This window comes from Sceloporus occidentalis, unplaced genomic scaffold (genome assembly GCF_023333645.1).
Source record: "Sceloporus occidentalis isolate IW3139 unplaced genomic scaffold, rSceOcc1.0.p SCAF_4, whole genome shotgun sequence".
NCBI classification, from domain to species: Eukaryota; Metazoa; Chordata; class Lepidosauria; order Squamata; family Phrynosomatidae; genus Sceloporus; species Sceloporus occidentalis.
This window is the reverse complement of record NW_028316984.1, coordinates 39,013,639-39,277,454: the sequence shown is the minus strand read 5'-3', so window position 1 is coordinate 39,277,454 and position 263,816 is coordinate 39,013,639. Positions and strand designations below refer to the sequence as shown.

The 263,816-nt window shown below is 40.2% G+C and overlaps 7 protein-coding genes and 1 long non-coding RNA gene across 19 annotated transcripts; 5 read left to right on the top strand and 3 right to left on the bottom strand.

The window, feature by feature from the left end:
* Positions 1-5,804: 5,804 nt before the first annotated feature.
* On the top strand, positions 5,805-45,700 carry PPIG (peptidylprolyl isomerase G). 4 transcript variants are annotated; one of them, XM_089519797.1, is made up of 13 exons: positions 5,805-6,040; positions 19,955-20,033; positions 20,191-20,265; positions 22,869-22,976; positions 28,402-28,446; positions 29,571-29,658; positions 31,733-31,762; positions 31,880-32,019; positions 39,655-39,859; positions 41,360-41,530; positions 42,074-42,158; positions 43,366-43,502; positions 44,431-45,700. In XM_089519797.1, the coding sequence occupies exons 2-13, from the start codon at positions 19,973-19,975 to the stop codon at positions 45,542-45,544; spliced, it is 2,259 nt and encodes a 752-aa protein (XP_089375923.1). In that variant the 5' UTR covers positions 5,805-6,040; positions 19,955-19,972; the 3' UTR covers positions 45,545-45,700. The 4 variants fall into 4 exon arrangements, with proteins under 4 accessions (XP_089375923.1, XP_089375922.1, XP_089375924.1 ...); XM_089519796.1 differs by having other exon boundaries at positions 5,969-6,112; XM_089519798.1 differs by lacking the exon at positions 5,805-6,040 and adding an exon at positions 16,186-16,271.
* An 18,133-nt stretch (positions 45,701-63,833) lies between these two features.
* CFAP210 (cilia and flagella associated protein 210) lies at positions 63,834-78,241 on the bottom strand. 2 transcript variants are annotated; one of them, XM_089519794.1, is made up of 9 exons: positions 78,065-78,240; positions 75,401-75,615; positions 73,553-73,726; positions 73,270-73,463; positions 71,810-71,966; positions 69,871-70,010; positions 67,517-67,709; positions 67,108-67,272; positions 63,835-64,355 (listed from the first exon to the last, which is right to left on the bottom strand). In XM_089519794.1, exons 1-9 carry the CDS (start codon positions 78,135-78,137, stop codon positions 64,014-64,016), a joined length of 1,653 nt encoding a protein of 550 aa, XP_089375920.1. In that variant the 5' UTR covers positions 78,138-78,240; the 3' UTR covers positions 63,835-64,013. The 2 variants fall into 2 exon arrangements, with proteins under 2 accessions (XP_089375921.1, XP_089375920.1); XM_089519795.1 differs by lacking the exon at positions 73,553-73,726 and having other exon boundaries at positions 63,834-64,355; positions 78,065-78,241.
* Positions 78,242-78,369: 128 nt separating this feature from the next.
* Positions 78,370-86,146, top strand: LOC149313781 (pyridoxal phosphate phosphatase PHOSPHO2-like). Of its 4 annotated transcripts, XM_089519791.1 has the most exons (4): positions 78,396-78,683; positions 80,650-80,709; positions 81,554-81,674; positions 83,673-86,146. In XM_089519791.1, the coding sequence occupies exons 3-4, from the start codon at positions 81,608-81,610 to the stop codon at positions 84,416-84,418; spliced, it is 813 nt and encodes a 270-aa protein (XP_089375917.1). In that variant the 5' UTR covers positions 78,396-78,683; positions 80,650-80,709; positions 81,554-81,607; the 3' UTR covers positions 84,419-86,146. The 4 variants fall into 4 exon arrangements, with proteins under 4 accessions (XP_089375918.1, XP_089375917.1, XP_089375916.1 ...); XM_089519792.1 differs by lacking the exons at positions 78,396-78,683; positions 80,650-80,709 and adding an exon at positions 78,370-78,388; XM_089519790.1 differs by lacking the exon at positions 80,650-80,709.
* A 2,486-nt stretch (positions 86,147-88,632) lies between these two features.
* Positions 88,633-101,810, top strand: KLHL23 (kelch like family member 23). Its single transcript, XM_089523290.1, has 4 exons — positions 88,633-88,719; positions 97,789-99,003; positions 99,946-100,098; positions 100,898-101,810. The coding sequence occupies exons 2-4, from the start codon at positions 97,791-97,793 to the stop codon at positions 101,206-101,208; spliced, it is 1,677 nt and encodes a 558-aa protein (XP_089379416.1). The 5' UTR covers positions 88,633-88,719; positions 97,789-97,790; the 3' UTR covers positions 101,209-101,810.
* A 6,301-nt stretch (positions 101,811-108,111) lies between these two features.
* Positions 108,112-131,585, top strand: SSB (small RNA binding exonuclease protection factor La). 2 transcript variants are annotated; one of them, XM_089519783.1, is made up of 12 exons: positions 108,112-108,192; positions 112,439-112,513; positions 119,805-119,908; positions 121,391-121,565; positions 122,110-122,217; positions 122,308-122,408; positions 124,368-124,439; positions 124,524-124,566; positions 127,069-127,209; positions 129,110-129,296; positions 130,140-130,268; positions 131,089-131,585. In XM_089519783.1, the coding sequence occupies exons 2-12, from the start codon at positions 112,448-112,450 to the stop codon at positions 131,187-131,189; spliced, it is 1,227 nt and encodes a 408-aa protein (XP_089375909.1). In that variant the 5' UTR covers positions 108,112-108,192; positions 112,439-112,447; the 3' UTR covers positions 131,190-131,585. The 2 variants fall into 2 exon arrangements, with proteins under 2 accessions (XP_089375909.1, XP_089375910.1); XM_089519784.1 differs by lacking the exon at positions 108,112-108,192 and adding an exon at positions 109,518-109,536.
* METTL5 (methyltransferase 5, N6-adenosine) lies at positions 130,262-140,372 on the bottom strand. 4 transcript variants are annotated; one of them, XM_089519788.1, is made up of 8 exons: positions 140,327-140,372; positions 138,424-138,546; positions 137,207-137,321; positions 135,931-136,112; positions 133,488-133,570; positions 133,099-133,150; positions 132,388-132,437; positions 130,262-130,340 (listed from the first exon to the last, which is right to left on the bottom strand). In XM_089519788.1, exons 2-8 carry the CDS (start codon positions 138,530-138,532, stop codon positions 130,338-130,340), a joined length of 594 nt encoding a protein of 197 aa, XP_089375914.1. In that variant the 5' UTR covers positions 138,533-138,546; positions 140,327-140,372; the 3' UTR covers positions 130,262-130,337. The 4 variants fall into 4 exon arrangements, with proteins under 4 accessions (XP_089375914.1, XP_089375912.1, XP_089375915.1 ...); XM_089519786.1 differs by lacking the exon at positions 130,262-130,340 and adding an exon at positions 131,187-131,285; XM_089519789.1 differs by lacking the exons at positions 130,262-130,340; positions 132,388-132,437 and adding an exon at positions 131,187-131,285.
* Positions 140,373-142,959: 2,587 nt separating this feature from the next.
* UBR3 (ubiquitin protein ligase E3 component n-recognin 3) lies at positions 142,960-254,663 on the top strand. Its single transcript, XM_089519782.1, has 40 exons — positions 142,960-143,460; positions 154,460-154,599; positions 158,226-158,384; positions 160,474-160,617; positions 162,109-162,158; positions 165,465-165,531; positions 166,966-167,096; positions 168,314-168,542; positions 171,489-171,668; positions 176,047-176,180; positions 180,416-180,502; positions 181,983-182,048; positions 182,138-182,227; positions 183,326-183,454; positions 183,552-183,604; positions 186,464-186,597; positions 188,838-188,923; positions 190,245-190,386; positions 191,071-191,167; positions 192,000-192,141; positions 192,814-192,918; positions 194,108-194,281; positions 194,434-194,466; positions 196,095-196,555; positions 201,311-201,399; positions 206,881-207,030; positions 207,520-207,653; positions 213,195-213,305; positions 216,383-216,595; positions 217,440-217,576; positions 229,210-229,295; positions 235,168-235,273; positions 237,760-237,860; positions 241,812-241,936; positions 245,441-245,548; positions 246,655-246,780; positions 247,107-247,280; positions 249,877-250,086; positions 251,315-251,454; positions 252,055-254,663. Exons 1-40 carry the CDS (start codon positions 142,985-142,987, stop codon positions 252,170-252,172), a joined length of 5,637 nt encoding a protein of 1,878 aa, XP_089375908.1. The 5' UTR covers positions 142,960-142,984; the 3' UTR covers positions 252,173-254,663.
* Positions 254,653-262,188, bottom strand: LOC149313776 (uncharacterized). Its single transcript, XR_016280860.1, has 4 exons — positions 262,124-262,188; positions 260,548-260,723; positions 257,452-257,622; positions 254,653-254,871 (listed from the first exon to the last, which is right to left on the bottom strand). It is a non-coding gene; the product is annotated as an uncharacterized LOC149313776 (long non-coding RNA).
* Positions 262,189-263,816: the final 1,628 nt, after the last annotated feature.

The window sequence follows — 263,816 nt, the reverse complement described above, 5'->3', positions numbered from 1 at the left end:
TTCTGTTTAAATAAATAAGTAAATAAATAAGAAAGAAAGACTGCACCTGGAAGTCAAGGACAACTTTGCAAAGAAGGAGGCAAAGCAGTTTTTGGAGCCAACTGATAAGAGAGCTCCATCCTCATTAAATGTCAAGAACACTATATTTTTGGTGGGGTTACTAAAAGTCAAGAGAGATCCCCTTTTGAGCATGCGTAATGGGGGGCGATGAATATTAGAACACACCTATGAATCTGTAATGACTAATTTAAATGGTCATGAGATGTACGATGAGATATGTTATGGGTGGAGTTTTTACATACATGGAAAGGAGGTCTTAAAATTGATCACATGTCTAGATCTAGCCAATAAAAAATTGAGATAGAAATATTGTAACAGAAAATGTCTTATAAATACTGTGTGAAACCTCAGACGGTGTAAAGCCTACTTGCCTGAGACACCCCTTCTTGCAAGATTGTAATGAATAAATTGGAAAATGCGGCTTCACTTGTTTTGTCCTGATTAATTTGTTTTGGTACTTTGGTACTTAGAAGAACTCTGTATCTCACAATGTCTGAGCTGGGAATCAAACCCTGGTCTCCAACACTCACACCACTAAGCTGGTGCCTCACAAAGCCACAATTATTTATTTATTTAATTGTATTTATATAACATTAATGCTCTCAGAGCTTCTTATTACAAGACAGTTTGAGTGCTAAGATACGTAGAGGGGAGCTTTTTCTCAATCCCACCACCTTCACAGGTGCAGTTGGTAAGGACTGGAAAGAGAGCCTTCTCAGTGGCTGCTCCCAGAATGTGAAACTCCCTTCCACAGGAGATCAGGTCGGTCCCCTCCCTGCTCTCTTTTTGCTGGCACTGAATAAATTCTTATTTAGGCAGGCTTTTAGTAGGTGAATTTTACTACTGTACTACTACTACTACTACTACTAATAATAATAATAATAATATAATTAAAAAAATGTATCCTGCCTCTCCCAACGGATGGAGGCAGCTTACATAGATATAACATACATATAATTTATGTAGTCTGGTGCACCGTGTACCACTTTAATGCTTTAATGCAGTGGTTCCCAATCTGGGGGTCGGGACCCCTTTGGGGGTCGCCCAACCCTCTCATGGGGGTCGCCTAAGAGTCTCACCCCCGCCCCCCCGCCAGGATTCCTGGGGGCCTGCAGGAAACAGCCAGGAGGAGGAGGAAGAGGAAAGGCAATTGTTTGCCTCCCAAGGGCAGGGTAACCAAACATCTTCCTTTTCCTAGGACAAGTCCTACATTTTAACCTCTCTGAGGAGTCTGGGAAGAATTGCAAAGCGTCCTCTATTTGAGGATGCTAAGTGAAGCAAAGGGAGGGAAGGAGATGATTGAGAAAGGGAGGGAGGCGGAGTCCTTGCTGGGCGCCATGGGCGAGGAGCAGCCATTGAGACAGGCAAGCAGAGGAAGAGGCGAGGGAGAAAGAAGGGCACTGGGCTGCTGGGGCCTGTTGGGGAGACAGAAGACAGCCTGTCTGCGCCTTGCCTGGCTGGGCTTGGAGGAGGGGTGATCAGGAGAAGAGAAGGGAAGGGTGGAGCATCGCCACTGCTGCGTCCCCCCCACTGTTGTCTATGTCACAGAGAAGAGGGCCAGGGGCACCATCTGAGGGAGGGCTCCTCCTCTGCCCTTTCCTCCTTGTCCTGCTCTGGGGCTGGTGACAGTGTCCTCCGTGGAGGTCTGGTGCTGCTGCAGCTGCCTCCTGATGCATGGATTGAGGCATGCAGTGGGAGCCAGCATCTAACACACACACACGCCCATCCCTTCCAAGTTCTTCTGGACTTATGACAACCCTGAGGTGACCCTAGCCAGGGGGGTTTTCTTACCAAGATTTCCTTGGAAGAAGTTTGTCATTGCCTTCCGATGAGGCTGAGAGAGTGTGACCTGCCCAAAGTCACCCAGAGGGTTTCGTAACAGAGCAGGGAATCAAACCCAGGTCTCCTCCTGGGGAGACACCAAAGCCCAGCATTGCAGGGCTACTGAACAGAGGCTGGCATCGAAGTGGCTTTTGTCCCAGCCATAGTGGTTGTCAGCCTGTTGCCAGTTTTCCCAGCAACCAAAACTGGCAGCCAACACGGCCAAGCCCATGGGGCAAAAGCCCCACACCAGCAGCTTGAGCTGGAAGGGGCTGGAGGAGAAGGCTCAGGAGGGCACCGGGCCATGCTTTCCTCCCTCACTTCTGGGATTGTCCGTCCCCTCCCTCTTTGCTCCCTCCTGCTCCCCCTCAGCAGTGGGAGTTTCTGGGCTCTCCTCAGGCGCAGCTCTGAGGTCAAGCTTGCCAGGCACTGCTGGTTCCCCAAGCTCCCTGCCCCTCTGGATGGCTGCATCCCAGTGTGAAGGCTGGTGAGGGGCTTTTAGTGGTGTTACTGCTCTTGTTGTTGTTCGGTGTCTTCAAATTGTTTCTGAATTATGGTGACCCTAAGGAAGGCTTGTCACAGGGTCTTCTTGCCAAGATTTATTTAGAAGTGGTCTTGCCAGTGTCTCCCTCTGAGGCTGAGAGAATGTGACTTGCCTAAGACAACTATGGGTTTTGTCAGGCTCCTGGTTGCAGGCCCCCTTTCCAATAAGAGGCTGGGCTGTAAAAGTACCAACTTTATTGAAAATAGAGTTACATACAAGAGAAGTGACTTTTTTGTCAGGAATGAAGACGTATAGTAACATATGGTTTATGTAGTCCCACAAAGCAAACCCACCCCATAAGTAAATTAATTGGATGAATCCTTCCCGCGCCTCCCCACTGATGTAATGTCCTCCAGTCCGGGATCCTTGGCAAACTCTCCAAACAATTAAGTTCCCACATGGCTTTATCTCCTCCTTGCACCTGTGACCTTGAAGCATAAACATTCCCCACAACTAGACTGAGTAATAATGAACCTTAACAGCCTATGAGTATAATCAAGCATAGTTATATATCCCATCATCCCACAACCCAACATATATAGCAGCATCTAAAATATAATGAACATATTACCATAACATCATATAAGCAATAGCAATAGGCCCTTCAGGTTGAATCCCCCTTCCAACACAGGAAGGGTCTCTGCCTAGCCGGGTAATTCCCTAACATTACAATCCTTAACAAACAAGCACAGAGGCTAACAATCTGCCTACCACTTTCTAGTATGTCCTATTAACCCACTATGCATTAAACCCACAACTGTCTTAACCTAATAATCTTTAAACAAAACCCTAAACCTATAACCCTCATGACAGAAACCCCAAATGAATAAATGAATGCAGGGGATTTCTGACAGGTTTCCATGGCCAAGCGGCAGTTCAAACCCTGGTTTTCAATTCACAAATCACTCCACCACACTGGCTGTTTCTTGAAGCCTATCACAGGGGTTTCTTGGCAAAATTTGCTCAGAGGGGGTTTGCCATTAACCTTCCCCTGAGGCTGAGAGAGTGTGACTTGCCCAAAGGCACCCAGTGGGTTTCATAGCAGAATGGGGAATCAAACCCAGGTCTCCAGAGTCCTAGTCCAACACTCAAACCACTACATCACCCTGGCTCCTATTCCCATGTACCAATACGAAATAATTGCAGACTTTTGTTGTTGTTCTTGTGTCTCTTTCCTTTCCGACTTATGGTGAACCTAAGACAACCTTACGGGGTCTTCTTGGCATGTTTCTTCAAAGGGGGATTGCAATTACCATCCTCTGAGGCTGAGAGAGTGTGACCTGCCCAGGCCCATTTACTTGGCCACAAACTGTACATACCCCAGAATGCATCACCCAATATATTGGCAGTCCTTCCCCCACAACACTCTCATTTCTCTCCAGCCAGCTTATAGCTGGGAGATGGAAATAATTTTTAAAGCAACATTTAAATCTGGACTATTTTTCAAAAAGTAAGGTCCAGAACACACTGCAAAAATAATCTATTTTGAGACCGCTTTAACTGCCCTGGCTCAGTGCTAGGGAATCCTGAGAGCTGCATTTTTTGTGGCACCAGAACTCTCTTTAACAGAGTTGGCTAAATGTCTCACAAATTACAGTTGCCAGGATTCTTTAGCATTGAAACAGAGCTGTTAAAGTGGCCTCAAACTGGATTATTTCTGCAGTGTGTTTTGGACCTAAGTGGCCCATATGCTATTACCGTTATTCAGTTTTGTAGCTGTTATTATAAACTGAAAAGACATAGAGTGCAAACTGCTCAAGTATACTTCTCTTCTGGAGTGAGATGTGCTTTTCCAGCTGACTCTCACCTCTAAGGAGGGGGCTGCCAGGAGGATGAGTGGGGTGGGAGCACAATAGCATAGGGGGGTATTAGGAGGGGTTTTGTGCATTTAAATTTTGTGGATTTATATTATTGTTTTTAGCTTTTATTTTGTAATGTCATCTACCTTTTTCTTGAGTATCCTACATTTTGTGGTTTCTTTCCCTCCGTTCTGGTTATGACATCTGGTCTCCCTGCTCAAGGCTCCTCCACTGCTTGGCCTTCTCCCAAGAAAGAGCAGGGTGGCGGCAGCAGAGGCTGGAATTAATAGTACTAATATTATTAATTATTAATAATTAGCCACTAACAATTATTAATTAGTAATTATTAATAATTAGTGGCTGATAATAATTAATTAATTAATCAGATATTAATACCGTATTATATAAATACTGTAAATAAATAAATAATAATAACTAATATTTACATTGATTGATAACAGTAGCAAAATTACAGATATGCAGTAGCAAGGACAATTTTATGGTTGGGGGTCACCACAACATGAGGAACTGTATTAAAGGGTCCTGGCATTAGAAAGGTTGGGAACCACTGCTTTAATGGTTTTAACTATGCTGTTTTAATCTGTGTTTTAATGTTGGCATTATTTAATTATTTTTAACTTTTGTAATCAATGTTTTAGCTCTGTCTTTAAAAAACAAACATATTGTAGACCATCTTGAATCCCACTGTGGGAGAAAGGTGGGATATAAATCTTGGGAATACATAAATAAAATAACCATTCAAGTCGTTTCTGACTTAGGGTGACCCTAGGTCCTCCTAGGGTTTTCTTGGCAAGATTTGTTCAGAGGGCGTTTGCCACTGCCTTCTTCCCCTGAGGCTGAGAGAGAGCGCCTTGCCCAAGGGTTTCCCTGGCCAACACCCGGATCTCCTCCAGAGTCATGGCCCAGCACTCAAAACACCCAGTGGGCCCCAAACTGTGCCCTTTAAGGGATTTTGGACTTCGGCTCCCAGAATCCTATGCCATTGCCCAACATGGCTGAGGCTTCTGGGAGCCGAAGTCCCACATCTCTTAAAGGCCACAGCTCGGGGACCACTACACTAGGCCACGGTGCATTACACATTGCTAATCCCAGTTCCAAATCCCAGTGTTGTGTAGGATGGATGGAGCTGTGACCATTCAAGCGGTTTCAAACTGCATTATTTCAACAGTGCAGAGGCACCCTTCCTCTCTTTCAGTGTGGCCCAAAACACACTGGAGAAATGCTCGTCAGCTGGGGAATTCTAACCATGTTTTGTGAGACATTGAGCCTTCTCGGTCAGAGAGAGAGCTCTGGTGACACAACAAACTACAATCCCCAGGATCCCCTAGCACTGAGCCAGGGCAGTTAAAGCGGTCTCGAACTGGGTTATTATTTCTGCAGTGTGTTGTGTTTCGGGCCCTCTGCTCCTGACTGAGGGGGCTTTCGCCGTGCGCGCCAAAAGAGGCGGGTCGCGGCCTAGTCGCTCGCACAGGCCAAGCCTTCCCTCACAAGCTCCCAGGCTGAGCCTCCCTTTTCCCCTCAGGAGGAGGAGAAGCATTCGGTCGTCGAGAAGGCTCTCTCCGAGACCCCCATCCTCCTCTGCCTCCCAGGACGCGTGTCCAGGCGTTCACACGCCTCCAGGGCCACGCTTCTCCGCGTCCCGCCCTAGTCTCCTCCACCAGAGCCACTCCGGCCGGGTTTCCCGCTTCCTTCCTTCTTTCCCCTCCTCCTTTTCCTCCTCCTCCTCCTCCTCCTCCATTGACGCAGTCCGTGCTGCACCAGATCCTAACATGGCGGCGGCGCTGAGGAGGAGAAGGTGGTAGTAGTAGTAGTAGTAGTACTAGTAGCAGTAGTGAAGAGGAGAAGGAGGAGAAGGGCCGGGAAGACGGTGAGTGGAGGAGAGGACCGTGGCCCCCTTTGGAGGGGGTGGTCGGGGGAGGCAGAAGAGGGCTTGGGGAGGCCTCCTCCTGGCCCCCAAAGCCCCGAGGAAGGAGGAGGCAGGCAGGCAGGGCCGGGGCTCTTTCATGGTGTGGTTTCAGGGATGGGGGTCTTCAATGGAGATACTGAGGGGGCTTGAAGGAAGAGTCGCCTCTAGAGAGGAGGGAAAAGGAGAAGGAGAAAAGAGGCGGTTTCCTTCTCATGGAGGAGGAGGAGGAGGAGGGTTGAAGGGAAACCTGGGGCCTTGAATGGAAGGAGGGGATGGAGGGGGTGTGGGGTGTCTGTGTGTCTCTGGGAGGGCAAGGGGGCTGGGGTGCTCTTATTGTGTTGCTGGTTTGTGTGGGGAATGTGTTTCACCCCCACCCCGCCCCCAGTGTCTCCTCTTGAGGCTGACTGAAGAGGGGAAAAGGAGGGCCACCTCCCCAGAAATGCACGCCTCACAAGTGTAGTGGCAATGCTTTTATTGGGGTGCTGGAATATGCTGGAGACCCCTGAGAGGTGTCTCTTAAAAGTAGGGAAGCATCCCCCCTCCCTCCTGGTTTACTCAAGGATTGTGCACAAGCCAATATCACAATAAATTGTGGCCTCCAGTGCAAGGGGAGGAACTGTATAACTTGATTTCTGTAGCATTCTGGATTGTCTAAAGTGCAGTGTTACTTCATCAGGGGAAGCTGACAGCTTGAGTATGGACTGGGTCTCAGTTGAAATGAAATGCATGGGGCCACAAGTGTTTCGGATTTTTTTTGGGGGGGGGTTGGATTTGGGAATGCTTGCATATACACAATGTGATATCTTGGGAGATGGGACCCAAGTCTAAACCTGAAATTTGTTTGTTTCCTATACACCTAGCTTGAAGGTAGTTTTATACACAGTGTTTTTAATAATTTTGTGCAGGAAACAAAGTTTGTGTAGTATCACAATAAATTGAGGCCTCCAGTGCAAGGGGTGTGTGTGGGTGTTCGTGTGTGGGGGGGAGGGTAGGGGGCTACAATGCTTTTATTGAGGTGCTGGTTTGTGTGGGGAATGTGCTGGGGACCCCTGGGAGGTGTCCCTTAAAAGTAAGGAAGCACCCTCCCCACTCCTGGTTTACTCAAACATTGTGCACAAATCAGTATCACAATAAATCATGGCCTCCAGTGCAGGGGAATAAGCTGTACAACTTGATTTCTGTAGTGTTCTGGATTGTCTAAGGTTCAATGCTACTTCATCAGGTGAAGCTGACAGTTTGTGTACAGGTTGAGTGTCTCTTAGCCAAAATGCTTGGGACCACAAGTGTTTTCAGGGGGGAGAACAGGATTTTGGAATATTTGCATATACATAAAGGGCTATGTTGGCGGTGTGACCCAAGTTAAACATGAGATTTGTTTATGTTTCCTGTATAGCTAGTCTGAAGTTAATTTTGTTACACAGTTTTAAAAATAATTTTGTGCAGGAAACAAAGTTTGTGTAGGCTGAGCCATCAGGAAGCAAAAGTGTCACTGTCTCAGCCACCCAGTTTTGGATTTTGGAGTATGTTGGATTTCAGAATTCATAATCGATATTCAACCTGTAATAGGAAGGGAAGCTGGGCAGGGTGTATGTGTGTTAGATTTGATGATAACAGTGGAGCCAGTCTGGCCTAGTGGTTTCAGCATTGGACTATGACTCTGGAGACCAGGGTTCACATGTCACCTCAGCCATGGAAACCCACTGGGTGACCTTGGGCAAGTCACACTCTCTCCGCCTCAGAGGATGGCAGTGACAAACCCCCTCTGAAGAAACTTGCCAAGAAAATCCTATTCGCTTTTGGTTAAGCGTAAGTTGGAAATGGTTCAAAGGCACACAACACAGAAACAAATGACCAGTGAGAAGAATATGTATATAGACAGCAAAATGTGGCAAAATCATGGACATGGTGGAATTTGGTGGGGGAGCTGTGTAAACTGATGCTCAAATGAAGCCCATTGACCACTCTAAAAATATAATTATTCCTTTATAGTTACTTTCATATCCTGGATCCTAGCATGGATTTGATTGTCAATTCTGATTTGGTCCTGGATAAGTCGTTTTGTTTGAGAAGTGGATCTGGAGACTATTGTCTGTACTGGGTTTTTTGAATTCCTGAAACAAGTTTTTATGTGAAGCATAGCACGTGCAATATATAATGGTAAAATAAATATACAAATTACCTACACCATACATGTACAGTATATGTACCTCACCTGTGTATACGTTCGCCAAAACATTTAAAAAGTTTTTCCTTCTACCGGATCCATTTTCACAATAATAGTGAATTAAAGTGACTTTCTGTATTGGGATTGGTGTATTTCAACTTTTTAATAAATGATCTTGCAATAGGGATGAAGAGTGAAGTAACTAAGTTTTCAGATGTCATAAATGGTTTCATGATGATGAAATTCAAAGCACATTCTTCAAATATGAAATAGGCAATGAAATGGCAAAAGAAATTCAGTCAAAATGCAGATCATTACACAAGTTAAGCTGCGTATCAGATACTTTATGTAGTTCTAAGTGGCCCTTTAAAAAAGAGGCCATTTAAAAGTACTACAAGAGAAGATATATTAAAGTGCAGTTAAAATGTCCAGAGTGCTGGAGTGCTTACATTGTGAAAGAAGTCTGAAATGTTGGAGTTTTCAAGAAGTTGTATTTTGTTTTATTTTTGTTTTATTTAAGGACAATTCAGGAGGAGAATTATGGAAGACATAAACTGTGTTGTCACTGTCCTGGCTCAAAATACAGTATTTACAAGCATGACAACCAGTTGCCAAGTAAAGCTTTGAATTTGTTTGGAAACATTCAAACTATAATTAAGTGTACACTCATCCCTCCACATTTGTGGCTTTGACTTTTGAGGATTTGATTATTGACAGATTTTATTAATTCCTCTCTGGGAATATCGAGGTCCTCCAATGCAACTCTGTGGTCAACTTTAACCAAAAGTCACACTGAAGGACCTAGAGAGAACATTCCACTAGGCATTTGTAGCTCCTCCAGTGCAATTCTGTGATCAAGGTCTGGCAGAGGTTTACCACAGAGTTGTACTGGAGGAACTAGAGATTCATAGAGAGGTGTTATCTAAGTAAAAACATAGTGTTTTTGTTATTTGATGTTTCCCCACATTCATGGGAGTCCTGTGCACCGAGCCCCAGCGAATGTGGAGGGACGAGTGTACTTTTTAAAAATTCTCCCCTAAGTTCATCTGACTAGAAGTCGTTCTGGAGAATTATTTTTTCATATATGCAACAAAGTTAATGGGACCTCCCTTTTAAAATTTACTAGGGCCTTGTCTTTAAGAACTTTGCTTGTCATCATAAAAAACAGTAATTTTTTACAGGTGAGTGAGACGGCCAGCAGAAGAATGATGCATTATTCTGCTTTTCCTCTGCTAGTCTACTTGGAAGAAGCCAGCTCTTTTACTACCCTGAAAGTACCAGATCATATCTGATCTTGGAAGCTAAGTACAGTCAACCCTGCTTAATACTTGGATAGGAGATTACCAATGAATATCAGGTGATGCAGGCTATATTTCTGAGGAAGGAACTGCCAAAACCACTTCTTAGTATTCCTTGTCTAATAAAACCCTGTGAAATCCATGAGGCAGGCAACCTGAAGATGCATACATGCACAAGAAGCTAATAGTTTGTGTTTCCATCCTGACTGTTGTAGACTGGCTACTTTATCGTCCTCTATTGCTGGTATGGAAATAAATCTGTTAGCTTTTTAGCAAGATAAAAATGTATAGGTTAGTTATTTTTGTGCTTTGTTAACAAGGCTTGTTTATTGTGAGTCAGATCTTTACATATATGTGTGAGGCAAAAGTCACTTGACAGTGACCATTGCTGAACATCTATTGGAAATACTGGGATAACGTATCTATCTATGTGTGATTTTAATTTATCTTGCAACTAGTTTAACTTCTTTGTTTGTTTATTTTGTTATTCAATTACAGGTCTGTATTGTTTTTGTTGATAAATACATATACCTGTCAAGTGAATTTTGCCTCACCCTGAATATTAGAAGGAAGGATGTACCGAAATAAGTTTTTCAAAAACATTTCTAAAGTTTCTTCCACTTTAGAGTGGAAGAAAATGTATAAGAAAAATTTCTGGAACATTTTCTGATTCAGTAGTTGTTTTTGTGCCTTCAAGTTGTTTCTGACGTAGTGACCCTAAGGTGAACCTATCATGGATTTTTCTTGGCAAGATTTGTTCAGAGGGTGTTTGCTGTTGTCTTCCTCTAAGGCTGAGAGGGTGTGACATGCCCAAGGTCATTCAGTGGGTTTGCATTGCTGAGGGGTGGTTTCCTGGGATCATAACCTAACACTCAAAACCACTACACACACTGGCTCTGATTCAGTCCTTTCCTGGAAACTAACATCACTGGTAGTATACTTCTGAATATCATATATGGGGATATATTTTTGTCTTCCTGGCAAATTTGTGGGCTTTCTAGAGGAATCTAGCTTTCCTCTGTTACTAACAGAAGATTGGACTACATGATTTCTTAGTCAGATCCAACAGATCTCTTCTTAGAAAATGAAAGGTATTGACTGGCATTTGGGGAATCCATTGTTTACAAACAACTCTATCCTGATCAGATTTACTTGGGAGAAAGTCCCACTGATATTGCCAAGTATGTGCAATTAAATTCAATAGGAATTATTCCTGTGTGGCTGCGTTTAAGATTGCAGCCTTAGTGCTTTAAGACATTACAAAATACAGTGAACCCTTGTATTGGCAGACTGGCAACCCATGGATTTGATCTTTGTGGATTGTCATCCCCTATATTATTCAGTGGCAATGTATGCACACTGACGTGTCCACATGCACATCTCCACCACTGAATACTATGCGTTGCAACCGATTACTTTTTTGCCATCTTTGAGGAGAGGCCCCTGGAACCTAACACTTGTGGATAGGAAAGGTCAAAATAGGAAAGTGCAAAATAAGTATGTTGCTTTCTTATGTCAGATGGTAGTGACTACAGTAGGCCTTGATCCCCACTATGTACATTTCTATTGAGCTGTGTACCTAAAGGTGAAATCTTGAAAAGAGAACTCTGTTACATGAAGAGTACATTCATGTTTCTGTGCACACAGCAAATCGTGTGATGTTAATTTGAACTGTTGCTGAACATATGAGACCCCTTAACAGTGTTGCAGAGTTTGAATGGATCTTGTCCTATCCTTCACATTTACTCCTATTACAACCTTATTGTCAAGAGAGCCTCAAGTACAATCTAGGCTATTAGATGGTAACCCCCCCCCCCCCCAGTGCCTGCTGCAGTACATTTACAGTTGTGGTTGTATTGGTGTAATTTTGCCTCTAGTCAAGACAGCAGTGAAGTGTCTGGCAAGCAGGAATGCCATAAGCTGGAAATGCTTGTTGCTAAAGCTCCTATAGGCTTCCCAAGGAGGACATGTTAATTTGAAAAAGATGCTATTTGTAGGAGGGGCATCTGGTGATTCTTTTGGATTTGATTGGTTCTTATTGCAGCGTGCAGATTTCAAGAGTAACATTCATTGGTTAATTTCTGTACCTATATTCCTATTTGAAGAATTACTAGACATTTGGGGGTTGATCTTTCAGGTACAGTATTCGGCACATACACTGGAAAACACACATTTCACAAATCTCATCTTCCTTAGACTTCTGGACTTGTTTGTGTAAATACTTGTATGTATTTACATAAAGTCAATGATAAATTTAATGTTTCATCCTTTTCACCGGAACTGGCACTCAAAGAAGCTTACGCAATCAAAATGAATACATGTTTTTATATTTTTATCTTATTGTTTTATTTTTTTCTTAATATGCAATCAAACCATCTGTGGCATGAAGAGCAGTTTAAGATATCTATTAAAATAAAGAAATAAAGCAGTATCACACATTGTTGAAACCTGTTTCTAAAAAAGTCTTTGCCTGCCAGTGGAAAGATAGCAAGGAGGGGAACAGTCTAGCTTAAACACCTTTCATAGGGAACTAGCCTGCTCCCCGCCTTGTCCTAGAAGCAGCCACCAAGAAGGCCCTCCCTCATGTTCCCACCTATAATGCCTGTGAGGATGGAGGTACAAAGAAAAGGGACTCTTGAGATCTCAGAACAAAGGTGGGCTTCCATGGGAGAATATGGTCCATCACTTGGCCTGAGCTGAAGTAGGTAAATGACAAGTTACACTGGAATCATGCAACAGGTGTGGTTTTCCCCACCTCCTTCTCTTAGACTGAGAGGTTGAGGATTCTTGCCACTTGTCAAGCTAATTCTGGATTCTCTCTGGGGTCCCAATATCAGCTTCTGGTTACCTGCATGCCCAACACATGATAATGATTAAACTATCAAGATCACCACTGATGTCAACATCAACACTGCATTTAAGGATTCTTAAGTCTTGGAATTTCACAATATTTATGTGAGAACTGAACAAGCTTTTTCGGTACTCTATTTTATGCATTCATAGATACATTCATTCAGATACATGCATTCACATATGCAATCCCCTTCGGGAGAAGCACAGACGTAGTAATGTCTAGGCTCTTAGTTTCTTTGTATAACATTATATTGCATATCCAGAGGTAGCCAGGTTGACCGTATAACAAAGTACAGTATCATCCAAAATCCAGGAAACAGTGGCGGATAGGCGGCCTGCACCCGCCCCTTTCCCCAATGGATCGGGGCCTCAGCAGCAGGCCCAGATCCGCCGCTTTTCCAGGCCTTGGGGAAGCGGCAAAATCCCACTTCCCCGCAGCCTGGAAACGGTGTCCTTGGGGCTTCATGCCCCAAGGACACCCTGACAACAGCAGGGAGAGAGAGAAAAGGGCCACAGCCCCTTTCTCTTCCATATCAGTGGCGCAGCTGTGTAAAGGCCGTGCCAGCGATATGTGCAGCAAGAGGAGCTCCATTTTGGAGCTCCTTTCGGAGCTGCTGAAAGGGTGCCACAAGCGCCCTGTAGCGGCGCCAGCACGTAACAGCTGCGCCGTTTCGACGTGACGCAGCTGTCACGTCAAAATGGCAGCGCCCATCTGTACAGAGCGCCACCATTTTGACGTATGGAGTACATGCTAGGGTTAGGAAGTGTCTGTAAAGGACTCTCTGAGGCAACCCTAGCATATACTCAGTACGTGCTAAAAGGCCCATCTGGACAGGGCCAGTGATGCCTTTATAGGGGCAACCAAAATGCGCGTTACACATATTACCAGCTTTCGAAATTTAATTTTTTCTCTTGCTAATGAATTTAAAGTTAATTTCCTGGACTGAATCTCCCAGTACCCACATGGTCAGAAGGAGGAGGGGCCCACTTGTATGAATATCATCTGAACTGAGGATGACAACCAGAATGTCTTAACCAAAGTTAAACATGGCAGGGCTATGAGTAACATTGTCAGTTATTTTTAATTTTCTTTCTCCTGTATGATTTTTAACATCTTTGCCTGATGAAGAAGCTAGTGGAGCTTCAAAAGCTTGCAACATGTATAATATGCAGTTTGGTTGGCCCAATAAAGGTATCCTGTTATGTGGATTTTGGACGATACTGTGCATTACATGGCATATAAGGCATCGTACATTTAATTACAACATATTATATGCCCTTCAAGCCATTTTATAAGGACCTTATCTCTCTATTCAGCTCTTCAACAGGCTTAGTTAACTATGAAAACATTTGATACAACCTTTAATTCACCATCAACATTATCAGGTTCTCCACACTTTCCATAGTTTCTGATTGTCTCTGCTAAGGAATTATACAGACATTTATTAAAGGTTTTTACATGTACACAATCTTGTCCCTTATATCAAATTCATAATACTGTATAATAATAATAATATTACTTAGCCCATTATCCATAATAAGTATGCATTCTTATGTAATAACATTTAAGGTTTAATCTCCTTGCACATTATTATCTCTTAACAGCATCTACTACATTACAGAGTATATTACAGGAAACAATTACAAGCATAATGAGACATATCTGTGTTTTATTTTTATGTTAGCCTTACCAATATCACAGCACGCTTGGGCAGCATTCCAGCCCAATTATCGAACTATCAGACCATCATGTACAGTGTGATTGTTAAGGATAGCATACTTCTTTGTTGGAGAAGTTGGATAAGACCTCTTTCTGGGCTTCTTTTTATTCTCTCTTTACCCCCATTCAGCTTATTAGTTGACCATTTAAAATAATTCACACCTGAAGTGTACACTAGCTCTTATTCAATTGCTTTGTTTACATTCCAGAGCATCTCACATTTTTCCCAGGCTCATATGTACTATAACCAGTTTTCTGCTGACACACATTGTTACAGCTCTAAATGCCTGAATTAAATCTTATGCCATATCTTATCCTTTATATGTGATGTTAGGGTAAATCCATTACTTTTTGAAGTTATATGAGCAGGAAACAGAGTTGACAAGTGAATAATCTGGCCTGTAACAGTAATTCATTTTTGAGGAAAAGCCACAATAAACCATTAATCAAACTAGCTATTTCATCCTCTTTCCTCGCTCTGCATAGAAAGTTTGGACAGTATTCTATAATTGCAGACCTGTAACACAATCCACCTAATAGTTTTGTAAAACAGGATCACATAATGCATGGAAATCAGTCCACATGACCTTCAGTTTTAAAATGACAAACTGCCCAAACATGATGTAAAATCTGGTTTATAATGAATCCTTTGGTATTCAGGAAATATACCTGTACAAAGATACTCTAGACCAGTGGTTACCATCCTGTGGGTCGGGACCCCTTTGGGGGCCGAATGACCTTTTCATGGGGGTCGCCTAAGACCCTTGGAAAACACCTATTTAATTACAGTTATGAAGTAGCAATGAAAATAATTTCATGGGTTTGGGTCACCACAACATGAGGAACTGTATTAAAGGGTTGCGGCATTAGGAAGGTTGGGAACCACTGCTCTAGACCATGTTGGCCTTTCAGTTGTTTTAGTCACTCCCACAGCCCTTTACCTTTGACATGCTGGGTGAGACTGATGGAAATTGCAGACCAAAATATCTGGTGTGCCAAAAATTAACCTCAGATCTAAGCTGTGGTGTGTCCTAGAGAGTAAGAGAGAGATAGGAGGAGGTATTTAGGTGGCTTAAACATCTGCACTCTTAAGATTTGTATCATGTGCCCTGAATGAGGAGCATATCTGGGTGTGCATGTGTATTGTATTTTGTAAACATAAGTGTTGAGATGTTAATGGTTGTCAATTTTTTCTCCATATTGCTATGTCTTGACACTGGAAATTCAGAGTCAATTGTTTCAGGAATGATAAATTAACATAAGATTTAATTTTTTAAAAATGTATTTGAACAACACTCTTCAATGATAGTGTAATCAAAACCACTACCTTAGTATGATAGGCCACTGAGAATGGCTCCTTTAGCTCATAATTTTTAGGTGAAAATGAATAGACTGTACTTGCAATATACTAGGAAAGTTGTGCATCTTAGATGAGGACCATGTACAATGACATAGCCAAAACATTATCAGGGGGGAAAAGTAGGGCTTGATTTTAATGGCTTTTTAATTCTTCCTCAACCTTCTGGAGATTGCAGGCAGCCAGGGGTCTACAGATTGCAGTTTGAGAATTTCTGACTGAAGAGACACTGATCAGAATAAGAACCAAAATAGAGAAGGGATAGGCACACTGATTGTTCACCACCAGTTTTTATTCTGCATTTTTGCCACAATAGTCCAGAGTGAATATATTTATTCCTTTTTCATCCTACCTCTCTTCTTTGGGGGGGGGGGGGAGGTGCACATGGTGACTAGCAAGCATCACTGAACAGTTCAAAGCAATAAAATAATTAAAATCCTTACAATAATCAATTTGAAAAGCCAAATTAAAAATATGGTCTCTTCATTCTCTTCCCAGAACCATCAAGATGATGATATCAAATATCCTAAACCCAATTAAAATACCATGCATAAGAAATCCTCTGTTTATTTGGATATAACAATGACTGACATTTTGTCGGTGCTAATCTTAATGCTAAATATGGTTAGCTGCAAACCCAAATTTATTTCACTTCTGTATACTTTGGCTGACATCCTCCTATTGATTAGTCCCAGAAAGAGAAGACCTATGCAGTCAATTGTTGAATGGTAAGTCAATGTGTAGGTAAATCCCTTTTATTCAATGGATCTATTCTAGTCAGGACTATCAAGATTTAGGTCATGTTTTGCATAATACATTTTTACAAAATAAAATGGTTTTCATACTGTGAAGCACAGATGTACTGAACAAAAGAACACCCTCTCTTTCCTTCAACACTTAAATTAACTCTGTAGACCCAAATCTCTCTACAGAAGTTAATTTTAAACTTCCGTCCATAAGAAGAGGTCAGATTGGCTCTGGTTCCTAGTCCAGCAAACCATGACCTAAATCCAGCACCACGCTAACAGCCATCTGTTTGTGCAGTGAGACTGTACTCCTCCTTTGCAGCCCTGTGTGTGGCACCTAAGCTTCTCATGTGTGTATTGTTTTAAATCTGCTGTTCGCCACCTTGAGTCCCTATGTTGGAAGAAAGGCGGGATATAAGAAAATAATAATAAATACCCAGTCCCCAGAATAAGTTTTGAGGGTGAGGGAAATGGAGTCATTACCTTCTCAGTTCCACTGGCAAGCAGCGCTGTCAACAACCCATTCAATTGTGATGTGGTTTGTTGAAGCTTATGTTTTTGCATAATATCCTTGTATGTATAGCTTCAGAGAAGGCTGTCTTCTGAAGCTGTAAACTATTATTTCAGTGCTCACGTCACAGCAGGAGTTTAGACTATTGACAGTTAACTTGATATGTAGGGGTACTTAAGCACCATTTCCTACTGTGAGTGTCAGGAAAGACTGGTTGCTCATTGCTTATTCCTGCTCCAACAAACTATTATTTGTAGAATTAGGACTATGATGTGAACTAGGCCAATGGTCATGTAAGCAATATTCCTAATCAGATTAATACTATTGTTTTATGTGAATTTTCTTAGTGTTATTGTTCCATTTTGAGTTGTTCCTTTTGCTTAATAATATTTGGGTCTAATGGTAAATTGCCTTTGGAACAATTATGTGATGCTGCAGTGAGGGAACTATCTGGGGCTGCATCTGCACTGCAGAAATAATGCAGTTCGACACCGCTTTGCCACAGATCAGTGTTATGAAATTCTGGGATTTGTAGTTTTGTGGTATACAGTGGATCCTTGTTATACACTGGTGTTTGGTTCCAAGATCCCCTGTGTATAACAAAATCCGTGGATGCTCAAGTCCCATCAAATATAATGACATAGCAAAATGGTGTCCCTTATAAAAAATGGAAAATCAAGGTTTGATATTTGAAATTAATACTTTTTGGGAACATTTTCAAACTGTGGATGCTTGAATCCACGACAAACTACAAATCCCAGGATTCCATAGGATGGAACCATGGCAGTTAAAGTAATGTCAAAGTACATTATTTCTGCAGTGCAAAGGCAGTCTGGGACTCATTTCTACTGAAAAGGAGCATTCCCTAGGAGGCATGGGAGCAAATTAGTTTGGTAGGATGCCAGCCTTTTTGGCGCGTTTGGCAAGGGACTGAGACAGCAATCCAATACCCACTTATGAGTCCTGTTCATTGGGGCTTGCTTTGGGGAAAGCATACATAGAATTGCATTGTGTCAAGCAATCACTTCTTCCAACTCACTTGCATCTCTTCTGCTATGTGTAGAGGCTGCACTGCACAGCTATTACAAACGCAGGCAAGAAAAGGGCAAGAAAAGGCCAAATTAGGGGAGAAGACTGTAACATGAAAGTAGAATAGCCAAATAATTAATTATTCTCTTATCACTGTTTTCCAAACTATATATTGAGAGAAATGGATTTGAATCAAACACATAAGATTTAATAAGAGTTAGAAACACATGAATAGAATAGAAATCGTGTTAGACTATATAAACGTATGCTATAATTAAATTACATATATAGATAATATGAAACTACATATATACATGTATATTATTATAATCAATATATCTATTCTTATAGGACTGAATAAAGGTCAGCTGAGGCCCTTTAACTGAAAGGGAATTTTATAAAAATAGATAAGTTAGTAAAAGAGTTTTTAGTTAAGCTTTTTATAACATTGTTATTTATTAAATATTAAATATATTGTTTTATAAGAATAAAGGGGGTTTATATGTTTGATAATAAATAAGATACACTTATAAAATATGCTGGACTTAGTAATTTTAAACAGTATTTTTTGTCTCTGTTAAGATTATCAAAATGGCTAAGTGTTCTGTTTAAATAAATAAGTAAATAAATAAGAAAGACTGCACCTGGAAGTCAAGGACAACTTTGCAAAGAAGGAGGCAAAGCAGTTTTTGGAGCCAACTGATAAGAGAGCTCCATCCTCATTAAATGTCAAGAACACTATATTTTTGGTGGGGTTACTAAAAGTCAAGAGAGATCCCCTTTTGAGCATGCGTAATGGGGGGCGATGAATATTAGAACACACCTATGAATCTGTAATGACTAATTTAAATGGTCATGAGATGTACGATGAGATATGTTATGGGTGGAGTTTTTACATACATGGAAAGGAGGTCTTAAAATTGATCACATGTCTAGATCTAGCCAATAAAAAATTGAGATAGAAATATTGTAACAGAAAATGTCTTATAAATACTGTGTGAAACCTCAGACGGTGTAAAGCCTACTTGCCTGAGACACCCCTTCTTGCAAGATTGTAATGAATAAATTGGAAAATGCTGCTTCACTTGTTTTGTCCTGATTAATTTGTTTTGGTACTTTGGTACTTAGAAGAAATCTGTATCTCACATATATATAATGTAGTTGCTCCAGCTTTTTCAGGGTGCAGCTGTTCATACTGGATGTAAACTCTGGGTTGCTGGCCCTGATGTTGTGGGGAGAGACTTTTCCACTAGTATATTTTTCTATGGAATATTTCTATTTCTAAAAACTCAGTTTCATAAAATTAATTAGTAACATAACAAGTTAATGCAATCCCAGCCAAACTGGCCAATATTAAAACTTTTCCTGGATGACTGAATTTAGGAAATCTGTATGTATATGTAATTCATAGCTCTTGGGATATAAACATAATATATATTATGTTTATGTTTATTTATATCCTGCCTTCCTCCCAGTACAGGGACTCAAGATGGCTAACAAATCTAAAACAGTCCAAGTTAAAACACTATAAATATGCAAAATACAAGTTTAAAAAACAATTCATCAAGTTTGGGCTTGATTGCAGTCAATCTCGTGTATAAGTTGAGGGCAGGTTAGGGGCCAAAATAATGAATTTTGATATGACCTGTGGATAAGTTGAGAGTAAAACTTGGGGACATGTAACAAAGAATGAAAAGGATGAAGTAAAGGAAAGCAATAATAATATAATATAATACAATGCCAATGGACTAACAAAATTTCAGCAGGCATAACAGTTTGTGCTTACCCTAAAGGCTGGCTGGATGAGACAGTGGAGTGGGGCCCATGCTGTCATGGCAGATTACACTCTTGCCTTTCACCAGAGCATGGTTCCTTATATAGAGTACTTACAGTACTTACTTTGACCTGTGGATAAGTCAACTCAGATTTTTTTGGATCCAATTTTTTGACTAAAATTTCCAGACTTATACATCAGTATATACAGTAATTTCATACCTATAATGTCTACATTTGTAAGTGTTCGTAATCAAGGTTTTTTTTTTTTTAAAAAAAACTTTCATATTTAGCAGAATTCTCTTCTTCAGTAATTGGAAATGAAAACTTCTGATTTGTAATTCCATTACAGTCTTAAAGTTTTGAAGCCATGGGAGTGAAAACCCAGAGACCTCGTTGCTTTTTTGACATAGCCATCAACAACGTACCTGGTAAGAGAGATGCCATTGGATTTCATGTTAAATTTTGTTATGTGAAAAGGCTAGTTGCATTCACTGAATCGTGTTGATCCTAGGGGCCACATTAATGTTCAATGAACATAAGTTCTGTGTCCTTAATGATGCATTTTTATTTTTATTTTTATTTTAGCTGGAAGAGTTGTCTTCGAATTATTTTCAGATGTTTGTCCAAAGACATGTGAGAACTTTCGCTGCCTTTGTACAGGTTTGCAGATATTTTTTAATTGTTAATATAATTCACTGTATAATGCAGCAGTTGGTAAAGGGTAGCCCATGGGCTGCATGCAGAACGAAAGGCTGGTTCTAAGGGCACTCCAAGACTTCCTGCACCTTCTATTCCCCCCCTCCCAGTTCCCCTTCCTGATGCAGGTAATTTTGCTCTGTTCTTCTACACTATATGTTCTGGGTAGCCATTTGTTGTTTTTTAATTTTCTTTTCTTTTCTTTTCTTTTTTTAAAGCCTCTCCAATCTTAAAACATTGGAGAAGGGCAAAAACATAGGAAAACTGCCACCTAGAGTCCCTAAAGGAAAAAAAAAACAGGTGCTAGGTGTGTTTATGCAACCCTCTGAGTTCCAGTGCAGGGGCATGTGACTTCTGTAGTCTAAATGTAATTATCCTTAAGATGATTCAAGTGATATAGCACAACAAGCCCCCAAATGAACTGTAATAGTACTGAATGATTTTGTTATTCTTCCATTGGTGTATTAAAAATGAGAATATGTGAAGTCCTGTAGCATTCTACAGTAAATTCATGTTGTTTTTGTTGTGTGCCTTCAAATCATTTCTGACTTATGGCAATGCTGAGGCAACCCTGTCATGGGGTTGTCTTGGCATGATTTTTTCAGAGGAAGTTTACCATTGCCTTCGTCTGAGGCTGAGAGTATGTGACTTTCCCAAAGTCACTCAGAGGCTTTCATGGCCAAGCGGGGAATTGAACCCTGGTCTGCAGAGTCATAATCCAACACTCAGACAACTACACTATATTGGCTCTCCAATACAGGTGTTGTATTGTGTATTATGAGCCAATTCTGATCACTCCTAACTTTGCCCTTCCTGATATTTCACCGAGCACAACTTCTCAGTGTCTTTTGGGTCCTTTTGAAGGTCAGTGGCAAAATAAGGTAGAACCCCTACCTTCTCCCAGAGCTAAAGAAGGTTTGTGCCTTACATTGTATCGGGCTTCAGAGGGATCTCATTGCTTCCTGAATTGATCAAGGTTTCCATGCATGGTCATAGATGAGCCATCTGTGAACCTGCGCACAAAATAATACAACTAGACATAGTACAACAATGAGAATAATTATGTTGAAAATGGTGTCTGTTCTCTGTGTTAGTGAGAGGAGGAATCTGCAGAAAGTGAGTTTCACCATGTTACCACCTAGAATAGGCAGGGATAGCAGATGACATAATTGCCAAACTGAAGTAATGCAGCCATTTTGCTTCATCAGTTCTTTCCTTCCATGTCCCTAGAACAGAGCTCTGTCCTTCTAATTGACCTCTTTTTTGGAAAGGAGAAGAGGTACAGAGTGGCCAAATGCAAAAGTTAACAAGATTCCATTGCCAGTTTTGTAGAAGCTGGCAGGTGTTCTTGTGGAAGAATGAAAAAAACTGCAGTGGACAAGATAGTGTGAAACAGCCAGTGTTTGCTGTAGGGGCAGGAAGTTCCCATACTTACCATTGGGTAGCGAGGGCACTGTAGTCAAAGCCATGCAAATTCATAGTTGAGGAGTAGATAGTGTCTCTGGTGTGGCTACAGGGTGTTGACAGCAGTAGGGATGACTGCTCACCAACCAAGGACTTGCACATAGCTAGCTGCATGCACACTTAGCATTGCTGTCTAATGGTATGGAATTATCTGTGCTTTGTTGTGCCTTCTCATTGGCATTCACAGAATCTACTGCTCTATCTTGTGGCGCAAATTGGGTACATCTTTGCAGAAATAAAGAAAAAAGAACATCTACTAGTTAGAGCTCATACTTCTGGAGAATGATCTGCCTTATGCTTTGAAAAGACTGCTTGATGTAAAGCAAATTCTTCAAGTACTCATTTGTGTAGATGCATATTTGTGTTCCTAAGATGCTCTGTGCAAATGAATCTCTTTGTGTAACTATGCAGGGAACATAAAGAACAATCCTAGTTTTGCTTCAAGCGTGACTCTAGTGAGGAGAGAGTTAAGCAAATTTTTGGTTTGGAATCCATTTTTATTACTGTTTGAGAAGTAAAACATTATTTTCCCCAAAACCCAGAGCAAATTAATTGGTGATCTTGCCTGACTTCTAGAAAGAGTTTTTGAGGATATTGTATATGCAAAAGAAGTAAATTTGTTGCAGCCATAATTAAAGCTCTTCTTTAAATAATTTTGCGATTATTCTTTATGTGAGATAAGTTTATATTTCAGTAAACCAATGCCTCAGTGCTTTCTTCACTAACTAAACAGTTAGCATCCTGTTGCTGATTACATTGAATTTACAGACAAGAACAATCATAGAAGCAGAAAACTATGTCTACATGCTCATTGGGACATATATTTTGAATAATAGGTCCTTCCATTTAGAAAATCTAGGAGAGTTTCAGAGCAGTTTGTGATATGGCATGTAAACTGTGCCAGACCTTCATACGTATGTCAGGATTTGGGCCGTTGCACAGAAGCTTAATAGAAAAACAACGTTTGTTTTTAGTGATGTCCTAGCAATTTGTTTGAAATATAGATAATGTAATAAGAGAACTGCAATTTGTGTTTTACTTTGGTTGTATTCTGAGAAACTGTAATTAAAAGTTATGTGATTTGAATGTTTTTCCCTCTGCAGGTGAAAAGGGTACAGGAAAATCAACCCAGAAGCCATTGCATTACAAAAGTTGTCTGTTTCACAGAGTTGTGAAAGATTTCATGATCCAAGGAGGTGACTTCAGTGAAGGTATGACTGGCTACTGAAAATAATTGTTTACAGATATGAAATGTATATAAAATAGTAATCTGAATGGCCATGCCAAGTCCTATGAAGAAAACACTCAAGGTGGCAGTGTCTATGCTATGTTTAGTGCATGCATTTTCATGAGATCTTGTACCTAAATGTCTTTCTAGTGAATGTTAGAAAATAATAATGCAAATAATTTACTTTTAAAACAAAACTATATTATTTGGCCACAGTGGTACATGCCTTGGTCATATCCTGTTTGAACTACTGTACTCTATGTGGGTCTGCCTTTGAAAAGTGCTTCAAAACCTCTGATGGCCCAAAGAGCTGGAGCCAGGTTATTAACTAGAGCTGGCTACAGGAAGCACACAACTCTTGTTGCAACAGCTCCACTAGTTGCTGGTCCATTTCAGGGCATAATTCAAAGTGCTGGTTTTGATCTAAAAAGCCCTATACAGTTTGGGTTCATGTTATTTGAAGGACCATATCTTCATTTACAAACCCATTACAACACTAAAATCATCAGGAGAGGCCCCTCTCTGTTTCCCATCATGCTCTTGGGCTCATTTGGTGGGAACATGGGAAAAGGTTTTCTTGGTGGCTACACCCAGGATCATGAACTCCCTCCCCAAAGACACCAGGATGGCCCTGTCCCTGCTCTCCTTTCAGGAGCAGGTAAAAAGATTCTTGTTCCATCAAGCTTTTTCAAACTGTTGAGGATTAGGCTTTTAAAATACTGTGTAGTTCAGATTTTAAGGTTTGTATAAAGTTTTTAAATGTGTATTCATTTTTAATGTGTATTTAATAATAATAATAATAATAATAGGTTTTATTTATATACCGCCCAATCACTGGGAATCCGAGCGGTTTACAATAGAGGGGATAACAGACAGTTCCCTGCCCACAGGCTTACAATCTAAAAGACATGACACAAAAGGAGAAGGGAATGGTGAGGGGGGAGGGAATCAGGTCCAGCATTCTTCTCTCCCTCTGAGGCCTGGACCAAGGCAGATGGACCGGAGGGAGGGCTCTTCTTCTTCAGGCTAGCCCCTGATGGAACTGGGCCAGCCTTCTCTCTCCCTCAGAGGCCGAAAGATGACAGTTAGGGAGGGAGGAGCCTCTTTCTTCAGGCTAGCCCCTGATGGAACTGGGCCAGCCTACTCTCTCCCTCAGAGGCCGAAAGATGACAGTTAGGGAGGGAGGAGCCTCTTTCTTCAGGCTAGCCCCTGATGGTACTGGGCCAGCCTACTCTCTCCCTCAGAGGCCGAAAGATGTCAGTTAGGGAGGGAGGAGCCTCTTTCTTCAGGCTAGCCCCTGATGGAACTGGGCCAGCCTACTCTCTCCCTCAGAGGCCGAAAGATGACAGTTAGGGAGGGAGGAGCCTCTTTCTTCAGGCTAGCCCCTGATGGTACTGGGCCAGCCTACTCTCTCCCTCAGAGGCCGAAAGATGACAGTTAGGGAGGGAGGAGCCTCTTTCTTCAGGCTAGCCCCTGATGGAACTGGGCCAGCCTACTCTCTCCCTCAGAGGCCGAAAGATGACAGTTAGGGAGGGAGGAGCCTCTTTCTTCAGGCTAGCCCCTGATGGAACTGGGCCAGCCTACTCTCTCCCTCAGAGGCCGAAAGATGACTGTTAGGGAGGGAGGAGCCTCTTTCTTCAGGCTAGCCCCTGATGGAACTGGGCCAGCCTACTCTCTCCCTCAGAGGCCGAAAGATGACTGTTAGGGAGGGAGGAGCCTCTTTCTTCAGGCTAGCCCCTGATGGAACTGGGCCAGCCTACTCTCTCCCTCAGAGGCCGAAAGATGACAGTTAGGGAGGGAGGAGCCTCTTTCTTCAGGCTAGCGCCTGATGGAACTGAGCCAGCCTACTCTCTCCCTCAGAGGCCGAAAGATGACAGTTAGGGAGGGAGGAGCCTCTTTCTTCAGGCTAGCCCCTGATGGAACTGGGCCAGCCTTCTCTCTCCCTCAGAGGCCGAAAGATGACAGTTAGGGAGGGAGGAGCCTCTTTCTTCAGGCTAGCCCCTGATGGAACTGGGCCAGCCTTCTCTCTCCCTCAGAGGCCGAAAGATGACAGTTAGGGAGGGAGGAGCCTCTTTCTTCAGGCTAGCCCCTGATGGAACTGGGCCAGCCTACTCTCTCCCTCAGAGGCCGAAAGATGACAGTTAGGGAGGGAGGAGCCTCTTTCTTCAGGCTAGCCCCTGATGGTACTGGGCCAGCCTACTCTCTCCCTCAGAGACCGAAAGATGACAGTTAGGGAGGGAGGAGCCTCTTTCTTCAGGCTAGCCCCTGATGGTACTGGGCCAGCCTACTCTCTCCCTCAGAGGCCGAAAGATGTCAGTTAGGGAGGGAGGAGCCTCTTTCTTCAGGCTAGCCCCTGATGGTACTGGGCCAGCCTACTCTCTCCCTCAGAGGCCGAAAGATGACAGTTAGGGAGGGAGGAGCCTCTTTCTTCAGGCTAGCCCCTGATGGTACTGGGCCAGCCTACTCTCTCCCTCAGAGGCCGAAAGATGACAGTTAGGGAGGGAGGAGCCTCTTTCTTCAGGCTAGCCCCTGATGGAACTGGGCCAGCCTACTCTCTCCCTCAGAGGCCGAAAGATGACAGTTAGGGAGGGAGGAGCCTCTTTCTTCAGGCTAGCCCCTGATGGTACTGGGCCAGCCTACTCTCTCCCTCAGAGGCCGAAAGATGACAGTTATGGAGGGAGGAGCCTCTTTCTTCAGGCTAGCCCCTGATGGTACTGGGCCAGCCTACTCTCTCCCTCAGAGGCCGAAAGATGACAGTTAGGGAGGGAGGAGCCTCTTTCTTCAGGCTAGCCCCTGATGGTACTGGGCCAGCCTACTCTCTCCCTCAGAGGCCGAAAGATGACAGTTAGGGAGGGAGGAGCCTCTTTCTTCAGGCTAGCCCCTGATGGAACTGGGCCAGCCTACTCTCTCCCTCAAAGGCCGAAAGATGACAGTTAGGGAGGGAGGAGCCTCTTTCTTCAGGCTAGCCCCTGATGGAACTGGGCCAGCCTACTCTCTCCCTCAGAGGCCGAAAGATGACAGTTAGGGAGGGAGGAGCCTCTTTCTTCAGGCTAGCCCCTGATGGAACTGGGCCAGCCTTCTCTCTCCCTCAGAGGCCGAAAGATGACAGTTAGGGAGGGAGGAGCCTCTTTCTTCAGGCTAGCCCCTGATGGAACTGAGCCAGCCTACTCTCTCCCTCAGAGGCCGAAAGATGACAGTTAGGGAGGGAGGAGCCTCTTTCTTCAGGCTAGCCCCTGATGGAACTGAGCCAGCCTACTCTCTCCCTCAGAGGCCGAAAGATGACAGTTAGGGAGGGAGGAGCCTCTTTCTTCAGGCTAGCCCCTGATGGAACTGGGCCAGCCTTCTCTCTCCCTCAGAGGCCGAAAGATGACAATTTTTTAAAATTGTTTAATTTCTTTAAAACTTTGTATCAACATTTTAAGGCTTTTGTATTGTTTTTAACTTGTACTGTTTTAAATTTTTGTTAGCCACTTTGAGTCCCTATATTGGGAGAAAGATGGAATATAAATAAATAAATGTAATATATAATAGTAGTACTAGTAGTAGTAGTAGTAGTAGTAGTAGATTTGCACTATTAAACTTATTTGACTGGGAATCAAAAGAACTCTGGACATAAACCAAGGATATTACCAGGAAGGAATGCAAAAAGACATAATCCGCAGCTGGCCCTTCCTTATTTATCTAACCTTCTTTCTCCTCACCTTCCCACTCATGCCCTCCATTCTAGTATTCAAGGTCTGCTGCCTCAGCCTAGGATTTTCATTGCCCCATCCCGGATTCATCCCTTCTCACTTGCTGCCCCTCACTCCTAGAATCTCCTTCTCCCACGAACATGGCTCATCACTTCTTTAACCAGTTTCAAAAATGGGAATGTTATATGACCTGTATGAGAACACAAATGACAAAAAGACAATGAAAACAATACACTGAGGAACTATATAAAAGAGATGAAAGGGTGACAGATAGATTCAAGAAACAACCATTTAAAGATGAGCCTCAAATTTTAGAAAGTGAAATGGAAGCTGTACTCAGAGCACTTGGGAGAAACAAATCACCAGGAATAAATGGCATATCAATACAGCTGCTTCAAGAATGCACTCTATTTCTAAACCTGTCAACAAATATGTAAAACAAAAGAATGCCCACAGATTGGAAACTTTCAATACATTCCAGTCCCCAAGAAAGAGGGCAATAGAGACTGCAATAACTACAAGACCATTGCATTAATCCCCTGTGCAAGTAAAGTGATGCCAACAAAGATTTTTACCACATATGGAGGATGCAGTAGGATTTCCAAGTAGCAAGGTCATCAGTCACAGCTACATTTTACCACACTGTGTTTAATTTGGATGCTGAACATAGCATACATAAAATAGGATTAGCTTTAGAGGAGGATAGCACAAAAATTGAAGGGAGGAACATCAACGTTTTAAGATATGCAGATGACACTATACTACTAGCAGAAAATAGCAAAGACTTGGAATGATTACTGAAGAAAGTGAAAGAAGAAAATGCAAATGCAGGTTTGCTGTTGAACATGAATAAAACAAAGGTAATAACCACAGATAATTTGTATAACTTTAAATAGAAAGTGAAGACATTGAAATAGTTCAAAAAAATTTTCATTCCTTCGCTTGTTCATTAATCAGAATGGAGACTGCAGTTAAGAAATCAGAAGAAGACTTAGTAGTCGGAAGGGTACATACTGAAGGAATTAGACAAGATCCTGATGTGTCAAGATAGATAATTGAATACTGAAGTTACAATGGTTCATGCCATCGTATTTCCCATTTCTATGTATAAGTGTAAAGGTTGGACAGTGAACAAAGCCGATAGGAAGAAAACCAATTGTTTGGAATTTGGAACTGAATAAGTGTGTTGTGGATACTGTAGACTGCTACAAAAGGTAAATAAATGGATCCTAGAGCAAATGAAGCCTGCACTCTCCCTAGAAGCTAAGATGACAACTGAGACTGTTGTACTTTGATCATATCAGAAGGCATGACTCACTAGAAAAGACAATGATGCTAGGTGAGGTAGAAGGCAGTAGGAAAAGAGGAAGAGCACACTCCAGATGGATAGACTCTCAAGGAAGCCACAGCTGCCCTGAGTCTGCAAAACCTGAGCAGAGCTGTTGATGATAGGGTGACTTGGAGGTCTCTCATTCATAGGGTTGCCATAAGTCGAACTCAACTTGATGGCAGTTAAAAACAAAATGGTGAGAAAATATAGAATAGTCTCATTCTGCTTCATGACAATCAGTTTTCTAAGATTTTCCTAATTTCACATAAATTAAAGTTGCCTACAATAATCAAATATTCTCTGTGAAGGCTTTCAAGCTGATAAGAAACATGTTAGAATTGCATGACATATCAACAATATTGTAATATTTTTTTTGTTTTGTACAGGAAATGGGAGAGGAGGAGAATCAATATATGGTGGCTTTTTTGAAGGTAAGAATAGTCATGTATTAAATTCCCTATCGTAGTTTATTTGTTTAATATATATGTATGTTAGGAAAACTACTTTTAATTTACCCTTATCTGCAGGCAGATTTATTTATTGAGGACTGTGGCCCAATCTGTTCTTGAGATTCCAAAGTGGAGGATAAGAAGCTTATCCATAATTACAGATTTTTAAAAACCTTTCTCCTGTAATGTTTGTAATATGATATAGCAACTCAGTTTTGTTCTTCTCTTTCTTGAGGTTCTAATTCCCCTTTTATTGAGGACTATAACAATCTTCCATCCCATGTCTATCTAACCTTCCTCTACTCAACTTAGCCTTTACCATCTAACTGATGGTGCCTATTCAAGCAGCTGTGTTTCAAAGTTGCTTACATTACATCATCCTAAGAGAGAAAACCAGACAGATTCTTAAAATGAGCAGGCAGTGTGGGGTAAATGTGAATGCTAAGGGGCAGTTGTACAAAACAGTTCAGCAAATTGGAATTTTACAATTTCTGTACAGGTATTTCCCTTCACAAGTTGCAAGGTGGATGGTTTCAGGTGCTAATCACAATTCTGTTTGCTTTCTGGCAGCTTGAATTGTGCTATGGTGTTTAAAAGGCTTTTTCTGGAGTTGAAGAGCAGTTTCTGATTCAAAACTGTAATAAACATATCTGTATAACACCACCTTTTTACAAATATCTCGAGTTTCTTTCTTATGTTTAACTCCCAGAATTATCCATTTTTCTTTACATATTATTGCTATCATTTTGTATAAGACAAAATAATGAGCTTGTTTTCATATGGTCTGTTTGGGCTAATAGGAATGAGATCTTTAATGTACACTGCTCTTGCTCAACAGATTTATTGAATTGTAAGGCAGCTCTACTTACGCATTCACTTCTGTGATAATCCTAATTCATCAGAATTGATAAAATAATGTTTTATTTTGCAAATTTTACTGAAAATTATAGTACATGTCTCTCTGTCTTTAGTTTTACCTGTCTGAATAATGTTTGGCATTGAGATTATTCATTTGTGCAGTTTGACAATCCTTATTTAAAATGCTAAAGAAATGCCAGTGCAAGGTAATACTTGGATTTTTGAAGTAATTCAAACGCTTTCTCTAGATGAAAGCTTTGCTGTAAAGCACAACAAAGAATTTCTCCTTTCAATGGCCAACAGAGGGAAAGATACAAATGGTTCACAGTTTTTTATGTAAGTATCATACCAGCTCCACTGTGTTTCTTCAGCATTTGGATGATAGTCCTTACCATTCAAATTGTAAGAACTTAGAATTGTTCAAATGGCCAATTCTTTTTCTCAAAGTATGAATATCTTTTAAAGTTATGGAAATGTTTATTTTGGAGGTAGAAAATAGGATTAAAAGTTTATAGGGAATAAATTTGAATATCTTAGTTATATACTCTATGTAAGAATCAAGATCAGCTATGTATTAGAGGAAACTGTCACTGTCTTCTAATTCAGGAAAGATCTCTGTTCACCCGCTAGTTTAGCATTGTTGAAGTTAAGTTAGTGTGTACTTGATCAGTGTCTGGAGAAGAAACCTTTAAAATCCTTATGTAATCTCTTCTGAGCTTTCTAAAGAAAAACTGGATGTGAATTTAGGGACTTGAATAGGAAGTCAAGAGGCAGTGCTTATTTAGTCCAGATAGTCTCATCAATATATGAGCAAGCTACCTTTCATATATGTCAGGCCTTCTTGAATATCTAGTGGTAGCAAAATGTGCTACTTTGACACCAGGATTCTGCCCCTAGTGAAATTAGAAACTAGCCTGTGGTTTGTATGCTCCTTCCTCTGCCTCTCACTGTGCATAGAAGGTAACGGGTGAACAAGAAATCTCCATGCGTCTCATTTATGTCTCCTTATAGTGAGGAGGAAGGGAAGTGTACAGAACTGAGCTCTATTTTCTCTTCGTGCCATGAATGGAATAGTATCCAAATAGAATCAAAGATTGAAGAAAGCTATGAGTTTATTGTGATGAAAAAAAATTAAATCTATTTTCTTTAATAAGCTCCAGTCTGAATTCAGAGTGATCCCAAGTTTACCAGCTGCACCTAGATGGCGTTGTAGGTAGGGTAATATATTGAGGACTGCTGTGCCATCAGAAATGTTGTCTTTCCTTCATCTTGTCTCCCCTCAGTTCTTTATGTATTTTCTGTTTTACCCACCCTTTTCATTGCCTCTGTTCCTCTTTAGTTAGGCCAGTGCCTTCCTCTGAAAGGAATACAGTTGTCCCTCCACATTCGCTAGGGTTAGGGGAACAAGACCCCTGTGAATATGGAAAATCCGCAAATAACAAAAACACTGTTTTACCTGAGAGGACATCTCTAGGTCCTCCAGGGCAACTCTGTGGTCACTGTCCAACATACACTGACCATAGAATGGCACTGGAGTAGCTACAAATGGTCTTTCAGTGCAACTTTTAGTTAAAGTTGACCACAGAGTTGCACTGGAGGACCTAGACAGTCCTAGAGAGAACATATTAATGAAATCCGTGAATAATCAAAGCTGCAAATATCAAAGCCGCAAATATGGAGGGATGACTGTAGTTATAAACATTGAGTATTGACTCAGTTTTTATGATACATTAACCATATTTTTTAAACAAATGCACACTTCAAACATTAGTTTGAGTACAAGTGAAATCCATTATATTCTGGTGAAATATCTATATAAATTTATATAATCCCAGTACCATCAGGAGGGCTATATTTCTGAAATTGGCCAGCATTTCCTCTCTTATTTATCAATAGAGGCCATGTTCTAGTTGTAACTGCAGTGGTGAGCCTGTGTTTAGGCTGTACTACTTTCCAATGAAAATGAGGACTCACATCGCTAACTATTCCTCTGTATAAAACATTTCATCTTTATGGAAAACTAGATGTCAGGCAGAAAGGTTAGCCTTCTTTATGTGCTATCCAATGTTGTATGTAGAGGAAGTTGTTTTGTAGGCAAAACATTCAGTAATATGAACTCCCATCTGCAGAAAGGCCTAGATAGAAGCTTACCATTCAAGTGAGAACTAGATCTATATAATGTAATGGTTGAAATGCCTTCAAATTTATAAATATTCTTGCCATAATATTCCAGTTGATACCTTTGACAACATTACAATGCCTTGCTACTTGAACTACAGACTCAACATATAATGTCTTTTGAGTATATATTTTTTCTTGCTGATGGTATAATGCACCATATCTAGCCGGCTCCGAAAGATCCTAACATACCCTTTCTTTTTTTAAATTCTTGCTCCTGATAACATCAAAGAACAACCAAACCTACGCCTCACCTAGATGGGTAAGTACCTTTGTACTTCTTGATTGTAATTTGGAAATTTTAATTTGATAACTCTTTGAAATCTTCTGTCTGCTAGAAATGTCTGTCAGCTTTTAAAAAGAAGCTGTAATCTTTCAGGCTACATGTTGTGTTTGGACAAGTAATCTCGGGACAAGAAGTTGTAAGAGAAATAGAAAACCAGAAAACAGATGCATCTAGTAAACCTTATGCTGAAGTACGAATAATGAGCTGTGGAGAGCTAATTCCAAAATCCAAAGGTAAGACTGAAATAATTTCTCAAATATTTCTAAAGATGTCTTCTAGATTTTGCAATACAGATGTGTCAGGTCTGACTGAAAGGCTTAGTAACCTAGAATCTTGGTTAATTGTTGCTGAAATTATAATAACACAAAGCATATTAGTAGAATTCAAAGACATAGCCATGTTAGTCTGTAGAATTAGTATGTACAGAGATATTATAGCACCTTTGAGATTAACTCCCTTTCTATTGGATGCATATTAGGTGAAGAACAAAATATTGCAGTGTGTTCCCATCTGCTAAAAGAAATGCTTTTGATAGGACATAGGCAAAAAACTTTGCCCTGTTCCAAGGTATAACAGAGAATTAGAGCTTCGGCAGGTGAAATCCCATTCCCCCCCCCCCCCCCCAATTTTCTGTTTAAATATTTCATCCAGCACCATGTTGTAGACTGTAAACCATTGAACATATGGTGCTTGAGTGCCGGAGTGTGTGTGTATTTTTATTGTCCAGAATTCATTTGGGCAGTTACGAATGCATAACCACCATAGTTACATTGCTATGCAGTGATGGCTGATCTGATCTCACTCCCTGCTTACCAGGGTTTGCTTTGCTTTGCTTTGCTTTGTCCAGGAAAGGTCATATATATATCCATCTCCTCTGCAATTTCTGGCCTTATTTCTGCAATTTAAACCTCTCTTTTCTATTTCTTTTTCAATTCTCAGTCCTATATGTTAAAAATAAGCGCTTAACCTTTGGTTCTCCTGTTAGTTGTTCTCCCTTGCTAGTCCCCCTCCCTTTCTATTGCTTTTCTCTTCCATTCATACTTCTCTTTCAAACATGCCCTCGGGATGGGAAAGTTAAAGCAAAATCCATAAACCTAGCTCTATTTCTCAGAGCTCTCATGCCCCAAGGCACGTCCATGTAATTCGGGATGCGCGTGTACTTTTAGCTGCTTCCCTCAGGACCCACAAAGATATACACGTAACATCATCTCCCATGGCAATGGCTGTCTCCCCCAGAGCTGCTTATGCTAACAAACCTACTGAATCTATTTGGGTTGATATGCATCTTCCCTGTGTCAGTAACCTTGCAAAGCCTGAGATACTGGAGTCAGTTTCCATTCAGCAACAATTAGAAATAGAGGATTTAGGCTCTGAGGGAGCCATTGATTATGAATATTCAGAGGGGCCTATGGAAAAGGTGATGGGAGCTGACCCTGACAGAGCTGCTTCCCCTCTGACTCCACCAATTCTTGCCACAGCTTCCGCAGCCCCCATTTCTTCCTCATCGCCCATCATGCCCAAGAGCGTGCGCAACATGCAGCAACCTGTCACAGTGACCTTTTTTGAAACCCATATTATAGACACCAGGCATTTTGAGCCAGGGAGTACAATGCCTGGTACAGTGCCTATGCATTTCCTATGCCCTTGCCCTTGTTTGGTAAGAATATGTGGCATCAGCAGATTTTCTCTATAATGGCAAAGGAACCAGCCTCCTCCCACTAATCGTGTCTCTGTAATACTCACACATGAGGCAGTCTCTCCCCACTGCCAATGTAGAAAAATGGCTAGCAATCATAACGAACATCCTGCACTGAGTGCTGAGAACTAAGTTGATGAGGACTCAGCCACTTGGAGCTAGCACTCAACACTCCCATGGTATTCAGGACTCAGATGTTGCTTCTTTCCATACAACATCCCTGAGAGACCATCTGATTTAAGAGGGGAGGAATGGTCAGGCACTGGTGAACAAGAACCAAGAAATTCAAATCACAACTCTTCAGGCATTTCACCAGATTTTACTCTCCAAAGACTGAAGTCTAGGATGCCCTGCAGAGTCTTTGGCCTTGAGGTCTGCTACGCTCATTATCCTTGATCCCCCTCATAGTGCTGAGGAGGACCGGGAGGTGGGGGTGGGACAAGTCTCAGTAATTCTAGTGGCCTCACATTGGATGAGGAAGCTGTGGTTCTCCCACTTCTTTGCTCTACCAACTCGACCACTGCTCATGCTCCCAGCGCTTCTGCATCTTCTCAGTCAAGATCCAGTCTTCCGTCCAGACACAGAATGGCTCTTCACTTCCGCCTGGCAGTTGAGCAGAGAACATAGTTAAAACAAGGCCTTTGTTTTACCACAGGGTGGTAAACATTCTCCTATTATCTAAGTAAGTGAAAGTCCACTCTTCAGATCTACAAGACAACCTGGAAGGCTTTTCAGAGATAGTCTCATAGAAAATTTATTTCTCCCCAACTGCAAAAATTAAGGATATTCTAGAATGGCTACAATCATGCCTTGACATGGGATTTAAACTAAACACTCTTCACTGCCACACAATAGCAATAGCATCCATTTTATCCAACACATACCCTCTTTTATCTCACCCTAATATTGAGAGATTTCTCAGAGGGCCAACTCTTCTCAGCTCTTCTGTGATTCACAGATTTCCTTCGTGGGATCTCCACAATGTGCCCTATCTAAACCTCCCTTTGAATTACTTATATCTGTTCCTCTTAGAATTCTTTCCATCAAGACTCTGCTTCTGATTTCAGTCACTTCAGCCAGAAGGATTTCAGAGCTCACTGCCCTATCTTGATGTAAATTTGATTCTGACCATTTCTCTGTGGCTGTACCAAGGTTTCCTACCCAAGATAGTCTGTTCCATCTTTCCCAACTCATAGTACTTCTTTCATTCTGTCTTCACTCAGCAAACACTTGGAAAAACAATGGCATATGCTACAGATGCAAGAACACAAAAAATGTATCTCAAGAAAACTGAAACATTAAAAAAATCAGAAACTCTCTTTGTATCCTTTCTTCCCGTTCACTGGGAATGAAAGTACCTTCTGCTTTGCTAACCAGATGAATTAAAACATGTATCTTCTTGGCATGCAAGACCTTAGGTCTTCCAAAACCACAAAATAACATAACAGCACACTTAACAAGACCAGCATCCACGACTATTGCCCTTTCTACTAATGCACTTCTAGAGGAAATCTCAAGGCAGCAACAATGGCAGTTCCATCCACATTCACTAAACACTGTAAGCTAAACAAATATTCCTTAGCCAGAGCCTCATTTGGTAGAAGTTCTGCAACAAGTAGTACCACCATAAAATAATAATAAATAATAAATTATTTATACCCCACTTTTTGTTAAAACAATCAAAGCGGCTTACAACTGTTAAAATCGCACATCTATATATATAAAGTATCCCTTCTTAAAATAAAAGATTAAACAATAGAAGATTTAAAATTACATAACTATTAAAAACCAGTAACAGTGGCAGAGTCATCACATATATGTGGGGGAATCACCACATGGCCGAGTAGTTTATTCTGGAAAAGCCTGCCAGAAGAGATCCGTCTTGAAAGCTTTCTTGAAGCTGTCTAAGTTGGTGGTTTGACAGATCTCGTCCGGCAGGCCGTTCGACAGGCTGGGAGCGGTTGCAGAGAAGGTCCTCTGGGAAGTCACAGTCAGTCTGGTTTTTATAGGTTGCAATAAATTCTTCCCAGAGGACCTGAGTGTACAGGGCGGATTATATGGAAGTAGGCGATCCCTTAGATAAGTTGGGCCCAAGCCATGTAGGGATTTAAAGGTAATAACCAACACCTTTGTACTGTGCCCGAAAATTAATAGGCAGCCAATGGAGTGACTTTAGTATTGGTGTTATATGGTCACTCCTGGATGTTCCAGTGATCAACCTGGCCACCATATTCTGTACCAGTTGAAGTTATCGGACTAGGCACAAGTGTAGCCCCATGTAGAGCGCATTGCAAAAGTCAAGTCTTGAAGTTACCAGTGCATGTACTACAGTTTCGAGGTCCCCCGATTCCAGGAAAGGGCGCAGCTAGCATACCAGCCGAAGCTGATAACAGGCACTCTTGACCGTCGCATTAATCTGATTTCTCATATGAAACGACGAATCAAGAAGCATCCCCAGACTGTGAACACAGTCCTTTGAGGAGAGCGTGAACCCCTCTAGGACTGGAGGCTGCAACCCGATACCTGGTTTGGGGCCCCTGACTGTGAGTACCTCCATTCTATCTGGATTCAGCTTGAGCTTGTTTTCCCTCATCCAGTCCATTACTGCCTCAAGACACTGATTGAGGGGAGAAATGCCATCTGCCGTCGTCGCCAAGGCATGAAACATGGAGAAATATATTTGGGTGTCATCAGCGTACTGATAACACCCCGCTCCATGTCTACAGATGATTTCTCCCAGCAGCTTCATATAAATGTTAAATAGCATTGGGGACAGGATGGCGCCCTGAGGCATGCCACAATTAAGCTCGATTTTTGAGGAGCAACTGTCTCGTAGCACCACCCTCTGGAACCTGCCCAAGAAGAAGGAACAGAACCACTGCAATGCAGTGGTTCCGATTCCTAACTCACTCAGGTATTCCAAGAGGATGTTGTGGTCTATTGTGTCGAATGTCACTGAGAGGTCTAGAAGCACCAGCAGGGTCACGCTCCCTCTGTCAATGCCTAGACGAAGGTAATCAGTTAAAGCGACCATGACAGTCTCCACGCCATATCCCGTCCTGAAGCCAGTTTGAAATGGATCTAGATGATCGGCTTCATCCAAGACCACTTGGAGCTGAAGAGCAACAGCCCTCTCAATCACCTTGCCCAAAAATGGCAGATGAGAAACAGGCTTGTAATTTTTCGTGTCCAGGGGGTCAATGAAAGGTTTTTTTCAGGAACAGTCTAACGACCGCTTCCTTTAGAGAAAATGGTACATAACCTTCCCCAAGGGATGCATTGATGACACATCTAAAAAGTGCTATCAGGGCATCATCCCCTTGGACGGCAAGCCATGATGGGCAGGGATCAAGAGGGCATCCTCACCTTTCCAAGGATCTTGGTGCCATCTCCCACCCTGATCCACATGTCTGCTTGGGTAGATCCTATTAATGGATGGCTCCTTCTTCACTGGCTGAGAATGGCACACTGGAGGACTTACTGTGAAGATCCATTCTTGCCATGGAGAAGGAACTATCCAGCCCCACTCTAGATGGTTAGAACTTAATTCCTTTCCTGAACATGGAGAGTCTTTACTATTCTTTCTTGTGTCTCAGCTTGTGAAGGAACTAAAGCAGGAGGAGATGAGGACTGACAGAGGTTCATTTTAAGTAACATACTATCTTGCCTGGTTGACAACAGGAATAGCAACAAGAAGAAGATGGACTGAGGCGGGAAGCAACGGACCAACAAATAAACAGCATCAGTTAAAAATACATCGATTTAAAAGAACAAACAAGACACATGTAATAATAATATTTACTTATACCCCACACTTCAGCCAAAACGCTATCAGAGTGGCTTACAAATGGTTAATTAGACATTTCCCTACCTTCAGGCTTACAATCTAAAAAGACAAGACACAAAAGAAGAAGGGAATAGCGGTGGGGAAGGGGGAAAGTCTAGCAGATCTTCTCTCCCTCAGAGGCCTGGATCACGGCAGATGGAATGGAGGGAGGGCCTTCTTCTTTTCAGGCAAATCTTGATGGAGCTGGCTCGCCCTTCTCTCCCTGTGGATGAAGGGAAGACTTTCTTCTTTTCAGGCAAGGCCTGATGGAGCTGGTTTGCCTTTCTCTCCCTCTGGATGATGGTGGATGGAAGGAGGGCCTTCTTTTCAGGCAAGGCCTGATGGAGCTGTATTAAAACACATTTAAAATTCATCATTTAAAATTTACAGTTTAATAATCATGTGGATAGGCCTGCTTAAAGAGACTGATCCTTAATGTGAAGAGACTGATCCTTAATGTTGTTTTAAATTTGGACAGTGTGTTCAGGTGTCAAATCTCTTCCGGCAGGTTGTTCCACAGTCTAGGGACGGCTGAAGAAAAAGTCCTCTTGGTGACAGTTGTGAATCTAATCTTGGCAATTGGAGTAAATGTCCCTCAGAGGACCTGAATTTACAGGGCAGATTATACTGAAGGAGGCAATCACTTAGATAATCTGGGTCCAAATTATGTAGGGCTTTAAAGGTAATAACCAACACTTTGTACTTTGCCCAGAAACTAATTGGCAGCCAGAGGGGTGATTTTAATATTGGTATAATATGGTCACTCCTGGATGTCAGTAACCAATCTGGTTGCCATGTTTTGAACTGATTCAAGTTTCCAGACTTGGTACAGAGGTAACCTAATGTACAACACATTGCAAAAATCCAGCCTTTGAGGTTACCAGTGCATGCACTACCATCTTCTGAGCTGTCATTTGGAGCAACAGATCCAGAAGCACCCCCAACTTGTGATTACAGTGTTTCAGGGAGCATACCCCATTCAGGACTTGTTGACAAACCTCCAAACCCAGGTCAGGAACCTTGACAGTAAGCATTTCTATCTTGTATGGGTTCAGTTTCAGTTTGGTATTCCTCATCCATTCCATTACCTCTTCCAGGCATTCATTCAGAGGGGAGAGACTATCCTTACCTGAGGCTATACTTGAAGGCATGGAGAATTATATTTGATGTCATCAGTCTACCAGTAGCACCCCACCCCTTGCCTCTAGATGTTCTCTTCCAGTGGTTTCATGTAGATGTTAAATTACATTGAAGCTAGATTGGCACCTTATGGTAAGCCATAGAACAGCTCCTTTTGTGAAGAACAGCTATCCCCAAGAACCACCATCTGGACCTTACCTGAGAGATAGGAGTGGAATCACTGAATACAATACATCCAATTCCCAAATCCCCCAGGTGTTCCAGAAGGACACCATGGTTGAGGGTATTGAATGCTGCTGAGAGGACCAGAAGCACCAGCAGGGACACACTCCCCCTGTCAGTGCTCAGATGAAGATAATCCACCGAGGCGACCATAGCAATCTCAGCTCTGTCCTATTCTGAAGCTGGTTTGAAATGGGTCTAGATAACTTGTATCATCCAAGACTGCCTGCAGTTGGGAGGCAGGTGCCCTCTCAATGAACCTGCCCAGAAAAGACAGATTTGATACTGGTCTATAGTTATTTAGATCCAGGGAAGGCTTTTTTAGGAGTGGCTATGCCACCACTTCTTTTCACCAGAATGGAAGACTTCCCTCCCTGAGAGATGCATTAATAATATCTTGTAATTGAGATCTAATTGCATTTCCTCCTTGGACAACCAGCCAAGAAGATTACGGATCGAGAGGACAAGTTGTCTTTCTTACTTGCCCCAGTAGCTTGTCTACATCAACAGTACTCACCAACTGGAATTGATCCACTCTAATCCTACTTACAGTTACTGGACACCCCATTGTTAACTTATGCTATAATGACAATATCTGTCAACTCTTATCCGAGAGATTTTATTAACCCATTTAATTAACCTATTAATGGATGACTCATTCTTGGCAAGAATGAACCTTCAAAGTAAGTCCTCTAATGTGCCATTTCCTGTCTAATAATTCTATAGCTCATAATGTGTTACTGTTGAATTGCATTATCAATCCACAAGGCTGGTAAAAGTACGAAGAGCTTTTGTGTTACTGTAGTGGAATTACATATTATAATGCTTTCATTACCAATAGACCAGAAATTTGGGACAGTGTTACTCTGTGAATTTAAAGAAACTAATTTGCAAAACGCTTTAGTCATCATTGAACGCTAAAAGGGCCTTGGTTAGGGCTCTTGTGGTTGTCAGTAACTGTTTACCTGTTTCATTCATTCAAAGCTAAGAAGGAAGAGAAGAAAAGACGAAAGTCATTGTCCTCATCCAGTGATTCAGAAAGTTCAAGTGATTCAAAGTCTTCTTCTGATTCATCATCTGATTCTGACAGTGCTTCTGAAGAAAAAACAAAGAAAAAGAAAAAGAAACACAAAAAAAATTCCAAGAAACACAAGAAAGAAAAGAAAAAGAGAAAAAAGAGCAAGAAGAGGTATGTAGGGAAAGGGAACTCTGTGGCAGCATTAGGAAAGACATCTGCACTGGTATATTTAATATGAAATTGTGCCATAGAATCAGTGACTCAAACCCACTCCTCTTCATTTTCCTATTGTATTTCAGAAATAATATATTACTTTTGTGATTCAGTTTAGCAAGAAAAAAAAAACACATCTGGATGACCATGGTGACTATAAAACAAATTTCAGAGTGAAATTTGAGATATTTCAAGAGCGCCTATAGTCTGGGAGAGCATTCTAGACTATTTAAGAGTTTTGAACTTCTTTCTGTCCCTAATGTAACTAATGAGCTTTACCAACCCTGGAGGTGAAACAGCCCCCCCCCCCCAGAAATACACACACACACACACACACACACTGTTAATAGATGACAATTAACCTACATCACATAGAGCCCTGTCTCCTGCTGAAAGGAGCCCTGGTGATGCAGTGGTTAAATGCATGTACTGCAGCCACTCATTCACAAACCACAAGATTGCAAGTTCAATAAAGCCAGGGGCTCAAGCTCACCTCAGGCTTGCATCCTTTTGAGGCCGCTAAAATTAGTACCCAGTTTGTTGGGGGCAGTTAGCTTACACATTGTAAATTGCTTAGGGAGTGCTTACGTGCATTGATAAGCGGTATAGAAATGTACTTGCTATTGCTATGTTGCTATTGTTGTGTCTACAGTAAGCCAGCAGGATGGGAGGTATGCGACATATTATTTTCTCTCTCTGACATAGGACTATTCTGCCTGATGGATTACTTTTTAAAAAACAATCAAATTCAGGGGGAAATCCAGTGAGGCTTTCCTCATATGTTGTTACTAACACTAAAGTCAGATACAGATGAGTAGAAACTAAAATCTTTTGTTTGCTTACTTTTGTGGAGAACTCAATGCTTTTTTATTTGTTCATATATTGTTGTAAAACATTCTTAACTAACATTTCCCTTAGAAAACTTAGTCTACCTTCTCTGCAGCTCTCAAAGCTTAGAGGTGTGAAGGCTGAGGGAAGGGGCAGGTTGGAAAGATCTGAGAGACACTTCCAATTTTTTTTTTAACTCATGGGTAGTGGAAGTGTTTTTACCCGTTATAATGTTTTTCCATCCCCCTGTTAACGTATATTCCTCATTGCTTTAGGGATAAATCCTCCCAGACAAAATAGTCTCTTCTCTATATGAATTGTAGCTATAATTTACTGTAGTTGCTGACTAGCAATCAGTCATGTACCAGTCTGATGTACCTTGGTGAAATTCACTGTGGTTTTTAAAAGATGATGGAGGTTTTAATATAATCCTAACACAAATAGATCCTTCCTTTTGTTGTCATTTTGTGGGCATTTTATTACGGCAGAATACAAATTAAATAATAAACTTGCATATTCCTATTTCTTACACTTAATGAAGTTCAGATGCCTGCTTGGGCATGTATGAAATTGCAAAACACATTATGCAAAAAACAGACATTGATAACTTTTGTTCTTTTGTTACTGAAGCTCAGCAAGTGAAAGTGAAACAGAAAATCCCGAATCACAGCAACCACTTTCCACTGTCCGTCCAGAGGAGATTCCTCCTGTCCCAGAAAACAGATTTCTTATGAGAAAAAGTCCTCCTAAAGTGGATGAAAAGGAAAAAGAAACAAAGAGCAGGGAAAAAGAAAGAGAGAGGTAAAGTTGTTTTTGATCAGGGCTACACAGTGATGTCTAAGATGAAATTGGATTCTCCGTGTACTAACATTTACATTGACCTGAGTTACATGCTGCATGTTGATCATTTGAAATACTTCAGGTAAATTTTAAAGTACATTCTTTGTACTTAAAAGAAACTTATAAGGAAGGAAAAGACTGTTCTTCTCAGTTCTGGATTCACTCATTTCACTGAAAATTTCACATGATATATTTAGAACAGAGATGCTTCAGAATCAGTTTCTTAAATTTAGTTTTTATTGAACAAATGTCCACATTTTATTATAAATGCTCAGCACTTACATAAATATACTAATAATTAAGTAAAATGAGGGAATATTAACTTTTTGTAAGGCTTTACTTTTTATGGTCATCACAAAACTCATAATTCTATATTTGAATTCTTTGCCATTGAACAAATATTTGGTCAATTGTTTGGGCATATATAAAGTTTCATGATTGCACAATTGTAAAAAAAATCAACCACAGAATTTGTAGTGACGTCTTTCTGTTCTTAATTTTTAGTAATCCATCCAATTGTCAGTCATCATATCAGAGAAGGCTGTTGGTGACAAGATCTGGACGGAAAATAAAAGGAAGAGGACCAAGGGTATGTTTGCCTTCTCATTATCTGATTGGTTTTTCAGCTTTTAATTAAGCGGCCTTGATACAGCTGCATAAAATCTCTGAAAGTTGATACTTCTTTTTTATTGGAAATATTGGTTTTGGGGGGAAAGCATTATGAGGATAAATAGGAGAGACATGTCATCTTGCTTACAGTTGCATGTCATCTGTCATTATGTTTTTCACAAATACTAAATTCCACCAGATTTGCACACTACTTCTATAATTATGCAGTGAAAGAGCCTACTATTACAAACTTTTGTGATGCATTCCAGTAAGCAAGCTGTCCTACTTAACAGCATTTTAAGATGAGCATGTATTAGACACTTAGAGCATAGTGCCTTTGTCCATTTTGATTTGATTTAAAATACAGTAGTACCCATTAGTGGCGGATGCACTTTTTTACATGGAAGAATTAAACTGTTTTGCTCCTATCTATGCATAATACAACTTTAATACAGTTTCTTTGTTGGCAGCTCAAAGTATGCAAAAGATCTGCATCCCAGAATAGTCTTGACCGTTGAATCTCTCTTATAAAAACAAGCTTAAGTTTATTCATAGCTGAAGAGTGCTAAACTCCATGGTTAAATCTGAGGTTGCTTCTTAGGTAATTCTTAATACTCACTTGTATTGTTGAAGATGGACATTGGAATCTGTTCTAGCCAACACTGCTAGATTTTTTTAGTTTTTGTGGGTTTTTCGGGCTGCTAGATTTGATTTCAGCATTGATTTAATTGAAGAAGATTTGGGTGTAAATTTCTACTCTAAAATTAAGACTGAAGTGCTAAATTTTGGCTGGATCAGACATAATTTCTTCCTTTGAGTTGTACTATGACAACTTCCAGGTTTTCAAGTTCATGAAAAAATGAAGTGTACATTTTCTGTTGCACAATGAAGAAAAACATTATTCTATAAATGTATAATTATTTTGTGTTCATAATGTATGGCCTACATCCAATTGTCAGTCCCAACCAAAATTGAACCATTGACTAAGTCACTGAATGATAAGTCTAAATCTGTATAGATCTTATTGCTTTAGTGGCTGTACTGTATTGGGGACTAGCAGTTGGATTTAGAGCTATATTTTCTTCTTCTTTTGGTGAAATAGTCTGAGGTCAGGAATAATATTTGTTACACAACTTATTCAATATCCATAGACTATTTTAAAGTTAATTTCCTTCCCATTTTTAAAGCGCTATCGGACCCCTTCAAGATCCAGGTCAAGAGATCGTTTTAGACGCAGTGAGACTCCTCCACACTGGAGACAGGAAATGCAGAGAGCTCAGAGAATGAGAGTATCAAGCGGAGAAAGATGGATAAAAGGGGACAAGTAAGATGTGATCAAAAACCTTGCTTTTCTATTCCAATTTAGCAGTGCTAATTGACTATATATGTAGTAATGTTTTTTCTTGTGTTATATCCTGTGTAGCAGTAAAATTGCTGTTGATTGGTGATATTTTCCCCCTTCCCATTTCCCTGGTTTCTAATTTTGTCCTAGACTCAGAGTATGGAATCTGTGGTCTACCAGTTGTTGTTGGATTCCAGCTCCCATCACCCATGACTGATCACCATTTTTGAGATGGCATCCAAGAGCAACCTAGTTTTTTTCAAAACAGGATGATAAGGTCCATTGGTTTTAGGCACAGTAACGAAAATAGAGTAAATCCTAGAGAGCCTTTGATTCACTGGAACCTCTGTCACACTATGTCCAATAGGTGTTGAATTTCTGCTAATACTGTCTCCCATTTGACTGGATCCATTGCCCCTAGAGAAGAAAGCAACTAGTTAATCTGGCATGCGGGTATAATCCTAGTCGTGGTGGGTTGCTCCCATCTGCCATCCCAGAATGAACTTTCTTGGTAAGTCCAACTTCTCATTTTAGTTAGGGCTGATGAGAATTGGAATCCAAGAACATCTGGAGAACCATGATTTCGCCATCCCTATATAAAGTTATGAGTAGTTTTAACAATTATTAGTCTTAGATACATATTTAGATGGGCGCAAGGAGGCTGGCATCCCCACCATTAAGCTTAGGAGAACAGCTGCAGTTGGGAGAGGTGATGTGTTTCCTTCATTTCCCTCAGCCCTGCATTAAATGCCTAAATAAAGCTGAATAATAATAATAATGTCTATTAAGTTTTATAAAACAGTTTCAGTTACTAATTCAGCTTTCCCCTTCTGACTTGATTAACTTCCTTTTCTTATACTTCAAAATGTGTAAAATAAATATACCTTGGGGTTATTGTTTTTCTTTCAAGAGGTGAAGTTAATGAAAACAAGAAGGACGTCACAAATCAGAAGAGCCCTGGGAGAGGAAAAGAAAGAAAAACATCTGACCACAGGCAAGCTTCTGAGAGTCCAAGTAGAAGAGGTGAAAAAGAAAAGAAAACAAAAGACCACAAATCTAGCAGTAAAGACAGGGAGACAAGAAGGAATTCTGTGAAGGAGGACAAAGACAAACATAATAAAAGTAAGGCCAAAAAAAGGGCTCGATCTAGAAGCCACAGCAAAAGCAAAGAGCTGTCAAAAAGTAAGGAGAGAGACTCAAAACACAGCAAACATGAAGAAAAGAAAATACGTTCAGGAAGCAAAGAGAAAGATTATGAGAAAGAGAGGGACAAAGAAAAATATAATGATATTCGTGGGAGAGAAAGGAGCAGGAGTAAGGAGAAGAATAAAAAGAGTGGATCTAAAAGTAATGGTCATAATCATACTAAAAGTAAAGATAGGGAAAAACATGCCAAGTCAAGGAGTAGAGAACGTGAGCAGTCTAAAAGCAAACATGGTTCAGATAGTAAGACAAGAGAGCGAAGCAAAAGTGGAGACAGAAGAAAGCGAGACAGGTCCAGAAGTAAAGAGCGAGAACGCAGCAGAAGTAAAGATTATTCAAAACACAAAGACAAGGAAGTAAAACGAAGAGGAAGATCAAGAAGTAGAGACAGAAAAGGCACACCAGAACGATCTAAAGGTAAAGAAAACAAGAGGAGGAAGGAATCACGGAGCTCTGAGAGGGAGGGAAGTCGAAGTAAAGACAGGCATCGGAACCAAGAGCATAGAAGTTCTCACCAAAAAGATGATGCTGATAAAAGGAAGCGCTCAAAAAGTCATGACAGTAGTAGCTCAGAGACTAATAAAAGCAAAAAGCCCTATAGAGATCAGGATAGAAGTCCTGACTCAAGAAAAAGACGGAGCAGCAAGGACAGAGAACTGAAACGATCATCTTCACGCAGGAGTAAAGAAAAGGAAAAGTCCCGTTCTTCACGAGAAAAAGACACCGCTCTAAAATCAAAGAATCAGGAGAGAGAGCGCACCCATGGTAAAAAATCGGATCATGAATCAAGTGCTGGAACTGATGAAGACAGACATGGATGAGTTTATGGACTTATTGTTTCCATTCTGCCTCCAGGTTCTAGAGACATGTTGGGGAACACTTTTTTTTAATGTGGACTTCAGTTTGGTCTTTTGATAATCCACAGCCTGGATCATTTGTACTGCTAAAGTTTTAATAAACTTGAAATGGAAAAAGAAGTTTTATGTGTAATATGGTGTGCTGTGTTTAATATTTCATGGTTTATGTATCCAACATTTGTGTTGCCAGAAGGTAACATAATGTATTACATTTATCATTTCATTTTAGATTACTTAGAATAAACAAGCAGATCGAGCTGAAAATAAATTTAATTTCTTTAAACCAGTAGAATTCTGACTACTTGTGTTTCAAAGAATTTCTGTTAAAGTAATATTGGTAACAAGGAGTGCAGATGAAAGAGGGGCAATCTGAATTTTGAATACTTGTAACGAAGGTATTACTTTGTCCAAAATGTGACATTGACTTTGAAATTGGGGAAGGGGGAATCAGCTGCATCTATATGTGGAATGACCATTTATTATGGATGAAATATTTTCAGAAGAAGCACTCCCCCCCCAAGAAATGGTGATTGTTACATGGACCTAGATAAACATTTCATTGTTATTTCACACTTACCTGTAGCAATGCATTTTGTGGGCCATGTTACTGTATCTTGTCTCCTCTAGAAAAGTCTTAATTTTGCATGCTTTGTCTGAAAAAAAATCTGAAGTGTGGGGGACAGTCTCAGTAGAAGTGTATGTAGAATTTCCTGTTTTCTAACTGTTCAATAGCTATTATTTCTCATCACCACTGTATGCTTGACACCAGCATTTACTCTAGACAGTAAATCCAGTGGATTATATTCTGTGGTAAATTTCCCTTAGTTCTCCTTGTGCAGATCAGGAGACCTAGCCCCCTTTCCAAACTTGTCTAGCCTTTGCCCCCTTCAAAATACTGTTTAACAGCAGTGAAAGAGGGAATATCATCAGATGGGTTGCTCTTCCCCTTCACCCTGACAGGCAGGAATGGTACAGACCTTTGAGAAGTTTATAGAGAACTACTGCATCTTGTTCTGCTTGTCACTCCATAGGCTAAATTTCTTGCTTCTTTTTACTCCATACTTCTTACTATGTTTTTCTTCATTTTAAAAAACAAAAATCTTTCCTTTTGTCTTTAATCCTTCTCTGTCTCCTCTTCTCCTTCTTTCTGGGGATGAGACTAGATCTCCAGCTCTTCCATGCTATCTTCTCACAAGTAGGGAAGAGAACCCTGCCATGGCCAGGGACTCACTCCACTTATTAGTTCTCTGTTCTTCCCCTCCCCAATTGCAGTCCTTGGGTGACCATTCCTCAGATGGTAACCATGTCATCAAAGCTCTTCTTCCTCCTTCCCCTTGGGAGCAGCAGAGAACTCTCTGTAAAGGAGGAGGATGAGTCCTCAGCCATCTGTTTCAGACAAAGGATTTTCCCCTCCTGTTAAAGAAGGCTGTTAAGGTATGTGGCCTCTTACCTGCCTGTCTACAGCAGATCAACAAGACCCAAGGAAGAACTGTGGACACGGGAAAGTGCTTCCCTGTAGCAGGCCCCTCCTGTTCAAATGTTCCTTTTTAAGCTAACTTCATGGCAGCATGACTGAGGAATAGAACAAGCTTGCCATGAACATGCATAATAGTTAAAGTTATTCCCCTTAGACAAGATTATCCGTCATGACCAATTGTAGGGGGCAGTATCTGTCCCAGTTACTAAGCCGAGGAAGCATTGCCCGAAGACAACTCCGGTGGTCATGTGGCCAGCATGACTGCACAGAATGCTGTTACCTTCCCACCAAAGTGGTACCTATTTGTCTACTTGCACATGCTTTTGCACTGCTAGTTTGGCAGATGCTGGGACTAGTGGCCAGAGCTCACTCTGTCATGCAGCGCCAGGGATTCAAACGAGCAACCTTCCGATCTTGCAATTGTCAGAGCCAGCTTCTTAATGGCTGAGCCACCACATCTCTTTTCATAATACTGCTTGTGTTAAAATGTTTTATACCTTTCCCTGGAATATAATGTATACAACTCCAGATTCCCTCTAGGGGATGCCCCATTATCTGCACTGCTCTCCTTGGTTTATGCCCAGGATGGGAATGATGCCTTAAAAGTGACCAATGGAAAACTGAGACAACCCTTTAAGAAGCACACAAGGCTTCTACCTCTTTCAGGGCTTCTGCTGCCCTGTCTGTTATGGGTAGAATCTCTTTTATGGGCCAAGGAGTTTATTAAAGAAGTTCCCATGAAGTATCTCCTGAGTATTTGTCTGAACAGATGAGCAAATCATATAAGTAGAGATAAATGTGGAAATGGGACATTCTCTAATGAGGCAACAATGTTACCGTGGGTTTTTGTGGGTTTTTCGGGCTATGTGGCCATGTTCTAGAAGAGTTTATTCCTGATGTTTCGCCAGCATCTGTGCCTGGCATCTTCAGAGAATGCTAGCATGGAAGATAGACAGCCACAGATGCTGCCGAAACGTCAGGAATAAACTCTTATAGAACATGGCCACATAGCCCGAAAAACCCACAAAAAACTATGGGTGCCGGCCATGAAAGCCTCCGACTTCACAATGTTACCATTCTCTTCATGAAGATGTGGTGCCAGTGCCAGTCCAAAGGGTAGTGCCTGCATTGGCTGATTATAGACGCAGCTCTGGATTGGTGTCTTCTGCTCCAGAAAGAATTTCAGCCATCACCATATCAACTGTGAAGACTTCCAATAGGTCAGTGTCCTTTTCCTTGTCTGCTTATAGGGAGTAATTATAGCAACAGTAAGTTGTTTTTCATAGGCATGCCTCCAAGTATATGCCCTTCCATGGTTCTTGCTCCCCCACCAATAAAAAATTGTCAACAAAGTACACTCTTACCTCGGGTTACGAACGCGCCGGGATACGAAATTTCCGGGTTACGAAGAAAAAAAAAAATAAAAAATATTTCCGGGTTACGAAGGTTATTCCGGGTTACGAATAACCTTTTGGTGCTTTTTGGCGCTATTTCGCACCAAATCGCGGCTTCTCTGCATTAGCGCCTATGGCTTTCTCGGGTTACGAAGACTTCCGGGTTACGAAAATGGCGCCGGAACGGATTATTTTCGTAACCCGGGGGCCGAGTGTATACCACAAAAGGAGGGTGCCATCTTAGGTAATTTGCTAAACTGATGGGTATAACTGGCCATCTGGAAGGGCTGCGCCATTTGGGAAGTGATGTTATCAAGGATGGTACTCCTATGCTTCAGTGAGCAGTATGGATTTCATCTAATCCAGGACTAATGGGAGCTGGAAGATTTTTCCCAGTGTAAACTGGCTAGAAATGAAAGCATTTGGGCTGGCTCTCCTGATCTCTGAGCTAGTCCAAGGGTAAATGTTCTTACCAGAATACACAGTGTTCACACAGAACATTCATATAAATTGCCTGGGAAGGCTGTAATTGTGCTCACAGAGGGGAAGCATTTCTATCCAGCTCTCATGGGCAGAATCTCACCTCTGCGTAGAAGCTAAAACCCTTATTAGTCGCCTGAGCAAGCAGATTAATCAGAATGGAATCTATGCCCAGACACCTTTCAAGGCATTGTAGCAAAATTGGGATCTCAAGTAATAAAGCTGTTCACATTACTAGCAAACAACAAAGTGAGAAGGTTATAGTTCAGGTACATGCCAGAAGGGGCTGAGAGGATGGACATACAGACCTTGACTGGCTAAGGGGCCTTCTGAATGATTCTGCCAACAGAGTTCTCTGAAAGTTAAGGCTGAAAAGAGCTGACATAATCCTAGTGATTCCCCTCTGATCAAGGAGGGCCCTGTTTTCTTGAGACCCTTCCCATATCATAAGAGTCTGTGGCACTCCCACTCCCAGATCTGCTCACACAGGCAAATTGGACTTTTTTTGAAAGTATCGAATTCATCTCTGCTGGTATTCTGGCAGGAAGGAACAGATAGAGGTTTGCATCTGTACAGCATAAAGATGCAGACTGCAGCCATAACTTCCTTTCTTCTAGTCAAACAAGATGACTACCTGTCTTCACAGCTCCATGTAAGAAGGTTTGTCGGAGGTCTTAATATCATTCTGAGGCATTCACCACTACCTTTCTTGGCATCTCCACATAATGCTAAAAGCCCTGAGTATATCACCATTTCAGCCTGCACATAATACCTCTGAAATACATGTCTTAGAAAGTATTGTTTCTGAAAGCAAGATTTTGAGTTGGGTGACCTTGGCCAGGAAGGAACTGTGTGCAATCAGATCAGACTGCTATAGACACCATATTTATCCCTGGCACAATAGGTGATTTGGTGTCCTTTCATCTGTATCCCAAGAAGCCATTAGAGAAGATCAGGCACAGCTCACTGTTAGGAGAGCCATCCAAATCTACATGTTGGACTTTTTTTTTCTTTCATCTGAATGAGATCTTTCATGGGGAGATCTCTATTTCCATACTAAGCAGGTGAATCAAGACCTGCAACGTGGTTTGTTATGTATCCTTGGGGCCCTTGTTATTTGGAAAGGTTGTTGAACACTAGGAGAATAGCCATCGTGGTGGCCTTTGCCATTAGTGCTCCAGTTGTTGACCAGCTTCTACATGAAAGTCAGTCTTCACCTTGGTGAGACACTAGAATTGGGATATCTTAGCTTCTGCTGAAGCCTCATTCAGTAGATATGTATTCCAATACATAGATCAAAAATAAGTTTTTGTTGAAACAACAGCAATTATTCCTACCTATAGAATGGGGAGCTGTGTGCATCCCATCTGAGGATTGTCCTCCTTTCACTGCTGGGAAAAAAAATGTTGTCTTTTATCCATGATACATTCATTTCCAGCAGTGGAAGATGAACATCCTCCCACCAGTAAAGTAAGATCCTTCTTCGCTGCTAGTGTCAGTCTTAATTCTTACTAGTTTTGTGAGCGAGCTCTCTCCAGTTCCCTTGTATGCCCTCTAAACCTCCTCTTGGAGCATTAGCTAACCAACTAATCTCTCAGGTTGCTCTCGATAGAGAACATCCCTCCAAGGTCTATACCATTCCTGCCTACTGGGTCAAGAGGAAGGAGCAACTGAGGATGTTCACATTTCACTGTTGGAAATAAATGTATTGCAGGTAAGAAACTGTGTTACTTTCTTGAGAGTTGGTGACCCCTCTGGAGTAGAATGTACAGAAGGTTGCAATACCTAGGTAGGATCACTGAAAGTGGAATATCCCAACGTGCACAAGTAGAAACCACCATCAGATATATTCCCAAAACATAGTATGCCTTGTGACTAAATTTGGGCTGTATGTCTGACTTTTCTGCAGCTGGAAGGAATGAAAATAAAATGGGGAAGGCGGTATACATTCGGTATGCAACTTGTACTGCAGGTGCCATTCTTGAGCAAATTACAAAAGTAGTGAGGGTGCATTAATCAGATAAGAGGAGCTGTCAGGGAAAGCAAGATATATGATGGTTCATAAGGTTGGATTTCTATTTAGTCATGGGGAAAGATACTAGCTTGGCAGCCATTGAGCACAGGAAGTATACTACATGGTCAGCAGCTGCTCTTGGTTTAGTTAATTCCCTTGCCTTCTTTTAGGCTTTGGTAACATAGCAGGACGGGGAAAGATGACAAAGGACAGTTATGCCTCCTACTGTCTCTTCCATTGCTGGGATTGTGTGATTGCACATGTATTTGGCAGGGCAGAGGAAGCAACAAAGCAATTTTTAAAAAAATTGCCTGGTCCATCAGCTGCTTCTGATTTTGGTGCCATTCCTGCTTTTCTTCAGCATGCAGCAAGAAAGAGGCATGTGAGGGCAGCAGTTGGTATCACTCTGTAGGCCTATTACTTCAGGCAGGTGTCCTTGTTTTAAGAAATATTATTATTTATATGCTTACTGTAGAGTGTACCTATACCAGGGCTTTACATTTGCTTAAACTGGGGTTATGAAAGATGATTCTCCTTTGAGAGCCACACCATTTTCAGGCACCTCCAGGCTGCACCACCACTTTCGCTGTAGTTTTACTTTCTAAACTGGAAATGTTTCAGCTTTGGGAGAAAATAGCTATTGGGGATCCAAAAAGCCCTATACCCTTTTCATAGTTTTAAAATGGAGAGCCATTTCATTTGGAGGCTTCTGAGGGCACAAGGACCCATTATAGAGGGCACCTTTTGAGAATGGGGATTTCGGGAAGGTTGCTGGTGAATTCCCATCACTTCTGCTAAGAGATTAATAATATATTGAGTGGGGGGGGGAGGGTTATTGCAATAGTCAGGCCATCCCTTTTTCTGTGGATCTTTTGCTCTTCTTCATGGACATGCAACCATCTCAAACATATTCAGTCTTAAAATATTGAAAAATATAGCAAAGATTTGCAAACTGAAACTGAGTGGGGATACCCCCCCGGGCATACTTAATATTCATCCTATAGTCATAATTTGGGTATACTAGCAGTGACCAGCAATGTTACACAGTTAGAATCATGACTATGGGATGAATATGGGGGGAAATCCCACTCAGTTTCAGTTTGAATCTGAATCTGAAAATCTTAATTTGAATCTGAAAAAATAATTTTCTCTATACTACTCAATATTTTAGAACTGAACATGTTTGAGATGGTTGCATCAAGCATCCAGGATTCATTACTGATAATTTAGGAAGTTACTTAGTTGTAAAGATTAATTGAATGTTAGTAGATAAGAATTTGCCTGCAGGCTTAATCCCAAGCATGATTTGACATTCCATTATTTCAACTTGTGTACCTTTCTAGCAGAAGGACTCAAGTTCACAGGGGCTAGAAACCACTTACCTCCCTAACCTCCCCCACTGCTTTTTCTGTTTATTTTGTTTCTTTAATTTTTGTCCCTCCCCTTTCTTTCTTTATAGTATTTCTTTGCTCATTCAATGTCTTTTTCTGCTTTGTTGTTGCGTGCCTTCAAGTTGTTTCCAACTTACCTCCATGGTAAGGTGAACCTATCATGGGAACAGTGTGACTTGCCTAAGGTCACTCAGTGGGTTTGTATGGGTGAACTGGGATTCGAACCTTGGTCTATAGAGTCATAGTCCAACACTCAAACCACTATACCATGCTGGCTTCAATCTGTCTGCTTACTCACCAGTATTCAGTACCTTGTCTCTCAGAAGAGAGAGGGGAAAGGAAGCATTTAATAGAGTTGCCCAGGGGTCTTTAGACTAGAGAAATGACTATTCCAGGTCTGAATTTAGGTTCCTTTCTAGAAAGGTTCAGGGATGGATGCCTCCAAGCAATTAAAGACTGGGGCAACAGCCCAAATTTTTAACTAACTCCATTTTAAAAACAAAATAACCAATAGATCTCTATCATTCAGAGACAAATAGTACAAAAACATTTGTAAGTGTCAATTGCGTGCAGTCTGTTCTATGTGTAAAAGGTTCTTAGCAGATACAGGGACATGTTATCCTTAAGGTAAAATATTTAATCAACTGAATTGAGTAAACTTTCAGAGGAAGATGTTACGTGATTTACCTATCATGCTCTTCCTTTTCAAACAACAGATTTAGACTATAAAACATAAATGCTTGTTTGTGGAACAAGTTTACAGGTGTTAACAATTTGCCTGTTTGTGAATTATTTCACCATGTGTTTCCCCTGTAAATTTAATTTATACCAGGAGATGAATAAGTCAAAGCTGTGGCTGTTGAGAAGCACTGAGGTCTGAGTTTGTACTTGGTGGCCCCAGAATAAAGCAGCACTAACTGAAATAACACTGACTGCTGTTCATAGAGAGAAAACTAAAGTTTAGACATCTTAAAGCATCAAAATATATGTTAATAATACTTCTTCCATGTGACAAAGTCCATATTAGTATACATAATTAAATTATACATTAGTACTGTGATGCATTTCCAGTTTTGCTCATATTGTTAAGCCTAGTTTCATGTGAGGTAAATTTGTTCTGTGTTAGTTGAAACATCTGTACTAGAATGAAGAAATCTCTACTATGCTTATTCTCATAATTGCCAGTTTATTACTGGAGCTATTTGAATTTTACAGTATGGTTCAAAGTTTAATATAATGTCTCACCCTGTATGTGATCTTTGACATTACTCATGGCATTATTAATATAGAAATCCATTTTTGGAGACTCTCAAAATAGGCTGCTGTTAATGTTCTTTGATGGCTATGCAAAATATCCCAAAATATTATAATCTCTGATATCATACAAACAAATCATCTTTTATGGTTGGCATTAGGATTAGCTTGATCCTGCAACTACTGTGGTGCTAAACGTCTGTGTGAGAGAGAGCATATACATGTTGCTGTGGGCTGTAGCGCATAGCAGATAAAGCACAACAAATGGATGAATCTGTCAATTTTCTTTTCTCTTTTTTCCAGTCTTAAGTTTACCTTACCCTGTTTCCACATCAATCTATGAATTCTTTTTAAAGCCCACTTCAATATTAATATCATTTTCATGAATATTTTTCCTAATACACATTCTGTACTTAATTTTGCCTATTGCATGCCGTTTTTGCAAGCAATTTCCCCTAAACAGCATGCATATTCAAATATTATTCATGTTTTTATGTACACCAATGTATTTCCCTTAATTTGGTACATTTTTTAAAAAATCAGAGTTCTACACTGCAAAAGTATGAACACTGAAGCTCATTGAATACTTCATTTGATTTTGTGCAGTGTCAGATACGCTTGCATTAATATATGGTGGTCAGAATTATCTTTTCCTAGCACAACAACAACATGCAGGCTCATACAGGAAAGCACAGACTATAAAATGTAGTGAGCTGGGACAACTTTGCTATTCCTTATTGGTACATCTTTGACCATGAATTCTTGTGCACACACAGGACATGAGGAAGTGTTTGGTTGCATCCCAGTAGATTTAAAAAAATGTCCTGATGCAGTGGTAATGTTGGCAAATGGTGTCTTAACATCCAGCAAAAGCACTGAGATTGTGCCACATAATTCTGAGGCTTGCTTCCTTAAGGCAGCAAATCACAACATTGATCTCTTAGAGCAGTGGTTCTCAACCTTTGCCTCTCCTGCCAGCTTGCCCAAATGATCAGGGATTCTGGGAGCGAAAGTCTAAAATGCCTGAAGGACCCAAGGTTGAGAACCACTCTCTTACAGGTTTGATATTATGTTGTCTTATAAGAAGCCCTGAATCTTATTTTAGAGCCTTTCTTAGAGTATGCTGAAATTAAAGTATGCTTGAATTCCTCCTTTCTACCAAAGGACTTTGAAGAGAGAAGGGAAGATTTGTAAACCTCCATTATTTATTTTAATTATTATTTTTTGAACTTGTTACCAGTTGTGATAATGAAATCCTTATAATATACTGTAAAACTCCTACATATACTTTTCTAGATTGACATTTATGGAAGAATATGAAGTTACATGATGGAAATATTGTAATGTATGTGCAAATTGGTTGGCTGGCTTTTATGGAAATACAACAAAGTCAAACTTATTTTTATGGTTCCCAAAATCATGTTTGTGTAGATATTTAAAGATGTACACTAGTCTTGAGCATACATTCAGTTTGTGTCCAAGGTGGAAGATTGCTATGATTAAGCCCCATTGGCATGCTAGCCCAATCCTTCCTGACAACTTCAGCTTGGAAATTTGCAATAGGGCCCATGTTCATAGACCTCATTGGATGCAGGACCAATTGACATGACCTGTAAAAATTGAGCCATACAGATCAAACAATCGTGTCAGCACACTATGTATAATATCCATATATCAAGTGAAGCAGGATGGGCCTCCAGAATCCTGATCATCAGACATGCTCTGAATCTGTACACGGGCATATTCAAAACTCTACACAGTCGGCCCTTCTTATACACAGTTCTTATACATGGATTCAAGCATCCATGGTTTGAAAATGTTTAAAAAAGTATAAATTTCAAATATCAAACCTTGATTTTCCATTTTTTATAAGGGACACCATTTTGCTATGTCATTATATTTAATGGGACTTGAGCATCCATGGATTTTGTTATCCACAGGGGATCTTGGAACCAAACCTCAATGTATAACAAGGGTGCACTGTATATTTTTTTATTTCTCTGTGGATTCAGAATAAGTTAAGCACACTTACTTCCTTTGAAATCAGCATGACAGCTTATTTCACACTAAACTAAGTCCTGATTTCAGTGTAATCTAAATGTGATCACTGTGTTCTGGACTGAGTCCTGTGTGTCTTATGTCAGTAGTGCAAAGGCTGTTAGTATGATGCTTTGAAAAAATACTGACTTAGTTTGGGTCATTATTTCTCTGCTTGTTGAAGCAATATATTTGCAAGCCATGTACTCATAGTCCAGCAGAAATTCTTGTAATTTGCCCGTTTTAAATTCAGTGCTTGAAGACTTCCTGGATTAGCTGACCAGAGTTTCCCATTGCTTTAGGTAATTGGCTACTAACTTAAGAAGAAATCAGGATCTGAAATGGCTGTATGAAATTGGTTTCAGACTTAGGCTTGTTCCAGACTTGATAACCACAGTTCTTTACCATCTCAGCACACTCAGACATGTAGGTTCAACAGAGCAACATTAGAGCATTCTAGGGGTAGGCAAGATTTTAGGGGCACTGGGAGAAGTGAACTCCAACACTTGGTTTGGTTACTCCAAGGGAAGCTGCTCCCGTCTTCCTGCTCAGTCCCTTCTTAACTGCCTCAACAACAGGAGGAACTTCTCTTTTTGCATTTTCTCCAAGACAGTGTAGACTAGATCCTGCATTTTCTCTCCCTCTTTGAAAATGTATGCTATGTTTGGTCCATTCTGATTGGTGAGCATTGTTCTCAAGCAGATATTGCACTTGTAGCAGCAAGCTACTTCCTATTGATAGACATGACTACTGCCGTGTCTGCCTGAGTGAAGGAGACAGAATGGATACCCCCCTTGCTTATGTTGCCCTTGTTGGTATTGCAGGCTGTATAACACCCCTAACAAGGTGCATGTGTGTAGATATACATGACTCACATGGAACTGCTTGATTAGTTGGCCAAAGGATAGAGAAAAGTTAGCTGGGAGGGCCTCTTCCAGTGAAATCGTGTACCTAGCATCCATTTTGAAAGAGTATGACTTCATTAATACCATCACCAGGGAGTCTAATTCTCTTCCTTAAAGTTCTGGCTTGGCTCAACCCATTTCTTGATTAGCGTGTTCTCCTTTTCTTTGCAGTGCTCCAACTAAGAGTGTAATACTCCCTCTATGGAAAAAAATATTATTTTCAGGGGTATGTCCTCTACACATTGCATCTCCCCCATCTGCTCCCTATTGTTCTGGTCTTCGTGTGAATTAGGTATTATATTGCCTCTACTTTTTAACTTCTCATTATCTTTATTCAGTTCTCTGAAATTGCTTAACCCCAAACTCCTCAGCCTTGTGAGTTTGCTCAAATGTTAGTGTTTTCCCATCCTGAAACAACCGTGTTCTGTTTGCTAGTTATTTGTATTTTGCATATTGTATACTGTTTGCAAGTTATAAAGCTCCACTTTGCCTTTTTGCAATGCAGTTATTGTATATATTTTGATCTTTGAATGTTTAATAAAATTCCACTTTAGCTCTGAATGAATTCTTGACTCCAATGTGGCTAAGACTCAGTGTTGCCAAAGGCACAACATCCCTTATTGATGTGTATGCTCAGAGCATGTTTGAATTCAAACATGTGCTCTGAACAGCATACATGGTGACAGTAGGTGGATCAAAACAGCTTATCTACAAGTGACATTGCGGGAGCAGGGATGCTGACAATTATATTCTTGTTTGTCAGTCACAGTTAGGCAGCATTAAAAGACAGTTTGCAGTCTAGGACAGAGGATTTCAAGTTACTTGACTGGGGGAATCAACAGGGTTTTTTCAAACGTAGTTTTTTATGGGTTTTTCAGGCTGAGTCCGTGTTCTAGAAGTGTTTATTCCTGACGTTTCGCCAGCAGCTGTGGTTGGCATCTTCAAAGAATGCTGGAATGGAAGGGACATGCAAATCACCTCCTCTCAACCAACAGCATGTATACACCACTCCCTTTCATTCCAGCATTCTTTTTCATTTTGCATTTTTACAAATGGCTGATACCATATTTATGCTCATTGGTGTTCCTTTCTTCCCTAAAAACTCACTAGGGACCAGCAACTCATTTTCAGTAGCACTGCTCTCAGTCCTTTGACTGGTATCCAAAGGGGAAATCAAGAACTACACATCCCAGACAGAATAATTTGTCACTTGACCATTTTATCTCCTTTACTTTCCAGAGCATAATCATTCTCTGTGATTCATTCACACTTTTTGGGTTGAAGAAGGTTTTATCCTGAGTCTCAGTCATCCAGAGACTATTATATTGCTACAGGTGTAACTAAGTGCTTGATTCACGAATATTCCTATGATCCTTTGTACAGGGAGCTCTATCAGTGTTGGCACTCCCAGTTTGCATTACACTGTCAAGATTATATCACCGCAGCATGCCATTAGGATGAGATCTGGTGCTAGTTTTTTTTTATTTCCATCCAGAATAGTGATACTTGCCACCAAACTGCTGTCAAAGGAGCATCTCTTTTGGGGGCCATAGAGAGCCTTGCTTGCAATTCCCATGTCAGCAGTATTTTAATAAGGGCTATATATATATCACTTGTTGTAGACAAAGAAGCAATTCCTACTATTATGGCCTTGCTTCTCCACCTCTTTTGACTACTTCATCGATATCAACTAAATCTACTCGAGCCACCTTGTAACTTCTTGGTGTTCTCTGTACTGACTTCAGTATTTTCCTCCTTGATAATAGAGGCCACTTAGATTCACTGCTATCTTACCCTACACTTCTTTGGACATATGTCTGTTGGCAAACACAGTTTGCCTCTCTGGGTACTAGCAGTTATTTAATTCCTTTCAAGTTTTGTCTCTCTAATCATTTACCACTGGGAAAGTGATTCCTTTTTCACTCATAGAGGCAACAAAAGTGGTACACAAAGAAATTCTATTCTGCTCCAATCCTATTTATCAGCGTTGGCTAAGCTCCCAGTTATGACAGCTCTACATATGCTCTTAGAGCACATCACATCACATCTTCCATGATCGGCCAGTGTGGGACTTCTGCTGTAAAAGTATGGCGAGGGGAGATGTGAAGCACCTCCACTTCAAGGGAATATTCCCCTTTTTAATGTTCTCCCCATTTTCTCCAAGCTTCCTATCTTTAGTGCCAAATCACTACTTTGTCACAAATGTCCATCTCAACCAATACAGTATGTTGCATATTGATATTTCAAATCATATTAAATATTTCAAATGAGAGGTGTTTTCTTTTAAATCATGCTATTGCCCTGCCTCATTCATTTAATTTTAAAGTTCCTTCAGATGATGTCTTCTGCTAGTTACTTTCTCTGGTTCTTCTGTCTTTTCCTTACTACAGTAAATCCAGTAAGGAGAACCATAATTACAGGTGCAGTTCTTCTTCAAGGCCTCTGTGCATTCTCACATACTGGAGAATAGTGAGACAGAGCAGACAGCATCCAGTAGTGACAGAGCTAAGCAAAGCCCATATGAAAAGGCAACTGCTTGAGCCCATCTACCCAGAGTGATTTCCAAATGAGGGCTCCTTGCACTAGCAATCAAAAAGTATTATGTATGCACTTATTCTACCTTGTTCTTCCATGTGGCCGTTTGTGCAGTGATGCAACCCACCCTCCTTTTGCACAGCAAGTGCCACTGGCCTCCTCTTGTTCTGTTGTTTCCTTGCATAGCTGCTGAGGTGTCCTGTGAGGAACTGAGAGGGAAAACAGGAGCTACGTCCATTTGAATGCACTGAGGATTGGGGTGGGAAACCTTTCAAAGCACTACCCTACTCTGAAAAGTTCTGAATGTTGCTCCCCATAGACATGGGACAATAAGTGTATCAGCACTGATGACCACTCATAGAAACACCATTATAGGTGTGTAATCTGTTTGTCACCAGTTGAGAAATAACGGGATTATGGGTGATTAACCAGGAAGTCTTCAATTGCAGCACAGAGCAAGAAAAGGGCAACACAAAGACATGAGCCCCCCAAAGCTTTTGCATACCTTAGCATACTGGCCTAAACAGGTCCCAATGAGTGTCTGATTTAATGGTAGAATTTTTAAATCAAAAATTCCAGTGAAAACACAATTAAGCCCGGTACTAGTATATTATATTAAAGAAAGACACATTCCTATCTTCAGCTGTATATCAAATTATATTTGAATTGCCCAGGTATTATTACTTTATGAATTTAGAAGATTTATTGACAACCTAAGTTGTTCTGTCTTCTCCAGTGGATAGTTCGCAGCACTGAATATTTATATCTGCTCTCTCATTCTGTCTGTATCTAAATGTTTGCATTTGTCAGCGTTCTAAAGATACAGAGCATACTAGCCTCAAACTTTGCACTAAATATATTGCAATAGTTGGATTTTTAAAAATTGGTTAAAATTTTTGTAACATGCAGTACATGTTTGTAAGAGAACTTGCTATGATTTTCAGCTTGAATATATAGCCCCTTTTGCATATATATATATATATATATATATATATATATATACCTCTGTAAAGCTATATAGAGAAATACATCTATGTCAATTTTGATGTGTTCTCTTAAATATATTTTTTAATGTGATTAACTTACATTATCTGACCCACAACACTGTGGTGACTGGTAACCTTCATAGGGTATGTAGTCACTGATCTGTTGGAACAGATGGGTTTTCAGAATAATACAATAGCTCTCTCAGTGTTGCCTAAAGAGTGTTTGAAAATTCCATTATTTTGGACATTTTTTGTAGTTTGTCTTAACTGGGAAGAACACATGAAAATGTGAGTGCTTGGTATGGAACATGCAATCTATATATTAAAAGTATTTTGAGAAGTTAAAAGCTGTTTTCATATTCTGTTACATCTGATATTCTTGAAGGCAAGGGCTGGTTCAGATCTTTGGCATTTGGTGAGATTGTGTGTGTGTGTTATGGGCTATGGATACAGCCTAAGGAGCACGTGCAGTTCAATAACTTTTTCCAGCATTAATACTACCACTCACATACCTTCCACATTTTGCTTCCTTATTGTTAGACCTCACAGGTTGTTGCAACTACTGTCCAATACTTGCTGACATAAGGGCCCAGTGAATTCGCTGCACTGCGATTGCTTAAATCACTCCTTAGTCAGGTGCATCGATAAATAAACCCTGAAGACTCACACTATTATTCAATTTTTTCCGATATGATTCTGGATTTCTCCTGGCTGTGACACACTAAATTAGATTGACTGATTGAAATAAAGATTTACAGAGCACCTGTATTTGCTTGATGAAGAAGCAAGACTTCTGATCTTTAAAAGAAACAATCTTTATTAAGTTGTGAAAATGCCGTTTATTGTTTGAAGGAGCTCCCACTGAAGATGGCTTTGCCTGAACCAACAAGGCAGAGCATGAGTCAGCATCAGTCTTGATTAACATCAGTAACATACACATAGCTGGTCTTGAAGAGAGTGCATTATTCTCATATACCCCAAAGTATGCTCTCTTTCTCTCACAATTCCCATGTATACCTTCACTTACTCTCTCAACATGAAGAAAATTATTTTGAATAATGCTTCCAACTTAATCAAAGGGACTTCATAGAAATACATATCGTTACCAAGATAAAATGGCTTTAACAGGTAAATGTTAGCAATAACAGACACCTATAGGGCATTCAACAGTTGTGGGGCTATCCCTGAAAAGACTTACTCACTGAGTGTTAGTATGCAGAGGAGTGCCTGTAATAATCACTGAGCATAAGCAGAAAACATGGGACAAAGCAGTCCTTTGAATATATTGTCATCTGTGTTGCACTGAGAGTAGAACTTAATATACCTGAAACTAGGTGGGGCTTTATTTATTTTCTTTCTTTCTTTCTTTCTGTCTATCTGTCTTTTTTCCCCTTTGTTTTTTACTATTCAGGGTGAATTTGTTGCAGTGGAGAATAACATGCAGCTAAGTTCAAGAAGTTGGTAGGAGATAATAAACTCCTAAATAATCTGTTATTTCCTGATCATATCTTCCAGGTGATGATGAAGATACTGCCTACACAATCTGTGCTTACCACTAGAATTATAACTAGTTACTAATCTGCAGAATGTATTTGTTGTCAAGTAGGGGGATCAATTTAAGGTTACTCTTTCAGTTGGCAGAAATTTTGTATTTCACTTACTAAAGGTTTTTCTCCAGGCAACTGAGACTGACTGTGCATATTCACATAGGCCTGTTACAGACTGCCAAAATAAAGCTGCTTCGGGTCTCTTTGGAGGTATGCTATTTAAATGATGCATGCACCCTAGGAATCCGGTAGCTGCACCAAAGCTGCACTCTAGCGCTTAGAAATGGAGTGTGGCTTTGGCGCGACCTCCGGACTCTTAGGACCCATGCATCATTTAAATAGCATACCTCCAAAGAGACCCGAAGCAGCTTTATTTTGGCAATCTCTAACAGGCCTACATTAGTTATTATGTAACCTGATTTTAAAAGCCAGATGACTGATCAAGAAGACAACAGAATAAACTGGAGGTAGGTAGTCAACTTCTAAGTAACACTATGGGCAAAACTACATTTCCCCCAATCTTTCTACTTTGTGTGGAAACCAATCTCTGATGTTTATCACACTATACTCTTAAAGTGCCACAATTCCAGTTTGACTCCTCTAGCTGCCTCCTGTTGCATTCTGGTGAGAGGGACACAATAATAATAATGCTTTCTTGCTTCTGTACTTTGCTTTGCAAAAGAATCAATAGTTACAGAAGGCCCATAGATTGAGCCTACAGAGTAAAGTGCAAATGGGCTATGCTGGCCCCCACCCTTTCTTTCTGTATGTGTGGCAGTAGTATACACACTCACATAATCACCCCCTCCTTCCTCTGGAGGACTCTGAACACAATGGCCTGTGTTTAACCAGCGGCCTTGAAGAGCCTAGCTTAGCCGAGTATGTATCTTACAGTTATCTCTCTGTACATTCCAGGCTCCAAGCAAGCAAGCAAGCACATGTAATGCCAAGTAAATGTAATGCCAAAAAGAAAATGTAGGACACAATGCTGCTTCGCTTTTGTGATTGGCTTACGCTAGGAAAAGTAGAGTTAGAAGGGCATAAAAGAAGATGGCAAGAGGCCCTCAGCGCTGCAGTTTTGATAACGCCCACCTTGCTGTGTGTGTGCGTGCTGCTGCCCTTGGCCAAGAGAATAAAGCGTTTTTTTATCCTAGCCAGTTCGGTCTCTTTGACTCTGCTTGTCCTCTGGCAGGCCACGGGCCTTCGGGTTTGTGGATTTGGGGTTCACCCGCTACACTGGGATTGGCAGTTTTAAGGAGGGGTATTTAGAATTCTCAGGCAAGGAGTTCTCTGCCTGAGAATTCTAAATACCCCTCCTTAAAACTGCCAATCCCAGAATGCAACAGGAGGCAGCTAGAGGAGTCAAAGTGGAATAGTAGCACTTTAAGAGTATAGTGTGATAAACATCTCTGTTAGTTTCTTGTTGAAACTTTTAGGCTAGAACAGTGGCCTCAAAACTACTCTTTAAGAAATTTTGGATTTCAGCTCCCAGAAGCCTCAGCCATGTTGGCCAATAGCCTGATATTCTGGGAGCTGAAGTCCAAATTCCCTTAAAGAGTACACTTTGGGCAGGGACGTAGCCGGGGTGTGTGTGTGTGTGTTCCGGAACCCCCTTTCCGTTACATACAATGAATGGTGCATGCCGCTACACCGCCACGCCCAAGTCCCATTATAATGGTGGCACTTAATCTGGACCGCGCCTTCCCCAAATCCTGGCTACATCCCTGCTTTGGGGACCACTGGGCTAGAACCCACATGGAGAGCAGTTCCAAGTTCTAGGTTTGACTCGGCAGACAAAGCAGAGAAGGGCATTTGCAGACAGCAGAAAGAAGGATATTTAATCCTCCCTCAATTGGCTGGAATTCCTCTCAGGCCCCACCATTATATTTCCAGCCTCATCCTCACATCAGTTTTTCCGATCAAGTGGGAAACCTTCCCAACCTACAAGTTCTCGGCCCACAGCTCTTGACTTTGGCTGACAAATATCTGACTGGCTATCTCATATTTATGACTGAAGGGCTAGTTAATATTTCCAAACTAAAAGCTAAAATAGAAAATGAACAGTTAATACTTTCTTTTAAAAAACACACATATGAGAGATAGAAACTGATGTAATTAATCTAGTAGAAGGTCCTAAAGACAGACTGAATTGTAAAACAGATTTTTTGGAATATCAACAAAACTTTTAACTTTTCAAACCTGGTATATAAGGAAAATAAACATTTCAACAGCGTCAAAATTCTACACATTGTTTATTATTATTGATTTTCCATTTTTTTGTATATATAATTAGACATTTACAACCTTTATTAAATTACCTCAAGCTTGCCAATTTCTTACTCTGTTTTTCACAAACTGGAATATTTCAAAATGCATTAGACTTAATTTTAACATTCAAAACAAGAGAGAGGTGTTACCATGTAAAACCTAGTCGTCCCTTAGTGTTACCGTATTCATGTTCATTTAAGAGTCTCATTTCTTGAGCTGTGTCACCAATAAATGGCAACTTAGTAGACTGCTTATCCTGTGACTGAAGCTGTTGTTTATGATAAATGGATCCACTGACACCAGCAATACCTTCACTTGCTGCTTTATAAAGAGGGTAAAGATGGTGAGTTGTCTTGGATGCCTCATCAATGACTTTCCTTGCATACTCCTGGAATTCCTGTTCCTTCCACATTGCAATACGTTCTTTTTGTCTTTGATATTCTAGGTCTTCTTGCTTCTCACGTTCTTTTCTTGACAAATTTTCAGCCTGGAGGAGAAAATATATTCCAAAATGGTTTTATAATCTATTTGAACTCAAACTATGAACTTGTGGAGGTCCTGATTCCTCACCACCATCCAAATCAAACACATATTAGTACAATATTTGGAAAGACTCAAATCTCAACTTTTGTATATGTTTTTAACTATGTGTGCTTTTATTTTAATTTTATGCTTTTTATAAGCCACCTTGAGTCCCAGTCAGTGAGAAACATAGGGTATAAATAAATAAATTGATGGATAGATGGATGGAAAATTATCTAGGATGAGTCATAAAACACACACAACAAAAAATAACAATACAGGTGAAATCCATTTTGCAATGACATCAATACTTAAATTTCTGTTCATTTTAATGGTCCCAAGATTACACTTAAAGTACTACTGAACAGTGTTCCTGCACAAATCCTGCTGAAATAAAAGAGAATTTTATTGTAATATCAGTTACTAAACTGCTACTTCCTGTCATGGATTTCTGAACAAATGTGGTACAAACCCCCCTAAAAGGTTGGTGGGTTGCAAATTTCACTGCTTCGTGGTTTTTGCTTTTAAGATCATAATGTCAAAGTTCCAATTTTGGGGGGGAAAGTAGGATACAAATAAATATCATCATCATCCCTACCACTGCCTTCTTCTCTGCATTGGGGGATCTGTCTGTGGGCAAGTCTATACTGGCCAGAATGCAAATATTCCAGACTGCTCCTGGAATATTCTGGCCCTAAAGCTGCCCCAAATTCCACCTGTTACTTGGAGACTTGAGTGCCACCAGGCAGCTGTCTACATGTGTGACCTGCTGTGCTGCCTGGCACTGTCCCCATGGATTGCTCCCTCTGAGGTCAAAAACAAGGTGCCCAGCATCTATCATAATATGTTTTATTTATAGACCGCTATTCCGCAATGATCATAGCGGTGTACAGTAAAAATCATAATGCAATACAAAATACAAGGTGACAAAGGAGGGAGAAGTCTCGTCCTTCAGGCAGTCCCTGATGTTGCTGGGTCTGCCTGATCGCTCCCTCTGAGGCCAAGATGACAGTTGAGGAGGGAGGGGCCTCTTCCCCCAGGCAGTCCCTGATGTTGCTGGGTCCGCCTGATGACTCCCTCTGAGGCACCACATGTGCGTGGGTAGAACTTAAGCCAGCAGCAGTACCACCAGGCAGCACAGAGGAATGCTGTGTAAAGTTTCCCAGCATCACTCCAGAGTGCCCAGCATCATTCCAGAGTGCTCTGGAGTAAAATCCAGAGCAAAAGGTAAATTAATTTAAACTGAGGTAAGACAGAAATAGATTCAATGTGGAACTGAGATTACTTGTGAAGACAGTCTGTAGTTGAATTGGGCCTTTGGCCCTGTTGTCATGAAGATAGGTTGTGGGAAGGGTGGAGGGAAACTGCTTTAAATGGTCTGTGTAGACATGCCCTGTATTGCATATCTTCTTGTTTGAGTTACTGAGTATAGATACAAATTGTGGAAGCTCCATCTAGTTTCTGTCAAGTTCTGCTCCCCTTCCTTCAGCAGCGCTTGGTCATAGAATCATAGAGTTGGAAGAGACCGCAAGGGTCATCCAGTCCAACCCCCTGCCATGCAGGAAATCACAATCAAAGCATCCCCAACAGATGGCCATCCAGCCTCTGCTTGAAGACCTCTAAGGAAGGAGACTCCACTACACTCCGAGGGAGTTTGTTCCACTGTCAAACAGCCCTTACTGTGAGCCCTTACTGTTGAGGTGGAATCTCTTTTGCTGTAGCTTGCATCCATTGTTCCAGGTCCTAGTTTCTGGAGCAGCAGCAAACAAGCTTGCTCCCTCCTCAACATGACATTCCTTCAAATATTTAAACAGGGCCATCATATCACCTCTTAACCTTCTCTTCTCCAGGCTAATCATCCCAGCTCCCTAAGTCGTTCCTCATAGGGTATGGTTTCCAGATCCTTCACCATTTCAGTTGCCCTCCTTTGGACACGCTCGTTTCTCAATGTCCTTTTTTAATTGTGGTGCCCAGAACTGGACACAGTATTCCAGGTGGGGCCTGGCAAAGTAGAATAGAGTGGCACTATTACGTCCCTTGATCTAGACACTATACTTCTATTGATGCAGCCTAAAATCGCATTGGCCTTGTCAGCTGCCGCATTGCACTGTTGACTCGTGTTCAACTTGTGGTCTACTTGGACTCCTAGATCCCTTTCACACGTAGTTTCATTCAGCCAGGTGTCCTCCATCCTATATCTGTGCATTTCATTTTTCCGCCCTAAGTGCAGTACCTTACATTTCTCTGTGTTGAATTTCATTTTGTTAGCTTTGGCCCAGTTTTCTAGTCTGTTCAGGTCATTTTGAATCTTGATCCTGTCCTCTGGGGTATTAGCTACTCCTCCTAATTTGGGTCCACCTCACACTATTCAGTAAGGCCCCTGAGCCTCTTGCAGAGACTTATGGAGGGCCACTGGCAGCTACATGGAGGAGACTGTCCACTTTCATGACTTTTCTGCTTGTGACAGTCAAGATCCAAACCTCTTTCACTATACCATACTGATGATTATCCTGATATGTTATACTACACTGTTTTCAGGCAGGAATAGAAGTTCTTATCTCTAATACATTTGCCATATGCCAGTCAAGATGAAAGAAGCCTGTCCCCATTATTTTATCCAGATACAGCTCTCCTTCTAGCACAGAATAGAAATGTGTGAGCCATACTAGAATTTGTGAGCCATACTAGCTTTAGTAAATTAAAAATGTTGCACTTACTATTTGCATGACATGGGCTTCCTGTAATTTTAAGTTTGCACAATGATTTCTATGTTTCTTGTCTTTCTCCAGTTCTTGATAGATCCTGTCGGCTTCTATTAATCCCCGAAGTGTAGCTTGAGCTTCCAGTTTTTCCTGCTTTTCTTTCTCTTCCTTCATTTTTATCTATAAGAACACAATCCAACTCATATTCCAAGACAGTGAAATCTAGTATCTGAGAACCATGAACCCTCCTAATTTACTCAAAGTTAGAGACATGCTGTTCTTATATTTGGAACAATATTTAAAAATGATTTTTGCTAAATGTTAATGGAAATTGTTTTCATGCAAGTTGTTCAAGTTCACAACATTTTCAGGAAAAAAAATGAAAACCTGCAAAAAAATGCAAGGGTGCATGAATATTTCTTACCACACTAATTCTGTGATCTTTGATGGATTTGAGATCAGCTTTGTTCTTTTCTTCTTTAGCTTTACGTTCCTTCTCAAGCTCCTCTTCTGTCTCTGCAATTTCTCTTGCGATACGTTCATCTTCATCATCAGTTTTTTGTTTCATCTGTTGAAGGAGGTACTTGCTGATATTTTCTCTGTGTTCCTCCATTAACCTGCAACAGTTCAGCAATGTGGGCAGTGATACCCTATCTGCACGTTACAAAACCTAATATTGAATAAATACTGAATGCCTTAATACTGAATAAGAACATGAATCCACACCAGCCAAGGATGCCATGATCTCTGCCAATAAATATATAGCCAAATTCCAATGAATCGTAACAAAGCAGACCCGCTGAATAAATGAAATGCATGTAAGCATTGACTTGCCATTCAGCTCTTGATTCTACTCTAGCTGAGAGCAGCAACTGGATTTAGGCCATGGGCAGTGGTGTCATTCTGGTGGAGAGTAAAGAGGCTTCTTTACACAACTCCCAACATAGCTGACAAATATGAAGGAGTCCCTCAAGCATCAACATTGTCCAGAAGCCACCACCCCATCCCTGAGTGACTTCGTAATGGGAAGGTTACCTGCCTCTTGAGGTAATTTATGGTTTTCTTTTGATTGTAAGATATATTTTGAAAAAATATGTGTTTCTAAAAATATGCAAACAAAGCACACAACCATGTTTAATCTAGAAATAAATTCTGTTTGTTATTTAAAAATTTTAGAAATACAGTCAGCCCTCTGTATCAACAGATTCTTCATCCACAGATTCAACCATCCAGATCTTGAAAATATTCAAATGAAAAAAACATTCAAAAGGAAAACCTTGATTTTGCCATTTTCTGTAAGGGACAGCACTTTACTATGCTGTTTGTATGTAATGAGACCTGAGCATCCACAGGTCCGTGAAGGGGCGGGGTGTCCTGGAACCAAACCCAGTGGATACCTGTATTTGCATATACCTACATAATAGGATATCTTGGAGATGGAACCAAAGTCTAAACACAACGTTCATTTATGTTTCTTATACACTTAGCCTGAAGATAAATTTCTACAATAGTTTACATGTACATGTAACAAAATTTGTGTAGACTGAAAAAAATCAGAAAGCAAAGGTGTAATTTTCTCAGCCACCCATGAAAAATATTTTGATTTTTGGAGTATTTCAGATTTTGGAATTCCTGATAAGGGAGACTCAACTTATATATGAATGACACTTGAATTCCATCGCAGCACATCATTACAACCTACTGTAACTGTCAGAGATATTACACTCAAGCATTTCATTTTATTTCACAAGCTTGGCTTAAATAATTTAGTCTTCATTACAAAGAATATCAACATACAATACAGTGATCTAAGTTCAGACATTTACTAGACCAGCAAAAGTCTTTCCAAAGAAGACGTTGAAATGTAGCTAATGTCACATATGATTTAAGCTCTCCATATAGATGCTTAACTGCATTGTTTTGTGTTTTATTTCCCCCTTTTTTGTGGGATAGAAATTAAATTATTTGGACACACACATAAAACAATCACAACATAGTTGACATTGGTGTGGATCCTCAGTTCTCTTCTAAACAGAAGAGCTCCCACCTCCAGAAAGGACACCGATGCAGTGAAGCTTTCACAGGAGGAAAAGGAGGGGAAGGAAAATTTTCACTGATGTCCCCTCCTCTGCAGCAGCCTACACCAATGCTTTTTAAAACTATCTGACATAGCAGAATGGCAAATATCTTTTTTCTAGAATCATATCTTTGGCCACCAGAAGCTCTCCGTGGACTGGCAGCTGATAGTTTATTGGATGGTACCAATCCCTAGACCAGAGTAGCACTGGCCTATACCACTTGTCACGCTATTCCAGAATGTCCCTCCATTCTCCCAAGCAGATTTTCAGAGCTTTAAGCCTACCCCATGACAAATTGCCTTCCTATCTTATGCTAGTGGGACTGTGGGTGGAATGTCACTGAGGGAACAGTAGAGGAGAGTGTGTTTCAATCAGGGTCTGAGTCATGATCTGTATGGTGGGGGGTTGATTATCATTTGTTTATAATAAGGAATTTTTAAAGAACAGGTGCTGTTTATAATACCGATTTTTTTATTTGGACAGAATTAACTCATACCAGGAAAAAGCTAAATCCCAATTTTAGTCTCCTAAAATACTGTATCACTTGTACCTGTCCCGATATCGCAAGTAGTATCACAACTGAAATGGCAACAATAAGCATAGCACCTTTGGATTTCCACTGGCAAAATTCATTATACCAGAAAACTGCATTTTCTTTCATTTGGATCATGTATTTAAAAAAATCACTGATTCTGCCTACCTGAGCAGTTCCTCTTCCTTTTCTCTTCTCAGCTTAGCCATAGCTCGCTTTGCTTGATAATGAGCTCGAATTTTATCATCTTCTTCTTCTTCTTTTTGCTTTTCTATAGCTCTCAGAATTTTCTGATCAGCAACATACGCCTTTAAAATAACACAAGCCCCACACAGAGAAAATACATTTTGCTTACCAACAGTCACCAAAGCTTGCACTTTCCTTGATCTCTTGCCTCTGCACAGCTCAGCTGAGTAAGAGACAACAGTACAGTGGCTCCCCAATGCTCCATCAGGGTTTGCTGCTTCAAGGCATCCCAGGGGTCCTGGGGAGGTGGGCCTGAATGGAGGTAATTTCCTTGCCCCCTGCAACATTCCCTGGGGATGGACATTTAGGGAAGGGAAGGGGTTTTGACACTCTTATGTGGGGAGGCCTGGCAGGACACATCTGGTTTATAGGCTGCATATTGCACACCTATGAATTGAGGAACTAGACTAATTGCATCTGATCTTGGAAGCTAAGCAGGGCCATCCTTGGTTAGTACTTGGATGGTAAACTGCCAATGAATACCAGGTGTTGTCATCTATATTTCAGAGGAAGGAACTGGCAAACCCACCTCTGAATATTCCTTTCTAAAGGAAACTCTATGAATTCAAGGGTCCATGGGCAACTTGAAAATATTGTACATACACACACAAGCTCACATTATAGAAATTAGTTGTCTGGACAAATGGTGCCATTGAAGAATTCAATGAGGAGAAGTAGGGCAGAAAAACAGGATAATTGTTTACCTTTCCTCTTTCCCAGTAAGTGAAGGTATGTGTGTGTGAGTGGTGGGAGGAGGAATTCCTTGGACTCGGGTCAAATGCAGCAATCTCTTCACCAAATGTGTTCAAAGATAAAAGGAAAAGCTCATTCTTCCTTTGACCCCAAACATTCAGCTAACAATAGTCAGTTAGCTAAAAGTCTAAATGCTACTTTGCATTTACTTCCCTGCTTATGCAAACCTTGTCCCGCAGAAGTTCACTAGTACTGTGGTACAAGAAGTCATGTGTAGATACGCCCACCAAACCCACACCTCCCTCCTTCCTGCCCACCCGTCTACCTTGTTTTAGTTTTTAAATTTCTCCTAGCAAAATGAGAAAGTCAAGAGTTGTCAACAAAGCTAAAATACCAACAAGCAGGGTTTTGGATGCTAGCACTTTTAAAAACCCAAAATTGCCTTGAAGGACTCCCTATGGTAGTTATGGAGTGGTGGGAAAGGCCTTCTTAGTGAAAAGGAAAAACGTCAGTGGAAGATAACATGATTAAACTTTCTATTTGGTAAATACTTCTAATATTATAGATTAGTAGACAATCTTACTTTTTACAGAACAATTAATATTTAGTGGCCTCTTACTTAAAAGAATTCAGGATGTCTTGTAGCGATTAGAACACGGAAAGATTAGAAACACAAAAGCAATACTAGCAACACAATCATTATATACCACAGTCAGATATATGTTCTGCCCAAGGATGGAAAATTGTTAGAAACTATCATTCGACTTAATGCTGATATTTTAAAAACTAGCCAGTCATATTCTATTACTTAAGAGTGGGTAAAAGCCTATGCCAAAAAGATTATAATTTGGTATCAAGTGGACTTTTCTAGTGAGAGCACTCCACAGACAAAAGATCACAAGTGAAAAGACCCTCTGTCTTATCACCCCTCTTAATTTCTCTTATATGAGATACGTGGAGGTAATTTCAACAGTTTGCTACAGCACCTTACCTAAGAACCAGAAATTTGTTTTCCCTCCATCTTTCATGCATAAATCTGTTAACAAATTATTTGACTGGCGTATACAAATCCAGCATCTCTTAATGTTTCTATAACTTTGTAAAACTCAGAAAGTATTCTTTGGGTCCCAATTGTCTAATGTTTGGCTATTGGCTTCTTGCTACAAACCTGATGGATCTGCTTACGCTTAAGTTTCTCCTCACTCTCCTTTTCCTCTTTCTGCAGCATTTCCAGTTGATGTAACCTGACCTGTGCCTGGATCGCTTCCCCTTCTTTTTTCTCTTCTAGCTTGTTCATTTCTGCTTGATGTTCATGCTCTTTTATTCTAAAATGCAAACAAAAGAAAACCACATGGTAAATTAGCGGATATCACTAATGTCTCGACTTCCTGTACAATTAATGAAAGTTCCAAATTAAAGGCAGGAAGTTTTTCAGAAGTCATACACCCAAGTTGAAGTGCAAAACCATTTTATCTCTGCATTATGCATCAGCAGAAGTAGGCAATTTTATAGAAACTGTTATTGTTGTGTGCTTCAATACATTTCCTACTAATGGCCCTAAAGAGAACCTCTTGTGGGGTTTTCTTGGCATAATTTGTTCAGAGGGGGGTTTGCAAGTACCATCCTCTGAGGCTGAGAGTGTAAGTTGCCCAAGGTCTCTCAGTGGGCTTACATGGTCAAGCAGAGATATGAACCCTGGTCTCACAGTATCCTAATACAACACTCAAACCAACACACCATCCTCTGGCTCCATACACATCCCCATTACTGATAAGCTAAAACTCCCCAGCAATTCAGACTTGCTGTTTTGTTCAGATGTAACTATTACCACACACACACACCATGTAGATGTAAATGCTACATTTCAATCTAATTAATTCCAGGTGATTAAGACTGTTCTGCACTAACCAGTATCCTTGGGTCTCTGGCTAACACCAGAGGCCAGTGTGTCATCTTCTACTCACTTCTGTGGTCCCAAGGGAAGTGGTTATTTGGCCACACTTTTTTCAGATGTGGAGGCTTATTTAGAATGTGGCTCAATGAAAGATACCATCTTATCTCTCTTGTATTACCTACTCTCTGATATTAATATGAGTCAATAGTAGCTGTCGGGATCAAGCAGACCAACTGCTTCAGCCCCAGTCATTCCCCATTCAGTGAGGGACCACGGATGCCAGATGCTGTGATCCCAAGGCCGGCCACTGTGGCGGTCCTGAATGGCAGGCGGTTGGACTGGATGGCCCTTGCGATCTCTTCCAACTCTATGATTCTATGACAGCCTGGAGAGCTTGTTTTGCACTTCTTTTGTTAGCAGCCCTGAGCTGCCTTTGGTGGTTGTGGCACAGTTTTGGACTGATCCGGGGGAATGCATCATTTGTACACTGCACTCCCAAATCAGCCCAAAGCTGGTGCTTTTGGTCCATGTGTTTCGGGCCATTAATCAAATATCCCAAATAACAAAAAAAACCTTTACACAGACATCCATAATCTAACAAGGTTTCTTTTCCACCTCTAAATACTTAACCAGATCAATTTCTATTATATTGTTGATTTATGAGGGGAATTGTGTTTCCCTAACTAAGCCTGGTCTTCTTAGATTTTCAAAAGGGTTATCTTGATTATATTTACTGTTCTAATTGATCCTTGTTAAGCTGCAGTCTTTTCAGGCGGCGCTCCTTGGCCTTTTCCTCCTCTTTCTGTATAGCTTTTTGACGTTCCCGTTCTATTTCTTCTAATTTATGGAGGTATAGATTTCCTTTTTTCTTGTTATATTCGATCTGAGCATCTCTTTCCTTTAAGACTTCAGTAAGTAAAAAGGCTTTCTACAAAACAAAATTTGAACATTTAACAGGATGTTATGCTTCAACAAAGTCAAAACATTAAAATGAAGAGGAGCAGTCAGCTACATTACATGGAATCCTTTCACTCTCTCATTTTCATAGTATTGTTGCATTTTGGCTTTTTCTATAAACTCTTTTCGCTTCTGTGCTTGGTATTTTGCTTCTTCCAGGTCAATCTTTCTTCGCTCTTCCTCTTGCCTTTCTTTCCGCACTTTTTGAGCTTTCAGTTTCATTTGTGACATACCCTGCAGTAAAAAGAAATCTCTGCTATTAGAGAATATTATTAAGAAGCAATGGTCCAAAATTGCCCTATTTAAAAAGTCAGACAAACAACTATTGTTGTTGTGTGCCTTCACGTTGTTTCTGACTTATGGCAGCCCTAAGGTGAACCTATCATAGTTTTCACCTCCCTTCTCTTTTACCTCCCATTCTACCTCAAGGATACACCAGATAGCTTCAATTTTTGAGTTATATTAAGTGGAACATTTGCAATCAAATTCAGTGACAATTTTATTGTCTCTCATATATGCTTCCTTTTCATGGTACTATCTGTGTTTGAAATAACTTCCATAGTAGCAAAATTCTGCTGCTATGTTGACACGGCACAAAACTATTTAATCACAAGGAAGGGCTGAAACAGATGTTCTGAAAAAATCTGCTCCTATTTTGGCTGGGAAAGGGCTGCCTTTGGCAGCCCTTCTGCAGCCCTAGGGCGGCTTCTGACCATTCCAGCAGCTTGTGCTCCAGCAGCATGCAGAGTTATGGGCGGCTTCCGGATGTCTTGGGGGCATGCGGCATGTAAACGCCACAACCCCAAGCTGCCTGGAAGGTGGCTTAACCTGCTGGTCTGTTCCAGCTGTAAGTTCTAAGGAATTCAGTGAGGTTTACTCACATGTAAATATACACAAGATTCCAGTCTGTGGCACTTGATTAGAAGCAACCTCACTAACCTCAATGGAACGACACTTGTCCCTCGATATCCATGGACTTGCTATTTGCAGTTTTGATCATCCACAGATGACAAATCCTCCCTCCCTCCCTCCCTCCTTCTTGCTTCCCCTGGCGCTGGTGCCACCGGGGCCTGTAATCCATGCTGGCTGCATGGCAACTTGCTTTCACAGCAGTGCTCAGGGACAGGCAAGTGCATGCCACACCCCCCTCCACTGCAGCCAATGGATGTGCGATACGTCCATTGGCTATGGCAAAGGGGGCGGGGCGTGCCCATGCCAGGCCCCGAGCACTGCTAGGAATGCGAGTCCCCATGCGGCTGCTGTGAATTACAGGCTCTGGCGGCTCTAATGCAGGGGGAGGGGAAGAAAGAAGGAGGGAAGAATCACGTTGTCCTCAATGGTGGCCTGCAATTGGGGACAATGGGACCTGAATATTTGCAAAATTTCAGATTCACAAGGGGGGGCAGGAATGTAGCCTGCAAATCTGGAGGGACCGCTGTACTTCCTAGTAAACACACAGAGGATTGCATCCCTTACCCAGAATTCCAAAATCCAAAATACTCTAAAATCCAAAAATATCCACATGGTTGGCTGAGATAATGACACTTTTGCTTTCTGATAGTTTCTGATACACAAACTTCACTTTATACACAAAATTGTTAATAATACTATGTAGAAAATTACCTCCAGGATATGTTCATAAAGTGTAAATGAAACATAAATGAAGTTCATGTTTAGATTTGGGTCCCATCTTCAAGAACTCATTACGTATATGCAAATATTTGAGAATCTGAAAAAAACTGAAATCCAAAACTCTTGTGGTCCCAAGAGTTTTCAGCCCTGTCTCTGCTAAAATATAAATTCTGGTTATGCTGCAGCTTTTTTGACTAACAAATTCTTTTGCCCCACTCAGCAGAAGAAAACATCCAGAAATTCAAGAAGGCAGTGAAATGCTCATTTTTTTCTTACTGCAATAGTGTTGGTCCAGTTCTTAACAAGCGCTTGAGACTTTAAATGCAGATCTTTCCGTTCTTTCCTTTCTGCACGAATCTGTGCTGCTTCTCTAGCTCTGGCAGTGAGGCTGTCTTGTATCCTCTGCCATTCTGCTCTGTGCAGTATAGTTATTTCGCGAAGATCTACTCCTACTGGGAGAAATATTCCCTCAACTTCATCGTCTTCATTTGCTGTGAACGAAAAACATTATTTATTTACATCTATTTCACTTCCAGGCCAGAAAGTCATAGTTTTAACACCCACCTGGGATCTCAATCTCCCCACCTCAATTACAGTATCACTAATAAGAGAGCAATGGGGTAACAGTAACGAAACTTTCTGTATACTCATAAAACTATATTACAAACTTGGATATATATTATAGAAATCCAAAAAAATCTGGTATTACGTGATAATATAAAAAAATGACTATTCAAAATTCTTCAGAAAGTTCTCCATATACTAGGTTGGCATGAGATGTGTAAAAGGAATTCTATGTAGTCCAGAAAACACACGGATATGGCAAATTTGGAGTTACTCAACAGTCTCATAGTTCTTCAGTCCTTGGAAATAAGGACTCAAGAACTACAAAACGGTTGAATATATGTCCAAGTTTGTGATATAGTTTCAGGATGTACAAAAAGTTTTGTTATTGTTATTCCATTGCTCTGTTATTTGGGAACTATGTGACCCTCCCGATGTTCTTGAACTGCTGCTCCCAAGAGTTTCACTAGAGCTGCTGGGAGTTGAAGCCAACAAATTAAAAATCTTTGGCAAATTAGCCAGCCTTATCACATCCAAACGCTACAAGTGAGCTTTGAGTGGAAATGTTACAGGTTAAACCTCTTTCATTTCATGATCAGGTGGCCTTACTGTTGGCGTTGCTAGGGTTGCCAGGCCTCCTCTAACATGGTGATGGCGCAGTGCTGCCGCCACATGGCAACCTGTTCCAGGTTTGGTGCAGTTGCTGGGCAAGCGAGGAAGGTAAGAGATTCCCAGGATTCTCTAGCACTGAGCCAGGACAGTTAACGTGGTTTCAAACTGGGCTGTTTCTGCAGTGTGTTTTCGACCTTGGTCGTCTTCTTATTTCTTGACTGCGATCTCCATTCTGATCAATGTTTGATCCCATGTGCAAGGAATCTTTTACGGTCTCAATTTCCTCCTTGTCCAGGCTGAATTCATGTAGGTCTTCTGTGGTCGTTATTCTGGTTTTCTTTATGTTCAGCAGTAAGCCTGCCTTTGCACTTTCTTCTCTGCCCTTCCTTAGTAATTGTTCCAAGCCTAAATCCACTGCAAATGCTCTTTAGTGCAATAGTGAGGGTTATGAACCCACAGGCTACACACAGACCTCTCCTCACACAGCCCTACACACAAAACAAATACAACCTTCTTGTTTTTGGCCAAAAGAAATCGAGCCCTGTCACTTCTGGAAATCTTCAGGAATGGGAACAAGAACAAGATGCAGCCGGACATGAGACAAGGTTAGGTGCTAAGCTGTATATCTTTGCTCTTTAGGATCCTGCCTAGTTTGTTCATAGCTGCCCTTCCCTAGTCTTCCTTTGATTTCTTGACTGCAGTCTCCTTTCTGATCGATGTTTGGTCCAAGAAACAGGGTGTCTTTAACTATCCTAAGTACTCTTCTCCAGCACCAAATCTCAATGTAATTGTCTTCTTATCTGCCCTCCTCACTGTCCAGCCCTTGCATCTGTACATGGCAATAGGGAACATGATGGTTTGGGTGAGTCTGGCCTTAATGAACCCAATAACACCCAAACAATGATACCTTTATGGGGCAAACCAAAATGAACAATGATATGTTGCAAGCTTTCAATGAGGAGAAAAAAATTGAAGATGTTAGTCATACACCTGCATTTCTTGTTTCTAGTCTTGGTTCAGAGGGTGGGGAGGGCTATCTGCAGGCTGGTACCTCCCCCTTTAGACATGCAGTCACTGGGAGATTCTCAAAGTCAAGGAAATTTAATGTCCATTTGCAATTCAAAGAAGATGCTTCCTTCCTTAGTGAAGCCACAGGCTCCTGTGTAGGTGCTGTATAGGAAGATTCCTCAAGAGGTCTTCATGTTCTGCCTCAGGAAAACTTCAGGTCTCTGGACCCCAGTGCTCAGTGCCATGTGGGGATTATGGCCTATGAGCCACAGGCCACAGAGAAAGAGACATGCCAAAGGATTCTATGTGGAGCAACAGGGAGGAGACCAAGGAGGAGGAGGGAGGTGATACTATAGGTTCATAGAGTTGGCAGAGACCTCAAGGGCCCTGATCCAGTCCAACCCCATTCTGCCATGCAGGAACTCACAAAGCATCCCTGACAGATGGCCATCCAGCCTCTGTTTAAAGACCTCCAAGGAAGGAGACTCCACTACACTCTGGAGAAAGAGTGTGTTCCACTGTCAAACAGCCCTTACTGAGGCGGAATCTCTTTTCCTGCAGCTTGGATCCATTGCTCCGGGTCCTAGTCTCTGGAGCAGCAGAAAACAAGCTTGCTCCCTCCTCAACGTGACATCCCTTCAAGCCTTTAAACAGGGCTCTCATAGCACCCCTTAACCTCCTCTTCGGATCCCCCCCCCCCCAGCTCCTGACCCCAGGAGGGCTTGGCAGTCGCTGCCGGCCCCTTCCCTGACTCACGGGTGGCCTCCCGGCTGTGCCTCCTGCGCCTCCCCAAGCGCACCAGGGGCGGCCGAGGCATTGCCCCCGTCATGGCCAGCCCCGGGGGGGAGGAGGAGGGGGCAGCGGACGCTCCCTGCTTGGCGCGCGGCGGAGGGAGGAAGCTGCTGTCTCTCAACCGCCCAGCCGGGCCGGCGGCGCCCTCAGCGTTCCACGGTTGCCAGGCGACGAGGAGGGGGAGGAGCCACAGGAGAAGTCGCGCGACGCTCTGCTCTGCTCTGCGCACGCGAGAGTTGCCTGGGCTCCTCCCACGTGACCCGGCTGGTGGGCGGGGAGAGGTTGCAGGTTCAGTTTGGGCAAAGCCTAAGGTTGAGAGCGGAGGGAGGCTGCCTCCGTCGTTATCCCTATAGGTTCTGAGCCTCCTTCTCAGACCCCCCTTTCTTTTCACTATTGGTCCCTTCCTGGCTCGCGCGGCCCTCCGACGCCCCGCCCCCAAGAGGAAGGGAGGGAGCTGGCCAGGGCTCCTCTCTGTAGTCTGTACCCTTCGGGAAGCCGGGCGCGGCGTAGTGGTGGCCCCAGCGTTGGACTGCGCCCGCCGTAGTCGGAGGCCAGGGTTGGAATGCCTCCGCTCAGCCAAGGAGTAAGCCCCTCTCCCAGCCTCTCCCTCAAGAGCAGCTAAGCACTCCCTAAGCGGCTGACAGAGGGTCCGCTAATGGCCCCCAGGAAGCTGGGTCCTCGTTTTAGCCACCCACGAAGGAGGCCCCTGGATGGGTTCGAACTCACAACCGCGTGGTTTGCAAGGAGGGGCTGCAGCACAGGCGGACTGTCAGCCTCAGGGCAGGAAAGAGAATAGTCATAACAACAACAATCGTAAGCTGCTCTCAGGAGCACCACAAGTAAATTTAAGCACTGCGCCCCAAGGGCGAGCCTCCCCTGAAGGACGCCGGGCGGGAATGGATGCCAGCCCCAGGAAAAGAGGGCCCACCTCCACATTAGGAAGAATGTCATGACAGTGGAACACACTCCTTCCTCGGAGAGTAGTGGGGTCTCCCTCCTTGGAGGTCTTTAAGCAGAGGCTGGATGGCCATCTGTCACAGGGAGTGCTTTGATTCAGAGTTCCTGCATGGCAGAATAAAGGGGTTGGACTGGATCAGGGCCCTTCTAGGGGTCTCTTCTAACTCTATGACTCCTGATGAATCCTTTCTGGTCAGTTATGCAGCAGCTAGACTCTTGCATGTTGATTTTGCTGCCTGCTTCTGCTTTAATCTAACCACCTGCATCCTTCTTTGCCTGCCTGCCTGCCTGCCTTCGGGATCTCCATGCGTTGTATCTCTAACCAGCCCAGCCTTTTTAGATGGCCAGACATCTCAGCTTAGATCCCGCCCTGCCTTTTCCTCCACAGTGACCCTCCTGTGAATCTCTCTCCCAGGTCTTGACTCCTAATCTGTCAGGAAGACACTTGGGCCTCTGGCTCCATGTGGCCCACTCTTAATAGCCAGGGGTGGTCTGGACAGCCTTTTCAAGGTAGTGGGAGAATGGGGTTGGACTGGGTGGCCCTTGGGGCCTCTGCCAACTCTCTGAGTCTATACAACCCCACAAGAGGTTGGCATTCAGGTCACCGTCAGTTAGAAAAGACTTGAAGGCGCACAACCTCTACCTTCAATGACTGTGTCTGTTGCTGCTAACTGCCCTCAACCTCGACTCATGGCGACCCGGTGGACTCTGGTCCAGCTCACACAGACACACATAGCAACAGGGAATAAGACGGCTTGTATGAGTCTGACTTTTTATGCTCAGTTGGATATCTTTGCATTTTAGAAACTTTTCTAGTTCTTTCCTAGCCACCATTCCTGTTCCTAGTCTTCTTTGGATTTCTTGACTCCATTTTGATCAGTGTTTGATCCAAGGTTTGGAAACTCTCACGGTCTATGTGGAATTTACATAGCTCTTCCGTGGTCATGATTTTGGTTTTCTTTATGTTCAGCAGCAAGCTTGCCTTTGCACTGTCTTCCTTGGCCTTCCTCAGTAATTGATCCAAGTCTATGAGGTTTTGGCTAGTGTCATCCGCATATCTTAGATTGTCGATCCTCCTTCCTCCTATTTTCACTCCTCCTCCTGTGTCCAAGCCTGCTCTTAATATGATATATTCTGCATACAATTTGAACAGATAAAGTGATACAGCCTTGCCTGTCCCCTTTGCCAATTGGGAACCATTCTGTTTCTCCATGTTCTGACATTAACTGAAATCAGTACTATGTGTCTGGGGAAGTAGACCCAGGTTTACAAAAGCTTATGCTACAACTTGTTTCACACAGTCAATCTTGAGGTCCCCTTTCATGCCGAAAACCAATACTGCCATTTGCTATTTAGGTACAACACAACTTTGATAATAGCTAATTTCTGATGGTCAGCTCTGCATGTCATTAATTTTGGATGCCCCTCCTTCTTATTTTGAAAAATTTGCAAGATAAATTGCACTGGACTAGACTGTAGAAGGTGATGGGGAATACAGTGGCTTGGATGAGTCTAACTGTAGTGCACAGCTGAATATCTTTACTCTCTAAGATCTTGTCTACTTCTTTCCTAACTTCCCTTCCCATCCCTAGTCATCTTCAGCTGCTGTTACTGGGTACTGGGTCTACCCTGCTCCTGCACAAGTATTAAAGGTACAAAAACTGTCTCCTTTATTCACTCTGGCAACTCTGTTTGCCCAACACCCAGATCTACCCATTGGCAAATGCTCCCAAAGTATCCTCTTGCAGTTGTTGTCATCGTGTGCCTTCAAGTTGTTTCCTATTTGTGGCAACCCTAATCACAGGGTTTTCTTGACAAGCTTTGTTCAGAGGAGGTTTGCCAATGTCTTCCTCAGAGGCTGAGAGAGTGTGACTTGCCTAAGCTCACCCATTGGGTTTCCATGGCCAAGCATGGAATCAAAGCCTGGTCTCAGAGTTGTACAGTTGTATCCCAAATCCTCAGTTTGCAGGCAAATGAGAGCTGTAATGCAAAGGAAAGCTGTGTTGATGAATTGTCCCTCCACTAAGAATAAAATGTTTCTTAAGAATGTATATATCACTAGTAGCTGAAGGTGTTTATGAGAAAAAGCTTTGTGCTCTCACTGACATTTTAAGGTAAGAATCTTAGGATCTCATCTTGACCTGATGGGCTTCTCACTTTTTTACTCTCAGGGCAAGATGGTTCTTAGACCTGTGACAGATACTATATATCACCTCTAGTGTGAGAGGCAGTGTATGCCTCTGTAGACCAGTTGCTGTGGTGCACAGATGGAAGGTGTAGTTGCACTGATGTATTGCTTTCTTGTTTCCCACAAGCAACTGGGAAACAGGATAGGAGAATAAATGGGGAATAGACCTTTGGTCTGATTCAGCTTAGTTCTTCTTCCTTTCTTATGTTCAGTGATGGGAAGCAGATGCCACCTTGGCTGTGAACGAAGGATCTGCATAGTGCTGGTTGGGCAGCTTAATCACTCACCTTCTGTCTTTTTCCCTACAGAGCATGATCCATGCACACTTTTTGCTACTCAGAACAAGCAAAGCTGTCATCTGAATGAGGAACACTGCTTGCTCTCAGTCTGTCAATGCTTACTACCATTGTGGAACTTCTATCTCAAAATGTAAGTGACATTTATGACAGAAATTGCAGGGACTTTTGAAACAGAATATTTATTTCAGGTAGTTTCTATTGAAAAAAACAGTGGGGAGCTAAGTCCTTGCCTAGCTGTAAAGAATGTAAAAAGCAAGTCAAAGTTCAGTGGAAACTGTCTGACTTTAAACTGTCCTCTGAACCTGTTGCCTTTTTCTTACCCTTCTCTTATCTCATATAGCCTCCGAAGTAATCAGATTCTACAGTTATTTCTTCCTTTGTACTGTAATGAACAACTAAATTGTGTGCCTGTGTGCTGAAAGGTGTTTCTGTTAAAAACAACAACAAACACTGTTAGGATTATAGCATTATCAACATGGGATCTGTGTTCCCATATCAATTCAGTATCTGGAACAATGTTTATTTGTGTGTGTTGTACTCCCACAATATTAATTTACAGTTAAAATACACACAATGATGAAATATGATAAGGATTGTGTGGTTTAAGGGTTGAATTTCTTCTGGCCTCTGAGCAGTTGATGTCATTGTCTAAGTTCCAGGGACAGTCTTCCTGAGAAAGGAGCAGAAGGATTCAGTGACTCCTTAGATAAAGAGACCTGCAAAAGCAGCCCATAGCAGTTGATACAATTCAGGATCTATTCTAAATGATTGGAGCAGTTTTTATGAGTACATTGTGGGTTTTTTTTCTAAATTGTGAAAGCAGTTCAAATCCCCACTCCCAAGGTGGTTTTAAACTAGGCAAGTCCTCTAAGCCTGCCCTGCTTCACAGGACTGTTGCAAGAATAGAATAATGTATTCCATCCTGAGCACCTTGGAACCCAGTGAGGGCAGGAGGAAAATGTAAGTCTTTTCATCTTTCTTTATGTGCAGCTGTTGTAAAGTGCCCTCCATTTATGTTGGGACAAAACTGAAACACATTCACCACTTTTTATGTTGAGACCCTTCAATGAAGTCAGGTTTCAAACATCCGAACATCAACCAGTGAGTACCATTGTGTTGTTGAACTGTTAGATTGTTTTTCCTGTATTGGGGAAAAAGTTATTTTTACAATGTATTTATTGATTTATTGGATTTATATCCTGCCTTTCTCCCAAGATGGGAGTCAAGGCAGGAATTCCATAACCTTGAAATTAACCAAATGGCCTTTTTAAAAAAATTTGCAAACTGCTTTATAAACTACACTTATATATTGAACATGCATTTCATTTCTAGAGTAATTAGTTGTATTAAACAGAAACAACAAATGCTAATGTGACATCTCAAAAATGTGCATGTGTTATGGCTGTCATTTTCCTGAACTTTAAACACTTGCTATAGTAAATTTTTTGCTATTTAAGGAATCATCTGCTTTTGGACTTATCTGCCTATGTTTTAAATTGATATGCTAAATAAACACTCATTTTACCAGGTGTATTGTACTAAAATACAAATGCTGGAAATGTAATTGTCCCCAACTTGTTATGTTTTTTGTATTGTACACATGATGCAATGATGTACCTGTGTGTATCATAAGAGATTTCAGGCAATTGTTATGTGGATCTGAAACATATAAGGTATGGAAAATACTTGGATTTTCCAAATAAGTTACATATTACTTTACTACATATACTAGTTTTCTTCGAAGGAACTCCACACATTTCGTTCCTATCCTTACAACAGTCCTGTGAGCTAAGTTAGGCTGGGAGCTTCATGACCAAGTAAAATTTGAACCCTTTTAATTTCTAGTCCAGCCTTTCGTCCACTCCACAACACTGTGTGGTATTATAGAATCCAAAATCTAGTGAATTCTTATTACTTCCAAAAACAGATACTGTGGAATGTTGCCTGATCTGAGAATGATATAAGATAATTTTTCTGGTAGAGCATTTTTTCTGTGATCATGGACAAAAAACCATATTATTTTTATAGTCTGACTAATTGTCTTTCCAAGGCCATCATCACCAAACTATAATATAATTATATATAGTAATACTGCTCTTGCATAAACAGTTTTTCCTCCCATTTTCAGGGTTGATTTATCCAACAGCAATGAAGCTTCTGCTGGTGTTTGATTTTGACCATACCATTGTAGATGAAAACAGTGACACCTGGGTTGTGAAATGTGCACCTGCTTCAAAACTTCCTGATGGAATAAAACATTCCTATAAAAAGGGATATTGGACAGAATATATGGGCAGAGTCTTCAGATACCTGGGGGACAGTGGAGTTAAAGAAGAAGATATGAAAAGGACCATGACGACGATCCCTTTCACTGCAGGAATGAAAGATCTCCTAGATTTTATTGGCAAACACAAAGACATTTTTGACTGCATAATCATATCAGATTCCAATGCAATATTTATTGATTGGATTTTAAAAGCTTCTAATGTCTCACAACTATTTGATGAAGTGTTTACAAATCCTGCAAGTTTTGATGGCGGTGGATATCTTACTGTACAAAATTGTCACATTCATGATTGTGCAAAGTGCCCTATAAACCTCTGCAAGAGAAAAATCTTAGAAGAATTTGTAGAAAATGGTTTAACTCCAAGAGGGGAATACTCACACATTATATATATAGGTGATGGTGGGAATGATCTGTGCCCAGTAATGCATTTAAAAAAGAATGACATTGTCATGCCAAGACATGGATATATGTTGGAAAACATGATTTCTCAGTTGTCTCACAATCTTGTTCCTGTGGAGGCTTCAGTAATCAACTGGTCATCTGGGACTGAGATTCTGGATTATTTAGAGTTACTTATAAAAGGATAGTTCTTAGTAATAGTGATAATTTAAAAATTGGTGCTGCTATCTTGATATGATAGGATAATTTCCTTCAGAATGTTAGAAAATTAACACTTTGTTTACATCACTTTAATTCTTTGTCTTCCCTTCTACACAGTAGATGAGAGGAGATGGGATGGATGGGAAGTGGACTTGAAAATGGGGAGGAATATAACTGAATGAAATAGATGCCAAAGTAATTGTCAAGTGTAGTTGCTATGTAACATCTATATAAAGGAGCAATATGTTTAGGTCTCTTCTGATTGTATACAGGCCATGGAAATGTAGGTAACTACTTTCACAAACAATAGCTGAATATCTTTTTCTAGAGTTGAAAATTTTACCCTGGTCCTGCAAAATGGCAAAAGCCACTGGTAGAGGGTAGAAAGATTGCATCGCCTCAAGCCAAGATTGGTCTATGGTACCTCAGTTTCTGCAGCAGTAGCTTCTATTCATGTGTTATTCATGTGGGTTAACTTTTTATTCACACATATGAGATTTAGTTTTAATTTTTGTCAGCACCTGCGTGTCCCTGTCACAAGCTCCATTGCACCTATATATGCTAGCTGCTATTGGCAAGAAAATATCTAAAATTCTCCATTATATGTAAGTAGGAAAGCATTTCTCTATAATCTCATCATATAAATTGGGGTTAGTTGTTTCTGTATGTTACAAAATCAGCACAAAAATAAGATTTCTAATATGCCTCTGTATATCATGGCAGTTGTTACCCCTACCCCATTTAACAGATACTCTTCCTTGTTTCCTTAGTAAATATTGTCATTATTGAATATCAGTCTCAGACTAATTGGTCACAAAGTGAAAGGTGATATAATTTACAAAACACTATTTTATACTTTCTAATTTCACTTGTCCATACCATGCAAATGTTCTGAGCTGAATTCACAACTGAAGATGCAATGAAAGACATACTCCTTCTCACAGGTAGTAAAAGCATTTGCTATTTATGCAACCAGATCCTACACATGTTTGCTTGAAAGTTCAATGGGACTTACTGTAAGTGTGTATAAAACTGCAGCCTCAAATTGCAAGTCAGGATTTAGCTAATGTGATTGTCTTGTATATAATAGAATCAGAAAGGAAAATAATGTGTGTGCTCTCAACTCAATTTTATACTTCTTCCTGCATTTTTCTGTGTTACTGAGGCACCATATGTGTATATCTTAGCTAATACCTGTGGAAGTTTTTAATCCATTTTCTGATGTTTTATTAATATTTTATGTTTTAAATTAAGGCTTTGAAACATGTAATGTATTGTGTTAATCCCCGTTATGAAGGGTGATTGTGCTGATTTTTTTTTTTTTTGGCTGAATTTGCAGAAATTCATATTTAGGAAAAAGCTTCCCCCCTACATTTTTAAAAAAATTTGCTTTGGAAATGTGGATAAAGAAGCCTGGGGAGTAAAAACTACAAAAATAACTATTGGCAGTCCTCTGTTTCAAGAGTATTAGCTGTCTTGTAATATTAAAAATTTTAAGCTAAAGGGCTTGGTAGAGTGTGAAGATCCTTATGTTAATAATTAAGTGAAAATTCACTTAATGTTAATTTGTTTGAATGCAGTATGCCTGCTGCAACTTTTAGAGTCTGTACATTGTTTTAAAATAACAAAGATTAATTTAATTTATCCTGTTTGTAGTATTTTGTATTTAAATATCAATGCTTATATCAATAATAATAAAATATTTTGTCAAGTAACCAGCTTGTAATGTGAATATTTGGCTTGATATTAAAAGGGAATATACAGCAACAGGATACGTTTACATATATAAATAGATCTGATGTACAGAGGTGTTTTTCCATTGACGCTGTTAGAGATTTTTGCTCTCAATGGTTGTAAAAGAACCATGTGGTAAGTACAAGAACAATTCCTCATTCATTTGCTCCATCTTATAAAATTGTCCCTTTGGCAATGCTTCTGATAATAAGAAAAAGTGTACACTATGGTTTAAGATGCTTATCTTTCATTATAACCATTGACCTTAAATAAGTAGGAGTTTTGTTAAAACAAATAATAAATTCACATGTTAAAATGTACTAAAAGAGGAGAAAGAAACCTACAATGGATGCAGTTTAAACTCGCTGGCTTAAGAAATATTTAAAAGGACTGAGAAAGATATCTTTCTCAGTCCTTTTAAATATTTCTTAAGCCAGCGAGTTTAAACTGCATCCATTGTAGGTTTCATATATAAATGGACTGAGGGAAAAATGCATTTGGTTGCCTTCACAAAGACGCAAGCAGCCTGGAGAGAGCTTTTCACTGATGGGACATGAAGAAAGAACTTTGTTAGCTGCAACTCATCTAACCTCAGTTTATTTTGTTGAGAAATGTCCAGTGCTCCTTGTGACCTTGTAGAAGGTGGTGGGTGTAATTGAAGCCTTTGACAAAACATACTTCTCTCTGTGTTAAATTCTCTCTTCTCAGCAGTCCTCTAAAATCAAAGGTACAAAAATGAAAGGATGGCTATTAGACGTAGGTTTTGAAATTACAGGGTTCTAATTTTGTGCTTGCATGATTTATATTTGAAATTAGATTCATTCAGTTTGTCAAATGTGCAAACCAGATGTGTGCGCTCAGAATCCCTTCCATGGCAAAATTAGTCTGCATTTAATGATCCAGGATTTGCATGTAGGCTTAACACAAGTAATACCTTAGTAATCAGACCAAAGTCAACCTAATCCAACATTCTTGACAAGAAGCAAACAACTAGCAGGTGCCCGTAGATTACAATCTCATTTTCTACTCATTTTCCTGTAAAATATGTCCCAGAGGGACAGGCATATATGTGCTAATCCTTAGCTTCCATGGGACTGCTCATGCTGCCAACTTTTACACTTAAGTGTCTCAAAGGGGCTACAATATTTCTCTGTATACAGATATCTAGCTAGCCAGAGTTGGCAACCTCTAACCATCCCGGGAAGCAGTAAAGCCCTTCAGAGGCAGAGGCTGTTTTAAAGGGAGGCTTCCCTCTTTCTCTGCTGGGAGGAGAAGGAGGGGGAGAAGCAGACTGAATCCCTGCTGGGATGATGACCTTCTTGGGGAGAGGCGACGGCGGCCAGCTGAGGCACCAAAATAGGCGCCATCTGCTCTCTCTCTCTCTGGAGCTCAGAGCCAAGAGAAGCTAGTCTCTTCCAAAGATGGTCAAAGGGGCTGCCAGGAGACCGAGGGGGGCCAGTTCGCCTCCAAAGGGCAGCTGTGGCTCCTGATGTTGTTGTGTGCTTTCTTCCAGTTGTTTGACTTATGACAACCCTATCATGGGCTTTTCTTGGCATGTTTGCCATTGCCTTTCCCTGAGGCTGAGAGAGTGTGACTTGCCCAAGGTCCCACTGGCTGCCTCCTAACCCCCCTTTTGTTCTCCTTAGGGCTTCAAGGGGCACCTCAGCCAACTTCTGTTGTTGTTGTTGTCATGCACCTTCAGGTTTTTCTTGACACGGCTTCTTCAGAGGAGTTTCTCTTTCTCTCGAGGCTGACTGAGTCAGGGTGACTAGGCATGTCCTCCTTTCCCAGGACCTGTCCTACATTCCATGTATTAGGTTTAATTATTTTCGTAGAATGTACCCCAGAGGCAGGTTTATTCTACCTATTTTAACTGATTGCATGTGCAGCGCTGTGTACATTGACAGCACTTTATAAATAAACCTTTAATAATAATAATAACAACAACAATACAATAAATAAAAATGGTCCTCCATTGTGAGCATGACTCAGAAGCATGGATTTACATTGACAGGAGTGTGTGTTTTGTGGAGCTTTCATTTTGGTCATGCCTTCCATTTCCCCCCTCCTGAATGCCCTTCAGTTTTGGTCCTCCTTTGCAGCGAGGAGGACATATAATCTGGGCCGCCTGGGTGAAGGGAAAGAGAAAGGGGCCTGTCTCCCTGAGAGTAAAGGGGCAGAGAGAGAGGGTCCCAAATGGTGCCATCTTATACCCCCCCCCCCTTTCTTCTCTCTCTCTGCCCTTCTCTCCTCCTCAGGGAAAGAGACCCCCATTAAGTCCCAACATGACGATGAGGGACTCCCTTGAGGGAAGCAGCCCTGGAGGAGGAAGCCACCCCTCCACCCTCCACAGCCAATCCTTGCCTTGCCTCCCTCTTCGGCTAATGGGGGCAGTCAGTCAGGGGCTTCCCTTTGCCTTTTAATATCATTATTGGCATTACTGCCCCCCATGTCCTCCTCCTTCCTTTGTTTCCTCCTTTCTGCCTCCTCAAGCCAAGCCAAGAGGGGCAGCCATCGCCCCAACCCTCTCTTTCGCTTGCTTTTTCCTCAGCAGGTGGGTCTTCATCTTGAAGGGATTGTGGACTGGGATTGTGTTTGTGTTGTGTGTGTCCCTAACAACCAGGGAGAGGGTACTATAGGGAAGCAGGGTCCTCCTTTTCCCAGACCCGCCCTCCATTTCATCCTCTGGGATTCCAAAGCGTTCTATTGATAGCAGTGTTTCGAGGTTTTAGTTCCTCGTGTCCTCCCTTTTGTTTCGGACGTCCTACATTTTTTGGGGGGGTGTCCCTCGTCCTCTTTTGAGGTTAGGAAGGAGGACCCATCTGTTGAGTGGCGCCTCGGTTGAATTTGTTTTTGTAGATAGCCTTATTAGTACAATACAGGAGGTTGTTGTTGTTGTTGTTATTGTGAGGGGGAGGGTTGATGGCAGATACTGTTTGTCACAGCAGGGCAGTTGGTTTGATGTGTGGAGATCAGGGCTGGAGTGAGTGAGTCCCTGCCTGGTCATGGAAGCCCACCCACCTTGGGCAAGTCACACTCTCTCAGCCTTCCAATCTGTAGTCTGGACCAGTGCTCCCCCAAACTGTGCCCTTTTCAGAGGTTTGGGACTTCAGCTCCCAGGATCCTCAGCCATGTTGGCCAATAGTCTGGGATTCTGGGAGCTGGAGTCCAAAATCCCTTAAAGGGCACAGTTTGGGGGAGCGCTGATCTGTAGATTGTTAATAATAATAATAATAAAATTTTATTTATATACCGCTTTTCCATTGATCAAAGCGGTTTAACAACATGTAAAACTTACAATATAAAAACATCAATATATTAAAAACACAGTAAACAATAAACCATATCTCATGCCAGCTCAACAGTGCTGTCAGAAGGGGGGGAGAGCATTCGGGAGCCAGGAGTCAGGGGTATGCCTGCTCAAAAAGGTGTGTTTTCAGCCCTTTCTTAAATTGGACTAAGGAGGTGGCCGAGAGGAGCTCGCCGGGGAGCGAGTTCCAGAGCTTGGGGGCTGAGATAGAAAAGGCCCTCCTGGTGGTGATAGACAATCTAGCCTCCGGAACTCTTAACATTTGCTTCCCGGCTGATCTGAGTGTGCAGGGCGGATTATATGGGGAGAGGCGGTCCTCCAAGTACCCTGGGCCCAAGCCATTTAGGGCTTTATAGGTTATAACCAACACCTTGTATTACACCCGGAAGTGAATAGGCAGCCAATGAAGGTCTTTTAAGACCGGTGTTATGTGACTGGTCCTAGGTGTATTAGTGACCAGTCTTGCCGCCATATTCTGCACCAGTTGCAGCTTCCAGGTATGGTACAAGGGTTGCCCCATGTAGAGCGCATTGCAGAAATCCAAACGAGAGGTTACCAGAGCATGTACTACTGTTTCTAGGTCCCCCTGGCTCAGGTAGGGACACAGCTGGCGTATCAGCCGAAGCTGATAACAGGTGCTCCTGACCGTCACATCCACCTGTGAGGTAAGGTGGAGTGACGAATCAAGAAGCACCCCCAGACTGCGTACTGAGTCCTTCACGGGAAGCGTGATCCCATTCAGAACAGGTGGAACCACCACCATCCCCGGGCCAGGGGAACCTATCACGAGTACTTCCGTTTTCTCTGGATTCAGGCTGAGTCTGTTTCCCCTCATCCAGCCCATTACTGACTCCAGACAGACAACAAGAGGAGAGATGCCATCCTTGGTCACTGAATCAGTCGGAGACATAGAGAAGACTATTTGGGTGTCATCAGCGTACTGATAACCCCGCACCCCATGCCTCCGGATGATCTCTCCCAGCGGTTTCATGTAAATGTTAAAGAGCATGGGGGACAGAATGGCTCCTTGAGGGACCCCAGATGTAAGGGCCCTCTTATCGGAGCACACGTCTCCCAGCTGCACCATCTGGAACCTCCTGGAGAGATAGGATCGGAACCACTGGAGCGCAGTGCCCCCGATTCCCACCTCTGCCAGGCGCTCCAGAAGGATACCATGGTCTATGGTATCGAAAGCCGCTGAGATGTCTAAGAGCACTAACAGGGACACGTTACCCCTGTCCATGCCCAGACGGAGATCATCAACCAGGGCGACCACGGCAGTCTCAACCCCATAGCCCGCCCGAAAGCCGGTTTGAAATGGGTCTAGATAATCCGTTTCATCCAAGATCGATTGAAGCTGGATTGCAACCGCCCTCTCGATCACCTTCCCCAAAAATGGCAATAGCGATACTGACCGATAATTATTATGCATCAGGGGGTCAAGGGAGGGCTTTTTTAGCAATGGTTTTACAATGGTCATTTTCAAGCTAGATGGAAATTGCCCATCCCTCAGTGATGTATTAATTATACGGTGTAACATGGAAGTTACCACTGGTCCCCCCTGAGCCGCTAGCCATGAGGGACAGGGATCGAGGGAGCAAGTTGTCTTCCTAACACTTCTAAGGATCTTGTCCACATCCTCAGTACTTACAGACTCAAAGTGATCCAGTATAACCGAGTCCACAGAAGCTCTGGATGCCTCTACTCCGGGTTCTGCACCAATACTAGCGTCAAGACCTTCCCTTATCCGAGAGGTTTTATCCGCAAAGAAGTTGTTAAATTCGTCGCAGCAGGCCTTAGATGGTTCAAGGATAGGGTTCAGAGCAGGAGGAAGCTGAGTTAGCTCCCTCACCACCCTGAACAGCTCTGCTGTTAGTTATTAGTTATTTCCGCCCACGGAATTTCCATGTCCGTGCAAAAGACCATATCGAGTGTATTACCCGCCGAATGCGTAGGCCCCAAGACCAGTTGTGACAGGCCCATGGCTGTCATGGTATCCATGAATTCCCGAGCCACACCAGATGGAATATGGTTGGCCGCGAAGGGGATGTTGAGATCCCCCAGGACCAAAAGCCTGGGGGATTCCAGCACCAGATCCGAGACCAACTGTGTCAGCTCATTAAGGGAGTCTGTTAGCGCATGGGGTGGCCAGTAGACCAACAGAATCCCTAGACTGTCCCTGGCCTTCAGGGTCAAGTAAATACACTCAATAAAGGAAGTTTGACAAGCATGGTTCCTGGATAGAGACAAGGTGTTCTTATGAACCAAGGCAACCCCCCCCCCGCCCACCTAACCTGGTCTGGTCCTTCACTGAGTACCCGGCAGGTAGGGCCTGAGCCCACACAGCTTCCCCTTCAGGCCCAAGCCAGGTCTCAGTAATGCAAGCCAGGTCACAGTTGGTATCTTCGAGCAGGTTGTAGATGATGTGGGTCTTGTTCTTAATAGACCTGGCATTGCACAGGAGCAGAGACAGGGTTTGTGGTACAGTTGGAATGACCCTCAGATCTCTTTGGTTAGAAGAGGGATAGGAAGGGGGGATAGATATTAAGCATCGATCTCACCTTCCCCTGTAACGCTGATCCACTCTTCTACCGCCATACCTCCCCTGCCCCACACTACCTCAATAGGAGCCCCGCTCGTACCAAAAGAGCTACCCTCTACCTCCCCAGCCAAAACACTCCCCACATCCATACCCTCCACCTCCCCCTCAGTACAACAATGAAGGCAGAGAAAAGATACTGCAATCATTCTCTGCCGAGTAGCTGGCGCGGGTTCCTCTCCCCTGCCTTCCACGCAGTCACAGATATGTGCAACTGCGCAGCTGCGCAAGTGCGCTGAGGTGGAGTCCAGAAAAGCAGTCCGAGGGTGGCTCCTGGGCCGGTGCGCAGCTGAGCACCTCTCACAACCCAGGAAACCGCCCAGCAGCGACAAACAGCTCCGCACAGCAGTCCAGGAGGCAAGGGGGCGTGACGAAGGAGGGGACCAGGCAGGCTGGCTTTATACACGCCGCTGCCCCGGCGCGCCCCTCTCTCCGCCTTCCCCCAGGTGTAACGGCTTCTCCCTCGGTCCGCAGGCAAAGACGCTGAGGTGGAGTCCGGAAAAGCAGTCCGAGGGTGGCTCCTGGGCCGGTGCGCAGTTGATGTATTATTACCTGTTTTATTGTTTTATAGGGTCATAATTGTATTTTAATGGAATAACTGGTCTAATATATTTTACGGTACATTTTATGACTTTTTAGATTGTACTAAATCTAAATTTAGGGTTGATTTTATGATGTCTGTAAAGCGCCATATAGATTGATATATAAATAAACAATAACCACCACAACAACAGCAGCAACAACTCCCTTTGAACAAATTATGGCCAAAACAAACAAACAAATCCATGACAGGTTCGCCTGAGGATTGCCATAAGTGACTTGAAGGCATGCAACAACAACAACAACATAGTGAATCTAGGTAGCCTTTTAAAAGGATGGTCTGATCTCCAAGTTGTTGTTGTTGTTACTTATAATGACAACAGACTTTATTAACTAGCCTATTCCTTCCCTTACACTTTTATTGTTTTGACCTGCCTGTGGGCTACTGCTGGCCATGTGCCTTGTGTGTGTGTGTGTGTGTGTTGTATGTGTAGAGTAATTTAAGCTTCCTAAGGCTTCAGCCTTTGGTAAGGAAACAAAAATATTGAAATACCAAAAAATGTCAAAGCCAAGCCTGTTTGGGTCTAGCTTCAAAGCGGCAGAGTAGCAGAAACGTACCTTTCTCTGTGCTTTCCTAAGAATGGAGACCGACTCCAGAAACAACACAAGGAGCTTGTAGTTCAAAACAAAAGTTTACTAATGTCTGTAATCTATATTACTAATCTAATTTGATCTGTTTAATTACAGTATATTTTATTTTATGACTTTTTAGATTATATACCACAGGCCAGTTATGTGTTGATTTTATGATCTCTGTAAAGCGCCATGTAGATTTGTGGCGCTATATAATTTTTTAATTAATGTTTTTATATTTTACAATACAAATTGTTACACTTTCTTCATACAAATATATGCTTCAACACTTTACTTATTTTATACGAAAAATCACCTCAGTGCATCCCTTCCCCAGAGCCATTCCCATCCATATACTCCAACCAAAATTTTAATTCATCATGTGAAGGTAATTTTTCATCTTCTTTTCTTAATATTTTTTCAATAAATGTTTTCCATATTTCATCAAAATCATTTATTTTCCATAATCCTTTCTTCACTTTCAGTTTACATGTTAATTTATCATTAATCGCTATTTGCCAGACTTCTTTATACCAATCTTCCAGTTCCACATTTATTTTTGTTCTCCAGCTTCTTGCTATAATTAATCTTGCTGCTGTAAGCAAATTTGTTACAAGATTTGTTTCTTCTTTTTTCCATTCTACATCATTATATAGTGATAACAATACTATATTTGGCTTTCTATCTATTCTTATAGCCATAATATTTTTTGTTTCTAATATTACTGTTTCCAATTTTTTTTACATATTTACATTGCCACCACATATGTATATATATGGTCCCACTTCATTACATCCTCTCCAACAATATTTTGAATTATTCTTATCTATATTATGTAATCTCACTGGTGTTAAGTACCATTTCCAGATCAGCTTATAATAATTTTCCTTAATTCATACCGATAGATTTTTCAAATGTCTTTGTTCCCAAATCTTATTCCATTCATTTTCACAAAATTTACATCCTAATTCTTCTTCCCCTATCTCTTTCCAAATATTTTGGTTTATTTCTATTCTTTTTGGTTTATTTCTTTTCTTTTATTCTCCATTAATATTTTATTCATTTTGCTAGTTATTCCTTTCATACTTTCATTTTCCTCTAGTTCTTTTCCTTTCTGAATTATTTGTTCAAATTGCGTATATTTTTTCTTTTCTATATTGTTTTTCTTCCAATTTTTGAACCATGGTTCTATTTGCATATAATGAAACCATGGCATTTTTATTCCCCTAAGTTTCTTTTTTATATTTTCTCTTCCTGTTTTTAATTCTATCCAGTTTTCTATTTTATCTGTCTTCCTTTCCTTTAATTCCTTATCTAATAAATTTCTTAAATTCTTTGGGAATGACTTTACCATTATTATTGGTACTATCAATGAATTTTCATTCAATAATTCTTTTTTTATATTTATTCCATATTTCTAGTATATTTTTCATGGTGCTATATAAATAAACATTAATAATAATAACAATAATATACATAAAGGCTATATCCTAATCTCACTAGTGAATAGTTTAAGCAAAAAGAATTCTTTATCTCACCATCTTTCCAAAGGAAGTTGAAAGAAGAGAAAGATGGAAAACCAAACAGCTCAGGAGAAAATCTTTAGGGAAAGTCTGTTAGTCCCAGAGAAGGAGTGACCTAAATCACATGGTTATTTTGAATAAGAGAGAGAGAGAGAGAGAGAGAGAGAGGAGAGTCCATGCAGGAAATCGCTATCTGTCCAAGGAGGGGGAAAGGGAATGCAAAAATCTCCCAACAGTTTCCACTTGCCTTTGGGCTCCTGCTGGCAATGTGCCTTGTGTGTTACCACATTTTAAATGATCAACCAGGCAGAAATAGCTCACCAAAACATCCGCATTCAGCACAGTGGTGTTGCCATATTAGCAGTGTGTCAGGAGAAGTCAATGGCAAACCCCCTCTGAACCAATCCTGCCAAGAAAACCCTGTGACAGGGTCGCCTTAGGCCACCTGAAGTCATGAAGAAAAACAACAAAGTTGGAAATGACTTGAGAGCATGCAACAACTCCTCCTCCTCACAGGATGCTAAGCACGATTGCTCCAAGTTACATTAAGTTACATTACATTAAATGGGACTGGAATGGCAATATACACTTACTTGAGAGTAAATTTTATTTAATTAAATACACATTTTTGGTTGTCGTGGTGTGCTTTCAGGTTGTTTCCAATTTACGGCAATCCTAAAGTGAATCTATCACAGGATTTTCTTGACAGGATTTGTTCCAATGGGGACTTGCCATTGCCTTCCTCTGAGGCTGAGAGAGTGTGACTTGCCCAAAGTCACCCAGTGGGCATTCAAACCCTGGTCTCCAGAGTTGTAGTCCAATGCTCAAACCACTACACCAGGCTGGCTCAATTAAATACACTCTGGAAAGTATATAGCATTATACTGTAGCAGAACCATCAAAATATTTATCTGCTTAAAAAAGTAAAGCATGTTTGTTTACAAAATTAACCGCCCCCCCACGTAATTTTGTATGGGACTGCAGCCTAAAATGTCTCAGTTGCAGTGTTAATTGGTAATTACAATACGTAGTTATTTTTATCCAGTTTATTTTTCACTCACTGCTGGTTTTATTGTACCAACTGCAAGTTACCAAAAATACAGTTTGAATATTTAATTATATAACTTCTTTCCATTCCCCTGAGATACTTCATAGCTGTCAACATGTATGTTTACACATATATTTAAGAGATATGGAGGATGGTCTGAGGACCTTTCATGCTGTTACAGACAAATAAACAAATATGTTAGCCTTGCCTCAATGGGAGCAGGAAAGCCTGATGATTATTACTTGGGGGTTCCTGAAATAATTGAATATGTATGATAATGAAGAATAAAATAGATATTATGCAGATATTTACAAGCATGTAAAGTATTTTGACAGTGGAAATAATACTAAATGATCAAATGAATACTGTATATTTTTTCACTACAGCTGAACCTCATTACCTTTCTGTCAAGGAGATTAAACTGATGTGTAAATTAATGTTCTTGTACAATAGGAGATATGTATATGAATTTTCTTCATTTGACTGACAACAGGTTTCTGGCAAAACCCTAAACCCTTCTATTAGGGGGTAGCACTGTACTCCAAGACTATCATCCTAAATTAGAAGATACTCCTGTATATTTATTTGTTTTTAACATAATGCTCTTCATGACTTTTATGAAGTATAAGGGGACATGTTCCTGCCCTTTCATCCTTACAGTCTAAAAACTGACATAAAGACATGGAAGAGGAAGGAGATGGTAGAAAAATATAGCATTTTTCTAATGATACCTAGGCTAAGTGGGTTTGGCCAGGACTATCCTAACATATTTGGCTGCCTGAGGCACAGCAACAAATGGTGACTTCAGTCATCCTAGTCAAGCAAGATTCATGGTACTCAAAACTAGCCCTGTTATTTAAGAACCTGATGAAGAAAATCTCACAAGCATCTCTGTCTCTCCCACTGAAAGTAATATATGACAATTTCCTACACATTTATGACATCCTAAATCTGCTGCCTGAGATGAGTGCTTCACAAAGCCTAATTGTAGGAAGAGTCCTGGATATGGAGATCAGTTGGCTGTGCCAAAAGCTTTACGGAAAAAATGTGCTTTGAAAAGAAGAGAGGTGTCATCATCACGCTATGAGAAACAGATTAAGGGTAGCAAGAAAGGAAAGACGGAGTTCTTAGAAGGAGCAGGAGATCTTTAGATAACTGAAGGCAGGGGCATTGAAAAGGCAAAAGTAATGGGGAAAGTATTTGTCAGTCCAGAAGAGAGATGGGTCCAGAGGTGGGAGACAATGGATGGCTTTGAAGATTATTCAGGAAAAGGAAATCAGTGTAGGGTATTAACAAAAGGTGTCATATGTCTGGAAGAATTAAAGTATTGTGGCAGTTCATGACTTTATGCTTACGAGAAGCAGAGATAGCGACACCTATGTTTTTTGATGGTTCAATGTACCCAAACTTGGTTTCGTGCACAAAATTATTTTAAAATGTTACCTTGAGTGTATACAAAAGATAAATTAATTTTGTGTTTAAACTTGAGTCCCACCTCCAAGATATCTCATGATATATATGCAAATGATCCAAAAAAACCTCAGAAATTTGGTCCTAACCATTTTGGATAAGAGAGAATCAACCTGTATACACTTATTTAGGAAAAGTTATGTTGAAACAATACTATTTGCTTTTGAGAGAGACTAACTCAAGGCATTTTGCTGCATGGAGGAAAGAAAAGCATGCCCCTTCCCCATCCCATGCACAGAAAAAGCATGCCCCTTTCCCATTCCATGCACTGGGGAAGGGACAGTGGTCACTCCCACCAACCCTGAAGGCAACAGTGCCTTAAGAGACACAAGGAAGGAGATGCAGGTCTATCCTCCAGCACTTCCCTTCCCTATCCTCCTCTCCCTGAAGATGCCACCTCATTTCACTGAATGGTAGAACTATCCCTACTCTCAAGTGAACATGCCTATGAGCAAGTTTTACACATTCCCTTTCTTTACCATTTTTATATTTTATTGCAGTGATGGCACTAACAGAACAGGAAGAATATACCTATCTATATAAAGACCTCTCTCATCCTGTGGAATTCTTGGATGCCTTCAGAATATTCTACCTGGAAGGATTATTCACAGATGTTACTCTTCAGTGCGCATCTGGTGTGGTTTTCCATTGCCATAAAGCTGTGCTAGCTGCTTGCAGCAACTATTTCAAGGCCATGTTCACTTCTGACATGAAAGAAAAATCAAAGAACCAGATCACTCTTTCTGGCCTCAGTCCCCCAGTATTGGAATCCCTGGTGATTTATGCATACACATCAGAGATCGAAATAACAAAGAGCAATGTCCAAAGCCTCCTTCAAGCTGCAGACCTCCTTCAGTTTATCTCAGTAAAAAAAGCATGTGAACAGTTTCTGATAAGGCACTTGGATATTGATAACTGCCTAGGGATGCACTCCTTTGCAGAATACCATGTCTGTTCAGAGCTAGAAAAGGAATCTAGAAGGATATTGTTATCCAGGTTTGAAGAAGTGTGGCAGCAAGAAGAATTTTTGGAAATTAGCAGTGAGAAACTCCAGTTTATTCTCTCAAGAAAGAATCTCAGCCTTTGGAAAGAAGAGGTTGCAGTAGAGCCCATTATTAAATGGATTACCTATGATCTGGAGGAAAGAACAGAGCACATTTATGGGCTATTGAACTGCATTGAAGCAGATTTTGATGAAATGTATTTGAGATCTGCTCTAAGCTTGTATAAGAAATGCCGATTAAATGCAAATAAGATCAGGTCTCTGATACACCATGCCCTAAATCCAAACCCAAAAGCAGTTTCTACGAGGTCTACAGCAGTCATGTATGTGATAGGGGGTTATTACTGGCATCCTTTATCTGAAGTGCATGCATGGGATCCATTAACCAATGCTTGGATCCAGGGAACAGACATGCCAGACCATGCAAGGGAAAGCTATGCGGTCACTAGTCTAGGACCCAATATTTATGTCACAGGGGGCTATAGAACAGACAATATAGAAGCTCTTGATGTCATGTGGATATACAATAGTGAAGCTGATGAATGGACTGAAGGCTGCCCCATGCTGAATGCAAGGTACTACCACTGTGCAGTGACCCTGGGTGGCTGCATCTATGCTTTAGGAGGTTATAGAAAAGGGGCCCCAACTGAAGAAGCTGAATTCTATGACCCTTTAAAAAAGAGTTGGGTCTCTATTGCAGATATGATTAAAGGTATGTGGCAATATGCATACTTATACTGTGAGATTTGTTTGCAGTTACCAGTTAAAATGTCATGGAATAATCTAAGGATAATATACTATTTTTCTCTTATTTTTGCACATGTTATATTTCTTCCGGCTTTAAATAGTGGGTTAATCAAAATACTGCACTCTTCTGTTAATTAAAACAGTTGCATGAAATGCAGTGCCCTGAATGAACAAATGCTATTGTCAGTTGATCTTTCCCTTAACCTATATGCAAAGCAGAATTTTAAATAACTACAAAAACAACATTTTAAATAGCACAAATCTCTCCTTTTCCCAGATGTACAAGTGGAATAATTTGCCACTTAAAATAAAATAAATGCAACAAACATTTAGAACTGCACTGAACTAGAATGAATCTTGTAAAAACAACAACAACAACAACAATTCGTTCTAGTTCAGTGCAGTTCTAAATGTTTGGTGTATTTATTTTAAGTGGGATATTATTCCACTTGTACATCTGGGAAAAGGAGAGATTTGTACTACTGACAGTGCTAAATCATGTTTGGTTTGTGTGTTGTCTTTTGCCTCAACAAAAAAGAGAGTGCAAATGTCTGCAATATAACCAACAGATCAGCAAAAAAACTTTGACATGGTTAATGGAGTTTCCTTAAGCACTGAAGAATCAGAGCTTTAAGTCCAGATATAAAACTTACATAAATTTTGAATGGATTAAATAGAAATCAAAAAGTATATGTTTGTTTAAGTACATTGGTTACGTTGACATAATTGGCTGCCCTTAGTTTTTACTGTATTATGAATTTGCTTAAAAGTCTAGATTTGTCATTTTGTATGTATATTAGTTACTATATACATAGATATTATATAACTGTAATAACTTGATGAGAATTATGATGAATATTGTTTATCCTTTCTGAAAGCCTTTCATGAATATAGTATTACTGAATAGGGGTTGGAAATGCCACAGCATGTGTCTTGAATGAAGTAATCTATGTCACTGGAGGTCACTATGGTTATCGGGGAAGCTGCACATATGACAAAATTCAGAGCTATCGTTCTGAAAGCAATCAATGGAGTATAATCACCACCAGTCCATATCCAGGTAAGCTTTATACCTACTTAGCAGTTTGAATAACCACATATCAATTAGTCTGTTTTTATTCCTTAAAAAATTCTGAAACTTCACTACTGCTTTGGCCCCATGTTCTGTTGTCATTCAACAGCCCAAATCCTCTATTAGCAATACCGGGGGTGGATTGGGGATTAGCATTGCCTGGTCAACAATTCTGCAGGGTGTCCTCAACTTATTGCTTGCCTATTCACCTACATTTTCTTGTGTACCAGAGTGAGAAGATAGAGCAGCATCCTTCATTTGACTTGTTCTCTCTCTCTCTCTCTCTCTCAGTCCTAAGAAGTGTGTTGAAGGAAAAGAGACAAAAAAATGGGCCGACGTGAGAGTGGGGAGGGTGTGGGTGGGCTGACACTCATCTGAAATCTAGCACTGGCTATACCTGTTCAGTTCAACTTGCTATATGATTTTGCTGGCATGAGAAAAATGGTTTCATTTGCCTACTCCAGACACTGATGGCTGTGCCTGCTGTATTGCAGGCGTCAGCCTATTCCCAGGATCAGAGCAGGATCTTAATTTGTCCTATTTGAAAATGCATTTCTGAACATAGAAGCACTTGCATCAATGAAGCTGGGCAGCGGGATTGCTGCTTCAACCGCCTAACAGAAACACCAGACATTTTAATTCAATTTGAAAGGAAATAAATTATTTCACACTGCCTGCAGACAAATCTTTCAAGTGTTCCTCATGAAAATCAGTCCCTCTCTATTATAACTTCTGGGCATTACAATGGTTATTCAAAACTCTGAGCCTCTGTTTGTTCTTATTTTAGAATATGGATTGTGTTCGATTGCATTGGAGAGCAAGCTGTACCTTGTGGGTGGACAAACTACAATCACAGATTGCTATGATCCAGAGCAAAATGAGTGGAAACAGAAGGCTGATATGATAGAAAGGAGGATGGAGTGTGGTGCAGTCGTCATTAATGGATCCATCTATGTAACAGGAGGCTATTCTTCTTCCAAGGGATCCTATTTACAGAATATTGAGAAATATAATCCGGAATGTAATAAATGGGAAGTTGTGGGCAATCTCCCCAGTGCTATGCGTTCACATGGTTGTGTCTGTGTTTACAATGTGTAAGCAGACAAAAATGACACTTCTCTGTCAAGAAGAAAATTTATGACAGCTTAGAACGGGAGGAAGATGACCAATAACCTATATGGGACTTGGTTTATGGAAGAAACATGACCTCAAGGTGATGAGGTAACACTGTTGAAAAAGGCTTTTATTGGCTGAGTAACTTGTGATCTACCTAAAATTCTGCTGATATAAGGATTGTCACTTTTTGGGGGACAGGAGAGAGTTGTTATTTCTGCTGTCTCGCTTTATGAGGGCCCTGTATGTTCTGATTATTGCTAGAGACTAATCCAAAGAACTGTGGGGCTCTAACAAAGGGCAGACAACCATTGCTCCTAAAATAATTTTTCTTTAATATCCTGATTAAGAGTCAGGAAGCTTTGAAAGGCTGGTCACTACTAGGTGAGAGGATTGCATTGGTTGCCACAAACTCATTGTGCTGCAGCTATTTTTATCAAACCAGCATGACTACCTTCAATTTTTGTCTAATAAAAACAATACATGTGTACCAGTTTTTCCAATGCATACATTTTATATTATAGTGTAATTTTTATATTATACTGTGTATCAGTGTTCCCCAAACTTTTTTGGGCTATAGCAATAGCAAGTACATTTCTGTGTGGCTGTGAATGGCTGCAGTACAGGCATTTAACCACTGCGCCACTAAGGCTCCCTATTGCCCCCTTTCCTCTGAAGCAGCAACCCTAACACTCTCCCCCTATGCATATTTCTTGATGTTAGGTCTGCTGTTCTGCAAATTCAAAACAATCCCCAATATCTATTACTGCTCCTTTTGCACCCAGTCATTTTGGGAGCAACAACCAAGCATCTGGCTGAGCAGCGACTGAGAAGCCTCTCAGCCCTGCTGGCCTTGGGGCAAAGGCCAGTGCAGCTGTGAAGCTTCTCAGGTGCAGCTCAGCCAACTGCTCAATCACTACTCTCCTTGTACCCAGTCACCGTGGGAGCAGCAATTGAGCAGCAACCCTAATCTCCTCCATGATCCTAAAGGCTGTGGTTCTCTTTGTCTTTCTTGTGTACCAATACTTTAACTGAAGGTCCCCCTCTACCTCCCTTTTTCCTCATCCTTCCACCCCCCTTTCCCCCGCATAGCCCCTCCTGGACCTTTCTGCCACCCAGAGGGCATAAGACCCACTTTGGTAATAACTATATATGATGAGTGTGAGCGGACAGCACCTAGGAGGTTAGGTAGTGGCACTTCCTTGTTTCTAATTGGGCAGAAGACCCTCATTTGTGTATTTGATGAAACTGCTCAACTGATGCACTGTAACCTTTTTTGGATACAATTTTAAAACAGAAAAGGATTATTTTTTTCATATTTGTAAATTATTTTGCAGATCATCCTTATGTTTCAGACTGCCAGCAATAACTTATTTATTTATTTAATTTAAAAACTGAACTGTGATGTAGGCCACTGAAGATAACTCAGTGCTTATGTTGTGTTGTAATCTCTTCTATCCATGGTACAGTACCACTGAAATTAATTTATCATAATTGGACACATAAAATAAGTAACTTGGGGATGTATCATGGGAAGGTTTATTTTTATTTCCACTAAAAAAAGCTTTCCAGTTCCACACTGCTTTTGCACTTAAAAATGTATTTTAGGTGTCAGATTCTAGACTAGTTTTATCTGCTATTATTTGTATGTTGCAAAGTTCATGGTTTCTATGCTAAACTATAACAAGAAACAAATTTACACTAGCAAAAGAGGGTTAACTCATGCTCTATGCTAGGTAAGATTTCTTGGGAAATATCTTGATTACCATATTACATCACACAAATTCAAATCTGTGAAGGGAAATAATAGTGTAGGAGTTGAACTAATGCATTTCGCATCTAAATATTTCTAAATAGGATACATCAGAATAAATTACAAGAGGACCTGTGAAATTGGATTTGGTTGACAAAAGTATGACCCTGCTCTCCTTTGTTGAGAAATAAGTAATACTGAAATCAATAGGACTTAAGTATTTTAAGCTGAAGTGCTACAGGTAATTTTGGATTGTGCATCCCTGTTTAGAATTTGCTGTAGGTTGTTTAGTGGGCAGAAAAATTAACACTTCTGACACCAGGACAACAATCTGAATAAATAAAATACCTCACATGGTTAAGAATTATAACTACTTTTAAGTCAAAGGTACTAACATAATATAACCTGCATATTTTACAAGATTATTGAAATAGCAAACCCTCAATATTTCCAAGAAGTTGCTGCACCAAGCCATATCTACCAAGGAGCTGATGCTATTGGCTGTTTTTGCCAAACAGTGCTATGATGACTGCTAGAAGCCAAGGTACCAGAATTAATGTTTACAATCCAGTGTGCCTGTTCACAGTTCCATTGGTTTCAATGTTAGAAATTCACCTTGAATTGCTTTACATTTTTTATTTATTAAAGTGGAAATGAATTAGAAACTATGTAGAGTTTTCAGATCCTCAAAACAATTGCCATACTTATTAGTATTACTGTTCCTAACTATTGGTTTATTAACAATAAATGCTATTTATTTGATAATATTTTCATTAGTTATGATTTAATTGTTGCAGTGAATACATTACTATATTACCAAGAATAATGACCACAGGATTTACATAAATTTAACCTGTGGAATGAGGAAATGGAAACAGTTAAAGATTTCCCATTCCTTGGATCAAACACTGATCAGAATGGAGTCAAGAAAGAAGAAGACTAGGAATGGGAAGTGCAGCTATGATAGTACTAGAAAAATCCTAAAGAGTAAAGTTATACAACTGAGCACTAAAGTAGGAATCATCCAAGACATGGATGATTATGGATATGAGAGCTGGACAATGAAGAAAGTCAATAGAATTAAAATCAACATTTGAGATGTGATGCTGGAGAAGAGTACTGAGGATAGTCAAAGAGTTCTCCTATCGTGGATCAAACACTGATCAGCACAGGCACTGCAGTCAAGAAATAAAATGATTAGGATTAGGAATGGCAGTGATGAAAGAACTAGACAGGAAAGGGCTAAGTTATACAACTGAGTGTTTGGGTGTAGGGAGAGGAGCTGTGTCCCTTACGACTACATGCAGAGTTGATGCACGTAGACAGGACACCTAGAAGGAGGTCTGCGAAGAGCGAAGGTTCTGCAAGTCTCTGAGCTGCACAGCAAATTTCCTCCCACACACAGGCTGCAGCCTTGAGCTCCCAGCTTGAGGAAATTAATCTCTGGACAGCGAGACTTCACTCAGCACAAGGGCTTTTAATCTTTGTTGCAGAACTATTTACAAAGATTACACCAAGTATCAGACAGCAGTCTTGAATACTCACTACTATATAGACCAACAAAGTGCTTCACCAACCACTGACTACAACAACCCAACAATGGAGACAGTCATCTTCTCCTTATATAGGTGGTCTTTTTGGAAGTCATGTGACAGTCATGCCACCAATGAAACCTGGCTGGTTTCATACCCAGTACCTTGCATCAGAACACTACTCATGATGCACTGCTGGCTGGCTTCACCTACTGTGCATGTTGCATCAGACTTCCCATGATGCACAGCTCACCAAATGCTGACTCATGCGCCTGCCACTTGAACTGTAGTAACCTCTGCTCCAGTTCCACCTAGTGGCCACATCCATGTCATTTTCCAAACCAGGGTGCCACATGGTCCTGACACTGAGCACTAAAGTTAAAATCATCCAAGCCATTGTATTCCCCATTACCATGTATGGATGTGAGAGCTGGACAGTAAAGAAAATGGATAGGAAGGAAACCAACTCCTTTGAGATGTGGAGAAGAGTGCTGAGGATACTATGGACAGCCAAAAAGATAAAGAAATGGGTCCTTAATGGGTCAAGCCTGAACTCCTGGAAGCCTAGATGACCAAATTGATTGTCAGACTACAGCAGAGTACAACTGACAATTTCGGAAACGTGTTCACAGCCCTCAGCGAAGATGACAGCAGATGGATGTCTTCCAGGAATGAAGGAATGCAGCTACCGTCGGGAACTCTCTAGCACCACTGTAGGCTTCTGTAGACAAGCCAGGCTCCCGAAAGTGCTTTTCTTTATTTACAGAGTACAAACCAAACAACCAATGCTACTATACAGAACTACACAACCAACTCCTATCTCTCAACCCACAAGCAATTACTGGAAGCCCTTGAGTTTATATACACTCCATACTATGCGGTCTCACAAACTCAGTCACTTCCTGTCCCGCACTGTAAAGTGTCCTCCTGTCCATGCAGACATATGTTTCATCATCCAGGCTTTGCTGCACGTAGGCAAGCAGAGTGACCTTGTGCCTGTGAGCATCAGCTGTGGCTAATTGGCTTTGGCCTTCTGTTGCTGGATGCTCATGGTCAGAAACACACATCTAAACATTTCTCAGTTTGCTGGCTTTAACCCTTAACACCTTGAATGGGTCAAGCCTGAACTCCTGGAAGCCAAGATGACCAAATTGAGTTTCTCGTACTTTAGCCACATCATGAGAAGGCATTGTTAGAAGAGACAATAATGCAAGGAAAGGTAGAAGGTAGTAGAAAGAGAGGAAAATCACACACCAGATGGATAGACACAATCAGGAAAGTCATGGACCTGAGTTTGCAGGGCCTGAGCAGAAGAGTGGAGGACAGCGGGTCTTGGAGAGGTCTCATCCACAGGGTCACCATCCGGGACGTAGCCAGGATTTTAGGAAGGGGGGGGGGTCCAGACTAAGTGCTACCATTATAATGGGGCTTGGGCGCGGAGGTGCAGCAGCACACACCATTCATTTTTCTAATGGAAGGGGGGGTCCAGACCCCAAGAACCCCCCCCCCCCCTTGGCTACATCCCTGTCACCATGAGTTGGGGTTGACTGGAAGGCAGCTAACAACAACAACAACAACATAGAAGCCAGATATTTCAAGTGTTGGGGAAAGGAAGAGGAAAGAAACCCCCCAGACTTAACCTTCTTGCTGAGTCCAACCAAACAGAAAGGCTCCTCAGTCCCTCCTTTGCAAGGGAGGAAACAGGGTGACCAGATCCTCACTGCAAAGGAGGACAAGGCACAACAAAATGGAGGACATGACTAAATTAAAAAAACACTCATAAATATAAATTCGGACTTCTTAGTCATGCTCAAAATGGAGGATTTTTTGGGATTTCTCTTGAACAGAAAGCTGAAATAGAGGATGTGTCCTGGAAAAGGGGACATCTGGTCACCCTGACCGGGAGGAAAAGAAGAAAGGGCCGCATTTACACATAGACATAATGCAGTTTCACAGCGTTTAACTGCCTGGGATTTGTAGCTTTGTGAGGCACCAGCACTCTTGGGCTTATTGTTGTCTGTCTTGAGGTCATTTCCAATTCCAACTCATGGCGACTCTATCGCAGGGTTTTCTTGACAAGTTCCTTCTGAGGAGGTTTGCTATTGCTATCCTCTTGGGATGAAATGTTAAAATATTGATATATTTTACGTAGAATGCCCAAGCACTCTTTACAAAACAAAGGCTCAAAACACTCATAAGTATGAATTCATGCTTCTTCATCTTGCTCAGAATGGAGGCCATTTTGGAATGCCTCCTGGATAGAAAGGCGGAAATGTAGGGCATGCTCTGGAAAAGGAGGATGCCTGGTAACCTTGAGCCCAACCATACAGAAAAATCCCTCTTTTGAGAGAGAAGGAAACCTGGGGTCCACCTCAAAATGGAGGATGTTCCAGAAAAAGGGAGGACATGACCAAAGTAAAGCTCAAAACACTTAACAGAAATATAAATCCAGGCTTCTTAGTGGAGTTCAAAATGGAGGGCACTTTGGAATGCCTCCTGGACAGGAGGCAGAAATGTGGGACATATGCTGGAAAAGGAGGACATGTCTGGTCACTCTGAATGTAGGACATTGAAATGTAGGACACGACCAACTAAAACCATAAAAAAGCATTTAATATAAATGTAAATCCAGGCTTCTCAGTGGTGTTCAAAATGGAGGGCACTTTGGAATCCCTCCTGGGCAGAAGGAGGCTGAAATGGAGGGGCAGGTCCTGGAAAAGGAGGACATATCTGGTTACCCTGAATGTAGGGCATCTCAGGGAAATGTAGGACATGACTCAATAAAACCAGGGCTGGGGAGCAGGAGGAAGAGGTTTTTACAGGAGTAGGAATAACATTAAGGAAAAAAAACTTACTCCAGAGTAGGACAAGGAGTAACCCCCAAAATCCCCACTACTCCATAGTCCTTAACAAAACAGTGCTCTCTATCACCAAACTAGTGCTGCTTTTCCACTTTGACTGCTCTGGCTGCCCCGTTGCATTCTGGGGCTTGTGGTCCAGTGGGGCCTAGGAGCTCTGTGGCTGAGAATTCTAAAACGCCCCTCCTTAAACTCCAAATCCCAGAATGCAACAGGAGGAGGCAGATGGAGCAGTGAAAGTAGAATTGCAGCACTTGTCGCATTTTACAGTACTCTTACAAATGGGGCCAGGCCGCTTTAAGTGTTCTGTCCGCCTCGTGTTGCATTTTGGGGCTTGTAGTTCAGTAAGGCCTAAGAGCTCTCTGGCTAAATATCCTAAATGCCCCTCCTTAAACTCCAAATCCCGGAATGCAACAGGAGGAGGAGGAGGAGGCGGCCAGAGCAGCGAAAGCGGCCTAGCCCGGCTTAAAAAGTGTAATGCGACAAGGCCTTGAAAAGTGGGGCCATCCGGGCACTCGGACCTCCTTCTTCCTTTCTTGAAATGGCGGCGGGCGTCGCGGGGAAGGAGGAGGAGGAGGAGGAGGAGGAGGACCCTCGCAGCCGCCTGTGCCCTCGCTGACTGAGGGGAAGCGGGGCGTCGCCGGCCGTCCGTGGCTGGAAGGAAGGGGCGTCTCTCTCTTGCCGCCGCGGAGGCTGCTGGGAGGGACGCTGCCGGGGAAGCGTCCTCCTCCTCCTCCTCCTCCTCCTCCTGACAGAGAGGCAAGCGCCTGAGGCCAGGAAGGGAACCCGGGAAGCTCGCTCGTGTCTCCTCAGGAAGGAGGAGAAGGTAGGTTTGAGGCCGCCACGGAGGAGGCGGCTGTGGCTGCGGCTGCCCCGCTTAGGCCTCGGCCTTGCTTCCCTCGCAGTCTGGTCCCCCTCCTCCTCCTCCTCCACGTGGGTCCTGGAGGCTCCCGCATCCGCACGGTGGGGAGAACGCAGTCCAGTACCGGTCTAAGTTGCTGCTCCGCAGTCCTGGGATTTGAACCACCAGGGCTGCATCCGCAGTGAAGAAATAACCCGGTTTGGCACCGCTTTAACGCCTCTTTGTGGCTCTTCGCTACGGAATTCTGGGAGTTGGAGTTTGTTGTGGGCCCAGAGCGGAGCCAAACCAGGTTATTTCTCCACTGCGGCACCCATTCAGGCTCCCCTCCCTCCCTCCCTCCCCGTGTGCCAGTTTTACCCCCGTTAAAGGTGAGGAGGCAGCCCCTTCTTCCCAGGGCAGCGCAGGGACTGCAGGAGGAGCACGTGGAGGGAGCAGCCCGGCCCTGGCTCTCGGCTCTCTCTACGGCCTCCATTTGCCAGGAGGACTCCGCAAGCGCCTCCCTCTGCTCTCTCTCACTTTCTTCCCCCTCTTCCTGCCCCCGTCCCCTCTCTCCCTTTCCTTCCTTCTTCTTTACAATCTCTCCCTTCCTTTTTCTTCCTTCCTCTCATTCCCTCCCTCCCTCCCTTTCCTTCCTTCTTTCCTCCCTTTTCTCTTTCCCCTTACCCTTCTTTCCTCTCCCTCCCTCCCTCCCGTCTTTTCATCCTCTCCCTTCCCTTCTTTCCTTTTTCCCTCCTTCTTCCCTCCCTCCCTCCCTCCCTTCCCCTTCTTTCCTCTCCCTCCCTCCCTTCCGTCTTTTCATCCTCTCCCTTCCCTTCTTTCCTTTTTCCCTCCTTCTTCCCTCCCTCCCTCCCTCCCTTCCCCTTCTTTCCTCTCCCTCCCTCCCTTCCGTCTTTTCATCCTCTCCCTTCCCTTCTTTCCTTTTTCCCTCCTTCTTCCCTCCCTCCCTCCCTTCCCCTTCTTTCCTCTCCCTCCCTCCCTTCCGTCTTTTCATCCTCTCCCTTCCCTTCTTTTCTTTTTCCCTCCTTCTTCCCTCCCTCCCTCCCTCCCTCCCTCCCTTCCCCTTCTTTCCTCTCCCTCCCTCCCTTCCGTCTTTTCATCCTCTCCCTTCCCTTCTTTCCTTTTTCCCTCCTTCTTCCCTCCCTCCCTCCCTCCCTCCCTTCCCCTTCTTTCCTCTCCCTCCCTCCCTCCCGTCTTTTCATCCTCTCCCTTCCCTTCCTTCCTTCTTCCCTCCCTCCCTCCCTCCTGCAGTAGAGAGTGTGCAAGTGATGGTAGCCTCTCCATCACTTTGATCAGAAATGAGGACAGCAGGTACTAGAGCAGTGGTTCCCAACCTGTGGGTCGGGACCCCTTTGGGGGCCGAATGACCTTTTCATGGGGGTCGCCTAAGACCCTTGGAAAACACCTATTTAATGACAGTTATGAAGTAGCAATGAAAATAATTTCATGGGTTTGGGTCACCACAACATGAGGAACTGTATTAAAGGGTTGCGGCATTAGGAAGGTTGGGAACCACTGTACTAGAGGCTCTGTTTCAGAGGAAGGCACTGCCTAAACCACCTCTTGACTAGACTGTGAAAACCCTATATATGAGCCAGCCTGCCATACTAGGACTTGGGAGACCAGGGTTCAGCTCCCCTCTCAGCCATGGAAAGTCACTGGGTGACTACCATGGGCAAGTCACACTCTCTCAACCTATGGAGAAGGCAATGGTAAAACTGAACAAATCTTGCCAAGAAAATCCTATGGTGGGGATGCCTTAGGGTCACTGTAAGTCAGGAAGGACCTGAAGGCACACAACAAGAAGAAAACCTTATGAAATCCATGGGGTCCCCGTAAGTACCTCTCCCTAAACTGAAAATCCCAGGATTCCATAGGATGATGGCATGACATTACAATTATGTAGTGTGAAGGGGCCCTTGGTTTTGAAGGGGGAAATGGGTGACACCATTTCAGACTGTTACATTTGATTATTCCTTTTTATTACATGTGGGGGGACATTGAACTAGCCTGTGAGCTGGGGAAGTTCTAGACCACAGATAGGAAATGGGCAGCCCTCTAGATCATACTGTACTGCACCTTCTATCATCCCTCACCATTGATTGTATTTTCCCAGCATGATGGAAGTTGCAGCCAAATGTCTGCATTCCCTACTTGTGTTCTAGGCCAGTGCTTCTCAGCCTAAATATGCAGGGGACTGGCAACCATTATTTTCCAGTGAGTCAGGGATCAGTGTTAAATTTGGGTACAATTGTTTCTTCCTTTCCTGGAAACTTGTAAAGCACTGCCCGCCAGTGGCGAGAGGATCGGCACCAGTCCAAGGACCCTTACTTGAAGTAGCACTGTTCTAGATCACTCCTCTTTGGTGTGCTTGTATTTTTTAATGTTTTAAAAGTGGGCAGATATGCCTCCTAAAGCTGATTTTCTGGTCCCAGACTACCCTTTGTCTGGCAAAAGAGAGAGAGGGTTGCCTTTTCTATAAGCTTCAGGTGTAGTGATCCAGCTTACAAACAGATTGCTAGGCTTATATATGTATATGCGTTTATTCAGAACTAGAAGTGGAATTTCAGCCCCTTAATCAAAAAAACAAACAAGCTTCATTTATATACCACTTCATACTGCCTGAGCAGTGTCTAAGTGGTTTACAACTGTCAGCTAATTTGGCCCCAACAGTCTGGGTACTCATTTTAGCCACCTCGGAAGCATGCAAACCTGAGTCAAGCTTGAGCCCTTTAGCTGGTCTTGAACTCACAACCTTATGGTTTTGAGTGAGTGGCTGCAGTACAGGCATTTAACCACTGAGAGAGTGTTTTGTCATCCTTGGCAAGCCATGTGCTTTCAAAATGACCCAGGGACGCAATACTGACTCCTGGATCCCCTGAAGTTGCCCAGCCCTGGTTTAAAACATAGGAGAGCTTTTCCCAAAATACTTAGCTTCCCTGCAGGCTGAAATGGATATATTTTGTCTACCTTCTACTCTAGGTGTAGTCCTATCCTAGCTTTTTTTTTTCCTTACCAGAGGAAGAATGATCACAAGTCCTTGGTTCTAAATCTGGGTTGTGGAGGAGAAATACACCATTAAATACAGTTACAAGTTTTCATCTGTTGAGATCTAATTGACTGAAGGGGGGAACAGTAGCTGGAAATGAACAACTAACATGGATGTGCTCCTTTTCCCATATTTGGTGACCAGAGGTTTTTCTGGCAAGTTTCTTCAGAGGGAATTTGCCACTGCCATCCTCTGATGCTGAGTGTGTGTGACTTGCACAAGGTCACCCAGCGGGTTTCATGGCACAGTAGGGATTCATACCATGCTCTCCTGAGTTGTAGTCTAACACTCAAACCACTAGACCACGCTGGCGCAGATGCCCAAATAGTAGCTGGCATCTGGGGTGCTTTTGCTTGGGTTTGGATAGTGTGCCACCTGTGTCCAAGGTCAGAACAAGCCATATTAATATGTTTTAGATAATCCAGTATGGGACTTGCTCTGCTTAGGCGAAACTTTGAGAAATGTTTCAAAATTTCATTACATCCTGAGTGTGACAGCAAGATATTTGTGGGCCTACATGCACATGGTATTGTATTAAATGTACTCTGCAATCTAGTTTGGTTGACAGTTTGTTTCCATGTGCAATTAAAAGCCTTGGATATTATCTTGAAACCCTTAGTGACTTTGGTCCAGGATACTCTTCTTGTATGATCCCACCTATCCTGTAACATATTACGGCCTTCCTGTCGAGTCCTTTGCTATTTGTTTACAGTATTTTATTTATTTTGAGTATTTATGCCCTGCTCTTCAGCCACAAAGGCCCTCAGAGTGGCTTATAGCTATGACATAATTGTTCAGAATGAGATAAAAGGTGATCTCAGCATCATAATCAAATTGTGGAATACATTGCTGCACTTTATCTACCCTTGTCCCATGTGTGTTGCTGACCGATTGATTCAAACATTATTTTTCCAGCAAGCATTTCTTGTGCAGAAGGTCCTGAAATTTAGAATGTGGATTAGCTGAGCCTGTTTCCCCCTTTCCTTGCTTTTTTATGGGATTGATTTGAGGGATTACATATATTGGGCAAATGGGTATAAGTTTTCAAAATACGTACTCTTCTAAAAATCAATGTTCCATAATTCAGTAGTGGTACCATTGTTATGAAAAGTGGATTTAACCATTAAAATTTCCAGTATTGGTTAATGGTACTCTTGATTACAGGTGGTGAAAATGGCTGAAAATGGAAACAGTGAAAGTATGTCTGACTTGGAAAGGAAAGTGTGCCAGCAAATTGAGGTATGAATATTCCTGGAAAATACAGCATTAATACAGAATACTCTACAGGAGCCTTCTCCCCAGCAGCATCTTCCATATGTGTTGAACTATTAAGCATCAACCAGCATGGCTATACTGGCTGGAAATTGCAGTCTTATTGCAGTGCAACACATCTGGAGGGTGCCAGGTTAGAGAAGAATGGTCTATGGACTGTAACCTTTTTTATAATTATACTTCTAAAGCAGTGATTCTTGAAACTGTGGAGCAGAACTCCTGGGGGTGGAGTTAGAGTTGCTGAAGGGGGGTGCAAAACGTGGAGGTCCTGATTCTCCCGTTCTCCTCCCCTTCCCAAACTTTTTCTGCCCTGGAGGGGAAGAGAAAGGCGAGGGAGGCATTTGGCATAGCCGCCTCTGTGTGAGGAAGGAGGAGTAGGGACCCATCGTAAGCTGCCACTTCTTCCCCCACCTGTCCTGTCACTTTTTGGGACAAGATATTTCTGTAGCTTCAACCAGTGCAGTTAGTCCAGTGTGCTCTAGGTACATGGTAGATTAAAGAGCTAGCATCTACTATGGCTCTTGGCAGGAGTGGGAAGTAGCACTTCTTGCTTGAGGCTGCTGCCATCACCTGCTTCTGGCTGGGCCTCGTTGGATGCAGAGGAGAAGCGGCCATGGTGGCTCTGCTCCTGAATGAATGGCGTATCAGACCAGCCAGCCAAAGAGGAGTTCAAGTGCACTGCTTCTTGCTAACTGCTGGAGCAGAGTATGTGCTCTGCTCCAGCCGTTAGCAAGAAGCAGTGCCTTTTGCCACTACCTTCCCCCTAACCTTAACTCTAACCCTTTACCACATGGGCAGGGAGGGGCATGATGTCCTCATGTCATTATAAAGGGGGGTAACAGGGATAAAATGTTTGAGAGCTACTGTTCTAGAGTACTTACAATGGGTTTCCAATAAAATTCCCCCAAACTGTCTTATTCCTTTGAGGTTGTAATCAAGTGTTATACTTTCTCTGCTTCAAATCCCTATTTGCAAGCCAGAAGAGACAGTAGATTCCCCCTCCTCCCCCGTGCTTTTGCTTGATGAATACAAGGACCAGATTTTTCTATGCATGGAGTGAACATGCTGGATATGGAACTATCAAAATCTGTTTGTTCTTGTGTATTGTCAATATTGCCATGCTTGCAGGATGCGGAAGAAAAAGAACCAGAACCAGAATTAGAATGGGAATTAAAATGCTATAAAGTAAAATAAAAAACAAATAGAAACAAATATTTAAAGTCCCATCATTCAATATAAATGTTTAAACAGACTAAACTTTTGATCTGAAATGTGAAAGGCCTAAATTCTCCTCAGAAGAGAAAAAAGATATTCCATCATCTACAGCAGTGGTGCTCAACCTTTCTGATGCTGCGACCCTTTAATACAGTTCCTCATGTTGTGGTGACCCCCCAACCATACAGTTGTTTTCATTGCTACATGCAAATTCTGATGGTCTTAGTTGATCCCTGTGAAAGGGTCGTTCAATCCCCAAAGGGGTCCTGACCCACAGGTTGGGAACTACTGATCTACAAAAACAAAAGTGTGATCTGATCTGCCTTCAAGAAACCCACATTAAAGATAGAAACAAGAAATATTTTTAAAAAATCAAAAATTGGGAAATGAATATATCTTGGCAGCTAAAAATAAGTAAAAATAAAAATAATAAAAGAGGAGTTGTGATATATGTTCATTCTAGACTGACAGCTAGAGCTCAGAAATGATCCAAATGGTAGATGCATAATACAGTGTGCCTGCATTACACATGGGCGCACCTTATGCAGCTTCCAGCATACGCTGGAAGTTGTGCCAGAAGAAATGGCATAGTGTGCCGGAAAGAGTAATGGCGTGTGTGCCTGTGGCGTGTGCCACTGTGCTGGAAAGTGTAATGGTGTGTGTGGGTGTGATCCTCCGTGTAAGAAAAGGTACTACAGTGTGCCAGCATCATACGCAGGCGCATTATATGCTGCTTTCTTCTGGCACCATGCGCTGGAAGAAACAATGGTGTGTGTGCCCATGGTGCGCGCGCACTGCCACCACCGTGTACTGCCGTGAACACGAGCCCCATTACTTGTAATGGGGCCCGAGCATATGCGTTTTTTGTTTTATGTGGGGGGTGTCCAGAACGGATCCCGGCATAAAACAAGGGAACACTGTACTGTAATTGAATTAAATTGTGAATTAGGAAAATTATTAATTATTGGAGTTCATGCACCCTCAGATAATAAAAGTAAATTCATAAGAAACTCTTACAAGAAATAGAAGTATTAAATTACGATTCAATAATGATGGGCGACTGGAATGGTGTCATCAATCCAGAGTTAGACAGACTATCAAAAAAGAAAATCAATATAAACCAAGGAAAACTACCAGGAAATTTTTTTGAAATGACAGATAGGATAGGATTAAAAGATACATGGAGAATTAAATACAGCATGCCTGCTCCATACGTGGGTGCACAATACGCAGCTTCCACTTTATGTGGAGCCGCGCTGCAATGTATTGAATGGTGCGTGCTGTGCCACCACAAGCCCCATTCTATTGAACGGGGTTCCAGTTTACGTGGTATTTGCCTTACTCGGGGGGGGGGGGGGTCTGGAAAAGATACCCGCGTGAGGTAAGGCTCTACTGTATGACAAATGTAGAGACTATATTTTTTCTCGAATAGTCACAACTCCTGGGCCAGATATTATATATTTTTAATCTCCCCTCAATTTATTAATCAAATAGACAACATAATTCACCCAATGATTTGGTCGGATCACAATCCAGTCTCGATGATCCAAAACGGCTATAGGTCTTACAGGTGGCAACTAAATGATCTTCTTTTAAGAAATGAAACAATTGTTGAAGAGACAAAACCCCCACCCCCCCAAAACCCCAACTAAACCTTTTTTTCACAGAAAACTTAGACAAGGAGATAGCTACAAACATAGTCTGGGACACAGCTAAAGCCTTCATAAGAGTCTTATTTTAATAATAAAAGCTCTGAAATTAAAAAAAGAAAAATTAAAAATTAAAAAAATTAGGAGGAGAAATTAAAAAATGAGAAGAGTTGAAATTAAATTCAAACAACGAGGAAATATCAAAAGACATTAAAAGCCTGCAGAAACAGATATCATTACACTCTTACCTCGGGTTACGAAATTAATCCGTTCCGCCGCCATTTTCGTAACCCGGAAGTCTTCGTAAGCCGAGAAAGCCATAGGCGCTAATGGAGAGAAGCCGCGATTTGGTGCGAAATAGCGCCGAAAAGCACCAAAAGGTTATTCGTAACCCGGAATAACCTTCGTAACCCGGAAATATTTTTTATTTTTTATTTTTTTCGTAACCCGAAAATTTCGTATCCCGGCGCATTCGTATCCCGAGGTAAGAGTGTAATTACGATTCAAGAGAGAGAGAAAAAATGAAATACACTAAGCAAAAAAATTATTGAGTTGGCAAACAAACCGAGGAAATATCTAGCGTATAAAAAAAGGAAAAAGAGAAGAAACTTATAAACCAGTTAAAGCAAAACAATAAAATATATACTGACCAAAATTCAATAAAAGAGATTTTCTTTAAATATTTCGCAAATTTATCTAAAGAAATAGAAATCAAAGAGGGAAAGATTATAAACTACTTAGAGAAACAAGTTATCAACATATTATCAGAGGAACAGAAAGAAAATCTCAATAAACCAGTAACATCAGAAGAAATCTTAAAATCGATTCACAGAATGAAATTAGGGAAAACACCTGGCCCCAACGGTTTCAGTGCCAAATTCTATAAGGCCTTTAAAGATCAAATTGTATTACCACTTCACAGAGTAATGAATGAAATATTGAAAGTGGGAAACCCAAAAACATGGTCTCAAGCTAACATAATTTTAATTCCTGAAGAAAACAAATCATTTGGACCCGAAAAATTATAGGCCAGTTTCACTTTTAAATTGTGACTACAAGATATTTGCGAGTATAATGGCAGAGCGATTGAAAAATCTCTAATTGGACTCATGAAAATCAGGCAGGGTTTTTACCGCAAAGACAAATTAAACACAATATCAAAAATTTATTAAATCTGATTGAGTACCACAGAAAACACAGATAAAAAAATAGCACTATTCCTTTATTGATGCCAAAAAAGCATTCAACAAAATGAATTGGAATTTCATGGTAAACGTTTTGAGAAAATGGATATTGGATTAAATTTCAAAAATTGGATGGAAAACATTTACAAAAAAATCAAGAAGCTACTTTGATAGTGGAGAAACATCTAAAAGTTACAAAGTCCAAAAGGGAGGGAGGCAAGGCTGTCCATTACCCCCGCTGCTATTCATCACAACACTGGAAATTTTGGACAGTGCGATCCGGGAAAATCCAAAGATTGAAGGAGTAAAAATTAAAAATATGGAGTATAAACTGAGAGCTTTTGCTGACGATGTGATGATTTCCCTAGCTAATCCAACAGAAAATATTGATGAACTATTGGCAACAATTAAAAAGTATAGTGAGGTTTCAGGATTTCAAATAAGGAGAAAACAACAATGCTATTAATGAATTTAACAAAGGAAGACAAACAAGTATTGAATAATAAGACAAATTTTCAAATTGTGAAAAAAGAACTATTTGGGAATCACGATAACTACAAAAATTTGGATTTATTTAAAAACAACTATTTGGTTAAATGGCAAGAAATAAAGAAAGATTTAGAGAAATGGGAAACATTAGCCTTATCCTGGCTTGGTAAATTATCGCCCATTGAAATGAATATACTAGCCAAAATGATTTTCTTATTTCAGAACCTTCCAATGATCATGAATGATATCCCATTTCATAATTAGCATCGAGACATCTCGAAATTCCTGTAGTCAGGCAAAAAGCCCAGAGTCAAATTTAAATTAATGCATGATGCAATAAATAGAGGAGGTTTGATTTTACCAAATTTAAAAATCTACTACTGTTTGAGCTATAGATTGGATTATGGAATGGATCAAATTGGAGAACAAAAGCATGCTTCAGTTGGAGGGCCTGGACAACAGATTTGGTTGGCATGGATACTTATGTTATGACAAACTGAAAGTAAATAGAGATTTTAACGATCATTATATAAGAAAAGCTGTGCTACAAATTTGACTAAAGTTAAAACCAAGATTATTCAGTCGTATTCCGAAATGGGCATCTATAAATTAAGCACTCTTTAATAGAGTACAGTTAGATACAAAGAAATGGGTTATATATGAAGATTTACTAGAAGGAAATCAAAAAGATATAAAATTAAAAACTCAAGATCAGTTTTCAGTGGAAGGCTTCAATTGCTCATGGTTTACTTACTAGCAGATTAGAGAAAAAATTTTTGGTTAGACTTGAGATCAAACAATATCAGAGACCCAGATCCTGAATTTGAAAAAATAGTCAAATCCAATAACAAACATTGAATAAGAAAATTTTACAATTTGCTGTTAAAATATGACATGGAAGAAGAGCTAATCAAACCGCAAATGTTAAAATGGGCCTGAGATCTTGGCCAAAGTATGCATCTTGATCAGTGGGAAAAAACTTTGACCAAATGACTGAAAAATACATTAAGTTACAATATAAAAAAAAAAAATTATGAGATGTTATATCGGTGGTATATCACCCTGCACAAATTGGGAAAAATACATAAAAATGGAAATGATAGATGTTGGAAATGCGACAAAGAACTGGGCACATTTTATCATGTTTGGTGGAAATGTAATTATGCAAAGAATTATTGGAAAGAAATTCATAAAACAATAGAAGAAATATTAGAAACAAATATACTTCATGATCCAAAGAGATACATTTATTAAATATAAATTCAGAGGAAACATTAGAAAACAAACATGATTAATTTTCTACATGACTTCAGCAGCTAGAACAGGGGTAGGCAACCTGCGGCCCGCGGGCCGAATGCGGCCCGGCAAGGCCTTGGGACTGGCCCCAGCCTGGTCCTGCCACCGATTGCCACCGGGGCCTTTGGCCTCTCATGCGCAGGGGCAAGGGGGGCAATTGTCTATAGACGCCTCAGAAACATGCATTTATATTAACATTTTTTAAAAAATCAGCAATTTTTTTTGCGTGTCCTCCACTTTTTTTTAAAAAAAGTGTCCACCATTTGAAAATTTTGTCCTACATTTGTCCCGGTTTATTTATTTATTTAAAGTTTTTATAAAAACATTTAATTATTTATTTTTTGGCTTCGGCCCCCCCCAGTTGTCTGAGGGACAGCAACCCGGCCCCCGGCTCAAAAAGGTTGCCTACCCCTGAGCTAGAATAACATATGCAACTAAATGGAAAGAAAAAAGATCCCATACACAAAGGATTGGTTATTGAAAGTTTGTGTTTTAATGGGAGTAGACAAATTGATGCAGATATTACCAAAAAGATCTTTTGACAATTTCAGAAAAGATTGGTCCCCTTTGATTAAATATTTACAACAGAATTGGGGCTAAAATTGGTTAATAGGTTTGGAATGAATTCAAAATTTATAACTTAAAATATACAATTTACAAATAAGTGAGGTATGATACGACACCAAAAGTCTCATAATCAGAAGATTGGTTTCTTCTTGTGGTTAATATATCTACTGTATATGGTAATGGTATTTTTGGGTTACTATACAATTGGGGAGAAAAAAGCTCTAATTCACAAAGTTCATTTATCTGGGTGGAAGATATGCAACGTTTAATGTATGTTTGTGTGTGTGTGTGTGTGTGTGTGTGTGTGTGTGTGTGTGTGTATATATATGTTGGACAAGTTTGTATGTGTGATTGACGTTTTGTGTCATGGTATTGTTAAGTTTTACAGTGCGCCCGTGCCATATGTGGGCACACTATACACGGTTTTCAGCTTACGCTGAAGCTGCGCTGCAATACAATGAATGGCATTATATTCAATGGGGCTCAAGCATATGTGTTATTCGCCTTATGTGGGGGGTCCAGAACGGATTCCCCGCGTAAGGTGAGGGTCCATTGTATATGTTATTTTTTAATCAATAAAATTTTTATTTTTAAAAAAATTACCGTGCTACTAATTTACTGGCCTCAATCTTTACCAAATACCTTCAAATATAAAATTCTTGGGACTAAGAACACTACTTTATGGAGTTTTGAAATGTTTGTAGAAAACTGGTTTTTACTTGTTTATATGACATGTACGTTAAATGCAGATAAAAGACCAAGAAATGGTTTTAATAGTTAAGCAGATAGAAAATGGCAAGTGAAGTACGGGGTGTTGCCATCTTAGTTCTAATGTTTATATTCTAATTTGTATCATAGTACTACTTTGGTGATCACAACTTGCCACGGGACAAATTTCTCCAGGAGCAGCTCAAACTGGATGATGGCTGGGTCACTTTAGAAACACTAATCAAATTCAACAGGTAAATCTAAAGCCCAAATTGTGAACTCACACCTTTGTTGGACAAAAAAAAAAAAAAAAAAGCTTGGTAAATCTACATTTCAAATTGGATTTATTTCTAATTCTATCAGAAAAATGTTGACCATTTTTGTTTATTAAACATGCATTCCAATTGTCTGCGACAACAAAACCTTATCTGTTGTATCTTATCTTCATGTTCATTACTGTATAGGAGCACAGTCTACAGTTGTCCCTCCATATTCGCTAGGGTTAAGGGAACAAGACCCCTGTGAATATGGAAAAACCGCAAATAACAAAAACACGTTTTTTACCTGAGAGGACACCTCTCTAGGAATCTCTAGGTCCTCCAGTGCAACTCTGTGGTCAGTGTCCAACATACACTGACCATAGAATGGCACTGGAGTAGCTACAAATGGTCTTTCAGTGCAACTTTTAGTTAAAGTTGAACACAGAGTTGCACTGGAGGACCTAGACAGTCCTAGAGAGAACATATTAATGAAATCGTGAATAATCAAATCCACAAATATCAAAGGTGCAAATATGGAGGGATGACTGTAGTTACAGTCCCTGTGTTTTTTTCTTCTACAGAATTTAGTTCTGCTTAGGGAAATAATTGTGGGATCAAGGCTTTCTGATTTGGCTTTCTGTATCAGACTGTGAAAACACCAAGGCCAGGATCTCTGTTGGATGTTAGTGCTTCCTTCAGAACCATTGATCTCCCCTCTACCTTGCAAACTAGAAGCCTCTTTTAAAGGATTATGAAACTCACAGGGGCAGGTTATTAACACCACAGAGGGTGGAAAGGGGATGTGGAAGCAACATTTGATTCGACTGGTGCAGGGGATCCAAATCTGTGTTCAGAAACTTGTCCTATGTGAGAATACTTAAGATTTGTGTGCTCAGAATTTCCTAGAAGCAGGGACTTTTCATTGTTTAGCAGAAAGTGTCTATCTGTGGCATAGAAAGTAAATGTCCATGTTCGACTGTCTCAAATATTTATCTGTATTTTAATGACCATTGAGTCATATTTTTAAGCTTGATGCCAAGGACACAAATTGTTTATATAAGAGAATGGCTATAAGTGAAGGGCTTTAATTCAGAGGGTAGATCCTTAAGGAAGTTCATGAAAGTAGAAGGAAAGCTTTTTGTCTTCTCAACAAATTTCCCACCCCCTTTCAAGCTTCTTTGAGAGGTGGGTGCTCATAAATAATATGGGATGGCGTAGAGAGGGCTACTGGGGGAGAGAACAGCCACCAAATTTTTGGTAAGTAGGTGACTGGAGAAAGGAGGAGGAGGTAGAAAAGGTGGCCTCTACAAACCGTGGAAAGATTTTAGTGTATCTTTTCCAAGCCCAAGCTGTTTAAAGTGGGTTACTGTTTGTTTTAAGAAAGTGAATCATTTTCATTCTGTGTTTATATTTCATTCTGATAACACTTTCAGACAGACACTCTTTCTTGATCCATTTTGCTACTTTCCTTTTTAGGTTAAATCGTCTTACAAAAGACTTTAATGTAATAGTTGGCGCATTAAAAAAATCAAGGAATGAACTTCTGGAAGTTAGTGAAGATAACACTAAAATCCGAAGGTCTCCAAACAAACCATTGCCTGAAGTAACTGAACAATATAAGGATGCAATTAAAAGCAGATCTGTGTATATTGTAAGTGAGAATTAGATATCCTGGTGCAGTGTATTTCAAACATTCTGTCTTTATGGATATTTGTTGCACATGACACTTTTCTGATAGTGCCATTTTTCTCTTAGTGCATGTCACCAAGTTTATGTGTGATATATCTGCTTCATGTAAGACCAGGGCTGTTGCATATCCTTGTTCTCCTCTGTCAATTGAAAATGTATCTCCCTGTCCTTCCAGAAAATTACCTGGCTCCTCATTGGATACAACTAGTGATGCTGGACAACTTTGTTTCAGCAAAGACCCCTGATAAGCTTTCAGAAAATCCAAGTTTCTTAAAATTCCAAATATGAAAATTATTGTTACAGTCTTATCAATGACTGGGCTTATGTACTTGAAACCTCTTTCTTGATACCTGCTGGTAGTTCACTATTTGCCTTGCAATAATGTTCATAAGCAGTTACCTAGAGCCCCAAATAATGGACTTCCTTAAGTTTTTATTGGCATCTTTGTGTTTGTATGATAAAACATTTAGCTAACTAAAGGAATTATCTAAATGCTAATTTTCCAGAAAGGGTTTCCACTAGATGCAACTTTAGATGATATCAAAGAATGGCTAGATCCGAAAGCCAATATAGAAAACATTCAGATGAGAAAGACACTTCAGAAAACTTTTAAGGTAACTACTTTAAACAGTATTTTGCCAGCTCTAAATTTTTGGAGGGAACAATTTCATTGATATAATTAAATGCTACTGTTCTTCATCCAGGGATCCATATTCGCAGTATTTGATAGTGTCGAATCTGCAAAGGCTTTTGTTGAGATTCCAAACCAAAAGTACAATGATACAGAGCTGATTATCTTTTTCAGGTGAGTATGACCTCTGTTATACATCTCAGTTTGCAAGGCTCTGAACTGAATAGACTACTCTGTTTGAAGTAGTGTTGGGAACATGTTAGTCATCTGGTACATCAAACACCTGTACATTACTGAATCCACTTGGGTTTCTTTTCATACACTTGCTAGATTTTTTCTTTGTTCTTCCACAAAGACCAGCATACATGGTCTCTTCTCCCCCTCCCCCTGTGGACTGCATCAGTCTGATAAACTGGGATTGAATTGAAATAAGTTAGCCTCATGACTAAATAGGAATTTAAATCTGACTTACATTCTGCCTTCTTGCCCCCATTTCCTCTTTTATTTGTTCCTAAGAGAGCTAGTGTGGTGTAGTGGTTTGATTGTTAGACTTGGACACTGGGTGGGAGACCAAGGTTCATATCCCCACTCAGCAATGGAAACCCACTGAGTGATCTTGGGCAAATCGTTTTATCTCAGCCTCAGAGGAAGGCAGTGATGAGCCCCTCTGAACAAATCTTGTCAAGAAAGCCCAGGATAGGTTCTCCATAAGTTGGAAACAGCTTGAAGGCACACAACAACAACAAAAATGTTATATTTCAATTGTTATGTTAAGAAAGTTTTTTTAAAAAAAGTCTTACATGATATAGTTATTAAATATAGGAGATGCCAGGAAAACTGGTATGTGAGACTGAGCAATATGCCACAGTTAAAAATTAAGGGAACACCATTAGTGACCCTAGAGGATGATATCAAAGAAAGAAAAGGCCATCCCAAAATGTTCTTCTAAAGAAACTAAAATTTATAGGCTGGGCAGATGGTCCTTGAGGATATGTACAAAAGAAATGAATGGATACCATCTCTTGCAGAACTTACTACAAGTGCTTTCCTCCATGGGAACACGACTTTGCTAATTGATTTTTCTCACACAAATCCACCAAACAGTGATACCTTTATTGGCCAATAAATGCATTAGACATGTTAGTAAGATGCCTACATTCTCTTGTTTCTGTCCTTAATTAAGATGGTATGGGAGGACATCTTTTGCAGGCTGGGAGACTTTCAAAGTCCAGGAAATTTACAGTTCATTTGCATCTCAACAAGGATGGTCATCCTGTCTGCTTGTACTAACTATAAATGTATAGACCTTACAGCTGACTTTAGTGCAGGGCACTTCCTGTCTGATTGTGGCTAAAAGGTCTTATCAACGCTTCAGGTTTTTTTGTCTTGGCAAAGGGGCCTTTTATTCTCTTTGAGCTAATGTTTTTGTATCTCCTCTCTTGCTCATTCTTCCTGCCCTTTGCTACCAGCTATGACTGAAAACAGATAATAATAATAATAATAATAATAAAATTTTTATTTATATGCCGCCCTTCCTCCGATCAGGGCGGCTTACAACATATTAAAATACAACAGATTAAAATACACACTAAAATAAAATACACATAGAAACAAACTAACAGTAAAAAGCCCCATAGCCCAGATAAGAGTAGAACGTTCTTGCTGAGAAATGGAGGAGATTTAGCACAGGGATAAGAGCCTAATCGTGCTTTAAGGAGGCCAGATGGCCAGTACAGTGCTACCTTGGGTTACGAATTTAATTCGTTCCGCGGCGCCGTTCGTAACCCGATACATTTCGCAACCCGAAAAAGCCGCTGGAAAGCCGCTAGCCGCGGTTTGAATTTCGCGCCGAAAAGATTTCGTAACCCGAAAAATCATTCGTAACCCGGAACAGTTTTTTTAAATCTAACTTTTTCGTACCCCGGAAATTTCGTAATGCGGTGAATTCGTATCCCGGGGTACCACTGTATTACGAAGAGCTCATACCAAGTTATTCTCTAAACAGTAACTGGTAGTGCATCTGAGTATAGGTATTGGTTGTGACAAGTTAGACTTCATAGGGATGCTACCATACTCTTCCATTTAAATAGGAGTCCAAAATTGATTGGTCTAATTAGATTATATTCTATGCAGGGATGATTACTTCGCAAAGAAGAATGAAGGCAGAAAGCGGAGCAAATTGGAAGCAAAAGCAAAGGCCAAACAGTAAGTAGCAATTTGAATTTTGAAATTAGCATCTGCTTGTTTGCTAATATTTACTTACCTGACTTCACCATCTTTTTGTAACAGGCAGAAGGAAGAAAAACAGAAGCAAGCAGAAGATGCTGAAATGGTACATACTTCTTGATTTCATTGACACATTATTCCATTTGGTATTGTTTCTATTTGTTTGCCTATGCCTCTGTGTAACAAGAAGGAAAGTGGCAGAATAAAGATTTGGAAAGCAGTTAGCTAAGGCTCGACTTTGCTGCCCTGGGCTTAGAAAAACAATGAGATAAATGGAAATGCTTCAGCTCCGACTTTCACCAAAACAATACCAGCCCTATAAATGGTAGAGCTAAGCCAGTATGCCATGGCTCCACCTAGGGTGCAGCTGCAGTGCAGAAATAATGCAGCTTGACACCACTTTAAGTGCTGTAGCTCCAGTCTATGTAATCCTGGGATTTGTAATTTTACAAGGTCTTTAGCCTTCTCTGTGCAAAAGTGCTGGTACCTCATAAAACTACAAGTCCCAGAATTCTGTAGGATACAGCCATGACAGTTAAGTGGGTTCAAAGTGCATAGTTTCTATAGTGTTGATGCACCCTAGAGTGTATGAAATACCAGTACAGTGCTCATTTTGCAGGTTAATCTGCATTTCTCTTCCACTGCTGTGACTACAGATTGCCCTCAAAGATAAGAAGATGGAAGAGGATGGAAATGTTTGTAGTGGACTTGAGACTTGATGTCCTTTTTCCTTTTAGAAATTTTAAGTGCTGGATGCTTAGCTCTTAAGTACTATTTATATGTGCTTATTATGAACCTGCTAGGGCTATATTAGAGCAGGACACAGAAAACAAATCTGCCTTCTTGTATCCACTAGGCTATACTGTGAAAAATATTCTGGTGACAGAGATCAAAAAGATTGTCATACAAACCTGGGTAGCCAAATGAATAAGGCTTGGTAACTATCTTTTCTCTTTCAAGTTTCTTTAAACAATGAGGTTTAATTTAAAATAAGGAGGTCATATATCCATAAACATTTTGCCAAACTTCCAAAAGTTAGTTGCTTCCATTGGTGTCTTAACATTAGATTTCCTAGTGAGTATCATTCTTCTAGGTGAAACTGGCTTTCCTGTTTAAATCACACCTGGATGCATTCTATATTGTGGATTGAATATGATTATGTTCTGCTTTGAGCCTTTAGAGCAGAGGTTTCTAAACATGGCTCCTCAGATGTTGTTGGACGTCAGCTCTGATTGTGACCTTTACTGCTTCCATCATACCTTCCGACTCCTGTCCAGTGGAGCTTTTCTGAAGGGCGGAGTATACATATAATAAAATAAAATATGAAAGCCTACTTTCACTTGATCCAGCCACTTGTATGCTGGTACCTTCATAAACCTGTAGTGGACTCCACCTCACCCACATTTATTTCAGTTGATGGGATATGAAGATGTGGACAAGAAGCATCTGCAGTGATGTGGACATCCATCCATTTTCCTGACCCATGGGTTATTAGGACTGTGGAAGGGACAGAGTTTTTAATGCTTCTTTGTGTGAGGAAGTAATGCTGGCTATGATAATGCAAAAACTTCTGAAAAAGCTTCTCCCAACTGCCTCCTAGTTATGAACAGCCCTTTTGCAAAAAGAAACTCTTGCAGGATATGGAGTACCTAGACCCATTCTGGTCTGAGTTCAAGACTAAATTGATCTTGGTGATCCTGGTCATTACTACTTCAGAAGTTTTATTTATGTGGTGCCTGATTTTTTATAACTTTATTTTATGGCTTGACTGGGAATTCTGAGAATTGCACTCCCAGAAGTAACTTTTCCAAGTTCAGCCCAGTCTTAATTAAAATGACATCACTAGAGCCTGCTACAATAATAAAACCCATACAGTTCATGTATGGGTAGAAGCGTACAGCCCAAATAGGAGGACTACTGAGAGTCAAACCTGTAGCATTTGAAGGTTTATGAAAAGGTCTCATTACTACTAGGCACATTTCAAAACTAATTGAAATAGGTGGTTTCTAATTATGTAAAAACACCCAAAACATTGGAATGCTACAAGCTACGGAACACAGTTTGCTCCTCATCAGAACCCAAAGTGGGCCTCTGTAACCTTTGAAGTGGCTAAACCCATTACAGTGACACTGCCAAAGTAATGAAATCATATAATGCATTTATACCATAGTTACTGAGGAAATAATTGCAAGCAGCATTGTTTGTAATAAATTACTTCCAACTCTATGTGAAAAATTGGCTCTTCCTCAGCTGTTTGTACAGCACAGAGATGAAGATACAATGATAGGGAGATCCCTTCAGGTGTTGTTCTTCATATCAGTTTAATGTATGGATGAAGAGGACAGGGCAATACTCGGAGAACCCCTCCCATGCCGTCCACTGAAGGGAGAGAGCAGTCTGAAGAAGCCTTTTCATTGTACAGAGGTTCCTCCTGGATTCCACATCACTGTTGTAGCCTGGGCATGTAGAGCAGGCTTTCTTCTTCAGACTTCTCTCTCCTTGTCAAAGTTCTGGAAAGATGTACAAGTATCTTTCCCATGAAGTCTAGTTAATACTCAAAAGATATACCTGTCTGGCTTAGCTAAAACAATTTTTCCCTCCCTTAAAGAAATCCCTGGAGGAGAAGAAGGGATGCTTGCTGAAATTCTCTGGAGACCTGGAAGATCAGACTTGTCGAGAAGATCTCCATGAAGTTTTCTCTGATCATGGTGAAATCAAATGGGTAGACTTTGTCCGGGGTGCAAAAGAGGTCAGATTGGATTACTGCAGTATTTGTAAGATGATGAAATGTTAATCCAGGGGTAGGCAACCTTTTTGAGCCGGGGGCTGGGTTGCTGTCCCTCAGACAACTGGGGGGGCCGAAGCCAAAAAATAAATAATTAAATATATTTTTTTTAAACTTTAAATAAATAAACCGGGACAAATGTAGGACAAAATTTTCAAATGGTGGACACTTTTTTTAAAAAAAGTGGAGGACACGCAAAAAAATTTGCTGATTTTTAAAAAAATGTTAATATAAATGCATGTTTCTGAGGCGTCTATAGACAATTGCCCCCCTTGCCCCTGCGCATGAGAGGCCAAAGGCCCCGGCGGCAATCGGTGGCAGGACCAGGCTGGGGCCAGTCCCAAGGCCTTGCCGGGCCGCATTCGGCCCGCGGGCCGCAGGTTGCCTACCCCTGTGTTAATCAATTGGAGCAAGTTTTCAGGTTTTACAGGGTCCAAGGCACTGTCTCTTATTATAACTTTTCTGTTTTAAATCTACCAACAATACCGTAAAGATGAAATCATAACAGAACTTGTCACACCCAAACCGTCTTGGCTTTTATTCATCCTAGATAGTTTAAAAATCTGCAATGTAAAGCTTGCTGGAGTAAATGGCTTTTGCTTGCCCTTCTAATCTGTATAATAGATAGAATTAGAAATGCAGTTGTAAAATTTTAAAAAATGATAGTGATTAATTAATAGCTAAGAGCTTTTCAGTCATGGATGGAGAACTTGGGACCCTCTAGATGTTGTTTGACTCATTGTTTTTCATCAGTGGCTATGCTGCCTAGAACAATTATGGTCAATATCGGGAGGTCCCCAGATTACTCATGAGTGTTAAAACCTATAGGTATAAATCTAGAGGTGGATTTCTGTGGCTCAAACTGCATCTTTCAGAATTGGGAAGTGATCTCTGCTTCCACTTCCCAAAAACTTGTTTCAAAAGGCTAAGAATCCCCCTGGAGATGGTGGTACTGGTATTGCTGTGGGATGAGGGCTCCAGGAGGAAAGGGAAGAAAGTTCTCTTGTGCTGGCACTGTATCACTATCATGACACTGGGTTCAGGCCATAGGCTTACCGCATCAGCAGTGTTCTATAGAATAAATTTTGTATATAGTTCTACTGCAGCTGGCTGTTCTCACAACAGCTTTGTGGGAATTGTCTACCCAACATGTGGCCCTGTAGGATCAAGTGCCATCTTTAGTATCCATGCTGACCCCCAAAGATTTTCCACTCCAATGGTTCTACTGTTTTTTCAGTTGAAAAATCTTCTGATCACAGCATGCTGTTTCACCCCCAAACAGTAAACTCATCCAAACAGCTAGCAGCTAGAAGTGATGCATTATCCCTTCTGGTCACCCAGAATGGTGGCCAGGATGATGCCATTCAGTCCTTTAGAAGAGCCCAAAATTGAGAAGTGCTCTCCTTCAGATCCTGGAGCATGCCCATCCCTGTTTTATAAGATACTGCCATGAATAAATCCTTCTTCATGGCTTCCTGAAGCCAGTCATCTATTTTCAAGGGAAAGGGGGAATGCTGTTTAGGACAGAATAATTTGTGAACAGTTACTCACATATGGCTTTCTTCAGGTCATGTTCCGAAACTAAACAGTAGTAAACCATTGTCATGTCCCCAGCTGAACAGTATACATTGACTAAATAAATGAAATCAAGTAGGAAGGGAGGAGTATTCATGGAATGGCTTGTGTTAACATCTCAAATGGCTTACTTGCAATTTTCAGCTGCCAATCACTTGTTCTTCGGGTGGCAGATGTGTGGGAAGCCATCATTTTGTGGGGGTAGGGGGGCAGTTCTTCATCTTAGAGAACTGGCTGAAAGCAAGTTGAGTGATTCCTGCATTGATTCAAATTTTCTTTTTCCCTGTAGGGGATTATCTTGTTCAAGAGTGGTGCAAAAGAGGTACTGGACAAAGCCAAAGAAGCAAATAATGGGAATTTGCAGCTGCGAGGCAAAGATGTTACATGGGAAGTGCTTGAAGGAGATGGGGCAAGAGAAGCACTGAAAAAAATCATGGAGGGACAGCAAGAATTGTTAAACAGAAGGAAAGGAAAAGGTGATTTCCCCTTTTAGTTTTCAGTATTGGCATTCTTCACAGCTGGGTATCATAGTTTGGACAAGGGGCTATTTTCCGAAAGTAGGGTTCCTGTTCAGACAGCCACATTGTTCTGTGTATTAGAAGCATCACTGAATTTGTTAGTGGTCCATGGGAGGGCCAGTGTTTGTATGTTTCTGTTTCAGGGCAGTAATAGCAGCTGGCTGCCCAGAAAGATAGAAGTTCTAAGATTAGTGCTGGAAGAGCAGCAGATTCTGAAGGAGCTGCAGACATGGTGGTGAATTAGGTTGTACTGCAGAACCAAATGTTTTAATGGCAAGCTGAGATAATGATTATTCTGCAACAGTAAGAATGTTTTGGGGCCTCACAGTGAAAGAGACTGGAAAACAGGGGTATTTAGGTGGTAAAGAAAGTATTTGGAATCCCAAAACTGATTCACTTGTGTACCAATGCAACTTCATTTCTCATTGTTGACAGCTAAATGAGCAAAATTGCCCAGGCACTATGTTTTGAAGTCATAGCAAATAATCTACTTGTGAGGGCTGGTCTGAGTATTTGGCCATATACACTAGATACTTGGGAAGAGCTCAGTAGTACAAGTAGAACACACATTGAAAACAGATCCCTGGTTCAATCCCTGGCCTTTTCAGGTATGGCTATGAAAGATTCCTACCTGAATCCATGAAGAACTGTTGCTAATATGAGGCAATCAATACTGAATGAGTTGGACCAGTGCTCTGATTCTGTATAAAATAGTTAATCATCTTTTTTTTGAGATAAGACTGCAGCAAATCCCTTAAACTGAATAACGGTATTTTAAGTTGTACATCTCCTGTTTGACAGTTTATAAAGGGAAAGGGAAAGGTGGCAAAGGACCTCAAGGTGCACAAGCCAGAAAAGTGAAATTCCAAGGCAAGAAAACAAAATTTGAGAGTGAAGACGAAGAGGAGGGTGAAGACAATGGTACAACAGGTAAGCTGTTTTCTTCACTGACATCAACTTCTAAATGCATGCATACATCCATTACGGTACCCTGAAGTGTTACTGTAAAAGAGTAAAACGACTGTCGGTATTTTTTTCAAAATAACGTTGGTGGATTTTTCTGGCTTTAACCACAGCTTCCTAGTATAAAATGATATCAGGTTGGAGTAAAGACCATACTTCTACATCTGAATCTTTTCATTTTTAGCTTGATTGTCCAAATGTCTTAGCAAAAAATTTATTAGCTTTCCTGATAGCAGCACAAACCATTCTGATTCTTCAAAGAGTTTGATAAGAAAATTACTGCTTTTTCTTTCTCCTTGCCCTTTAGAAAAAAAGTCAATATATTAAGTTTGGTTGTGGAGTGGGTTAGCAAAATATTAGTTGTTATAGGCAGAGCTGTTACAGCATGGGAAACATTGCAAAGTCCTAAAGATTGGCATGCATCACGTCATCTGCCGCACTCAAAATGGGTAGTCCAGAAAGTATCACATTGGTAAGGCCTGTATCTGTTGTACATTTCTTTTGCAACCATAATCCTTATAGCCCATCAGTCCAAATAGATCTAGAGGTTGTCTTATAGGAAAACAGTCCTTTAAAATCTGGATCTCCCATAGGATGAGTACAGTTTACCTTGAATGGCAAGAGATCAAGTCATATACATTCCTTAATGGTATCACATTGCTATTTGTCCAAATAAGGAGAATATTTGATACTGTTCCATAAAATGGAACAGTTTACTGTTTTAGTACTTTATTGGCACCAGAACATGTTTGACTTCATAATACTGAGTGAGATCTTGATCTTGCAGAGCCAACAAGTCCTAAGAAAAGGCCACTTGAAGATGCTGAGCATGAAGAGTCTGCCCCGAAGCAGCTAAAAACAGAAAATGGAGCTGGAAATAAGGAATAGCACTCCAAAAAGAATTTTTTATTCTTCTAAAAAGTTTTAAGTCATTCCTCCATCTTTGTCACAAGAGAATCTAATAAAATCAACTTCGATGTCCACCTGTAGAGTCCAAGAAGAACATGAATCTTTTGAGATTATTTCCTTGGAATACTTGCTCATTTCAACAGGCAATTTTTCAGTTAATTTTACAGTAAGATAAAAGGAAGGGCTCAAGAAATTGATTCCCCTCATTCAACTGTCTATGAATTTGTATGAATTACACTTCAACATATTGCGTGTTACAATTGTATGAACTAATATGTTGCAGAAGTGGAACAATTAATGTATGAAATTACATCACCACCTTGAGTTTCATGGAAGGATGGACTAAAAAGAAAATAAAGCAACTATGTACAGTCATCTTGTTCAAATAATTCAGTGCTGAATTGGTTTCCAATGTTCTCCTAGTTAAGATATGCATCTACTTTTCCTTTGTACCATAATAACAGAAGATGTCTTTATTCTGTCTAGAGAAACAACTTTTTTCCTATTAGTAAATAGAGAATTGGCATAATACTCCGCATCTTTGGTAGTGCTGAAGTATCTCATCTTGAGCTTTAAGATTAAGATTCATATACCCATCCTTGGCATACCAGATTTGTATCCTTCTGTAATAAAACTATATGTGGTTGTGCCCATGTTTTAAAGGTCATGGATAAGCAGAGATTAGACCACCACCACTGATATTCCTTGATACTTTGCACACTATTTGCCTTCCACTGGTGGTTAAGGAAGCTGCTTGTATTTGCTTATACTACCACAAAAATGGGAATCATGCAGCTCTCCGGATGCTCTGGGACTCAAACTCCCATCAACACTGCCTGGAGGGTCACATGATTTCCACCCCCCCCCCCACCCCCCCGCTTTTAAGAGATCAGAAGGATAGGTGAAGATGGCAAAAATCTAATACTACATGTTGGATTCAGTGGTTCCTGACTCTGAAGAGATTAAAGACCAAGAGATACTATACTTCAAACTTATGTCCAGTTTGAAACTTGTAGTTAAAATTGAGACCATATTCTGAGGGACTTCTGCAGGGCAGTTAAGAGGGCAGATATAGCCCTAGCTTAAAAATGATCACAGGTCATCTTTTCTACACAGTTTGGTTGTTAAGGTACAAATTCATATTTTTGTCTTTATTTAGAAGTGGTTTCATACTCACTGATTTCTTCTTGTGAAACTTATATGATGCCAGTAGGTCATATCTCAGTTCTTTAAAAAATGAAACAGAAGCGGTTAAGGTTCAGGTGATATGCACATTAGTGGTATTAAACACTGGTATTGTGTCTCTGGTAAGCACCAAATGCTTTCGAGTAGTGATGAAATAAAACAAGTGAGCTGGAAACATGAATAGGAAGATGAGACAGGTTTGTCCTATTTGAATGTTTTGCTATGTGGGGGCATTTATTCTGTGCTATTGAGAGAATGAGAACAAAATATATGCCTACAGTACAGAGGAAAGCTACCTGCGGTGTTTTGTTATGCAGAAATTCAACGGGAACAGTTTTTAAAATGCGAATATTTCAAAACATTTAACACTACCTGCTCTGCTAAATGATAGTGTAAGTAGGCAAACATCTATGCAGCTGTTACAAAATGATTTTCAGAAGTTTCGACATGCAAGTTCTTAAAAAAAAAAACCTCAGGAGTAATAATTATTGTAAGGCAGCCTGAGTAAAAACACGTTTTCTGCGTAATCCTATATAACAGCTATTCCACTTATTTTAACAAATTGAAATTATTTACTTCTGCAGAACAGCTTTTGTTGGGCTTCAGTACAGCCTCCCATCTAAGCACTTACCAACAAACCTTCAGCAGAGAATGGTATCACATACCTTCAAGGCAGACCTAAATATGAACAACTAGTTCTTACCTGCTAAAACTTCCATCTTCACCTTCCATTCATCTGCTTTCTTCTGAATATGCTAAGCAATGAAGTGCAAAATAATTAGTGGGCATCTTGACACCAGCAGAATTATGCCCAGCTTCTTTTGAATTGAAGTAGGAGTTGTTGATAACACCCTCCTTCTGCTTTTAAAATAGAATTGCTCCAATTGCAACCAAAAATAAATAATCCTAAATCTAAACCAAAAAGAAAGCCCTAAACCCAAACCAAAAAGGAATAATCCTAAATATAAACTATTGCAGCATAACTAGTTATGTCACCATGTTTCATGTCTGTGCTCCTCAAACTGCTCATGAGTTCTCATCCTACTGAGCCCTAAGAATACATGCAAAATCATAAAACGGTTAAAAACGTACCTGTCGGGTTGAAGTTTTGTGTAATGAATATACAGCTGTTCTCGCCATTTGCAGTGCTGTTTTCAGAAAAGCCATATCCATACCTATGAAAATAAAGATTTGCTTCAGTTTTGAGACTAACTTTTTCAGTAATCTTTTACGTATGACTGTTGTCATTCATGCACATAATTGTCTTAAAAAGTATTATTATAGTAATGAATAAATATGGAATACTAATTAATAAGTATTAAATATTTGAAGGGATGTAATATTGAGGATGGAGCAAGGTTGTTTTCTGCTGCTCTAGAGAATAGGACCCAGAGCAATGGATTGAAATGGCAGGAAAAGCTATTCCACCTCAATATTAGGAAGAACTTCCTGACAGTAAGAGCTATTTGACAGTGGAGCACACTTTCTCAGATGGTGGTGGAGTCACCTTTTCTGGAGGTTTTGAAACAGAGGCTGGATGGCCATCTATGGTAGGGAATTGGACTGGATGGCCTTTGAGGTCTCCAGCAGCTCTATGATTCTATGAAACAGATTTTAAATGTTGTCGTTTTGGTGTTCATGAAAGTTGGCAACTTTTCACAATTCAATTTTATTTGGAAAGAACTGTTTTATTTAGACTTGTCTCTGTTTTCACCACTATACGACTAATTAAATAAAGTACAGTAAATCTGAATGTTTAGCTTTGCCAGCTTCCCCCCCCCCCCCCCCACAACAGTAATAAGAGCACGTTCCTAACTGACAAGATGGTAAATGGCAAGCCGAAGATGTGCTGAATTCAAACACCACCCAGACCAGGGTGTGTGGAAATTCCTTAGGGCTACCCTCATCCTGGCCTAACTTTGTGCCAGTATTATGGGCTACAGGAGATTTGGATTTGGCATCTTTCCTCCACCCCTTCTAAACTCCTATCTTATCAGTATAGCCAGTGGATTGCTCTGCTGGCAGATCTCGAGAACAACCAGCAGAAGATTCTCTAAGTAGAAATGCACTTCTACTGATAGAAGAGGGTTCTACATAATCCTAATAAATTATAGCTGGCACATGTTCATAATAGGTTTGCACTTCCTTCTGAATTATGTTTTCATAACTTTTGTTTAGGATAATGTTTCTAGTAACTGTTCAGTATCTCTATAAGTGAAATAAGAATTTGAAGCAGAGCAATAACAGGTGTGGAGAATGACACAAGTAGTAATTGGATTTCTGTACTTGGAGAAGACAAGACTGATAAGAGGATTATAGACTCTTTCAGTTTACAAGTGAAACCAAAAAGCTTTGTACTAGACATGAAGACAGGTAGGCAAGGCTTGTTGAGGGGTCTTGGGAACTGATGTTCAACAACATCTGGAGGGGGCCAGAAGCTGCTCAGTCTTGTATCTGAAAGAACTCGCATCTATTACTGAGAAGTGTAGTTAGCCTAAACCAGGGGTCGGCAACCTCCGGCCTGTGGGCCGGATGCGGCCCGCGGGCGCCTTTCCGCCGGCCCCCGGTCCCTCCTGCCACCGAAATCGCCGCCGATTTCGGCTGCTCCGGCCGCCATTTTGCCCTTCAAAGTGGCGGCGAAGTCTCGTGCGACCAAAATCGTTTTTTGCTGTTTTGTGGCCTTGCATAGTCGCTTCCATTCTTACAAATATTGCTATTATTATTGTTGTTATCCTTTGGTATTCTCTTTGCAAAATCCCCCCACATGGACTTGCTTTTTCCTGTGTTATGGCATTGCCTAGTAGCTTCTTGCAAATATTATTATTATTGCGGCTCCGCCCCCGGAGGGTGGAAACTCCGCCCTGACATGTGGCTCCGCCCCAGATAGTGGAAGCTCCGCCCTGGCATGCGGCTCCGCCCCAGAGGGTGGAAGCTCCACCCCCATGTGCAGCTCCGCCCTGGGGGGTGGAAGCTCCACCCCCCATGTGTGGCTCCGTCCCCGGAGGGTGGAAGCTCCACCCCCGGAGGGTGGAAGCTCCACCCCCATGTGCGGCTCCACCCCCAGAGGGTGGAAACTCCACCCCTGACATGTGGCTCCGCCCCGGATAGTGGAAGCTCTGCCCTGGCATGCGGCTCCGCCCCAGAGGGTGGAAGCTCCACCCCCATGTGCAGCTCCGCCCCGGAGGGTGGAAGCTTCCACCCCCCATGTGCGGCTCCGCCCCAGAGGGTGGAAGCTCCACCCCCATGTGCGGCTCCGCCCCCAGAGGGTGGAAGCTCCACCCCCGGCTTCGGCCCCCCAGTTGTCTGAGGGACAGCAACCCGGCCCCCGGCTCAAAAAGGTTGCCTACCCCTGGCCTAAACATTTTGCTGAGTGATTTCTGGTGGATACAGACACTGAATAACTTAAGATCCTTCAAGCTTCCCCTCCCCCATTTACCTTGTCACTAGAAAAGAAAGTGCATTGTCTTCTGACAAGGAAAGCTTTGAAAAGAGCTCCTGGATGAGGTTACTTCCCATTGATGAAAGGATTACTAACCTTTATTGTGCTTAGTTCCAAATGGAGGATTCATAATAACTGTGTCAAATGTTTTTGGCATTTTTTCAGGCAAAGAACATATGTTGCACTGAAGCATATCAACATTTGTGAGCTCAAATTCTTCAGCATTTCTGCTAAATACTTCTAAAGCATCAGGATCTATATCAAATCCTATACATAACCTGGGAAAAAGAGATTTTTTAAAAAAAAATTAGAAACTTTATTAAGACATACTATAGATTACTACAGTATATACTTGTCTATAAGTCTAAAAATTTACTGGTATACCTACAAATTGACCCCAAAATCCCAGGTTGACTTATTTACGGGCCACTATGGAAATGTGATAGCAGCTTTTTCAGATTTCTCCATGCAGTATGGAGAGTAGTTTAGCAAGAAAGAGGCAAGCAGAAAGAGTCCTGGGTGTTTGATTGATATTGCTGAGTCCCCCTCCCGACTCTGCGTCTGCCTGAAACAAAAGCTGAAACAATGAAGACAAGGCACAGTGAGAGTCTCTTGCTATACGCACACATACACACACTGAAGAAGCTTCCATGTTTCGCCCTCAGGTCAGGGCAAAATCCATAAATTTGGCCCCAAAACCTGACCTCAACTTATACATGAGGTTGACTTATAGATGAGTATATACGGTACTTAAAATGTGCTACTACATGTATTAATATGATACTAAATATCTGTATCTAGGTTGCACCTATGAATATTTTTTGTGTCAAAGAGGACAAAGGGGATTTATATACCATTGGTCAGAAAGCCCAATGCAATTCTGTATGGTTACAAAATATAGGCAACACAAAAGGACATCTCCCCTCTAATTCTAAGTTTATAGGAAGAACAACCATACTGTACAAAATGGTTCATTTTGCACATTATCTAAACCTCAGTCAGTAAGGATGGTCAATGCAGCTTTGGTCCTATGAATTCAGAGGTCCTACATTCATAGAGAGGACCTACCTATTTGAATTTACCCAGGGATGTGCATTCTACTCAAAGCAGAAAACTAATATTAGAATACCATCTCATTTATGCCTGCAGTTTCTGTCCCAGCCAACAAGGCATACAAGCCTCTTAAACTGCACGCACCTTAATAAGACCAGACAATTAATCTCTAAATTTGAGTTTAATACTTTATTGTTATTTCAATATATATGAAAAGACCTTAAAAGAGAGAGTTAGCAAATGGAGATCAAAATATCTACAAAGGAACCAAATCCCTCTCCTTTAGACTTAACACACACACACACACAAAGGCACCTACCCTGCTCCCAGCATGGAACTTCCAATGCTCAGCACACCACAACCGCATCCAAGGTCTGCAACAATCTTGTTTTCAATATCATCGAAGGTATTGTGGATTGTATAAAGCATACATGCTTGGGAACAAAGATGAATTGTATTATTATTATTATTATTATTATTATTATTATTTTCACTTATATCCTGCCTTTCTCCCCCTATAGGGAGTCAAGGCGGTGAACAGCAAATTTAAAACAATACAATTTTAAAACAATACAAAAGCATTAAAATGTATAAATATAAATTTTTAAAAACAATTTGACAATTTTAAAACTTAAGACAGCTATACTTTAAAATGTAAAATACGTTAAAACTCTATGCAGACCTTAACATCTAAACAGCCCAACCCTTGTCAGTATGAAAAAGTCTGACAGCACAAAAATGTTTTTATCTGCCGCTGAAAGGAGAGCAAGGAAGGGGCCATCTTGGAAGAAAGACTGGCAACAGAATTAGGGCAAATTGTACCCTTAAAAGACACTGGATCCTGTCTTATCTTGGAATCTAAGCAGCATCAGCCCTAGTTAATATTTGGAAGGTAGACCGCCAATTAATACCAAGTGCTGTAGGCTATATTTCAGAGGAAGGAACTGGCAGAAACACCGTTGAGCATTCCTTACCTAAGAAAACCCTATGAAATTCATGGGGTCTCCATAAGTTGAGCATAGATTTGAAGGCACATGTGTGTGTGCGCGCGCGCACGCACACACACACACACAGGAAAACTGAAATTAATTGAAGGTGGTCTGACCAGTCCCCTTCCCTTACATTCATTAAAGCAATATCTTATAGGCGTCCAAATGCCCCTTAAGATCAATCTTAAAGCAGGTAAGACCATTTTTACCAATACAACTGTAAGGTAAGTAATCATTAAAAAAAAATATCTTAGAGGCCCAAACAAAAGATGCATAGCAAATGCTGTGCAGCAAAGCAAGTAAGCACCACATCAAGAAAGTCTTGTAAGATGTCTGTTTCAGGAATATTTGTTAAACTCTTAACTTTTATGACTTCCAGAAAAACTAGTCCTGATCTACACTCTATAGATTAACCACTGTGGTTATATTTAGGTATTAGGAGTGTTACTGTAACATACAGAATTAGAATAGATATTGGAATTAGCTTGTTAAAATTCGTATGACAGACTCATATTATTTAGAAAATAAACAGAATAATTAGATTTACCTGCAATGTGTGGCCTTGTTGGATATTGTTCAAGCTGCAATTTTGGATTCTCAAAAGAATCAACCTGTTGAAGGCAGCTTTCAAGTTCTTTAAGCTTTAATTTCTTCATGTTTATAGTTGAAGCTTGAAAAGATATGTTTATTGTCAGATGTGCACAGGAATTAAAACATTGGCATTTTCTAATTATTATTTTTCTAATTATTATTTTCTAATCATTACATTTTAGTGTAAACCCCCCAAAATAGTTTCTATTTCTATGGTTTGTTCCCACTCTGTTCTACTTTCATTTTACTTCTCCTGTTTGTTTTATTTAGTGCAGTTTCATCAAGGACTGTTTAAAAATATGAGCGCAGAACAAGATATTTAAATTAAAAATATAAGACACTGCATCACGCAACAGAGAAGAACAGCAGCAATCTTTCTATTCCTTTGCACAGATGCACAGATATAGGATGGGGAACACCTGGCTGAATGAAACTACATGTGAAAGAGATCTAGGAGTCCAAGTAGACCACAAGTTGAACATGAGTGAACAGTGCAATGCAGCAGCTAAAAAGGCCAATGTGATTTTAGGCTGCATCAATAGAAGTATAGTGTCTAGATCAAGGGAAATAATAGTGCCATTCTATTCTGCTCTGGTCAGGCCCCACCTGGAATATTGTGTCCAGTTCTGGGCACCACAATTCAAAAAGGGTAATGAGAAAATAGAGTGTGTCCAACGGAGGGCAACTAAAATGGTGAAGGGTCTGGATGTTTAGCCTGGAGAAGAGAAGGTTAAGAGGTGATGTGATAGCCCTGTTTAAAGGGATGCCATATTGAGGAGGGAGCTAGCTTGTTTAATGCAGCTGTAGAGACTAGGACCCGGAACAATGGATGCAAACTGCAGGAAAAGAGATTCCACCTCAACATTAGGAAGAATTTCCTGACAGTAAGGGCTGTTTGACAGTGGAACACACTCCCTTGGAGTATAGTGGAATCTCCTTCCTTAGAGGTTTTTAAACATAGGCTGGATGGCCATCTGTCGGGGATGCTTTGATTGAGATTTCCTGCATGGCAGGGGTTGGACTGGATGGCCTTGTGGTCTCTTCCAACTCTATGATTCTATGATCCTTATACTCAGAATATGGTGAATTCAGAATATAATACTATAGCAAGTCATGAAGTCTAAGGCTGCCTCTGAACTGCAGATAAAATGCAGACTGACAGCACTTCAACTGCCATGGCTCAATGCTACAGAATTCTGGGATTAGTTGTTTGTTGTGGCACCAGAGCTCTCTGACAGAGGAGGCTACATGGCTCACAAAACTACAAATCCCAGAATTTCATAGCACTGAGCCATGGCAGTTAATGTGGGATTAAACTAGATTATTTCTGCAGTGTGGATGGGGGAAGAATGTCTGGAAGTGGGAGATTAACTTCTGTGGACCAATATGAATTCTCAGCATACTGGTATTATGTACGTTTAAGGGTGCAACTTTTCCTGAGTAGAGATTGCACATTTATGGAAAGGAAAACAGGGTTCACTGGATATTTTACCCACATCCCTACTAAGATAAGACATCCTCCGTTCCCAGGACCTGTCCTACTTTTCAACCTCCTGTCCACAATGGGATTCCACAATGTCCTCCATTTTGAGCATGAATAAGAAACATTAATTTGCATTGCTATGAGTGTTTCGAGCTTTTCTTTGGTCATGTCCTCTGATGTTCTTGAACGTCCTCCATTTTGTGGTGCCTGGTCCTCCTTTGCAGTGAGGACCATTTCTGGTCACCCAAGTAACTACAATTACCAAGTAACTACAAGTAGTTACAGGAATTTTTTTCTTTAACAAAGGCGAAAACATCCTCAAAGGTAGGCCTCCCAATGTTTCCCATCAAATGTATAAAGCATCCTCAGCCTTTACCTTTCCTGCAGCTCCCCAGAAATGCCACTTCCGGTTTGTGCAACCGTTTAATCCTTCCCCCTTGCAGGAGGGAAACGCAGACCCCTGTCTTTTGGTTCCTAGCCTAGGTGGCATTCTAGCCAACCCTGAGCAAGGACTCAGCTGTGCCTTTGGCGCCCTCTGCTGGAAGCAGGAGGAACAGAAAGGACCCACCAAGGCTGGTGTTTTGCACTCAGGCCTTTGGAAGAAGCTGCCTTGGGTCTGAGAACTCTGACCTGACTCCATGGTGGATTGAATCCTCCTTCCTGATCTCTAGGGCTGCTGCCACACCGAGGAAACAATTCAATCTGACACCACTTTAACTCCCACAGCTCCTGCCTATGGAATCCTGGGAGTTATAGGTTTGCCTATAAGGCTGAGAGAGTGTGACTTGCCCAAGGCTATCCAATGGATTTAATGGCTGAATGGGGAACTGAACCTTGGTCTTCAGAGCTGTAGTCCAAAACTCAAGCCACTAAACCAGGGGTAGGCAACCTGCGGCCCGCGGGCCGGATGCGGCCCGGCGAGGCCTTGGGACTGGCCCCAGCTCGGTCCTGCCGCCGATTGCCAGCGGGGCCTTTGGCCTCTCGTGCACAGGGGCAATTGTCTATAGAAGCCTCAGAAACATGCATTTATATTAACATTTTTTAAAAATCAGCAAATTTTTTCACGTGTCCTCCATTTTTTTTTTTTTTTTTAAAAAGTGTCCTCCATTTGAAAATTTTGTCCTACATTTCTCCTGGTTTATTTATTAATTCAAATTTTTAAAAAAATATTGAATTATTTATTTTTTGGCTTCGGCCCCCCAGTTGTCTGAGGGACAGCAACCCGGCCCCCGGCTCAAAAAGATTGCCTACCCCTGCACTAAACCATGGTGGCTTTTCTTCTCCCTGAAATAGGGCTTCCATCCCCTGGTGGACATTGAGAAACTGGAACGTGTCCAAAGGAGAACAAACTAAAATGGTGAAGGGCCTGGAAACCATGCCCTATGAGGAACGCCTTAGGGAGCTGATATGATAGGTGATATGATAGCCCTGTTTAAATGCTTGAAGGGATGTCATATTGAGGAGGGAGCAAGCTTGTTTTCTGCTGCTCCAGAGACTAGGACCTGGAGCAATGGATGCAAACTGCAGGAAAAGAGATTCTACCTCAACATTAGGAAGAACTTCCTGACAGTAAGGGCTGTTTGACAGTGGAACACACTTCCTCGGAGTGTAGTGGAGTCTCCTTCCTTAGAGGTCTTCAAGCAGAGGCTGCAGGCCATCTGTCAATGGGGGTGCTTTGATTGAGTGTTCCTGAATGGCAGAATGGGATTGGACTGGATCAGGACCCTTGCGGTCTCTTCCAACTCTATGAGTCTATGGTGTCCCTTGTCCAGGTTGACCAGACATCCTCTTCCTTTTCCAGGACATGTCCTCCATTTCAGCCTTCAAAAAACTTCCTCCATATTGAGTATAATTCAGAAGCATTTATTTGTTTTCTTGTTCATTATATTCTGAACCTAAAACCCAATTTCTGGGATCTATTCTGCCTTATTGAGATTCTAATACTATGGTAACTCACAAGGTTTCCCTTTTTGCCCTGGCAGCCATGAAAATTCAGGCAAGATATATTCCTGGTATTGCTGTTGATTGCTCTGGAGATGCCCTCGTTTAACTGTAGCTTTATTGTTTACATTTTATGTGTTGTAACTGAATTGAATTTTAAATCCTTTATATATGCCAGATTGGCCCAAACACTGCAGAAATAATCCAATTTGGGATCGCTTTACCTGCCCTGGCTCAGTGCTAGGGAATCCTGGGATTGTAGTTTATTGTGGCTGCAGAGCTTAAGGGATTTCTGGGAACTGTAGTTTTGTGAGACATTTGGCCTTCTCTGTCAGAGAGAGCCCTAGTGCCACAACAAACTACAGTTCACAGGATTCCTCAGCACTGAACCAGGGCAGCTAAAGAGGTCTCAAACTAGCTTATTTCTGCGGTGTGTTTTCTCTCTAGATTTACCACACCACACTCTTATAGTGCTGCTATTCCACTTTGACTGCTCTGGCTGACTGCTTCTGTTGCATTCTGGGATCTGGAGTTTAAGGGGGGGGCGTTTCAGAATCCTCAGCCAGAGAGCTCTTAGGTCTCACTGGACTACAAACCCCAGAATGCAACAAGAGGCAGTCAAAGTGGAATAGCAGCACTATAAGAGGGTAGTGCGGTAAAAATGTGGTCACATGACCAAACTATCCTCTTATAGCACTGCTATTCTACTTTGACTGCCTCCTGTTGCATTGTGGGTCTTGTAGTTCAATGACGTCCCCACATCACCGCACTAATAGTGCTGCTATTCCACTTGGATTGCTCTGGCTGCCTCCTCCTGTTGCATTGTGGGTCTTGTAGTTCAGTGAGGCCTGAGAGCTCTCTGCGTGGTCTCTCTCTCTCTCAGTCGCCACACACTAGTAGTGAGGGAAGGTGGGGGCGGGACTTAGGGTAGCCATGGCGACGGGAGTGAAGGGGCTGCCTGTCAGGGGAGGCGCCGTGGTGTCGTCAGCGCGCGGCGACGAGAGGAGGGAGTTATCGCGAGAAGAGGAGGGAGAGGCGAGATTAAAGAGAGTGAGAGGGGAGGGAGGCAGGAGCGATAGCCGGTGTGTCCGCCATGGCAGCGGCGGCGGAGTGTAGCTCTCAGGAGCAGCGGGCCACGGCTGCGCGGCTGAAGGCGGCGCTGAGCGCCGGAGGCTGCGAGGACGGCGAGGCTGCGGCTGCCGCGGGGGAGCTCCGGGCGCTGCTGGAGCGCGTGCTGCTGCCCTCCTCCTCCTCGTCGCCGTCGTCTGCGGGCGAGGCCCCTCCGGCGGAGGCGCTGCCGTGGTGCCGGTGGCTGCTGTCGGGCGGGGAGCCGTGGGAGGGCTTCGTGGCGTCGGTGCGCGCCTACGACCCGGCCACCCTCTGCGGCCTGGTCTGGACGGCCAACTTCGTGGCGTACCGGTGCCGGACGTGCGGGATCTCCCCCTGCATGAGCCTCTGCGCGGAGTGCTTCCACCTCGGGGACCACGCCGGACACGACTACAACATGTTCCGCAGCCAGGCGGGCGGCGCCTGCGACTGCGGGGACGGGAACGTCATGCGCCACGAGGGGTGGGTAGGCTCCCTGGGGAGGCAGCCCCCTGCGGGGGGTTGCGCACGCCCTCCCTCTGGGGGATCCATAGGTCCATGAAGGCCTGCTTAGCTTCCCTTCTGGACGCGGACTCCCTGTTTCTTCATCTGCCCTACATTTCGAGGCGGAATCAGAAGCAGGACTTAAATTTCCCTCGGCGTGTTTCTAGCCTTTTATTTAGCCATGTCCTCCTGTGCGGTGAGGACCAGTGGCCACCCTGGGTCCCTCGGTTTCAGCCTTCTGCCCAGCAGGAATCCCAAAAGGCCCTCCATCTTGAGCATGACTCAGGAGCATAGATTCATACTTGGACTAGTCTTTTGAGATTTTCTTTGGAAATGCCCCCCCCCTTTTTTCATTGAGCGTCCTCCATTTTGCGGTGCCTTGTCCTCCTTTCAGGTCAGGGCACCTGGAGGCTCAGGCAAGAGCACCCCAAACTTGAGAAGGACCAAAACAGTCTCCCACATATATATATAGATATAGATATATAGAAACACACACATATATAGATACACACACAGACACATGGACACACCTGTTGTTGTTGTTGTTGTTGTTGTGTGCCTTCAAGTCCTTTCTGACTTATGGCGGCCCAAAGGTGAACCTACCCTAGTTTCTTTCTTGGTGAGGTGTGTTCGGAGGAGGTTTGCCATGGACTGACTAGCCTGGTTCCCAGAGTCCTAGTCCAACGCTCACACCTCACATGCACACACACACACACACACAGCCTTTTAAAGCACATACGCTCACAGAGCATTAGGGGTAAAAATAGCACAATGTCCATGCCACGGTCGTCTGGGAAAACACCATTGTGGGCCTCTGGAAAATGCCCAGATTCCCCCTATTTGGGGTGACTCACCTGCTTCTGGAGTGCAAAGCTTCCTTTTGGAGTAATGTGCTCTTTCCCTCACTCACCCCCAGTTCAGGTCCCTACACAGACATGAAAAGGAGTGACTAAGGGCGCTTGTTGTTGTTGTTGTTGTGTGTCTCCAAGTCATTTTTGACTTAGGGCAGTGATAGTGAACCTTTTAGTGGCTGAGTGCCCAAACTGCAACCCAAAACCCACTTATTAATTGCAAAGTGCCATGTCCCTCTGGCTTTCTAGTAACAAACTCTGGCAAACGCTGTTCTGGAGCAACGGCACATGTGCCCACAGAGAGGGCTCTGAGTGCCACCTCTGGCACATGTGCCATAGGTTTGCCATCACTGACTTAGGGCAATCCTATCACACTGTGGACATAATGCAGTTTGACACCACTTGTAAGTGCTGTCACTTTTAGGGAATCCTGGGATTTGTAGTTTTACAAGGTCTCTAGCCTTCTCTGCCAAAGAGTGTTTGTGACAAGTCCCAGGATTCTGTAGGATGGAGCCATTGCACTTAAAGTGGTGTCAAACTGCATTATTTATGCAGAGTAGATGCACTCTTATTTATGACTTGTACTTTCATATTCTTAATATAAGGCTGTTCTTCTGGTTGAGTTTCTAGTCGCGTTGGTGTGTACATATGTGCCTGGTTGGCTCTTCTTGACCAAGTGGACAGAAGTGGTGCTGTAGGGTTTGTGTTTAGCCTCCTTTCCTGTATCCACAGCCAGGTGTTACTTTCTATCCCAGGTACAGGGCGGTTTCTATAAACAGTTGTCCCTACTGTATCCACAGATTCCACCATCCAAGGCTTGAAAATATATATGTTTCAAAAAACAAACCTTGATTTGGCCATTTTATGTAAGGGACAACATTTTACTGTGCCACTGAATATAATGAGACTTGAGCATCCATGGATTCTGGTATCCATGGGGAGTCTTGGAACCAAACCTCAGTGAATACTGAGGACCTGTTGTGTACCACTGGGGCAGTAAGCCCATTTCTGATTTCAGTCCAAACTTTAAAGCAGCTATCCAAGTGCTGAATCTATTTTGGGGGATATTCAGCACCATGGATACCAATTCTAAAATCTGGACAACAGACTTGAGTGGAGCCAGTGCCCCACTGACAGGAAAACCAGCAGCTGCTAGGGGTGTGTATGTGTTCTAATGAAGCCTAAAGCATGAGTGAGACCATATAGCATCATTCTATTGCAGTGATTCCCAAACTTTGCTCCTCCAGATGTTTTGGACTTCAGCTCCCAGACTCCTCAACTGTTGGCCAAGTTGCCTGGGGCTTCTGGGAGCTGAAGTCCAAAAAACCTGGAGGAATAAAGTTTAGGAATCACTGGTCTAGTGGAATGACATCTGGTAGTGAAACAGGCCCCCATTCTCCATTAAGATCACTTGACACCTCCTACAAATCAGCTCTGCAGGTTTAGAGCAGAATTCAGGGGGATATAAATAAAGTATAACAACAGCAACAACAGAGCTATTGCCCAAGTGGAGTTCTGTTTGTGTAATATTGGCTAGTAGGCCTTTATGCCTACTTTTTAAAAATAACATTGATAAAGTTTAGCCTCTCCTTGTGCTTATATTAACGCGTAGTTATTTTTCTTTGCAAGGGAGCAAGTATCAGCAAAGAATTAGAATTTGGAGTAGAGCATTAATCCGTGGGACACTGTGAAGGTGGTCAGATGTTTCTTTAAAACTGGTTTAGGTGTGCTCTCCCTTTTCCCCTATGTGCAGGTAGAAAATAAGTAATGAACTACTGGCTGTGAGGAAGGAGTCACCTCAAGATCTTTTCTTGCATTAACGTTGTGATAGAGCCAGCGTGGTGTAGTGGTTTGAGTGTTGGACTATGACTCTGGAGACTAGGGTTCGAATTTCTGCTCAGCCATGAAAAACCCACTGGGTAACATTGGACAAGTCTCACTTTCTCACCCTTAGAGGATGACAATGGCAATCCTCCTCTGAAGAAACTTGCCAAGAAAAACCTGTGATGGGTTCACCTTAGGGTCACCATAAGTCAGAAACGACTTAAAGACAAACAACGCACAGTAGGAATTGGAACAGTATGACCTCTTCTGAAGTCCTAACAACACAGCAACCCACATGGAAGGAGTTGAGGACACATTTACTTCCCACACCAAGGGTTTTCCCATCCTCAAAGTGGAGACAGAGGCATAGGAAATAAACATGTTGTTAGTCCTTTCCAAATAATCCTTTACATTATTAGGACAATATTCAAAAGTTTCACATTGCTGTGCCTTTGCTGCTACTGGGGCAGTGTAGGGTCTGTGTTAGGGTCCATTCCTAGTAGGGCTAATGACACCTCCCTTTCAAAGGAGCTGACTTCTTTAGATCCTGTGTGAAAACAACCTTGTGATATCTTAAAGACTATTTTAAGTGCCAGATATTTATTTAACATTTCCCCCCACCCTCCTGTGTGTGCAGAGGGACCAGTGGGAAAGAAATGGGGATCAAAGTACATAAGTTGAGGGGTTAATCTTGATTTTACCCCACATAAAATCCCTGGAAAAAAGAATATCTAAACAGGCCATGTAAGTGAATGCCTTTTAAAATATTCCTTTCTTCCTAACCTTGGAGAAGATAGGAACGCTTGTGTATTGTAGCATGTGAAATATGCCTTGCTTTCTAATCCCACATACTTGTGGCTTAGGAGAAAGATTTGTAACTTATTTCAAATCATAAAACATATGGCATGTAGGAGGAGAAAGGAAAACCTGAATGGCCCTTAGGGCTGGTTAGACAGCCTTAACTAATAAGAGATAGGGAAAAGCAAGACTGTTTAAAGGAATAATTACTGTTACTGAGTGCCTTCCAGACATTTCTGACTTAGGCTGACCTGTCATGTGATTTTCTTGGCAGGATTTGTTTAGAGGGGGTTTACCTTTGCCATCCTCTGAGGCTGAGAGGTTGTGACTTACCCAAGGTCACCCAGTGGGTTTCTGTGGCTGTAGGGATTTGAACCCCTGGTTCCCAGTCATACTCTTGCGCTCTAAACACTACACCACTTGGCAAATGCAATAAATAGTCCACTGTGCATGAAGTAAACAGTTAAAGGGGTTGAATCTGTGACCTGAGAATAAGGTGAAGAAAGTGGAGCTCAGTATAGCAGAGGGAGGAGGGAGAGTTCACTGTCACCTTTTGGAAAGTGTAGAGTGTGCTGAAAGGTTTTGCAGGGGCATTGGTGGTTGGGGTGTCTGCTGTTGCTGGCGTAATGGGCAGATGCAAAGCTGTGAGGGCGTAATTTCAGCTCCACAGCAATACATTTTTGGCAGAACATGATGATCAAATGCTGCCAAATTATGGCAGCAGTCATTTGCTATCATAGTCAAAGCATGTGACAGTCAGAGTCATCTTATCCCCTCCTCCCATTTTAGTAACAATTGATGTGTGAACTCTGAAGTTGTGACAGTATGTAAACAGTTGTTTAATACTGTTTGCTCAGTGTGATTGACGCTGGCCATTGTCAGTATGAATGCTAGAGAAAGAAGGCAAAACAACTCTGGAGCCAAGTCGTTTTTATTTCCATGCATGAATGCTGTCTCATCTCAGTCAGCAAACCTATAATTAAAATGGAGCCCTGCCTTATAAATTGAATGGAGAGAGGGAACATTATTTAGTTGTCATAGTTGTCCAAACACAGTGCTTCTTTATCCCTTTTCTGTATTATTATGAAAAGAAAAATCATTTGTGGAGGATGATGGTATTATTGACATAATATGAGTTTAGTATAATAATTTTTCTCTTGTATTTATACAATATTTCCTGTGGCTATGGACAACATGATGGGGCTAGGAAATTTTTGGAACATTGTTTTAGATTAATAGTAAAGGGATAGTGGCATGAAGTTATGTTTTCAGGTGTTTTTAATGGAATAGAGGTAGCAATGTACTTTGGCGACTCCAGTATCACATTAGAAATATGAAGAGAAGTCAACATGGAATTTTCTGGGGTTGTGTATGTATACTTTCATCTGAATATGTCTGGAAGAACCCAGCTAAGCATAATTCTCACTAACAGCAGAAATGTCTCCTTAACTTTCATACTTTAGCATGTATCACAGCTAGCTTTCCACATAATGGAATGCTCCACTTTTTAAAAAAATTCATACCTCCTTGGCATTCGCTTGTTAGGGAGAATACTAGGAATAATTTCCCCTGATAATCTAGTTTTCTGTGGAGGAGAATTCAACCCCTCTTTTCCAGAAACATGGCTACTTTCTACTTTGATATTCATGAGAACTAATCTTTAGTTTCCAGTAACTGTGGGTTAATTAACGGATTCGGTGAGCACAGTGTTCTGACAATGCAGAAAAGTAGGGTAACTCCTATGGATCAAAATTCTTTCTAAAGAGATTATCTGGTGGCTTTTGTCTTGCCAAACTGGTCAGTCCTTCCACCCTACTCAAGCACCCCTTTTGACAAAGAGTGCAAATAACGAGTCTGTCAAGTTGCAAAGATAACACTGCTATCCATTTTTGATAATGGAAGTAATAGGAAGAACATGAAGGTCAAGGATTTTAATGTTTGCCTAATAGTAATACAATAGGAGTTATTTTACAGTGGAGTGTGGTGGAGTCTCCTTTGGAGGTCTTTAAGCAGCGGTTGGATGGCCATCTGTCAGGGATGCTTTGACTGTGATATCCTGCATGGCAGGGGGTTGGACTGGATGGCCCTTGTGGTCTCTTCCAACTCTACGATTCTATGAGATTTCTGTGTACTGCTTATACTTTTATTAGGCATATTTCTGCAATGGGAATGTGTCTTTACCATGTTAGTTGTTTCACTTTCTCCTTATTCTGATTCATTCTCATTGCTCACTTCACCATTGTCAGCCTGTACCAGTGTCTGAGTGATTGTTTAGCAGGTTCAGCAAGACTGTATTAGTAGAGATAATAATTTAACTGTTTTGAATATTAATGTTTCAAACATAGCAGACAGCTGCCCTCTCCCTTTCCCATAGCTAAACAAACTTTAACAGCAAAGGGGAGGATCGGGTTTCTTGACTTTTTGCAGTAGGAGAAATTCTTAGCATGTGTAGTAATGTAGTCCAAGTACTATTCTACCTGATACTGTTTCCTTGAGACTGCAATATATATTATACCTTCTGTAAAAATATTGATTGTGTCATGTGTAATGTCTCCTTTTGTGTCCGCTATGTTTCATAAGTGTTGGTGCATGTACATGTTCACTTGTCCAGCTAAAATATTAAATGTTTGCTTTGTCTGGTTACATTTCAACTTAGAATCAAGAATTATTTTAATGATTTCTCTGTCTCTTGCCCTGGGTGCCTTAGAAATTTTGTTTGGAGTTAGAAGTTTCGAAGCTTAGAATTCACAGCATTTGTGGCAAAGTAGTTTTAGTTCAAGGCTGAAATGTAAAAAAAAGTCTTCAAATTCCCTAGATGTTGAGAGATGCTTATCAGTTGGATAGATTTAGGTGACATTTTATTTTCTTTTGTTTGTAAACTGTGGTTGCTATAATACACACAGAATGAAACCAGGTACAATATATGAAATACATGCAGAGGCTTCAACTTAGACAACCTGTAAGTGGTAATGTAAATGTATAAGTTAATTTAATCTTTCATTAATTCTCATAATTGTCTGTGGTTTTAATTTGGTTTTTCATTTTATATTTTAGTCCTGATAGCCACTTCTGAAATAGCAAGTAGATTTTTATAACTGAGTACTTAATTTTAAAACATATGGGAGGACTTACAGATTTAACTGACATTAATTGGAATCATGACTTGGGTTTCAAGAGAAAAGGCTTGATTAAATTAAGTTTCCTGTTCATACTTTATAACAGTTTTCCTAAAACTTATCACTAAATTAGTTAATTTACAACTAGAGTATTATTAATACTGTTTATTTTGACAACAAATATTTCATCTGTTTGTCCCGCTTGTGCATGTTTGATGCTTCCCTTTTATAATTGGAGGAGATGTCTCAGTCTGTCTTAACACTCTGTACCCATGAAAGCTTGTGAAGTTAGGTGAGAATACAAGGCCTTGTACAATGGACAACTTTTTCTTTTCTTTTTTTCTTCTCTAGTGTTGGTCCTTTCTGCAATCCTTTTTCTCCCTCAGAAAGCATAAAGTACCAAACAAAAATAAAATGCTCATGATTTATAGATTGAAGCAAGTTCCGATGATTACTGGGCAAATCCTTAGAACACCCATAAACAGGTACATCCCTCCCTCTTGTTGAAAGTAAACTACTCTAGTTTGTCCAGTAACCATCAGAACTTGCTTCAATCTATAAATCATGACCATTTTATTTTTGTCTAATCATTCATGTTGAGAATTAGTGTAGATAGGAAAATTTTATGTATCTGATAGAGGCATTGATACAGGATTATTTTTAAAAGAAGTTTAATGGTAAGATTAACATTGGCCCAAAAAACACTGCAGAAATAATCCAGTTTTAGACTGCTTTAACTGCCCTGGCTAAGTGATAGGGAATCCTGGGAATTGTCATTTAATGTGGCACCACAGCTCTCTGATAGAGAAGGCTAAATGTCTCACAAAACTACAGTTCCCAGGATTTTCTTGCAGTGAGCCAGAACAGTTAAAATGGTCCCAAACTGGATTATTTCTGCCGTGTGTTTTGAACCATTGTTACATCTAGATTATGTTCCTTTCAATATAGTTGTTAATGGGAAAGTTTATAATTAAAAATCTGATTCCAAACACACTTTTATCTACCCCTTTTCATTTAGTTATGCAGATTGTGCTGTTTAAGTAAATAAAATTTACTAAATTTACTTCAGTAAATATGTGCTGGTGGCAATTTTAACAGAACTTTTCATCCAGGGTACAATCTATATAACTTGTTAAATGCCATTATCCATGCGATTGTATTGCTGATTTCTGTATGTGGTTGTGAAAGCTGACAGGAAGAGGTTCAACTAATTTAAATTAAATTACTTGCCAAAAAGACACATAATGGTTCTGAGAGCAAAACAAGCCTGAACTCTCCCTAGAAGCTACAATGACCAAACTGAGGCTATCATACAGTTGGCATTTAATCAGAAGACACAACTCATTAGAAAAAACTACAATGCTTGGTAAAGTGGGAGTCAGTAGGAAAGAGTAAGACTACATTGAAGGTGGATAGATAGAGAAGGAAGTTTCTGCCCTAAGTCTGCAAGACCTAGATCTCTTGGAAATCTTTTTAATAGGGTTGCCCTAAGTTGTAGCTGACTTTACAGTTATCAACAATAAATTCTGTACCAGCTGGCCTTCCTGGAGGTCTCCAGAAGTAATGGATAACAAAGACGTTTCCAAAGCCCACTACCCACTCCAAACAGAAAGAAATAGCTTAAGATCAGGCATAAATGAAATCTGAAGTAACTTCTAGTTCCTGTTTCCTGTTACTTTTGGCGATTTTTTGAAGTGTCGAGGTCTGCAATTCCCTTGTCTTGCTCTAGAGATAGCCTTAGCTATCTTAGGGTTTTGATATGCACATTTCTCTGTAAAAATTATGAATTATCTGCAAACAATTTTTTAAATTATCTGCAATTTGATTTCATTTTATGTTTTATTTTTATGTTATTTTGAAATAAATGCCAGAATTGGTTTTGAGCTATTTATATATTCATTATGTAACCCATGCACCCAAGCTTTCTCTTTTACTTGTCTTAAAACTATAGCTCTACTTCTATTTTAGCTTTTACAGATGGAGATGTCCCTGTGCTAGGGTCTTTCAATGCACTCTAAATGAGTTCTAATAAAAGCATTGTAACAAGTACTGCAAGATCCAGCCTTAGTTTGTCCTCTCAGCTCTAGGAAGTCAGTACAGATGGTTATGTGGCAAATGTATCAATCAGCTGTGACAAATGCTTGTTATGGGGGTGGAGCGAGGTTTGTTTTTGTTACCTTTTCTAAAATATGTGGGATAGTCTTAAGAGAATAGTAGGGAACCACTGTACCTAATAGCTTTTCCAAGCACCATGTCATTTGAAAAGTGTACCCCCCAATTTATTTATTTATTTATATTTTTTATTTTGCAAAGATTCAGAGGAAAGCTAGATGGTGGAGACTTTGAAACTTCAATGTAATATTTAAATATCACTGGAAGGCAATATAAAATTTATTTTGGCTTCCACATAAAATCAGTTGCGGATGTGGCTAATGTACCGGGTAACTGTTTTGGATTAGTTCAAAGATATACCTTTGTTAGTCTTTAGATTCCGTATATAGAAAGATCTTGTAGCACCTTTGAGACTAACTGAAATAAAGAAATTGGCATAATGAGCTTTCGGTTTACTTCCTCAGATGCATTTTGGATTAGGTGAGAGGAATTCCATAACTGGCATAATCCATAGACCATAGAAAAGGTCATGTCTAATGTTTCCACGAGCACTGCTTTAAAAGTTGTTAGTCCATTCAATGAGCAAGGATATGTACTTAATAACCTACTGTGAGTAGAAGTGTGCATTCTGTGATTCCATGCACATACTCAGTTTGGTTTTCATGCCAAATTAAGAACCAAGAAAATAGCTTGAATTAAAAACAATTAGTGCCTAGCATTTTTGCCTGTGAGAAGACAGACAGTATTTCCCATGAACTCCAGCCTTATGGTGGCACAGGTTGTTACCTATTTGCTTGAGTGTTAGACTAAATATCATGATGTATGAACAGACCCTTGGGCGGGAGTTAGACTTGACTTTCCACAGATGGAAGGGTTTCTGCTGTTTTTAGAAAGAACCAAGATCCACTGTTGGCTCTCTACTGAAGGACAGGGTGTGAGGTGCTTTTGTTAATTCCTCCTCCTTGTGGCCTCTGAAAAGCTGCTCTGTAGAGTCCTTCAAATATGGAAAGAGTGTGGATGTTCATGCTTGGGGGAATAAGGAAAAGGAAGAATTGGTGAATATTACATCTCCTCTTTCTTCAATGGGAACACCTTTGTAAGTTCAGCTCTGCATGTAGGAAGTGTGATTGTATCTCTTATACTTGTTGTATGACATAAAGGCAAGCCTGCAAGCACCAAGGCACATTTACATTTGAATATGTAAAGTGCAGGGAGGTGCGGCTTAGCTGAGTCAGGATGATGGTCAAGTTCCTTAAAGTATGTAAAATGGAGACAAATTAAATATTCATTAAAATCTTTGAAATATTTCTTCATTATTTCAAAATGCAGTTTCTTCAAATTCAGCTAAAATTAAGATATTGTTAATGACTTTGATCCATATTTGTGTAATGATTCAGATAGTGAAAAAAGAAACTAATTCTCATAGTATTCAATTTTGTACTGATTTGCACATAAAAAAAACAGATAACTTCTGTTATCAGTAGTTTATTCTTCTCTTGAAAAATAATATTTTGATTGTATGAGTAATGAACTAGTATGATAGCTAAGATCTTTGTGACATAACCTGCCATAGGTATGGCAATGCATAAATTTAGTTCTCATCATCCAATAGGTTGCCCTAAAAATAGTTTCCTGTATGTTTTAGTCTCCAAAATAAGGTAAAAGAGGAAAAGTTAGCTGGCATCTTTTAGTGAGTTACAATGGTATGACGTGCACCATTGTAACTCACCTTTGATCAGTGTGGAAGTTGGAATTCTGTACTGACTGCTCAGTGACCAAAATCCTTTCTCCAAACCATCTTTTCTCTGCAACAGCCTCTCCACAACATTCCCATTTTTTGGCTGGTGCAGAGTATGGGAGTGGCAGAGCTGGATGCACAGCACTGACATAATCCTGAGGGATCCCAGAAGGACCCTGGAAAATCCTGAAAGATGCCTGTTTCTGTGTGGCCATCTCTGCTGCTTACCTCACTCTTCACTGGCCAAATACTGGCCATGTTGTTGGGGCTGCAGCTAAGAAAAGATGGGGTTGTGAGAGTGAGTTGCATAGGAGGGTTCTTCTAGTATCACACATGCACTTTGTCTCCTGATCACGATTCTCATCTTTCCTGTACTGTTCGCTGAGAATGAGTGTGAGATAGGCTAAGACCATCTGTCTTGTATGTGCCAGCATATGTTTACATACCCATATGATGGAGCATAGAAAACATAAAACCTTTCTGTTCTGTTAGATGTCTGCTAATCTTTTTTTATTATTATTGTGTCATTTTGTTTCTAGGTTTTGCAAAAGGCACAGGATAAAATCAAGCTCAGAAGTTCCATCTGTTCCAAAAGATCTGCTAATAATGTCAGAACTAGTTCTCCCACAGTTCATCTTCTATCTTATTCAGTACTTAAGGGAAGGTTACAATGAACCAGGTATGAATAATGCCAGTATTCTGATTAGCCTCAGAAGAGGGATCCCTCATTCAACAATTACGTTTTGTCTTTTAATTTTGTTAATTGAACAGTGAAGATTTATTTTGCTTTCCAGGAAAGAATAATTCTAACCAATTGTTGAATTATTATAAGTTTATGACAGCAACCACAAATCTGCATTAGATATAAGGAGAAAATGATAACCAGTTACTTGACTGACAAGATTGTATTTATCTTACTGTTCACAATTATCCTTATTTATATATTTTAAATTACTTTTCGTGGTTAAAATTGCTCTCGTTAACAAGGCATTTCACAACATAAAATAATTATAAAACTAAAATACAGAGCCAGCAATAATAATAATCTACAAACAATTAAATTCAATGTCAGCAGTAAAAGAGTAGTATTAGTTAAAATTACAATCTAAAATCATAGACCAGGGTGGGCAACTGTGGAAAGTGCCGAGGCCACATTAGCTTCCTCCACTACTCCTGCAACAAAATGTGAAAATATTTTAGCTTCAAAACACTATCCAGGGGACATGGGAGGAATTGTGCCCATGTTTTGCCCCCCCCCCCCCCCCCAGAAAGCATTTGGGGTCATTTTGAGGCAAAAATATTTTTTGCAAAATTTTGCAAACATTTGTTTTGATTGGGGGTAGGTGGATCCAAGGGCCTCCAAATGTGATGGAAGTGCCCTCCACACCCCCTAGAGGTCATTTGTTGGCATTTGGGAGCAAAGAATTATTTTTTGACCACTAGGGCCACAAAAATAGCCCTTGTGCCACACTTTGCCCTTTTCTGCCATAGAATTATTATAAATTAAAAATAGGTGTCAGGACACAGGATGTTTCATATTCTGTTAAATTAGTCAACAGAGTGACCAGGTCCATTTCCCCAGTGCAGGGTTACCATAGAAGTGAGGCTGCTACTGAGTAAACCCTGTCTCCTCCTGCCAGGCTGATGAACCTAATCAGTGACCCCAGTGTCAGGGCTTTCATGGTTTATTTTATGTTCTAGGCAAGATCATATAGATATAGAAGAGGGATGGTCTGTGTGTTAGGGGGTAACACCTGCCCCCCTGAGACCTTTTAGGACTATGTCCCTGCCACCCTGCTAATTGTTTTTGGGGGGAAATGCCCACATGCCCTCCCAACAACCGCTAGGGAGCACAGATTTTGCCACTTTTTGTGACTTTTGTGTAGAACAAAAACATTCCTTCTGGTTATAAAATGGCCCAGGGGAGTGAAAACCATAGTAAAAATGCCCCAACCTTCTAGGAAATGTTGGGGTTTCTCCACCCCTTCAGTAATCTGGCTGCTAATCATTTAGGCGGGATACAAACCGCCATATAGTACGTATTCTATACGTACTAGGGTTAGGAAGGGGGGGTGCTTCCGCACCCCTCTAACCCTAGTACGTATAGAATACGTACAAGATGGCGGCACCCTTTCCACATGGGTGCTGCCATCTTTACGTACTGGACGCATAGCGTCCAGACGTGTCGCGGGGCTAATGACGTCACGAATGCGCCCTTGGCGCTTCGCGACGTCATCAGTGCGCCGCGGAAAGAAGCTCCGAAATGGAGCTTCTTTTTTGCTCCGCGCGGTTTGGCTACTGCAGCTCCCACGCGGAGCAAATGGCGCCGGCGGGAGACCGTCGCAAAGCGGCGGTCTGTATCCCACCTTAGCTAATAAGTATCAGATTGAATTGAACTTGGAAGCAGATTGGCACCTAGTGCAGCTAGCACAAAATTAATGTTAAATGCCTAGATCACTTAAGCCCTGCAAGCAGCTGGACAGTTGCATTCTACAATGACTGAAGTTTCTGAATCGTCTTCAAAGGTAGCTTCACTTACAGCATGTCACAATAGTTTAGTTTTGGTGCAGTTAGGGCATGAATGATTGTGGTAAGGTCTCCTTCCTCGTACTGGAGATCCAGCTGACACATTTTTTATTCAAAACTTAACAATATGCATGTATGAAATGAAACAATCAGGTCAGGTAAGCCTTGCATAAATAAACAAAAATATTTTGAACATCCTAGAGTTTCTTCCAAAATATATCCAGGGATATTTTTTTACCCGTCTCCATCTTATACTTTCCATATTGGTGGTCATACTTATAAATCTCTGCCTTTTAACATGTTGGGGGGAGCTGGTGAGGTAGTCTTACCTGCTTTCCCCCTTTCTCTCTGTTGTGCTGTTCACAAATGCACAGTAAGGAATTTTGGAGGCAGATGCTGTTTACCTTGCCAGTTGTAGGACAGTCTACAGTAGAATTTCATTCTTTCCCAGCTTAAGCTTTACTGCATGTTTTACTGTAGGCACACTACTTCAACCTAATACTGAAAGTCTGTTTTAGTCTGTCCCTCCTTTGCCATCCTCTCAGTGCTGATATTGCTTAAAATATCTTCCAGCTAAACAGAGGAAGAGGAAGAGTTGAGGGCCTTTTTTGTTAGAGGTCTGTTAAGTGGAGTAGGCCAATGATCAGTTGTGTAAGAGCATCTAGGGCAGAGGCAGGTGGATTTGGAGGTTAGTTTTCTGTCCTGTTTTTTTGAGAGCTCCAGGACTTACACAAATTGCTCCTTCCAAAAAACAAGCAAACCCCCCCAATCCCAACAAAAACCAAAATCAAAATCCTGACATGGTGAACTCCCCCACCACATTTTGCCCACCCCTAATCTGGAGAGATGTTACCCCTCTTTGCAGAGGACAAGTATTTTAATGACCACGAGTGATATGTTCTAAGGCAGACCTGCACAACTTGGCAGGAGGTAGGGGTCAAAAAATAGGCTAAACTTTTTCGGACCACAAATAGGTTTTAAATAATAATAATAATATAATAATATGATTTACTTATAGCCCACTTTTTTCACGGGGAATCAAGGCGGGTTACAGCATGTAAAAACAATGTGTTACATATTAAAACCAATTAAAATGTATCCCCCTCCCAACCCAAATTAAATAAATTACAATATAAAATGTTACAATGATAAAATCAACAGAGTTGGGGAAAAGAGGAAAGGACTCCATAATAGGAGGGAGAAGATGCTGTCATGCTTGGGGAGGGGAGGCTAATTTGGAAAGGCCTGCTGAAAGAAATCCATCTTAATGGTCTTTTTGAAGGCTGCTAAGGTGGTAATGTGGTGGATCTCCTCTGGCATGTCATTCCATTGCCTAGGAGCTAATAATTAATATTATTAATATTAATTCCGTCCTTCTCCTCTTCTGCCTGGCTTCCTCCTCAGGAGAAAGCCAAGTGACGGAGGAGCCTTGAGGGATGAGCGTTTGCCCCTCTTCCTCCTCCACTGCCTGGCCATCTCAGGAGAAAGCTGGGGAGAAGAGGAGCCTTGCAGAGTGAGCATTTACTAGTCCTACTCCTCCTCCTCTATCTGGACCTCTCCTCAGGAGGAGGCCAATCAATGGAGGAGCCTTAACGTTACTGCACATCCTTTAGCGGGCCACATGTGGCCCCCAGACCATATGTTGTGCAGGCCTGTTCAAAGGTTTATTTGGTAAGAATGACCAGTGCTCTTAACAGCAGAATAGTTAGTTAAATGTTATAAAATAATCAGAACTGCTGGACCCATCTTCTGCAATCTGTTTGTTTTTTCCCCCTCTAGTTTTAGATCTGCCCTCAGAAAAAGACCTTCACAAAGTCCTCCAGATGTTGGAACCCCACATCTCGTTTTTGGAAGATTTGACAAAAATGGGAGGTGCAATGCGTTCAGTCCTTACTCAGGTTCTGACAAATCAACAGTTCTATACAGACCTTAGTTCTGGTGAGTTGTCATTTTATTTTGTCTGAAGCAGGTTTCAGTCTTAATAATGTATTCTTAACATGCTTTTAAAATGATTTCTGCCTTCCTGCTAGCTTCCGTAATGAGGAGCAGCAGTGCTGTACTACGGGCACCCTCAACTTTGCCTTTTTCTTCCTTTCTCTTCTTGAAGGGCCAAAAGAAGTGACATTGAAACATAATGCTGCATGTTGTCTCTTTCCTTGCTCCCTACAGAAATCGAGCATTCATCATGTCCTTTATCCTGCCTGAAACATGATTTCAGTGAGACTGTCTAGTTTCTGACCTCAGCTTTAATGGTCCAAGGGGGCAACAGCAGGGATGGAGTTATAGGTTCAAAACACACTGCAGAGATAATGCAGTTTAAGACTGCTTTAACTTCTCTTGGCTTAATGCTAGGGAATTCTGGGAACTGTAGTTTATCATTCTCTGTCAGCTCTGGTACCATAACAAATTACAGTTCCCAGGATTACCCGACACTGAGCCAGAGCAGTTAAAGCGGTCTCAAGATGGATTATTTCTGCAGTGTGTTTTGGACCATACGGTCCCTCTTGATTTAGTATGGAAATAGTATGTAGAGAGGGCTTTTTCTTAGTTCTAACACCATCCAGTTTTAAAATCCTTTACAACTGATTTAAAGGAATGTTTTTAGTTTGATTGTTTATTTCTTTTTTAAACTTTTGTAGTTTACATTTTGTTAGCTCTATTTTGTTTTAATCTGTATTTTAAGACCTCTTGGGTCTCACATTGAAAAGCAGGATATAAAATAGATAGATAGATAGATAGATAGATAGATAGATAGATAGATAGATAGATAGATAGATAGATAGATAGATAGATAGATAGAGGATGAAGACACTGCTGTACCTTATCTGCTTTGATAAGTGCAATCATTGCTCATGAAAAGTCTGCATGAAGTAGCTCATGAAAAGTTTGTTCAAACTGCATGGCAAGAAAACATGAATTTCTTTTGTTTGTTGCAAATTTAGTGGCTGAATAATTTGGCAGATTAGATTTTAATGAAGACATATCAAAATGTTTATCTCAGACTCTCTTCACTGAAGCTTCAGTATTTTGAATGCCTGATTAGAATTTTATTAGATTAGAATGCTGCTGCTTCTATCCTTGCCCAATTGCCAACTGTCCAATTCCCCAGCTACATTTCAGATTTAGTGGAATAATTCCAGATGACAGAGGGGAGGAAGCATGCAGCCGGCTGAAAACTAAATAAAGTAATGAAACCTATTCACAAAATGGCAGTGAACTTGTTGCAAGTGAAGACTTAGGGCTGAAACAGATGGCCCCTTTGAGCATCAGATCGGTGCTGCGGCAACCACATGCCATGGCCCCAATCTGGTGTTTTTCCAGCTCCAAAAGCATCTGCAAAATGCCACTTCTTTTTGGGGTGGGAAAACGGTGCTCTTGCTGTCGCCAGAGTGGCTTTTCAGCATTTTGGTGGCACGGCGCATGTGAACGTCACACCGCCAAAATTCTGTGAAGCATTGCAATCTGCCATGCGGCTTCCTGGCAGCGTGAGGGCAGTGTCAAAGTGTGCGGCATCTAAATGTCACACTCAGATGTCATCCCCAATCTGGTTCTTGCTGCCGGTCTGTTTTGCCCCACAGTCGTGCCAGTATTTTCCATTTGGTTTCAGTGGTTAGAGGAGCATTCATTATTAGTAATGTATTGTGTGGGAAACCCAGCCTTTGAGAATTAACAACATGCTTATTAAAAAAAAATGAATCACAAAGTGGTATAGGTGGGGGAAGAGGAGTGTATCATTTATAGTCACAGTCCATGAGGAGGTTGTGTCATGTGACCAGAGTTCCATACTTAGCTCACAGGTCTATTACTTTGAGAGAAATCAGGTATTTGTAATAACAGTCTTGCAGTTTGAGTGCTCAAGAAATGTAATATTTTCCTACTGAAAACAATAGTTGAACTTGGAACCCATGCATTATTTACTACTGTATATATATTTGTATGTTTATTGTGTAGGCCAAAGTTGTGAATGTGTTTTGTGCAGCAAGGGTTGATTGCTAAAGTTAGCTTGTGTCTTTGAAATCTATTTAAGGTAGTGGAGAAAATGCATGTGTAAAGAAGAGCCATGAAAAGTACCTTGTAGCTCTGAAAGGTTCTGGACTGACGTTTCCTGAAGATAAGCTTGCATGTGGAGTACAGGAACCAGGAGCTGGAGCTAGTTCTTCAGTAGTTCAAGGTTTGAAGAATGCTTTTAAAACTAAGTGTTCATGCATTTCCCAATATTAATTGGCTTCATTACAGTCATTTTTGAAATGTTTTATAGTATGAACATGAAACTACACAAACTTATTCAATTGTTTTTAGTTTTTTACTATTATAACAATATTTCTTACTTGTGTTTTGCTTTAACTCATGTTACAATCTGCCTTTTGTCTTGGGGTCTTGTATCCCACCTTTCTCCCACAATTGAAATATAAGGCAGTTTAGAGCATGTTAAAATAGCTAATGAAAGACAAAGTATAAATATAACATCTATGAGAGCAGGGTTTTCTAATTCTACATTAATTTAAATCTGCCATTAAATAACAAATAATTTTATAGCTCGAATGTATTATGTTTCACTAGACACAAAAGTTTATTGGAATTGTTACTCATTTTCTAAAATTGAGAAAATATCTAAGCTTTTACATAATACAGTAGATCCTTGTTATACGCTGGGGTTTGGTTCCAAGACCCCCGTGTATAACAAAATCTGTGTATGCTCAAGTCCCATTCAATATAATGACATAGCAAAATGGTGTCCCGTATAAAAAATGGATAATCAAGGTTTGATATTTGAAAGTTATACTTTTTTTGAACATTTTCAAACCGTGTATGCTTGAATCCGTGTATAAAAATCTGTGTATAAGAAGGGCCAACTGTACAGTTATATTACTGTGGAAATGCTAGATCCCATTCTATACAATCTGCCTGCTCCAAACTGTGGACTTGTCATCCTTGCATTTGAGCATCCGTGGATGGCCGCACCACATTGTCCCTAATGTCCCTAACGTGCATCCGCGTGCATGGTGTGCCACCATTAAAAACCATAAGACTTGAGGTCTTGCAGTTTTTGGCAGATGTTGGTGCAGCTGTCTGAAATGGAACCCCCGCAGAAATGTAGAGCTACTGTATTAAGTAACATACCAGTTTGAATGGCCACATAGTAATTGTGGGTCAGATGGCCTTTTTGCAAGAACTTGCATTTCTGCATTGTTTTAATCCAAGGGTATATAGTAATTAGATTGGCGTTTACTGGCAGATGAGATGATTTGCAGGATATCAGCAATGGTATCTGGTTTGCAAAGTGGCAATAATAAAAAGGCTGCCGCTGTATAGAAATATAGTTGCTTGATTCATGGGTAAATGGTATATTTATGAGCCTCAGAGATGCTCTGTTGTAAAATGGGCTTTATGTTAAGAACTCTGGCTCAATGTGCTGTTTCATAATATTGCAGCATTAATACAATCGTTGTCTCTTTTAGGCTTGATGTTTTGCATTTGTATAGATAAGTACCAATTAGTAATTTTGCTGGCTAGTTTTGGAGTTGTATGTTTAATTTGTATTTTACAGTACTCTGTTGAATGAAGATACGTAAGTCTTATTTTTTCAAATAAAACTTAAATCCAGTAATTTGTTCCCTTACATGTGAACTATAATGGATATTTTAACTTTTTATTTTGCAAGGTTTTTCAGGTGGAAAATCAACTTCAGGGCAAGGTGACTCTTCTGACGAGGTGAGACTTGTTTAGAAATACAATAAGGTGCACTGGTAAATGATATTAATTAAAAAATTACCCTGATTGTTCCTGTTTGTCTTTGCTAATATATAGGCTGTTTGTTTCAAAAATAAGTTGAAACTACTTTTCCTGTTTTTACAGGGCCACATAGTTGTTGTCTCAGCCTTCTTCCACTAGGAAAGTTGTTGTTAATGCTACTTTCACTGAACTAATTTTAGCAATGATGAGAATTGACATGTAGATAGCAACCTCTGAAAATAAAGTACAGTGAGCCCTGCAGATCTGTGGACTCTGGCTCTGCAAATTTTACTAACCACAGATTGATCATCCCATATTATTGAATGTGGAGATGTGAACTCAGACATACTGAAACAACACTTTCTCTCTCTCTTTCTCTGAATGGTAGAGTAATATACAAAAAAGATACAAGTGAGTGAGGGAGAGAGAGAAAAGAGTAATGTGGAAAAAAGCAAAGGTTCTCATTTTACAGATGTTAAGTCAAGAATTTTCACAGCAAGAGGTGGTACAGTTGCTTGAATTGTTGGATAAGCTCCTTACTACATCCTCTTTCCTTGTAAATAATCTGTCTAATATACAGTAGGAGTGAAGGGAGGAGTGTAGGAGTAAAAGGAGAAAGGAAATTACTGCAGTTTCAAAACTGTCTCTGGTTCTAGTCTAGGAAGGGACTCTTGATAGTTAGACCAGAAAAGTACCGTGTTTCCCCAAAAATAAGACACTGTCTTATATTTATTTTTCCTCAAGAAGATACACTATGGGTTATTTTCAGGGGGTGTCTTATTTTTATTAAGTATGGTACAACAATCTACATTTAGTCAAATAAAGTTAAGTCGTCTTATTCTGGAACATCATCATAACTCTCCAAACCCAGAATTCCATCCTGAATTTCTTGTAACTCCATTTCCTTTAGAACCATTGGCCCTGATTTTTGCTCCCTTCCCGCTCCCTTATGTTATGTGCTGGGCCTATCACTATGTCTTATTTTTGGGGTATGGCTTATATTGCATAAATGTTTAGAAATCCTGCTATGGCTTATTTTATGGGTATGTCTTATTTTGGGGGAAACAGGGTATTACTAATACTCTTCTTACATATAGAAGCAACCAAGCACCGTGTGTTAAAATCACATTCTGAGATCATCCTCTGGTTTTAAGTACATGTAGATGCACCCCCAATTTATTATACACAAAGAAACATTGAAGGGAGGTTGTTGTAGCAAAGATCAATTTACAGTCAGCCCTCCTCATAGGTGGGCTTGCCTTCCGCAGGTTTGAGCTTACACAGAAGGCAAGCCCCATTAGAAGTAATGAGGTGTGTACTCATGCCGTGCGCCCTGCGCGCCACCGCCTACACGTACCTAATTATTTCTTATGGGGCTTGAGCATACTCTCTTTTCCCCCATACGCGGGGGAGTCCGGAATGGATCCCCTGCATATAGGGAGGGCAGACTGTACTTTTGAAAACTTTATGATAAATGAACAAATATATTTTTACTTGTAATCATGAAAATTACAAGAAAAGAAAGTATAAAATCTTAAAATGATACGGTTTTATGATCTTAAATGTATCTGTGATGTAAATTACTACCTCATTGTTGGTTCATGACTTTACCTTTATTGAGAAAACACATCAAAAATTGAATTTCCCCCAGCAAAGCCTAAGGTTAAATCTTATCAGTTGAATATGTAATAAAGAGATAAAATCTCTCAATAAATAAGTGGCTTGGCCGCCTCCCTTGCCTAATCTTTATTGTATCAGTAGAATATGATTTGTCTTCCATTTTTTACCTGTCTTTATATAGCTTTAACAGTAGCCTGACATATAGATATTTAACAGTGAGGCTTTCTTTGTTCTTGAGATCACTGTTGAGAAAGGCATTAGAAACTAAATATCTGCTTGCTAGATTACTGTAAATGTTGTTACTTGAAATCCACACTTCAAAATCAGTCAAATAATCTAAAGCAAGATCAGCTGATACAGTGGGCACTTGGTATCTGCTGGGGTTTGGTTCCAGCCCCCCTCCCCATGGATACCAAAATCCATGGATGCTCAAATCCCATTAAATACAGTGCCATAGTAAAATGGTGTCCCTTATATAAAATGGCAAAATTGAGGTTTGCTTATTGGAATTACATATTTTTTTAAAAATTTCAAGCCGTCGATGCTTGAATCCATGGATAAGGAGGGCCAACTGTGCCATTAATCAGCAGTAACTTCTAAAGTTGCTTACACTTTTATATTTGGACCTATTGCCTTTTATGTTTCTCTTAAATTATCTCTGTTAACTCAGATGTGATCTATTTGGATATGTAGGAAAGTGAAACAAGTCCCTTGTCTTTGATGTTTTTAAAATGTGGATCTGTTCCATCTGTCTTTGGTCCACATCAGTAATGCAGATATTTTATGTAAAATTATGTAGCAAAATTCTGTGATCCCACCCCATTGGGTGGTTGCCACCTAGATGGTGGGAGGAAATTTCTTGGGCAGTAAAAATACCTAGGTTGCATCTGCATTACAAATTCTAGAATTTGTAATGCAGATGCAACCTAAGCATACATGTATCTAACTAAGGGCCAGTTAGATATGCTTGCTTTTTATTGTGTATCTGCGTGTGTCTTTGTGTGTGTGTGTTTGGGATTGAGATAACTGCCATATAAAGGCAAACATGAGAATCCGAATGAAGATTATTGGAACATATACATGCTGTTTTTCCACACACCCCACCCCCACCCCATTTTCGTTCTTGACCACAGAGATTTTTGACATAAATTTATGTAGAATTTGGTTCCTTAAGGATGAGAACAAGCCCCCAGAGTTGAAAATACATGTTTATAAAGATTTTGAGGGGAGGTAACCTTTTTAATCCCTTGTGGCAAAAATAGTAGTATTGTGCCACTTTAAAGACTAACAGTTTTTTTTTTGGAATAACCTTGCATAGATTGCAGCCCACTGATCATTAGATCAGACATCCGATAGAGTAGGCTGCAGTCCATGAAAATTTGTGCCAAATAAAACTTATTAGTTTTGAAGGTACCACAAGATTCTTGGGTATGTTTGTAGAAATTATTACTGGTAGTAGTGAGAAGGTAAGATGGACTGATGTAATGTTTCTGATGAACACTGTGTTACTCAGAATTTCAGAGTTTTGAAGGGTTTTTAAAATAATAACTTACTGCATTCATCAGATTTTCCAAGGATCTTAGTTCCCATCTTACTTTTCTTTCAAAAGCATAATTGCAGAGTATCTGACTTTAAGATATTCTATCTTTGTTCTCAAAATCACAGGAGGATCAAGATGGTAGTCAAGGTGTGGGAAAACACAAGAGGGTGAAACTAAGCAGCACCGCCAAAGGTACATGGCAAAGTATTGTAGTGTTTTGTGTTTTGTATCTTAAGGTAACTTGGGCTAGTAGTTTTTTAGCACTGATGGGAGTGTGTAGTATGACAGAAAAGACTGAAAAGTATGCTTATATGAAATACTTGGGTCCAAAAATGGTTTTGTCTTTCGTTAATTATGCCTCTGTCTTCACTGGTGGCTGGTGTTTTTCTGAGATGTGTAATGAAATTTGAGTCAACATTGAATAATTTTTTGTGAATCAGAAAAGGAAAAATAGAGATTTTTTTTTTAAAAAATAAGGAGGTATTGATTGTATGCTGTAGGGCAAAAGATGCATACAGATATTGGCTGATAGGCAAGAAATGATGATTATGAGAAATTAGGCAGAATTAGGCAAAGGGAGACAGTTTTGTACTAGGAATGCAAAAATCTGATTTTGACTTCCAACAAAACCAGCAGTTGAGGAATGTCTGTGGTACAAATGCTCTGTGGGACAAAACCTGTTGTGGAATTAGGAATGTAGCAAGAAGTTTAATCACAGTTGGTGATGTTGACAGCATCAGAGAGACAGGAGAACTGAGGGGGTATTAGGCTACAATTCTATACATCCTTACCTGTTAGAAAACTGCTATAAACAAATCAGGATTTGCATCTATTGTGTAAGATCTGGACTTAAGTAAAAAAAAAAGTTGACATCTAATTTGAAAATGGACTTCATTGTACCCTCAATATATTAAGTTGGTTCACTTTAATTTTTTCATGAGCACATGCAAAAATCATTGATAAACTTCAGATAGATGATGGGAAAAATTGGTGTGCCCAAATTTTGTTGCACTGCTGTTCCTATCACTGCTCAACATTAGTTGCCTATTAGGGTTGATGGAGTTGTAGTCTAATGACATCTGAAGGGTCACATGATACTCATCCTTGTTCTAGATCCTTGTATCTTCTGTTGCTCTTACGTAGTGGACAAATGTTATCAATATACTGAATATACTTATGTATAAGTCTAGAAATTTTAGTCCAAAAATTGATTCCAAAAACCTGAGTCGACTTATCTACGGGTCAGTGTAAATATTGTACTTTAACTCTTATAAAAAGAGGGACCATCTGGTGAAAGGCAAGAGCGTAATCTGTCCTGCTCCCTCCACTCTCTCATCCATCCTGCCTTTAGTGTGACCACAAATAATTATGCCTTCTGAACTTTTGTAAGTTCTTTGGCATTGCTTTCCTTTGCTTTTCTCCAGGAAACTTTGCTTTGTTACATGCCCCACAGTTTTAACCTTGACTTATCCATGGGTCCATAATTTTGCTCCCAAAACCTGTCCTCAATTTATACATGAGGACAGGTTACAGTGGAGTATATACGGTAGTTAAAAGTTTACTGCTGGTGAAATCGATGTTTGCTGATGTTTTGTCTTTGTCTCTGTTAATTCTAATTTTTTTCAGATCAGTCCATCATGGATGTTTTGAAGCATAGGTGTTTTCTAGAAGAATTACTATTTTGGACAATAAAATATGAATTTCCACAGAAAATGGTAACTTTCTTGCTCAACATGCTTCCAGATCAAGATTATAAGGTATATATGTATATATGTGTTTGCCCTTGGCTCTTTTATCAAGATAGTACTATCCCATTGTAGTTTTTGCAGTATTTTGCAAAGGCGTAAGAAGATGCTATTATGGAACAAATCTAAATCCAGTTTTTCTACCTGCAGTAGTATTTTTAGCAAAACAAACAAAAATTGTTTATTATATGTTTATGATACCAGTTTATGATATGCTACATCTCCTCCTGTACACGTTTGGTGAGGGAGCAAATCAGGGAGGCTTTTAAACTGTGAATAGTCTGCTTCAGTTTGTAAGGACACAAATCTAAGGGCCCGAACAGATAGGCCAAAATAAAGCTGCTTCAGGTCACTTTAGAGGTATGTTGTTTAAATGATGCATGTGTCCTAATAGGCTGGAAGCCACGCCAAAGCCATGCTCCAGTCTTAAGGACTGCAGCTCAGCTTTGGCGCAGCTTCTGGCCTCTTAAGATGCGTGTGTAATTTAAACAGCATACCTCCAAAGTGACCGAAAGCAGCTTTATTTTGGCCTGTCTTTTCAGGCCCTAATCTAGACATAGAGCCTTACTACAGTTATTCATGCTCTGATAACCCAACATTGGATTTCTACAATAATTTGTATATGAGCTTTCTGCTGAAAACGATTAGGAAGTTTCAGCTGATCCAAATAGGATAGCAATCCTCTTAACTAGGGATGGAGAATATAATCATATTAATGTTTTTGGTGTATATTAGATATTAGTCAGTTTCCTGGCTCTATTCAAAATACTGGTATTAACTGTTACAAACCTTACGTAGCCTGGGACTGGGATATTTAGAGGAGTGTCACCTCTCATATATTATTTGCCCTGGCCCATTCTTTGGGAGCCTCCCTCAGTGAAGTGAACTGAGTAGCAATCAGGAGAGGGTCTTTTCATCAGTAGCCGCCTAGCCCAGGAATGCCTTTCCTAGATGGCTATATTTGATTACACTAGGTAAAGATCTTTTAGTTTTCCTTAACTTTTTGAAAAAGTCTTTAAGCTTTAAAACTGTGTTTGTGTTTTTAAATGCATGCATGTATTGTACCCTGCTGTTATTTATATATTTTATGCTTTCAATTTTGTTATGTGAACTCTCCAGAGAGTGTCAAGCACTGGGTTGTATAGAAATGCAGTATGTCAGTCAATAAATATTGGAACTTGAATGGAAGAAAAAAGTTGTAACACTAACCTTTGTTTTATACCTTATAGATTGCTTTCACAAAAACCTTTGTGCAGCATTATGCTTTTATTATGAAAACACTGAAGAAAAGCCATGAGTCTGATACCATGTCAAACAGAATTGTACACATTAGTGTCCAGCTGTTCAGCAATGAAGAGCTAGCTCGCCAAGTGACAGAGGAATGCCAGCTGCTTGATATTATGGTTACTGTCTTGCTGTATATGATGGAGAGTTGCCTTATTAAAAGTGAGCTGCAGGGTATGTTGAATTCAGATCTTGCTTTATGATTATCTGTTTACACAAAAGTTCTTCCCCATGTAAATATACAGTCCTCCCTCTGTTCTGGCGGACTTGGGATCCATGCGCCTTGATTATCCACAGGGGGTTGAACGGAGGGAGGTAAAATGGGGCGCGGGCCCATGGCACATGTTTGCATGCCCCTGCGGGAGCACACCTCCATTCAAGCCAATAGGGCTTGAATATGCATGGTTTTCCATTTTCACTGGGGGTGGGGGGTCCGGAATGGATCCCCTGCGAAAACGGAGGGAGAATGTATTTAACTCCACAGGCTATATTTCAATTATTGTCTTTTAATTTGCAAAATCTGCCATAACACTGCTGAAAACAAACTAGTCCAGTGCTTTGTACAGTTGTTCATACCTAAGATGCATGACTGTATTCTGGATTGAGGCAATTGTTACTCCATTTTTTTTGTCTTGTAAAGCAGTTTTTAAGTTATGTTATGTCAGAGAAATGCTATTACTAGAATTATTAAATTTATAAAATGTTTACTATGACACTAATAGCTGTATTTATTCATCTGAAGTACAGAAAAACCCTATTTTTGAAAGTCCACCAAACTATCATCTTCACCATCATTGTTTTCATCTCTTTTATTTATACCTCACCTTTCCCCCCAAACTGGGATTTAAGATGGCTTACAAATTAAAATAAACATTATATAATTAAAAAAATACAAAAGATCAAAGTCAAAATGGAATTAAACTATCAGTAACATAAAAACAATTAAACATACAATGAACATTTTCTTTCTGTATATTTTTGCCATCTTCTGATGACCAGGAGCCTTCTCCAGGAGTTTTCACCATCAGAGATGAGGCAAATGGATCAGAGCATTTTTAGCTGTGTTGTTCAATCCATTGAACTTCCTTCTTAGGGAAGTTTGCTGGTATCTCTTGCCATCTTTTAAGTGTCAGCAAAACAATATTTTATTATTTGGATTTTTAACAAATTTTAACTACTTGTGTACATTTTTCCTTTCAGATTTTTTGACCATTTTATTGTTGTTTCAGTTTTTAAAAGTTAATTGTTTACTAATTTAAATAACTGTAGATGGCTAATGGAGCAATGATACATGGTGAATTAAAATTGATTATATCTATACATATAAACTTCTCTGCCTAGTTACATGGAAGAAAGCTGTATTTGCCCTGGAAACAGTTTTTAAGCCTGATCTAAGTGACTCTAAAACTTGCTTGCAGTTATGTAAGAAGATGGGGCTGTTTGAAGTCTTACCTGTTTTTTTTTTTTGGAGAGAGTGATTTTAAGACAATTCCTTTCTCTTCCTCCTTGGGCTTGGACAAATGGACAGTATACCACGGGCCAATCCAGTGGTATCCTGCCTGTGGTTTCCACCCAGGCCAGTCCCTGGACCAATGTAGTGACAGGTGAGCATTCATATGCCCACCTGTTACCATTCTGAGGATCTTCTGCTGGTATGCGCCCTTTAGTTGTTGCCACTGTCACTTCCTCTCTGAAGGCCCCCGCTGCGTCCTATAAGGGTGGAAACAGGGTTCTTGGCTACACCTATGTGGTCACGCCCCTCCTTCCGATGACACAGGCCATGGCTGGAGCCTTCAGAGAAGATGTGATGGTGGTGAAATGCCTGTCTGGTTTGGCACCTGTCACAGTGGAATTTCAAAGAAGCTCTGCTGTAGACAGCCAGTCTTTTTAGATCAGATTAAGGGCCTTTTGTGCTGGGATCAAGCCAGAACCACCAGATCCATTTCTAGTCTGCCTGTTGCTGGCTTGAGGCTAATGGTCTTCTGTCTGGACAGAATAATGCCAGGCTGGGGAGAGCATGAACATTCTGGCCTGTGTGGACAGGGTCCTTGTTTCCTTCGTTGAGATTTGGAGACCCAGAAGCTGCTTTTGGTAAAAAAACATCAACTAAGATTCAAGAGCCCTGGTGGTGCAGTGGTTAAATGCCTCTACTGCAACCACTCACTCACAAGCCACAAGGTTGTGAGTTCAATACCAGCCAGGGGCTCAAGGTCAACTCAGCCTTGCATCCTTCCAAGGTTGCTAAAATGAGGACCCAGCTTGTTGGGGGCAATTAACTTACACGTTGTAAACCACTTAGGGAGTGCTTAAGTGCACTGATAAGCAGTATAGAAATGTACTTGCTATTGCTATATTCATGTGGTTGTATATAAAGTCTAATATTGAACTTAGTGAGAATTGGTGGTTTCTGTGTCGGTGAGGTGATGAATCTGCTCTAAGTTTTAGTGTGCACTTCAAAAGATTTCTAAGGGGCGAATCCTATCTCTAAACAGATTCAGCACTTTGGATACATGCTTTAAAGTTTGGGTGAAAAACTAGAGTAATTTCTCAACCTACACTGATTGGTTCTTAGTTCTCTGCATGCCCCTAGAACTTTACATACAAGTTCCCTGTAAGGATGGTATGAGAGGCAGCATTGTATAATGCTTAGAATGTTGCACTGTGTTCAAGTTCACACTCAGCCCATAAGCTTTTTTGGTTAACTTGGACCAGCTACACTCTCAGCTTGACCTTTCCCATAGGGCTGTGGTGAAAATAAACAATAGGGGGAGTTAGAATGACATACATCAGTGCTGTTTAATCTACATGATATGTGGGACTGCGTGAGGTTTTTCACCACAGTGAAAGGAATTGGCTACATTTCTGGCTTTCCTGGAAACTCTCCAATGGCTTTGGAAACAATATTGGTCCAGGGATCACCACTCTGAGTAGCACTAATATATACCACCTTAGTTTGCTAAGAAAACTAGGATCTAGATACAATAAATATGTGTAAGTGAATGGAAAAATCATGATATATATCGGAATTTTGTTTAATACATTGGAATGCATTTTTTTATCATGGCATCCAGCATGTATGGAGTACATTTTATATCCTTAAAATTTTTAATTTTCTTTTAGATGAGGAGAATAGTTTACATGTTGTTGTGAACTGTGGGGAAGCACTACTGAAGAATAATACTTACTGGCCACTTGTCAGTGATTTCATAAATATCCTTTCACACCAGAGTGTGGCTAAGAAATTCTTGGAGGATCACAGGCTATTAGTAACATGGATGAACTTTGTGTCATTTTTTCAAGGTATGTGGTGTTTCTTTGATTTAAACAAGGTCTAGCTTTGTCTGGTTGAAGGCAATTTAATGAATGTTTTAAAAATGTTTGCATCTGACCTAATATTGGCTTTATAGTCTTAATTCTCCAAAAATCTTCATAAATACTGTAATTTAATAACAAATATAATTCCTTTTTAATAGGAACTTGTATTTCTGAAAGCCAGATTTGAGGAGGAAACAATCTTATTTTAAAATTGATACAATTTGCTTTTTAATTCTTAAAAAAACCACTAACCTATCTTTAAACAGACATTTATGGTTTCATTAAGGGGGGATATTGCTATTAAACCTCAACCATTACTAGCTTTCCTTCTTTAAGTATATGAAGTTATATCACAACAGTATTTGCATGGAACAGTGAAGAGCTGCCAAATATAATTACATCTAGAACATTGCTGTGGGTGTACTTCACATATTTGGAAGCTGATAACATACTGAGCTTCTTCACGTAACTAAATTCTACCTGAATCAAGGTATAATGATGGCAGAAAGTCACAGTGTAACAGTAAAGCTTGCTTTGTGGAGACTTCTGCTATTCTATAAATAACATAGGTCCAAAACACACTGCAGAAGTAATCAAGTTTGAGCCTGCTTTAAACACACTACAGAAATTATCCAGTTTGAGACCGCTTTAACTGTTTTGGCTCAATTCTAGGGAATTCTGGGACCTGTAGTTTTGTGAGACATTTAGCCTTTTCTGTCAGAGAGCTCTGGTGCTGCAGCAAGCTACAATTCCTGGGATTCCCTTGCATTGCGCCAGGAGAGTTACAGTGGTGTCAAACTGGATTATTTCTGCAGTGTGTTTTGGACCTTAGATACTAGTACAGGTATACCTTAGAGAGCTAGTGTGGTGTAGTGGTTTAGACAATGGACTACAACTCTGGAGGGTTCAGTTCCTTGCTCGGCCACCAAAACCCACTGCATGATCTTGGGCAAGTTATACACTTTTGGTCAGAGGAAACCCTGTGACAGTCACCATAAATTGGTAATGAATTGAACGCACACAACAGCAGATACAGTCACACCTCACTTAACAAAGTGGATGTGTTCCTGGGCTTTATTTTTTTTTAACAGAAACTTTGGAACCAGTGGTAGAAATAATGTGGAAAGAATAGGGAAGGGTTTCTACCCCACAAAAGAGAAGAGCAGTTCAGCATACTTTTATTCAAAACTAACATGCACATGTGAAATTAAACATCCAATCGCTTGTATAGGTAAACAAAAACTTTTTGAATTTTCTTGAAACCACTTGAAAACATCTTTGAAAAATGGATCTGGGGATAATATTTTTCTTTTAACAGCTTCCACTTTACTTATGATTTCTATTTTAGTGGCAAAACATACCATATATACTCAACTATAATTTGACTTCGTGTATAAATTAAGGGTAGAATATAGGGCCAAAATTATGGAACTTGTCATGAACTGTGAATAAGTCGAGGGGTGGCTTCTACAGACCACCCACTCTACCTCTCTACTATGTCCTCCTCAATTCTTCCTGCCTGGATGTGGTCTCCAGAGCAGCTGTTGGGGCTGTGGAGAGTCACGGCTCAGTTTGCAGCCATAATATGCCTTGCAGGATTCAGGCCTGGAAAGGATGCTTGGGAGCCATGTGAGGGTGGCCCGGAGGCCATGGTGGGATGCGGGGACGAGGCAACCCTGGGCCAAGCCTCTTTGGTGCCTGAGCTGCTGTGCTCCCAGGAAGTCTTCCTTCCTTCCTTCCTTCCTTCCTTCCTAGAGCCAGGCAAGTGATGGAGGGTAGGGATCCTTGCCCCCCGCGCCATCCACTTCTGCTGCCCTTCAGGCCAGAGCTTGGCCGCCCTTAGTCAGGGGGATCCAGCCGGCACCTGGCTCCTCCTGATGCTCCTCCTTGCCTCTATTCCGCCAGGGAAAGAGATCCTGCTCTGATGACTGCAGGGCCATCTTTCTCCTTGGCCGTCCACCCCACCAGCCCACTCAGACTGCTTCCTTGATGGGACTCCTGGCCACACTTTTTGCTGTGCTTCTTCCACCCCACCACTCGGCTCTGCTCCAAAGCCAGGAGATGGAGGGAAGTGGCTCCATCGGCGGGTTCCTGGAGGAACATGGCGAGCCCATCCTTCCTGTGCAGGCATTCTCCGGAGCTGGCCCTCTCCGGAGACAGGACTAAGCGGCTCCAGAGGATGCAGAGGATGACCCCCAGAAGATAAGTATGCTGGCAGAGGACTTCCAGGGGTCCTACAGGGGTCGTCCTCCGCATCCTGCAACCCCATGCCAGCATACTTGCCCTCTGGAGGTTGTTCTCCAAGGGCTGACTCTGAAGGATGAGCTCTGTAGGACATGTATGCTAGTGGGGGGCTGCCCTCTCCGGGCTACCAAGCACCCTGTCCTGGTCCGGATCCTGCAGGATATCCTCAGACATTATGGCCGAAAACAAAACCTCAGCCCTCCTACTCTGTTTCCCCAAAATTAAGACATACCCATAAATTAAGCTGTAGCAGGATTTTTAAGCATTTGCGCAATATAAGCCATACCCCAAAAATAAGACATAGTAATAGGCCTGGCACAGAACGGAAGGGAGCAGGAAGGGAGCGAAAAGATTGGGGCCAATGGTTCCAAAGGAAATGGAGCCGTAAGAAATAAAGGATGGAATTCCGGGTTTGGAGAGTTATGACGATGTTCCAGAATAAGACGACTTAACTTTATTTGACTAAATGTAGATTGTTGTACCATACTTAATAAAAATAAGACATCCCTTGAAAATAAGCCATAGTGTGTCTTCTTGAGGAAAAATAAATATAAGACAGTGTCTTATTTTCGGAGAAACACGATAGTTGCTTTGGTAGGGCTTCTTGTTTGTGTAGGTCTGTCTGTGTGGGTGTGGAGGTGGGTCTTGGGAGGGTACTCTTACTGCCATGGCCTGGAAACATCGAACAACCACTGCCATAATTTTTAAAAGCAGCGTTACCATATTGATTGGTGTATAAGTCCACCCAGGTTTTTTGGGTTAATATTTTAGCATACATTTTTCAACTTATACATGAGTATATACAATATATACTGTATATACTCATGTATAAGTCTAGAAATTTAGGTCAAAAAATTGACCCCCCCAAAAAAAAAAAAAAACCCACTGACTCAACTTATTATCCACAGGTCAATGTAAATACTGTATCTTAACTCTTATTTAAAAGAAGGAACCATCTCCTGATGAAAAACAAGAGTATAATATGTGAAGCACTGACCCCCTTTACTCTCTCATCCATCCAGTCTTAAGAGTAAGCACATAGAGTTCATTTTATAAGTTCTTTGACATTGTTTTGCTTTGGTTCATCCTTTAGATCCTTTGCTATATGCCCGTAAGTTTTACCCTCAACTTATCCACGGGTCATAGCAAAGTCCATAATTTTGGCCCCAAAACTTGCCGTCGACTTATACATGAGATCGACTTATAGTTGAGTATATACGGTATGCTTTTTCAACATGCCAGGATAATTGTTGAGGTTGGCTAATCTTCTTTTCCCTTTTCTTTCTGTTTTGCTTTTCACACATGCTTAGCAAGTGATTTTGGAGGCAGCTGTGTACCTTGCCTATTGTACGTAAGCACACACAACTATGGCAGGATCATCTAGAGTAGAATCTTGTTCTTTCCCAGGTCAAGCTTTATTGCATTGTTTACCACAGACATGCTGCTGCAACCCAAACCTGGAAGTCTTTCTCTAAGCCTCCTTCCTCATCCTCCCAAGGCTAATGCTGGAGGCAAAAATCCCTTCTAACTAGAAAAGGGTTTGGGGGGTTAGACAGAACTTCCACTTTGTAAAAAGAAACTTCTTTATCAGAAGCTTTGTTGACTGAGATGTGCCTATATAGAGTAATATTTGACTCAGACATTGGTCATGCATTTGAAAGTTATTATTAGCAGGTCCATGGAGAGATATATAACAACATGAGAATTGGTAAGACTAAAAGCAATCATCACAATTTGTAACTATTTTTGTTCTGATAAATTACCGGGCTTCTTCCTTTCAGAAGACAGGTTGATACTTGTATATAGCATGTTTTGTGAAATAACTGTCTTCAAAAACTAAACCTTTCTCTGTGATCTGCCTGCATCCACCATTGCTCTCCATCAGAAATTGCCAGCACTAGAAAGCCCCACAGTTTTGCTTATTTTGCAGGAGTATGACACTTTGAGAAACATTGCTCTCTTTTAAACAATATATATGTTCTTCACTTGCCTTTGCCTTGTGTGTGTGTGTGTCAGCCTTTAAACTAGGTTTTCTTGTGTGCAAAGGGTATACATGAGGAAAGGGTAGATTACCGTTTAGGTGAAATGTTTTAGAATTTTATCTCACTCTTTTTTTAAGGGATGAATTTAAACAAGAGGGAACTTAATGAACATGTTGAGTTTGAATCCCAGACTTATTACGCTGCTTTTGCTGCTGAACTTGAGGCCTGTGCTCAGCCGATGTGGGGGCTACTGTCACATTGCAAAGTCAGGGTAAGTAGAGCTGTTTTTACTTGCATGGTTCTTCTTTGATGCAGTGCTTTGAACAACAATGTTGAAGCAAATTGTACCCCTTCTTTTGTTAGCAAGTTGGATTGATGGCTTAAGGTCCATTGGGCCAAAATGCTACCTGGCAGAATTTGAAGTTTCCAATAAACTGGTCTGAATATCTGGACCAAAAACAGATAGCTACACATAAGGTATAACTGTAGGAAAAAATCAAACATAATTTCATGCCAAACCCTTGGAATCCAAGGGGTTTGGTTCCAGAACCCCCTGGGGATACCAAAGTCCTTGGATGTTCAAGTGACATTATATACAATGGCATAGTCCTATATTGGTGTAGTCTTATGCTCCTATATATAAGGTACCAACTTGTCAGTATAATTCCCAAAGTCTGTTGAAAGTTACAAATCATATGAAAGCCTCATGCCTGTTTTCTTTTTCTTTTTTTGTGGGGGAGGGTAGAAATTTAAATCTGTTTCTCCCTCCATCTCAACCCTCCTTGTTTTGTCCCAAGAGCAATATTATGGACTTTGGGTGTAGTAAGGCCTCTGGCTCTCGGGAACACAGCCAGAACAAAAGACTTGTCCACAAATTTCTAAAGTTTCAAAAGCTTTACTGGTTATAAACACTAATAACATGAAACTGATTTCTTCTTTCTCAATAGTCCTTCCTAAATACCTTGCTCTCTCTTCTTGGTGGATTCTATCTTTCTTCTTCTGAGGACTATCTTTCTTCTTTTGTGGACTTACCTTTTTGTCAAAGGAAAATACCCTCTCCAGGTCTGACTTGGCTGAAATCTTACTACACACTGAAACTAACTAGAGGGAGATAGCATAAGACCCTGGGATTTCCCACAATCCTTGTCTTTCTTAAAGCTATAGATCTGTATTTCCCCTCTTAAACTAATAAATAGAAAACCTAATATAATCTTAACTAAATATATGTCTCAAGAACATCAAAGATGCTCTGGAGGCATGACACTCCTAAAATAGCAAAGTGACTTTCAACATGTTAAGGGTGCTAATATTGCATATTTCAATTTTTAAACAAATTTCAGTTTAAAACAAAAATGGGGGAAATCCCAACCCCATCCCCAATGACTTCCAATTTTCTGAAAACTTTGAACCTCTAACCTTGGCCAGTATTTCCTTATTACAAAAATTCTTTGGCTCCCTCATTGCCCTTCTGTGAATAGAAGGGGTCCTTCCATTTGCAAAAGGTGCTTGAGATTCAGAGGAGCCTCCCTCTGAAGGAAGAAGATGATTTTTACTAATTCCCCTTTTGACATATAGTCCCCTACACTACTTTCCCATATGCTCCAAAGAATCACCCAGTCCTTCAGTAAATCTCTTCAAGGGGAAGGAGAAATATGTTTTTAAAAAATCCCTCCTCCACTTCCTCTGGTAAGAGCGTCCCATGGACAGATTTCGGTTTATGGGAATTCTCTCTTCAATATATAACGTTCTGGCATTTGAACATAAATAGAATGGATGGAGAGGAGATATGAAAGCATGATATTTGCTCCCAATATCACTGAGCGCACAGATTCTGTTGGAAGATATTATCTGAAGAGACTCATGAGAACTAGCAAATCTCTTCATAACAATTGTATTCCATTTCTAAGATTCTTTTTCATCACAGACGAAAAAATATTTCACATCAGACTGTTTTACCTTAGTTGAATGTACTGATGGGAAATCTAACAGATAAAATGGGTTCTCTTATTTCCCAGGAGATCTCCTGGAAAAGAAGCAACAACAACAAAACCCTTTGAGAAAAACATTATTTTCACTAGCACTGTTAGGCAAAAAAGACTATTGTCTGTAGTGAGGATTTAAGGCTATTAATAGTGCTCTGGCATCCGTGTGTGTGTTTCTCCCAGTGTCTTGAGCCAAGTCTCTCAAAAATAGAGATCCATCCTGTGTTCTCAGTGCATTTGTTGGGGTCAACAAAATGTGTCCAACAACTTCAGGGTAAGCCAATAAAAACAGTATTGCCATTCTTTATGATGCTACTCTTGTGTGTTGCTGCCTGGCACTGCCATCTTCTGTTATTTAAAGCTCTTAGAATATTAGAGACATATGATGAAATCTCCTTAATTTTATTTTTGAGACTGGTAAAACAGCAGTTGAATGTTCTTAGTAATGTGAAAGTTTTCACCAAAAGAAGGATTAAGTAATACCTTTAAAATATATTATTATTATTATTAAGCCTTATTTATATAGTGCTGTAAATTTACATAGCGCTGTACATACAATCAATTAAAATAGATAAAATAAACCTGCCTATGGCGTACATTCTACGAAAATAATTAAATATATACATATTAGTACATGTTAACATTCAATAAAATAAGTCCTACAACAAATTAAAATAACATTAGATCACAATCATGTAATGCCTTTGGACAAGCTTTCATTTAATATATATATATATATATATATATATATATATATATATATTAATATATATATATATATATATATATATATATATATATATATATATATGGCTATTTTACATTTAATGACCTTAATTTTGTAAATAAAAATATTGTCTAGCTGAAGTAAGATACTATGAAGTCTTGAACTCTATATTGCCCAATACGATTCTATCCTATTACAGAGAAATGCTTTCAGGTGCTTAATTGTTAATTTGTAGAAGTTAATTGAGTGCTTATGTTTGGCAAAACTGTTAAATCTTGTAGCAAACAAATGGAAAAATACTGATACTCTTTGTGATTTTGACTCAGTTTGAAAGCAAATTCTTACTATATTTACCTAAGAAAGATACTCTTACTTTCTTTACTGTGCAGCAGAGAATTATAACATAAAGAATAGTTTGTCAGACTCAATTTTCTTTTCTTTTCTTTTCTTTTCTTTTCTTTTTGACTTTATTATCACAGTAATCAGAAGGTTTGACCATCCTCGTCCTACCCCCAATATTGGAATACAGTAGGCATCTCCCTAAAGCATCTCCATGAACCTATTCTTTAGGGTCTTATATGAGATGAAATTGGGAACAAGACTCAAGCCAATATGCCACTCCCCTTATTCCCTTACAAGAGAGGAGAAAGATAATCAGCAAATAAAGAGAACTTAGGCGGGTTACAGACCGCCCGTTTGGGGCGGCCTGCACCCAGCACTTTCCCCACTGTATCGGGGCCTCAGCTGCCAGACCAGCAGCCTCCGAGGCCCCGATCCGCCGCTTTCCAGGCTGCGGGGAAGCGGCAAAAGGCCGCTTCCCCGCGGTCTGGAAAGGGGTGTCCTTGGGGCTTCAAGCCTCAAGGACACCCAGCGGCAGTGGGGAGGAGGAGAAAGGGGCCACTTGGCCCCTTTCTCCTTTGCGCCGCTGGCGCAGCCATCTGAAGGCTACGCCAGCAACACAAACTCCAGAAGGAGCTCTGTTTTGGAGTTCCTTCTTATGTCACGTAAAGAGCGCTCTAAGCACCCTCACGCAGCGCAAGGACGTCATGTCCGCACCGCCTCGTTTGGAGGCGGCGCGGTCGTGACATCGTAATGACGGCGGCCGTGTGGAACAGCTACCGCCATTTTGTGCACGCTCTGCACGTGCTAGGGTTGGGAGCATCCGGAAAGGATGCTCCTTTCTTATCCTAGCACGCGTGGAGCACACACTTTTAGGCCCATCTGTAATGGGCCTTTGATTCATTTGAAAAGTAGGATTTCCTCATAGTGTCTAGGAAACTTGTTTGGTAATGAAGAAGAGATCTCTTGGCTTATTTACCCACTACCATCTCCCCATAATAGGAAAGCAAAGGGTGAAGCATGCAAACTTGGGATCAGTTCTTCAATAAAAATTTGGGGCCAAATAACAAATCAGCCAATTTTCTAAGTGTTAAACCATTGATACATTTTGCCATCTGCTAGTGAGGACTTGTAATTTCATTTTAGAAACTCTCTAATTGTACACCATGAAAAGTAAGCTGGTTAAAGGAAACAAGGCTACTTTGGTGCCACTAGATTCTTTCTCCCTTTCCCCTTTTTACTCTGAAACAAACTAACATGGCTGTCTCTTTAGTTGTACAACTCTTTCTTTCTTAGAGTAATTACTTGATGTATAGTAGACAGTATTATTTCCCAGATTGTACGTTAGAGACAAGATAAATGTGGGAAGTGCTAATCTAGCTTATTTTACTATGTTATTTTAAGTGATGGGAAGAATTTATTTTTTCAGTTTGTGCAACATTTCATATCCTGTTGCAGGAAACGCAAGAATATACACGAAACGTTGTAAGATACTGTCTGGAAGCACTTCAGGATTGGTTTGATGCAATCAACTTTGTAGATGAGGTATGTGTATCTTATGTATTTAACCTGGCATTGTGGGGTAAGAAGTCTTCACATCATCCTTGAAATTAAAACTAGCCAGTTCTTTGTTTTGTTTTTCTCTGTAAATGTCTGGTATTTCACTTTTACTAAAGCCCAGAAATCTTGACTTCACACTGTTCTTTTCTGTGTTTTGGATCTTTTATGTACTCACAAAGGCTGGGCATGGGAGGAGTATGCTTTGCTTTGATGGTCCCATCTAGGAAATGTTTATTAGAGAATCGTCTGTGTTGAGTTCTTAAATTTTCCTTACTGTTTATATCCTTCTTCTCCTTACTGTTCATGTCCTCTTACTTTTCAAAGATTCTGTGGGGCTTGGAGAGGGAAGCATTGGTTCTGTGTACATGTTGTTTTTCTTTGTAGTTTCCCTTCCTCACATAAATAGGTGTGTGCTCTGTGCAGGTGCAGTACAGTGAGTCCTTAGTATCCACTGGGATTTGGTTCCAAGACCCCCTGTGGATCCCAGAATCCATGGATGCTCGGGTTCCATTAAATACAGTGGCATAGTAAAATAGTGTCCCTTATATAAAATGGCAAACTCAGAGTTTGACTTTTTACATTTATATTTTTAAAAATAATTTTCAAGCCATGGACTCTTTAACCTGTGGATAAAGAATGTGGATATGGAAGGCCGACTGTACAACTTCTTCTGTGTGAGGGTACAGATGACCACTTAAAGAACAACATTAATAGGTATGCATCTTGTTCGTTTTCGTGCTGATCTGTACACTCACACAAATAGGGTTGTGCTGTACCTGCTTAGAGCATGCAAGGGGAATACAATTCCATTACTTGAATGAAAACAAAACAAAACAAAACAATTCAGACTTGCACATACTGAGGGTTTTGTTAGTATGCATGCTCAGTTTCAAAGGTTTCTGGTCTTGGAACTGTTCCAAAAACAGATGCATCGATGTACATTGTTCTGAGTGAAAGAGATTCTCAGGGCTCTCCTTAACTAGTGTAACACATGTCTTGATAATGGATAGTTGTGCGTGCAGATATAATTTCAGTGTTAGATGGATGCTTTGAAAGATGGAGTGCTTACCACTGTACCCCCTGTGGTGCAAGATTGTCCCTATCTATGGAAGAACAGAAATGATTGCCATGATTCCTATATTGCCTTCATCAAAATTGACCAGGATATTTTCCACATGTGCTTCTCTACATTTTCCCTTCAGCTTGTGGAATCTGTTCTATAGCATGACTCTGTTTTCTAGATTATTATATTGTGTGTTTTGTGGTAGCTGTGACAGGATGATGTGGGTGTCAGAAGCCCTGGGGTAGAAGCGGAAATTCAATATGTTCACATGGAAATTCCTCATGTAACATTCTGGATCCTTCTTTAATCTAAGAAGATGAATTATGAAGTGGTTTATTACTGCATGAGCTGAATAGCTTACTCAGTTTTTTGATGGTGAAATATCCTTTGTTTCTTTTGCAGCCTACTCCTAATCAGGTCACGTTTCATCTGCCGATGCATCGTTACTATGCAATGTTTCTGAGTAAGGTATGCTAAATTTTTTTCCAGGAGAAAGGTGATATTTGAAGATTTCTAGTTTGTGTCCTTATAAAATGTGTACTTGGTTTTGTTTATAGGCTGTTAAGTGCCAAGAACTAGATCTGGATTCTCTTCTTCCAGACCAAGAGATGTTGATGAAGCTAATGGTTCACCCACTCCAAATTCAAGTAAATTTTCCAACTCTTTTTAGATTGAATATATAGTACTGTAAACATTTGTGTAAAACAACCAGAACTAATAAAACACTGAGGCGCGTTACAGACCGCCCTAAAGTGGGCGGTCTGGCGCCGCCGTCATTAGCTACGCCGAGAAGCCCCAGCGTCCAGACCGTGAGGCTTCCTGGCGCAGCTAAAAAGGAGCGCCGAAATGGCACTCCTTTTTGGCCCCTGGAAGTGGCGCCGCAAGGCGTGAGGTGCACACTCGCGGCGTCACTTCTGCCGTGCCACGTCCAGATGCTTTGCATCCGAGACGTCAAAATGGCGGCCTCCGTGTGGACGGGGGCCGCCATTTAGTACGTGATCCGCGCGTACTAGGGTCAGGGGCCGTGAGGAAGGTAAGACCCTTCCTAATCCTAGCACGCCCCTTTCTAACCCTAGTACACGTGGAGCATGTACTAAATGGCCGTTTGTAACGCGCCTCAGATTGTAGAATCCTCAGGCATTCACTGCTTTTCAGTTGAATGTGTGATCAGTTGAGATCCTCCATGTGTTAGTTTGTGCTGTACAAATATATACCTGTACAGATTCTTTACAGTCTAGTATAAAATGTACTTTTATTAACATTTTTTCTTGTCTGTGAGGTTCATAATGAGATATATTGTTCACTAATCCTGTTTTGAAGTGTCAAGATAATGTTGAGATGAGAAACAGAACATGTTAAGTAGCAGAAATGCAACTTTGATGGAATGTATCCAGATCCCATTGAATAATTTATCACTGGCTGCACCAAAAAATTCAGTTCCCTGGCATGTTTGAGGTTTCCATGGGTTGTTTCCCCTGTAATTATTTATCAAGTCAGAGAGCAGAAGTAATATTTTGATTCACATAGAGATTTAGCAAGCATCTCAGAAGTTAAATACATCAGTATTGATTGAAACATTCAACATAGACTGCGTTAAAAAGCTACAAAAATAGTTCTCAGCTTTCTCCATATTTTAAAACAACTAGAATAAGATGGCATGTCCAAACAACAGATTGCATGTTTGTCAGTAATTCCTCAAGGCATAAAATAAAATAAAATAAAACTCTTTCTCTTCTTTTTGGTAGGCAAGCCTCTCTGAAATCCATAGTAATATGTGGGTGAGGAATGGCCTGCAGATTAAAGGACAAGCCATGACTTATGTGCAGTCTCACTTCTGTAATTCCATGATTGATCCTGACATTTATCTGTTACAGGTAGGTCAGTAATTTCTGTGACTTCATCTGTTCTATATTAGTAGATAGATGAACAGTGATATCTAACATACATATTGTGCTTTTTTTTCGAAAACAGGTCTGTGCATCTAGGCTTGATCCAGATTATTTTATTTCCTCAGTTTTTGAAAGGTAAGATAATGTGTATGAATTTTTAATAAAACAAATTTAAATTATGGATGAGGAATACTATGGCTTGGCAGTGAAAGAAAAAAACCAAGAAAAAGAAGTTGTTATTCATGATTTTTATTATATATTTATAAGCATTTAATATAGCTTTTGATTGTAAATACCTCAAATTATTTTATAATAAAAAGATACAATAAAACTCATTGTTAAAAATAAAAAGTAAAGCTAAAACAATAAAAGCAATGAAATGATTAATGCAGAAGCAGAGGTAAATACCAGTATTAATGATCAGGAACATAATCACAAATACAGCTGGACAAAGAAACTCTGTATGGAACTCACTTAATCTTAATGGGGAGATCATTCTCCATGATGGGTGCACCATCAGGGAATGCCCTGCTCTGTAATGCAGACAAATCAGCCTCACTAGGCAGTTATGTTTATCTTATGTTTTTGATGGGATAGGTGGAACAGTATAATAAAGGGTCCATGTAACATTGATTGGAATAAGCATTGTGATTTAAATAAATAAATAAGGATAACAATCTTAAAGACATTCCACTGGCTGTCTATTAGTTTTCGGGCACAATACAAGGTGTTGGTTATCACCTTTAAAGCCCTACATGGCTTGGGCCCAACATATCTGAGGGATCGCCTACTTCCATATAATCCGCCCCATACTCTCAGGTCCTCTGGGAGGAATTTATTGCAGCCTATAAAGACTAGGCTGGCTGCAACCTCCCAGAGGACCTTTTTTGCAACTGCTCCCACTCTATGGAATAGCCTCCCGGATGACATCTGTCAAGTAAATAATGTAGATAGCTTCAAGAAAGCTGTTAAGATGGATCTCTTCCAGCAGGCCTTCCCAGAATAAACTACTCAGCCATGTAAATACCCCCTCCCCATAGGTATGATGATTCTGCTCATTGTTATTGTTTTAATTGTTTTAATTGTAATTGTCTTTGAATAATTTTAAATCTTAATTTTTTAATTCTCTTTTTAAGCGGGAATATTTTGTATATATTGTTGTATTATTTTTAATATTGTAAGCTGCTTTGATTGTTTTGACAAAAAGCGGGGTAGAAATAAAAGTTTTATTTATTTATTTATTTATTGATGTTTACAGACAACAGTGTATTGCAGTTCTTCTGGGGATCGGTTTCTCTTCTATAATAAGCAGGATAACAAATGGCACCTGTATTCTTACTGAGTTCAATAGATTTGAAGGAATCGTATTTTCACATACCTGTGGCTGTAACATGCAGAAAATATTTGAGGTTTCAGTTCCAAAAGGGCCATTTCCAGTTCAGGGCTCTCCCTGTTGGTTTAACTTTTGCATCCAGGGTGTTTCCGAAGGTGTTAGTTCCTTTCTCAGGGAGAAAGGAATACAATTCTACTCTTATTTGGGTGACATCCTTTTGAGAGCAGGATGCAGAAAAAAGACAAAGCAGGGATATGGAACAGACCATACAAACTGCCAGAATATGCATTCCTTATAAATTTCGAGAAGTCAATCAGTTGATAGCAACAATTACTCTGGTTCATTTAGGTGCACAAATAGATACATAAAAACAATTCCTTATTTTTATTCATTCTTAACACTAACATTCTAATATACAGTCAAAATCAAAATGATATATATTCAGAAAATAAACAGATAAATTGCAAAAAACCAAATTCCTTATTTAGACTTGACAGGAAAAAATAAATAAATAAAAGAACAAAAGAGGAAGGCATGAAATTATCCACTTTACAACAACAATGTTTATTAGGAGATATTTCTGTATATTCTTTGCAATTTGACTATTACAAATTTTAAGACTAGAAAAACGTGCTCAGCCACCTTAGGGGCTTTAGCAATTGCATATTGTGTATATATTGATGCCTCTTTTTCTCTGTCCTTAGAGCCAAAAGGGAGAGGAAACTAGCAACATCAAACTATTTGATTCTGTTTTTGAATAAGCAGTAGCTGATGAAATCTGTTTCAGCACAGTAAAGATTTGTGGAACTGTCCCCTTTCCTCTGTAGTACTTATGGTTCAAGTAGGAAAGAATGGCTGCAGCTCTAGCACAGGGCTGTATTTTGGTGGTTATGAAAAATCATTATAATGTGGCAAGTACACCAGAAATGCATGCACACTGCCTCCCAATGTTCTTTTTAGCTCTTGGCCAGGAACAACACAAAGGAATCATAAAGACAGACAGATTCCATGGAAGACCATTTGCCCTAAGTAATGGAAGAATAGAGAAAAATCATAATATGGCATATGCTTTTAGACAAGCTTAGCATAAAGTGGATAAACTAAGGTGCGTTACAGACTGCCCTAAAGCGGGCGGTCTGCCGCCGCCGCCATTAGCTGCAGTGGGAAGCCCCAGCGGCCAGACTGCGATGCTTCCGGCCGCAGCGAAAAAGGAGCGCCGAAATGTCGCTCCTTTTTGGCCCCTGGAAGTGGCGCCATGAAGCGCGAGGCACGCACTCGCGGCGTCACCTCTGGCGCGTCACGTCTGGACGCTGTGCGTCCGAGACGTAAAAATGGCAGCGCCCATGTGGATGGGCGCTGCCATTTAGGACACACTCCGCGCGTGTTGGGAACGGGGCCGGTTAGGAAGGGGCAACCCTTCCTAACCCTAGCATGCCCCTTCCTAACCCTAGCACGCACGGAGTGCATCCTAAATGGCAGTCTGTAACCCGCCTCAACTATTTTTTTAAAGTGCTTAATCCTGTATCAACTAGAGAATATTATACAAGAGCATTGTGCTGTTGTAATAATGTCTTTTTATGGTCATTTCCTACACCCTTGTAGCACCTCTCAAGTTGTTAACAATAATAGGTTTTATAAATTTTATTTCCTCCCACATATAGGTTCAAAGTAGTTGACCTCTTAACAATGGCTTCACAACATCAAAATACCGTGCTAGATTCAGAGCATGAGAGATCGATGTTAGAAGGCGCCTTAACATTTCTTGTCATTCTTTTAAGTCTCCGTTTACACTTAGGTAAGACTTGTAGTCTTTCTACATGCTTTAATTATTGTAGTTTCTCTTCTAGATATGTATGCTCACAGGCATTTACAAAGCCTTGCATGTTACGTGCAACGTTTGGAGAGGGATAGTGGCAAAACAGGAACAAAATGATTTGCTAACATCTCTTACAAGTTTCCCAGAACCATGGTTTTTGTTAGTACTGAAATACACATTCTTAACTTTTTTAAAAATGGAAAGCAAAATTGTTCTTGAATAATGTTTCCAAACCTGTCTTTTTTGGTAAATTTTCATCTGTGAATAGGAGTCATACAAATTTTGGTTGGCCGTGGTTGCTAAGCCAAAACTTATGGTTGTTAGAATCAAGATCCTCCTTTCAGCAACATCCTTTATATTTTTCATGAGAAGTAAATAGCATTATTGTACATATTTAGAGGATTATGTACCTCCTGCCTTTCAGAACCAAAGGCTTTTTATGATTTTATAATTGTAAAATATAAATGAGATCCAACTAATTTTTTGTAGAGTAAAAATGTGAAGTTTTTTGCCCACATCTAGAAATCCTAATATAGGGGTTAGTTGCGCCTTTCAGGAGAGAAAATTTCACAATGTGGGTACTGCAGCTGGAAAGGTTCTGTCCTGGTTGCCAACTAACTAAACCTTGTTTACTTACCCCTTTTTCCATTTAGTGCATTTAGTGTTGTTGTTATGACCCTGTGTTTTTTTTAATATGGGAGGTAAGGGATAATTCTGTTCACTTCTCTCCAGTTCCAAATTTTTGCTGCTCAAATATAGAAACTTATGCTTGTTGTTCCATCTAGATCAGTATTGTCTACTGTATTGTCTGTTTTTTCTTCAACTATCCCAGAGATGCTGGGGACTGGACCTGAGACCTTGTTCATAAAAAGTCTGTGCTTTGCCACTAAGCTCCAGCCTGTTTGCAGGCTGGACTTTATTTGGTGCTGCTTGACACTTTTGCATCCTTGTGACTGCCTTCACAGACATCCAGCTTCACTCTCCACCTATGAAGTTGTACGCAAAGGCTGGGGCTTGTATTGGTCTTATGTGGCAAGTGTCATAGGTGGCACATTTATCATCCTGCCACCAAGCTGCACAGCCCCATTGCTCTTCTCTAGCTTGGAAGTGGCAGAGGTGTGAGGAGAATCTTCTCTGTCACTGCTTTGAGTCCTCCACAGCAGAGAGCAAATATGATACAGTCCTTGCTCCTTCCCCAGTTTAATACAAGAGGAGGGTGGGAGATGGGGTTTACCACCTCTTGTTACCCTCTCTTTAGGGTAACACCCAGCAAGGTGCTGTGGTTTGGTGGCAAATGAAAATGTGAGCAATAAGGATGGCAGTATGTGAAGACTGTAAGTTTGCAGTGGCAATTGGTGTGCATTTACTTTTGAGTCTTATGCATATTGCTGAGAGGTTAGCCTAGTTGAGTTCGTTGGAGCTTTGTCCTAAGTAGATAAGCATGTGATGACATTGACTGCTGCCATTCTGCAGAATTAATGCAGTTTGGCATTACACTAACTGTCATGACTCCATCCTGTTGAATCCTGGGATTTGTAGTTTGTCATGGCACCAGAGCTCTCTGACAGAGAAGGCTAAATATCTCACAAAATTACAAATCCCAGAATTCCATATCATTGAGCCATGGCAGTCAAAGTGGTGTCAGACTGCATTAATTGTGCACTGTAGCTTCTTAAATATTTTCATCAAACTAATCTTTCAGATGTAAAATTTGGTTTTATACAATATTTTTAAAACTGGAAAGGAGTTGCTTAGGGCTGTACTTCATCACACTCTTTTTGAAAAAATGTGAACAAGGCCTATATCCCTGTTTGATTAGATCCATTGAATCAGTTACTTAATTGTAAATCAAACATTATATAAATTGCATTGATTTAATGTGTTCCTTGTAGTTTGGATTAACAGGTCGATTTAGGCATGAAAGAGAGACATATTATAACCATATATTTTAACCAGACTTAATATTGAGCTTTAAAGTTTAATCTGATAAATTCTTATAAAAACTTGTTTTATCCTTACTCTTCCATCTACTGTCCGCTGAATAGGATGTAGATGCCCCATTGGATTTACAAGCCAACTCCTTAAAAATATTCACTCATGATATGTACATATTTTAAATGTTCATAATGTTCAGCTGAATGAACTTCTTAATAGCTTCATTTCCATCTTACTGTTACATCGTATTATGATATGTTAAATTTCCTGTTCAATTACTCTAGGAATGACTGATGATGAGATTCTGAGAGCAGAGATGGTTGCTCAGCTCTGCATGAATGACAGGACTCACAGCTCACTGTTGGATCTTATATCCTTGAAATATATTAAAACAACTTTTGATGTATGGTTAGTTAATTTGTATGTTGTGCTTGCTTTCATTTCATCATCAAAGATAATGTGAGTTTTGCACTCTAGGAAGTTATATCAGTGTTCTAACAGTGCTAGCTTTTTTGTATAATACAGGTCCAAAATAATCCAGTCTGAGACCGCTTTAACTGCCCTTGCTCAATACTAGGGAATCCTGGGAACTGTAGTTTTGTGAGGCATTTAGTCCTCTCTGTCAGAGAGCTCTGGTGCACCAATAAACTACAATTCCTAGCATTTCCTAGCACTGAGCCAAGGCAATTAAAACAGTCTGAAAGTGGATTACTTATGTAGTGTGTTTTGGATCACAATGCACCTTTTTGCAGCTTTGAATAAATGTTGAATATGTTTTTGTAGAATATTGTAGTGACGTAGCTTAAAAGAATAAAATAAATGAAACTGTTACTAAGTCTTTCTATCTTTGGTCTGGAGATGTAAACCATCACTTCCTCCCCTCTTTCAATCACATTCTTTTTTTAAAGCAGGAAGATGGGATTTAAGATGGGATTTATTTATTCCACTGAGGCAACCTGCTGTGTTCTCTGAGTCCTGGCACTTCAGGGAGTAATTGGTTTGTCAGGCAAAGAGCAATAAATATCTCCTGCTTTAACTGTTTGAAGTTCAGATTTACATTTGTTTAAAACCTGTAGTGTATGCCTTGATGTTGGAAGGCACAGACTAGCATATTTCATGATACAATATTCCACAGCTGGAAATTAGTTTTGCTTTTCAAATTTCAGCCAGAGAGTTAAATATAAAACTAGCACAGTCTTCAAAGTTGGTAGTGGAGGGTGAGGGGAACTGTAACCTTTTTGCTTTCCTGTTATTACAAATGTGGATTTATAAAATCTGGTGTAATGTGGATTAAAATGGATTATTAGTAATGCCACTGAATGTAGTATTTATAGTTATATCTCATTTTGTGTGATTTTTTTGAACTATGATGGTATACAGGTTTTTTAAAAAGTGTTTTTATGAATAATTGTTCTTTCTAATCTATCTCATAGTCTCGGGCTGTAATATTAGAGTAATATTATAGGAATGAACAGGCCAAATTCAGGGAAGAGTTCAGCACTGAAGCTTAAAACATTTGAATGAAAGGGATTCATTTTACAATATTGACCTCTTGTGGTGAAATTAAGCAGTTGCAGAAGTCCTGAAGTTACCTGTTATTTCTAGAGAGAAAGAGTTAAATGAAGACATAAAAATCTTGCTGACGAAAAGATTCTCACAATAATTGATATTTATCTTAACAAAAAGATCACATTCCAGAAAACCCTAATCCCAAAAGTGGTATTATTCCTGGAAGCTTAAGTTTTGAATCGATGTTGTCAGCTGTGGCTGATTTTAAAGCACCTGTGTTTGAGCCAGGGGGCTCCATGCAGCAAGGGATGTATACACCTAAAGGTAGGCTCAGTTTTTTCACATGTGTTTGTGCAACATACACATTATTAGTAATGAGACAGTGTGAATTATAGCTACAGTATTCCTTATATCTGATCTGAAATTGATTATTACTACATGTTTTGTTTTTATATTTTTTTGCATCTTATATATTGAAAACTGCTTTCCTCAGTTTAAACGGTGAAGTGATTTGCAGCTCATGATAGAAACAAATTATACTGCAGTGTATAGGGAAGAAAATAGGTGTTTAGACAAATAAGAGCTTTGTTTGTTCACACTATAGTGGTCCCTTAGTATCTGCTGGTGTTTGGTTCCAGGACCTCTCATATGTACTGAAATCTGTGGGTGCTCAAGTCCCACTAGAAACAGTGGTATGGTAAAATGGTGTCCCATATACAAAATGGCAAAATCAAGATTTGGAATTTATACTTTTTAAAAAATATTTTCAAGCCGTGGATGCTTGAATCTGGGGATAACGAATTCGGGGATATGGAGGGGCAACTATAATTATGTACTTTAGAGTAAACGCAACAGTGTTTGTAAGACAATCTGCACAAAACAGATGTTTGTTGTTGCTGATGAAAATTGACCTATTAGGAAAAATGATCAAATGTAAAAAATCTTGTTTTAAAATAAATATGGAACACATTTCAGAGCATTAATTACATTTTATTTCTATAAAAATAGCTGAAGTCTGGGATAAGGAATTTGATCCAGTTATGGTAATTCTTCGAACTGTTTATCGCAGAGATGTGCAATCAGCAATGGACAGATACACAACATTGTAAGTTGAATACATTTTGAATCAGAAAAAGTGAATGCTGCATTATGCAATGGTAGAATAAAATGCCTTCAATTACTTAGTCATGTGGAATGGAGAAGGTGGAATGGAGAAGATGGAATGTTCAAGGATCATCAATACAGTTGTTTAAATATCATGAATCCTACACATAATATTTGTTTCCAGGCCTTTTGCCAAACTTTGTGTAAAAGACACATAGATAAGTCTGTCTACTGGTTTCTAAATAATTTTAATTAGTTAGCTGCCTCTTAAATGAATTAGTTGGGGCGGAATAGACTGGTGTTATACACCAATTTCATAGCAGAGTGGGGGCGGGGCGTCTGCATAATGTATGCCCTAATGCTGCCCTGACACCTGCGTCACGGCACTCCTTTGGCGCTGCATCCAGATGACACACACCAAAAGAAATGTTGGAAAGTGCAGCTGCTGCAGCAACTGAGAAAAAGGCGCCTTGTCCCCAAGAAATACATTGTGGGAGAATATGGGAAAGGGCTATCTCTGTGGTGATATCCCAGTTATGGAATTCCTTGCCCTTGGAGGTTTTACTTGCACCAACATTAGGATCATTTCAACACCAAGTCAAATCCTGGCATTTTATGAAAGCCACTTTTTTCATCCTATCTTCATAATGACAGCCATTTTGCTAGTGAATAATTAGCACCCAGATTCCAAAGTATTCATCATCAGTGCCAGAAATACCAAAGATGGTGTAGTGTGGCACGTAGGTGGATGTATATTTCTAAAATATCACAGTTCTCTGTTCTACTTTCCTTAACATCAAATTTTCATTTGTGTTTTTCCTTTCGTTTTCCAGTTTAAAACAGAGTGGAAAAGTCCATGGAAACCCTTGGCCTCCTTACAAGAAACGCACACCTTTGCACCCAAGCTATAAAGGACTCATGAGACTCTTGCACTGCAAAACTTTACACATTGTATTATTCACTCTACTCTATAAGGTACTGTTGAATAGAGGTTGAGTTGAACTCCTAACATCTAATTTGCATGTGAACAGAGTAATCCAACCCTGGAGAAGAATCAAAGGTGGAGGCTTTGACCTTTCTGGACCCCTGCGGATAGCAAAAAACATGGAACCTTAACTCCCATTCTTTTAAATGACTGCATGCTCCTGCTTGTGCCACTGTGAGTGTGCGCGCCTGCCCATTGAAAAAGCTAGGGTTTGCTGTCCACGGAAGCTCGAACTGCAGGTAGCAGTCCCACAGTTGCATGGGCACATGGTTTTGCTTTGCCTGGCCATCTTACAGTGCTTCCAGTTTCAGCTGTAGATACTTAAACTAAATTACATACGAATATGAGAGAGAACATTTATAAAACTTTATAATATGGTGTCTATATGTGTATTTCTTTAATTTTTGAAAACAAAAGCATTTACATAACATTGAGATTTTACAGTTGTGTCTGGCAGATATTGGTTTGTCTCAGTACGTTATTCTGAATCAGAAGGCCTCCTCTTTTTAGCAAGGGTGAAGAAACAGTTACAGCTGCCTTTCTCTTTAAAAATATTGGTGATATTGCAGTTATGTAGATGAATATTCTTCTTTTGTTTGTCTGAAATCTAATGTGGAAACGTTTGGAAGTGAGATAAGAAAATAATGTTTATTTTGTTTTAGATATTAATGGACCATCAAAATCTGTCAGAACATGTCCTTTGCATGGTTTTATACCTGATTGAACTGGGACTAGAGAATTCATCTGAGCAAGAATCTGATGAAGAAGTAAGTGCCAACATTTTAATACCATATGGTATGTACCCTATGTTCCTAAGCCTGGCTACATTTTATTTATTTACTTTCTCTGTTCATGTCTATGGACACATCTGTCCCTCAGAACATCTTAAAAATCATGTAAATTAGGGCATTTATTTATTTGCTTACTTGGTTTATACCCTGCTTTTCTCCCAGGACATATATCATCCAAAATTAGGAGGCTCTTTCTACCGTTTACATTTTATATATAATTTGTTCAGTCCAGTCACTTTATTTTATTTCCTCCTGTCAGTTATCAGCATTTTTGCCACTCATTCAGTCAAAACCTGCTGCCATTGAGTTATCAGATGTCTGGTGTGTGTGTGTGTAAGGGTTTTTTCCTCCTAAAGTGTTTTTGCATATTAAAAGCTTCTGAGTTATTCCAAGTCTTCTGATACTTCCTAAGGGAAGGTGTTGTGGTTTTGGTGGTACTTCTGTGGGTATGGGAAGAATTGAACCTGCATCACTAAGAACAACCAGTGAAATGAAATAACTCTCTAAAGAGGATATTGGATGGATGTGTTTGTATGTATCAATTTTAGAGATTTATTTTGGTTTTTTTGGTTGTTCTGAGTAGGTGGGATTAGGCTCAGATAAATGATTTGTGGGACAGCTAATGTAGCAGGGCATCTAAAAATGAGTTGTGAACCAGGAAGTCCTGACTCAGTCACTCAGGTGACCTTAGGCAAACTGTCACTCTTGATGGTTAATACACAGTGGTTTAAACAGATAATACAGAGTGTGATACACAGATAAAATTATTTTACAAGGTTCCTTGTAGGGTTTACTGAGAGAATGTATGAAAAATGAGATGCATTGTATTGCCACCTTAGTTCTTTTTAAGAGCACTTTGCAAAGATCCTCAGAAGACCCTCTGTACATACTAAGGAAATAATCATCTGCATTCTTTCTTAAGAAAATGCCCCAGTGAACATAGTAAGACTTTCACTCAAGTCTTTAGGGTTTTTTAATAATTAGATTTTTTTTTTTAAAAAGAGCTCTTTTTCTCTTGGATTTTTAAAAAACAAGTTAAATAATCTGGCATACGTTAACTTTTCATGAGGTGCTCTGGCATTTTCAGCTGTATTACAAATGCATTTGTGTGGATTCTTCTAACCGTATCCTACTGTGTTTTTGGTTTTATGTGTTGATACATCAGGATTCTGCTGGAAGCCAGGAACGCTGCCATGATAGTTGGTTTCCAGGGAATAACCTGGTGTCTAACATGAGGCATTTTATTAACTATGTGCGTGTAAGAGTTCCAGAGACAGCTCCAGAGGTGAAAAGAGAACCACCTGCAAGTACAAGTTCTGATGGTTTAGCAGCTTCTCAGGTGAGAGTCGCCATTTTAATAGGTCAAGTGCTTTTGAGTCCATGTTGATCTTAAGTCCATTTGTCTCCGCAGGGTTAAACATTTCTAGAAATGCTCTCTACCATGATTCTTAGGGGTTTTTAATATCATCCTTTTTTCCTTCAACTCACCAGAGTTCAAGGCGCTCTAAAGGACTTCAGAGAGAGGTATTTTGTATTCTAATGACATTGTGTGTATCTTGTGTATCTAATGACAATTTGGCTTTAATTGTGCTGGTCCTAACTACATTGCAGTTCTGCAGTCTTTCCAAGAATATTTTACTGTGAAGCCATCATTTCTGCAGATTTTTAATGATCATGTGAAAAGGTATAGTGGCTTATAGCTTGACACAGTACTACAATTAATTTCAAATTTATTGTGCTATCTGCCAGAGGTAATTCTTTTTTTTTTAAAAAATTGCTTGCCTGTTAGTGGAATAAACATTGTCTTGCCTTGTTTGAATTTGTGTGAATTTCTGGTACAGATGTTGCTAACCTTTAATAATACTGGTCTTTAGCTATTTCATTTTCAATAAGCTTCAGTTTTCTACAAAAAAACAATAATATTTTTGAATGATAAAGGTTACTGGCATCATCTTTGTGAACACATAATTAACTTGTTTAAATGATTTATAGCTAGTTTATAATGGGGTTGTTGCCTTTCTGAGTGGAAGGATGGGGAAGAGCCCAGACATAGCTCATTTTCATATATTAAATCACTATAAACTGCTATGTATTTCATTAGAGTCAAGGCTATATTAAAGAAAACTGCCAAATGGTAGGTAAAAACCTAATTTAGTTATGTAGTTTTTTGAAGGCATAGTGGAAATAATGCATTCACATTGGAGAACTGTTGCAGTGATGAGGCACACACGCTATAAAATGAAGTTTTCTTATCCAAGATAACTGCAAGAAGTTTTGTTAAACTTTAAAAACAACAACATTAAAAATTGAAGTTCAATCCATGAACCTAGCTAGGGCTTGCTAACCATGGAAGACTTCTGTGGAGGATGTCCTGGTTTTACTACCAGCCAGTAGTAAGAACTGGTGCAGAAAGTTTCCATATGAATTAACTACTAGGTACTCATGAACAGGGCATTGGGATTGGGGGTAAAACAAACTGCATTTTAATTATTTTCTGGCAGGAGCCAGCTTCTTCGCAAGCCATGATTAAAGCAAAGCATGGCTTTGAGTTACTTCCAAACACAGACAGTGTCTGCACTGCTTAACTGGGGGAAAGATCTGAAGTGACAGAAAGATTTTGCCATTGGGGAAGAACTGAAGGAGAGCCCATGATTTTGTGTTTTCCTACTGTTTGCATTATCTGTTAAACAATTGAGAGTCTTACCAGTCCCCCAGCCTCAGAAGAGTGTGCAGTTCATTAAAATTAGGTGCTGGAATTTGGGGTGTCTCTGAGTGACTTTAGTTGAATAACCCTAGCATTTCTCACCATAAACAAACCTGGCTTCTAGTATCAAAGATGAATCCAGTGACATAGATGGGCTCAAGAGCTAAACCCTGTTCTCTAAGAAGAAGTGCTAGCTACATCTGCTGGGAACTACAGTTCAACAGCATCTGGAAGGCTGTAGATTTAGATTATGGAATTACTATTAAATTGACTGAGGTATCTTAATTTTGTTTTATACAGGTAAATAGAAGATACATAGGAATTATGTTAATTTTTTGTGTGGGAGGGAGAGATATTTTCCTGTAAACATTTTGGTAGGTGTTAATTTATTTTGTATAACTACTAGTTGATTACTGTACCTAATGGAATTTTATTATTTTTCTTGAAGAACTCAGGGACCGCACAAGTGTTCAGTTTGGTTGCCGAGCGCAGGAAGAAATTTCAGGAAATCATTAATCGGAATACTACAGAAGCCAATCAGGCAGTTCGACCCAAGACTTCAATGAAATGGTCTGCTCCAGGTGCAACACCCCAGCTAACAACAGCCATCTTGGAAGTCAAAGAAAGCATATTGTCTCTGCTAATTAAGCTACATCATAAACTGTCAGGAAAGCAAAACTCTTATTATCCTCCCTGGCTGGATGACATGGAAACTTTAATTCAACATGAAAACCCAAAATACTTACATGGAGATGGTATGACTGCTGTAGAAAGGATTTTGTTGAAAGCTGCACTTCAGAGCAGATTAAACAAACATATCATTGAGGAAATATGTAGAAAAGTGACTCCACCTGTACCTCCTAAAAAGATTAGTCCTGCAGAGAAGAAAACTTTGGACAAAGAAGAAAGGTAATTTGTTGGGAGATAATTTCATTGTTCAGTCACACCAGAAATTGTAGTCTGAGTGTGGGGTTGAACAGCCGATCTTGAAATTTTGATGGGAACCATGCACATACCCTGGCTAAGATTAGAAGATTCACTTGTTTCATCACAATCTATGCTAAAATGCTGCTACCTCTAATGGTGGCACTTAGTCTACATGAGGAATTGATATTCATTTGGAACCTTAATAGATTTTGGGCTCTGCCATACTGACCACCAGGCTAATCTGCTGATGAACACTAAGTCCCATTATTGGGAGAAAGGTGAGAGATAAATGAATAAAATGAGGATGATAATGATGATGAAGATGCAGGAAAGAAATGACAGGAACTAACTGCTGGGAACCCCAGGATCAGTGGCATCACTAGGGTTGGTATCACCTGGTGCAGTAGCTCATAGTGTCACCCCTCCCCCATTGACCTCCTCCAATTTCACGCCATACAGAATTTTTAGTAATGCTTCTTTGTACTAATGTAATGGTTGTGACATAAACATCTAGCAAAATTAAAGTTATATTTTCAAATTACAACATCATATGCGCAACCTAAATGTATTTACTTATAAATAGTGAAGATTTGGTTAAAATGTGATGTTTTTAAAGAACATTTTAAAATAATACTTTTTAAAAAAAAGTTTCAAATTTTTAATTTAAAAAAATAAATTTTGAAATTTGAAAATTTAATTTCTAAAAATTTTGGGCCCTCTCCCTTCTCCCACTGAGCTTCACCCCACTCCCACCATCTCGTAAAGCATTTTAAAGGGAAGCAGATGAATGCCATAGCCTGTTTCTGCCAAAAGGTAGGTGGTGTTTGCGGAGCAGTGGCATCACTTTCCCCTTAGGGTGTCACCTGGTGTGGTCCACACACCCTGCAACCCCTAGTGCCCAGGATAAGGGATTCCTCCTGCATTAGCAAGCATCTGCTCTTATTTTGTAACATTCAAAACAAAACAAAACAAAAAAAAAAGAGAAAGAAAGAGAGAAAGAAAGAAAGAAATCTGTGTCTTATAGTATGAAAACTACATGTGAACGAAACTGATTTTTTGATTTTGGCAGATTACATTAAGCGTGAATTGCGGTAGATGCCATTTGTTGCTGTTATAAACATGTTCATATTTTTGAACAAGAATGAAACCAGAAATACTGACTTTTTGCTACACTAACAACTGAGGCAAATGTTCACCTGTCTTTATTCTCCTGTCATGCCAAAACTAGAGAATACTGATTGCCTCTGGCATGAAGGGGGGGATGACAATATGGTAACTGGATTCCATAAATTGCAATCACACATACAGTGCTGCCATGCTATAGCATTTTGACAGCTTATAATCATGCGGTGAGAGGTCTAAAATGTGGGCTTTAATGTTCTGATTATCCTTTTTTCTTCCATACCCTATCTGTCTCCCATATCTTGCGTATGGATAGAGTCTTGTGTTTAGTTTAATTGAAGGTAACACTTGATTTTGTAAGTTGCATTCAGAATATCCATGCACCTGTCTTGCATATCAAAATCTTTATTACTTGGTTATTAATTGGGCTATTACTGTAACCAAGTCAATGATCTCTAGAAAGCTAGCACCTGGTGCTCTAGTCATATGACAAGGGAGCCACATGGAGAAAAAGAAGGTGATTTAGAAGTAAATGAATGCTTGGTGGAGAATGAGATTGCCTGTGATCTTCATGAACATTTCTGGTATGCAGACAAACAGGCATGTATGTGCTGATGATGGGGCAATAAATATCTAAACTAAAAACAAACATTTATAATAACCTATTGGAAGAGGTCCATTCTAAAATACTAGAAGCATGATCTGTGACTCCCCTTTGTATTTTCAAACTTTACAAAATTCAACAAATGTCCAATTCTTTGTCTGTCAAATAGCTGTTATTCCCTCTTCCCTCTCATCCACAGACTTTTAAATCATCATGTCCCCCTTTGTTGTGTGGGAATTATTTTAGCATGTTTCTTTTTCTTCACCATCAAGACAACATTTAAAAGCACAGGTTATGTTGGAGAGACCTATACTGCAGTTCATTTGGACTGTGGGGAAGAGTACACTGTGTACTTTCTTGCAACCTACAGCTATTGCAGGGCTTCTGAAATGTTACTCATGATGTGACAAGGAATTGTGCCTCCCCCAAACCACAGAGGCATTTTGAGAAAGATTTTAAACAGTGAGTAACGTGTTTGATGTTCAGCAGAATGTTGCAGCATAAAGCACTGCTGTTCCATTTCCCTTCATTCTCTGGTTTTTCATTACATTCCCACCCCTCCAGTCAGGATACCATAGCCAATGAGCATGTTCAGTGTTCGTTGGCCTGTTCTTCAAATCATCTCCACCCCCCAGGCTTGCTGACCTTCTTGCAATGCCATTTTGGCTACATAACTAAGAATACTCATGGCCATAGCCTTTGTGGAAACATGATGGCTGGAAAATCTTTGAAGGAAGGGGGATGGCAAAACCAGTATATACCTTTTACAGAAGTCCAAAATGAAGATGCTTCTAAACTGATAATTAAGCCATTTTGCCTGGCCTCAGTTTGGAAGGTAGTAAAGTACAGCTTTACTGCAATAAGGACTGAGCAGGCTGTGAGCACTTGGGGATGACCTAATTTCTGGTTTTTTCATCTACAAAGGCAAACTTGGCATCACCCGCATAAATTGTTGCCATAGAAACAGAGACATAGCACTAAAAAGAATTTAGCAGTGCTGCTTTGCAATATTTTTTAGTCTCTGGGAGGAACCCCTTGGGCCATTGCGGGAAATTACTGAGCTGTACTGAATCTGTCAGTTTGTTTATGTCTCCTTATTAAAGGTCTCTATTTACAGTTAGCCTGTTTAGCCAAAGCATAGTAGAAAGAGATTCCCTGGAGAAAAACCACTGTTATGAAAGCTGCATCCTTGATACATCATGCCTAGATGTAACTAACATGTACTTAACTCGGTACTCATCTTCCCTAGTTATATGGTGATGCTTTTCAAAGGATGTTAAAATTACATATTCTGAATATTTGGTATCCTTGAAGACTTACAAGGTTATTTCTTGGAAGCAATACAGCAAGCATATGGCTTTTTTTAAAAAAAGAAACTGCATTACATAGAACATGTACTGTATGTGATTAAATTGAAATCTAAATACATTCTTCTAGTAACTGTAGTTTTGATACTCTTCATCTCTTTTAAGTGATTCAGCCTTCTGATAATGTCATTACACTGAATGCTATCATATATGTCATTTCTCTTTTAAGTAATAGATTATGTGGTTTGTTTTATTTGCAAGAGAGTGCTAACTCTGTGGTAAATATGGCCTGATGATGTAGTGTAGGAGTTGAGGGATTTGACCTGTAAATTTGGAAGTGAATGGTTTAGATCTTGTAAAATGATTAAATGGTCTTAACACCTTACCGTCTCATTCATTTGTACTAATGGTAGCATAATGATAATGACTTGCTTTATAAGATCTTTGTGGTAATTTTATATATGAGGCATTACATAGACACCAAGTACTGTTATCATTTTCTGTGTTTTGACAGCAGGCATGTAGCAATAGCAACAGCAAGTTCTGTACTGCTTACTGATGTAATAAGCAGTTTACAAAGTGTAAACTAATTGCCCCCAGCAAGCTGGGTACTCATTTTAGCAACCTACAGAAGGATGCCAGGCTGAGACGACCCGGAGCCCCTGGCTGGTATTGAACTCAGAACCTTATGGCTACAGTACAGGCATTTAACCACTGTGCCACCTTAATACGATGGAAAATGAGAAATAGCATGCGGATGATAGATACTATCAGAATGAGATGCATAAAGATGTTGTGTAAAGATGCCTTTTCAGTTGCTGATGAAGTTTTACTTCCTATCACACAGAACTACAAAACCATTTTAGTTTCATTGTGGTGCTTCTTTTGAAAGAACTTTGGCCTGTTACAGACTGCCAAAATAAAGCTGCTTCGGGTCTCTTTGAAGGTATGCTGTTTAAATGATGCATGCATCCTAAGAATCTGGAAGCTGCACCAAAGCTGTTTAGGAATGGAGTGTGGCTTTGGCGCGACCTCCGGACTCTTAGGACCCATGCATCGTTTAAATAGCATACCTCCAAAGAGACCCGAAGCAGCTTTATTTTGGCAGTGTGTAACAGGCCTTTGTCTCTTTTCTCACTGTAAATCTGTGGACATTTGCAAAGTTTTTGATAGTGTGGATGGGTTTACAATAGATGGGAAGATTTAACCCCACTCCAACAGAAGGATTTCCAGTGCATCCAAAAGCAACGGCACATCCAATCTTCCCCAGCAGTGAAGTGCAATTTTGCAAGCGGCACCAGGGACAGCTGCTTCTCTCATTGTGCCTCACTGAAACTTTCTGTTGTTGGGGCAGCATTTGATGTAGCTGCAACAATGGAACTCCACTGTGGTAACTATGTTTCTCGATGCAGAAACTCAGACACAGTGATTTATAAGTCATCCACCTCCAGTTGATTTACAAGAATTGTTTGGATGCAGTATCATTTACTGGCGCTGCCTAACCAAAAACTCCAGAATTACACTTTTGGCCTTGAGAGATCAGCTTTTGATGTAATTTGGCACAGATGACATTTCTGATTTTAGGAAACATCCAAGAGCTTACTGTATTACACCATCCTAAACACAGATTTTATGAATAAATTTGTCAGGTCAACAGAGTGGACAACTGTTTCATAACTTTCTACCATCTTTTCTTTTATCTAGACGACAGAAGGCCAGGGAAAGACAACAAAAATTGTTGGCTGAATTTGCATCAAGACAGAAAAGCTTTATGGAAACTGCCATGGATGTTGGTATGGGTTTATTCTCTATTTATCATATGTATAGTTCATAATTCTCAGAATATAACGACATGAGATTGAGAGAAGAAATAAAGAAGAGAGAGAGAGAGAGAAACTTTTTTCAGTTGAAGGTCATAAGAAGCAGATGTTTTTAGACACATAGGTAACTTTAAAAAAACAACCCATAAATGTAGTAGCTCAGTATCAAAATCAGTCTTAGAAGTGATTAGAATTACTTTAGAATGGGAACCAGTGTCACAAAGTGGTTTGAGTATTGGACTGTGATTCTGGAGACTAGAGGTCAGGTCCCCCATTCAGCCATGAAACATGCTGGATGACTTTGGGCATGTCACATGCTCTCAGCATCAGGGGCAATGGCAAACCTCCTCTGAAGTAATCTTGCCAAGAAAACCCCAGGAAAGGTTCACCTTAGGGTCACGATAAATCAAAAATGACTTGACTGCACAAAACAACAACAAACTTTGGAATAGCCTCACAAATATCTTACTGGGCTCTCAGATGGGATTCTTTCACTTGTGATCCTCTAAATAAAATATGTCTGGATGTTTTAATAGGACTTAAAATAGTAGAATCATAGAGTTGAAAGGTACCACAAGGACCATGTAGTCCAACCCCTGCCATGTGGAATTTTCACAGCTTAAGCAATCCTGATAGGTGTCCATCCAGATTTCTTATTTAAAGGCTTCCAAAGAAGGAAAGTCCACCGCCTCTGAAGCAATCCACTCCACTGTTCAACAGCTCTTACCAGCAAGATGTTCTTCCTAAAGATTAGGTGAATTCTGTTTTGCAATTTGAATCTAATAGTTTGTCTTCTTGTCTAGCTTGCTCCATTTTCTATATGATATCTCATCAGATATTTAAGGATGGCTGTTATATGCATTTTCTAAGCTAAACATGTTTAGCTCCTTAAACTGTTCTTCATATATTCTGGTTCCACATTTTTTAGCATCTTGATTGCCTTCCTCCAGAAGTGTTCCAGACGTGATTATGTTATTATTAAGTGGTTTACCTGTACATATTTCTGATATCATTGTACAATGTATTTATTTTTTTAAATTGAATTAATTCTTTGGGTAGTTCTTGAAGTGATAGTTCTTTTATTTAGGAGAGGTAGCTTTTTTCCCCTTTTGGAATTAGTTTTGTTGATGTCCAATTTGTTTCCAATTTGTTGTTGTCATTTTGAATTCTAAACGTATGGTTTGGAGTGTTCACAACTGCCCCTAATTTGGTGTCAAGATTAAGATTTTGAATAATAATGGATTGAGAAAAGAACTATGAGAGTACTCCATTAATCAGTTGGATGAAAGATGAAGAGGAACCATTGATGAGTATTTTTTGGTTCTGGTTTTAAACCAATTAAAAATTCACCCAACAGTGCCATTATCTAGCCCATATTTAATCAGTATGTTTTTTGGCAGTGGAGGGGACCTTGTGGAAATATCATGGGGGACCTTTTCAAAAGCCTTACTGAAATCAAGATATACCACATCCAAAGTATTTCCATGATTAACTAAGCTTGTAACTCTGTCAAAAAAGACATAAAATTAGTTTGACTTGCTGAGAAACTATCCTGGATTTTAATAATCACAGCATTCCTTTTTAAGTGCTCATAGATAATCCGTTTTAGAGCTTTCTTGATAATGAAATGAAGTGGGCTGATTGAGCGTTGCTTAAGTCGTCTTTCTTCCTATTTTTGAAGATGGGGACATTTGCCCTTTTCTTGGCTGCTGGGATTTCATCTGTTCTCCAAGAATTGTTGACAAAGGCTCTGATATTATGTATGCAAATTATTTTAGTACTCTTGTATGCAATTTAGCAGGCTCTGGTAACTTGAATTCATTTAGAATAGCTAGATACAGTTGTCTCTTGGTATCCACAGACCTGTCATTTGTGGTTTCGATCATTTGCAGATGGCAAGCCTGCAGTCTCCAATGGCAGCGCGTGCATGAGTTAGAGAAACACAAAATATTTGGGTGTTAAATTCTGTTGAATCAAATACATTGGTCAAAGAAAGTTCCAATAATCCAGTGCTGCCTTGATATCCTGTTATTTTTTGTTTGTTTTAAATCTTATGTTGTCTAAGGCCTGTTACAGACTGCCAAAATAAAGCTGCTTCGGGTCTCCTTGGAGGTATGCTCTTTAAATGATGCATGGGTCCTAAGAGTCCGGAGGTCGCACCAAAGCCACACTCCATTCCTAAGCACTGGAGTGCAGCTTTGGTGCAGCTTCCGGATTCTTAGGATGCATACCCCCAAAGAGACCCGAAGCAGCTTTATTTTGGCAGTCTGTAACAGGCCTAAATCTGTTTATGGGGGATTCTATATGACACATGAATTTATTCACTGCTGTATATGGTTGCTTATTAACTGGCTAAGAAATAGCAATAATAATGATAGGATAGTAGTAATAGGCCTAATAATGGTACAGAGTCTATATGTCATGAAGTAAATGACTATATCTGAGCAACTGGGAAAGTTCAACTCTTATAATAAATGTGTACATAGGAACACTAATTCCAGTTAATAATAATGTTTACGACTGTAGTTTTTGAGCTGTTTTAGCTGTCACTTTTGTCTTATAATAATGTTGAAATCATTGTAGCTATTGACCTGAACATGAGAATTACAAAAGCCATTGTTTTAGGTACATTCTACTATGAAATCTTGTCTTAAACTATTTTTAAGCATAGTTAAGTAACTAATGAGTTCTGCTTGGAAACATAAAGTCTGTCACAAAGCTAGAGCTTGACAGTAATGTAATTGTCATTTTTGTTGTTGTTATGTGCTTTCAAATTGACTCTGATTTATGGGTTTTCTTGGCAAAAATTTTTCAGAATATATTTGACATTGCCTTTCTTCTAAGACTGAGAGAGTATGACTTGTCCAAGGTCACTAAGTGGGTTTCCAGGGCTGAGTTCACAGTCCAGTCTTCTGGAATTCTAATCCAACACTCAAACTACTCGATCCACAGTGGTAGTAACTATAGTAATTACTTTTTCCAGTTAGGAAGGCAAAACTACCCATAACTAATGCTTGGTAAGGTGAAGGGAAGTCGGAAAAGTGGAAGACTGCATTACTGCTCAGAGGTACCAGAGGAGCTCTCTGCCTGAGGAGTCTCCAAGGTCCCTCCTTACACTAATCAAAAAAGCCACAGCCCTGAGTATGCAAGACCTGAGCAGGGCTGTTGACGATAGAGTGATTTGGAGGTGTCTTATTCATAGGGTTGCCTCAAGTCAAAATAGGCTTGAAGACAGCTAACAGCAATTACCTGAGATTATGATTGTTAAGTTAGCATAGGATAACTCCATTCTTTTTAAGGGGTAAATGTAATGTTTCCGTCACATATATAAAGATGAAGATATGGTAGAAAACTTTCCCATAAATCAAGTCCCAGCTTGCACTTTTCCTTCTTGCTCTGTTGTGGGTGTTTAGGCAACAAAGTACCACAAGCCAGTAACATGTAGCATTTTGACATTCCTTTTTAATTAGTTAAAAAGTAACAATTAAAATGGCAACTAACTCCTTTCTCCCCCAACCTTTTTGATCCCTTCTTAAAAGTAACTTTTAAGCATCAGGTAACTGTGCTGCATCATAACAAGGGGAACATTTTAATGGGATAGTTTTAAGGAACTATGGCAAGTTATCACTAGATATATTTTTGAGGATGTTCATTTAAAGTATTCCCTTTACTGATAAACAGGGATAACTTGCTAGTTTAGGTAGAGTGCACAACACACTTTTAAATCCCATTGATTTCTGTGGGACAAGTGAAAACACACATTCAGTACTTCTTTAAAAGTCAGTGGGTTTCTAAAGCGTTTCACAATTGTTGGATTGTATACATTCCACTGAATGTGTACATCAGCTTTTCTGCATTTGTGGCATTCAAGATGTTTATACTACAGGTCCCATCATTCTTAGGTATTGACTATGATAATTGGAGCTGATGGAGCCAAAACTTGAAGGGATTCAGGCAGAAGAAGGTTGATATACACAAAAATGCCCAGGTCTGAATGCTCCTTACAGATGACAGTTGCAGACTATAGCTGAAAGACTAATTAAATTAAATTAACCATTAAATTAACTAGATTTAATGGTTAACATAAAACATAATTGCTTTGTTATACATTCACGTTCATATATTTTAGCAGTATAAATATTCATTATGAAAACTGAAGGCTCATTTGTGTAGTGTGATTGCTTCTATATTGCAACAAACTTTAATACTTGAATTGACTAGCTTTCAATACTGACTGAAAAATACTCACCACTGTGATTATTTGTAAAAGCATTCAGTAGTTTTAAAAAAGGTAACTCATCAGTGACTCCTCCCCTTCTTTGTCAAATTGTGGTACCTGGAGTTCTTTAAAGTCTAAAAAATTACAGAAGTTTCTATCTTGCCATTGCTGCCTAGTAAGAGCAGTGTATGTGGGTATATTGGGGGTGGGGGGGGTTGATTTTTGGTGTGACAACAGGATTTTTATTTTATTTATTAAAATATTTCTGTCCTGTCCTTTTATCTTACAATAAAATCAATTTAAAACAATAAATAATTACCAAAGTTTTAAAAGCTTAAAAATTTATTAAATAGTTTCTCAAATAGTTTTTATTCATGTACAATATGATTTTTAAATTAACTTGCTGTTACTCAGGTTGTCACTAGGTGGTGATAAAAGTTTATACAGTGTCTGCAACCATCATATGATATTACGAAGGGTTTCTCTCGAAGTCCCTCCCCACCTCCCTCAGTTTTATTGATGAATTGGTGAATACCTCCATTGTTTAGACATTGCAACTGCAAAACTAAATGAAAATGTCAGCCCCTTTGTGACAGGGATTAGATTTTGGTCCTAGTATATGAAACAAAAATGATGCTTCAATTTGATGACTATACAGTTAAGAGATGAACCAACTGATGCTATCCTGAAGCCTAAATATCAGAGGGCAAATAAGTACATATCACATTTTCCAAAACAAAGAAGTGGTGTGATTCTTTGTTTATGAACATCAGATGAAGTGGAAATTATCAAAATGGCAAACATTTCTTGGTAAATAGTATGGTTAAGTTAAACAGTAAAGTAGATACTTCTAAATCCATCACCATTATGTTTTACACCATTCTTCTGTTACGAATATTATTATCAAGTGAAGAAGATATAACAAGTATTAAGAAAAATAAGATAAGAAAAAGTATGGTCTGTAGCAGTACAGACTGCAATATTGCTGCATGTAGCAGATTTCTAATCTCTTGCTGTTGCAAAGAAAACAAAGCTTGTGCATTTGTAGAATGTCAAAAGGACATGCATTTACATGGATATTAAGATGTGTGTTGATAAAATTAAATGAGGCCTTTTTAAACAAAAGACTAATGGAACTTCATTTTGTAGTTACAGGATCCAGAACATACTGTTTTCAGTTTTTAAAATCCATCTCTTTATTAAAGGTCCCCCCCCCCCTCTTTTCCATTTCATAGAGTCTCCAGAGGTAGATATTGCTATGGAGATAGCAACGGCAGAACAACATGTTTCTGAAGCTGTATATGATTGTGTTATTTGTGGACAGAGTGGCCCTTCCACTGAAGAACGGCCAGCAGGATTAGTTGTGCTGTTACAGGCCTCTTCAGGTATGGCTTCTGAAGCAAATCGTCATGGTACAAGCATTTGCTGAGCTGAAAAATAGATCTGGAAGTATCTTAATGACAATTAATGCTGTACTTCAGAGGTTCTACAAGAGGCTTGTGCCCACCACGTATACATATGTTCTTCAGCATTTTACTTCTATAGCATATGGACACACTACATTGAATAAGATACTCCATAGTATGTATTTTACTATTTCATTTGTGAATGAATAGAGGAGCATGTAATAGCTTCCTCATCTGTGCTCTTTTCCCAACACAGTGGAATCTGCAGCTCTCTGGAGTTTTAGATGGTACCAGTGTGCCCACAGACCTCTGCATGTTGCCTACCCTGCTCCAGTCATTGCTGTTACCGGTTCTTCATGTTTATGAGGCATGAAATGTTTTATTTGACCAATAGGAAGTAAAATTGACTAGGGTGACTTTAGGTCTGTCACCTAATGTGTTCTGATAGCTTTTTTGTCCTTTCTACAGTTTTGGGGCAATGTCGTGATACTACTGAGCCCAAGAAGTTGCCAACTTCTGAAAAGGAGCAAATATATCCTGGGGATACATGTGCAGCAGTTTATGAAGCACGCCTTGCAACTTTACAGCAGTACTTTAAAGATGTATGGGGTTTGTTTTTTGGGTTTTTTGTTTGTTTGTTCTCTGGTGATATATTACGATTGCATGCAACATGGTAATACAGTTCAAAATTTTTGTGACATTAAAGTGGTAATTGTGAAGTACCGTATATACTTGACTATAAGTCTACTTCATGTATAAGTCGAGGGCAAGTGCTGGGGCCAAAATTATGGGATTTTGACATGACCGTGGATAGGTCAAGAATAGAACATGGAGGCTCATTCAGTGTGTGTATGTGAGCAGCAAGAGGGAAGAAGCAATCAATATGAAGCTTCAGTGTTTCACCCTTCATTCCCGAGACCAGGAAGCACATGGGTGGGAGAGGGACTGTTAAATAAACAGCAATCCATCAGTTACCAAGGACTCTACTTGGATCAGAACAGAAAGAAACTGCATGGGGAAATCTGAAAGAGCTGCTATCACATTACCATACTGATTCGTCAATAAGTCGACCTAGGATTTTGGGGTCAATTTTTGGGCATACATTTTTGGACTTCTAGATAAGTATATATGGTAATTAAAATTATAATATTGCTGTGAGGGTTTTACAGAAGTTAAGGATTTGCATTCTGACACAGTGATTGTGAGAAGCAGTGTCCTTAACATATAATGTGCTTAGCTTAGAAAGTATAGGTTCAGATGCTTTCCCAGCTATGAAGTTAACTCAGCGGCTGTATCCAAGTTTCTCTAAATGGTATAATTAGAGCTCTGGCAAATTCATTCTCCATCCTACCCACCCACAAGCTGGAGACAGCTGAAGGGATGGACTGCCACTGTGGTGATAGTAGCACCTGTTTAAAAACAATTAGCAGTGGTTTCAGTGCAAGCAAAGTAGAGCTCCAAAACTATTATATTCCCTCCCCAAAATGTGTCTGAAACAATGCTGCCGAGTGTGCCCATGCTTCTAAACAGTTTCTTCTAAAGAAGAGGAAAAGCTACCACTGTGAGGGTAACTTATTCAGGGGTAGCTATGTTGGCTATGCAGCAAAATAAACCAAAATCTACAAAAGACTGATACCTTTGTTTGTCCAACCAAAATGAATCAAACAAGATTTTGAAGGTTCACTGGCTCTTCATCTGGCAAAAATGTTAAAAATCATACAGGAGAAGAAAATTTGACAATGTCACTAGCCTACATTTTGTCTCAGATATTACTTCTATTGTCAATTAAGAATAGATGGTCTCAATGGAGGCAGAAGCCACTCTGCTTCTTGGTCATGAGGGAACCAAGGACAACTCATTTAGCAACTTTTCTATTGCTAATGGAATTAAAACTTTATTACTTGTCTTTTATTGTCGTGCAGCTGTTTCCACCTTTGAAGCTCCCTCCAACTACATGATGCAAGTGCAGCTATGACTGCTGCTTCCTCATTCCTCCTTGTCTCCCATTTCTTAGTGGTGCCATTGCTAGCAGTAGAGGAGGGGGAAGGTTCATGGCCACCTGGCATCATCTTTGCCTAGGTTTGACAAACAGATAATGTGGGGGGAGGGTACAGTTCTGTGGGGCAGTGGTGTGTGATGGCTCATTCCACCATATCAAGGGCCCTTTTACAACATACAACAGGGGTAGGCAACCTTTTTGTGCCGGGGGCCGGGTTGCTGTCCCTCAGACAACTGGGGGGCCGAAGCAAAAAAATAAATAATTAAATACTTTTTAAAAAATTAAATAAATAAATAAACCTGGACAAATGTAGGACAACATTTTCAAATGGTGGACACTTTTTTTTTAAAAGTGGAGGACACGCAAAAAATTTGCTGATTTTTTAAAAAATGTTAATATAAATGCATGTTTTTGAGGTGTCTATAGACAATTGCCTCCCTTGCCCCTGCGCGCGAGAGGCCAAAGGCCCCGGTGGCAATCGGTGGCAGGACCGGGCTGGGGCCGGTCCTAAGGCCTTGCCGGGCGCATCCGGCCCGCGGGCCACAGGTTGCCTACCCCTGACATAGAAGCATAATGCTGATATTTCATTTAAACTGCCAGTGATTCCATCCTTTGGAGTCTAGGAATTTGTAGTTGGTTCAGAGGTACCAGAGGAGCTCTCTGCCTGAGGAGTCTCCAAGGTCCCTCCCTACACTACCAATCCCATGATTTCATAAAATGAAACCATGACAGTTAAAGTAGAATAAGAGTACAGTACTGTAATTCTGTAGTGTGAAAGGACCCCAGGACTGAACTTTGGAACATTTTACCATCAACAGTTCCTCAGAACAGTACCTATCTGGCTGTCCTTCAGAGTGAAGAAGAGAAGCTTCAGGTGGAATCTGGTAGATACTGTGCTTTGGAAATACCTTGAGTTGTCTACAGCGATCCCTTGGTATCCACTGTGGTTTGGTACCAGTATCCCCTGTGGATAGCAAAATCTGTGAATGCTAAAGTTCCAGTAAATACAATTGCTTAGTAAAATGGTGTCCCTTATATAACATTGCAAAATCAAAGTTTGCTTATTGGAATTTATATATTTTAAAAATATTTCAAGCCATGGATGCTTGAATCCGTCAATAAATAATCTGTGGGTATGGAGGGCCAATTATATTATGGAATGGTAGTTGTTTGTTAAACATACCATATACTTTTATTATTATTTTTAACGTTTATTTATGAAGCGCTGTAAATTTACACAGCGCTGTACATGCAATCTTTTTAGTTAGACGGTTCCCTGCCCTCGGGCTTACAATCTAAAAAGACATGACACAGAAGGAGAAGGGAGTGGTGAGGGAAAGGGTAAGAGGTCCAGCAGTTCCTCCCTACCTCCAAGGCCTGGACCAAGACAGATGGACTGGAGGGAGGGCTTGGCTTCATAATGGATGGTTAATATACAGCGGACCCTTGTTATACACTGGGGTTTGGTTCCAAGATCCCCCGTGTATAACAAAATCCGTGTATGCTCAAATCCCATTAAATATAATGTCATAGCAAAATGGTGTCCCGTATAAAAAATGGAAAATCAAAGTTTGATATTTGAAATTTATACTTTTTTGAACATTTTCAAACCATGTATGCTTGAATCAGTGTATAAAAAATCTGTGTATAAGAAGGGCCGACTGTATACTCAACTAAAAGTCAACCTCATGTATAAGTTGAGGGGCAGGTTTTTGCGGCCTAAATTATGGATTTTGATATGACCTCTGGATAAATTGAGGGTAAAACTTAGCAGCATGTAACAAAGGATGTAAAGGATGATGCAAAGGAAAATGGTGCCAAAGAACTTAGAAAATTCTGGCAGGCACAACTGTTTGTGCTCATCCTAAAAGCTGGATGGATCAGAGAGTAGAGGGGATCCATGCTTCTTTTTAGTGCTCCTAGGATGGACTAATAGAGGGCTTCATATACACACACACACACACACACACACACACACACATATAGAGAGTTAAAGTACAGTACTTAAGTTGACCCATGGATAGTCAACTCAGTTTTTTTATTCAATTTTTTGACTAAAATTTCTAGACTTAGTATACATGAGTATATACAGTCTTCTTTTGTACTCATTGCAATACTTATATAGTACTTCTTGTAATATTTTTGTCATGGCAAGCTTGTCAGATTATCGTATGATGAATGGCCTGTTCCACCTAGATGTTTTCATACACAATGAAGACCTTTTGGGAGTCCATCTATTTGGAGTCCTTTTTGGGAAACTAGGGCGCGTTACAGACTGGCCCAAGAGGCGCCATCGTCGCGCCGTGATGAGGGGCGGCGCTTCCTGACGCGCCTTGCCCCTCGCACGTAATGAGTGCGTCAAAATGGCAGCGCCCTATACAGATGGGCGCTGCCATTTTGACGTCGCGGACGCGTAGCGTCCTGACGTCGCGCCCTGGAAGAGACGCCGCGAGTGCACGCGTTGGAACTTGCGGCGTCTCTTCCGGGTTGCCGGAAGGAGCGCGATTTTCGCGCTCGTTTTGTGCAGCGCGGAGGAGTTGCACGATTTGGCTGCTGTGACTCCTCCGCGCTGCAACTGGGCCTAGATTACTTATAAAATAACATTGTTTCAGTTTTAATGCCTAGTCCTTATCAAACATTAGTTGCATCAGATGTTTTTACTAGATCAGTGATGATGAACCTTTTAGAGACCGAGTGCCCAAACTCAGTGGTGTTCCCACACTGGGGGGGGGGGGGGTGAGGGTGGGGTGGACTTTCGGTGCCAGAAAAAACCCAAGACACACTCTCTCAGCCTCAGACTAGCAAAGTAAAGTACAGTTTATTGAATAGCCTGAGGGCCGTTTCAAAATACTAGTAACATAGTAATAAAGCAGTGCCACACACCTATATATAAAATGTAAATATAGTGCACTAGGTGTAATAAACCCCAATACAATATAGATACATATGAATAACCTGAGCATGCACCAGAACCAGAACATGCACCACTTGTATACAGCTTATACATATCTAAAAAGTATACAATATATGCTAAAAGATATACTAATAAACAGGTAAAAATAAAATGGTTACACAATTGAACAGTAATATGTAAGATAGTTACCATAGAAAGTAAAACAGAATTAAAATTGAAATTGAAATGGGAGGCAGGAGCGCCCCCCCCCCCCCAGAAAACTTGCCAAGAAAATTCTGTGATAGTTTCACCTTAGAGTTGCCATAAGGCACCACACACACGTCACACTTTCTCAGCCTCAGAGGATGGCAATGGAAAGCCCCCTCTGACAAAGCATGCCCTGTTATAGTTTCACTCCCAAGGCGCACACTCAGCTTCAGGCTAGTAATAGCAAACCCTCCTCTGACAAAATTTGCCAAGCACACTCCATGATAGTTTCACCTTAGGGGGCACCATAAGTCAGACATGTTTTGAAGGCACACACACACAAGTCATACTCTCTTAGCTTCAATGGATGGCAAGGGCAAACCCCTTCCGCTCCTTTCCCCGCCCTCACATGTCTTTAGCTGTGGGAGCCAGTTAAAGGCAAAGAACCGAGGAGGGGGGAGGAACAGCCACATGTCTGCTCTGTTACTTCCCCTGCCTTCCCCTGCCTTTAACTGGCTTTGGGAATCCAAAGCGCCCCACGAAAATGGAAGTTCGCACGTATTCAAGCCTGATTGGCTTGAATGGCTGTGTGCATACCGTTTTAGCCCTCCCCGCTTGCCAGTCCGCGAAGAACCGAGATCATGGACTTGAAATTCGTGAAAATGGAGGGAGGACTGTACTATGCATGTTTATTCCTTGCTCAGCCATGGAAACTCATTGGGTGACCTTGGGCAAGTCAGCGCCAAAACACTGCAGAAATAATCCAGTTTGATACTGGTTTAACTGTCCTGGCTCAGTGCTAGGTAATCTGGGAATTGTAGTGTGTGGTGGCACCAGAGCTCTCTAATAGAAAAGGCTAAATGTCTCACAAAACTACAGTTCCTAGAATTCCCTAGTATTGAGCCAGAGCAGTTAAAGCAATGTCAAACTGGATTATTTCTGCATGTATTTTGACCCTAAATCTATTTTATATAGCTAAAACAGTGTATGTATTTAAAAAGGGTAAACAAATTCTTCTTCCTTCTTTTTCTTGTTGCTTTTTAGAGTTCCTGTCTGCAATCAGTATCAATTGGCTGGGAAGGAGGTGTGTATGTACAAACCTGTGGGCATACATTACACATAGATTGTCACAAATCCTACATGGAGTCATTGCGTGTAAGTCAAAATGGATTTTTCTGTTATTAACCTTTTGTTTACTGTAGGTTTTGCTGCAGACATTAGTGGAATCCACTAATTACCTTTTATATACTGATAAGAGGTTTTTTTTTAAAGTACAAAAGGGGAAAGCCATCTTTTAAAATATTTTGGTGTGCTTTTCTCAGTGCTCACTAATACTTATCCTGATGAATGAAAATTTATATAGTCCAAATTTACTGCAAGAAAATTAGAGATACCATAGTTATTGCAATATGAGACTGGCTGGAAAATTATTACAGTGTAAGACTGACTCTGAAAATACAAAAAAGAAATGGTCTTGTTCGGTTTTCATTGATAGATGGTTTCAAACTTTAATTGAACATGGGTGGGCATTGCAGTACCACAGGTCTGTTAGCAAGACATTGAAGAGGAGATGGTACGTTGTATGGTAACATGTAAAATTCTTGATCTGGTATGTTAATTTGAACGAATGTGCCTGGTAATATAGTTTACTTAGTTTTTTAATAAAGAGATTATTAGCCTGGGAGAAGATCCACGTTAGATAAGAGTGAGAGTTCATCTACTCTAGTATCCTGTTAACTGCAGGTTTAAGCTACCAGTGAAATTATGTAAGGAATTGGAGGTAGCAGGTTTGAATCCCCAGTGTGGTATCGTGGTTTAAGCACTGGATTATGACTCTAGAGACTGAGGTTCGAATCCTTGCTCAGCCATGGAAACTCACTGGGTGACCTTGGACAAGTCACACTTTCTCACCCTCAGAGAAAGACAAACCCCCTCTGAAAAATCTTGCCATGAAAACCCCATGATAGGTTCACCCTAAAGTTGTCATAAGTCAGAAATGACTTGAAGGCATGCAAGAAGAAGAAGAAGGAAAAAAAGGCATTCTGTTTCAGCCCTTGTGAACAAGTATTTCCTGTAAATCCACAAAGCCAAGCTGAAGGCAGGACCCCTCCTCTGTTCTTTATACACTAGTTGACAGATCTATATTTCCATTCTTCTAATCCCTATTTCAATTTGCAGATACCAATGTTTAAAAAGGAAACCTTTTTGATTTTGTGTGATGGACTGTGTGATATGCTTATTCATACAAACTGTGTGTTGATGAGCAAAAATGGGACAATGGTTCACAAGTACACTGCATCATCATGTAGATACACATAAAGAAATAAAAGAATGTCTTACACATCGATTCAGAATTTAGTGTTCAATTTGCTGATGTTCATTAAGTTCTGATTAGATAATATGGGTGAATTAGCAGAATCAAGGGAGAGGCAAGTGAATGCCCACCTTTCAGCTTAGATGACTGCTCTTCTGGCTTCATTTAACACATTAAAATATCCTATGTTCTTAAATTGAAGTTGTTTGCTTCTGACACCACTCAGTGGCAGTTCGGGAGTGACATAGGTGATCAACCTTTTTGAAAAGTTTATCTTGCTATTCAGCTGTTAATGGAGTGGCTTGGTAAGATCAAGTGACCTTTATGAATAAATATTCATAGTAAATAAACATTTAGCTCCTGCAAAATAATTGTTTTGTTTCGTTCCTCTTATACTGAATGTGCACTCACTGCCTCTATGTTTGTTCCTTGAAAACGGACTGGAATGACTTCCATGGCAATGAAACAGAAAAGATAGGAGCTATAGTCAAGAGCATATTGTTTCTTGCATTTCACGATCATGTTTTAACTGAGATATTGCCCTCCATGGCAATGAGTGCAATGTACACTGTTGTATAAAATGTCTGCTTTTTCTGTAAAAGTGATGGGAAAAGAATTAGGGAACTTTCTGCCCAGAAAGTTTTATGTTGATGCTGTTTTAGATGCTTGAAATAAAAACATGGTGTTTCAGTTTTCTTTTTCTGAAAGATTGGTGTTGTACTGTCTATAGAGAACTGCACATAATCCAGATGCAAGTAAAAGGGAAATTAACAACTATTTTTGTAACAATCCAGTCCCAAAAGCATGTTTATGTTTAGTCTTCTGAATATTATGCCCTCTAATTATCTAGTTGATGAAGAAACACAGACTTACCAACTTCTTGTTTTCCTCACAATACTAATGAAAAGTCCAGGAAAAGGAACATTTGTGGTGAGAGGAACAGGTTGAAGAGGCATTTAACCATTTCTTTGTCTACCGGTTTAATCGTACAGACTCTCATTAGCTATTCTTGGATGGCTGTTGGTTTGTTTTTTTAATGCTGGGTTTCTTTCAGAAAAACAGTTCTTTAAAATTTTGATTCGATTGTATTTATATCCCACATTTAACCTGAAACTGGACCACAAGACGGCTCACAACAAGCATAAATCTTATTCAGTCCGATGGGACATTAGCAACAGAACAATACACATGCAAATCACTCCTGCCTTCCCAGGGTCACACAATATATACATACCCAACTCCTTTCCAGGCAAGCATTCTCTGAAGATGCCAGCCACAGATTCTGGTGAAACATCAGGAAGAAACTCTTCTAGAACATGGCCACATAGCCCGAAAAACCCACGAAAAACTATGGATGCCGGCCATGAAAGCCTTCGACTCCACAGATGGGACATTGTCTGGAATATTACCTAGACAGAATTCACATAAAACAACCAGACATTTTATGACATTGTCATTTGAAAAATAGTAAACACTCCATGTTTTGATTATCTGCTACATGCAGTTGTGGGGTATGTAGGTGTGTGAAAAAATATGGTAATACTTTTAAGATGCAAAAATTCTGTTTGTTACAAGTTTTTCCTAAGAAAAGAAAAGAAAAGTGATAGCTACTCATAATAAATGTTCCTCTTCATATTGTGGAATATCTTTGATTCTACACTCACAGATATGCCTGTGTTCATGGGGAATTTTTATATTGTGCAGTACAGTGGACCCTTCTTTTACATGAGTGATCTGTTCTGGACCCACCCCCACACTGTATAAGGAGAAAAGTGTGTATGCTAATTAATGTGCAGTCTGCTTTTGTAACATATAGCAGTCAGTTTTTCTTTTATTTCTGACTTGGCAGTCTCTGGAATTTATGAAACTAATGATTATTTGTTGCTTCTGAAATCATTTGGATTTCTTTTTCTTCTAGAATGATCAGGTCCTCCAGGGGTTTTCTGTGGAAAAAGGAGAATTTACTTGTCCTCTTTGTAGGCAGTTTGCTAACAGCGTCCTTCCTTGTTATCCTGGCAACAATGTGGAGAGAACCCTTTGGCAGTGTCACAGTAACAAGAGTATGCAGGATCTCATAAAGGAGGTGGAAGAGCTTCAAGAGCAGCTGGGAACTTTCCCAGTAAGCATCAGTGTAAGGCAGAAAGATCCTTGTTAATTTGTTTCAATCTTTCCATCTCCTTTTTTCATTCTCTTTATTTTTGCCACACTCTCATCTCCATGACTCATTTCTATTTTATAGAATTTAAAAATTGAATATTCTCTCTCTTTTCCCCTGTTAAATACTTAAGAGTTTAAATTACATTAACATTTTAACACCTATAAAATTGGGTATGATTATGTGAGCATTTATCTCATACATTTCACTATGTATATTTATTGGACATTAAATTCATACTTTGCAGTTTCTTGCTTCACATAGAACTGAACTATATTTCTTGGAACTCATAATTTATTTATGCTATAAAGTGTCAGTTACCTGTAACTGGGAAGCCATTTCAAATATACCAATCAAGAAAATATTTAAGAATGCAAATTAGTCATTTTATTGTGATTTTTCTTATTAATTATATATTTTGAAGTATAACAGTGACATTTAAAATAATATAGTTAAATTACAAGGTCTAGGCTGCAATCCTATACATGCTTACAAAGGAGTAAGTCCCATTGAATTTGATGGAGGTTACTCCTGTAAGAGTTTATTGTAGGAATGGTAGCTTGTGCTTATAAGTTTGTTAAAATAGTCCTTTGCTTTACAAAAGATTGGCATCTTTAAATTTGTGTCTTTCATTTTAGAGTTGTATAATATTTTATTAAAAATTGTACATAATTCTATTAATATTTCATCTTGTCCTAAATGGCTTTACTATAATTAGTAAAAGTAATTTTTACTTTATACACTTCTTATTTTGTAGTCATCTCTTACTGAAGCTAAACCAAACTAGACATTTCTAAAATCTTTTTTTATATATATATAGTCAGAAACCAATTTAAGTAAAGAGATGGAGTCTGTCATGAAGGATATAAAAAGTACTACTCAGAAGAAGTACACCGACTACAGCAAGTCTCCTGGATCACCAGACAATGATTTTCTTTTCATGTATTCTGTAGCCAGGTGGGTAAGATATCTATATCACACATCCTTTCTGTTTGTTCCTGCCTTTTTTACAGTCAAATGAATATTGTAGTTGCTAACTTAGCTGAATTCCCTTGTGTAGTTGGATTTTAAAGGCAAGACATCTGATGCTACTATTCAGAGGATCACATTACTTCATATTCTATGTTAGACTGTGCTCTTGATATCCAGGCCACCCCAGGAACTCCAATTTGAATATGGAGTTTCATTTGAAAAGGCTTTTCCATTCTTGTTAGTGGGGTTAGTGGTGTCACATACTGGGTATCACCTGGAGTACAGGGGTGCCAGGAGGGTGGAAGTGGCGGCAGCAGCCAGAAGGGCATTCTGACCCTTGAGGCTTTGCCACAACGTGCAACTGTCCTGCTCCTCTGGTCCCAGGCTTTTTCCTTGGGGAGGAAGCTGGGGGACAGAGCAGCCAGGAAGGCTGCACATTCACCTTCTGCCCCAAAGGGGGAGGAGGGCCCCATCAGGTGTCACTACTCTTCAGGGTGTCACTTGGTGTGGTCCCGCACACCCCATACTCCCTCAGTGGTGCTGCTGAGTGGAGTGCTATATCCAGAAAAAAGATAGAACTGCCTCTTTCCTTGGAGGGAAGAGTGGCAGCCCTTCTCAGTTTAGAGACTCAGGTTTGGATCAGAGCTCTTGTATTTGCAGTAAGCTATTTGATTCCTGTGCGTGAGATACACGCCACATTACATTGCAATCCAGTGCTGAAACCTACATTTAAAAATGGATACAAGTTGAGATTCCCTTGTCTGAAAGGCTTGAGCTTTGGATTTTGGATTATTTATTTATGTATTTAGATTTTGGAATACCTGTATTTGCATATATGCACATAGTGAGATATTTTGGAGGTGAGACTCAAGTCTAAACACAAAATTCATTTATGTTCCTTCCTCACATAGCCAGAAGGTAATTTTATACAATATTTCAAATAATTTTGTGCATGAGACAAAGTTTGTATACACTGAACCATCAGAAAGCAAAGGTGTCACCTTCTCAGCCACCCATGAAAGAAGGTTTGGTTTGGGGGGTATTTTGAATTTTGGAATTCTAGATGACAGAGACTCAATCTTTACTTGTTAATTTTGATGTTAAAGCAGAAAAGCTGTTTTTACTTATCAGAGCATGAGAGATACATAAACACAGCTTTTGTAGCATGCATACTTACATAACTAAGGTTTGGTTTCCAATACAGAGGGGTGGGTGCTTCAGAACATGGGTCCTATAACACCCCACATATTGTTTAGGATAACAGAAAATATTTTGTACTTAGGTTTTTTTTAAAAAAAAAATGAAAGGAGAATAATTGTGGAATTGGGGTTATGGATGGAAATACCTGTGCCCTTATAAGCCAGGTTTAAAAAAATATGTGCTTTTTAAAAAATAGGTGTGCATTTGTACCTTCAAATTGCTTGTAGACTTATAATGATCCCCAAAATTTAATAGTTTCCTTAAGAAAAGAATATTCAGAGGTTGTTTTACCAGTTCCTTTTTCTGACATATAGCCAACAGAACCTGGTATTCATTGGCAGTCTCCTATCCAACTCCAAACTAAGGCTGACCCTGCTTAGCTTCCAAGATCAAATGGGATCTGGTGCCTTCAGGGTATTTATATGTTCTATGTCCTTAATATAGTGACTATTTGGCTATTTTGTTTTATACTTAAGTTGATTTTGATCTGTATTAGGAGAAAAAACAGGACATAAATCAAATTAAAAAATAGTGCATGCAGTCATACTCATTCCCTGAACAATCTGACAAAGAAGAATAAAAGGATACAGTGGGACCTCGGCATCCATGGATTTGCCATCCACGGATTCAAGCATCTGCGGATGGCAAGCCTGTATTTTGCCCAGTGGTGGTGTGTGCACGTAGCTGCGCTGCAATTAGGAACTGCCTCTGTTGTCTCCAGGGGTGGTTCAGTCCTATACACACATTGCCATTGGGGACAATGGGGGCTGCAGCCACATGCACGTGCTGTCATTGGGGACAACAAAACCTGAGCCTCTGCAGATCTTGGTATCCATTTGGCCATGGAAGGGTTCTGGAATGGATCCCCCATAGATACCGAGGTCCCACTGTACACTTTCCATAAGCAGACATCTTTTCATTTGTTCCTTACTGAGCACAAATTTCTGAAGTTTTCAGTACTGACTCTGGCAAGTCTGGTCTTTTTTTAAAATGACTAGTTTACTGGGAAGAATTTAAAAAATAAAACAATTCCCAGAGGCCATGTTGACTGTGGAGATTCCATGCATACTCCAAAGACTTCACAGCAGATAACTGTGAAGGCTTTCTCTGCAGTCCTCTCAGATTGCCATTTTGGCAAAGGGTAGACACTGAAGGAGGAGAGAAACTTGCTCGTAATGACCCGGTGGTTACCCTGAGTTTTCATTTCTTTTACAGTTCATTTTTGTATAATATTACTAGTAGCTAATATAGTCTCCCTGTAATGTTGCTTTTTACTTTCTTTTCCCTTAAAACAGGGACTTTGCTCCATACCTAATGCTCAAAAGTCAGGCTGTTGCCTGCCCTTCCTCCCTGATCAGAGGGGTTATTTATTTATTTAATATATAAAAAGTTTTCAGTACATCTCCATCCACTTCCTATAGATTATTGGATTACTCTTTTGCAGCATCTTTTGAGATAGAGGGTTTTCTGCTCATCACTAGCTGCTTTGAAGGTGAATCTAGATTTCTTAAAGCCACTCTGTACACACACACACTTTTGGCTTAGTACGTTGAAGTTATTAGTTCATGTGAATGTTTCAGGAGGCTGAGCAACCTTTTCTTGAACTTCCAGGAAGCAATTCTGTTGTGACTAAACCAGTGAAGCTATATAGAAGAGTAGTGATGTCTTTCCAGCTTGATGAATGAGTCAGTAACTTGACCTTTATAAAAATCTGAGTAATTGGTTAGTTGGAAAATGTGTACTGCAGGCCTGAAATCTTCTGTTCCAGTCCTCAAACCTCTTGTTACTTATTTCTAAAGTGGTTTTTTTCATAATAAGAGATTTGAGGACTTTTGACTTTATCACAGTATCATAGGACCCTGAGAGATCTGAAAATCAAGTAGTGGATAACTTTTTACAGAGGAAAAGCGGTCCGCTATACAGAAACACCCTTTATCAGCATTGGAGAAGAATTTAGTTAAAATAACTTTCAAAGTCATTTTTGATATAAAAACACATTGATCAAAGTAGGACCTTTAAAGTCTTGCCAGATAGAGGTGACTATCATCCTTCTCAAGATAGCACAGAAGAGCAATCCACCATGTTTGGGTTTATCCGTGCATGTCACTCCAACCAAGCAGGAGCCAATGGTTTTTTTTCTGTTTCTTCTGTTAAGGCTCCCCCTTCTCTGTCAATTTTTATTTTTCTGCCTTGCCAATCTGGTGTATGATAACTCTTTTCTAGAAAATTACAGTTGGTGGTTTAAAATAGGCTAAAGGATGGAGAAAAGAATACAAGAGGAGAAGAAAGAGAAAAGTTCAGAAGGAAAGATAAAGGCCCAGTACAGACTGACACAATGCACTGGCCTGGGGCTGAAATGATGGCTCGGGAGAGCTGAACTTCCTTGCGCTCCTGAGCCCTATCATGCTGTTTGGGGGCCATCTTAGTGCACACATGTTCAAACGACGCATGCGCCGATGACATGCCTCATGCACCGGGTCCGAACAGCAACGACGCATGCGGGGTGTCATCATGGCATGTGGTTGCCGCAGCCTGCTTCTGGGGCAGAAAGGGGCGGCATCTCGCCGCTCCTTTCTGCCCGTCTGTTGAGCTCCAAAGTTAATGGAAACAAAACACAAAAAGAACTCAGTATTGCAGAAATTAGAGGTGAATGGAAACAATTAATAAAAAGAAAAATATTGTCACTGTCCAGCAAGTTTCTGCAGATGATTGGAAGGAGGTATTGCAGAAAATATTTCTGACCTCCAGCAAGAGTGAGGCAAGGGAAATTAAAAATCAGTAATGATTTAAAAACAGGAATGAGACCAAGCAGAAGTGTGGCTTGAAACCTGAGGAGGCAGAAGGTATGAATTTGAAAGCAAAAGAGAGAGAGAGAGAGAGAGAGAGAATGTAGACTGCAGTGTTAAAACAGTACTGGCATACCTGAGAAAGCCAGAGAAATACTGAATTAGCAATGAGTTCTCAGAGTTTAGGTTCCAAGCACCATTTTAAGGTACACTTTCCTAGAGACAGTTCCTACCACCTGATGCTGCAGTGGAGGATAGAGGCTGGGTAGGATGTAACTCCAAAGTACTGGCAAGCTTGGCTTCAGCAATGGCAGCATCTGCAGGAACTGGCTATAGCAAGGCAGAGAGGAGTATTAGCCAAGCAGTAAGGACAAATTTGGTAACAGCAGTGGCAGCAACAGTTGATGCATGCTGAAATAACGTGGAGATGGAAAAAACAATTCAACGACATGCTGGGTATTGGCCAGAGAAGCACATGACTCTGGAATTTATGGTTTTTCTGCAAACAATGTTTTCACGAGTGTCAAATGTGAGTGGAAGTCAATTAGAAAGAATAAGCAGGGACAGTCCCCCAAGACCAACAATGAGGTGATAGGAGAGTTTAATACAGTGGGATCGGAGTGTAATATTGATTGCCACTGTATTGATATTGTTTATTGTTATTGTCTGCTTTATATGGTTGGGGGGCTGGGAAGGGATTTCTTTGTTTTTATTGTATTTTTTATTGTACTTCCACTATTGTTAGCCACCCAGATTCCTCGTTGATTGGGCGGGATACAAATAAATTATTTATTGTTACTATTATTATTAATACAGTGGGATATTAGAAGGAGCAAAGATACTAAAAGGACTAGGTTACATGAAGCATTTCCCGATTTTATAACAATTACAGATGTAGTAAGCAATGATACTATATTTGTAGAAATTAATATTCAATCAGAAATGAAGCAATAAAGAGAGGGAAATCAAATGAATTTAAATACCGTTGATTCTCAGACAAATTTAATTTAAGTGAATTTGACCTTATAACTCATCTATAAGTCTAAAATTTATGTCCAAAAATTGACCCCAAAATCCCAGGTCGACTTATTTACGGGTCACTATGGTAATGTGATGGCAGCTCTTTCAGATTTCCCCATGTGGTGTGGAGAGAAGTTTATTTCTCTCTAGAGCCAAGCAGAAAGAGTCCTGGGTGATGGATTGATATTGCTGTTTGTTTAAGAGTCCATCTCCCACTCGCATGTCTGGCTAAAATGAAAGCTGAAACGATGAAGCAAAAAGCATCAATGAGAGTCTCTTTTCCCATATGCACACATACACACACTAAGATAGCATCAATAATTAGAAAACCGGTATCTCAAGATGTTTCAAGAATTGAGATGGAATGGAAAACATTTTTAGATACTAAAAATATGGTCCAATAGTAGCATTGATTTCTGGTGCTATTGTTCCACATGAAGGTGACACAATATTAAAGGAAATGGATAAGAGATGGGCAGATAACAGCAGTGAGGAAGGTGCACAGAGCATTGGCTTCAGCAATAAGATCATCAGTAGCGGCATCAATGTTTTCTCCAGCTGCAGTGCTGTGGATCCAGGAAACTGAAGAATCACAGGATTTGAGTTTGAGTTTGCTGTACAAGGCATTAGACAGAGTGAAGAGAGTTCTGCAGTATGTGGCACATATTGAACATGATTCTACTGTGTTTGCTGCCAGAGCATAAAATAATTGTTCATTAGTAGAAGATCATTGTGGCTATGTCATTAGGAGGCGACCAGAAATCTAGAAATAATTTAGCTTTTGTTCTCTTTAAGGGAAGACTGTTATTTGGTGACAAGACTTTAGACAAGTTTTTAATAGGAAAAAGCAGGTTATGACAACTTTACAAAAGAAACAATTGGAGAGATATTATTACAGAGGATGATTCACTAATTATAATTCCTTTTGTGGAGGAAGAGGAATTGTTAGCAGAGAAATTATAGAATAGAAAAAAAACCGTAGTATAGACCAAGAACAAGTTATGGAAAGCAAAAGTTCCCATCCAGGCAGAATCAGGGAAGAAGAAGTGGATCTTCTTCTAAATGAGGTGGAACACAATATTGATGAAAGGAAGATTACTGCTTTTCAGACATCTGTGGTCAGAAATTATAACCGATCAACAGGTGAACTAATTAGAAACATCTGGTTACAAAATCTTATTCAAGAGAAAACTGAAGAGCAGATATCTTCTCCAGTGGAAAGAGATCTTGTCAAACAAGGAATAGTGATAGCAGAAATTCAACACCTATTAGATATAAGGGCAATAGCGGAGGTTCCAGTGGATCAGAGGTACACCAAGGTTTACTCTGTCTTCTTTACTGTGCCCAAAAGCCACAGAACGTATTGTCCAGTTTTAAAGCTTCAGTATTTATGTGAGGTACATGAAATTCAAAATGGAGACATTATAAACAGTAAGAGATGACTTGAAGAAGGGGGATCTGATGGTCTCTATAGGTTTAAAGGAAACATATTTCCATGTTTCTATGACAATAGTGAATAGAAGATATCTGAGATTCAACTTTCAAGAAAAACACTACCAGTTCAAGGCGCTGCCATTAGGCCTAACATCAGCACTGAGAGTGTTCACAAAAGTGTTAATATCCTTGGTGGCCTTTCTGAGACAGAAAGGGGTACATATTGTTGAAAACAAATTAAAAAAGGAAGGTTTTGGCAGATCTAAAATTGACAGTTCATTCTTTGGAACATTACTTTTTTCTAATAAATTAAAAGGAAAGGTGTTTAATTCCAACAAATACATTGACCCAACTAGAAGCAATTATAGATACCAAATGAGGTTGCATGAATCTTTTGCAGAAGAGGAAGTTGAAGATAAAAACAAGAAATATCTAGAGTAATGTCTTCAAAATCAGCAGATTCATTGTTACTAGCTAGAATTTTGGAACTGTTGATATTGATGATACAGTTATAATCTGGTGGAAGATTCCATTCCAGAGGTCTATAAAGACTTTTGATCCCATATCAGCAAGCAGTCAGAAGAAGGAAACACTAGGGAGTGAAAATATCTTTTCACCTGAGAAAGGAGTTGAGATGGTGGCAAATAGACAAGAATTTGGACAAGGGCGTTCCTTTGCAGATTCTGAATCAAATTCACACATCAACTGATGTGAGCCTAACAGGTTGAGAGGCTCCTTGCGAACACCCTCAACCCAAGGATTCTGTCATGCAGCAGATAGGAGGGACAATATAAATTATTTGGAATTGAAGGCAGTGAAGCTAACACTAATCAAATTTGTGAATTTGGTGTAGGGATGCCATTTACAGATTTAAACAGACAACATATCTGTATGGTCTTAAGTCAACAATCAAGCTGGGTGGTGCTACATACCATTAATTACAGAGTCAAAAAAGCTGTCCAGGTGGTGGAGATACATCTTTGTTTGATATTGGCAGTTTATTTGATAGGAAAATTAAATGTACAGGCAGATTATCTGACCCAGAACACAGTAAACCTAGGGGAGAGGACACTGAATATGGAAGTATTCCAAGATTTAAACAATTTGTTAGGGCCTTTTCAGTTGGATCTATTCACATTTGCAATAACTACAGATTAAAAACGATTTATTCTATAGATAGAAACATCAGTGTAGAAGATGTAGATGCACTCGCAGTGAGGTGGCCTAAAGGTTGTCTTAAATATAGATCAACATGGGCTGCTTTTGGGAGAACAGTACTGCAGGTAGTGGTTTAGAAACAAATAAATATACCACCTTATGTTGGGAGCTTGGGTAAATCCCAGTTGTGGTGGATTGCTTCTCTGTGCCATTCTGAGAATAAGAGGTTGTACTGAGAAGGTTCATTCTAGGATGACTGGAAGAGCGATCCACACCCTCTCTTCATAGGAATAATATCAACAAAAAGAAGAGGGGGAGTAGTAGGCAGGACTAGATAATTAAGCGGACAGAGAAGGCGGGGAGTATTAGTGGAAGAAATAGAAAAAGAACATGACTCCTGCCTGGTCAGGTTGGCACGTGGGGATAAACCCAATCATGGTGAATTGCTCCTCCTGCCATCCCAGAATGAACCTTCTTGGTACTTTAAACTGCTCATTCCTGCTCCATGGCTACATATAGTGATGACAGTCTTCCCATCAGTAGCAGCATGTGAGTCATTGCTTGTTTTGCCAGCACTTTCCTATCTGTTTCTGACCAGTGGTCATATGCTAGGAAATACCGTATATACTCATGTACAAGTCGACCTCATGTATAAGTTGAGGTCAACTTTTGGGGCCAAAAATATGGATTTTCATATGACCCGTGGATAGGTCGAGGGTGCGCTCTCCTCAGCGTCTCCCTGACTGGGCTTTCCTCGCAAAAGAAGCCCAGCAAGGGAGAGGCTTTTGGGCGATCGCGCACCCTCCCCAGCGTCTCCTCAGCCAGGCCCCTTCACTGAGGAAAGGGCCTCGCCAAAGGGAGGCTTTGGGGAAGGCGATCGCCCTCCCCAGCGTCCCCTCGGCCACGCTCCTTCCCCAGGGAAGGGGCCTCGCCAAAGGGAGGCTTCTGGGGAAGGCGATCGCCCTCCCCAGCGTCCCCTCGGCCAGGCTCCTTCCCAAAGGAAGGGGCGTCGCTGAAGGGAGGCTTCTGGGGAAGGCGGTCGCCCTCCCCAGCATCCCCTCGGCCGGGCTCCTTCCCAAAGGAAGGGGCCTCGCCGAAGGGAGGCTTCTGGGGAAGGCGGTCGCCCTCCCCAGCGTCCCCTCGGCCGGGCTCCTTCCCAGAGGAAGGGGCCTCGCCGAAGGGAGGCTTCTGGGGAAGGTGATCGCTCTCCTCAGCGTCCCCTCGGCCAGGCTCCTTCCCAAAGGATGGGGCCTCGCCGAAGGGAGGCTTCTGGGAAGGCAGTCGCCCTCCCCAGCGTCTCCTCAGCCAGGCCCCTTCTCTGGGGAAAGCCTGGCGGAGGAGAGGCTGCAGGGCGTGCGATCGTCTTCCTCGCTGGGCGTCGAGGCTAGTGGGGGCTGCGGGGAAATTGGGCACCCTTGCCAGCATCTCCCCAGCTGGGCTATCTCTTGCAGAGGTAGCCCGGCTGAGGAGAGGCTTGGTTAAAGTACCCCATTGCCCCGTAGATAAGTCGACCCGCGATTTTGGACACCATTTAGGGCAGAAATTTCTCAACTTATAGTCGAGTATATACGGTATGTCAGGATTTGAAACTATAATTACATCCAGGCTTGTCCTTAGTAAGGTTGCATCTACATTGGCTGCTTAATCCAGGGCCTTTCCAAAGCTTTATGTCCCAGACTGTCCCCAGGCTAGCCATGATGGCGACCATGTGCACCTGGCCAAATCCAATGTGATGCTCTGATGTTGTGTACATAGTCCAGTCAGACCAACACTGGATCAACCCTGCTGGCCCATCAACCGTTCAATGCCTCTGCTACCACTTCTTTGTGGGCAGGAGCTCCCTCCAAGAGCTAAGGTCAGAACAGGCTACCCTGACATGTGATCTACAAGGAGGGGGTTTCTCTCCCTTATTCTCATTGATCACTGAGATAACACATTAGGGGTCCATATGTTGCTGTAATACTGACATTTGAACGTGTAGGCACAGTTTACAGACAGCTCCATCACCTTATTTTGATGAGTTGTTTGTGAAAGCACCTTCCGATGACTGCTCTTGTCTGTAACGTTGATTGAATCCTAGACTAGGCTAGACTAGGCTAGGAATCATGTGGTCCTCTAAATGTTGGACTGCAATTCCCATCACCCCTCCCAGCAGGTCTAGCCAGCACTGCCAACAGCAAGGAATGTGGGAGTTGCTGTCCAACAAGAGGTTTGCTTGATTCCTGTCTGTGTTGTTGACATTTTTATCCGTGGTTTTACCAAATATGCACAGACAAAACAGAGCTCTTATTTCAATGATATCTGTACACAAGACCACTTGGGGATAATGACCAGTAGAACCTAAATAATCCATGTGAAAGAACTATACTGGAATAGATTAATGCTGGTAACAGTTCACCATTGTTTCTCTCCTCCAGTGGGAGCATAGCTGCAACTATAATAAACTGGAAGTCTTTTCAAAAAGCACATTTTCTCCCAGCATCATATTGCTTAGAAAGTTTCTCCTTTCATTGGAAGTCATGGTGTTCTTCAATCAGATTGTTAGCAGGAGCTGTTGAGAAATAGCCGTTCTTAACAGAACAAGTGAGATTATCATGTAGTTTCCTGTTGAGAAGAATGTCTGAGTTCTTTGAATGGTGCCTGTGAAAACACTGACAGGAGTCAGCCCTAGCCTTCCACTTGATTAGCTTAGCTGAGAGACTAGCTCTTTTGGGCTTGGATCTGTTCCCATTCCAGCTTATGTCCAAAAGACCCACAGTGTCCAACTTCATTACAACCACTTATTATAGAACCACACAACATTAAGAATTACTCCCCAAATTTTCTTGTGTGCCTTTTTCCTCCTTGCTCTCCCCTTGTGTCATGTCTTTTTAAAGACTGATTTGTTTTTATTGTGATGTGAACTGCTCAGGAATACTTTCCAGGTGTGGAGTAGGGTATAAATGCTTTAAATTGGTGGAAATAAATATTGGTCTTACTAAAATTGGTGAACAAACATGTGATCTGCATTTCCTATTCTGTCCAGTAATATAAAGTCTATGTTTTAGCTTCTTTGCTGGTGGTTTTTTAGAAGTTCAGTGAACACTGCAAATCGCCTGAAGAGTGGAAAATTCCCTTGTCACATGGATAGTCTTATCAGCAGCAACCAGATGGAGCTCAGAGCCTGAACATTATCAGTGTTAAATTGCTTTTTCCTGAAGTAGAGGCGGATTAAAGTATTCCTTCAAAAATTGGCGACATAAGCTGCAAACTTAGGGATATTAATATTTTGAAATGTTACTATTTTAGTAATTTGTGAATATATTTAACAAACATTCTATACAAGGAGAGCCCTCTTCTGACTGATGCAGCTGAAATCTTCACAAAATACTGTATTTTGATTGAAATTCTTCCAAGTTCTCTGCATTCCTCTGACTAGTATAGTCCACCTTATGCCACAATTGAATGGCTTAATATAGCACACCTAAAGTGTCCATTCAGGTGATAGGTTGTGGGCTCTCATTTTGACAGAAAACATAACAAATCAGCTAGGCTGTACCATGTATTATTATATTAAAATACTGGTGTATCTGCAAAGTTTTCCAGCTATCATGGAAAATACAGATAGTTTACAATCACATGGCATTGGAAATACTGAGAGATATTGTGCACCTTTTAAAAAAAATTCTCTTCATGGGAAAGGTCAGGTGAACGTTCAACATTCTAAGTTGAATATTCTCAGCAGTACATACTGAAGCTTCATAGTAAAATACCTTTTGAAATTTGCATACATTTTTCTGCTACTAGATGAAATTGAACTATTTTTGCATTAGGCCTTGTATAAAATGAACTCCCCCCCCACATACACCATCACTCAATTTGCTTGTTGACATAGGTTTTCCTTTTTAAAAAATAAAATAAATGTAAACAATGCAACAGACCTAACTAAGGTTATCTAAAGTAAACCTGCAGGCACTATACTATTTCTTTAGAACTTGTAGATAATTTATATAGAGACTATTCCTTTTTTTTTAAACTTAGGACAAACTTGGAACTTGAACTGGTTCACCGTGGAGGCAATCTGTGTCTAGGAGGTGCAAGCACAGCTGGAAAGAGATCATGTCTAAGTATGTATTTTATATCTTATTGTAATCTGACTGAAATAAGGTCAAGTTGAAAATATTTTTAAAGTATTTTTAAATATTGAGGTCCTCTGACTGACTTCCAAAGTCAAGTTTAAAACATTTTGATTAGAAAATATGCTGATTCCTAGTTTTCCCCAACAGTTCTTTAACTTTTAAGAATTGCAAGTAATTTGTTTCTGATTTGGAGTCTGTGATTTTTATTTTGGACAAGAAAGTTGTTCAGTATAAGGTTCAAGTATAAGAAACTAGAATAGTCAGTCTCCCACACAAAAAATATTATTCAGCACAGATAGTGATGATGCAGGGGGAGAATTTCTGACTTCCCAGACTGTTTTTGAAATTGGTCTGTAGGGCAGGCAAAGGAAAACTAGGGAAGCTTTGGGGCACTGGATAGGAGATGCTTTTTTGCTTGCTTGCCTTCCCTTCCCTTTTGCTGAGGTACATTTAAAGCAAGCAGTTCATAGTTGGTTATATTCTGCCACATATCTTGTTAAGTTTATATATAAAATTGTAAAGCCGTATAGATCTTATCTCCAATGATTCTTTCAATCATTCCTTTCAATTTAGGTAATGAAGTACTCTCTTGTGATTGAGTTCTGCATTTGTTTTAAAACAGTTGTAAAGTTTGATTAGATCAAACTCAGAATATAGTGTCCAAAGTGAGCTATTACTCAGCACGTGTCAATGAAGATGTAGGAACAAACAGGTCAAGTGCTGTTTAGTAGACTGCACTAAGGGAGTAGGTGTGCACTGTGAAGGAAAATTAGGAATGATGAATGTAACCACCCTTGCTGATGGCTGATACAGAAGAACCAAGAGCCAAGTCTAAACATTTAAGTTACTCCTTTTTCAACAGGGGTGGGACTTGTTTGGCACTCCAGATGTTGTTGAACTGCAACTCCAGGAGCCTTATAAAGCACAGCTAACAGTGAGGGATTATGGGAACTGCAGTTCAAAACAATTGGAGGCCTGCACAAATCTCATTCCTGCTTTTACAACTTAAAATTTCAGATATTTGTAGTAACTACATACATCATATAGAACATTAATGTCCAAATTGTATGTAATCTTCAGAAGATATGTTATCAGGGAAGTAGGAGAAAGAGAATATAGGACAAGTCTCCTTTATCTGAAGTGATTGGGACCAGAAGTGTCTTGGATTTAGGAGTTTTTCGAATTCACTCAGAGTAATTTTGGAATATTTGCATGTACACAATGAGATATCTTGGAGATGGGACCCAAGTATAAATATGAAATTCATTTATGTTTCATATACACCTTATACCCATTGCCTGAAGGTAATTTTATGCACAGTATTTTATTTTAATGTAACATAATGTATGAAACAAAATTTTTGTAAACTGAAAGAAAAACTGTCACTATCTCAGCCACTCATGTGGACAGCTTCAGTAAATTACACAATTTCTTGGAAAAAATGGGTTTGGTTACAGTTGTTGTGTGCCTTCAAGTTGTTTTTGACTTATGGCAGCTGTAAGGTGAACCTATCATGGAATTTTCTTGGCAGGATTTGTTCAGAGGTGGTTTCCCTTTGCCTTCCTCAGAGGCCAAGAGATTGTGATTTACTCAAGGTCACTTAGTGGTTTTCCATGGTTGAGTGGGGTTTTGAACCCTAGGCTCCAAAGTGTAGTCCAATTCTCAAACCACTATACCATGCTGGCTATATGGGGACACTGTTTCAGCCCTTTTGTTTTTATCCAGTAGCAAAAATCAGCACCAAGTTCTCATTAAAGAAATTATTTTTGTTTTGCAATAATTACAGAAGATTCTCCCCACACACATCCAAATAACCGTTCCTTTGTTATAGATGGCCCTTAGGGCTGTCAGACTTACTCTGAATGGCAATGTAGGGCTAAAGTAATCAGTCTGTTGTTTTCTTTAGAGTAGGTCTTGCAAATGCAATGTTTCTTACTGCTGATGTGCTGCGAGAACACGTATTTGTTTTTTCTACTCATTAATTATTTGTGGCCCTCAAATAAAAAAGTTACAATTTGTTAGCACCAGTGATTGAATAAGGGGGATAGCATAAAGATGGTTGTTCTCAAGTAGTTCTTGTTATATGGAATCCCGGCGATAAAGTTCCATAGGCCTGAACATCTGCTTCAATAACAGTGCGAATAAATACATGCCTATTGTTGTTGTTGTTGTTATTATTATTATTATTATTATTGATTTTAATAATTTATATCCTGACTTTTCTAAGCCCTGGGACTGAAGGAGCCTTGCAAAAATTAAAAGAGCTAAAGATAAAAACGCAGCCTTAGTATTATTTACAGATAACTTTGGGGAAAATAGCTGTTATGTAAGCTGAAAAAGGCTTCTCTGAACTTCATTTGTAACCATGTACCTTGTTGGTACAGCAAGCATCGAAGCTAGAGGTTAATTGCATTTGTTTTGCTCATCCAGAGATACCAGTGTAGCTTAAAATAGCTCTGATATGCCAAATAACTACTGGGCAACATCAGTTAGTGGTGTGTGTGTGTGTGTGTGTGAGAGAGAGAGAGACACTGGTGGAAGATCTCTCAGACAAATGACAGTGGCATCATAGTGAATACTTGATAATAATAATAATGCACAGAAGGAGGCACAGCAAACCCCTTTTGAATGTCTTTTACTATGAAAACCCTATGATGAGACAACTCCAAATGAAACAACACATAGTGCCAGAAGACAAGACTTTCAGGTTGCAAGGCAGTCAGTGAATTACTGGAATATAGCAGAGGACAACTATTCAGTAGTGCTGTATCAGTGATGTAACTAGATTCAAGGCATTCAGGGTCCATCTGTACCAGGCCGGAATGACTGCAGAATGTCTAAGATTTATACATGTTATGCTGAACCATGTTCTAGCATTATGTCTGAATGAGAACTAAGGGTAGTGTTCTTTGTTGATGGAAGGCTCTTTGATCAAATGGAGGTCTCCATGAGGAGAGCAGATGGGCTATTTTCCCATCAATATGGGCAATGGAATTATATCAAGCTTGTTAAATTCCTAAAGGTCTGGATCTTGTGATCTGTGTGATGCCATCACTTAGGCTGCACTGCAGAAATAATGCACTTTGTCACCACTTTAACTGCCATGGCTCACTGCTATGAAATCCTGTGGTTTAGTTTAATATGACAGTGAAGAGAGATTGCTGAAAAGCACATTGAAATGCAGAAAACAGTGAGGAGACAAGCACCAAGTGCTCTGAGATGGCCAACTGTTTATTCACTATTTTTAAATGCCAAGTGCATTTCGGCCTTTTCTCATTAAGGCTGAAACATGTTGGACATCTACAAAACAAACTGAATAAAAGGTTTACCATCTCAAACCATGAGATGTTTGTCTCCTTACTGATGTGGCACCAGAGCTCTCTGAGGGAGAAGGTTAAATATCTCACAAAGCTACAAATCCCAGAATTCCATACCATTGAGCCATGGCAGTTAAAGTGGTGCCAAGATAGATTATTCCTGCAACCTTGGACACTGCTAGCATTACAGAAACAAAAAGAAGTGAGCATTTCCCCCCTGGAAAGCCTCCAAAATACAGTTGCCTGTTGGAAAAGGCTCTAAGTAAAATGCAGTTCTCTACTAGAATCCTTTGGCAGGAGAAATGGGAACTTGTTTTGCCTTCATTTGTTCTATCTGATTCAGAAAACAGGTGACAGCAATCAGTTCCAATGTCATCTGTGCCTTCCATTATTTCACAAACCCCAGGAGTTAATTACAGCCCTCAAGCTCTGCTAGAATCAGCTGACTTCAGCATGAGACAGTTTTGGCCTCCCAAGTGTGTATGAATAATTACCTATTTGTGGAAAATAAATTGATTCCTTCTGTGATTTATATTTAAATGTAGTATCTCCAGGAGTCTGCTCAGGTGGTAACAACTAAAATAAAATAAAGAGTGCTAAAGAGTGGATTTTCATTTTGTAGAGGAAGTATATATAACCTGTTTAGTGCATTGGAAAAATCTGACTATGAACTGGCACTGGTGGTATCAGATATTATGAAATGATCCACAAATACAAGGAGGAATATGCTTTTATATGTTAATCCTTAAACCTGCATCAAAATGTGTATAGTTCTACAACAGATTTAAGTGTAAATAAGCATATCAGATGAAACAGAACACATTGCATGGGTCCCAAAGACAGTAACAGATTGAAGGAAGGATAGCCTGGTAATTAATAGGTAAAAAAATACCACAAAGGATAGAATCCTTATCTGGATATTTATTTATTGATATCAGTCTGTGTTAATACTGAGGTTAAATCATGAATATAATTCTTCCTACATCACCTTGGTTCTACAGATCCAGGATAAATGTATGCTGCAACAGTCATGCTTCATTTAACTCTTTCTGAAATGAACTGTTTTAGACTGGTTCATACTACTCGCAAGAATCCAAGGTTGAATTAAGGTATTTCAGCTGCACTGAAATGCAGCTACTGCTGTATTAAAAGTTTCACAAACAACACAACAAAAGTAGTGCAGGAGAGTTCTGTAGTAGTTGTTACAGAGTAGTTCTCTATATCAGTTGCTTACAGAATTCAATCATAGTTAAATAGAAAAACAAATATATGAGTTCGATGGAAGAGGATATCATGTCCTATCACAGCTGAATTGTGTCCATTTTTCCAACTGTCCTTGTAAACAGTGAGCTTGTAAGACTTAATTCAAAAGATATCTGGTGTCATGTGGGGAAACAGACCAACACGAAGGGGGGGGGCTTGATGACACCCTCACCCAAGAAGCCTTGGGACTGTGGCAACCACACACCGCAATCTCGAGGGCACCCTCTGCCACTGGCCCAAATTGGAGCGGAAAAAAGTTCCCATTTGGGCTGGGTTTCTGTGGCCTGGACTCAAGTTTGACACGTCTTCCACGTGTCTTGGGGGCACGCGTCATCTAATTGCCACACTCCCAAGATGTGTGGAAGCCATCTTCTTTTGGCCTGTTTGTTTAGGCCCTTAGTTGCCTTTAAAAACCCATTGTGTTTGTAAGAAATTAACTTGGCATTGTTCTGATATGATTCATTTTTACCTTAACTCTTTGTAATATTGTTAAATAGAAGTTCTAGAACAGAGCTGGGCAGAAAGGCTAAGTCTGTTGGTAAGATATTCAATGGTCTACAATAGTTTAGCAAGGATTTTTGACTAGCAGTTTAACAGCAACTCCAAATTATACTGCAGAAATCAGAAATACTTGAAAAACCCAAGGATGGATTTGGTGTGAAAGGTCTGTGAGTTCTCTTCAATCCTGGAACTCACAGCATTTCAGGGTTCAAGATTCTTTAATTCTAGGTATATGTCTTTTTTACCAGCCTCTGTTTAGATTTCAGAATTCATGCCCTTCCCCCAAAGCGAAGTAGATTCCACAAACCTGATGTCTGACCAATCAGTTTAAGCATATAAAGTAATAAGAAAAACAGAGATAAACATGTATAAAGACTACATTATAAGAATTTACGCATATCGTGATCTGCAGATTAACTGGACAGTGCTAAGTGCTGATACCTATTCTAGATATTATCTGTTTTATAATTTAACTACTTTATAGGCAACTATTTTATTGGCAAGATGACCCATTTCAGACAGAACAACCAAATTTTGTGTGGGTTTTGTGCTTACAAGCTCTGTGGCTTCCAATTCTGTTTTGGAGGCAAAATATAGAAAAGAACTAGGCAGAGAGAATGTGTAAGCAAGAAACCTTGTAACTGTAATAGAAGAATTATGGTGTCTATAAAGTAAATTTGCATTCTTATGGCTTGAGTCTCTATGTTCCAAGAACCTGGAAGTAGTTTATAGATTTTGTCTCCTAAGTGATTGTATAAACTGTTCTATTTACCCCTTAGATCAGTTGTTCCACGTATTGGCAATGCATATGCGACTCTATAGCATTGATTCTGCATTCAACCCATGGAAGAAACTTACACAGTTGGCACGTGATGAAAATTTGCAGTAAGTATCATTCTGCACAGGTTTCTGTGTGAAGCATGTTTTAAACTTTGAAGTCATCAGGTGGAACTAAATATTTTGGCTTCTTTGTATCATTTCAAGAAAAATAATGAACTATAGATGTTATACACAAGATTTCCCCAGTCTATCCTATCCAAAGATATTTAATCCCCAAATAAATTTTCTTGACCTTTTTAATTGATGGGGTTATAATAATAATAAAATAATAATAAAAAATTATTTGTATCCCACTTCTTCAAAAAGATCAAAAGGGCTAACAATAAAACATCCATAAAATACAATAAGCATCTCATTGTCCATTCTATCCCAAACCCTCCCAACCTTCCCATCCACAATAAAATACAGTTAAATTATTAACAATTGTTAAAACAATTATTAAAAGCAGGGCAGAGGCAGCGGGCGGTTGCTAAATAAATAGTTAAACTGACAGGGGTTTGTTGGAATGTTAAGCTGGGAAGGCCTGCCGGAAGAGATACGTCTTGATTGCCTTTTTAAAGCTTTCAAGACTGGTGATATATCGGATCTCCTCTGGCAGGCTATTCCATAACTTGAGAGTGGCTGAGTTATCATATAAATGCAGGTAACTTTAGGCCATGTCTTTATTTAGATTTACTTAGAGGCATGTTTTGGGTAGTTTTGCATCAACAAAGCAAAGCAGTAGTGGTAAAAATCAGGCAGTGCAAACTTTGAAGATCCATAATAATTTAACTATACAGGAGCCCTGGTGGCGCAGTGGTTAAATGCCTGTACTGCAGCCATTCACTCAAAACCACAAGGTTGCGAGTTCAAGACCAGCAAAAGGGCCCAAGCTCGACTCAGGCTTGCATCCTTCCGAGGTCGCTAAAATGAGTACCCAGACTGTTGGGGGCAAATTAGCTTACTTGCTAATTAGCTTACTTGCTGTTCACCGCTATGATCTTTGGAATAGCGGTATATAAATAAAACAAATTATTAATTATTATTATTTATAACAAACTAAATACTTCCAAGGAAATAGGAGTCACTCCATGGTAGCGAAGATAAATCAACACTATCACGAGATGGAGGTTGAAATAATTCAAATTACGACAAGGCTATTGGGGGATGTTGACTGGTGGAAGCAGCTAAAACCATATAAACCCTGTTGTGCAATAGAATTCAGTGCAGGCTTGATCAGCACTAAGTCCTTTCATTTTGAAGCATGGGCTAAAAATACAGAATATAAAATATAATCACATGTGCCAGCTAGCTGATGATTTCAATAGTTTAAAGAAATGCTATTTCACCACTTTTTGTCAGTTAGGAAATAAATATTTTGTCATTGTCTTTGGGTGCAATGTAATACAAAGCTATGAACACTTTCTGCTACTATGATTCATTTTCATTTACAGTACAATAATTTTGCTTTTTCACTATCAGACTTCACATTAGTTTGTTTGTTATTAACTGCCTCTGTTGCAATGTTTTGGGAAGCCACACTTATCAGCCTCTCTCATATGCCTTGAAGGGATTAGCAGTATGGATCATTTCCATACTTTAAACAGACTTTATAAAAGGTAGTTTTCAGTGTCATGATGAAGAATTTGCTTAGGTTGTTGATAAATGAGAGAGCAGTTTAACATGCTTGACATTGCTAAAGAAACATATCTAAACCTTGGCACCGTGTGTAACATTGCTCAGTCCTATCAGAATGAAGCAAATTTAAGCAACAGGCAAGACTATTTTTGTGGCCCTCAGTACCTGCAGCTGCTGCAGACTGTCACCCCAAGTGGGCAGATATGTGTGTATTCCCTGTCCTGGATGTCTTCAGTACACTCCATTAATCTTTTAAATGGTTGCAGGTGCCTGTATACTTTTAACATTAAAATACATGTTTTTCAAAACTGGAAATAAACATCCCACTACTTCAAATTTTTATTGGCCATTTTTGACTCCAAGAGAGCACAGAATTGACCTCTGAGCCTGCCACAGTTGTCCATCCAGTTTACATCCAACATGTAGTTGAACCCTGAAAGTATAAGTAAAATCTGTGCTGATGCATGCATGTCTGAGAAGAATACTAATGAAGAAACATGAAGGAGGAAAAGACAGAAGCAGTTGCCTACGAGATATTAAAACAAAGTTTGGAGAAATGGAAGGAGTCCTCAATCGGCAAAGACACTTGAAGAACTATGAATGGTGTGGAGCAGAGAGGGAACTGGCTTAATTAAAACAGATCAAACACAAAACTGCGGTACAGAGATAGGAGAGGAAGCTGTTCAGTTTTTGTGAAGAGTGAGAGGGATCTAAACACCAGATTTTGGGGGCTTCAAGTCACAGGTTTTCTCCTGCAGCACATGCCTGTGTGTCTGAACTGTTTACAATCAAGAGTTTTTTTAAAAAAAAACTTATGGCGGTGACAAATTTGAGAAATGCAATAGTTTATTGTGAGAAATAAAATGATTATGATGAGAAATACAATGATTTTTTTTTTTTTGGTAATTTTTCAGGATGAGTAATGAAGAGCAGCCAGAGGTTCCAGTGCTTTATAGAGACGTCTCATCCCTTCTGCTTATCCAGATTTTAACCATGCCACAGCCATTGCGCAAAGGTATGCTACACAAAATGCATACATAATAAACAAGTGACAGTGATCCCTCCCATGTTCCAGCTTTTCAGAAGCACAGCAAATAAAAATCCTGTTTGCTTGCTGCTTGTGCTCAAATTATGACTTTTCCTTATCTCTAGAAGTTGGCATTGAACAGATTTTTTGTGTGTGTGTGGTGGTGGTGGTGGTTGTGCTTTGACAGGCTTATCTATGGCCTCTCACCTTTATCAGACAACAGTACAGTAAAACCATGAGGGCTGGGAATAACTATTAAATTCCTTGAGTTATGGGTGAGAAGGGAGGTCTTTCTGTTTGACCTTCATTTGTTTACTGTATCGGGTCTGCTTAATATTTCACATTGAACTGTGAATGCCTAAGGGTGAAAGCGAATAATTTATTTTAATTTAACTGTAGAAATTGTGGCAATTGTGTCACACATGACAAAAATAATTGTTATAACACAGTATCTGTCATGGTTGTAATGTATAAATTTAAACACATTCCTGGAATCCCGAGACATTTTTGAAGCAGAAATAATTTAGTGCTGCTTATTTTGCCAGCTTTAAAGCTTTTAATTTTATGATTCATATGCACCTTTCAGAAATATGATTTCTTTTTCACTGCAAATGTACAGGATTCATTTACTGTAAGCATTATAAATTACCATTCCTTTTTTGAACACTATAAAGTATATTGCCCAGCTACAAGCTTTAGCTGTGATTTTTGGTTGAGGTGTTCCATTAAAAGGCATAATCATCTGTATCAGGAGCCTTTTGTCCTGTGGATGCATGAAGATGACAACTTTTAAGGTGACCCCCCCCCTTCAGAACCCAATTAATTGACCATTTGAATACTTCAGCCAAAACTGTCTAAAATTGCATTTGTAAGAAGTATTTAGCATAAATAGATCAATTTATTTCCTTCTTAACTGTTCTTGATTTGTTTGAGAGATTCTAAAATAAAACAGTATGCCTGTGATCCAGGGTTTGATTCCCTGCTTGGCCATGGAAACCCAATGGGTGATCTTGGATGAGTCACGTGCTGTCAGCCCCAGAAATCCTGGTAATAGGTTCTCTTTGAGGTTGCCATAAGTTGGAAATGACTGGAAGGCATGCAACAACAACAAATGTTTGCATCATTAGTGTCCATGAAAATTCTTGGGAATAATGTAAGATAAAAATTTCCTGCCCTGAAGAGGTTCCTATGTCTTCAGCAGTGGAAATTGATAACAAAAGAAGGGAAAGTTTTCCCCAGCTACCAAAGTGCTCAGATGTGATATGCTTGCATGCATCTGCACAAATTGACTGCTGTGTTCTTCATGTTGCCAGTACATGAGGTACATGTTACATGCAGGTAAAATACAGCTCTGTTTCTTGGTCTGTGATATATCAGATTAATACCTCTAAGACAATTTTATAGTCCTGGAATTAATCTGTCAAATTGTCAATTTGACCCAAGAGCCCTTTGTTTTAAAGGATACCTAGATAGTATTCCTTGAGAAAATTAGCACTTAATAAGGAGTGTACAGATCTCATGCCCTTCATGTAAGATCCTGGGAATTGTATTAACTATCTTAGTAACTCTTGAATCGCCTTCATTATCTATTCCAGTCCAACATTGATTCAGGCAAAATAAATGCCATTATATTATTCAGTCTTTTATTTCTGAAAGATTGATCTGAAGCAGCCTCAAAAGAGAGAATACAAATTAACTCTATGATTGTAGGGAAACGTCATGCTAGAGGTCAGTCCACTAGCAGTCAGTTGTTTGATCAGTTTAAAATGGAGGGCTTAAAGGGCAGGAGGTCATGAGCAATCTCTGTGTGAGCTAAAGGATTATCACAGAGTTGAAGACGGTAGATATTTCTAAAATATAGGAGGAATGGATACCTGCTTAAAATACAAAATAGATTTTTTTACATCATAATGCATTGCAGTTGTGTAATAATGTTAGTTTATCTTTATTTTGATATTCAATTTGCACTGATCTGTGGAAGCATAGTAAAAGTGATACAGAATTTGTTTCAGAAAAAGAGACTGTGTTCCTAAGGTGTGCTTTAACTGGGAATGATAAGGAGCCCCTGACCCACTGTGGATAGGGAGGTTCATGCCATTTAACATGTACCACTAGAAACATATCTCCAATTCACTTGTTTACAAAGCATGTTAAAATCAATGCATGAAAAGGGAGGTGTAGGAGTGCCACCCCTACATGTCTCATTTTCTCACTCTGCTTATATGGAAAATGCTGAGTCTGTACTGGGTAGTTTCTCCTACCTGTGGGCATTGTCCACATGATTTAGAATGTTAAAACAAAAATCAGGGTCCTCAACTAAATGCAAAACAAACATGGGTAGGGAAGCTCTCTCATTCTCATTCATTCCTCTCAGAACAACAGGACTGGAGATGGGGAGGGACAGGGCTAACATGCTTCCCTCCTTATAGGATGATTCAACACTCCTTTGTAAACAAATTACCAGGCTAATTTTTTAATAAAACAACCAAAGGTTTCTCTGTCCATCATTAGCAAGGCCTCATATGGACTGCAGTGGCCACTCCACTTCAAAAATTTGTTAACTACAGTAGTTTAAAAGAATTCATAGAAGGGCTCAGATAACAAGAGAAAATGTAGAAGGCAAATTGTGAGAAAGGAGGAAAGCAGTCATTCTTAGCCTAGAGAAAGGAAGAATAGCAGAGCTTTCTTTGTGTTCATACATATCCCTCAATTAACCTAATATTATTTATTTATTTATTTATTTATGGTATTTATACCCTGTGTTATTATTAAAATACAAAAATAAAACACTAGTTTTAATACAGTTTTCATAATAAGCAGTCCCCAGATAGCCAGACTGCTTCCATAAATAAAAAATATGTGTTCCTGTCTCTGTTGGTCCTAGGTATAGGTACAGCAAGAAAAACCAATTGGTTCACACTTGAATTTCCCATTTCCAGTGCATATCTTTATATATGTTCCCTGAGCTATTCTTGTGTTCTGTGCTTCCTTTCCCTTGGCAAACAAAGATTCAGTGAAATATTGGCAAAGTAGCCATTTCCAGATTAATTGAAATAGTTGTTCTCTTCCCTGAATTGCTTGCTAGGCAAGCTCATTTACTGAAGTTGTAGCCTTCCAGCACATGACATTTAGCTTGATATTTAATGTCAGCTAAGCACGTTTTGCTGAGATGTTATATGCCGCATTTACTGAAAACTGATTTTTTGAATATTGATAATGTTAGGAGTTTCTTGAGGGGATTGTCGACAAATTCAAGTTTTTCTGTAGATCTATACTACTGCGATAAAAGTTTGTTCACAAAGTGTACAATCTGTTGACTGTAATTTTCGCTTTGGAAAATAAAATAGAAGCACAGTACTTCTGATACCCAAAGCAAATTGTCCCTCATTATTATTAGTGTGGGCTTCAGATTTACTTGGGCCTCCTAGCTAGTTCCCCAGTTAAAACCAGATTATTTTATTATATTCGGTCTAGAAAGTAGTGAACATTTTGCATTGACTTGCAGTGGAAGATCATCCTCCCCTCTTTGATATAATGGTTTAGGAAAGAGTTAAAAGTGAGTGTTAAAATGTCCAGATAGTGCAAAGACTATAATTTCTTTAAATGTATTTTTATGTACCTTGTTTTATGTGGTCAAGGTGGCTCAAAATCCAAAACATTACATCAGTAAATGAGCAGTAGCAACACACATTAAAATAAATAAAAGTCTACAGTACCAAAAGTAAAACATTGATTTAAATCAGCCTGTTTAAATGTATGACTTCTGCCTGAAAGACACTATTGTCTATGTGTCCTTATAAAATATAATTTTGTGCATTTGCCATTTAGATTTCTTGTTTTTAAAAATTATTTGCAAACTTGTGGACTATGATTGGTTTATAAAAATAGGAATCTTAACCTGAAATGCCTGAATCACCTTCTCTGTTTTTGTACTTCTAGAACACTTTATCTGTATCACAAAGGTGCTGTTCACACTGTTGTATATACAAGCTCTTGTCATACTTTCTGTTAAATGCAGTACTGAAGATAGGATGACTTGGATGAACTCAGGAGCTCTGAAAAAGGTTTGTTGATTTGTCAAAAACTGCAAGTAGAATGCCAAGGATGCTGTCCTGTCTCCAGTTGTGCACATTTAATCCTCTTGCCTTCTCTGGAATATAGATGTGCACAGCATTATACTGCATTGCAGCCTGTTTTTCTTTTTCACAGAAGTTCAGTTTTTACATCTCAGTTGAAATACAAGATCAGTCTTTATCACAGAGAGAAACTGTCCACCATCCCAGATCTTCACTGTCCTTGGGAATGTCAGCTGTTTTTTTGTAGAGCCACTTACACTTAAACCTTCCTCTCCCACTCTGCTCTGAAGGACAGAAGAGAGGAATACAGTTGGCCCTCCTTTTTCGTGGGGGATCCGTTCTGGACCCCCGCCCCGCAAAAACAGAGGCTTGCACGTATTCATGCCTCATAGGGCTTGAATGGGGTACACCCCCGTGTGTACATGGTTTGGGGGTGTGCGCCGGCTGCATGCACCATTGGAAATAGTGGAGGTCACCCCTCTGTAGATATTTCAGATCTGTGAGTTAGGAGGAGCAACCATATTTGCCTTTTCCATGAGGTCCATGGAGGTCAGTTCTGCCATAGTGATAATGCTGGAATGCACAGAGTATCATGGCCAGAAGGCCTGGCTGATTGGTTGGCCAGAGTTGAACTGTCTTGACTGCTTCTTCTTATTCATGTCAGCATTTCTACATGAGAGTTGGAGTATTATATTCATGGGGAAACTACTCTAGGGTCACACAGTTGATGGGGGGCTTGTTGGGGAGAAAAACCATGTCTCTTTTCAGGGGGCTGGGATGGTGGAAATTCCTCTTAGTGATTCATTTGATGAGCATATGAGTTTGTTTTGTATCTCTCAGAATGATTACTTTGGTGTAGATATTGTTCATGCAGTCACTAATTTTCTTGTGTTTCATCTCACATTATTGCATTATGTACTTATTCTTTTATTTATGTGTGCATGCTTGTGTTATCACTGGGATCTGGACTGTTTTTCAATCCTCTTCACATTTACTGGATAGCAAGTCTTGGAGTAAGTGACATTTCTGATGAAACAGCATGGATAGAAGCAAACTCCAGAAATAATTCCTCATGGCATTTACACACCATGGGCCAAATTACCCCAAAGGAGTGAAGGAACAAAGTATTGATCAGTGGAAAATACTGTAGCTTATGGCAGATATTTATATCTGTTCCACCTCAGTTCTTTGGATTTTGGTACTGCCATCTTCAGTGCTTTGAGTAAACAGCCAATATAGATTGTGCTTGTTCTTTCTACTGGTCAGAAACAAAAGCATTCCTCTAAAATCAACATTTTGCATGCTGAGAGCATTATGTTTTTTGACTTCGTAACACACCATCAGCCACTCTGCCTCAGGCAACAAAATATCTTTGTCTCATCCTGTCCCCTACCCTTTTGCTCTTCATTGGAATTCCAGATCCTTGGGAACTTTTCACTGTACAGATGATCCTATCATTGATTGCCATGGCAGTATCCTATGGAATAGTGGGATTTGCAGTTCAGAGAAAGGCATTTAGAATTCTTAGTCAGAGAGCACTAGTGTCTCACCAAATAACAAGGCCCAGGATTCCATAGGGTGCAGTTTCTGCTTGAAAGTATGATATATTTGTGTTCTTTAAGTTCTTTGCATTCATATACAGATGCTTTGTAATGGCAGAATGCAAAGCCTTTACAGTTCTTCTTGTGTCCATGGTGATGGCAACATAGGCATGTCAAACACCTCTGGGAAAGGAATGATCGTAGGTGACTGGTAGTAGAAAAACAGATCTGAAGTCTTCCCTAGAGTGCCCCGAGCTACTTATGCTGTTGCTGGATATCGGCTATAATATTTTCCTTAGATTTTGCAGTGAAGCACAGGCTATATTCATATAAAAAGCCAAGCAAAAGTTGTTATGAATGCTAACTTTACCATTCACAAACAAGCATACTAGTGAATGCTGTCCATTCACCTCAGCAGAAAACACTTTAGCAAGTTGGAATACATTAGCAAGAAACAGCTGAGTGTCATGTATAAACTCGGCTCTGGGTTTTCTGCTCCTAAACAAGACAGAAATTGTAAGCCCAACTTCAAGCCCTGATTTCAAACTGGTTTGTTAGCTTACCTTTGTAACTGCTGTACATGGGGGAAAGAAAGCATGGGTAGTGACTTAATGCTGACATTTCTAACTCCTAGAAATTGCTCAGTGGAAATAACATTGCGTTGCTTTCCCAGTGAAGGGATTGATGTGGCTTTAGTACTATCAGCACTGTCCCTGCTGCCTTTCTGAAATAGGTCAAAGGCAGATGACTTCTTGCCTTCAGGCCATGGCTTCTTGCCTTAAAACAAAAAGAAAATGCCATCCACAGCGTTTGCCTACAATACAATGAACAGAACTATCAATTTCATGTCACTTTCACATGTGGTTATAAGCATGTCTATTATCTTCCTTTTTCAGTGGATCCTTTTAAGGAAGAATAATTTTAAAAAATGTATGGTGTAATCAAATTCTCTACTCAACAGTTTTGATTTTTTTTCTAGGCAACTAAAAACCAGTCCTAGGATAGTATTTTATCCCCCACTTCCACTACCAGCTGTTCCTAAATCTTGGAGAAGCTAATAGAAAATGTTTCCAAAAATAAATGGGAAGGAGAAGGACACCATGACATGTTACTGCAGCAGTGTGTGTGCATGTGTATTCTGTCCTATGTACCAATGACAGCAGCAGCCCCCCCCCCAGCACCATATTAGCTACACAGGGAGTACATGTGAGCAGGAAGAAACATCTGTCATTCATACTCAAGGACAACCATATTTTTTTCTGTACCTAGGGAATTATGACATTATGACATTCCACTACTTCCAGGGCATCTTCAGAAGGTTTTCCAACCTTTACTGAAGGTGCAGCTCTTTTCTCCAAGGAGTTTGAAATTGTAATAAATATATTCCTAGCATAGATCTTTTAGTTTGGAAGAAGTGCGGATTCCAGAACAGACTATATTCCATTCCATTTAGTAGCTGTGGATCAAGTAAACATTTCTTTGGAGTCTGTATGCATACACCTGAATGCAACAAGTTCCAAAATCCAATAAAACAGCAGTACCGTTATTGGGCCAACTAAAAACATGAAATACATCATGCAGGCTTTTGAAGCTCCACTGGTTTCTCAAGAGTCTCTCCCTACAGGTTAGGTATGAATTAAAGAGCTTCAGTCCTTCCCACATCTCCATTAAAGTGAAAATGCATCCCATGTGAACACAATTTTTTTTTCTTTGTGGCTCTTTCCTCCCTCCCTGGTAATTTCTTCCCCAAATAGAGCATTGTATGTCCCTCATGCAGAAATATGACATGTTATTCCTTAGCTTGGGCTGTATAGATGTATGTGCAAAATACTGGCATCCTTCAAGAAAAGAATCAGGGAACCATTTTTGGCAGGTTACTTCAATTATGGAGTGGAGCACTGTGTCGTTTGGATCAAAACTGATTTGATGATGGATTTCTTTTCAATAACAGAATCTGTCCAATGCAAAAAAGACTTGGGAGGTGCTACTGAGCCATGTGATCAGTGAACTCTCTAAAGGGAAGATCTATGAGCAAGAGGAAACAGAAGATCCAGCCATGGTATAGTTTATATATTTGGATGTGTCAGTCATATGTTATTGTAATGCTAACTATCTGATTGTGTTAGGGCCTAAATACACTAAAGGCACCCATCATCTTGAAAGCTATTTATTTGTTTCATTTTTATGCTATATTTCTCCTAGAAGGGGCCCAAGGTTGCTCACATATAAAAATATTTGAAAAAAACAACAATAAAGTGTAAAACAATTAAAATAATCTAAGAGCAGAATAAAATCACATAAAAATATACAAAAGTTAAAAGCATGACTAAAATACACTCACTCCTTAAAAACCACCCTAATATGATAATATTCTCAAATGCCTACTTAAATAAAAATGTCTTGGCTTGCTAATGAAAAGCAAGCAGGGAGCAGGCCAGCCTAGCTTTCCATGGAAGGGCATCCCAGAGGGTGGGAGCAGCCACTGAGAATGTGCTCTCCCGTGTCCTCACCAAGTGAGCCTGCAATAGTGATGGGACCAAGAGAAAACCTTTCCCCAAAAATCTTAGTGTTCTGGCAGGTTGATATGAGGAGATACAGTTCTTCAAATAATATGAACCTAAGCTGTATAGGGCTTTAAAAGTCATGACCAGAGCTAAGCAGAACCAGCTCTGGTTTGTGCTTGGATGGGAGACTGTCAAGGAATACCAGTGCTGTGGGCTACATTTTAAAATATTTTTAACATTTTTATCTTTTTAATTGTATTCTATTCTTTTAACATGTAACACGCTTTAATATTGTAATCATTTAATCCTGTTTTAATGTACTATTTTTGTATGCTTTTAATTGTACTATTTTTTAATGTGAGCTGCCCTGAGTCCCAGTTTGGGGAAAGGGAGGGATATAAACAAACAATTTCAGAGGAAGAAACTAGCAAAATCACCTCTGAGAATACCTTGCCTAAGAAGACCCTATGAAAATTGTGGGGTTACTGTAAGTTGGCAGGTGGCTTGAAAACAATACACATACCTGATTGTTAAGTCTGTCTTTCTCTTTATCCACCAGTAGAACTACTGAATAGAATTATGGATTCTTCCCGAGTAAAATCCCACTAATTGAGGTTTACTATTGGTTTTTGTTTTGTTTTGTTTTTTGACACTAATTTAGGACAGCACTAGTGCTTGGTGCCCACAGTCCATAGAGATTTACTTGCAGCAATTCTGCCTACCTTTTCTCAGGATCACTAGCCTTCTTCAGCACCATCTCTTTGGAGGGGAGCTACCCAGCTGTCAGGTATTATGAAAACCTAATTTGTTATATCTGTCATGGTGATATAGTGTATATTAAGCTACTATGCCAAGTCTTCTTCTTGTGTCTGGGAAATTCATATATGCAAAAAATTGTGTAAACATCTTAAAGATATGTCACAGAGATGCAAGCATTAACCATAGCACAATGAGCTATGATCTTGTGCTGGATGTATATGCATAATGAAGAGAAAGTTTTATACTGAAACTGAAAACGTTGTTCTTCATGAGATACATCATAATGGATAATTGTCTTTTACTACTTCCTTGTTTGGCTTCCATTCTGAAAGTAACTCCTTTTATGATTAATAGGAAGGTGAAGAGTTTACTGTTCTTGCCAACTGCCTGGGCTTGTTATCATCTTTTCAATCATCGCAGTTCTCTAGTGCCTCTTGTCTTGATTGGTCTGTGCCAGCCTTTGACATAATATCCCAGTGGTGCTCAGAATTGGTTTCATTCTCAAACAACCATACAAAACAAGTAAAGGTAGGTAAATAACACTGCCACATCCTAGTACATTGTTTCAGACCACAAGTTATACTGCACTATTGGCCAATGTTTGCCCCTTTAGATTTAATCCTGTTTAAATGTAAGAAATTCTTTTCAAATGTGTGCAGGTAGTTATATTCTAGCAAACTGGTTATCATTTAGCTGTGGTATTAAATTTTTCTTCATCAGCAAATAGTGTATTTGTTAAAAACATATTTGATGTGGAATGGCTGTTTAACTTTGGCTCACACATTACAACTGTTGTAATTACTCAAAGCAAAGAGAGAATAACTAATATTAAACATTGTCAGAAAATAAAGATACAAGTATTATATTATGAATGCATCTTCAGGAAACTGAATATATGATTTCATAGCCTTGGATAGTGTGTAAAAATGAAAAAAATAGAAATTGCTCTGCAGTTTTCAAGATTTTCAAACTTTCTCCCCACAAAGCCATTTCTTTATTAATTATTCAAACTGCAATAGGATCCTCATGATTTGTAGAGGATTCACAGGTGTGGTCTTATGTGCATTCTTCATTCTCACAGGGTACTAGGCAGGCATGTTGAGGCTAGATGTCACCCTGTTTCCCTGGAAAATACAGCCTAGAATATACTCAAAGGTGGTAGCTTTGCAACTGACAAGTTCCTTAGGATGAGTCAGGGTGGAGATCCAGACCTTACTAGGCTAGATGAGGTTGGAAGGTGGAGATTTTCCCTGATGGATCTTGAATTATCAGAAAAATGTGTGGCCAGTTGCAAATGACTAATGATGTATTCTCCTCTTTGTTGATTTTGTTTATTTGCTTATTTGTTGTTGTTAACCGCCTTCAAGTTGATCTCATCATGACCCTGTGTGTGAGACATCTCCAAGATTCTCTATCTTCTGCTACAGTGCACCCGCATCATATGCGGGTGTGCCATACGCGGCTTCCAGCATATGCTGGAAGCCTGTACTGGAAGGAGCCTCGGGCACGCCGTGGGCATGAGCCCCATTACTTCTAATGGGGCTCCAACATACACTTTTTTTCTTTATGCAGGGAGAGGTCTGGAATGGATCCCCTGTGTAAAGAAAGGGCGCACTGTACTTAGTTCCTGTAAATTCACATCTGTGACCTTCTCAATAGAATCCATCCATCTAGCATGCAACCTTCCTCTCCTACTTCCCTCTACTGTCCTAGCATTACTTTCTTTTCCAGTGAGTTGTGGCTTCTCATGATGTGGCCAAAGTGTGAGAGCCACAGTTTAGTCACCTTGGCTTCCAGGGAGATTTCGGGCTTGATTTGCTTTAGTAGCCATTTGTTTGTCTTTTTGGCTATGTACAGTCTCCTCAGTACTCTTCTCCAGCAGCACATCTCAAATGAATTGATTTTCTTTTCACCCACTTTCTTGATTGCCCAGCTCTCACTTCCATACATGGTTATAGAGAATACAATGGCTTGAATGATTCTAATTTTCATGCATAGTTGTATATCTTTGTTCAATAGGATCTTTTCTAGTTCTTTCATAGCTCCCTTCCCCATTCTTAATCTTCTTCTAATTTCTTGACTACAGTCCCCATTCTGATCAATGTTTGATCCAAGGTATGGGAACTCTTTTACTGTTTCTATTTCTTCATTGTCTAGGGTGAATTTATGTAGATCCTCCGTGATCATTATTTTTGTTTTCTTCATGTTCAGCAATAAGTTTGCCTTTACACTTTCTGCCTTGATCTTCCTTAGCAGTTGTTCTAGATCTGTGATGTTTTCAGCTAGTAGTATGGTCTTGTCTGCATATATTAGATTGTTGATATTCCTTCCTCCTATTTTCACTCCTTCTTTTCTTGTGTCCAAGCCTGCTCTTTGTATAATATTTTCTGTATATAAGTTGAACAGATAGGGTGAAATAATGCTGCCTTGTCTGATCCCTTTGGCAACTGGGAAGCATTCTGTTTCTCTGTATTCTATTGAACGGTAGCTTCTTGTCCAAAGTACAGATTCCTCATGAGGACTATCAAATGTAGCAACATTTTCATGTCTTTAAGGGCATTCATGATCTATGCTGTCAAAGGCTTTGTGTTTCTATAAAACACATGCTGATTTTCTTTTGGAATTTCTTGGTGCACTCCATTAGACATCATATATTTACAGTGTGGTTCCTAGTGCCTTTTTCTTTCCTGAACTACTAATCAGCTATTATCCCTAACAAAACTAATTAATATAAGGTTAGTTTTTGAAAGAAACTACATGAAGCTTAAAGCATAATTCAAAACCTATGAATTCCTAATAGGTAGATACAATCTCTGGTACAGCAGAAATTAAGTCCATTCCATCTTCTACATGACATCCCTTCAGATATTTAAAGATGGATATCATATCTCTGAGACCTTTCGTCTCCAGGCTAAATGTACCCAGCTTCCTAAGCCAGACCTTTCATTATCTTGGTCACCCTCCTCTGGACACATTGCAGCTTCTCAATATCCTCTTTGAACTGTCGTATTCTAGAACTGGTATTCTAGGTGATAGCCAGCTAAAGACAGTTAGACGAGAGAGAGAAGACAGGCAGAATATATGAGTATTTTAATATGGTTTCCTTTTTTCTCCCTCTTTTCAGATTTTACTTATACAGGAACCCAAATGGGACTTACCACGCCTCCTCCAACTGCCTGAAAATTACAATACTATTTTCCAATACTATCACAGAAAAAGTTGCTCAGTCTGTTCCAAGGTTCCTAAAGATCCTGCTGTTTGTCTGGTTTGTGGCACTTTTGTGTGTTTGAAAGGACTTTGCTGCAAGCAACAGAGCTACTGTGAATGTGTTTTGGTAAGATATAATTGATAACAGTAGACAAAAAAAATGCTATGGAAAGGAAATGTTTCTAAGAATGCTTGTCATTGATTGCTGAGATCCAGTAATCCCAGCAGACCCCTGTGATGCAGATGATGCAGTATGCACACAGTGTCTCTCCTTCCAGTCCTCTTGTAATTCTTTCTCATTTAGTGAAGTGTAGTGGAGGAATGCTTCTAAGATGATCATGGGCACAGGTGGTCTGCAGAGCTGCTCCATCCATTGAATGGAAGGAAAATGCTTGTGCACAAACTATGCAGGAAGGGCTCTGGTGCCAGGGAAACTTTTGTGTTATAATGTAGGCCTGGTACAGACCGGCGCCTTGTGCTGGCCTGAGGGCAAAAGTAGGGCTCAGGAGAGCAGAGCGTCAGCACGTGCCTGAGTACTGCTGTGCACCATGGGCGCAATCTCTGCATGTCACCATTTTTACGGCGTACACAATGACAACATGACTTGTGTCACGTCCAAGCGGCGCGCGCACAAGGGACCTCACAGTGCCGTTTCAGGACACTTAAGGCGCCTTGGCAGCGGCGGGGAAAAAAGCTATGTCATGCCTCCTTTTTCCCAGCACATCGTTTCCATGCTGTTGGCACGGCCACAATCCGGGGGAGGTTGGCACGGCCATAATCCGGGGGGAGAAAGGGGCGGCCTCTGTCCACCCCTTTCTCCGAATCTGTATAGGCCTTTAGTTTCTTTTTATATTAATATTTTCATATGTATTAATTTTTGTCACAATTCTGGAAAGATTGCCAAAAAACTTCCAGAATTGTGACAAAAATTAATACAAATATTTAAATTCAGATACTGGGTTTGAAGGTCCAGGGAGATTCATTTTAACTCTTAGCTCCAGTTTCATTGTCCAAATCATGTACCACCACTGCAAGATGTAGTTTAGCATGGGAAGGTTCTCTTGTTGAAACTTCTGGGAGTATCCCTCCTGTGTCAAAGAGCTTTGGGGGAATAATTCTGAATTCAGTTACCTTTCTCTACAATCTCACTCTTGAGCATGTCCCGCATTAGCTGGAATTTACAGTTTCATAAAAATATTCATACACTTCCATGTGAAAAAGAGAGGCTTAATTTTTAATTTGTTTTTAATATTATGCAATTATATGTTGGAAGCAAAATAGACATATATTTGTTACAAAGTCATTAACAAGAATTTTTATCCACTTCTCTCACCTTTTCTAAAATAAAACCTCAGCACTCACAAAACTGTGGTGCTGGAACAGGCATATTCCTTTTGATCAACGCATCTGTAATCATCATAATTCGTGGTCTTCGTTTTTGCCTTTGGGGTTCTGTGTACTTAGATGCACATGGTGAAGAAGACAGAGATCTCAGGTAAGATTTTTAAAGACAGGTAACTTTGCAGTCACGCCTATTCTAGCTATACTCTAAGTTTAAACTGAGCCTTTTTCACTTTAACAGTACAGTCCTATAACAAGACTTCGAGTAAACAGGAAGAGATAGTGGTATGTCCAAGTACCATTTCCTTCATGAAAAACTTGTGATCTAAGAGGACTAGGGTTTTATCTAGGGGGAGGAAGAAAATGTGTGCATGGGTGATACACTTGGCTCCTTTGCAAGGAAAGTTCAGGAATGGTGGAGGAGTGGGTCTCTGGGACTCCAAATGCTATTACATTACAGCTTCCAGCATCCCTGACCATTGGCCATGCTAGTTGGAGCCAGTGGAAGTTTAAGCTCAGTGAAATCTGATAACCAAACCTCCCCGCCTCTGATTTAAAGTGGCTCTCAAAGTCAGTCAACCTGACCAGTCCTTTGATCCATAGGGTCTTGATCTGAGTGGACAGTTCAGGATTCCTTCCTGTCTTGTAGAGCATTTGAACATAGTGCAGATGGTTAAAACAGCAAATAATTTTGGTCCAGCTTTCACTGCTTGTATAGATTGCTAATTTGCTTTTATCTTACTTTTTCTTGTAGGCGTGGCAAACCTCTCTATATATGTAAAGAAAGATACAAAGTGCTTGAACAGCAATGGGTATCACATACCTTTGATCACATCAATAAAAGATGGGGACCACATTATAATGGTTTGTAGATCACCAGCCAGCATTGCACCATCACATCGCCTTTGTTTTGAATGCTATCTGATGGGCTGTAGCTTCAAGCAAATGAAAACTGAGTTTCCTCACTGTGGAAAGCTTGAAGCCCAGCTATATTTTATGAAGCCCTCTTTTAGGAGCTGGTCATAAGAAGTTTAATAATTAAAAATGCAAAGCAATTAGTCCTTCTAATTTGAGTGAAGAATCTAAATTTATTTGATAGTCGTTGCTTTCTAATCCACTAATAACAAGCACAAATTGTACTTTAAAAATCCCCTAAATGGGTATTGAGTGTTTTATTTTTCACTGATTGGGTTCGTTTATGCTGAAGCACTGTATATGTGTGTGGTACACCTGCTATACTGCTTTTTTTTTCTTTGCCTTTCTTTGTATTGCTTTAAGATTTTGCTTGATATATATCTGTAAGTACAAAAGAGTTGTGACACTTTTTGATCTGTGAGATTGTACAGAAATGGTCTAAAGGATTTTAGAGTATATTTCGCTTATTGCCAGAGAGCTATTGAAATAGTTTCAGGCATTGCTGAAAACTTTATTCATTCTCAGGAATTTCATAGATATACTCCAGAGATTAGTGAAATAGCTGTAAAATAGATAGCTTGCTGCTTTTAATGTAATACAATACATACAGAGTATTCTGTCTGACATTTCAGTTAGCTTTATTTACTAGTAAATACTAACAAATCAATTTTACTGTTGGCGTATATACAACATTTGTAAAATGCCCAAAATGGTACATTGTAAACCAAACCAAGCATGTCACGTCTCATTTCCACCTAGCTGTACATGTCAGTGTGGTGGGCAGGGTGTGTGTGTGTGTGTGTGTGTGTGTGTGTGTGTGAAAGACATGCTGGATACTCTGCAAATGAGACTAATTTGGGAATGTCTGTGAGTTGAAGCATTTTTTTTCTATTGTATGTATAGAGTAATCACTGCCCTTTCTGCTTAAATTCCTTTAATAGGGAAATAGGGAGGGGAGTTAAATTGTATGGTGCCTGATTACCCCCTCCTCCTTTTTTGCATCGTACATGAAAAATATATCTTCACAACTTTCCTCGAATCCTCATGGAGCATCCCAAGAGCCTGTTGTTAACAGATGAAATTCTTTTGGCTTGGCAGAAATTAGGGAGTAGTGGGCAGGCTGAGTCAAGCCCTTTGCTGCCCTTCTCATACACTCACATGAAATACTCGGCTTGATCACATTGAGTCATGCTCTGAATCCAGCTGATTACGCCCCCAGGCTAGAAACATGTCTACAGAGGTCTGCTTCCACTATTGAGGACTGTAGTAAGTTGAAGGCACTTGGGACAAGAGAACTTTGAAACGGCACCACAATGGGCACCTTTATAGGAAAACACCACAGGCAGAGAAAATTATCCAGTAGTCCTAATACATTACTGCCAATTTTTCCCTTTCCTTTTTCATAATCAGACATGTGCTTACTGTTTCAAAGAGTGATGTCATTTCTGATACTTTACCTACTTGTAGTTTTTGCTGTAAAGTTTTTATCTCTGGACTGATTTTAAAAATGCTGTAGTTATAAAATAGATTGAAAGCTGTTTTCTGTTCAAAGTTGTGATAGGAAAGCAGCTGCTGCAAATTGTGTACAAAGTAATATGAAGAAAATGGCAATGTTCAATAAAAAGCCTCATTAGCCCACTAGTTTTTACAAAAACATCAAATAAAATATATGGTTGTTATTTGCAGTTTTATATATTTGGAATCTTCCTTGACGCCTACAGTTTCTTCCACTAAACATTTTCCTTCCCTAAAAACATTGTTACATTTTAATATGTATCATATAGGCAACATATAATTTTACATTGCTCATTTCTGAATATCGTGCCATTTTTAGGCAAAGTGGACAAGAAGAAATATTCTTGACATCTCCCAGCATAATACTATCACAGGGTGCTTGAATTTGACTGCTCTGTGTAGTTTTAAATTTCACAAGAAATAATGTCTTTACAAATGGAATAAAATGTGTTATTTAAAGTGGATTTTTTTTTAAAAAAATGTGTATATGGGTGTGAAGTAAAATTATTAGCCTTAACTTTCAGATCTTTGTATTTCACGGTGTTCATTTTGATACTGGTGAATTAGTCACTGGTCAGTTTTTTAAAAAGAAAAGAGAAGGCACTTGTTTGAAAATCCTACTTGAAAAGCACCTGCATGCTGCTGGACTAGAAGTTTGATTAATCTCATACATTTTTGAAAATCTGCTTTATTAGGCTTACTTTGAAAAATAACAGGTCCAAACTATAATTGGGTGTGTGCGTGTGCGCGCGCATGTATGTGTTCTGCTGCTGCTGCTATTCCTCCAATATACTGGTGTGGTATCTTGTATAAATGATCAATTAAGTACAGTACATTACTGTAGAAACAAAATCAGTCTGACACATCAAATGCAAAACTAGAAATACCGTAATCAATATTGTAAAATATGTTAATAAAAGTCTACTGTCATTACATACGTGTGTGGGCTCCTTTTGTTGTGTTAGGTTATTAACTTTACATGAAAAACAGTACACTATACTTGTAGCTTTTCCATGAAGTTAATTCCAGCAGTACCGTCAGGGCAAGACTTTGGGGTAGAAGTCCAGGGCACCACTCAGTAGAATGAACAGCAGGATCCCAAACTAGGCTGGCTTAAGTGTACAGGTTGAGTCTCCCTTTTCTGGAATTCCAAAATTGGAAATATTACAAAATTCATAGTGGTCCACATGAGTGCTATGGTGGTGACAGCTTTGTTTTCTGATGATTCAGTGTACACAAACTTTTTTTTTCATACACAAAATTATTTAATGTACCTTTTTGTATGGTTTTAATTGTACTGTTTTTTAATATTGTAAGCTGCTCAGAGTCCCAGTTTTGGGAAAAGGGTGGGATGTTGTTGATGTTATTTAAAATAATGTACATAAAATTACCTTCAGACTGTGTGTAAAAGGTGCATATGAAACAGAGGAGCCCTGGTGGCGCAGTGGTTAAATGCCTGTACTGCAGCCATTCACTCAAAACCACAAGGTTGCGAGTTCAAGACCAGCAAAAGGGCCCAAGCTCGACTCAGGCTTGCATCCTTCCGAGGAGGGAGCTAAAATGAGTACCCAGACTGTTGGGGGCAAATTAGCTTACTTGCTAATTAGCTTACTTGCTCTTCACCGCTATGATCTTTGGAATAGCGGTATATAAATAAAACAAATTATTATTATTATTATTATTATTAAGTGAATGTGTTTAGATTTGGGTCCCATCTCTGAGATACCTCATTATGTATATGCAAATATCCCAAAATCTGAAAACCTCCAAAATCTAAAAGACTTGTGGTCCCAAGCATTTCGGATAAGGGAGACTCAGCCTATAACAACATTCTCTGAACTCTTCCTCAGCAGTTCACTACCACCTCCCTCCCTCCTACACCAAACAGCTCCCAAATAACTAAAATGCCACCTGCAGACATTATTTTTTATCTCTAAAAATATAATGATCCATTTATCTTTACAGTTGGCCCTCTGTATCCATGAACTCTTTATCCATGGATTCAACTATCCATGGCTTGAAAATACTAAAAATTATATATAAATTCCAAAAAGCAAACCTTGATTTTGCCACTTTATACAAGGGACAACCTAACAACAACAACAACAATAATCAACTATTTATACCCTGCTCTTCAGCCAAGGCTATCAGAGCGGCTTATAATTTGTTAATTAGACATTTCCCTGCCCTCAGGCTTACAATCTAAAAAAGACAAGACATAAAAGGAGAAGAGAATGACAGTAGGGAAGGGGGAAAGTCCAGCAGATCTGCTTCCCTCAGAGGTCTGTTGGAGCTGGCTTGCCTTTCTCTCCTTGAAGATGGTGGATAAAGGGAGGGCCTTCTTTTCAGGTAATCCTGATGGAGCTGGCATTGCACTATGCCACTGTATTTAATGCTACTTGAGCATCCACAGATTTTGGTATCTACAGGGGGTCCTGGAACCAAACCCCAGCGGATACCAAGGGCCCACTATATTTTGATCTTATTCCTATTTCATCCTGTTCTCCAGTGACGCCTTCCTCTGTCTTAACTGACTCATTCATTTAACTAATTTAACTCATTCCCACAGACTTGAACCTCTGCTGCCTTTCTATATCTGGACATTAAGCAGCCAAGCTTCATCTTTTATATCCTTTCTTCTCAACTCACTTTCAGAGCAATCCAACAGATGTGATTGTCTGGCTCATGACCATTGTGACCGCTGATTGGCCGATGCAAGCTGATCTGGTATGACACCACTTTAACTGCCATGAGCCCTGATGCCACAACAAGCTACAAGTCCCAGAATTCCATAGCATTGAGCCATGCCAGTTAATGTAATGTCAAAACAGATTATTTCTGCAGTGCAGATGCAGCCAGAGCATCCTGGGAAGCTTCCAATCAGATACTAGAAGTGCCTGCACCACCACAGGTTGGTAGCTTCACTTTTTCAACACTGTATGTAGGTACACTAATCCCACATAAGTGGGTTGGCAGAGTTCTCTGTTTCATTGACTCTCAGTAGGATCTTGACCAGTATTTCAGGTGTGTGTGTGGGTGTTTATATGCCTTCAAGTTGCCTGTTGAGTTACAGCGACCCCATGAATGTCATAGGGCTTTTGTAGGAAAGGAATCCTCCAAGGTAATTTTAACAGTTCCCTCCTCTGAAATAGAGCCTGCAGTGCCTGGTATTTGTTGGCAGTCTCTCATCCAGAGCTGACCCTACTTAGTGTCCAATATCAGGTATGATCTGATGCCTTTAGAGTATTTAGGCCACTCCCATATTTCAGAGTAAATTGAATTTATTCTGGAATAATCTAGTATGAAATAGATTTAATTGAAAATAATACCCAGCAAATAAAATTGATTTTAATGAAAGAGTAATGTTAGTATATTCCACTTCTTCTTTTCTTTATTATAAAGATCTGTGGAATGATGATGAAAAGAGTAATAGTACAATTAATATGTGGTGTTTGCATCCATAAATGAGAAGCTATTAAAAATATTCCATTCATCAACCATGCTGTAAATTGCTCACATAAGAAAAGTAACTGCATAATATTTCTGACATTTTATAGCCTAACAATGTATGTTGGTGCATTCACTTTCTTTCTAAGGAAAGTCAGAAAATACAAATGCAGTATCACATTAAGATATGAAGATGAAGCTTAACATTTTAGAAAAACATGAATACTTGCTCAATATTTTGTGATAATTTAGTTGGTTCTAATAAAAATATTACCTGAGTTTGGATTTTGGATTTTTCCTACGGAGCAATACTGATTTTCTAAGGCGAGAATACAACCACTGGTCAGAGAGAATCCAATTGCTTTTCTTTAGTCGCTCTCTCTCTTCCTCTCTCCATAATTCTTCTCAACTGTCCTTTCCAGCATTCATTTCTGAACATTTTCCTCTTGAAGGGAAAGATCAGAGAATGATCATAAGGCCACAGTAAAGTATTCTTGTCTCTGGGAAAATTTGAAAGTTGCAAAGTTATTAAGGTTTCTGAATTCCCAATGAAAATCAAATTAAGCATCTACCATTTACTAATTTGTGTTTGATATTATTAACAACAACAAAATAATAATAGTCTGAAATGTAAGGGAAAGGTGTGTGCATTAAAATCCCCATTACATCTTAATGACTTTTGCTCAACCATTGGTTAATATGTTGTTTTCTGCTGTTGCTGACTAGACATCCAAAATTAAAAATGAACAGAAAAGTGAACATTTTCAAAGATGTAGTCATGTTAGTCTCTTGCAGCATATTAGAAGGAAGGGAAGGGGAGAAAAAAAAGAGGAAATGTGGCAGCACCTTTAAGACTAACTGCTTTTTATTCATTATGAGCTTTTGTGGATACAAATACACATCTTTGGATGCAGAGGGGTATGAAGGCTGCTGGTACAAAGCACGATGTTAACAGGATAAAGAAGCATAGTGGCTAGGAAGATGTTATCTGTGGATGGGCTGTATTTTCCTCAGGAAATCAGTTATAGTCTTCTTATAGTTCCATATGGCTGAGATTGTGTGATCTCTTGCTGATTCTCTCAGTTTGCGCATGATGCCAAAAGCATTCTAGGTAGAAATCCAATTCCATGTGCCAGCCTTCTGGAGGGGTCCATGTAGAATCCTTTTTTGGTAATGTTTGGAAACGTCTTACTATGTGTTGTTGCAGTGACCATTGCCATGTGGTGCAGACAACAATTTGTAAGCTGTTGTCCTGGCTGGTGTCATTCTCCCTGAAATATTCCTTGAGTTTTAACTAGCAGAAGAAATCCTTCAAGTCACCACAAAACTACATGTGTGTAGGTTTTGAGAGGCAGAAGGATAAGCCTTGTGAAAGGGCATTTCTCTGCCTGGCTTATTATGTGGCTGGAAAGGGTTACAATATTATTGTCCAAGTTGGTGGGGTGGGCCACTGGGACCTGTAGTATGCCCTTAGAAAATATTGGACAAGGGAAATGATTTGCATCTCTCTGAATCCTGATAGATTCTATCCCACTCCCATAACTGTATAAATGTACTTTATACCTGATGCCTTAATACCACTAGGCACTGCATCTGAAAAAGTGAGTTTGTAACCACAAAAGCTTGTGCTAAAATAAAACGTCTTAAATATATAGTCTTAAATATACTGCCACATTGATTTTTTTTCTCACCCTTCCTTCCTCCTTTTTATGGAAAAGTGTAAGTTTGCCTATGTGCCAGATAGCTCAGTCTGAATGCTGACATCTAGGCATGCATCATTAAATAAACCTTTGGTTTCAATTTACAAATGCCTGCCTCCATTTGTAAAACCCAAAGGGGAAAGTTTCAGTCTCCCCCCAGATGGCAGAACACTTGATAATATGTTGGGCATCAAAGTCAGAGCAGGCAGTAGTGCCCCACTTTTTTTTTTTTTTTTGCATTATACCCAGAGGATTAAAGGGTGATGAATTTACTTTGAGAGCAAAATAAATTTCCTTCAGGATGAAAACAATAATGATAAACAGGAAGCTTGCTGGGTTTTTACAGCACAGTTGGTTGAGGTGACTGGTTTAGGCTGCATCCACACTGCCAAAATAATCCAGGTTAACACCACTTTAACTGGCATGCCTCAGTGTTACGGAGTCCTGGGAACTGTAGTTTATTGTGGCACCAGAACTCTCTGACAGAAAAGGCTAAATGTCTCACAAAACTAGAAGTGAGCCATGACAGTTAAAGTGGTGTCAATCTGGATTATTTCTGCAGTGCAGATGCAGCCTTAGGTTTGCTTAAGTATAGGGCAGATGCAAATATTCAGGAAATAATGAGAAAAAATGTACAACCTTTTCAGCCAGAGCTGAACTTTCAAAGAATTTTATTTCTTTGAAAGGGTACCACTTCTCTGTATTATACTTATATGTCATTAAAGATTTCCAGAAAAGGGTATATGGAAGCACAATCAGTTCTTATATGCTTAATATACACTGGATTTGATTAGAATTTGGGCATGAATCCTTCCTGTCTTGTGCTTACACACTGGAATTATCTAGTTCAATGCATCCCCATGATTTTAAATAGTTATAGTGGTGCAGTTTTTAGTATCTCTTTTAAAGCTTTAAAATAGTATTTGTCAATCATTTGTCATACAAACAAAACCTGACCAGCACTTTACAGATCAGATATTGTGGCAGCAGGTATAACTAGGCACACGCAACCCTTGCTGCCCTTGCAATGACCTTCACTGAGATAATGATAAAAATTTGTCATTTCCAGAGAAGCCTACCTTTGCTTCCAATGTTATTAACAAAATTAAAGAAGTCAAGAAATCTGCGCTGCACTTATTCCCATCAAGACTGTCAACCTAGCAGAGGGGTGATTTTTAACAATTTGCATACTTGAGTGAGCTACAGAAAAGAGGGCGAAATGCATGCGGGGTCTATCAAAAGGCTGTGGCCAAAATCAATATTGAACACGGCAGTTTTTGCAGGCAAAGGAGGAGGAGCGTCTTACTCCTATCTGCGGATATTAATTAGAAACAACAAATTACTTTTTGTTAATTTCTGCCCTTTCATCCTTCAGCTTTGCAGATCGCTCCATTGTTATATTTGGTGCAGCGCGTGTGTATAATTTCTTTTCTGGTGCCAAAAATGGAATGCTACAGCCATGAATACCAAAGAGTGGTTGTCATGACAACTATAAATGGGAACAGGCTGGCCCAGTTTAGGTGATTTACCTTTCTAAGCCCTCTGGGCAGCATCGATGGCCTTGGACACTAAACAAGTGACTGGAATTGGTTGCCTGAAGCTCACCCCTCCACCCCTTACATCACCCCTGTGTATTATTTTTGACTATCCAAGAATAGTTTAATACCTACTTAAAACATTTTTTAGTAATGAAGTCTCTTGTTGATCCAGTCCCACCTCTCTCCTGACGAGCTTCATTTGTGAATATTGGCGATTATTTCTTAATCCTTTTCAAGGGCATGAAATGGTGTCCTTCACCGTATAAGACCATCTCTGCATTCATTGCCTTAATTGCTGTGTGTTGCTGCTAAGGCAGAGAAGAAACATGGCTCAAAGTGAAAAGGATTCAGAACTGAGTTTGAGCAGGAAAGGCAACTTCCAGAAGCTGAGGAGAAGGAATACCAACCAGCTAAAAGTTTCAAGGTCTGCTATGGTTGCTACCACCTTCCTCTTCCTGAGTCAGTCCAGGAGAGGAGAGAAGTTTGCTTAATAGTTCCCAGACTTTGGTTCTCCAAGTGTTTTTGGACTTCAACTCCCAGAACCCCCAGCCTGCTTGGCCTTCATTCAGGAATTCTGGGAGCTGAAGTCCAAAACATCTGGAGGGCCAAGGTCTGGGAACGACTGATCTAGAGTCTTCACTATGTTATGAACCCATCTTGTTCTTAGGCTCAGACCCAGAAGGAGACAAGCAGAGGAAGATATAAGAGGGGTCCTCGTTGCTCACTGGCACTATCACTCATTTGCCATGTCCTCTCATCAATGTCCAAGTGAGTATCTTCCATTAATGCTTTAACCCTCATGCACTAGGAGGGGATGTTTTAGTTTTACAGAATCAGGTGGAACCAGATCTTCAAGGGAGGCCTTCTATAACATTGTCACCTGCACAGCTATAAACAATGGTCTAAATCAATGCTTCCCAAATTTTGGTCCTCCAGATGTTTTGAACTTCAGCTCCTATAATTCTTGACTGTTGGCCAAGTTGGCTGGGGCTTCTGGGACCTGAAAACCAAAACAAATGGAGAACAAAAGGTTGGGAACCACTAGTCTAAGGCCAGCACTGACTGTCCAAGAGAGTAGATCCATTAAAACAAATGCTGAATGGGAAACCAACATTTATGTACATCCTGTGGCTTCATTTAGTTAGGCTTATGCTTCCAAATTTCAGGCACTCACTATACATTTTCTCTCCATAAAGAAAAACCAGTTGGAAAAAAACATGTCATGACCAATCTATTGCTTTTTGCCATTGGGACTGTTTTCTCTGGGTGTAACATAATGGAACAGCTAGCGTAGTGGTTTGAACATTGGACTACACCTCAGGAGATCAGGGTTTGAATCCTCACTCAGCCATGCTAACTCACTGTGTGACCTTGAGTGAATCTCAGCTGCAAAAGGAGGCAATGGCAAATCTCCTCTGAACCAATCTTGCAAAGAAAATCCTGTGGTAGGGTCACCTTAGGGGTTACCAAAAGTTGGAAACAAGATGAAGACACACAACAACATTTATTTATCCAGCTTTTGGTTTGAACATAAATATAAGAATAGCACAATCCAGAGATAAATTCTAAAAGACTGTTCTAACAAAATTGTTATCTATAGCATCATAGATTGACACAATTGAGTCAAAAGAAGATAGACGATGAGGGAAGAAGTATACGAGAGGAATAGATCTAGAAGGCACCAAATGAGATTCATAAAAGTTCTCACCCTGACAGACTTGTCAGACCATGGATTTCATGAATGCAGTTCAACTGAGCTCTTCCCAATTTCACAAAAGGGATCCAGTCACAACTGCTGACAATGTTCACTGCCAAGGCCAAGGAGCTCCTCTGTCCACTGGACAATTCTGCTGATGTCTTGCTTTTCCAGGTTTGTGATAATATTTGTTTAGTGATCAGAAGGACACACATCTTCACTCTCCCAAGCTCCAAGAGGCAGAAGAAAGACGTCAATTGTTATTGAGAAACTTGATTCAGCTGTAAATGCTGGCAGCAGCCCAAGAAAAAAAGCAGGATGGGAGGAGAAAAGGATGAGAAGCAGAAAAAATTTAGTTTTCACAAAGTCACCTCAAGGAAGCCTCCAGTAATGTTGAGAGAAGCTGTGACAATTTTTCTCCTTGGCTGGTGTAAGGACAGTCTAAGTTACTGCACTAGCTTCATCATCCAGAGAAAATGGATTTGTGGTAAGTACATTCTAGTAAGTAAAACTTAGTTTGCACATTACCTGGAATGAATGTTCAAGTACAGGGAAAACACAGTGGCTCAGACGAAAGGAACATGAGTTGCATGCCAAAGGTCCAGGCTGAATCTTTGGCAACTCTGGGGCGGGCTGAGAAAGACTCCTGTCTCAAATGCTGGCAGGTCTACCAACCAAAGTAGAGCAAGCCATGAGAAGACAACCCCATGAGATGATGTGGACTTTGGGGAAGTTATTATAGTTTTATTCATTTATTTCCCACCTTCTCCCCAATACAGAGACTCAAGGTGACTTACAAATTAACATGCAGAAGCTGCACTCTAAACAACAAACATGTTTATTTCTGTGTGAAGTTGAAAGCTTTCATGGCTGGCATCCATAGTTTTTTGTGGGTTTTTCGAGCTATATGGCCATGTTCTAGAAGAGTTTATTCCTGACATTTCATCAGCATCTGTGGCTGGCATCTTCAGAGAATGCTGGTATGGATGTGAGTGGGGTGTATATATGTATGTGTATGTGTGTGTGTATATATACACACACACACACACACACACACACACACACACACACTATGCGATTCTAGGTTGGGAGGAGTGATGCAGGGGACACAGGAGGGTGGGAGTGTGTGCAAGGATGGTGCATGGAGAAGAACAAGGGGAGGGCCTGACCGTATGTCACCCCCCCCCTTCTGGGCTATCACCCAGTGCAGGCTGCACCACCGCACCCCCTAGTGATGCCACTGTTGAAAATGCTGCCCATGTCCCTTGGGGGTATACTTTACCCACCCTGCTATAAAAAATAACCATGAATATACCCTTGGAGGAGAGCAGAGTGGTGTAGTGGTTTGAATGTTGGACTAGAACCCTGGAGATGAGTGTCATGGGCCAGGAGTTCTACAACTGGGACCTAGAGGAAGAGTCTGATGGGGAGGCCAAAGAAGGGACCCAGGCAAGTCTCCCAGACAAGGAATGGCCTGCAGCTCTCCCTGTTGAAGAGCCTCAGCCAGCTCATCCTGTTGAAGTGCAGCCTGAGCCAGCAGGACAAAGGCAAGACTCGCCTGCTGATGAGGCAGAGGACACAGCTGAGGTCCTAGGCCCACAATTGAGGAGGAGCGACAAAAGGATATAACAAAAGATAGAAACATGGCACTCGATCAGTCTGTGGACCAAGCAGCAACAGGGAAGCTCTGATTAGGACCTACAGG

Excerpts from the sequence above, each read along its gene's own strand:
- METTL5 (XM_089519785.1), bottom strand. The coding sequence starts at position 138,532 with ATGAAGAAATTAAAGCTTAAAGAACTTGAAAGCTGCCTTCAACAGGTT. Across the intron at positions 136,113-137,206 it reads AGTTCCATGCTGGGAGCAGG|GTTATGTATAGGATTTGATA; the intron begins GTAGGTGCCTTT and ends TCTTTTTCCCAG. Across the intron at positions 133,571-135,930 it reads TGGAACTAAGCACAATAAAG|GTATGGATATGGCTTTTCTG; the intron begins GTTAGTAATCCT and ends TTATTTTCATAG.
- LOC149313781 (XM_089519792.1), top strand. The coding sequence starts at position 81,608 with ATGAGGAACACTGCTTGCTCTCAGTCTGTCAATGCTTACTACCATTGT. Across the intron at positions 81,675-83,672 it reads TGGAACTTCTATCTCAAAAT|GGTTGATTTATCCAACAGCA; the intron begins GTAAGTGACATT and ends TCCCATTTTCAG.
- KLHL23 (XM_089523290.1), top strand. The coding sequence starts at position 97,791 with ATGGCACTAACAGAACAGGAAGAATATACCTATCTATATAAAGACCTC. Across the intron at positions 99,004-99,945 it reads TATTGCAGATATGATTAAAG|GGGTTGGAAATGCCACAGCA; the intron begins GTATGTGGCAAT and ends ATTACTGAATAG. Across the intron at positions 100,099-100,897 it reads CACCACCAGTCCATATCCAG|AATATGGATTGTGTTCGATT; the intron begins GTAAGCTTTATA and ends TTCTTATTTTAG.
- CFAP210 (XM_089519794.1), bottom strand. The coding sequence starts at position 78,137 with ATGACGGGGGCAATGCCTCGGCCGCCCCTGGTGCGCTTGGGGAGGCGC. Across the intron at positions 73,464-73,552 it reads AGAGAGTGAAAGGATTCCAT|AAAGCCTTTTTACTTACTGA; the intron begins GTAATGTAGCTG and ends TTTGTTTTGTAG. Across the intron at positions 67,710-69,870 it reads AAGGAAGAGGAACTGCTCAG|GTTAATGGAGGAACACAGAG; the intron begins GTAGGCAGAATC and ends GAACTGTTGCAG.
- SSB (XM_089519783.1), top strand. The coding sequence starts at position 112,448 with ATGGCTGAAAATGGAAACAGTGAAAGTATGTCTGACTTGGAAAGGAAA. Across the intron at positions 121,566-122,109 it reads AAAGCAGATCTGTGTATATT|AAAGGGTTTCCACTAGATGC; the intron begins GTAAGTGAGAAT and ends CTAATTTTCCAG. Across the intron at positions 124,567-127,068 it reads AAGCAGAAGATGCTGAAATG|AAATCCCTGGAGGAGAAGAA; the intron begins GTACATACTTCT and ends CCTCCCTTAAAG.
- PPIG (XM_089519797.1), top strand. The coding sequence starts at position 19,973 with ATGGGAGTGAAAACCCAGAGACCTCGTTGCTTTTTTGACATAGCCATC. Across the intron at positions 32,020-39,654 it reads GCTAATTCCAAAATCCAAAG|CTAAGAAGGAAGAGAAGAAA; the intron begins GTAAGACTGAAA and ends ATTCATTCAAAG. Across the intron at positions 42,159-43,365 it reads TAAAAGGAAGAGGACCAAGG|CGCTATCGGACCCCTTCAAG; the intron begins GTATGTTTGCCT and ends CCATTTTTAAAG.
- UBR3 (XM_089519782.1), top strand. The coding sequence starts at position 142,985 with ATGGCAGCGGCGGCGGAGTGTAGCTCTCAGGAGCAGCGGGCCACGGCT. Across the intron at positions 158,385-160,473 it reads CTATACAGACCTTAGTTCTG|GTAGTGGAGAAAATGCATGT; the intron begins GTGAGTTGTCAT and ends AATCTATTTAAG. Across the intron at positions 180,503-181,982 it reads CAATCAACTTTGTAGATGAG|CCTACTCCTAATCAGGTCAC; the intron begins GTATGTGTATCT and ends TTTCTTTTGCAG.